The sequence below is a fragment of the Amblyraja radiata genome, chromosome 6 (assembly GCF_010909765.2).
Source record: "Amblyraja radiata isolate CabotCenter1 chromosome 6, sAmbRad1.1.pri, whole genome shotgun sequence".
Taxonomy (NCBI): Eukaryota; Metazoa; Chordata; class Chondrichthyes; order Rajiformes; family Rajidae; genus Amblyraja; species Amblyraja radiata.
The window spans coordinates 39,290,794-39,579,151 of NC_045961.1; the positions used below are offsets into that span (position 1 = coordinate 39,290,794).

General features: G+C 42.3%; 5 protein-coding genes and 1 long non-coding RNA gene across 7 annotated transcripts; 4 read left to right on the top strand and 2 right to left on the bottom strand.

Moving 5' to 3' along the window:
- The first annotated feature begins 17,503 nt into the window (after positions 1 to 17,503).
- npas2 (neuronal PAS domain protein 2) lies at positions 17,504 to 87,788 on the top strand. Its single transcript, XM_033022572.1, has 21 exons — positions 17,504 to 18,638; positions 44,340 to 44,393; positions 49,463 to 49,611; positions 52,316 to 52,407; positions 52,959 to 53,048; positions 54,599 to 54,719; positions 59,525 to 59,638; positions 62,197 to 62,315; positions 62,975 to 63,057; positions 64,393 to 64,499; positions 68,775 to 68,922; positions 70,227 to 70,311; positions 71,285 to 71,414; positions 73,365 to 73,477; positions 76,709 to 76,759; positions 77,266 to 77,412; positions 79,186 to 79,311; positions 81,553 to 81,734; positions 84,725 to 84,817; positions 85,383 to 85,575; positions 86,060 to 87,788. Exons 1-21 carry the CDS (start codon positions 18,481 to 18,483, stop codon positions 86,204 to 86,206), a joined length of 2,502 nt encoding a protein of 833 aa, XP_032878463.1. The 5' UTR covers positions 17,504 to 18,480; the 3' UTR covers positions 86,207 to 87,788.
- A 3,584-nt stretch (positions 87,789 to 91,372) lies between these two features.
- On the top strand, positions 91,373 to 101,979 carry rpl31 (ribosomal protein L31). Of its 2 annotated transcripts, none has more exons than XM_033022574.1 (5): positions 91,373 to 91,478; positions 92,081 to 92,187; positions 94,559 to 94,684; positions 98,156 to 98,268; positions 101,907 to 101,979. In XM_033022574.1, exons 2-5 carry the CDS (start codon positions 92,081 to 92,083, stop codon positions 101,936 to 101,938), a joined length of 378 nt encoding a protein of 125 aa, XP_032878465.1. In that variant the 5' UTR covers positions 91,373 to 91,478; the 3' UTR covers positions 101,939 to 101,979. The 2 variants fall into 2 exon arrangements, with proteins under 2 accessions (XP_032878465.1, XP_032878464.1); XM_033022573.1 differs by having other exon boundaries at positions 91,426 to 91,550.
- A 71-nt stretch (positions 101,980 to 102,050) lies between these two features.
- tbc1d8 (TBC1 domain family member 8) lies at positions 102,051 to 197,698 on the bottom strand. The gene is made up of 20 exons (XM_033022571.1): positions 197,396 to 197,698; positions 147,858 to 147,968; positions 145,069 to 145,187; positions 142,624 to 142,852; positions 138,221 to 138,461; positions 134,845 to 135,052; positions 133,875 to 134,069; positions 127,445 to 127,615; positions 126,800 to 126,950; positions 123,759 to 123,973; positions 123,126 to 123,243; positions 119,082 to 119,367; positions 118,869 to 118,995; positions 112,553 to 112,651; positions 110,711 to 110,779; positions 108,720 to 108,960; positions 108,473 to 108,538; positions 106,804 to 106,893; positions 103,769 to 103,863; positions 102,051 to 102,596 (listed from the first exon to the last, which is right to left on the bottom strand). Exons 1-20 carry the CDS (start codon positions 197,520 to 197,522, stop codon positions 102,180 to 102,182), a joined length of 3,375 nt encoding a protein of 1,124 aa, XP_032878462.1. The 5' UTR covers positions 197,523 to 197,698; the 3' UTR covers positions 102,051 to 102,179.
- Positions 197,699 to 203,950: 6,252 nt separating this feature from the next.
- LOC116973988 lies at positions 203,951 to 221,445 on the top strand. The gene is made up of 3 exons (XR_004412236.1): positions 203,951 to 204,042; positions 212,872 to 212,875; positions 221,435 to 221,445. It is a non-coding gene; the product is annotated as an uncharacterized LOC116973988 (long non-coding RNA).
- A 7,373-nt stretch (positions 221,446 to 228,818) lies between these two features.
- Positions 228,819 to 241,091, top strand: cnot11 (CCR4-NOT transcription complex subunit 11). Its single transcript, XM_033022576.1, has 7 exons — positions 228,819 to 229,287; positions 231,277 to 231,441; positions 232,272 to 232,424; positions 233,320 to 233,522; positions 237,743 to 237,945; positions 238,324 to 238,420; positions 240,436 to 241,091. Exons 1-7 carry the CDS (start codon positions 228,969 to 228,971, stop codon positions 240,631 to 240,633), a joined length of 1,338 nt encoding a protein of 445 aa, XP_032878467.1. The 5' UTR covers positions 228,819 to 228,968; the 3' UTR covers positions 240,634 to 241,091.
- Positions 241,092 to 246,610: 5,519 nt separating this feature from the next.
- rnf149 (ring finger protein 149) lies at positions 246,611 to 279,478 on the bottom strand. The gene is made up of 8 exons (XM_033022577.1): positions 278,535 to 279,478; positions 277,248 to 277,504; positions 260,493 to 260,743; positions 257,335 to 257,418; positions 253,960 to 254,042; positions 253,660 to 253,756; positions 252,307 to 252,493; positions 246,611 to 248,240 (listed from the first exon to the last, which is right to left on the bottom strand). The coding sequence occupies exons 1-8, from the start codon at positions 278,726 to 278,728 to the stop codon at positions 248,170 to 248,172; spliced, it is 1,224 nt and encodes a 407-aa protein (XP_032878468.1). The 5' UTR covers positions 278,729 to 279,478; the 3' UTR covers positions 246,611 to 248,169.
- Between the last annotated feature and the right edge of the window lie 8,880 nt (positions 279,479 to 288,358).

The window sequence follows — 288,358 nt, forward strand, 5'->3', positions numbered from 1 at the left end:
AGGGCTGCAGCTACATCGGCAGCGATACAGTTGGATGTACCAATGGACCAAATCCTCAAGGCAGCAGGATGGTCTGGGGAAAAAACATTCCAATTATTTTACAACAAACCAGTAATGAAACCTGGAACGTTTGCAGAAACAATTTTAAGTTCTGTAAATTAATTTAAACCCATAAAAAGGGGTTATAATTTTGTGTTAACAAATTTTATGATTTCAATGTCGAATTCATGTCCAAATTATGTTAACACAATTCCTCCTACAGTCATCAAGGCAGACGTGATGCATGGACTCGTTTCCACGGCATGAAATCACAGAGCTTTAAAATCTTCACGTAGTCACTCACGTGACTCCGAAGTAAAATAGTAAGATTAAACGAGAACTTACCAGTTTGAAGTTTGATCTGTATTTTATGAGGAGTTACGATGAGGGATTACGTGCCCTCCGCTCCCACCCTTGATCATATACTTAACTGGTATCTCTTCTCTAATCTTACTATGTTTAGTCATTACAGTTATCTGTGATTTCACACCGCTGCTTTGAAGAATGACACGCATGCGTCCTGGTGGGCTTCTTCACGTAATCCCTCATCGTAACTCCTCATAAAATACAGATCAAACTTCAAACTGGTAAGTTCTCGTTTAATCTTACTATTTTGGATGCTTCAAAAAGTCACCCCTCATACTCCTACTGTCCAAGGGGAAATGTCCCAGTGTCTCCCTGTAACTCGAGGCCTAGTAACATTCTGGTGAATCTCTTCTGCACCCTTTCCAATTTAATGACATCCTTCCTGTAGCTGGGTTACTAGATCCACAGAATGTATTCCAATTGTACTCTCGCCAATGACTTGTACAGCTGTATCATAATGTCCCAATTTTTTGTACTCTACCATCCAATGAAGTCAAGTGTGCCAAATGCTGCCTTCACCACACTGTCCGCCTGAACCACCACTTTTGAGGAGCCATGCACCTGTCCATCCCGATCTCTCTGTTCAGCAACACTCTCCAGGGCTCGACCATTTACTGTAAGTCTTGCCCTGGTTTGACATACCGAAGTGTAATTATATCTGTCACTTCTTAGTTAAATTCCATTTGTCATTTCAAAACTCTTCTTTCCAACTGATCTAGATCCTGTTGTAAACTTGGATATCCTTCGTCACTGTCCAGCAAATTACCCATTTTGGTGTAATCTGTGAATGTTAACTTTGTCATTCGAATCGCTAATGCAGATAACAAACGACAACGGCTTCAATCCCTGCGGCACACCACTGGATATGGAGCTCCATTTGGAAAACAACCCTCCACAACTATCCGTGGACACCTTCTTTCAAGCCACTTCTAAATCCAATTGGCTAGCTCACTTTGCATTCAATGTAATCTAACCTTCTAGACTAGCCTACCATATAAGCTAGTCGGAGGTCTTCCTAAATTCTACATAGACAATGTTCACTGCCCTGCCCTCATCAATCCTCTTGGTGACCTTTTTAAATCCAAAGGCCTTGGGATTTATCTACTTTAATGTGTGTTAAAACCACCAGTAACACCTCTTCATTAATTGATATATGATCTAATACATCACACCTCGTATGCCTCAATTCCTTGGTTTCTGTAATTTTCTCCTCCAGTATATTTCTTTAATATATCCCCTATCTTTCATGGCTGTGTGATTGTTTGGGGGACCTGTGCCATCTCTAGCCTCCATTTAACTCTTAACGTGCATATAAAATCTCTACCTGTCCTGTCAGCTCCATTTCATCTCCTCTTTTTGCCCTCCCGATTGCTGCCTTAAGTGTACTACATTTCCTGTGCCTTAATTTGTGGTATGTTCCTTCCTAACGAGAGCCTCAACATTGTGCAAAATATGTTTTTCGCCCCCTGATTAACATTTTATACTGTCTTGAGATTTTTTTAAGTATGTAAATTTAAGTGTCTTGGGCTAGCTATATTTTAGAAAAAATATTCAGTATTTTGTCATTGAAGCGAACCCAAATATCATCAGAATCTCATGTGTGATTCCCATGAATTAGTAGGTTAACCTATGATGAGCGTTTGTCAACACTGGGCCTGTACTCGCAGGCGTTTAGAAGAATTAGGGAGAGGGGGGACCTAATTGAAACATACAGAATAGTGAAAAGCTTGGATGTGTGGAGGATGTTTCCATTAGTGGGAGAGTCTAGAACTAGAGGTCATACTCATAATTAAAGGACTTCTTTTAGGAAGGAATACTTTGCCACAGAAGGATGTAGAGGCCAAGTCAGTGGATATTATTTAAGGCAGAGATAGATGGATTCTTGATTAGTACAGGTGTCAAAGGTTATGGGGAGAACTGGACAGGAGATGGGCTTCGGAGAGAGATATAGATCAACCATGATTGAATGGCACAGTAAACTTGATGGGCTGAATGGTCTAATTCTACTCTTATTCCTTATGAGTAGCTTTATTACCTTTTTTCTGATAATATATTTACCTGTCAAATCAGTTTCCCTTCTATGTCACTTTTTTGTTTCTTATAAATCCTTATGTAAATAAGGATGAATAGTAATTTCTTAAATATCCTTTTTTTAAATAATGCCTATATAATGAAAATTAACCTTTCATTGACAGTTGGTAACTGAGTCGATGGATAGTTATTCACAGAATTATCAAGGGAAGCTTTTGATTTCTGTTGCAAATAACATTTGAAAGAGTCTGGTTTATTATTGGCTTAGGGATGACTGTTGTTTAATTGCCCTTCACCACACATGAACAACACAGATTGATCTTATTACCAACACCATCAGTCTCCAAACAGAACGTTGCATTTTGTGCACCAATAAAACATTAAAAACCAGGGAGTGATTTCATTCTTTCAATTTATTTTCAAAGGCTTTCTCTTGTGTGGGCGTATTTTCTTAAAGATTTATAGCCAGAGAGCACACTCCTAATTATTAATCAGCAAATAGATTGTCTCTAAAACATTAACATTTGTGGAATTAAGTAAAACCACGAAAGCGAGATATAATGCCATGTTCATAATTGTAGGAGTCCGCGGGTAGTAGTCTGGGTCGACGGGCGATGCGTGGGAGGTCCCGGTGGTCGGTGGGGCGGCGCAGATCGGCCAGCCCGGTGAGGCGACGAGGTGAATAGGCCCCCAATAGACGAGGTGGCCATGTTCGGAGAGCCCCGTTCCGGCGGCGATGTTCGGTAGGTCCGATCCGGCGGCGATGTTAGATGGGCCGGGTGCGGCGGTATTGATGGGTGGGCCCAGTGCGAGGTGGGTCGGCCAGGTGCGGCGGCGAGGTGGATAGGCCCCCAGTGCGGATTGGAGGTGGATAGGCCCCCAGGTGCAGCGGCGAGGTTCGGCGGGGGGGAAGGGTTAAATAAACTACATACCTTTTTCTTTGTCCTGCACTTCCAAGGATCTGTGGAGCAAATTCCTCTCCACGACAAATATAAACCTCGCCTGCATTTTAACCCCTCCTACCCCCCCCCCCCACCCCCCCACACCACCAAAGCCTCCGGAATCACAAGCACAGCGCCACCGATGATAGGTTTTGTAACAACGCCACTATCGCACAGCGCCACTGATGGTAGGGTTTGTAACAACGCCACTATCTCAAAAGTTTAACACACCTTGGAGCAGCGAGCAGAGGCCCCCCTAGATCTCGAGGCCTTAAGCTTGTCTAGCTTATATGTAAATCCGGCCCTGATGTTCCTAGTTACGTCAATACAATTCCAAACCTCTTGGATTTTGAGACCAAGTAGACTTGCGTCTTTTCTTGTCAATTATGAAAAGTCCGTCGGCCAAACTTGTAAAATTGAATAAACCATCAGAAGCAATGATATATGACAACGGTAAATTGAGCAATAATTGTCCTTGCAAAAGTGGAAATTTGGGGGGGCATGCATCTACTGCTGATCAATTTTTTTTGGAAGGTAGGGTTAATATGTTTACATCTACCTAATCACAGCAGCAATGACAACATTATTAATATAAATACAAGGCAAAGGGAATAATTCTCTTTCTACAGAGAATGCACTCCTTCAGAACGTGCATCATTTTGATACATGATTTGGTTCACATGTTAGGTGTTGGATAACATAATAAACATCAGAAGCACTGCTGATTAAAACTTTACATCAAGCATGTGTCTGGTCTCCCTGTGTAATTTTGGAAAGGTTTTATGTATGAGAAGTAGATAAGACTGGTATTGTATTGGCTAGCAGTTGGAACAATGGGAGAAGAACTCGGGGGAAATACAAAAATTCTTATGGAGATTGATGGGGTGAATGCACAACTGATGGTGTGTTCAGAATCAGGGATTGCAAAATAAGGGACCAGCCATTCAGGATGGGGACTAGAAAAAAACATCTTCACCGAGAGTAGTAAATGTATGGTATTCTCTATCCAAGAGGGCCCTGAGAACTGTCATTGGAAAAAGATGCAATCACATAATCTAGTTCACTCTCGCAATTGATGACCATATTTTAAGCTTTATTGAGTGAATGATTTATGCATTCTTTGTTCACACACCAGATGTCAGACTCTTCCTTTTCAAGTCCTAATTTGTGCCTCCACACTACCTAATTTTTTCAAATAATTTTTCTCGGGATTGTTTTTCCACAGTTGTTTCTCTCATTGCTATAATTTTAATTGGTGCAGTAAAACACAATCCTCCATCAGAACAATTGGAAATGCCAATTGTTTGGCACCCGACTCACCAGGTAATGTTTGCCTTTGCTCCCTAACTACTTTCTGGGGCTACGGCTGCTGCTTTTTGACTTGCATTTGTCAAATTCCATCATTTCCTTCCACTCACCAGGTCTCAAATCTCACACTCTCTCTGACTCGCTGGGCCCCCCTAGTTCCTAGTTCCTTTAATACAATTCCAAACTTGCTTTTATCTTAATTTTATTTCCCAAGCTGCCATTGTAGATTCATGTTCATTCTTCCAGATCTCCAGATACTGATCTAGAAATGTCATGGGTGTACTATATGCATCCAGCTGAATGGGAATGGACATTATGGACATGCTCCATAATGTGTCTCATTCAATTTTTAACAGTGCACTACATTTTGAAGTAAAATTGTATCATTAGTAATCTGCTTCTATTGCCAAAGTCTGCAATCAAACCTGTCTTCATTAGACAGTTAGTGGGTGGCTTAGCAATGACTAATATTGCCATACATTACCTTTTAGGGAGTTCTTATGTTTGACCTATTTCTGCTGGATATAAAGTGTGCTTATTTTTATACTGAGCAGCCATTAGGAACAGTAATAGTACCCAAACACTCTTTACAACTACGTCCTACAAATACTCTTAGCTTAAAATATGTTATGATAAATCAGCAGGTTTCTAAACAACCATTTGTTCAAATGTACTAACACTAATATCAGGATATTTTTTTAAGAACATTGAGTACAGCACAGCAACAGGCCCTTTGGCCCACAATGTCCGTGCCAAACATGATATCATGATAAACTAATCTCCTCTGTCGCACATGATCCATATCCCTCATTCCCTGATATATCCACGTACCTAGCTAAATGACACTCAAAGAACACAATGGTTTCTGCCTCCATCACCAATCACCTGGCTGCGTGTTCAGCCCGAGTAGAAAAAACCTTGTCCTGCACATTTCCACCCGAAGAAGAAGGTTCTGACTGTCTACCCTCTCGATGCCTCTCATTATTTTATATATTTCTATCAGGTCTCCTGTCAACCTCTGGTGTTCCGATGAAAAAAATATTCCAAGACTGTCCAACTTCTCCTTATAGCCAAGGACCTCTAATCCAGTCATAATTCTGGTAAACTTCCTCTGTACCCTCTCCTAAGCCTCCACATACTTCATATAATGGGACCACCAGAACTGTATGCAAAACTCCATATGTGGCCTAACTAATGTACTGTAAAGTTGCATCATAACTTCCTGACTCTTATATTCAATGCCCCGAGCAATGAAAGCAAGCATGCTTTATGCTTTCTTTATAACTCTATCTATACTGGATATGACCTACGTTGGTGAGAACAAGCGTAGACTTGACCACTGTTTCACAGAAACTTGTGCTGGGTCTGCCAAAGACTACTGGATCTCCCGGTTGCTACAGGGGCTGTCCCACTTGGCCGTCATTCGCATGCCATTTACGCAACCTGCTAGCATGTGGGTAGGGCGGGATGGGCGCATGGAGTGGTGTGGAGGAGTGTGGACTTCGTCCTGCATGAGATCTTCGCGCGCCACCGGCCTGTCGCGTAACTGACGGCTAAAGTGGGACAGGCCCAAGACCCTGGCGCGGCGCAACTTCTCACTTCCAACAGCAGCAGAGGCAGGCAAACGATTGCCGAGCTCGGCCTGTGGCTCACGGCCATTGCGGATCCGGATCCGCCCCCGCTACTACTCCCAGAGCGGGGCCAAGACGATTGGAGATAGACACAAAATGCTGGAGTAACTCAGTGGGACCGGCAGCATCTCTGGAGAGACGCAATGGGTGAAGTTTCGGGTCAGTCACTACCGGCCTGTCGCGTAAATTGTCTAAATAGCCAATTGTCCATCACTTCTTGCATTTTCCACTTGTTAGAGATTTCAGTCCTGGTTTGAAATGTAGATTCAGCTCATTGTAGCCAACCATAGCTCTTAATGGCTTATTCCAATCATGGGAATCTGTCTTTGTGCTCTTTACGAAGGTGCCCAATAACTTAATTCCCCTGAAATTCAGCACTCTTGCCACATAGGTCAGAAGAGTTAGCTCTGTTTATTAACATAGCTAAGGAGGCTTAGACAAATACTTTGATGGATGTTCTAAAGAATGTACATATGTTTGGGATTGAGGCGGGAGATTATTATACATGAATACATCGTTCCCATCAGACTCCGTGTGAATTAAATAATATACACATACCGTATTTTCCGGCAATGAAGACACACCTGCGTCAAAGACACACCCCCATTTTGAGTTACTAATTTTTGAAAAAAGAAAGGTGGGACAGGATCAAGGGTTTGGTTTAGTCAGTAGAAAGAAAGATGTGAAACTCCTTCAAGGAGGCAAGGAGGACTGGGGAGCCTCCATCTTTGCCTGTCCCACAATGCACTGTGGAGTTCAGGTCTGAGGGATGGGGACTTCCTGGCTCAGGGAGATCACATAACGGGGAGAGAGAACCTGGGGCGGAGCAGCCAGCCTTCCGGCCAGTAGCAACCTGCCAACCACCACCTCCATCAGTTGCGCCTGAGCCGAAGGATACCGTGGCTGGCTGACAGGCGGGTCGGCAGAAGGCGCTGAGGTGGCGGCCAGTTCCGCTGTCCGGTCCCAGCAGCCGCTCGCAGACACCCGAGCTACTTCCCTCCCCGGCCATAATGCGGTGACTCCGCGCCCGGAGCGCAGCGATGAGTGAGTGAGTTGCTGGCATGATCTCCGACCCCCTTCTTCTCAACGCTCCTGCCCTCCCCTCTGGCAGCCCAGCCCAGTTTACTACGTCGTGCTGACTCGGGCCAGACTGCCCACACGCTGTGGAAAGGAACTCTTTCCCCCTCCCCTCCCCCAGCGGACCTGTCCTTTTACAGCCACTTCCCACTTCACACAGTTCCAGGGTCGAAGGCGGAGCAGTTGCTTCGAAAGTGGCATTGTTCGGCCTAACCTTCAGCTTCCAAGACGCAGGTAAATTTTCAGGCCTTATTTTAGAGTACAAAATAGCGTCTTGGATGCCAGGAAATACGGGTATATTAAATTTGAGGCTCGAAACATGCAAAATATTCATTGATTATTTATAAAGGAAATCCTGTAAGTTTCCAGACAATCTAGTTCTTACATGATGAACATAAACAATCTATAAATGCTGGAAATCTAATATAAAAGCAGAAAATTTCAGAAACAGTTCGCAAATCACAGAGCAAAAGGAATACAGCGTAAATGTTTTAGGTTAAAATTTCTTCAACAAGGTCAAGTTTCCGATCTTAAAATAGGCATCTTTTTTTAATATTTTTATATATCTTCCCCTACCCCCATCCCTTGTTTTCAGTAAGTGACCTTATGTGAAATGAGATAAGAGGTGTTTGAAGATCAACAATTCAGGCGGCACAAGTCATCTGACAGCAGCAATTCCTGGCATCTCATAATGTTCTGAGACTAGGATTACCTACAGCAGGCACCTCAGAACACTGGAAAAATCACACCAAGACTGACCAACAAAGCAAATCTTTAAGAGTGTCCTTTCTTGGGCTAACACTCTCAGCACAAATGTTCTTGTTACATTCAATTGGCTTGCTTCTTTATACATATATCCAACTAGCCTCCTGAAGCCATATATACATATATCCAACTAGCCTCCTCTGAGTGAGGGCTACATGTATGTATGTATGTAGTTTGTTTTGTTGTGCTATTCTTATAACAAATGTAAAGCACTTTGGCCAACGAGAGTTGTTTTTTAAATGTGCTATATAAATAAATGTGACTTGACTTGACTTGACTTGACTTGAAACAGGTACACTATTCCAAACTCTGTCCTGGATTTAAATTACAAAGAGAACAGAGGAAAAGATTGAGGGATGTGTTTAAATCTTCTTTGACGAAATGCAACATCTCTATTGTATCCTGGCAATCTCTCAATACGATGCCTCAAAGTAGAGAAGCAGCATTTGAAATGCATTGAGAACCTCAAATTTGTGCACTGGGAGCGAGTGCACAACAGCCTTGAGAAAATGAATGAGTTCTCCACCTCACAAACTACTCACCCACTGCCCCATTGGGCACCTCCTGCTCATCTACGGAAGAATCTGTGGTTCCCATATTGGCCTCATCAACTTCTTCAAGTGCATAAGACCAGTGCATAAGACCAGTATGAAAATAAGTCAGAGGGGTCTCGGGGAACTACAGATGCTGGAATCTGGAACAACAATCTGCTGGTGGTACTTAATGGGTCATGTGTGGAGAAAAATGGACAGTTTGATTTTTTGCGTGGGGACCTTCAACAGCTCTGAAAGAGAAGAAGGGAGATAACATGAGGATTGGGGAAAGAACTGGCAAGTGATCGCTCCTAAGGCACTGTCTAAGAAGATAATGGTGGAAAATTCAACGATGTAGGCAGTAGAAAATAACATTCAATGCTGATGCTCAAATGTGACATCAAACACTTTTGTTGTGTCATCAATACTCTGGAAGGTTTTGTCATGAGATGTTTCATTGCTGAATTAGTAGCAATTATTCAGCAATGCGAAGCAGAACCATTTCCAAAGTGGGAAGTTAGTCTTCGTTTAGACCTCGAAAGCCAGTTGTTCAGATTAACTTTGTAGAGCTAATTGACCTGACAATTAGCTGACAAAAAAGTGTTAGCTAAACTTCTACTTTCACCACCCAGATAGAGAATCCAGTCAAATATCATTCAATTTTCATTACAACTTGTAGACACACGCCATCACTTTCTGCTTTAATGGCAATAAATTTTTATTTTTAGACAAATATCTCAGACATTTATCTGAAATTATTGGACTTGAATTAGGGGATGGTAATATAGCTCAAAATGTTTTAAGACCATAAAATGCTCCTTCTTATCTCCTAACTTCAGAATATTTCTTGTCTTTGTTTTTTCCTAACTGATTAACATTAATGGATCAGGCATCCTGTAATAAAGTAATTAAATAGTGAGGATTCTTTGGGCTATTTTAGCATCTCTAGCAGGCAAATAATAAACATGTTTGTGTAGTTCTGCTCATCTTATGGAAGTAGCTTCTGATTCAGTATGCTATTATATTTTTCTGCCATCCTGTTCTAATAGGGGTGATGATATAGGATGGAGATAGAAATGGTAGCTGCTTCTACAAATCAGAGATTAATGTAGCTCTGAATAGGCAAAAGCTCTTCATGAGACCTAATCCGTAATAATTTCCAGTATTTTTTCATAGAGATCCATAGAGATAAAAACTCCTCCATTCGGATTCCTAAGCACATGGTTAATGTGTAGTTACAGTGCCCTCCATAATGTTTGGGACAAAAATCCGTCATTCATTTATTTGCCTTTGTACTCCACAATTTGAGATTTGTAATAGAAACATAGAAACATAGAACATAGGTGCAGGAGTAGGTCATTCGGCCCTTCGAGCCTGCACTGCCATTCAATATGATCATGGCTGATCATCCAACTCAGTATCCCGTACCTGCCTTCTCTCCATACCCCCTGATCCCTTTAGCCACAAGGGCCACATCTAACTCCCTCTTCAATATAGCCAATGAACTGGCCTCAACTACCTTCTGTGGCAGAGAGTTCCAGAGATTCACCACTCTCTGTGTGAAAAATGTTTTTCTCATCTCGGTCCTAAAGGATTTCCCCTCTATCCTTAAGCTGTGACCCCTTCTCCTGGACTTTCCCAACATCGGGAACAATCTTCCTGCATCTGGCCTGACCAACCCCTTAAGAATTTTGTAAGTTTCTATAAGATCCCCCCTCAATCTCCTAAATTCTAGCGAGTACAAGCCGAGTCTATCCAGTCTTTCCTCATATGAAAGTCCTGACATCCCAGGAATCAGTCTGGTGAACCTTCTCTGCACTCCCTCTATGGCGATAATGTCCTTCCTCAGATTTGAAGGCCAAAACTGTACGCAATACTCCAGGTGTGGTCTCACCAAGACCCTGTACAACTGCAGTAGAACCTCCCTGCTTTTATACTCAAATCCTTTTGCTATGAATGCTAACATACCATTCGCTTTCTTCACTGCCTGCTGCACCTGCATGCCTACTTTCAATGTCTGGTGTACCATGACACCCAGGTCTCGTTGCATCTCCCCTTTTCCTAATCGGCCACCATTTAGGTAAAAGTCTACTTTCCTGTTTTTGCCACCAAAGTGGATAACCTCACATTTATCCACATTATACTGCATCTGCCATGCATGAGCCCACTCACCCAGCCTATCCAAGTCACCTTGCAGCCTCCTAGCATCCTCCTCACAGCTAACACTGCCCCCCAGCTTAGTGTCATCCGCAAACTTGGAGATGTTGCATTCAATTCCCTCGCCCAAATCATTAATATATATTGTAAATAGCTGGGGTCCCAGCACTGAGCCTTGCGGTACCCCACTAGTCACTGCCTACCATTCTGAAAAGGACCCGTTTACTCCTACTCTTTGCTTCCTGTTTGCCAGCCAGTTCTCTATCCACATCAATACTGAACCCCCAATACCGTGTGCTTTAAGTTTGTATACTAATCTCTTATGTGGGACCTTGTTGAAAGCCTTCTGAAAGTCCAGATATAACACATCCACTGGTTCTCCCTTATCCACTCTACTAGTTACATGTGGTTAAAGTACACGTTGTCAGATTTTAATAAAGGCCATGTAGAAATTACAGCTGTGTTTATACATAGTCTCCTCATTTCAAAGCACCATTTTGTTTGGGACACAGCAATGTCATGTAAATGAAAGTAGTTATGTTTAGTATTTTGTTGCATATCCTTTGCATACAATGACTGCTTGAAGTGCGATTCATGGACATCACCAGTTGCTGGGTGTCTTCTCTGGTGATGCTCTGCCATACCTGTATTGCAGCCATCTTTAGCTTATGCTTGTTTTGGGGGCTAGTCCCCTTCAGTTTTCTCTTCAGCATATTAAAGACATGCTCAATTCGGTTCAGATCGGGTGATTGACTTGGCCACTCAAGAATTGACAATTTTTTTGCTTTGAAAACCTTTGTTGCTTTAGCAGTATGTTTGGGATCATTGTCTTGCTGTAGAATGAACTGCAGGCCAATGAGTTTTGAGGCATTTGTTTGAATGAGCAGATAGGATGTGTCTATACACTTCAGAGGTCATTAGGCTACTACCATCAGCAGTTGTATCATCAATGAAGATAAGTGAGCCAGTACCCTCAGCAGCCACACATGCCCAGGCCATAACACCCCCACCACCATGTTTCACAGATGAGGTGGTATGCTTTGGATCTTGGGCAGTTCCTTCTCTCCTCCATATTTTTCTCTTGCCATCATTCAAATATAAGTTAATCTTCGTCTCATCTGTCCACAAGACCTTTTTCCGGAACTGCGGTTGCTCTTTTAAGTACTTCTTGGCAATCTGGCCATCCTATTTTTGCAGCTAACCAGTGGTTTGCATCCTGCAGTGTAGCCTCTGTATTTCTTCCATGAGGTCTTCTGCGGACAGTGGTCATTGACAAATCCACACCTGACTCCTGAATGTTTCTGATCTGTCGGACAGGTGTTTGGGGATTTTTCTTTATTCTAGAGAGAATTATTCTGTCATCAACTGTGGAGGTCTTCCTTGGCCTGCCAGTCCCCAGGCCCTATCAGAGGGGGGGGGAGGGGGGGGGGGGGCAATGAGTGCCATTTGGCATGGGCCTCATGCATGTCTGCTTCAAAGGGATCTTGATTTGGGGGCCTCTAAAATTGAAATTGGTCAGGGCCTCAGTTCATCTATGAGAGGGCATGCCAGTCCCTTAGCGATTAGTAAGCTCACCAGTGCTCTCTTTCTTCTTAATGATGTTCCAAACAGTTGATTTTGGTAAGCCTGTGGTTTGGCTGATGTCTCTAACAGTTTTATTCTTGTTTCTCAGTCTCATAATGACTTTGACTTTCATTGGCACAACTTTGGTCCTTATGTTGATAAACAGCAATAAAAGTTTCCAAAGGTGATGGAAAGACTGGAGGAAAGACTAGGTGCTGAGAGCTCTCGTATATCCCTGCATTAAAAAGACATTTAAACACACCTGAGCAATTACAAACACCTGTGAAGCCATGTGTCCCAAATATTATGGTGCCCTGAAATGGGGGGACGATGTATACACACAGCTGTAATTTCTACATGGTGATACCAAAATGTATAAAAATACATTTTTTTTATTTTTTATTTTATTTTTATTAGAAGTACGGTAAATTACAATAACACACAACATATATATCTTAATACATTTTTTGTACCGCTTCATTTTTTTTTTTTTTTAAAGCTTTAAGAAAAAGATAGAAGTAAGGAAAGTAAAGAAGGTGCGCAAGAGTTGTGAAGTGCAAGAGAGTGTTGGGAAAAGAAAGCTCCTTAGAAAAGAAGTTAGAGAAGGAAGTAAAGTAAGAAAGTAGACCCTAGAAAAGAAAGAAAAAGAAAGTAAGGACAATCGCTCTATTATAACATTAAACTCCGCAGAAAGACTACCAACCAAGTCTGTTTTTGTTGTTTTATCTCCCAATGCCAGGTCCTGATACCATTTATTTATTTATTTATTTTTAAAATTACTATTGCACCTCATGCTTGTAATAGGTCCATAAACGTAGACCACGTCTTTTGGAATTGGTTTGCTTTACCTGCTAAGAGGAATCTCATCTCTTCCAGATGTAATGTTTCAAACATATTTGATGTCCACATTTTTATTGTTGGTGTGGGCGCATTTTTCCAGAATTTAAGTATGAGCTTTTTCCCCATTATTAGCCCGTAATTGAGTAAATTCTTCTGATACACGTTTAATTCAGGGATACCTTCCGATATCCCAAAAATGATCCATTCTGGTTTTGGTACCAGTTTTATTTTAATTAATTTTGAAAAAATATCAAATATTCCATGCCAGAATTTTTGGATTTTTGTACAAAAAACAAAAGAGTGCGCTATGGTAGCTTCTTGACACAGACATTTATCACAGATTGGTGAAACATTAGGAAAGATTTTATTTAATTTAGTTTTTGAATAATATAGTCTATGTAATGTTTTGAATTGGATAAGCGTATGTCGTACATTGATCGAGCATTTATGCACCTGTAGTAAATGATTATCCCAGCTCTCTTTTGAAATTTTTATAGCTAATTCTTGTTCCCAGTCTCTTCTAATTCCATCTGTTGTGGGTATTTCTATGTTTAAAATGATATTATATAAGTACGATATTAGGTTAGCTGATTCCGCCTTTGTCTTCATTGCTTCATCCAGTAAGTCGGAAGGCATATTATGATAGTCTTTTGTGTATTTTTTCAAATAATCACAAATTTGAAGAAATTTAAAATATTGGTTATTTTTCAAATTATATTTCAGTTGTAGTTGTTGAAATGATAGTAATTTTCCCAATTCATACAGATCTTCGAGCGTTTTGATTCCCATTCTTTCCCAATGTATAAATGATTTGTCTATGATTGATGGTTTAAACGATGGGTTATTGGCTATTGGTATTGAGAGAGATAGGTTTCTTAATTTTAGATTCTGTTTTATTTGTTTCCATGTTCTAATTGTGCTATGTATAATTGGGTTTTTATTATAATTTTTATTATTCAGATTTATTGGTGAGAGGATAATCGCTCCTATATTACTCGGGGAGCAGTCCCCTTTTTCCATTACAATCCAGTCCGCCTGCTGGGCAGAATTGTCCAGCAGGTGAATCATATTTTTAATATTTACTGCCCAATTATAATACATAAAGTTAGGGAGCGCTAGACCCCCCCACTCTTTTCGTTTATTGAGGTGTGTTCTTTGTATTCTATGGGGTTTATAATCCCATATGAAATTTGTAATGTCTGAGTCCAATTTTTTGAAAAACTTTTTTGGGAGATGTATAGGTATTGATTGAAATAGGTATAGAATTTGTGGTAAGAAAATCATTTTTATAGCGTTTATTCTGCCTATTAAGGACATCGGAAGTGTTTTCGAGAATTTAATCAAATTATTTAATTTCTTAAGTAAGGGATTATAATTGGCTTTAAACATATCCTGGTAATTTCTAGTAATTTCAATTCCCAAATATTTGAATTTTTCTGTAGCTATTTTAAAGGGGAATTTCCTGAGATGTGTTGAGTCTTTTGGTTTTATCGACATAATTTCACTTTTGTTCCAATTTATTCTATATCCTGAAAAGGATCCATAAAAATACATTTTAATAAAATCTGACAATGTGCACTTTAACCTCATGGGATATTTTCTATTACAAATCTCAAATTTGTGGAGTACAGAAGCAAATAAATAAATGATGGGTCTGTGTTCCAAACAGTATGGAGGGCACTGTATTATCCATCTGCCATCTGATGGATATGGTACCACATCCTTTCTACTTCAAAACGTTTGTTAATAATAGATTACGTTTACAAAAAAGGTTATTATGTTGCTTTGGTTAGTTTATATTTATAGATTGGCCATGTGCCTGACAAAGTTTAGTTTCAGAGATAGCAGCAACCTGTTTTACCTGATCCTGCAAGAGACATCTTAAAATTATTTTTAACATATTCTATTATGTTTCAAGCTAAGGAGATTTATGCCAACAAGCACAAGCACAAATCTTCAAAGCTTCTGAATTCTTTGAAGAAATTATGACTATTACAGAAATATATTTTTCTCTCATGGATTTATCACAATCATGTTAATTAGGCTACTTCAACCTGGAAAGCACTGGACAGAAACGGTGACTATGGTGAAATGGCCTGTCACCCTCTCCAATCCATCTATCTATCTGCTGTTGCTGGCTTCCCTGACAACTCTTTTCTGATCCTGCTCTTTGATCCCATTCTCTCCAAATGGTTCTATTAACGTCCCTGGTTTAATTGTAATCTCCATGTGCTGGACCAGTCATCTCCTAACCATTTTCCAAACCCTGGGGTAATCTACCTGAACCCCCCCCCCATGACACGGGCTCCCTACTATATGTGTAATGTCGTGGATGGCGAGCTGCTGTCTAGCTCGCCCGCTGCAGAACCGGTGGAAGGAAGCCACCGTGCCCGGCCCCCGCTTGCCCTCGAAGACCGGGAGCCGGTGAAGTGGAGTGAGACAATGATGGATGCTGGACAAAGGGCGGTTAAGAAGAAGGTGGTTTTGCCTTCAGCTCCCCAAGGTCAGCTGTGGGAAGCGCCCACGGGGCATTAAGGTTGATGATGGCTGAGCAAGGAGAGGGACGACAGTTTGCGGGATAACTGGAGGGAGGCAGCAGGTTATGGCCAGTTGCAGTTGGGACTGAGAAATCGTGCCATTTGGAATTCCAGTACATACTTGTTTAGGGCATTTTGTTTTGTGCATTTTAGTTTCAGGCTTATTCTTATGCTGTAATCATTGTGGAATGATCAAAGACAACACCTTTGAGGCTGTCATTCATTCCAAACTAGGTGAAACTGGTTGGTGGAACTGAATTTAATTTTAGTTTCGTATGTGAATCATTAAAATTATCAGCGTTTCTGGTTGGTGTGCAGTGACAATGTGAATACTGTTTTCAACAAATTAGTTTTTCAGGTATATTTTATATTATAACAAAACAAAAAGCATGACATTTTAAATATCACATTGACCCACCTACAACCATAAGAGCTTTAGTTTAGTTTTAGTTTCAGTGATACAGCAAGGAAACAGGCACTTTGGCTCACCGAGTCCATGCCAACCATTGATCACCCATTCACATTAGTTCTATGTTATCCCACTTTCCTTACACATTTAGGGGCAATTTACAGAGGAAAATTAAACTACAAACTCACCCATCTTTGGGATGTGGGAGAAAGCCGGAGCAACTGGAGGAATCTCATGGTCATATGGAGAACGTGCAAACTCCACACAGACAGCACCCAAGGTCAGGATCGAACCTGGGTTGTGAAGAGCAGACCAGCAAGATCAAAGTTATTGTTCAATTGCCTACCAACAGCCACAGTACTGTACATTTGTCAGCTGTAGCTCAGATGTGAGACATGTTTCTGAGGCAGGTTATGGGTTCAGATCTCGACTGGCTAGAATCAATTAGCTCCCAATGTGCCGCATGGGTCAGCAAACTGAGATGTCAGCAGATTAAGACAGGAGGTTGATGTCAGATTGATATGATACAGAAGTCATATTGTCATTGAGCACCGAAGAAGGCCCTGTAGCCCAATTTGCCCTTGATGACCAAGATGTCCCATCTACACTAGTCCCACCTGCCCATGTTTGTCCATATCCCTTTAACCCTTTCCTATCCATGTACCTGTGCAAATGTCCTTTAAATGTTGTTACGGTGCGGCACAGAGCTAGAGTTGCTGACTTACAGCGCCAGAGACCCGCGTTCGATCCTGACTATGGGTGCTGTCTGTGTGGAGTCCGTACGTTCTCCCCGTGACCTGCATGGATTTTCTCCGGGAGCTCCCGTTTCCTCGCACACTCCAAAGACATATGGGTTAGTAGGAATTGGCTTGATAAAATTGTAAAATGTCCATAGTGGGTGGGACTCAATAGTGGGCTGAAAAGCTCAGGGCTTATTTGTGCGCTGTATCTCTAAGCTAAACTAACTTAACTATCTCATCTGGCAGCTCGTTCTATATACCCACCACCCTTTGAATGAAAAAGGTGCCCCTTATCTTTCCTTTCTCTCCTTAAACATATGCCCTCTTGTTTATGATTCAGGGTTTAAAAAACTGTGCATTTACCCTATCTATTCTCCTGATTATTTTATACATCTCCAGAAGAGCACCCCTCAGCCTCAATGCGCTCCAATCAAAATTAATAATGAATGTTAATCATTTGTGTTAAGACGGCGAGACCCCGGCTTTGAATTACTTAATACTGCGTTAACGCGATTTTCAAATGCCTTAGTTTTATTTGGCGTTGTCCGGGCGAGGTTCTGGACTAAATGTGTAGATGCTGCCTGACCCGCTGAGTTACTCCTGCTTTTTGTGTCTATTCTAGGTCTAGTGTCTATTCTGGACTGTTGTCTTGATGCTTGACTGCGCAATTGTTTTCATCTGCTTGCCATTCACTCCAGCGGTTGCTGCTGCCAGCGCAGCGAAACGCTTCAGAATCGCAGGTACACTTCGTAGCGGCTTCTGTGCCGTATTTCGAAACGTCGTAACATCTTACATAACAAGTGTCTAATTTCAGCGCAATGACGGAAGAAGACAGTGCATCGAAGTTACTGACCTACTTTCCAAAAGGAAAAAAAAAGCCCGCACTTCACCGTGCAGCCAGCGTCAATGTGCTGTCAGCTCGGAGTGAACCAAGAGGAGGGTTCATCTCTTGCCCGCCAATACTTGGATCGCCGCCTCACGCCTATTTATCAATGAATTGCGCGGCCGTCCCTTGCTAATTAATTAATCCCCCTCCACAGTGAGTCGGGCAAGGCTCTTGTGAGGACCGAAACCCTTCGACGTGCCAAGCATGGCAAATATACCCCAACCCGCCACAACAACTCGCCTCCCTGCCGCAGATCTCTCTTGGCTCCGCTCCTTGGACCCGCGCCTGTCTCCACCCACAGGAGGCAGAAAAAGGTCACAGATGTTTGGAAAAATATTTAGGTCAGTGGATCATTTCCTCCTTTTCCAGTTATAGAGATTTGCTTTCACCGAAGGGAGGACGAGGAAAAGTACAATCCGATCTCAGTGGAATACAACTGGGGGACAACCTCCCTGACCTATTTAATGTTTATTTATCCTACATACTAAGAATCAGATTTACTCGATTACTTGACATGAAGAGTGACAGAACTGCACTGATTATATAATCGGTTCTTTCTTAAAAGCGCCGCTGTCGTTTGGCAATTTCTGTATTGCTTGGGATCTCACTGTTTCCGTTGCCCAGGTTTAGTTCTGTGCCTTGAGATGCGTTTGCAACATGAGATTCAACGAGAAGAGACCGGGTAGGAGAGCCGGCTCGGTGGTGATCCGGAGCCGCCCTGGGGTGTTTGGCGACCGAGTGCCAAGTGTTTCACCCGACAGCAGCAGCGAGCCGACCCGGTGGACGCACACGGCAGGTGTCGGCAACTGCCGGAGGTAACCCTCAGCCACTCATTCCCTTCACCGCCCCTGGCCCTCTCTCGCACTCTCCCCCGAATAGATAAACACTTTGCCATCAGATCAGATCAGACCCCTCAATGTTAAGGGTTTAAGAAAAACAATATGGTCAGACACAAAATCCGTTGCATTGGATTGAACTACGAGTCATATTATTTCAAATCTTTGGTGGTGATGACCAAATTAACGATTTGATCCCCCGGTTACCTCGTGCCTTTTAACAACTTTTTAAACGCATGATTCGGAATTGGCTGCTGCATTTTGAGCGCCCGCGCGTCCTGATGTACTTACTGCGCGCAACTTTGCCTTCTGCCCGCGCTATTTCTGAACCAAACCGCGAAAAATACGCTGCAGCTACCATTATTTTCATTGTTTGCATAAAATGAATGGTTGCATTTCTGAAACTTGCATGTAATGCATTATCTTTCTGTCGATGCTCCTCTTGCGTTGGCAGCAACATTTTACATTTGAAATGGTACGCCATTGCTTTTAGAAGCTTGCTTCCACAAACTGCGCACCACAATATCACTTTTAATCAGATTGCAGTCATCTTCGTCCGTGCATATTGATATGTCACTGTATCCCCTCTTATTATTTTATTTGTATTATTTAATTACAATAATGAATCTATTTTAAAATATAGAAACAAGGAACTGCAGATGCTTTATCAAAAAGACACAAAGTTCTAAAGTAACAGCGGGTCAGGCAACACCTCTGGAGAACATGGATAGGTGACGATTGAACTCATCCACGTTCTCCAGAGATGCTGCATGACCCGCTGAGATACTCCAGCACTTTGTGTCTATTTTAAATAATCTGCAACCTATGTTGAACTTTCATCATCATCATCACCACTGAACACAATTGACTGTGTTCATTAATAAGAAATTGCAGTGACCACTGACAACAAGCACATATGTACGTTTAAAATATATTTAGATAGGTACATGGATAGGATAGGTTTAGAAGGATATGGGCCAAGCAGGCAGGTGGACCTAGTATAGACGGGGGATGGTCTGGTTGTGGGCAAGTTGGGGGCCGAAGGGCCTGTTTCCATGCTGTATGACTATGTCTGAATATTCCTGACTAGCTGGTATATAAAGATACTGTTTACAGCAGCTTTAATAAAAATAGAATAGAATATCATTCAATTACATGGTTACTTTATGTTAGTTACTTTCAGTTAGGTCAGCACTGCATTGCAACAGTTGATTTTTGAGCACAAAAGGGGAAAATGTGATTTATATTTGTGATTGGAAAACTTTTTAAAGATACAAACAGCTAAGTTGTAATGCTTATCAGTAAAATCACACATGATATGCAATATTCACATGAGACCCTGGTGAGCCACTGTGACATTCATAGAACATCTTTGATTGGAGATACGGCATGGAAACAGGCCCTTCGGCCCGCAGAGTTCCTGCCGACCAACAATCATCCCGTATATAGTTCTATCCTACACCGTAGAAACAATTTATCAATTAAACTGCAAACCTGCATGTTTGGAATGTGAGAGGAAACCAGAGCACCCGGAGTAAACCCACACAGTCACATGGAGAATGTGCAAACTCCGTACAGAGAGCACCCGTAATCAGGATTGAACCTGGGTCTCTGGCACTATAAGGCAGTAACGCTACCACTGTCGCCCACATTGTTTAGAAGAGGGAGGACTGTGAAAAGAATGGACCAGTTAAAAAATATATTTTACAGTTTATTTAAACCATAATTGTGTGATATTAACAGAAGTTGACCAAAGTTATTTTAATTTCTTTGTGTGAGATACCAGCAGTAGATTGTTGGTTTCTATTTCCTGCATATCAACAAATAGATTATATTGTAATGACAGCCTGACTTTCATTTCCATTGTGAATATTAAATTGTACTCTCATTGCCTGGGTTGGTGATGGAATCTCTATGTTTATTGCCCAGGTAATCAAAATCAAAATCTATTTCACACTCACATTTGTTTTTACTGCACATTTTTTGTTGCAGAATATTGTGAAGGCGTAAACTCAGGGGAAACTACAGTAAAGTAATACAGTGGTTGTCATTCACAATCCTTTGATGCAATTTTCCATTAAGTATTATTGATCTCTTTATCAAATTTGTCTCACTTGCAAAATTAAAGTACTGATGACAACCTACAACAGTGGAAAACCAACCAGAGTACTATCTGAAATATCCCTTCATCCTGACTGCGCTCATTGTAGGCAAAGTTGATGCAATTGCCTGCCAGTATCCCACAAATATTTTTAGTAATGGCCTGGGAGGATTCCAAACCAAAGAATTTAAGGTAGTGAATTTTTCAGGCACCATACTAATTGCCTTACCTTTGCTGACAAAAAGTGGCCACAGATTGAACAAAGAGCCATTCTTCCCTATTTCCCTATGACATTGAAGAAGGCCATTTTGGCCCGTTGAGTCTATGAAACCTCATGGAGTGATCCCATTTCCCACTGATTTTCCCTATGATCTTTTCTCCCCAGATTTCCAGGAATTGCCCACAATTTCTACCATTCACCTTCACTCAAGGGGCAGTTTATAGTTGCCAATTAACACACTGACTCACATGTTTTGATGTGGGAGGAAACTAGAATTCCATGAAAATTCACTCAATGACAGGGCGCATGTGCAAAACTTTGGAAAATATGGATAGGTGATGTTTCAGGTTGGGACCCTTCTTCAGACTAGTCGAAGGAAGGACCCTGATCCGTAACATCGCGAGTCCATATTCTCCTGGCTGTGTTAATATTCTCCTGGCACTTTGTGTCTTTTTTTGGCAGTCAACATAAGTTATGAAGGGAAAATCATGTTTAACTAATTCTTTGGAGAGATTTGAGAACCTGGCTGTTAGAATAGTTATTGGGAACAACAAACATTTATTACACTGATTTCAGGGGTTACAGGTTTGCCATACGAGGAGAAATTTAGTAGACCATATTCTTTGGAGTTTAGAAGAATAGGAGGAAACTCGTAGAAACTTACCACATTCTTAGAGGGTGTCGGAAGGAACTCAGGTGCTGGCTTATACCGAAGATGGACACAAAATGCTGGAGTAACTCAGCGGGTCAAGCAGAGAAGGGTTCCAACCCGTAACGTCATCTATTCCTTTTCTCCAAAGATGCTGCCTGACCTGCTGAGTTACTCCAGCATTTTTTATCTATCTTCGACAAGGGTTTGGCTGGTTGGATGAAGGAAGGATGTTTCCCTTGGCTGAGGAGGCTTGAACCAGGGAGCATAGTTTGAGGAAAAGTCTTTATGACTGAGATCAGGAGAAATGTCATTGTTCAGAGGATAGTGACTCATTTGAATTCTCTATTCCGGAAGATTGTGGTAGTTCAGACTTTGCTTTAATTGAAAACAGAGATAAATAGGGCATTAGAAGAATCAGAGGATATGCAAATAATAGAAGATCAGCTTTGATCTTTGTGAATGGTGGAGCAGATTCAAATGGGCAAGACATTCTCTTGCTCATAATAATAATAATAATAATAATAAATTTTATTTGCGGGCGCCTTTCAAAGTCTCAAGGACACCTTACAGAAAATTAACAAGAGAGAAAAAACATATAGTTGGAATAAAATAAATAATAAGGACATCACCAATACACAAATTAAAGACAGAATTCGCTCCAAAGACAAAAAATCAAAAACACAATGTGAAGAGAGAGCAGCGGCAGCTAAAGCGCGCCAGCGTCCACTCTCCCTTCCGACAGCCATCTTGGACACAAACTAACATATTCACATTACACACAAAAAATCATCCCCCCACAATGGATACCACTGTGGGGGAAGGCACAATGTCCAGTCCTCATCCCCAGTTCTCCCAAAGTCAGGCCTATTGAGGCCTCCGCTATTGCCTCTACGGAGGCCCGATGTTCCTGGCCGTTCTGGCCGGGTGCTGTTGGCCTGGCGTCGGGAGAGTCCTTTCAGTGGCTGGGCCATATATTATTACCCCCTTACTTCAAATATTATTACCCCCTACCCCCCACATTAAAAAGACTATCTCTCCCACAAACAGGGCACATGACTAACTAAAACTGCAAAAAAAAGTGAATTAAACGGACGGCTGCTGGTTAGCATCTAGCTTGGCATTCAAGAGTGTAATTTATTCAACACTCCACTGGTGTCCAGTGCCTTGTATTGGGAACTCCCTGTGTGTGAAAGTCAGGTGAGAACAATATTAGGTTTGACTTTGATGCCTATCGTTTTAAATATCTTTCCAATGCTAAAATATAAATGCGATTTGGAAAAGAGCCAGTTCTCATGGAATTATACTGCAGGATTGTGCTAACTTCACAGGGAACTAAAGGGAAGGGAAGAAAATCATCAAGGAAAATATATTCAAAGATTAAATAGGCACCAAGGATTAGTTAGAATGAAGAGGTGTTTAGACAAGAGATTAACAGAAACCCTTAATGTCTTGGTGTTATTAAAACTATATTTTCTACAAAATATATAATCATGTACCAGGACTGCTGAATGTTATTGTGAAGTTAATTTAGTTTATACGCAACAAATAACATTTCAAATATTTGAAGAGTTGGCATTATATAATGGGTAGAAAAGTATCAAATGATATTTTCTACAAATACAGAAAATAAACGTTGAGCTGCTATATTTGGTAAATGCCTTATTCATTGCACCTGATATGTTTATTATAATTAAATGACACTTTAGTTGTTATATTCAAAAGGCCTGGATTAATGGTTCAGAATCATGAATTCAGATGCCATCACAGCAGGGTATTTAATTACGGTATTTTGGGTACATTTGGGGTATTTCATTAACCAAATTAAAATTAGTTTAATTAAATAATCTGGAGGAAAAATTGCCATCCTTGCCTGTCTGGCTTACTGGTGACCCCAGACTCATAACATTGTGGCTAACCTTCAAATGGCTTCTGAAGTGACCTGCCAAGCCATTCAGTTGTATCAACCCGTTGCAATAAAACAAAAATGTAATCAAAAGGGCTACCGGTCAAGATCATGTGCTTATTGAACTGATTTGTCTCTAGAATCTTTCTTGTGGATATCCAAAATAGGCCTGTCTTGTGAGAATATCACATACAAGACACAAATAATTTATTAGCCAAGTATGTAAGAACATACAAGGAATTTGATTTGCCATAGTCATACCAAAAAAGCAGCAAGACACACAACTTCATAAAAATTAGCATAAATATCCACCACAGCGCAATGTGATGGAAGGCAATAATATATTATCTTCTTCCCTCCTTTTCTCCCGCGGGTCTGGGCAGCCGAACCATCCGCAGTCGGAGCGATCGAAGCTCCCGCGTCGGGGCGATCGAAGCTCCCGCGTCGGGGCGATCGAAGCTCCCGCGTCGGGACGATCGAAGCTCCCGCGTCGGGGCGATCGAAGCTCCCGCGTCGGGGCGATCGAAGCTCCCGCGTCGGGGCGATCGAAGCTCCCGCGTCGGGGCGATCGAAGCTCCCGCGTCGGGGCGATCGAAGCTCCCGCGTCGGGGCGATCGAAGCTCCCGCGTCGGGGCGATCGAAGCTCCCGCGACGGGTCGATCGAAGCTCCCGCGTCGGGGCGATCGAAGCTCCCGCGATCGGGGCGATCGAAGCTCCCGCGATCGGGGCGATCGAAGCTCCCGCGATCGGGGCGATTGAAGCTCCCGCGATCGGGGCGATTGAAGCTCCTGCGTCGGGACGGTCGAAACTCCTGCGATCGGGGTGATCGAAACTCCCGCGATCGGGGCGATTGAAACTCCTGCGATTGGGACGGTCGAAACTCCTGCGATCGGGGTGATCGAAACTCCTGCGATCGGAGCGATCGAAGCTCCTGTGGTTGGAGCTCCCGAAGTCGATCCCTGACAAGGGATCGCGAGCTCCACGATGTTAAGTCCGCAGGCTCCCGAGGTTTGAGCTCCCAAAAGTTGATCCCCGACAAAGGGACCACCAGCTCCACGATGTTAGGCTGCCGTGCAGACGGAGATACGATACGGAAAAAGTCACATCTCCGTCGAGGAAAGAGGTAAAAAAAAGTTTCCCCAACACCCCCACCCCCCACATACACAACGAAAGATCCACTAAAACATACATTTGACAACGGACTAAAAACAACAAAACAAGAAATGGACAAGACAGACCGTTGCGAGGTTGCCATCGTATGGCGCCGCAATACAACATACTCACAGAATCGGACTTTTTAGACAGCATCCCAGACTGCTACCTCAGTCCCTGGAGATCCTGTCTCATCGGTAGACAGACCCCACTCGATATGGTAGCTCAATGGCATACAGTTAGGAGTGAGTAGCCATGGAAGTTCTTATCATTCACATTGCACTCCGTAAAGCAAGGGTTCCAAACCTGGGATATATTTCACCTACCCAGGGGGTAAATTTGTTGATTCTGGATTTATACATATTTTTTCTCATTGACTGACTGTGTTTGGTTCTGGTAACCCAGTATCTGTTCATCATTAGTTGTTCAAACATAAGTGAAATAACTTTGTTATGTGCTATTAAAGTTGCCAGGGGTAAGCGGGACGAAAAAGGTTGGGAACATCTGCCGTAAAGGGTTATGGTATCACAACTGACACGGTGAAGATTCTCCTAATGATCTCCAGACTTTAGTTCTTCCCTTAATAGATGAAATTGTGCTCCTTCATGGATGTCCTTCATTACCGTCGAGCTAAATAACCAACTCTGGTCCAGATATGTATGCTAGGAATGGCGCAGGCTTCCCAAAAAATGAAGAGCCATCGCAGGGAAGCTGCAGCACAGGACTACATGGATGTCAGATTGGGCAGCACAGTGGTGCAGCGGTAGAGTTCCTGCCTTATAGCGCTTTCAGCACCGGAGACCTGGGTTCGATCCTGACTACGGGTGCTGTCTGTACGGGGTTTGTATGTTCTCCCCATGACCTGCATGGGTTATCTCTGAGATCTTGTGGTTTCTTCTCACACTCCAAAGACATACAGGTTTGTAGGTTAATTGGATTGGTATATAATGTAAATTGTCCCTAGTGTGTTTAAGATAGTATTAGTGTGCGGGGATCACTGGTCAATGTGGACCTGGTGTGCCGAAGAGCCTGTTTCCGCGCTGTATCTCTAAACTAAACTAAATATATCAAAGGTCTGCAGTCCTTCTACATCTAATGGGAATGATGGTGGGTAAGCAATAACTAACAAGATGATGAGGTTCCAAGATGATCCCCATCCTCAGCGACGATGGACCCCAATATATGAATGAGAATCAGGTGTTTTCAAGCATCTTCAATGATGTGGATGATCCACCTCGGCCTTTTCTCAGACCATCAACAGCACAGATCCTGGCTTTAATTTATTTGTTTAATTTTGGGAGACATCAGGGAACAATTGGGTTGCACTGGAAACTGCAAAGGCCATGATCCTGGCAACAACCGACAGTAACGTAGAAGAGGTGTGCTCCAGAATGAGTTGAACCTCTTTTACCAATTTATGCCAGTATATATGCAAGAAAGAACTGCAGATGCTGGTTTAAACCGAAGAGAGATACAAAAAAGCTGGAGTAACTCAGCAGGACAGACAGCATCTCTGGAGAGATGCCATTCCTTCTCTCCAGAGATGCTGTCTGTCCCGCTGAGTTACTCCAGCTTTTGTATCTATACCAGAATATAACTGTATATACCAGTATATAACTGAAAAAGTGTCCAATTTCCCCACGTGTGGTAATGTTTAGTTTAGTTTAAAGATACAGCACGGAAACAGGCCCTTCGGCCCACCGAGTCTGCGCCAACCAGTGATTCCCGCACACTAACACTTTCCTACACACATTAGGGTCAATTTTCAATTACACCAAGCCAATTAACCTACGTTTGGGTCTTTAAAGTGTGGGAGGAAACTGGAGCACCAGGAGAAAACCCACGCAGGTCACGGGGAGAACGTACAAACGCCATACAGACAGCATCCATAGTCAGAATCGAACATGGGTCTCTAACGCCGTAAGGCAGCAACTCTACCTCTGCGCCACTGTGCCGCCCTAATGGTGACACTTTCTTGCTGCTTTCTACCAGAAATCCTTTAAAGGATCAACCCCATTTTTATGTGATCTGGAAAATTCATACACACTGGAAAAACATAACATACTTATCCATAGTGCAATGTGTCTACTAAAGCAGTTGAGCCTGGTTTCTATCTAGATTTACTACAAAAATCACTAATAGAGGGCAAAATTAACAAGTACTGTACATAATGTTTTGCAATCTATAGAGTAATTTGGGATGCTGATTAAAATACTGACTTTGACATGCCCATCTAATTCCATATCTGAGTACATAGTAATATATGTATCATTTTATTCGTTGTAGCATAATTGGAAAAAAATCATAACGATTTCACTGCAGCAGAATCTTCTTGATAATTGATGTTCTTGATAATTGAGGATTTGTATATCTATATTCTTCCCTGGTGACCTCACAGTGTTCCTGCGACATTTCATGAGATTAAAAATGATGGTTAAATTATTGATATTAAGGAATAACAGAGACTTAAGGAAGACATTTTGAGCAGTGGGTTAATGGAGATAGATAGATAGATAGATAGATAGATAGATAGATAGATAGATAGATAGATAGATAGATAGATAGATAGATAGATAGATAGATAGATAGATAGATAGATAGATAGATAGATAGATAGATAGATAGATAGATAGATAGATAGATAGATAGATAGATAGATAGATAGATAGATCCTTTATTAAGTTAGTGGTGAAAGCTGGACCATTATATTTTGTTTTATTTTTACAAAAATAATACACTGTATAATAAGTACTATATAAAATACTAAAATACTTGTTAAAGCAAAAATCATTTAAAAATTATCATGGACAGCGTTTTTATACTTTGACTTTAAGCTAAACTTAAGAAGGCAGGAACGGGGTACTGTTTGGGGCTGATCAGCCATGATCACATTGAATGGCGGTGCTGGCTCGAAGGGCCGAATGGCCTACTCCTGCACCTATTGTCTATTGTCTATTGTCTATAAACTTCAGTTTGTCAGAAGTAAATGAATTAGTGAATAGCTCCTGCATTGATTTATCAGTCTGAAGAAGGGTTTCGGCCCGGAACGTTGCCTATTTCCTTTGCTCCATAGATGCTACCTCACCCGCTGAGATTCTCCAGCATTTTTGTCTACCTTTGATTTATTGACCATCTATTTAATCACAGTTTACTGTGGGAAACAATTTTGATAAAGATGGAGGATTAAATGGGATTTAAAGATTTCATTTTTTTATGGTCAAAAGTGAAGCATTTTATTTTTTTTTATAGATGATGTAATTATTGTGATACAATTGAAGGAGGGTGGTAGATATTTACATTCATTAAAATGCACATTGTGTTATATGCCTTTTTATCATGTGTGTCAGATGGAAAATTTTAAGTATGTTATCCAATCCTATATTGTATCTTCAATTATTTTATAAAATAAGGTGCACGTGAAAATGGATGGAATTCCCAATACATAATGGCGGTCTTACTAATGATTTTATTGACCAATTATTTAATGTTTTATTTAAGTATGAGTTGGGAGTTACAAAAGTGAAATGTAGCCTTGGAGGCCATAGTGCCAATATTATTGGGGGCTTTTTTGTTGTTGATTTAAGGCAAACATTCTTGTCTGGAACTAAAAGGGAAATGCCTGTGATTGGAACTGGCAGCATTTCTCATCCAAAGTACCAGAATGTCTCAGGCTCATGTGTGAACACAAACGCTCACTGTTGTTGAGTACTGAAGTGTGTGCTACCTACGACGTGCAATTGCCACTGACCTCCTTACAGCATTTCCCCAACTATGATCGGCCAGCGAACCCCCAACGCAAACCTTCTGCATTCCCCCTGGTGCATATGCAGGAGAATCTGCTCAACGTCATTTAAAATCTAGCCCACAATTTGTGAGCTCATTCATTAGAGTGAGATTTTATGACTGTGAGGAAGAAGGGTAGGAGTAAGAAATTTGTTGTGTTTGATATAAAGTTTTTAATAACTTAAAACACTTTCAAACATTTATAAAAGCTTTTGGGTTTTTTTTTTAATGCATTTGACTTTTACGAGTTTTTAAATTGCTTGCCCAGTCAGCTAGCCCAGACTATTACCACTCACTACAGTATGGTGTAATCTAAAGCCAAAACCTCTGAGCCCTGTGTGCTTATTCCCCTCTTGCCACTCCTGCCTATGGCAAATTTATAGCCTTCACTCAGTTGTGTTCCAACTGGGGTAGAAGGGTGAGTGTCAGCACAGGGCACAGAAAGGCATATGGAAGACAGGCACCAAATAAATGCATAAAGGTGATTATCCTATGGTTTTAACTACATCACTGAATTCCAATATAAAAGCCTTGGGCACATTGATGGATCTCATGGTCTGCCTGCTCTACCTGGTTCTAGGAAACATGACCAAGTCATAAAACATATTGTGCAGCAAATTTCCTTCAGCGTGTCGGTTCAGAGCAAAGCGGCTGGAATCAAATTTCAAAAGTGGAGAGCAACTCGGTGTTAGATATTATCATGAATCATTTGGTGGAAAAAAGCTTGAGAGACAGTTCAATTTATCAGCGTAACTCTAGTAAAACAAAGAAGAATCTGATCAAATGGCTTGCAGCTATGTATCCATTCATCTTCCAAACTTCTGATTGCCCGAATCCTTCAAAAAACAGTTCTGTACTTGGAAAGTCCGTCACATTAAACAAAGTTACAATCTTAGTTTGAAATATTTATGTCTTTGATGCTACAGTTCTTTAGTACATGGTACTTCAGGTATATTGTTTTCCTGCCTTTTAATTTTGTAACTACATTATTCAATATTTAAAAATGTATACATGGGTGAATTTAGTTGTTATCAATTCTTCCTGCCTTTAGCACCTACTTTCTTTTTATTACAACTTGGATTGTAAAGCTGCTTGACACTCTTCTTGTGAACAGAATGTCTTGACAATAAGTAAACAAAGCCTTCTCATGTTTTTTTTTACTGTCTCCACTTTATAAACTCTTCATTTTTCTTATGGGTAGCATATTTCATATTCGGTTCAACTTCCTGTCTCTTCTCAATTCTCTTCCATTGGTTTCCAGTGGATTTATTTACCCTTTCAATTCTGCATGCATAATTACCTTATGGAAAGGGAAAAACTTACAATTTTTACATTTTACTTTCTTCTATGAATAACATATTGTTTTCCTTCTCTCCCTGGGCTGTGATGAAATGTAAAAACCTCTTGCACATAGCTTAAAAGCCTGTAGCTGTGTATTCTGTATTTAAAAAGCAATTTTGAATATTGTCAGCATCATTTCAGTCGTTGTTGATTTGTCATTTGCTTTCACAATGTGACTTAAATTCATATTCACACATTGTGTTTACCACACTACTTTGCAAGCAATCTATTGCTACCTTTACTCAGTTAAGCATTCTCCGACAATCTAGTTCCAGGTGTTGATCAAATGACTTAAATCTAAACTTAATCCCTAATTAACCAACCTGTGGTTGGTATTTTATTATCAATAAGGTTATCCAAAAAAGGTGCATCCTAATGTTGTAACCACTATTATATTTTACGGTTAGTGCAAGTGCTAAGGACAGACAAAGGACAGACATTAAAAAATCTAGATTTTAAACCAGAATGGATTTTCCTCTCATTTGGAGAGGAATTCCTCATTCGTCTCATATCAAGATGGTTTATGACTTGGAAAAGAACACTAAGGTGATGGTATTTCATTGTACTTGTTTCCCTTGTCATTGTAGTTTAGTTTAGAGATTCAGCACGGAAACAGGCCCTTCGACACACCAAGTCCGTGCCAGCCAGCCATCCCCACACACTAACACTATCCTGCACACGAGGGACAATTTACAATTTTACCAAGCCAATTACCCTATAAACCTACATGTCTTTCGAGTGTGGGAGGAAACCAGAGCAGGTCATGGGGAGAATGTACAAACTCCATACTAACATCATCCACAGTCAGTCTCGTACCCGGGCCCCTGGCCCTGTAGGCAGCAACTCTGCTGCTGCACCACTGTGCTGCCCATGTTAGAGTTGGTGGGGATCTTGATGTTGCTGTTTAAGTGTCCTTGGCAAGTTGCCGCCATGCACCTGCGATTGAGTACACACTGAAAGGAAGGACACTTTTAACAGAGAGAGTGATGCTTATAACGTTGGTTGTGATGCCAGTCAAGCAACCTGCTTTGTTCTGAATGACATTGAGTGTCTCCAGTTATGTGGAAACTGCAGTCATCCAAGCACATCTAATAATTAAGCATAAGAAATACAGCCAAGATATATATTGCTCTCAATTACTTTTTATCTGTATTGCATTCATCTGTTAAGAATAGGTGATGCATGCAGCAATTTTTCTTTTAAAAAACATTTTTCCCATCTGGTTTCCATGTGTTACAAATTGTTGTTAAACATCATGACATTTGATTCAAATGAGGAAAGTAACTTGATGCATCTGTGCAGGATGCTTGGCAGCCATATATTTATCCGTATTTGGCAACAAGACGACTGTGGATTTATTTTCTTAGCTTGCTCATAGATGAGCAAAAAGCATCTCAATATTTTTTATCAGGGTATTGCTCAGTGCCTGGAATAATAGTGCGATCTGTTGATGCCACATCTCACTAAGCTGTCTCATGACAGCACAGAACATTATTCATCTTCTTCAGCACAGGAGGAGAAACCCCCGATTTAAACCTGGGAGACTCGTGGAAGAGAGAGAAAATTATAATTCAAGCTGTTTTATGTTGCTCATGTTATACATTTTGCTGAATTACATTGTCAAAGTGCTTATAATAGCTTTTATTATCTTGTTTATGGTGAACATATTGGCAGATGAACATGGCTTTACTGTATATTCATGCAAATAACAACAGAATAACATTATATAAACTTCAGTAAATCACATGCAGCTGTAGTTTTGATCCTTTATTTAAAGACTGCATGGTGAAACAGATGCTTAGAAGAATCCTCTGGCATAAACACTGACGACCCTGATTAACTTTGTTCTCTTTGGCACAGCAGTACAGCGTGTTGTCTTTGTGAACCAAGCTTCATTATGCACCATGCACTGTACATGGGTATTATGTGTGCTCAATGGTTTACACATTTTTTGTGAGTCATTCACCAGCTTCCCTTTCTACTGTTGCACAGAAAAAACAATAATGACTTGTCCTATCATGCTGGAGAGTTGCAAATTGCTCTTACATTATTAATTTCTAATAGACAGTTGTGTCGATATTTCAAGTAGTTCTTTGGATACAAATGCCTCAGGGAACTTTTTCTTTCTATACTTTTTATGGCCCCTCAAGATTGTTCGTGACTAGCCTTTAACAAACGTCACCTATTCCTTCGCTCCATAGATGCTGCCTCACCTGCTGAGTTTCTCCAGCATTTTTTGTCTACCTTTAACAAACAAGATGATAACTTTAATGAATTACCTGTGACCCTAGGAGAGAAGATTAATAAAAGCCTGTGATGGTTGATATTTCAGTTTGACTTGGAGTATATTTTTTAAACTAACTATTTATCAAAATTGGCCAGACAGTTTAGTGCTGCCCAAAAACACCTGAAAATGATACAGCACATGTTTGATTAGGGCTGCCAAATCACTCTTATGAATTCACTTAGTGTAAGGCTTTGTACGGTTCCAAATATTAATAGCGCATAACACTGGGACCTGTGCATAAATTGCAAATTACGACACAGAGTGCTGGAGTAACTCAGCAGGTCAGGAAGCATTGCTGGATAACATGGATGTGATGTTTCAGATCAGGACTCTTCAGATTGATTGAGGAAAAAGTGGAATAGAAGAGGGGCAGGACAAAGCCTATAGGTGATTGTTAAACACACAAGGTTTTTTTTAATGCTTTTTTGATATATCTGCTACGCTTTGTCCTGCCCCTCCTCTCTTCCAGGTTTGTTCCCCCTCCTCCTTATAACCAGTCTGAAGTAGAGTCCCAACTCAGAACGTCACTTATCTATGTTCTCATGGCATGCTACCTGACCTGGTGAATTGCTCCAGCACGTAGAGTCTTTTTTTGTAAACAAGCATCTGCAATTCCTTGTTTTACATGTTCATTTTCAGTGATTTGTTTGCAAAGCCACCCAGATCAACACCTTTCAGTCTCTCAGCATTTTAAATTACTCTGTTTTTTAGTTCTATTGTTGTATCCCTGGATGCCTTTGGGTTAAGAATCACTAAAGGTTTGGTCAAAGAGTCGTTTCAATGAAAGTCTTCATATGAAATACCCTTTCTGAGGGGCTTCAGGAGAGAATTTGAACTTGGTGAACTGTAAAGTAGCATGCAAATATTGGAGCAATGTTGAGCAATTATGATAAAATGTTCGGGGAGCAGATGGGCAAGGGTAAGGAAGTGCGCAAACTGTGCACGGGACTTACACAGAGACCAGAGGAAGCAGAGTGGGAAGTTATGGGTTTCGAGGATGGTACTGGAATAGGGAAAGTGGAAAGCCTGTGACAGAATTTTGACTTTAAGGCATTAGGAATCAGCTAGAAGGCCAAGCATTTGCTGCATATTCTTGTAACTGTAGTATCATTGATACTACAGTAGCTTAAGAACCAAGCAGTAGCTTAAGAGCCAAAAGCATCATTCTATTGATGACTATTTTTTGTTTGCACTACTTCAGATTGCACCACAATCTTTGCACCATTCTGCTGTTTTACACATAACATATGTATGTTTATCATTACAATGTATACTATTTGTTCTCTGAGCTTCATTTCAACAAGGATTTTCAATGTTCCTTGGTGTACATGACAATAAACTCATATGAACCTGAGGTGGCATTGCTTGCATGTGATATAGTGAGATGATTTCCTAATAGTGAGATAATTTTCATAAGGAGCCTGCAAACTAAAATTCACCAATTCACAATTCAGCAAACTAAGTGATCCCCTCAACATAACCATTCTTAACCACAACAAAGTTCTTCAGTCAGTCAGGCAGGAGATCCTACAAATTCTTGAAGGAGTGCAGCGTAGGTTCACCAGGTTAATTCCTAGGATGGCGGGACTGACATATGATGAAAGAATGGAACGACAGGGCTTATATTCACTGGAATTTACGATGTGAGGGGATCTTATAAAAACATATAAATTCTTAAGGGATTGGATAGGGTAGATGCAGGAAAAATGTTCCAGATGTTTGGGGGAGTCCAGAACCTGGGGTCACAGTGTAAAAATAAGGGGTAGGCCATTTAGGACTGAGCTGAGAATAAACTTTTTCACCCAGAGAGTTGCGAATCTGTGGAATTCTCTGCCACAGAAGGCAGTGGAGGCCAATTCATTGGATGTCTTCAAGAGAGAGTTAGATATGGCTCTTAGGGCTAACGGAATCAAGGGATATGGGGGAAAGGCAGGAACAGGGTACTGATTTTGGATGATCAGCTGTGATCATATAGAATGGTGGTGCTGGCTCGAAGGGCTGAATGTCCTACTCCTGCACCTATTTTCTATGTTTCTAAAGTGCATAACCCTCCTGGCATCCTGCTGTGCCAGCTCACCTACTCTGAATAACACATAAATTAATTCCTAATCCAATTTAATGGCTTGCTACAAAATCTCTGTACTTCCTGATGAGGGACCTCAACATAGCACACTTCACCTGCGAGGATCTCATCTCTGCAGATGTAAACAGCAGTGTAGAGATCGCTCTGAAATATCTCATGAGATCAAAAATTCCTTTCAACTCTGTCCCATTGTTTGGATCTATCAATCCTGTAGCCTTCTCATGCAGATTGTTCTTATAATGGAATTTGTCATCCTCTTGTTTATTTCAATAATCAATATAAAATACATCCATCCTCATTTGATGTCTCAAAATTATACGGTTGAAACTCTGAAAGTTTCAGATTACAAAGCGTTCACTTGAATAAAATCCTATTTACATTGTTTTTGGCGATTCAGATTCAGAGTTAAAGTTATTGAATAATGGTGGAATGTAATCTATATCAATGAAACTGGAATGTGACTAATTACCTATAATTGTCTTAAATTCTTTTGTGTTTATGAATTGCGTATCCACAACATTCAGAGTTTTAATCCTCAATGTACTTTGGACAGCTTTCCTCCAGGAAATACAAAATAATGAAGTTCTCATCAAACATGTTCACAGTTTACTCTTATTTGGCTGAAAGAACATTAGCTAGTCATGAAACAGTCATTGGCTCGTCATAAGAATGTTTGCACTATTCTTGCCTGATAAATTTAGTCTTTGCGTCTTTGTAAAGCCAATAAGGTTAGCAATACTTTGATTGCTAAAACTATCTTAGTGTGTGATGGGTTGGGTAGCTGGAAGTAGAGACAGACACATAGAGAAAGCCAATATTAAAATTGCATTGCTACAAACTATGCTGCAAGTTCACAATTGCCATTTACTATTTTTCAAAGAAATTGGAATGAATAGCGTACTGTAGAAAGACACTGTAAGATTTTATTTCAAAGCAAACAAGATAACTTTGTAATTCTGCCATGGTTCTTCCAGCAGTATGATCCAATATCAGAAGAATTCCTGTGAAAGGTCAAGAAATTGTTAGTATGAGTTAAATTCTGTACAAATTGGCACATTTCTTTCTAACCATACTCAGAAACCTGGCTGCACCCCATGATGAATTTATCACCATTGTAAAACTGGTCATACATAAAGGTGATTATTCTGAAACGTTCAACTGTACAAGCTGGAAAAACAGGGATTGTACGGATGAAAATTACAGTAGACATTTTTTTAACCTATTTCTAGGACAGATAATACAATTTGTTAATATGGAATTATCTTTTTGGGGGAGCATTTCTTTGAATGCCTTTTGTGTTTCTCTGGCATCCAGCCTGCTCAAATAAGTGCAATGCCCAAACTTTGCCTGTATACAGCGATCTGGAAATGGTTTTGCCTCCAATGCAATCCAATCCAAGTTGGTCTTGGTAATGACGCACAGGGAACTATTTTTCACTAATGCTGCAGGTTCCTCAATTGAGTTATTTAAAGGGTCAGATACATCTGAGCTACATTCTTGGGCACAATTCTCTGAAAACAAACTTCTTGTAAAGTGTTTGCAAACTGAAGTCTTGTCACCATGTTAGCATGTGATTTTAGTAGGATTCCCCTCAACATTTAAAGGCTAGAAACACCAAGAGTAAAGAGAAGATATGCGATTACCTGTTCATAAGATGAGAAATAATGGTAGTCTTACAACATTGAGGTTTCTGGCCAGGCACTTGAATTGCCCAGGCATGGAAGACAGTGGACGATGTGCTGATAACTGAGATTAGCATAAATGGACAATTGATGGAAAGCATAGACATGGGCCAAAGGCCTGCTTCAGTGTTGCATGGCTAAATAACCCCTTACAATAGAAAAATCCTGCCAAGGACTTGGGCCCTGCAGTAGCCAGTGCAGGTTTTCTGTCCTCAGAGAGGCTAATGCCAGCTGTCTTCCAACTTGTGATCATGCATTCAATGTTTGTCCATGTTCCCGGAAGCAGCGTTCTTCCAGCTTTCCAGCCGTAAGGGCTGCTTGCCAGGTCTGAGCTGTGAGGATACAGGCAAGTAGCATGAACATTTCAAATGGTAATGTCTGCTGTTCCTGAAGCAAAATAACTTTCAACAAAAGATCCTGATAGTCAAGAGTCAAGAGAGTTTTATTATCGCATATCTCAAAAAGGAAGAATGAAATTCTTACTTGCAGCAGCACAACAAATATCCAAATATAGTACTCTGTAAACATCATAATAAACAACAAAAATAAGTTCAGTATATAAAAACACAAACAATAATAGTGCAAAGTGCAATAGTGGTATTTTTTGTACATGCGTTATTAAACTGGAGGGGGAGGATTGTCATTTGGAAATGTTTAAACTAATCTGGAGGGGTTGGGACCCATGGTAGTAATGCACCATATGAGAAAGCTGAAGCAAATATAGAGATTAAAGCAAGCAACTTCATTTGGCAGGCCAGGCAGAGGTGAGACAGGGAGTGTGGAAAGCCTTATCGGCTAAACTGCATTTACATTAATGCAAAAAGCCTCACTGGTGAGCAGCTGAACTCAGAGCATAGATCAGAACATGGAATTGTGATGGTTGTGGTATGGGCAGGAATGGCAGCACAAAGTTCTGCGGTACCAGTGCTTCCGATATGAGAATGGTGGAGGTAAGAGACGAGGGGGAGTTGTATTATTTATTTGGGAGAATGGCAGGGAGATATACTGGTGAATCAGCCAGCAAGGCCATATATGCAGAACTTTGAAATAAAAAAACAGGTGATCAATTTGATGGGATTTTACTATAAAGCCCTTAAATAGTCAGCGGAGGCATATATATATATAGATATATATATATATATATATAGATATATATATATATATATATATATAGGGAAATCACAGATAGGTGTAAGAATAACAGGGTTGTACTAGTAGGTGATTAAATATTGACTGGGTTGCCTAATATTGACTGGATAGTGTTGACTGCCCAGTGTTAAGGGATTAATGGGACAGAATTTGCGACGTGTGTCCAGGAAGGTGTCTGAAACTATATGCAGATGGCCTTACTAGAGAATGGGCTCTTAGGAACTGAGGCTAGGCAAATAGTTGACGTATCGGCACGGCAGCAATGTGCAACCAGTGACTATAATTCTGTTAGTTTCAAGATAGAGGAGGTAGTTGAGGCACGTACTATACTACAACATCTAAAGGACATTTGGATGGGTGCATGGGTAGGCTTAGAGGGATATGGAGCAAATGAGGGCTGGTGTGACTAGTGTAGATGTAGCATCATGGTTGGCATGAGCAAGTTGGGCCGATAGGGCATGTTTCTGTGCTGTATGACTTTATAGGGGACTCTATAGTCAGGGGGTCGGATAGGCGATTCGGTGGACGCAGACAGGAGACCAGGATGGTAGTTTGCCTCCCTGGTGCCAGGGTCAGGGATGTGTCTGAACGTGTCCAAGAAATCCTGAAATGGGAGGGAGAGGAGCCTGAGGTTGTGGTACATATAGGTACCAACGACATAGGTAAAAAAAGAGAAGAGGTCCTGAAAGAAGAATTTAGGGAGTTAGGTAGAGAGTTAAGGAGAAGGACTGCAAAGGTAACAATCTCAGGATTACTGCCTGTGCCACGCGACAGTGAGAGTAGGAATGGAGCGAGGTGGAGGATAAATGAGTGGATGAGGGACTGGTGCAGTGGGTATGGATTCAAGTTTCTGGATCATTGGGACCTCTTTTGGGGAAGGTGTGACCTGTACAGAAAGGACGGGTTGCACTTGAACTCGAGGGGGACCAATATCCTGGCGGGGAGATTTGCAAAGGCTACTGGGGAGACTTTAAACTAGTATGGTTGGGGGGAGGGACTCAAATTGGGAAAGCTAGCAGTCAGTGTGTGAGGCAGGAGGCAGAGAATGGTAGCACTCTGACCCAAAATGTAGGGGAGAGAGAAAAAAAAGACAATAAACAGAGAATAAGAGAGGGTGGGTTTCTTAAATGTGTATATTTTAATGCTAGGAGCATTGTAAGAAAGGTGGATGAACTCAGAGCCTGGATTGACACCTGGAAGTATGATGTTGTGGCGATCAGTGAAACATGGTTGCAGGAGGGCTGTGATTGGAAACTAAATATTCCAGGATTTCGTTGCTTCAGGTGTGATAGAATTGGAGGGGCAAGAGGTGGAGGTGTTGCATTGCTTATCAGGGAAGATATTACAGCAGTGCTTTGGCAGGATAGATTAGAGGGCTCATCTAGGGAGGCTATTTGGGTGGAACTGAGTGATGGGAAAGGGGTAGCAACACTTATAGGGGTGTATTATAGACCGCCAATTGGGGAGCGAGAATTGGAAGAGCAAATATGTAAGGAGATTGCAGATATTAGTAGTAAGCACAAGGTAGTGATTGTGGGAGATTTCAATTTTCCACACATAGACTGGGAAACACATTCTGTAAATGGGCTGGATGGGTTGGAGTTTGTAAAATGTGTGCAGGATAGTTTTTTTGCAGCAATACATAGAAGTACCTACTAGAGAAGGGGCGGTGCTGGACCTCCTGTTAGGAAATGAGACGGGTCAGGTGGCAGAGGTATGCGTTGGGGAACAGTTCGGGACCAGTGATCACAATACCATTAGTTTCAATATAATTATGGAGAGGGTCAGAACCGGACCTAGGGTTGAGATTTTTGATTGGAGAAAGGCTAACTTTGAGGAGATGCGAAAGGATTTAAAAGGAGTAAACTGGGACATTTTGTTTTATGGGAAAGATGTGGAAGAGAAATGGAGTACATTTAAAGGTGAAATTTTAAGAGTACAGAATCTTTATGTCCCTGTTCGGTTGAAAGGAAATAGTAAAAATTGGAAAGAGCCATGGTTTTCAAGGGAAATTGGACACGGTTCGGAAAAAGAGGGAGATCTACAATAATTATAGGCAGCATGGAGTAAATGAGGTGCTTGAGGAGTATAAAGAATGTAAAAAGAATCTTAAGAAAGAATTAGAAAAGCTAAAAGAAGATATGAGGTTGCTTTGGCAAGTAAGGTGAAAGTAAATCCAAAGGGTTTCTACAGCTATATTAATAGCAAAAGGATAACGAGGGATAAAATTGGTCCATTAGAGAGTCAGAGTGGACAGCTATCTGCAGAGCCAAAAGAGATGGGGGAGATATTGAACAATTTCTTTTCTTCGGTATTCACCAAGGAGAAGGATATTGAATTATGTGAGGTAAGGGAAACAAATAGAGTAGCTATGGAAACTATGAGATTCAAAGAAGAGGAAGTACTGACACTTTTGAGAAATATAAAAGTGGATAAGTCTCCAGGTCCGGACAGGATATTCCCTAGGACATTGAGGGAAGTTAATGTAGAAATAGCAGGGGCTATGACAGAAATATTTCAAATATCATTAGAAACGGGAATAGTACCGGAGGATTGGCGTACTGCGCATGTTGTTCCATTGTTTAAAAAGGGGTCTAAGAGTAAACCTAGCAATTATAGACCTGTTAGTTTGACGTCAGTGGTGGGCAAATTAATGGAAAGGATACTTAGAGATAATATATATAAACATCTGGATAAACAGGGTCTGATTAGGAACAGTCAACATGGATTTGTGCCTGGAAGGTCATGTTTGACTAATCTTGAATTTTTTGAAGAGGTTACTCGGGAAATTGATGAGGGTAAAGCAGTGGATGTTGTATATATGGACTTCAGCAAGGCCTTTGACAAGGTTCCTCATGGAAGGTTGGTTAAGAAGGTTCAATGGTTGGGTATTAATGGTGGAGTAGCAAGATGGATTCAACAGTGGCTGAATGGGAGATGCCAGAGAGTAATGGTGGATGGTTGTTTGTCAGGTTGGACGCCAGTGACTAGTGGGGTGCCACAGGGATCTGTGTTGGGTCCACTGTTGTTTGTCATGTACATCAATGATCTGGATGATGGTGTGGTAAATTGGATTAGTAAGTATGCAGATGATACTAAGATAGGTGGGGTTGTGGATAATGAAGTAGATTTTCAAAGTCTACAGAAAGATTTATGCCAGTTGGAAGAGTGGACTGAAAGATGGCAGATGGAGTTTAATGCTGATAAGTGTGAGGTGCTACATCTTGGCAGGACAAATCAAAATAGGACGTACATGGTAAATGGTAGGGAATTGAAGAATGCAGGTGAACAGAGGGATCTGGGAATAACTGTGCACAGTTCCCTGAAAGTGGAATCTCATGTAGATAGGGTGGTAAAGAAAGCTTTTGGTGTGCTGGCCTTTATAAATCAGAGCATTGAGTATAGAAGTTGGGATGTAATGTTAAAATTGTACAAGGCATTGGTGAGGCCAATTCTGGAGTATGGGGTACAATTTTGGTCGCCTAATTATAGGAAGGATGTCAACAAAATAGAGAGAGTACAGAGGAGATTTACTAGAATGTTGCCTGGGTTTCAGCAACTAAGTTACAGAGAAAGGTTGAACAAGTTAGGGCTTTATTCTTTGGAGCGCAGAAGGTTAAGGGGGGACTTGATAGAGGTCTTTAAAATGATGAGAGGGATAGACAGAGTTGACGTGGATAAGCTTTTCCAACTGAGAGTAGGGAAGATTCAAACAAGGAGACATGACTTGAGACTTAAGGGACAGAAGTTTAGGGGTAACATGAGGGGGAACTTCTTTACTCAGAGAGTGGTGGCTGTGTGGAATGAGCTTCCAGTGAAGGTGGTGGAGGCAGGTTCGTTTTTATCATTTAAAAATAAATTGGATAGTTATATGGACGGGAAAGGAATGGAGGGTTATGGTCTGAGCGCAGGTATATGGGACTAGGGGAGAATACGTGTTCGGCACGGACTAGAAGGGTCGAGATGGCCTGTTTCCGTGCTGTAATTGTTATATGGTTATATGGTTATAGTCATATGCATCCAATTCTTCCTCTCCACTAAATTAAACATAGAAAAATATAAATGATTGTGTGCAGAACAATTTTGCTTTGAACCCCATTGTATTTTAAGCCTTTAATTGACATGCTATTAAGGAGAAAGATGGTCATGTGTTGCTGCAAGTCTCCACCTAAATTAACCATCATAAACAGCTTAGTAAATGTCATTGCTATCATATACCACTCTCTTTTTAAATTGACCTACTTTTCATTGTTGCCAACAGCAAAATAATCTGTTTGGAACTAGCAGAGGCGGTTGCATTCCCAAGAGCTTTCAGAAACTTAAAGTCATCCATTCTTACTGACAAATATTATGAGATGTAGCTTCTGTAAGGCAGTTACTTTCTTAATATGATGAACTCATTATTGAATGTTATTTTGAAGTGATTTTATTTTTAATGAAAATACCAATCGGCGCATTGGAAGATACGTATTCCAGTTTCTATGACAATTTGATTAATTCATGTATATATTTAGGATTTTTCAATTATGTATCTATGTAATTTGTATTTAGTTAATAGTATTGAGTTTGTAAAGAATAATATTAAATACAGTTAACTATATTTCTACAGGACAAACAGAAAATAAAAGAAATACTTTCATGTTGTTAAATGGATATACTCGTTACAGATTCATTTGGAAGTTTATGAGGAAGGTTGAGATTTGCACTTTTAAATAGATCAAGGAGCTGTGAGTTTCTGCATTACAGCAAAGTAAATCCTAATGTTGTTGACTGAATGCAAAACCTCTGTCAGTTGCATTAGTATTAAATGGAATTTAGAATCTGTCAAAACATGCTCAATTTAATGCAAACAATTCTATCCTTAGAAAGGCATATTTTATGCCACAATCCTTTTATAATTCTTTTTTTTAATTGAAAATTAAAATGTAAAAGCATAACTTTGGGTATAGAATGTTAGAGAATGTACAATCATGACAGAAATTCAATATATATTACAACACTTAATGATGCGATATTATCAGTGAATATCCCCGCTCGAACATTATGACAGAAAAAAAAAACTGATGAAGCAGCTGCAGATGCTAGGTCTTGGGACATTATTCTAAGAAGTCAAGAGCGTTTATTGTCATGTGTCCCAGATAGGACAATGAAATTCTTATTTTTGCTTCAGCACCATAGAATATAGTAGGCCTGAGTTGGGATGACTAAAAACACTCAGAAAGATAACAAGGGCAGCACAGTTTGCAGTAATTTGTTGTTGGTAAATTTTGCTGAAACATATTGTAAAACACTGTAAATTGTGGCATTTGTTCCTGCTGTGCCTTAAAGTTTCTAGTTAAAATAATACATGAAAACCATAAATACATGAAATCTGTTTAAACTGCTCCTCTGAATTGGAGCTGAGTAAATTAAATGCAGAGAACTTTGACGGAAATTTATTTGCATCGATGCTCAGACTTCCTTAATTATTCTAACAACCCGACCCAATCTTATTATTAATCATCCAATCAATCTAATTCAATCAAATGTCAAGTGATGGAAAACAACACTGACAGTGCTATCATGCATCAACAAACCATCCATGCCCACATACTGATGCCCACTTTGAGTTTTACGGACAACTTTGTTCCAGACTACTTTGCAGCCTTGGTTCACGAGCAAAGGATATAAATTGTGGTGAATGTCCTTGACATTATGGTAACATTTGACAGAGTGTGGTAACAAGGACCACTGGTAAAATTGAAGTCCACTGGCGTCAAGGGAAAGCACGCCTAACGATTAGAAATATATTTCAAACAATTCAGGATGATTTTTTGCTGTAGGAGGCATCAAGACCTCTGATGCAGTGTTGTGAAACTGTGGAGTCTGTTCTCTGCCATGTTGCGTCACTCTTAAATATCTTTCAGATCATCGTGGATTGCACTCATAATGTAACTCCTATCTAACCAGCTATCCGGAAGTGGCGGCGCTGTTAACAGCTGCGGCTCGCCTGCAGTCCGTCTGTCTTTACTTTTTTCTGTCGTTTTTTTTGTCTTGTTTTGGTTAAGTTTTAGTTTGTTGGGTTGTGTTAGAGGGGGTGAAACATGTTCTCTGTCTCTTCCTTCGGGGGAATGCGACTTTTTCGTGTCGTATCCCCCTTCTCTGCCTCCGTCTCCGCTGAGGCCTAATGGCGGAGCTGGCGGCCTCCAACCTGCGACCGACCCCGAGGCTCCGTAGGCAGAGCCAGCCAGGACTTACCAACGAGAGGCTGGCCGTCTTCGGGGCTAAGGCAGCGGTGGCCCAACTTGCTGGTGCGGCGTTCTGGCTTTCGGCGGCGGCCTGAAGCTGATGCAGCGGGGCTCGGAGCGGAGACTGCGGGACCTGGAGCTGGGGCGGCGGCCTGGAGCGGAGACTGCGGGACCTGGAGCTGGGGCGGCGGCCTGGAGCGGGGGCGGCGGCCCGGAGCGGAGACTGCGGGACCTGGAGCTGGGGCGGCGGCCTGGAGCGGGGGCGGCGGCCCGGAGCTGGGGCGGCGGCCCGGAGCTGATGCTGTGGCGGGCCGTCTCGGAGCGGAGACGGCGTTCCGGCTTTCGGCGGCGGCGACATCACCACGGAGGTCCGCTGGACTGGAGAGCGGCATCTTCGGCCTGGATCGATCGCCTCAGCGCAGAGGGAGAACAAGGAGGGAAGAGACGGAGACTAAGACTTTGCCTCCATCACAGTGAGGATGTGCTTGGTGAACTCACTGTGGTGGATGTTTAATTTGTGTTTATTGTATGTTTTGTTATTATTGATTCTGTGTATGACTGCAGGCAACATAATTTCGTTCAGACCAAAAGGTCTGAATGACAATAAAGGATCTATCTATCTATAACCGGGGTTAATAGCCCACTAAACCAAGTTCACCACAGATATTATGCGCCATTTAATAAGGTAGTTAACCCTGGCTGTGGTCTGAAATCACTATACAATGCATAGGCAGAACTGCTGATTGTCCATCTTTGGATATTATGCTTTTCAGCCTCCACTGTTTCTTCTGTTCAGGATGTTGCTAATGTCTGCAGCATATGCAGCACCAAAAATATTTTCATTTATAAATAACTTTTTAAGCTTTTTCAAATGCGTGTCATTGGTGAGGGACTTCAATTAATAAACCAATGAATTGGAAACAAAATAAACTTTTGTTTATTGATAAAATGGCACAATAGTTGTACTTGATATTTTGGAAGATGTCAATAATCCAGGGTGTTGCCAACATTCCTTCAAATATATATTTATTTTATCTTAAAATAATTAATCTGTATTAATTTTTAAAAAAAAGGATAATTAAAATATATTCATTTCATAGGGACTATTTTGTAGAAGAGCTAATGGATGAAGATGACAAAGACAAGACAAAGAGGTGAGACTTTATGTGACGTTTAACAGAATAAAATCAAAATAAGCATGATATTTGAATTATTTATTTGAATGGATGACTGCAACAGAAATAAAGTAACGGTATCAAAATAGAAACAGGCATATTGAAATGAAGTGCTTGATCTTAAATTAATTGTAAAAAGTGTTTTTCTGAACTTTCTTAATAAGGAATGAAGTAGCACTAAAAAAGAGATGGCTGAGTGGTGGCTAGTTAGAGATATTTAAAATTGTAATTTGTTCTATAGTTTAATCGTTCAAGCTACCTTTCTTCTTATGGATGTATTGCAGAGCGCAGGTTTATTAAAATATGGGCCTGATCCAATCAATATGTTCAAGAAAATTATTTTATTGCACAATTAATGGCAGAAATATTTTCCACTGTTCAACAGTACCAGTCATATTCTGCTGTTCCTGACAACAGCGATAGGTCTTGATACAATTCAACCATCACTACAATTTGATGCAAGGTCCAACCAATCAATCCAGGAAGCAAACGGTTCTTAAGAGAAATAACAAGCTGTGTCCTGATATCCCTTCTCCTGTTCCATAGCCCTGGCAACACCAGATGGAGGTGCATCTTCTCCAGCTTGGTCCTTGGCACCATTTCCAACTCCATTCCAAAGTTCTCTCCATCAATGAAGAAAACATACTTTTATACCCATGATCAAACACACTGTCACATGACAAGTATTCCCTGACACATTACATGTCACCACAGCAAGCAATTTAAGCTGTTTAACATATTAACCATGATGTTACCAATGGTTTTTAACAGTTAGTTCCACAAATCACAAAATCTTGATACATTAAGTAGATTGCATAATATCACTATTCTAAACTGATTACAAAGTTCTTTGCTTTCTTCTGTATTATACTACAGAGAGGATGAAAACAATCAAGGGACTCAAACATAATATAGCTCCTTAGAGATTCATAAATAGTTCAGGAACATTTTCTTTAATCAGAGACTGGTTACAAAGCAGAATGTGCTGGGAAAAGGAACAGATCGGGCAAATAACATACAAGCACACAAGTGAGGGAGGAATGGTAAGACAGAACATCGGGGCAAGATGAAGGAATGTCCCTCTGCTGTATATTCTATAATAATCTAATAGGTACTGTCCATGTTCTTCAGAGATGGTCCCTGATCCGCTGAGTTACCCCAGTTATTTTTTTGTAAACCAGCATCTTCAGTTCCTTGTTTCTTCAATGTAAATCAAACCTACAGGTAATTCTATGTCAATGCAAGTTTCATGATATAAGTGCAAAGTTTTTTCCAACTGCCGCGCCCTGCTCACTAGGGGCGATTTACAGAGGCCGATTAACCTACAAACCTGCAATTGAAAGATTGAAAGATAAGCATGAAAACACCCTTTGGCCCATCGAGTCTGTGGAATTCTCTGCCTCAGAGATCGGTGGAGGCCAGTTCTCTGGATACTTTCAAGAGAGAGCTAGATAGGGCTCTTCAAGATAGCGGAGTCAGGGGATATGGGGAGAAGGCAAGAACAGGGTACTGATTGTGGATGATCAGCCATGATCACAATGAATGGCAGTGCTGGCTCGAAGGGCCGAATGGCCTACTCCTGCACCTATTGTCAATTGTCTATTGTCTATTGAGATCATGCCAACCATTGTTCACCCTTTCACACTAGTTCTATGTTATCCTACTTTCTTATCCACTACACACTAGGGGAAATTTAAATAGGGCAATTAACCTACAAACACGCACATCTTTGAGATTGATTGATTGAAAGGCACAGCACGGAAACTTTGAATAGATTTCACAAAGACGCAAGTTTAACACAAGTTCTTAATATTTTCATCAGACATTTTGTCGTTGATTAAAAGATGCAGCTTGGAAGGCTTTTGGGCCCACCTAGTCCGAGTGTACGGATTAGTACGGGTGTCTGGGGTTATGGGGAGAAGGCAGGAGAATGGGGTTAGGAGGGAGATATAGATCAGCCTTGATTGAATGGTGGAGCAGATGATGGGCCGAATGGCTTTATTCTGCTCCTATCACTTATGACCTTATGAGATGTTTTCAAGAGAGAGTTAGATTTAGCTCTGAGGACTAAGGGATATGGGGAAAAAGCCGGAACGGTGTACTGATTTTAGATGATCAGCCATGATCATATTGAATGACGGTGCTGGCTCGAAGGGTCAACATTTCCCTGTGTTTATTATGTGGATTAGCAATTTACAGTGAGTAAAGTTTAAAGCCTATTGCTACAAATCACTAGACTCGCTCCTCAGAGAGGATTTTTTTTTGAATAGCAGCAAAATTCACTATCTGATTATTTAAAATTTGTATCCTTGCCAATACTTTTGACACAATGGTAACATTTCTCCCGTGCACTATATTCCTAATTAGTACCTTTAAACACCACAAAAAGATTGACTAGAAAAGAGGCAAAAGAGAGAATATCGTATTATTCTGTTTTCTTTTTATGTTAATTAATGGTTTGACCCAACTAATTCAATCCTTAGTCAAAACACTTGACTAATTCTCATGATTGCACATTTGTTAACCAGAATTATTCTACACTCAAAAACTCTTTTGCTGATATCTTCCAGGGAGCACAAGGTTTGATGGAATACATATATCATAAGATACTGCACATGCTGCAGTAAATGCTGCAAACATCCAGCATATATGACAGCCAGGCAGCATTAGTGGAGAGATAGAAATAGTTAACATATCTTGTAAATGACCTTTCATCAGTAGCTTGTCGCTTTGAGCGTTTCCAGCTTTTCTTTCTGTTGAAGGTATGGCAAACCATTGGATGAAGTTCAAAGTAATAAGATTGAAGCCATTTGTTACCTAAATTGACATCTTTTATTAAAATGTAAACAATTATAGACATCAACATCCATGACTGTACACCAAAAAGAAAAGTATTGCTATATCAGTACATACATGCATGTCTATTGTCTATTGCCTATGACTGCCTCAAACTGTTTTAGACTGAACAAACACTCTTCCTTGAAAGGATGGAATAATATGTGTAGCTTTTTAGGGAGGTATTGCGGTCAGCTGTTAAAGGATCTCTGAAATGGTCAGTTTAAGAGCAATGAACGATAGGTAAAAGAATCTGACCTTGCGGCCAGCATCCACATCTGTGCATGAATAAAAATACAGAGGTTGAAACATAATATTTGCTGAAAACGTACACAAAATCCTAAGGCAGGCATATACAATTATTTAGAAATGTAACAGTACATTAAATCAAATTCTAACCATAATTAGGCAGTTGCACATTTGTTTCAAGCATGAGTGTATGAATACAAAGGTACAGCTGACCTGTGCAGCACAGTATACATTTGATACCAGGGACTGCAATTTTATAGTTTTCTAATGTCACATGTGAGATAGTGAATTAATATGAGCTATCTCTGGTTAATGGAAATCTCAAGAGTATCTTTGGAGCAGCTCATGTTTTCTAGTGTGGGATGATCTTAAAAGTTTAGTAATTTCACTCAATGAGAACGTGCATTCAATGGAAGGGAGAGCAGGCCAAAGAAAGGTTTAAACTTGGATTGTTTTCCTCACAACACTGTAGGCTGATGGCAGGCAGTTTAGAAAATTGTGAGGCATTTCTAGGATAAACAGTCAGAACTTTTTTTTCCCCCAATATGGAAAGGTCAAAGACTAAAGGTCACAGCTTTAAGACGAGTGGGCAAAGTTTAAAGGAGATGTGCAGGGCAGGTTTTTACACAGAGATGGTGGGGGCCTGGAATGTGCTGCCGGTGGTGGTGCTGGAGGCAGATATGATAGGGGCACTTAAGAGGTTTTTCAATAGTTACATGGATATGCAGGGAATGAAGGGATATGAATCATGTGCAGGCAGATGAGATTTGATCAGCTTGGCATCAAGTTTGGCATTTTGGGCCGAAAGATCTGTTCCTGCTTTATACGGTTATCTGTTCTATGTTCTATTTCTTGGTGAGACCACACCTGGAGTATTGCGTACAGTTTTGGTCTCCAAATCTGAGGAAGGACATTATTGCCATAGAGGGAGTGCAGAGAAGGTTCACCAGACTGATTCCTGGGATGTCAGGACTTTCATATGAAGAAAGACTGGATAGACTCGGCTTGTACTCGCTAGAATTTAGGAGATTGAGGGGGGATCTTATAGAAACTTACAAACTTCTTAAAGGGTTGGACAGGCTAGATGCAGGAAGATTGTTCCCGATGTTGGGAAAGTCCAGGACAAGGGGTCACAGCTTAAGGATAGAGGGGAAACCCTTTAGGACCGAGATGAGAAAAACATTTTTCACACAGAGAGTGGTGAATCTCTGGAACTCTCTGCCACAGAAGGTAGTTGAGGCCAGTTCAATGGCTATATTTAAGAGGGAGTTAGATGTGGCCCTTGTGGCTAAAGGAATCAGGTGGTATGGAGAGAAGGCAGGTACGGGATATTGAATTGGATGATCAGCCATGATCATATTGAATGGCGGTGCAGGCTCGAAGGGCCGAATAGTCTACTCCTGCACCTAATTTCTATGTTTCTATGTTTCACGGTAGCATTGCTTCTCCGGCCCAGTCATTTTGGGCACATTGCTCTCTGGGACTACTGACTTACTGAATTTACCCTGAAATACTTTAATGTTCTGTAAAAGAAAATTCTGTAAATATTCATTCATTTATATACATTTTTTTGGATTTGGTAGGAGAATATAATTTCTATAAGTATATGTTACTTTTTTTAATTATCTGGTTCTGTTATTTTAATATAAGTGACTTATCTTGACTTGTACTATAGTACAGAATTCTAATTTAATTAAATTATTTAAAATAAATTCTGCATGTGATCACTGCAGACATTTTGGGGGAAGACAACATCCTGCAGCGATATGGTTGATACAATATTGGTGTAGATGTTTTGCAGGAAATTGTCAAAACTGGAAATGTATTCATCAAAATGCACTGGGTATAATCTTCAGGATTAACATGATTTGAGAAAGCAGAGACTGTTTCTGTTCACATACGGACTATTTTATTGATCCTGTATGCTATCAGTTGCCAAATTCTACTTTTGTATTTTAATTTAGGGCTTCACGTAACAAATCTGAGAAAAAGAGACGTGATCAGTTCAATGTCCTCATTAAAGAACTCAGTGTAATGCTTCCAGGCAGTGTCCGTAAACTGGATAAATCTTCAGTGCTCCAGAAAACAATTAGCTTTTTACAAAAACACAACGGTAAGTTCTTACTGATGTATTCAAAGTTGAAGTTTGACTAGTGTTCAAAACTTTTGAAGCTGCCTCTCCTCTCATCTTCTCTTAGATAAGTAGGTAATAGCACCATGTGCATGGTCCCCAGTCATGCAGACTAAAGAAGTTCAGGATTCAGTTCCTGTCCTGAGCTGAATGCAACTTTAAACAGTGGCTGAAGAGGAAGAGATTCTCACTTCTTCAACTTTGATCGGCTTACACTACATGCTACCATTGTTAATGCTCTAGCAAGGTCTCATGGTCAATTGAGGAAAACCAAATGCAAGGAGAAAGAGTGGCCTGGAATTTCCTGAGAATGGTGAACCAGTCCCCGTGACAACTCCACTATATACTGTTAAATTGTCAATACTACTTTGTCAGAGTTTGGAAGTTTATGAAAGGGCTGGATTGAGATGGTTGTGCCTCTTAAGTTCTCAGGGAAACTGCAAACATTCAGCTGTTTCATCAGGGACAGTGGAGCTGAAAGGGGAAGGAGTGCTGGAGATTGGAGAAGCAGCTATGAGTCTCTGGGTCTGAAAGACCGAGTGGTGTATGAAAGGAAGGCAGGCACAAGCAGAGCGGCCATATTGGAACCATTTTGGTTCTACTGGTTTAAACGCAGTTATCGAAAAAGACAGAGAGGTCCACTGGAATTTAAAGTTCTAAATTTGGGCAACATTAATTTTGATAATAATAGATAGAAGCTTGCAAAAGTTGATTGGAATACATTGTTTACAGACAAAATAATATTTGGCTAGTGGGAGGCTTTTAAAAGTGAGACGGTGAGAGTTGAAAGTCTGCATGTTCCTGTTAGAGTTGAGGGTAAGTAGGGCAGGCAGGAGTAGGAAACCTTGGATGACAAGACGTAATGAGGTTTTGGTCAGAAGAAAGGAGGCATGGGTTAGGTACAGACAGCTGGGATCAAATGAATTCCTGGAGGAGAATGGACAAGGCAAGGTACAAGGTAAGTTTGCAGATGACACTAAAGTTGGTGGTATCGTGGATAGTGAAGATGGGTATCAAAAATTACAGCAAGATCTTGATTAGTTCGGCAAGTGGGCTGAGGAGTAGCTAATGTAGATTAATGTATTTAAGTGCGAGGTGTTGCATTTTGGGAAGCCAAACATTGACAGGACACTCACAATGAATGGTATGGTCCTAAGGAATGTTGTAGAGCAGCGGGATCTAGGAGTACAGGTACATAGTTACCTGAAAATGGTATCATAAATATGCAGCATGGCAAAGATGGCTTTTGGCATGCTGGCCTTCATCTGTCAAGGCAACGTGTAAGTCTGAGATGTTATGTTGCAGAAATTGAGATGTTATGTTGCAGCTATGCAAGATTTTGATCAGGTCACAATAGGAATATTGTTTGATCACCCTGCTAGAGGAAATATGCCATTACGCTGGAAAGTGTGCAGAAAAGAATTACGAGCAAGTTGCCAGGACATGAGGGATTGTGTGAACAGGGAGAATGTACAAACTCCGTACAGATAGCAGCTGTAATCAGGATCAAAACCAGGTCTCTGGCGCTGTAAGGCAGCAGCTCTACTGTTGCCCCACTGTGCTGCCCTTGATGTAGGTGTGGTGACTCCAATGAATATTATAGAATGGGTCTAAGAATCTCTGCAATCTGATTGTCTAAAAGCCGCAGCTGTACCATGTAATTATTTTTACAGGCCAGAAAACCGATATCAATACAATACTATAGCGATACCGATACACGGTATTTTGGGGGATTTTTGCTGTCTGCTTGATGCTGCGCGCGCAATACAAAATGGCGAGTGTGGGTGAGCCACAGTTTGAGTTGCTGACATACAAAAAAAATCAAAATCTGATATTTTTTAAATCAAGCGTCTGCTAATTACCAGACGCATGATTTGGAAAATAGCAGATTTTTATTTTTATTTTACTTTTTTTCCCCCATTCTATAAAACAGATGATGCACAGGTCTATTTCGTGCTTTGGTGGAATTGTGTGCACATGGTAACTTTGGAATGGTCTAAAACACACTCAGCTGCGCCTTGTGTGTTTAAACTATTCCAAAATTACCTTGTGCACACAATTTCTACCGACTCACTCAGACCTATGCATCATTTGTATACTGGGGATACTAGTTCCTATAGGTTAGATGGAAAATGCAAAGTTCCTCTACCTTGGGAATAGATTTTGAGACTTACACAGGAGTAAAGAACTAATTGACAGCTAGTGAAGAATTATGAGGAAATGTCATCAGTTTCTTCTCATTCACCTATAAGCTTTCTGATTACATTCTTGTGACAGTATACAAGCATTGTGCTGAACCATAGAACTTCAAAACAGTTCAAATCATTGTCCTGTCTACTGGTTCATGGCATATGTTGCATTTGCCAACATAAATTTATGGCGAAACTTTGAATGAAATGGATGTTCAAATCAATTTGTATTTACCTGTCTAAATATAGACATTATGCTCTTTGAATGATTTTTAATTATATTATACATAAAACTATACCATAATTTATGTGGAAAGGATTCTGTACACTTATGTATTTCACATTATAGTTGTGGTATATAACAGAATGTTTTTTAAACGTTTAGTCATTAAAAGGCAGGGTGAGTATGTAAAACGTTTAACTAAGTAAAAAAGATACTGTGGTTGTGTTAATATAAATGTAACATAAGTACTAAAGTTAATCATTTTCTTTTTTAGAGACTTCAGTACAGACAGAAACAAGTATTATCCAACATAACTGGAAGCCTTCTTTTCTGAGCAATGAGGAATTCACACAACTGATGCTAGAGGTATCTCATGTAAATGTATTTACAGACCAGCAACTAGTTGACTTGGTTCACATGTTTTAACTTAACAATTTATTTATTTAATGATGTTGACCTGAAACATTCTGCGGAATGCTTGGACATGCAGTGTGAATCAAGTTTTAAGGCCAGTACTGATTCCAATTATTTCCTGCTGGTCTGGCCAGACGCAGGATTCAGGCTGGATTCAAATAATAATAATAATTTCCTTCTAGTGAGTGGTGTGATGCAGGTTTGTACTTTAATAACTTAAGTTAGCCATCACTTAAAATGGTTTGGGAGAAACAAAATATATTAAGCATTTAATTTGGGGCAAAAAGCTATCGATTTATAACATATCAATATGCAGCAGTACATAAAATATGTTTATGTTTTAAACTTCACTCAGATATATGTATTTTTGAAAAATTGCTATCTACTAAATGGAATGCTTACAATTTTTAAACTCTAATGGAGATTTGTTGCTGTAATTTCAAAATACGCACACAGTTTGTTGGAAAATATTAGTATCCAGTGTTTTGTTTTCCATACTGCAGGCTTTAGATGGATTCTTCGTAGCTCTAACAACAGATGGAAATATAATTTATGTTTCTGATAGCATCACACCTCTACTTGGGCACTTACCTGTGAGTATAATAAAGTTACAAAGTGAGTATTCTCTGTTGAACACAAATTGCATTTCATATTGGTATGAAAGCTTGCAACTCTAATTCAAAGATAAAATGAACTGGTTTCAAAATTATATATATTTTAAATAATGTCCAATTACAGAGGTATCTGAGAAAGGCCTATGATTGTAGAGTGATGCATTTCAGATGCAGAAATGGATACAACAATGTTAATTTACTAATCTGACCAAATTTTAAAAGTAGGTCAGAAACAAAAATATTGCCGATGCTGGAAATATGAAATAAAACAGAAATTTCCAGAAATATTTGGCAAATCAAGCAACATAATAGGGGAAAAAAATTTAAACCATTGACCTAAAAAGTGAACAGTTTATCTCTCCCTGATGCAACCTAACCTGTTTAATATAATAATAATAATAAACTTTATTACGGACTTGAGGTCCAGACAAGGGGCAACATTACAAAAAAATGCATTGCATATTAAAAAATAAAGTTCATATAAAATCTTAGTATATCACTTATAAAAGCATCATAAATTATATATTTTAAAAAAAACACAATACATGAATTAAAAATCCAGATTAAAAGAATGATCAATGTCCTACAACGAGACAACAATGCCAGTGTCTCCACAGCTGGGATTCGTAGCGTGTAGGGCTAACAAAAAAAAAAAAAGTTCAGTATTTTCTGTTTTTTTATTTAAAAGTAGTTAAATTTATGAAAATTCCCAACTAATTTTCAGAATGTAGATGTATTTCCTATCCTTCACCATGCAATATAAGCATTTTCTGTTGAGGTTTTACAAAATAAATCACTTTCAGAGACAGCGTTGGTCAAAAAAGAGCGCACTCCCTAATCTCACCTGTTGCCACTTGGTCGACTGCTCTCCAAGTCATGGCTTCTCAAAGTTACATCCAAATATTGTTCATGTGTGATGACAGTTTTTGGCTCTGTAAACCTTCCATGCAGAGAGGGTAACATTCAGAATTATTAACCCAAAATCACAATATACATTAAAAAAAAAAAAAGATATGTGCTATTATTCTCATATTTGGTTTATTTTATTTTAACTATTTAGTCCACGCCAACTAACAATCATCCATTCACATTAGTTCTATGCTATCCCACTTTCTCACCCACTCGCTGCATACCAGGGGCAATTTACAGAGGCCAATTAACCTTGAAACCCACAATGTCCTTGGTGTGGAAGGAAACCAGAGCTCCTGGAAGAAACCCATGTGGTCACAGGGATTTCCAAATCTGATTTCCGTGATTTCCAAATCCCTTGTCAAATAAAGAATGCATTAGTCTGACAGTTGCAATTTCCTTTATAGTTTGAATGTTAGCTTTTTGACATATAATGCCATACTGTTATAAAATATCTCAAATTCTGCCCCTCTAGAATTCAAGTACTTTTGGAAAGACAGCACTTTGCAAAGTATTGCGTCCCACATTCAACAAACAAGAACTCAGGCTATCATAACAGTTTTCATGTAATTATATTATTTTATCAACACTGATTGTGCATGTTTTTTTCTTTCTTCTAGTCTGATGTTATCGATCAGAATTTATTAAACTTCCTCCCAGAGCAGGAGCACAGAGAAATATATAAATTGTTGTCTTCTCATACTTTGGCAACAGACACTATTTTGCCAGACTACTTAAACAGTGAGTTTCTTTGCACATAACGTTTATGTAACCCATGTTTTTCACAGAGAGCCCTTTGATGATGACTTGTATTTGTACAGCATTCACTATATTTACCCTTCCTATGTAAGTGGTTGCAGCAGAAAATAATTAACGGTGAAAGAAAAGGGACTGATGTACAGATGGGTATTTTGTGTAATTTGATAACACAAAGCCTAAGTGATTTCTATTTAGAGGGGTGGGTAATTTCAGAAAGCAGCAATGGTATTAATAGATCATCCTTGGTGGTGGAGTTCAAGTAATGGAATGAACAATGTTTGCAAAGTCAGAGAAGTGGAGGATGCAGCATGGAGCATGTTACTGAAAAGTGCCAATGAGGTAGGCTGGGATTAATCATCTTCATCTCAGAAAAGGTTAATTTAGTGAATGCTATTCAAATACAAGTCATCATCAAAGGTGTACAGTGACATGTTAACAGTGTGCAGCAAGAAAATTTCATCTCAGCCAACATTCAATTTACTAATAGCACTGGGGTTGATGCTGCTACCAATGTCTTTCGGATTGAAGAATCAATAAATAGATAACTGAGAATTACAAATACATCAGTAGAAGCTGACCTTGATATTGAAAATAATACAGACATATTACAAAAAACAGTGAACTTTCACAAGGAAACAATTGGACTATCTAAGATACAAAAATAGTACATGACGATCTGATGGCCTGATGTTGGTCTTCCTGATGCCTGGGCAGCAGTAATTTTCCAGTTTCTGCCAAGAGAAAGAGAAAATTTGGGGCCAATGAAAGTCATTCCACCATCCATAAAGAGATTCAAATTGTCCACGAAGAAGTGAACGGATCTGTAACTCGAATGGCAATGAAGCAGGAGTCAATATTTGCGCCTTCTTGCATCATCTTAGATATGCTGGTTTGGCCATCTATGTTCACACCAGATGAAACTCGGAGTGAACCGTTCTCCAGGACAATATCCCTCTCTGCCTGCTCCCGCCCCTTCTCTCCTCCTTTTGATGACTCCTGTTTAAAGGGAACAGACAGGGAGGTGAATAGGGACAAACCAGATTGGTAGCCAAGTGTTTTCTTGAACATTCATTGAATGTTCAGGCGTGGGGATTTTCTGCCTAATATTCTTAAAGGTTTCAATCTTGTTCTAATAGTTACATCTCAATTAATCAGTCAGATTGGAGCAATCAACCTCAATTTAAATTTCAAAATACAACCAAAGGTGTGCTACTTTTCCTGTTATTTATTGAAATGACTGAAAGATATTATTGATCACTGAATTGTAATATATTTTACCATTCCCTTGTTTGGTTTGAACATTTTTCTGGAAGTCAGTACTTAACCCACACTCGTTTCTAAAAGATTTTTCATCGATGATGGCTCTTAGAGGAGCCATTTATGAACGTTGTCTTATGGTCATTTCAAGTTATATTAGGTTCCTAGAATATCCATTAACTTTCCATGGTTCATCTCCTGCTAAGCTCAGCTTTTCTTGCTCATGCAACATCTGTATAGTATTACCCTGAGAACAACTCATGATGTCGCTTGTTGGGTCAGGGAATGGGATTTCTGGGAATGCTCTAAGAGCCAGCAAAGTCCCGATAGCTGAGTGGCATTTTCCTGTATTATAAGGGTATCTAAATATATAGAATATGAAAATTAAGGTCAAATCATGATAAAGAGGTTGTTTAAAAGATCAGCAGAGATGTTCCTGGGTTAAATGTTGCAAAGTTAGCCCTTCCTTTCAACCTAAGATGGCGCCTACCTGCGGCGATATTTTGCCAGCGGCACAACAGAAAATCTTCAAATATAGTATTTCTGAGTTCACCTGTATCAAAGAATCTGCAGAAACCAACGATGTAAATAGAGAGCTGCTAACGCATTTAAAGGCATTAGTGCTACTGCGAACTCCAGAAGATAGCGACTGTAAGGGAATTCCCGTTTGGAGGGGAATCCCCGACCTTGCGGAGGCGCGTAGGTACAATAAGTACTGTACCTGTAAACACCGGGGAGGCCTTCAGCACCAGAGGATCAAACACCCTTGACCACTGCTACACGGCCATCAAAGGCGCCTATCGCTCTATCCCTCGTCCTCGCTTTGGAAAATCCAACCATTCGGCGGTGTTTCTTCTTCCTGCGGGTGGGGGGGCAGAGGAACAACTCCAGGACTGCTTGGAGTCTGTAGACTAGGCAATGTTCAGGGACTCGGCAACGGACCTGAATGAATACGCCACAGTCATTACAGACTTCATAAGGAAATGCGTGGAGGACTGTGTTTCAACAAAAATCTTCCAAGTGTTTCCTAACCAGAAGCCTTAGATGAACCATGAGATCCACATTCTTCTGAAGACCAGATCCCGGGCAGTCAGGTCTGGGGATGCAGCGGTCTATAAGAAGTCCAGAAACGACCTTGGTAGGGCCATCAAAAAGGCCAAAAGGGACCTGCTCTAAGCTGGAGGATGAGTCGGATGTTCGGCAACTGTGGCAGGGCTTGAATGCCATCACCTCCTACAAGGCGAAATCAGGAGGCGGCTCAAACGACAGCGAAGCATCACTCCCTGATGAGCTCAATGCGTTCTACGCACGGTTCGATAGGGAGAATACTGATGTGCCTTCCCGAGACCCTATGCGCCCTGACGGTGTAACAGTCACAGTCACAGAGGCCGACGTCAGAAGATCCTTCAGGAGGGTGAACCCTCGGAAAGCGCCTGGACCTGATGGTATACCCGGTCGTGTTCTCAAGACCTGTGCAGATCAACTGCCGGGAGTTTTTGCAGACATTTTCAACCTCTCACTTCTGAGGGCTGAGGTTCCCACCTGCTTTAAGGGGGCATCAATAATACCGGTGCCCAAGAAAAGTAAGATGACGTGCCTCAATGACTATCGACCAGTGGCACTAATGTCTGTAGTGATGAAGTGCTTTGAGAGGTTGGTTATGGTGCACATCAACTCCTACCTCGTCAATAACCTCGACCAACTACAGTTTGCATACCGCCCCAACAGGTCCACGTTAAATGCAATTTCACTGGCTCTCCACTCCGCACTGGACCACTTGGACAATAAAAACACCTACATCAGGCTGTTGTTTTTAGACTACAGCTCGGCATTTAATAACATCATCCTTTCCAAGCTGGTTACCAAGCTCATGGAACTGGGCCTCTACGCATCCCTCTGCAATTGGATCCTCGACTTCCTCATCCACAGCTCACAGTCTGTTCAAATTAGAGGAACTACTTCATCCTCAGTAACAATTAGTATGGGAGCACCTCAAGGCTGCGTGCTCAGCCCCCTGCTTTACTCACTCTATACCTATGACAGCGTAGCCGGTCATAGTGCAAACTCCATCATCAAGTTCGCCGATGACACCACTGTGGTTGAACGAATCATAGATGGGGACGAGTCAGAGTATAGAAGTGAGATCGACCGACTGACCAAATGGTGCCAGCATAACAACATGGCTCTCAATATCAGTAAGACCAAGGAACTGATTGTGGACTTTAGTAGGGGAAGGATGAGGACCCACAATCCTGTTTATATCAACGGGACGATGGTGGAGAGGGTCAATAACTTCAAATTCCTGGGCGTGCATATATCAGAAGATCTTTCGTGAACCCAGCACACCGATGCAATTGTAAAGAAGGCACATCAGCGACTCTACTTGCTGGGAATATTACGGAGATTCGGCATGTCGAAGAGGATTCACCTAAACTTCTACAGGTGCACGGTAGAGAGCATTCTGACTGGTTGCATCGTGGCCTGGTTCGGCAACTTGAACGTCCACGAACGAAAAGGACTACAAAAAGTTGCGACCACTGCCCAGTCCATCACCGGCTCTGACCTCCCCACCTTTGAAGGGATCTATCGTAGTCATTGCCTCAAAAAGGCAGCCAAAATCATCAAGGACCCACACCATCCTGGCCACACACTTTTCTCACCACTGTCATCAGGAAGAAGGTACAGGAGTCAGAAGACTGTAACATCCAGGTTCAGGAACAGCTTCGTTCCCATAGCCATCAGGCTATTAAACACAACAACGAATAAGCTATGAGCTCTGAACTGCAAAAGACGATATTATTATTTGTTATTTGCACTATATTTGTTATTTATTGAACTTTCTCTTTGATTTCCCGCTTTGACTGACCGGGAGGAGAACAAGGAGTGCAGGGGGGAGATAAGACTTTGCCTTCCATCACAGTGAGGAGGAGATTCACTGTGATGGATGTTCGTGTAAATTGTGTTGTGTCTTGGTTCTTCTTCTTGTTTGTATGACTGCAGAAACCAAATTTCGTTTGAACCTCTGGGTTCAAATGATAACAAATAAATTGTATTGTATTGTATTGTATTGTATATACAATGTTTACATATTCACATATTCTGTTGTGCTGCAGGAAGTAAGAATTTCATTATCCCATCCGGGACATATGACAATAAAACGCTCTTGACCTGACTGAGGGGGGATTAGAAACCAAAGGTAACTTAAAACATTGACCCATTTCAGTGAGATGAAAATAGAACCCAGGCCTCAGCTATTCCAGGCAGAATGGCAGAGATAGCTTCAGGCATGACCCTAAGGCCATTACTTAAAGAAGGTGATGTCGCACCTGGCTGGAGCTGAGAGTATGTGATACATTGGGTGGATACCTTGTGAAAGCAAATCATATTGGAAATCGCCATTCCAGCCCAGGTTCTCCCTCCGCCAGAAATGATTGGCTCACACCGTCATCAGGCTATTAAACAATAATTTGGGACCTAGAAAATGCATTTGTGTAATTTGGATTTGATTATAATTTTTCTTTACTTTAAAGCTGAGAACTACTTTGAGTTTTCTTGTCATCTTCTACGAGGGACATTAGACCCAAAGGAACCTCCAACCTATGAATATTTAAGATTTGTGGGAAACTTTCAGTCGTATGACAACGGTAAGTGTTGGGAGTTGCTCACAATTGCTATGGATCAGATTATAATTTCATCCAAAAAAAGCACAGAAATTGTACACAAAAAAACATAGACATTGTGCACAAAAACGGAGGTGGTTTAATCATTAGCACTAAAAATAAAATTAATTAGCAATAATTAACCCATTAAACTAAATAATTTAGATTTGTGATTCTGCTCTAGGAAGTTTTGTAATGAACAAAATCAAAATTTCCTTGACATGTCTTACTGTGAGCTAAGGCTGAATGTAGGCACTAATAACGTGTACAGGACATAGATAATTAAAGCATGCAGAAAAGCATTTACTTTATTTTCTTTCAACAAATATTGGATGTTGGAAAATCAAAATATTTGACATTATTTATTTTTTTTATTTTTTTTTTTATTTATTAGAAGTAGACATATTATAAAATGTAGTTACATATTATAGTAAAAAAAACTTTTCATATACATCAGTCATATACATTATTAAAATTTTCCATTATCAATTACTTCTGCTTCTAGTGTTTTTATTTTTTATAGAAAGAGAGAAAAAGAGAGGGTAGAAAGTTACAAATAAAAAAGAAAGCAAAAAAAACACAACAGAAAAACAAGGGAGGTGGAATGGGTTACCTGTAATACATCAATGGAGATAGGTTCGTAGGTTATAAAGTATAGCTTTTCATCTATTCCTGAGTTCAAGTTTCAGCTGGGTCCTCGTGCTGTGCCAATCTATCCCTTCAGATAGTTAATGAATGGAGCCCAAATTTTATGGAAAAGATCTTGTTTGTCCATTAAGACAAGTCTAATTCTTTCTAAGTATAGGGTCTCCGACATTTCCGTAATCCACATTTTAATTGTGGGGGTTGTAGGGCCTTTCCAAAATTTTAATATTAATTTTTTTCCGGTTATTATACTGTAATTGAGGAAGTTTCTTTGGTTTGTTGTGAGTGTTAAGCTTTGTTCTGATATTCCAAGTATTATTAATTTTGTGTCTGGGTCCAGTTTTGTATTAATAACTTCTGAAGTTATTTCAAAAATATCAGTCCAGAAATGTTTAAGTTTTATACAGTTTGCAAACGTATGTGTTAAATTAGCCTCTAAATGTAGACATTTATCACAAATAGGAGAGATTTGTGGGAAGATTCTATTTAGTTTTATTTTAGAGGAGTGTAGTCTATGTAAGACCTTGAATTGTATTAAAGTATGTCTGGCATTTAATGAACATTGATGTATTTGTTGTAAACTTTCGTCCCACATATCTTTCGTGATAGGATGACCTATTTCATTTTCCCATTTGTATCTATATGGTTCGGTCGGTGGTACCTCGTTATTTAGTAGGGTGTTATAAATATAAGCTATTAGTTTTTCAGTATTAGGATGCTTGTTCAGACATTCATCAAGAATTTCTGATTCCCTATTCCTGTAAACTTGTGTATTAGATTTAACATAATCTCTAATTTGTAGATATCTGAAGAAATTATTTGAGTGCAGTCCATAATTCTGTTGTAACTCTTGAAATGAAAGAAAAGTACCTTTCCCATAAAGATGTCCTATATTTTTGATTCCATAATTTTTCCATTGTGTGAAACCTTTGTCCATAAAGGATGATTTGAATAAAGGATTATTTACAATGGGAAGGCATATTTGACATTATGTGTATAATAAGACCAGTTCTTATGAATGTAAACTGTGTAATAGTGATATGAAGATAGGAATTTGAAAACAAAATGTGCATCACAAATAGATGGATTTCATTGGAATGAGCAGAAAATCTAGCTGAATACAAATGCATATCACCATATATTTCATATATTTCACCATATATTGTCTGAAGAAAGGATTCGGACCGAAACGTTGCCTATTTCCTTCGCTCCATAGATGCTGCTGCACCCGCTGAGTTTCTCCAGCTTTTTTGTGTACCATATATTTCAAGCTGCAGTGAAAGCAACCATCAAAAATATTTAATCAACCATGTACCATTTTCAAAACAAATACTTTAGATTCCATTTGATACAAAATAAATATAACCAGGTACGAGAGAGAAATATAAAATAAAACTTTTGAAATATTCAATTTTTGTGGAAAGATTTGTATTTTCTTTCTTTCTTTTTTCTGTATCTGTTTTTCTAGAATGTTCACAAGATAATGATCAGAAGACATTTTTGATCCTTTATTTTCAGCCTCCAAAGCCTAGAGAATGTCAAAGCCTTTTGCCCTAGGCTCTAGCAGAAACCAGATTAGATATCCTTTTCTGCAGAAGAATTTGCAAACGTTTCTTTCCTAATAAATAATCTTCTCTGTCTAATAAACTGCATTCAGGATTATAGGTTAACAATTAATCCAATGTTTCTACCAAGCTTAAAACTATTGTAACTAAAGATATTGGAATGCCATAAAAATCTATCCAATCAATATTCCTTAGAGATGCAAATATTTTGATGCACATTATTATCTACTGCATCATAGTAACGTCGCTGAATCGATCAAGTTGAGAAATGGTTCACATAATTATGATATAATCCATAGGTGGAAATGTTCACTTTTCTATTTTTCATTTTAGTGCCCAGCTCCTCTTGTAAGGGTTTTGATGGTGGTGTACAAAGAACATTTCAACCAACGCCTGCTATACAAATGTGTTTTGTAGCAACTGTTCGTTTAGCAACACCTCAGTTCATAAAGGTGAGTCCATCTAGGGAATGAAATTGGACAGCACCAGTCTGCCAAGGATTATTCTCTGAACTGGAACGGATGTGTTTGAAGGATCAGGGAAGAACCAGAACCATGTGTATGTGTCTGAATATAGATGTGAGAGTGATATATAGTGTAGGGTAGGATGCTTTTGGCATTTTGGATTTCATGGAGAATTATCAGTGATTTAAGTAATAGAATAATAAAGTCTGAACATGACAAAAGCATCAGTAATAAATTGTTAGTTTAAAAGTGAATTGAACCACATGGAACCATTCTCATGTGAAGAAGGGTTTTTACCCGAAACATTGCCTATTTCCTTCGCTCCATAGATGCTGCCTCACCTACAGAGTTTCTCCAGCATTTTTGTCTACCTTCGATTTTCCAGCATCTGCAGTTCCTTCTTAAACCTCATGTGCTATATTATTTCTGCAAGGCATTTAAGTAGTCAGTTTCTCCTCTGAATGTCTTGAAGAACATCTGTTGAGCATTGTTTTTCTTATGTCTAAGTAGTGTCACAAAACAGATGCAATGCAGTAATACTCGTCTTTATATATCATTGTATCATTTGTAGATTATTTTGAAAATTGGAAAGGACATGAAAATGTGCAACTTTTAACGGTATTTACTATACTTTATTCGTAAAACAGGAGATGTGCATTATTGAAGAACCTTCAGAAGAATTTTCTTCTCGGCATAGCTTAGAGTGGAAATTTTTATTTCTAGACCACAGGTTAGTAAGAATTATTTTATATTTATGATGACTGAGGTGGGATTAATCTATTTTATTACAGCCCAAAAAATAGACCTGGAAACAATTTGTTTTGTATTCCTGGAAGGAAAAGTAACATTATTAATCCTTGTGAAGGAAATTTTAATTATTTTGCATGTTTACATATCACTGAATACCAAAGTGAAATATGATTTACAATGTTGTTACAGAATGATTAATGTTAAAAGGCTTGCAGGCACAAAGAGACTGGGGCTATTGATCACAAGTCTTTGAATGCAGGATGTTAATGTTGTCCTTGGCTTTTAAAGGAAAGGCGTAGAGTGCATTATTAAGGAAAGTATGCTGAATCTTCATTAATTTATGGTTAGGCTTCGGCTGGTGTATTGTGCCCATTTTTTGTTTCTTCACTTTAGGAAGAATGTTAAGGCCAGAGGACGAGTGCATAGGAATTCTCGAAAATTGTACCAGAAATGATGGACTAGGAAAGTTAGGACTATTAATTTGTGTTGTAAAGGAAATTTAGAAAGGAGCTCAAAATTATGAAGAAATTTGATAAGACTAAGTTGGGAGAAACTGGTCAAAAAATTGTCCTCCTCTGGGTGAAATTTTTTTTACACATTCTTTTCCATTCAGGTTGACTTCTCATTTTGAAACACTGACATGTATCTTGTCTCTCAAGTCCAATAAAAATGTCGTCATTTTCAATGTGGTAACCTCATTCTTGAAAATATACGGCTAGAAAAATTCAGAAGATAGGGCAGCATCTTTTGGAGAGAAAAAATAAATTAAGTAGTAAACAACTTACAATTAAAAAATGAATATAGTGTGGCTGGAAATCTAGACCATTGAATAGATATTATATGCTTCATCCACCAGCATTTCATAAAATGTTTATGGACATTTAAAAGCCATTATTATGTGATCAATAAAATATATTGTAGGTAATTCCAGCTAATTCCTGTGTGAATGTAATATATAAAAATGGATAATTTCTGTTTAATTATAGTTTGTTTTTACAAAAAAAGCATTTTGAGTAGCTAAAGGCCTAATTGTTCTCTGCTGCATAAAAAAATTTCACAAACAAATTATTAAACTTTTAAAATATATTGGATAGTCACTTATATGCAATCCTCATACAAATCCAAATGGTGTTCTGATATAATGGAATGTGTAACAATTCCTGGTCCTATTTGTCTCATGACCAGATGTATTATGTTGAAATCTGGTTTACGTAATACAGTTAGTCTGCTTCATTGCTCGGGACTTGAGCATTCTGCCTGGATTTGCTGGCAATGCTATTTATGTCTTGTAACCAAATTATCTTTATGACCACAGGGCTGCACACATCATAGGTTATTTGCCATTTGAAGTCCTGGGTACTTCAGGTTACGATTACTACCATGCAGATGACCTGGAACAGTTAGCAAGGTGCCATCAACAACGTATGTATCATACTGAAAAAGTCAAAATAATGTTGTTATTAGACTTGATATTTAGAGCAGCAAAATACTGTCATGGTTTCAAATCTAAAAAAAGGGGAAAAGGCAAAAGAAAAAAATGCTTTACACATACATTCGAGTAAAATTCAAATGAGAGTCTGAAACTTCCATGTAAGAGTCCATCCGGTATTCTAAATAGCGGATAATCGTGTTTGTCTTGGTTTTAGCCTATCAATACAGTTTATATACCTGTACTGATAATATGTTTGCTCTCAGAAGTCTCTCTATAAGGAGTAATTGGTCAGAAACCCACTTCTGCAGTGCAGCATTGATGAAATTTCCCATTAATTTTTGTTTTCAAACATGTTTGAGTAATTTTTCTCATTCTGTGTGGAATTCCACATTCCACAATGACTTTGCCTCAGGAAGAGTTAGTTGTAGCCATTCATCTAGACATAACTAAAGCTCTGATCTTGTGCTCTTCCGGTATGCACGTTTTTTCTATTTGCGCAAAAATGGTATGCGATAGCGCTACGATTTTTCGCCAGCTTACTCACTGTTCTCCAGTGCTGCGAGTGCAACATGTTTCGTTTCGATCAGTGGTATATTGTAAAAGTTAGGCGAGATTTAAAAACTGCGCGTGCACAGATCGATCTCCTCTCCTGCCTGTCAGCGCCATGTGGATTAGTCTATTCTCCTGTCACTCCCCGGGATGGTCTGCCCCTTCCTGCGCAATCACGTCTTTACTAGAGCTGAAGGAGGCCGGCAGAGGTCTCCAACTGGACACAATTTTCGGAGGGACCGGAAGCAGCGCGGCGATATCGCCAAACGGAAAGCAGTGAATCTGATCCCGGCGGTGGAGAGCGTCCAGCGCCCGCTGTGAGTTCCAAACGCACCACAATCATAATGCCCCGCAGCTCCAGCCCTTTCCCGTCTGGTCCCCCTTGCTGGCTCCTGTCCCCTCCCCTGTAATACACCCCTCTCCCCCATGGCTCTTTCCCCGTCTTTTCTCCGAGCTCTCTCCCCCCCACACCCCCCTTCCACCCCCATGCCGGCGCGGTCGTAGCTGCTGTTGCTTCCGGGCCGATCCGAGGCCTGACTCTGAGGGCGCCGAAGGCTGATGGTCCTCCAGGGCACACAAGACGGGAGAAGAGTGGCAACCTCGAGATCCTGGGGAGGGAGAGTGGGGAGGAGAGGGGAATAGAGGGAGAGGAGGGGTAGTAGATGAGTGGGGGAGGGAGAGGAGGGCAATGGGGGAAGGTGAGGCTGGATAGTGGGGGTCGGGGAAGTGAGGAGTGGGGGATAGAGGGATAGGAGGGGGTAGGGAGGGAAGAGGAGTTATGGTGGGAGGGAGGGAGTGACTGAGGGTAGGGGAAAGGAGAAGGAGGGAGGCGAGGGGAGGGGAGGAGGAGAGGGGAAAGAAAAGGGAGGGTGAAGAGGGGGAGAGAGTGCTAGGACGAGGGGAAACAAGCTGCATCTGTGCAGTTGGGGGCTATGGGTGAGTGGTGGAATATTACGTTGGGGGACCAAGACTCCTTTGTGACAGGGACCCAACGGGTCCCACTTAGTTTAATCCTTATTAAACCAGAGGTGGAACGTACACCCAGGAGTTAATCAACCCTAAATTTACCACTCAAAAAAATAACAATGAATTATGAACAACAGTAGATGATTCATTATTTTCTTCATTTATTATTTCAAAAGTAATAAGAGAAGCTCTTCAACTGAATGCAATACTATAGCACTAATTAAGTCAATTAATTTAATATTGATGTAAAATCTGATCTGTTAAAGGGAAAGGGAAAGGGAAATCAAATATGTCTGCCATCTCCAAAAGCAAAATATTGACGAATGTGGAAAACTGAAATAAAAATAGAATATGTTGGAAATGACCAGCGGGCCAAGCTAGATCTGTGGGGGGAGAATCCATTAATGTAGCAGGTCAGTGATTGTTCATCAGGTTAATTCCCGCCATACTGGGTAACGAGGTTAATTCCCGTGATGGCAGGGCTGACATATGTTGATAGATTGGAGCGGCTGGCCTTGTATACTCTGGAATTTAGAAGGATGAGAGGGATCTTATTGAATCATATAAGATTATTAAGGCTTTGCACAGGCTAGAGGCAGGAAACATGTTCCCGATGTTGGGGGAGTCCAGAACCAGGAACCATAGTTTAAGAATAAGTGGTAAGCCATTTAAAATGGAGATGAGGAAAAACTTTTTCACACAGAGAATTGTGAGTCTGTGGAATTCTCTGCCTCTGTGGAGGCTGGTTCTCTGGATGCTTTCAAGAGGGAGTTAGATAGAGCTCTTTGGGATAGCGGAGTCAAGGGATATGGAGAGAAGGCAGGAACGGGGTACTGATTGTGGATGATCAGCCATGATCACATTGAAGGGCGGTGCTGGCTCGAAGGGCCGAATGGCCTACTCCTGCACCTATTGTCTATTGACTAGGAAAAGTAGAAAGTAAACACATTTGAAATTGAAATAAAAGGGAGAAAGGACAGAGAGATTAGATAGGAAAGTTGGAGCTGAAGGAACTGAATAAAACAAGTGGAAGTGATGTCAGCTGAACGAGGGTGAGAAAGATGTAAACAGGATGTGAAAATAGGATTTGACAGATGAAATCTGAAGTGCTAAAAAATGAATGAAAAAAGGATGAATGCTGGAAATATGAGAGACAAGACTTTTATGTGAAATTGTTCAATTTAGTGTCATCCCAAGGGTTCTAGTGTATCACCAGAAGAGCTCATGTTCATGTGATAGTAGAACTAGGCCATTTGGCCCATCAAATCTACTCCGCCATTCAATCATGGCTGATCTATCTTTCCCTCTTAACCCCATTTCCCTACCTTCTCCCCATAACCCCTGACACCCATACCAATCAAGAATCTATCAATCTCTGCTTTAAAAATATCCATTGACTTGGCCTCCACAGCCTCATATTCCACAAATTCACCACCCTCTGACTAAATAAATCCCTCCTCATCTCCTTTGTGTCTCCATACACATTGAGCTTTGTGGCTCCATACACTTCCAATGAATTAAAAGTCATAGGGAAATTAAAATTACAGTGAAGGCCAATTGGAAGTTGAAATTAAAGTTCCAGACTAAACCGAGATTTTCTGCAAAAGTGGTTATCAATTCAACAATTTCAGATATCAGTCTTGTATCTCACATTTCCAGCAGTCAGTTTATTTCGGGCACTTCAGATTTAAATCATCCTGTATATCCTTCCTCAAAACATACTTTTTCCATCTTCTATCAGCTGAAATCACCATCACTTACACCACACCATTCCTCCTGATCTTGTCGATCAAACCTTCCCTTTCATTCACTGCCATACCTGCCATACCTGCAACTTGTTCTATTTCTGATGTTTTCCCATCGTGATTAAAGACCATCAGCCTGAAACATTAACCCTGTTTCTTTCTCCACTGATGCTGTCTGACCATCTGAGTAGTTCCAGTTATTTTTTTGTCTCTTTGATCTCTATTGAAATAAAATGTATATCATAATTGCAAACTGTTAATGTACATTTCTTTCACTTAGTAAATGCCCGAATCTTGCACTGCTGAACCATTCCAATAATATCACCCATTGCCTTCATTGAAAGGTGCAATTTAACAGTCATCTGAGAGCTATTGCTGAGTTATCCATAATTACTAGACCCTAGATAATGTGCAATACCAGCTGGTAATGTAGAGGATTTCCGCAGCATCTTGTTTTGTAGATTGCACAACTTTGCAATAGTTTCCAGCCATACCGGAGTTGAATTTGCTATTTTTTTTATGTGACATTGTCCTAGATGACTTCCTTTGGTGATACATCCTTTAATCCAGAGGCTGAACAAATACATAATAACCTGGTGAATATGACTTAAACTCCCATTAGAACAGTTTCAAACGTGGATCCTGATTGTAAAAACATTTAATTAAAAATAATGTAAGTTTTAAAAATAGTTGTGCAATTATAAAACTCTTACAAAAACATATCCAGCACAAAAGTTGTAACAATAGAAACATTTTAGTGAAGGAGATTTAAATTGGTAGGTTTATGTACATAATGGAAAATTATAGTTTTATGTAAAATAGAACAGTTTTTCTACAATATCTTTTACTTTTCTAAATAAAAAATGCAAGAAAGTACTCTTACTAGACTTACATGGCCTTTGAAATACAGTGTAAAGATACATCTGTTTCAAGGAATGTTGATTTGTCTGAATAATAATATTATTTATTTTAAAACTTGAGGAAAATGCTTTTTGTTCTCTGCAGTGATGCAGTATGGTAAAGGAAAATCTTGCTGCTATCGATTCCTAACGAAAGGACAACAGTGGATTTGGCTCCAAACTCACTACTACATCACATATCATCAGTGGAACTCCAAACCAGAGTTCATTGTATGCAAACACACACTTGTGAGGTACGATATAGTATGGATTGGAATGTGTAATAACTGTATGATGTGTTAGCAAAATCATAAAATAGACAAATTTTGTTAAATAGATCTAGCCACTAACATCACAAGCAATTCTTATACAATGTTTAAGAATTTCCCAGAAATACTACAAAATAACCTCACATTCTATTATTAAAACGAAGAGACTAGCAGAAAACCATATCTTTGTTGCTTCAATATTATTCATTATTAATTACTTCCCTATTAAAATGTGGTCCAAATAACCAAAATCTATATTTCCGGTTGAAATTGCAACATTGTTTAAGATTGAAGTGTACAAAATCATGATAGGAATAGATCGGATAAATGCAAAGTAGGGAAATCTAGAACCAGAGGACATAGGTTCAAGGTGAGGGGGGTGGGGAGGGATTAATAGGTATCTGAGGGGTAGTTTTTTTACACAAAGGGCGGTTGGAATATGGAACGAGCTGCTGGAGGAGGTAGTTGAGGCAGGTACTATCACAACATTTAAGAGACATTTAGACAGGTACATGGATAGGATAGGTTTGGAGGCATTTGGGCCAAACGCAGGCAGGTGGGACTAATGTAGATGGGCATGATAGTCGCCATGGGCAAGTTGGGCCGAATGTTTCCACACTGTATGACTCTATGACTCTACAAGCTTGGATGATAACAACAATAAAGAAGCTTGACACCATCCAGGACCGCAGAAGCCATTCGAACAACACCCACTACTTCAAACATTCATTACATTTAACCTTGATGCATCGTGGCAGTACTGTAATCTACAAAATTACTGCAGCAATTCACCAACTCTTCTTTGAAATTCTTTCCTCAGCACTAAGCCTCTGTCACCCAAAAGGACAACAATGGTAGACACGTGGGAAAATGGCATTTGCACGTTCCAATCTAAGTCGCACAAATCCTGTCTTCAACACATATTGATGTTCATTTGTCATCCCAGGGTCTGAATGCTGTAACTTTCCTCCCAATAGTATCACGGCAGCACATTCTCCACAGCTGTTCAGGAAAGTACCATACCACTAATTTCTCCATAACAAGAAAAGATGGAGCATAAATGCTGACTCTGCCAGCAACACCCACTTCACATAAATGAATAAAACATTGTCCAAATTGAATTATTAGTTTAAATGAAAGATAAACCTGAAATAAAAAACCATGGCTTCTGAAAGGAAAAAAACAATATGCTTTGTATACAATTACAAAATACTCTACAAGATAAATTTATAGTTCAATACATTGTTTTATTTTTCTGTTACCATTTTATTCACCTTAAAATGCAACAGTTATGCTGAGGTTCGAGCACAGCGCCGACAAGATATCAGTATTTACGATACCTCTGCCGAGGTTGATGCATCTGCAACACTAAAGGTAATAACAATGCTGACACAATTCACAATTCTACCAATCTGCTTTTAATATTTGCTATTCTGAAAAAATCCTTCTGCATAAATGCGTGAAGTGTAGTGGTCGGACATTTAATTTTATTTATCAATCAATTGCAAAAAGCTCCCACACCCACAATGTCTAACTAAGAAAACAAGCACATGTGGAATGCTGTCGCCAGCAACTTTCCTCCAAATTGCACAACTTCCTGATTTGGAATGATATGATCATGTTTTCAATGCCAGCAAGTCAGAACTCCATACCATGATGAACAGTACCACATGTACTATGGCAGTTTGTGAAGGCTGTTCACTACCACTATCTGTTCAATGGCAATGTAGCAATGAGCGCCTCACCAGCAAGATCAGCATTGCACGTATTAATGGACGAAAGCTTCTGCATTGCATTTGTCATCACCATCCAAGAACGCAAGAAATTGTTGAGTTGTGGATGTAGCCCAGACCATCATACAAACCAGTCTCTCATCCATCGACTCCATCTACACTTCACGCTTCCTTGGCAAGGCCGCCAGCATATTCAAGGAACAGTCTCAACCCAGTCACTCCCTATTCTCCCCTCTCCCATCAGGCAGGAGATACAGGTTTGAAAACACATACCTGCAGATTCAGGGACAGTTTCTTCCCAGCTGTTATCAGGCAACTGAATGGTGCTCTCATCAGCTAGAGTGTGGTCCTGACCTCCCATCTACATTATTGGAGACCTTTGAACTTTTGTTAATCGGACTTAATCAACCTCAATGTCCTATCCTTGCACTAAATGTTCTACCCATTATCCTTTATCTTTGCGCTTTGGACGGCTTGATTGTATTCATGTACATAGTCTTTTTTTATGACTGGACAGCAGGCAAACAAAAGCTTTTCACCACATCTCAGTACACATGACAATAATAAACAAACAGTAACTTCTCCACACTTGTATTACTCTTTATTCTGTGCAGGCACCTGACTCAAGGCCTGACCCGCAGCAAAGCCTTAAAGCATTTGAAGTGCTCACTGGCAGCCGATCGCCTTCTTCTTCATCTCAGACCTCACGCAAATCATCTCGTACCTCGATGTCAGAATCTGCATGTACGTATTATTTTTCTTCTGTTATTTGGAAAGCCTTGTGGGTAACTGTAATCAAATCTATAACATGCATCAAAACAATAGATTTTAATTTTTTTCATTAATTATTAAAGTGAAATATTAATATAATCTTCTTTAGAAACTTGCTACAAAATCAGATCACAAAGCAATTTATTTCAGCAACACCTGCTTCAAATTTGACATAGCAGAGTGAAGTGTGATGCAACCATTTCCAGCTAATTTTCCATCACTCTAGAAAGTGGACTGGTTGATTGGTGTTTTGGTGTATTAAACATATAACAAAATAACTCAGTTCCCATGTTACACTTGTAAAGTAGTGCATGAGAAATTTGACTGTGGTGCTTGGTAACGACAATTCTTGATTAGTGCAGGTGGCAGAGGTTATGGGGAGAAGGCAGGAGAATAGGGTTAGGAGGGAAAGACAGATCAGCCATGATTGAACGGCAGAGTAGACTTGATGGGCCAAATGGCCTAATTCTACTCCTATCACTTATGACCTTATGAATTGTTGGGCACTTCTGGGTTATCATAAGGTGGTGTCAGGTTGGGATCCCACTACATTAAGCCCAGTATAAATTCCATACCCCCTCTACATTGATCTCCCATCACCTGGTCTGACACTCCCCGTAATTGTCCATGATCTCCCAACACTCTGACCAATATCCCCAGGTTGTGTCCTTCTCTGGACCCAATCCCCGATCAGTTCTGGACCTGACTTGGGCCTGGATATCCCCAGCTGCATCAGTCCAGGCCACAACCCATTAACTCTCCAATTCCCACACAAGGATCTACCCCTCACCAGTGGTCCTAATCGCAGCAACCAATGCTGCCTTCTGCCCTGAGTCTTAGACTACAAGTGCTGCCGAAACCTGTGGCAGCAGGCAAATGTTCATGACAGTGATTGGTGTCCTGAAGTTAACACCATCTAGCTAGGTCGGTGAGGGCGCTGCAAGCCGGCGCCCTGTCAGTAGCGTGTCCGTTCTTTTCTACTTTTTTTGTTATTTTAGTATGTTTTAAAGTATGTTTTTTATGTTCCTCTGTGCGTTTTGTGTGGGGGGTGGTGTGGGGGGGTAAGGGGGAAACCACTTTGGTCGCCTCCTCCATGGAGAGGCGACTTTTTTCAGGTAGCCTCCCCCGTGGCCTAACAACAAGGATCGGCGCGGCCTGGGGCTTTAGCGGCGGGCGCAGCGTGGACTCTCGGTGTGGAGCGGGCGAGCCCTCGCTGGGGCTCGCTGGAGGGGAGCGCTCCGTTTCGCTGGCCCGCGGCAGCCGGCAGCCGGCAGCCTGAAGCCGCGGTCTGCACAGCTCCAGCTGGCGCGGCGTCTACAGCCCGGGATCACACGTTGGGGACCCGGGGGAAGAAGAATCTCCGAATGCCGGCCCACGGCCAACTTGTACCGCGGGCGCGGTGGCGACTTACCATCAGGAGTGGGGTCCCTCGCCAGGGATCCCTGGAGAGGAGCTCCAGACCACCGGCCCTGCAGTCTGCGGTGCTTCTGGCTGCGGTGCGAACTTTAAATCTTCGACCGCCGGCCTGCGGCTAACACCAGCCTGAAGCCGCGGTCTCCGGTGTGCCGATCCTGGACTTACCTTGACTTTTACCTTGTCCTTTTACCATCTGGACACCCACAGCGATGGCTGTGGAGGGTTGAGGTCCCGACCACGGGGGAAAATGGAGGAGGACTGGCCAATTTCTGTGCCTTCCACCACAGTGATTAATGCTGTGGTGGATGTTTGTGTTACATTTTTATTGTGTTTGTGTGTTCTTTATCATTGTACCGTTGCTGACAAATTCATTTCACTTGCACTTTATGTGCAATGACGAATAAAACTGATTGATTGATTGATCCTTTAGAATGCACTTGAATCACTGGGCTCTGTGAGTATTGTGATTGCTCACAATTTAACTGTGTTGTCTATCTCTTTTCTCAGCAACACAGAGCAAAGGGCTGTCAGAGCCTAGTGCAATGTCTGCACTCCTGCAGACGCCACCAGCAGTGCAACACGATCCAGGAATACTGCAACACTCCACCGTCACTGACCAGGTGGGTTTTGCCATTATTTTGTAGCGTTTATGGCATTTGATGCTTTAGTGCTATTACAAAACATAAAATGGTAATAAAAACAAACACACAAAAAGCTGGAAACACTCAGCTGGTCAATCAGCATCAGTGGGGAGAGAGTTGATGCTTTGGTAAAGGACTCTCCATAATAAATGATTTAGCTTGATGTGCTGAGTGCTTTCGTCATTTAATTTCCTCTTTCTTCATCTTTAGCTCTCTCTTTCCTTCTCTCAATCTCACCTTTTATTTTTTAAATGATTGTACATGGAAATAAATATTCTGTTTTGTTTCCTGGTTTAGCTCTGCGTGCTTCAGTGAGGATTCTCCAATCTAGTCGGTTGACAGAGGTTTCCAATATCCAGTGGAAGGCACCAGACTAGACATTGGATGACACCCTGATTAGTCAGATGGGCTGCAGCAGATATACTGATTTGCTTGTGGACCAGCCACTTAAGACTGGGGCCTGACTATCTTCATTTGTACAGTCAATGATCTAAATTCTGTCATGTTGTCAGAAATGGGAATGATCACTGATTGCATAATATTCAATTCCATTCATGATTTGCATGCCATGATTGCATGCAGCAAGACCTAGGCAATAATCAGGAATGGGCCGATAAGTGAGGTCTCACACCTTGTGTTTTAATTTCTGGCCATTGTTCCAACCCTCCCACCCATGTGCACCCACCTAGCTTTGGTCTGCATCTTCTCTCTCCCAGCTTTCTTTCCCTCCCTACAATCAGTCTGAAAAAGGGTCACGAACTGAAACATCACCTATCTTTCTTTCGTTTTGTTCCTTGTCATGTTTTAGTTAATTTTGTTTTATTAAGTTGTGTATGTGTGTGGGTGGGGTGGGAGAAACATGCTTTGGTCTCTTCCTTCGGGGGATGCGACTTTTTCTTCGGTCGTATTCCCTGTCCCCGTCTCCGTCTGCGCCGAGGCCTAATGGCGGAGCTGGCGGCATCGGAGCTGTGGCGGCGACCGCGGCGGCGGAGACCCGACTCGGCCCTGGAGCTGTGGCGGTGGCAGCAGCAGCGGCAGCGGAGACCCGACACGGCCCCGAAGCTGTAGCGGCGGCAGCAGCAGCAGCGGAGACCCGACTCGGCCCTGGAGCTGTGGCGGTGGCAGCAGCAGCGGCAGCGGAGACCCGACTCGGCCCCGAAGCTGTGGCGGAGGCAGCGGCAGCAGCAGCGGAGACCCGACTCGGCCCCGAAGCTGTGGCTGAGGCAGCGGCAGCGGAGACCCGACACGGCCCCGAAGCTGTTGCGGTGGCAGCAGCAGCAGCAGCGGAGACCCGACTCGGCCCCGAAGCTGTAGCGGTGGCAGCAGCAGCAGCAGCGGAGACCCGACTCAGCCCCGAAGCTGTGGCGGCGGCAGCAGCAGCAGCGGAGACCCGACTCGGCCCCGAAGCTGTAGCGGTGGCAGCAGCAGCAGCAGCGGAGACCCGACTCAGCCCCGAAGCTGTAGCGGTGGCAGCGGCAGCAGCGGAGACCCGACTCGGCCCCGAAGCTGTAGCGGCGGCAGCAGCAGCAGCGGAGACCCGACTCGGCCCCGAAGCTGTAGCGGCGGCAGCAGCAGCAGCGGAGACCCGACTCGGCCCTGGAGCTGTAGTGGTGGCAGCAGCAGCAGCGGAGACCCGACTCGGCCCTGGAGCTGTGGCGGTGGCAGCAGCAGCGGCAGCGGAGACCCGACTCGGCCCCGAAGCTGTGGCGGAGGCAGCGGCAGCGGAGACCCGACTCGGCCCTGGAGCTGTGGCGATGGCAGCGGCAGCAGCAGCAGCAGCGGTGACCCGACTCGGCCCCGAAGCTGTAGCGGCGGCAGCAGCAGCAGCGGCGGAGACCCGACTCGGTCATGGAGCTGTGGCGGCGGCAGCGGCAGCAGCGGCGGAGACCCGACTCGGCCCCGAAGCTGTCGCGGAGGCGGCGGCAGCAGCGGCGGAGACCCGACTCGGCCCCGAAGCTGTGGCGGAGGCAGCGGCAGCGGAGACCCGACTCGGCCCTGGAGCTGTGGCGGTGGCAGCAGCAGCAGCGGAGACCCGACTCGGCCCCGAAGCAGCAGCGGCAGCAGAGACCCGACTCGGCCCCGAAGCTGTGGCGGAGGCAGCGACCACCCGCGGAGTTTGAACCGTCGCCTCGGTGCAGAGGGAGAACAAAGAGGGAAGAGACAGAGACTTTAAGATTTTGCCTTCCACCACAGTGAGGAGGTGTTTGGTGAACTCACTGTGGTGGATGTTAAATTTGTGTTGATTGTGTGTTTTTGTCATTTTTTAAATTATATGTATGACTGCAGGGAAACAAAATTTCGTTCAGACCGAAAGGTCTGAATGACAATAAACGAATCTAATCTAATCTAATCTAATCTAATCTAATCTAATCTATCCATGTTCTCCAGAGATGCTGCCTGGCCTGCTGATTTACTACAGCACTCTGTGTCCTTTTGTGTAAACCAGCATCTGTAGTTCCTTGTTTCTACAATTAATATTTGTTCCAAAAGAGTACCAGGCAGTGGCCATGTCCAATAGGAAATATTATATGACAATACAGTGATTGAGTCACCCTTATCCTGGCGGCCACTATTGCGGTTTACTAAAACAGATCAGAGGCTGGGTATCCAGCCAAGTGACATTCCTCCTAATAGCCCAAAGCTTTCCACCGTTTGCAAGTCAGGAGTATGATGAAATACTCTCTATTTACCAGCTTTATTATGTATGTGTGAGTTGCCAGAATTGTCTTATTTACCATCCAAAAAATCTGGCCACAGTGTTGTGCCATAAAAATGCAAATAATGTCCTTATTTTATTGTTATGTGCCCTGAGCTGAGAATTGTGCAGGTTTATTTCAGATTGCATTCATTATGTTGACACGTGTGTATTATCTATGGCACAATTCACTTACAAAATGGGGAAGAGATTATTTACAGTGAAATATTGAGATTACAAATCCAAACAACCATTGTTGTTTTTGTTTTAGCTCTTGCATTTTATTTTATTTTCTAGATAATTACTAGGTTTATTTCTGACAATAATGTTTCCACGCTCTTCCTGCAAAATATTGATATCTGGTGACACAAATTATCTTTACAGAAAATCCAACACTGTTTTTGATTAAACTGGTAGCTACCACAAAGCCATCTCTTGCTTTGTATTAAAAATCAGAATTATTTTAATCTAGATTGTTTTTAACATTGGATCCACCTCTTGATTTACTTTTGCAGCCATTATTGCCCCAGGCGACAGCAGTCTCTCAGCCTTCATCAATGACACAGGTTAGTAAGCTAATACACTTGATTTAATTGTATGAATGTATTTTCATTTCAGTGTACTTTTGTCCATAGGGTTCAACCACATTGATACACATGTCAAACAAGAATGAAATCACATATACACATGGCTTTAAATTAATTTCTTATTCTTTTTTATTTGAATCCTCACCTTGATCATGTTCCCTACTTGTGTGAGTAATTCCAAAGACCCTTTAGCCCACGAGGCCTGTGTTGATACCAAGTTAAACTAATCTCATTTTCCTGTACATGATCCATATCCCTCCATATCATCTGGTGTTCTCTCATGCAGAGCCACAAAAGTTTTTTTTAGATCCTATCTTGATATTAAGCAAATGGCTTGCCAGAGTAAATGGTAGTTATGAATGTGTATTTTCAACTTATTTCTGACTAGATTGAGAATTGTACTTGGTGACGTGGCTGCCTAACATAAAATGTATCAGATTTAATAATGAACATTTTCAAACAATATATATTGTTCAATGTCCCAGTTCTCAGCACAGTTTGATGTGATTCGATCGCTCAAGGGCCAGTTAGAGCAACGGACTCGTATTCTCCAAGCAAACATCACGTGGCAACAAGAAGAACTCCAAAAAATTCAGGAACAGCTGTGCATGGTGGATAGCTCAAGTTTACAGGTGAAAATGCGCACATTTTCATTATTTATGTAGTGAAATAAACGGTGCATTATTGGATCAGTGGTTTATTCTATATCTGCTTTACCTACTTCAAGGTCGAGTTTTTTGTTTGCATATTAGGAAAGAAAATAATAACATTATAGATAATATATCAGAACAGATTAGATTCAGTACGAAGGTTGGGTAAGGAGTTTCCTTTGAACTTCGCTATCCTACTGCTGTTAGAAAGGAGAAAGGTGAATGAATGGAAACTCCAAATGAAACATCCGTGAAGTTTATCCATGAGTTTCAGAGTAAGACCCTAACACCCTTTGTTCAGGAGTAACAAATGACTATTAGCCTGCTTTTGGCCCATATCCCTCACTGGGTGTATCACTCTGCTTTTCTTCAAACTAGTATCATGAATGTTTTACTTCTACTTGTGAACACTGATGGGGATATCATTTAACCTCTCAAATGAAAGGCAGTCATGAGTATCTCTAAGTGCAGCAACCTCTCAGTATAGGACTGGAGTATAGACATGAATGATGTGTGGAAACAAAAGCCCACAAACAGAAGCAAAGAAGCTTCTACTGATCAAGACTAAAAATTAATAAAATATGCATAATCCTTGAATTGGTAATTTCTCTTCCAGTTCTAGTTATTTTGAAGTTCAGATATGGAATTAAATGCTCATATGTTATTTTATCCTGTGGGCACACACTTTTGTGTGGAAACTAGTCCCATTTCTGACAGTTTATTTATTGCAGATCACACAAAAAGTCTGTTTGGCACATATTACCTCTGCTAAGCACCAGGTCCTATTGACAACCCTCCCATTGTGAATTTGGACTGTGCACTTCTGGATATGTTACATCTAAGCGCTGCTGATACTTTTCCAGTCATTCATGCACTATCGTCTCTGCTTTATCACTCGAAACTACTGCCACAATGTACAACCTACTCTATTATTAGTTCTAGTAAAATAGGAGCAAGTCTTGCAGCAAGTGGCAAATTAAAGGATCCATACTGTGACATTGTTGTCTGCAATGGTCTGAGATCTTAATGCTCTGTAGATTGCAGAAAACATATTGGGTTTCACAGTGTTCATTGTCGCTATGCATAACAGAAATACGTGCTACAATCTCCGCAGGGATAAACTTTGTGTTTCACAATGGCTTGGAGCAACTTGTGGTATTAGATTCTATCTGCGCTGATGATTGTAAAGTGGAACAGTGTAACGGGTGCATGATCCACACCTCACCCTACCCCGACCATCTCTTGCTTTCCCTCTCCTCAGTGGCAGTTTTTAATGCCACTATATTGTGTCTGCCTTGGAGATGCTTCTTTTGAGGCTGTGACTTATTCCCCCTGATTCCTTCCACAAGAAGCAGCAGCTGAGATCACTGTAGGCAACTGCCACCAGGAACTGAATGTTTGATCAGGCAATATTTTTAAGAATAGACACAAAATGCTGGAATAACTCAGCGGGACAGGCAGCATCTCTGGAAAGAAGAAATGAAGAAGGGTCTCGGACCCAAATGTCATGCATTCTTTCTCTGCAGAGTTGCTGCCTGTCCCGCTGAGTTACTCCAGCATTTTGTATCCATCTTCGGTTTAAACCAGCATCTGTAATTCCTTCTTACACAATATTTTTAAGGTATATTTTCCCAGTTTTTCAGAGGTTTTGCGGTGTAAGCACAGAAATATCCTTACCCCTCAAATTCAGCAGATAAGATTCAAACATTGTTAAGTTGAAAATACGATGTTTTATCTTGCTTTTATTCCTTTCAGTTATTCCTACAACAGCCAGTTTCAATCAATGTTGGTTCATTGCAACACCAAGAGTCACAACAGCAAAAACAGCAACAAATGGATGTTATGGTGCAAGACCAGGATCCTCATGATAAACAGATACAGGTACCAGTAATTAGATGTATTTGTAACAGATTCATATGGAAACAAGTAACAAAAGCTAAATTAGTAGCTTACCACTATAAAATGCTTGAAATGCATTACAAATCCATTAATTTTGTAAACTCCTCAAATTGGGAGGCTAACAACAGGCCTGAACAAAATAAGGATTTCCTCTCCACTCTGAGTGTAAAATTATAAAACTTCTCTGTACAAGCATGAGCAGGAAGAAAACCAAAAAAAATCCACATTAGTCTGAGGAAAGGTCTTGACCTGAAACGTCACCCATTCCTTCTCTACAGAGATGCTGCCTGTCCCGCTGAGTTACTCCAGCATTTTATGTCTACCTTGCATGTTAGTAAAAGTCATTAGAGAAGATTAGTACTGGTATTGTAAGAATGTGATGCCTCTTTTCTCAAGTGCATGCTCATGTCAGAGAAATTAAAGAGACTAGGAGACAATAAGATCCAATGATAATATCCTTAAAGATTCTGGTCATATCGTTGACTTCTTGAAGGACTGAGATTCAGGTATTGGGCAGAGTTGGAGTACATTGATACTACCTTGAGCTGGGAGAATTTTTATTTTTTGACATTGTCCCTGTGCACACGGCAATCTCCTGTCCCTAGAATTGCCACAGCAAAGAATGCAGCAATTAATTGATTGAGGTCAATTAATTGAGTCTGAGGAAGGGTCCCAACCCGAAATGTCACCTAGCCATGTTCTCCTGAGATGGTGCCTGACCCACTGAGCTACTCCAGCATTCTGTGTCTTCTTTTGTAAATCAGCATTTGCAGTTCCTTGTTTCCACTATTCTTCCAAGCTAATTAATTCTCCACTCAATTAAATTGAGGAGAGTTTCTCAGTCAGTCCCACCTTCTTTACCTCTTCTTCCTTATGGTCTTATCTCAGTTATGGATAATCCTATAATGGAAAGCATGCTTTAAAAGTTAACCAAAGTGACCGGTGCAATAACCTCACAGTGAACTTCCCATACACGATCACTCCGTTCCAAGTCGTTGCTGCAGCTGATTGGCATCCCCGACGTTTAGAGCTATATTCTAATGTCCTTGCATTCTGAGAAAATTACTACCACTTTACAAACGATTTATGTTGATGTTTCTACAGTGGAGCCAATGGAATGACTGTGGTAAAAAGTGCAAATTGATTTATTACAATACATAAGTACAAGATGGAAAAAAGGAACGGTAGGACAAAATGGGAAGAATCCTGCGTAGAGAATAAGACTGAGTTATCTGTTTTCAAGATGTAAATTTGAATGGAATGACTAGGCAAGTGAGCAGACTCAGCAATCTGGTAGACGTGCAGTGGTGTGAATTAATAAAAATATGGCATTGCAAGCTATGGAATTTCAGGAGATGCATGTTATGACGCACACTAATAATAGTATAACATTGATAAAGTTTTACATTAAATCTAGATTGTTCATTAAATAAATCATTTGGACTTTTAATTTTCTTATGGAATGAAGTTATATTCTGTATGCCTTAAAAATATCAATCTGGTCGGCTGGCGGCCAGATTGTGCTGATGGTTACTCAGGCAGGTTGGACGAGAATTGTTGGCCAGTTTAAAGTGTACATACCAGAGTGCATTATGGACTTCTATCACTGCGTTGCAGAAGTATGGAACGTCCTGGAGATCAGATATCAATCCATATAACCTTCTGCTCCATGCCTGGACTCACCACTTAACGTTATGCTCGTCACAGTTGGTATAGCAACAGTGACCCCATTCAATGGATTTGCCAGTTTTCATTATAAAGGAAAGATTATTTTTTTTAACTTCATAACTGTTAATATTATGTTTTCAATTAGTTGATATGATATAGTTGTGCTTTCAAATAAGTTATTCAAAAGTTTTTTTAATTTTTATAATTTGAAAGTATTTTCACTGTTTCTAGATTGTCGGAAAAGTCTTTCTGATATCATGAACTGCCAGTAAGCTATCTGGGAAGTCTAATGGTGGGGCATCAGTTTATGCTGTCTGAAGATAGACACAAAATGCTGGAGTAACTCAGTGGGTCAGGCAGCTTCTCTGGAGAAAACGAATAGACTGTGCTGACTGACTCCTGCTCATGTGCTCTCCATCACAGGGAGTGAGCCCCAAGGTGTTTGGGATCCAGATATGTGACCACGGGAATCTGATCCATCGGGTTAAACTGAATATTTGGAATTAAATGATCTCTTTTGGCAAGAAAACCAATGCTTCCAAATGTTTTTTACAGGATGTTAAAAGCATGCTTGGTGGACAGATCATACACACTCCCCTCTCCAACCAGTCATCTGGTAACCTGGCATTACACTTGAGCAGCCCCATGATGATCTCTCAGACTCCCACAATGACGCTCCAGAGAGATGGCACTGTTGGTCAATTAAGTCCCAACTTCAATCAAGATGGGCATTTAAGGTAAACACAATTGTTATTTTCTAGAATTACAATCAATGGACCACATATTTATAGAGATTTACAGCACAGAGTGAGAACTTTCATCCTTTCATTGCTAAAGAAATCTTTGACAAAGGTAAAATGGTCACTGCTGCCAATGATCAGCCACAATTGTGTTGAATGGTGGAGCAGGACAGTTGGCCTTCTCCTGCTCCTACTGTCCATGATTCTATTTCCAAGATGACCAAAATTGAAGCAATCTAGATTATTTTAACTCTTTGACCTTAACTAGTTACAGACTAGGTCAAAAATTTGTATGGGCTATTGTTTTTCATCATCTGCTTACATTTTTCAATAACAGCATTTACCCCATGCAAATTATTTTCTGTCAGCCTTTTTCTTCAGCGGTGGGTTGTGTTTTATAGGTCAGGTATAGACTTACTTTGACACAATAGATGAGAGCAGAACAAATCAATTATTTCCACACATTTAGCTGCATTGGCCTCCTGTCTTTTTTCTCACTGCTCCCCATTTTCCCAGTCATTTAGTAGTCCATGTTTGTGTCTGTGTGGATAATGTAGTGGCCAAAGTAGAGTTATCTTGTTTTTCCCATCATCAGATAATTAATTAGGCCCAAAGGAAATCACAGATGAAGTCTCATTAATTGCAACGTTGCGCAAACCTAACTAAAGCCGACCTAAATAATGCATATAATTATGAGCGAATAAATAATTATATATAAAACGATATATGTTTTTCTAAAATATATATTTGTATATATTTAAAAAATATATATAAAAACAAGGTGTGGTTAAAGTGGCTAAATATTTGACAATATCATTTTTTTCCACACAAACTAGCACGTTTGGCCCCTATTTGTAAGTTACAGTCTGGAAGTCACAGATTTTCAAGTACTCATCCATAAATCACAGAGTCAACAGGCCCTTCGGTCCAACTTGCCTATGCAAACCAAGATGTCCTATCTGCACTGGTCTCACCTGCTCGCATTTCACCCATCTCCCTCTAAACCTTTCCTATCTATATACCTCTCCAAATGTCTTTTATATGTTGTGCCTCAACTACCTCGTCTAACGGCTCTTTCCATATACCCACCATCCTATGTGGGAAAAGATTGCCACTCAGGTTCCAATTAAATCTTTCCCCTCTCTTCTTAAACCTATGTCCTTTGGTTCTTGGTTCCCCTTCTCTGGGTAAAAGACTCAAATGCGAGAAGGATCTCTGCTACCCATTCACAAAGTTTCATATCCCCACGACTCTTTGAGCCAGGACCCCTTGGCTCCAGACTCGGAAATTCAGCCCTTCAGCCAGTATTTGGACTATCTAAATATTGTTTTATCTAAACATAGGTTAAAGAGCCGAGTTCCAGAGATGCTTGGGGGAGAATTAATTGTCCATGTCATGCTGCATTTTGGACATTCTTACAAACCCCAGAAGGAGGGACCTTAAAGAGGGAAACCCTAAAATAAGCCTGACTAAAGGCAGATGTGATTCGATGATTTGCTACTCAAAACCAGGGTTACTAGGTACATAGCATGGAAACAGGCCCTTTGGCCCAATTTCTCTATGCCTATCAAGATGTCCCATCTACGCTGGTCCACCTGCCACGTTTGGTCCATATTCCCCTAAACCTTTCCTATCTACGTACCTGTCTGCCTGTCTTTTAAATGTTGATTTAGTACCTACCTGAACTACCATCGCTGGCAACTTGATGCATGTATCCGCCACCTTCTGTGTCAAATGCTTTATTATTTTTTTACACTTCTCTCCACTTTGTTAACCTATTGAAGAGTTATATTTTCAACTTGTTGATTTGGTTACAGAATAGTTCAAGAGAATAGTTGAAACAGATTTTTTTTCCTGCAACACTTGGTTCAGATTTAATTGCAGGATTAGATTTCAGCAAAAAGCATCAAGAGAGTTTTTTGAGAATCATGATTAAGTGCAATCCCAAGAGATTTTCTGCTGCCTGCACATTTGCTACCCAATGTGCCTTTTGCAAAATAAATTTAAACTGATTTGTTCAAATTCATGATATGATGCCATTTTCAGAAGCAGTTGGCATAGCAGAAGTCAATGGGATTTGTGTTGTTGCCTTTCAGTGTGTTCATTACGTCAGTTGACCTTCGTCAATGAAGAATTAATTGGTGCAGCTATCAATGCGGGACAAGAATGTTTAACTATACTTACAGCACATGTTATTTTTATTGCATTTTATCCTTGACATGGCAGTATTAAGCCCAGTTCACATTTTCTGCTAATTATTTACACAATGTGACTGCAATGCAACTGCAATGGTAATTGCAATGTATATCATAGACTCTTAACCAAAAAAAAAGCCATGCAAGAATAAACAATTGAAAATAAGATCTAAAAAGTTAATTTTGGAGTTGCATTCAAACAAGAATTGTGATTTTTCTATTTCTGACATAAAATCTGGGAAATCTCTCCATTACTGCTCTGCTTGAATTGTGTTAATATATTGATATTAAAACTCCAGACATTCTTGGCAGGGACTTTCTGTGCTAGATGTGAATGTCTGAAAACATGATTTTCATCCACATTTTACATATTAATGGGATATAACTACGGTGAAAATGTATTAAATTCTGACAAAAGGTCACAGATCTGATACGTTGAGTGTTTCTCTTTCCATAAAGGCTGCCTGACATGCAGAGCTTTTCTCAGCATTTTCTGTTATTGTTGAAAATCTACTCTGGTTTATCCTCGGCAATATAATTATACATAACATTTTAAAATTTAACTGCAGCGTGAGTGGACTAGCCTCTAATCTCAGTTTCACCAAACCTATTTTAGCTTGATCTCATAATTAATCAACCAGAGTTTCTATATGTGGATAGAATATTTGAGAATATGATGCATGTTTTCAACTATCAGTCTATTGTATTTGAAGTAGCAGCTAACTGGAAAAAAACATACTTAGGAAATGACTACAATATGGGAGCTATTATAACATTGTTTTCTGCTTAAAGAATGCTACTGAGTCAACCTATTCAACCAATGATGCCCATTACCTGCCACACAAGACAACCCATGGAGTTCGATACCACAGGACAACAAGCTAAGTATGTCAAATCTAAGTGCCATGGTTCCCATTGTGGCTAAACCTCTGTGACCTTTCATATGTGTCTGTCATCTGGATCAATAGACATTTGTCTAGGGCAAATGTGAACTCCAATATTTTTATAGAAACTTCTAATTTGATCTTGATTGCTCATATCTGTATGAAGGAGAAATTGATAGCTAATAATTTGGGCTTTGTAAAATCAAGATATGTTCAAGAAATATTTGAAATAGTAAGAAATTGTTGAAAGGGGTGGAGGAATGGGAAAAAAGGTCTTTAAAAGGATGGAAGACAGGAACGTGCATAAATGATGAATGATGATAATGCAAGGCACAGATAGATAAGTGTTGCACAGGAAAACAAAGAATAGCTGATGGATCAGACTCATTATCAAGTGTTTATTATCCAGAAATGGCTATGAGCTAACGGCTCAGTAACAGCCATCGTTTTGCCAATCAATTCAACGAATTGCGATCCATGACACTGGCAAGATTTCATCTTTAAATACTTAAAGTGATCTAGTCCATTACCTTACAATCTATTGATGTTGATATTTTTTCTTACAGGTACTCACAAAATTGTGAACAGGAGGTTCCACAAAATTTGTCAACACAGCCAGTGAGAAATAGTGTGCCAATAGTCTCCAATACTGTGCTTATGGGTCAAATAATAACAGCTCCAGGATTTTCTATACCACATTCATCCCTCTCTCAGCAAACTATGCAACTTCAACAACAGCAGCCGCAACACTACTTACAGGTAAATTATTAATGATCTTGTAGCTGAAACAAACCAAACTGTATCTGGGTTTAAAGGTTTGATGATCACAATAAGTTTGAATGCCTCTTTGCACCATACATAAGCTATTATTTACCTCTGAAGGAGACTATGAGTTCACGCTCGATTTCAAGATGTGAGCACATAATATTTCAGTGACCTTTTGTATCAAAGGATGTTTGGCAAAGGTTGTAAGCCCCTGCTAAGATTATCATACATTTTTTAATGCCCTACTTGTTTCCTTTCAATTGATTTCAACCAGCTTTTATTACCATTCTTCTCTTTTACACTTTAAAGATTTTTAAATTATTATTTACTATTTTATGTCTGCTATTTCTGAAGTGCTGTTCATTGCAACACATTCTGTTTTAAAGGGCAACGTTTCATATGCTTGTACAGTTGTACAATTATAAATTGGGTTAATTACACATCTGGTAATCAGGAATTTGTTTTAATCTATCAACAGACACAAACATCTGGCTCCCTGCAAGGTGAACAATCAGAACTGCTCTTACTCCCTTCCTATTCACAGCAACAGGATATTATGGGATACCATTCACAACCTCAGCAAAGACACCAGGTTCAGCACCTCTCTGAGTCATCAAACGTATAACTCACCTACCAGTCTATCAATGATGAAAAAAGATATACTTCAAACCCTGAATAAACACAATGTTTATTCTTTTGGTTTAACGAATCAGCAGCTAATGTGCTGAATTGTCATTGTTTTTGTGGTAAGGAAAGGTCCACCATGGATTTTAAGGCAACTGGTGGTCCAGCACCTCTTTTAATCCATACAAAATTACAAAAGCGCACTTGAAACCCCCCCCTTCCAGAAATCATCCCGAAAATGTGGCATTTAGGCCAGTTGAGGTGGCCAATCTCAACCTCATTAGGACTTCCGCGCCGATTGGCGGGATGAATTTTCCCCCTGCAGCAGGGGCTCTGGAAGTCCAGCCTGACCAAAGGTGGCAGATCCGTTCCCTTAGCTGACTTCCGTGACCGATTTTGAAGGCCAGTATCTCGGCACCTCAGCAGCCTAGGCAGACTGTTCCAGTACCATTGGACTCCGCTTGGAAGCTGTGACCTCTGTTGGTCTGGCAAAATGGATAATCCAGAAAGGCTCTGGAACCAAGGAGGCCGGAAAATTGGTGGTGGATTTGTAATTATAAAATATGTTAAAATATAAAGTTTCAAAACAGATCATAAGAACATACTTTTTAACTACATTTCTATTCCTTGAAAGTGGAATTAGAATGACACATTTGAAAGGTTCTTTCAGTTTTTAATTATGGGTCACAATGATATGTTTGATTGTTATCATTCAGTTTTGTTTTGATCATTTGAATACAAAGTGATTGCGTCCGCTGCATCTAATGCATTAAAACACAAGTGGCATTTTGAATTTGTAGAAATGATTATTGAGTTTGTTCCTCGGCTCACACGCATGGTCCAAGCATAAATAGTACAGTGGTTACATTTTCTACATATTGATGGTAATTTTATAACTGCAGCTGGAAAAGACTTTGCTTCTCATCAACACATTTCAGAAATCCAGGTCTCATCACTTGATTATTCAACAATGGGCAATGTGTACCAGCATTTCCAATATACAATCTTATTGGAATTTTGCAATCAAAATTGCAATAGCAGGAATTTGCTGCAGATATAGTTAGCTAGCCAGTAATTCCCCATGCCTTTTCTAAATTTTGTTAATGCATTGCAAATTTTAGTACGGGAGAATTCAAGCCTTGTGAGAAAAATATACCCTGTGCACAAGCTTAGCTTTTATGTTTGCAATGTAACCCTGTTCGTGTTATGTATTGAACATATCTTTTACAATTTCCTGTGGTAAATAACAAAGTTAGTACATTTAAGGAACATACTTTGGCCAAATTCTTTCAGCCCTGTGGGATGTTTTCATTTTGTTAATGTAACAACTAATAATTAAAAAGCATCAATTCTACAACACTGGACATTAAAAAAAAAAAACTTTGTGCTGTATGATTTTCAGAAACATACACTTTTTCTGATTTGTATGTTTTGTTAATGCTGTATTTGTTAAATAAAATTCTCTAAGTAAAATGTGAGAAAGGAATTGTCTGCAGACAGATAATGTAATATATGTTATTTCTGTATAAATGATTCTTTGAAAGTGGATTTTAGTCTAATTTTGTATAAAATGCATAAAATCATTTCATTTTTGTCTGAGATCATTTTGTAATAAATAGTAATAGTTTATAAAGACACAAAAAAGACAGCGGTATAAATCAATTCTGTATACTGGGATGTAATGTTAAAATTGTACAAGGCATTGGTGAGGCCAATTCTGGAGTATGGTGTACAATTTTGGTCGCCCAATTATAGGAAGGATGTCAACAAAATAGAGAGAGTACAGAGGAGATTTACTAGAATGTTGCCTGGGTTTCAACAACTAAGTTACAGAGAAAGGTTGAATAAGTTAGGTCTTTATTCTCTGGAGCGCAGAAGGTTAAGGGGGGACTTGATAGAGGTCTTTAAAATGATGAGAGGGATAGACAGAGTTGATGTGGACAAGCTTTTCCCTTTGAGAATAGGGAAGATTCAAACAAGAGGACATGACTTCAGAATTAAGGGACAGAAGTTTAGGGGTAACATGAGGGGGAACTTCTTTACTCAGAGAGTGGTAGCGGTGTGGAATGAGCTTCCAGTGGAAGTGGTGGAGGCAGGTTCGTTGGTATCATTTAAAAATAAATTGGATAGGCATATGGATGAGAAGGGAATGGAGGGTTATGGTATGAGTGCAGGCAGGTGGGGCTAAGGGAAAATAATTGTTCGGCATGGACTTGTAGGGCCGAGATGGCCTGTTTCCGTGCTGTAATTGTTATATGGTTATATGGTTAGTGAACTTGCATTTCCTGTACGTTTAAGTTATTCTTAAAATTGCACAAACCAGATAACTTGACCCAAAATGGCTTTGTGATTTGTCCATGTTATGAATACAATTACAAGATAATCGTATCCTCCCCTCCCTCCCTCTCTCCAAGTTACAAATATAGTCAATCAAGCAGGATCCCTCTATGGCATTGATGTGCAGAGGGATCATGGGGTCCAGGTTTGCAGCCCCCTGAAAGTAGCAACGTAAGTAGATAAAGTGGTAAAGAAGGTGTATGATATGTTTGCCTTCATTGGTCGGGGCACTGAGCATAAAAGTCAGGAAGTCATGATGCTGTTATTTACGGCTTTGGTGCTGCCGTATTTGGAATATTAAATGCAGTTCAGGTCTCCCATTACAGGAGGGATATGGAAGTTTGGGAGGCTGCAGAAGAGGTTTACGAGAATGCTGCCTGTATTAGAGGGTATTAATTACAAGAAGAGGTTGGACAAACTGGGATCGTTTTCTTTAGAACACTGGAGGTTGAGGGGAGATATGATAGCATTTTCAATTATGAGATGCATAGATAGGATAGACAGTCAAAACTTTTTTCCTATGGCGGAAATGTCAAAGACTAGTGGGCACAGCTTTAAAGTAAGAGAGACAACATTTAAAGGAAATGTTGGGAGGGGTCGTTTTTTTTACACAGAAGGTGGTGGGATTCTGAAACGCACTGCCGGGGGTAGTGATGGAGGCAGATATGATTATGGTGTTTATGAGGCTTTTAGATAGGCACATGGATATGCAGGGAATGGAGGGATACAAGACACTCCCTTAGCCAATTATGTTTTTGGAACAGGACCCTTCTTTAGACTGACTACAGATGAAGTCCAGAGACACAGGAAATTGCAAACACTGGAATCTTAATGAAAGCACTAAGTCCTGGAGTAATTCAACAGGTCAGACAACATCAGTGGAGGAATGAACAGGCGATTCCCTACAGATGCAGCATGTCTGAAGAAGAGTCCCTTCCTGAAACATAGCCTGATGATCTCCCTCCACAGAAGCTGCTCGAGACCTTCAGTTCCTCCAGCACTGTGTTTTGATCAAGGTTCCAGTGTCTGGTGTGCCCAGCCACAGAACCCTCTCCATCCGGATATTTTTTATTTATTGTTTATGAAATGCAACATCAAGTTTCTCAAAAGACCAGCTTCTGGAGGAACTCAGCGGGTCAGGTAGCATTCGTTGTGGGTGAAAGAGAAGGCCTATCTGAAGGCCCAAAATGCCGCCTGTCCATTCCCTCCATAAATGTTGCCAGACCAGCCAAGCTCCTTCAGCACTTTGCCTTCTATGCAGGATTTCGGGATCTCCTGTTCATTGTGTCTGCACTTCACTGGTCCACTGCAAAATCTCTTCAAGTTAAGCCTGCTATGGAGGTTCTCTTCCTCTCTCCATTCCTTCTCTCAAGAGATGCTGCCTGTCCCGCTGAATTACTCCAGCATTTTGTGTCTATCTTCAGTTTAAACCAGCATCTGCAGTTCCTTCCTACACAAAACCCTCACCTGTATCCACTCAGGGACCCCAACAAACAGGTTCTCCAGAGATTCCAGCAATAATAGACGTAAAAAGAGTTCAGCCCTTTCTTCTTTGATAAATCAGCATCTGCAGTTCATTGCATTTCCACCGATCACTCATTAGGCTTTATCCCGTCCCCACCAGTCTTCCAGCTTTCTCACCCCTTACTACAATCAGTCAGAAGAAGGGTCCCGACCCGATGCATAAAATGCTGGAGTAACTCAGCATGATAGGTATTATCTCTCGAGAAAATTTAGTGTCGCTGTTGTACTTAGTAGTGTCATCTTTTTGTACATAGCACAAATGCCACTTGTTTTATTGTCATATATCTAGAAATAATGAATTTTTTACATCAGCAGCTCAACAGATATGTAAACATAGTACTCTGTTTGCTATTGAGGAAGTGCAGCATAGGTTCACAAGGTTAATTCCCGGGATGGTGGGACTGTCACATGCTGAGAGAATGGAGCAGCTGGGCTTGTACACTCTGGAATTTAGAAGGATGAGAGGCAATCTCATTGAAACATATAAGATTATTAAGGATTTGGACACGTTAGAGGCAGGAAACATGTTCCCGATGTTGGGAGAGTCCAGAACCAGGGTCACAGTTTAAGAATTAGGGGTAAGCCATTTAGATCAGAGATGAGGAAACACTTTTTCACACAGAGAGTTGTGAGTCTGTGGAATTCTCTGCCTCAGAGGGCAGTGGAGGCCGGTTCTCTGGATACTTTCAAGAGAGTTAGATAGGGCTCTTAAAGATAGCGGAGTCAGGGGATATAGGGAGAAGGCAGGAACGGGGTACTGATTGGGGATGATCAGCCATGATCACATTGAATGGCAGTGCTAGCTTGAAGGGCCGAATGGCCTACTCCTGCACCTATTGTCTATTGTCTGTTAAGCATCTTGCGATCTCAGTATGTGTGTATATATACTGTGATCGAGAGATGCTGCCTGACCTGCTGAGTTGCTCCAGCATTTTGTATATCTACTCTCTCTACATATATGGAGAGAGAGAAAGATGGGTCAGGTAGCATTTCTGGAGAAATTGTGATGTTTCGGGTCGAGACCTTCAGACTGAGAGTCAGAGGGGTATGAGGTATGAAATGGTACAAAGAACAAATGAATTAGTATATCTATAGTACAGTATTAATTTATATCTTAATATATTATGAATGTATATATTTATAGCTATAGTCCATTAACATTAACATATATATATATATGTGTGTATATATAATACATATATATATATATATGTGTGTGTGTGTATTTACTGAACTATAGATATAAATATATAAATTACTAAATATATAAATTAATATAAAATCTAACAAATATATATATGAAGTTCAGTGTACGTCCCTCCATCAGTCTGACACCGGACGTCCCTCCTCCCCCCGAGTCTTGGCGCCGCCTCCGAGCCGCGCTCCTTCCTTTCCGACATTTCCCCGGCAGAGTAAGTAGGAGCGGCTGAACAGAGCCGCCGCCATCCGCGTCCATCCGGCCGGCCTAGAGCCCGCAGGCCACGGTAATGTGGAGATCAGGGATACGTGGACCGAGCTGCGCTCTCCCCGGCGCCCGGTGCCGTCCCTCGGCTGAGGGATTGAGGTCCGACTGATGTGGCAGGCTTGGGCCTGATGGAGTGACGGCCGGGCCTGGAGCCCTAGTGACGGCCGGGGCCGAGCAGCGTCCTAGCGACAGCCGGGCCTGGGCCCCTAGTGACGGCCGGGCCTGGGCCTCTAGTGACGGCCGGGCCTGGGCCTCTAGTGACGGCCGGGGCCGAGCAGCGCCCTAGTGACGGCCGGGCCTGGGTCTCGAGTGACGGCCGGGGCCGAGCAGTGTCCAGGGACAGACGGGCCTGGACCTCTAGCGGGCGCCGAGCTCGAGTACGCCATCGGCTCCACCTGTCTGCAAGGACGTGTCGCCGACACCCCGGTCTCTGGGCTGGTCTCGGGTTGTAACGGGGCACCGTGTGAAAGCTGGACATTTTAACCCCCGTGGTGGAGCGCGTGTTTAATCGGCTCTGATCGCTGCCCCCAATTCTCCTTCTCTCCACAGATGGCCCCAGCAAAGAAAGGAGGAGAAAAAAAGAAAGGTCGTTCTGCCATCAACGAGGTGGTGACCAGGGAATACACCATAAATGTGCACAAGCGCATCCACGGCATGTAAGTAAAGAGAATAAAGCAATTGTAAGAACATCTTGGAAACGCTCAACAAATCTTGTAGCATCTGCCAAAAGAGAAACATTGTTGTCGTTTCAGGTCGAAGACCTTGGGTCAGAACTAGTTAAGAGTGAAAAACTGAAGAGATAGTATAATCTACTATTCCTGCACTCTAAGCAGAGATAGATAGATTCTTGATTAGTACGGGTGTAAGGGGTAGAGTACGGGAAGGCAGGAGATGGGTTGGGAGGAGGAGATGGATTGAATGGCCTAATTCTGCTACTGTCACTTATGAACTCTTGTACTGACACTCCCCGACTTTCACAAGGGTTGTGTTCAGTAAACCTTTGTGCATGTCAGATTCTATGAAGGTTGGAATCACCTTAAAACTAGCTAGAAACAAAGATATGAAGATTAATGCACAAAATAACACAAAAGTGTTGGAGTAACTCAGTGGGGCAGGCAGCATCTCTGGAGAACGTGGATAGGTGACTTCAAGTTGTGGGTCATCTTAGGACTGATTCTGTTACCTGCTGAGTTACTCCAGCACTTTCTGTCATTTCACCATAAAACTTGGCGCCGATGCTGCATGTCTGTACCAGCGAGTCCTTCTTCACCAGCTGCTGCGCCGTCCGGTTGACGCTGCGGTCGATGTGGCTCGCGTTGTTGCCCCTGGCCGACTGCACTTCAGGGTACCGTCACTGACAGGACATGCTCCGTTACCGTGGGGCTACCTCCTCTCTCATCAGCTGCCGGTTCTTCCTGTCGGTTGTCACTTTGTCTACTCCATCGCTCCCCCTTCCTCCTCCCCTGGAGTCGTCGACATCTTCCACCTTGTGTTTCTCACTTTTATTAAACCCTCTGATTACGGCAAAACCCGCCCGCCCTGCCTCTAAACCTGCTGGGTCCAGATTTAGCGGCTGCAAAGCATCCAAAATCCCTTGGCATTGTGAGTCCAGATTTATATATATATAGTAAAGATTTTACTGCACTGTATGCAATAAGGCATCTGACTGTACCTAGGTGCATGCGGCAGTAAAGTACCATTGAACCATTGTTTTGGAGGCGAGGGGTTTAAGGGTCCTGACCAGAAATGTCCCCTTTCATGTCCTCCAGAGATGCTGCCTGACCCACTTTGTATTCTGCACACAATTTGTTTAGACTGGGGGTGCCTGGATGTATTTTCACCTTTCCGCCATGATCTTTCTCCACTCCCGATTTTCTCCCTATCAATGTTTTGACTTTTAATATTTAGAGACTCTATTTTGAGTTGCAAAGACCCTCAAATAACTCAGCCCATCCGTTCGTAAGTAGATAACCTATTATTTGTAAATGGTGTTCCTCGGCAAAACATTTTTCTTGACTATCAAGACCCCTCGGGATTTTTCGCACATGTCCCCTCTCACACTTCAACATTTCAGAGCCATCCCAGCCTAATCTTTGAATCTTTTAAATCTCTGAATATTCTAATCTTTACCACTCTATTTAGTGTTCGTACACATTCTCAGTGTCCCAAAATGCCCCAAAGCTGCACAAGAACATGTTTGTTTAAATTGATACAGAAGCAGTCATGAACTGTTGGGACAATTACTGAAAATTTAGCCAAAACAGTAAACTTACAACAAACCAGGTGGTGAGAATTTGAGTAAATTCCAGAACTTGGGACTTCAATGGCCAATTGCATATGTGTCACTGGTGGAGTGAAATAATTGTATAATTCATGAGCGGCCTGCATTGGATTTGTGCAGAGTGAGACCATGGGAGCTGTTCAAACAAGAAGATCCACATTTTTAAAATGAGTTTTGATGGACTGAGAAACAAATGTGGCTAGTGAGAGTTTGTCAAGTGGGTTATTGTGTTCAGTTGGACTTTTGCAGTAATTTTGAATTACCTTAAGCTTACAGATCAGGCAGGAAGGCACTCGCTATCCAGAAGGGTACATAGGCTGGAGCAATGTTATTATGGATGTTTAGTGTCAAGTAAGTTTGTGAAAGCTGCCAAGAGAGAGTTTAGGGAGTGATGTTTGTCCATTTGTCCACCCCCATTGATTTAATATTTAATTTTTCCTGCTGCCTTTCACAATGTAGTGCATAATTGGACGGGGCTGTGGATTTACTGTTCTCAAATTACCGTATATACACAATGAAGTTGGTTTTCTTTGCTGGTATCTTAAATATGGGTTAGTAGTTCTGCAAATTCAGTATTTTTTTTGACGTGTTGTTGGTGCTTCTAAAATTTGTCATAAATAGAACATGGGCAGTGAATAGTTTCACTAGATTGGAGGCTGCAGTGGTTTTAATGTGTACTTAGTTATAATATTAATAATATGGACTCTGTAGTTGGTGAACTAATAATTTGGAACTTTTTTTTAAAGCGGCTTTAAGCGACGTGCTCCACGCGCCATTAAAGAGATCCGAAAATTTGCTGTGAAGGAAATGGGGACCCCTGATGTCCGCATTGATACTCGTCTAAACAAGGCAGTTTGGGCAAAAGGTGTAAGGTATGTGAGTGGTTGCAAATAATTCTTTGTTTGAGTTAGCTCAGTCATTCAGTAATAGTTCAGAGCAAGTCCGTTGTTATTCTTCTGACACTTTCTTTTATCCTTGAATTTGGTCAAGTTCCTCTTGAAAATTACTATTGAATCGACTTCCATCTTTTAATGTAGTGCATCCAAGTTTGTAACAGCGTAAGGGTGGCACAGTGTTGCAGCAATATAGTTGCTACCTTACAGTGCTGGAGGCCCGGGTTCATTCCGTCCGGGTGCTGTCTGTACAGAGTTTGTATGTGTACTGTGACCACGTGGGTTTTCTATGGGTGCTCCTGTTTCCTCCCACATTCCAAAAATGTAGAGGTTTGTAGGTTAATTGGCTTTGGTGAAATTGTAAATTGTCCCTAGTGTGTAGGATAATGCTTGTGAAAGGGGTGATTGCTGGTTGGCATGGACTTGGTGGACCAAAGTGCCTGTTTCTGCACTGTATCTCAGAAGTATTAATGTAACTTTGTAATATCGTTATGTTTTGGGTTCTTTGATTGGTGTCCTTGTATATAGCAAATTTTGAGATTTCTGCATTGTATTGGCTACATTTAGGGGTGATGGTCCTCATACCAGCCAATGAAAAGTTTCCCCAACTATATCTTATGTCTGATAAACAAATTCTCTCTTTTTGTAGTTGAGTCATTAAAAAAAATCTATATTCATGCATTTTAGGTATTAGTATCGTACGGTCCAAAAAAAATTTGTCCAGCACCATAATTCTGATTGTGCTGGGGTAACAGTATTCATTTTAATTTATATACTCTTGTATTTTGGGTGAGACATTCAACACCTTCTTTGTATAGAGAGTCATACAGCTCAGCATCAGATCCTTTGGCCCAACTTGCTCATGCTGACCAAACTGTCTCATCTATTGTCTCTCGTGCTCACGTTTGGCCCATATCCCTCTAAACCTTTCCTATCCACCACGTACCTGTCCAAATGTCTTTTAAATGTTATTATACTACCTGCCTCAACTACCTCATCTGGCAGCTCGTTCCATATTACCACCATCCTCTGTATGAAAAAGTTGCTCCTCAAGTTCCTATTTAAACTTTTACTCTCACTTTAAACCTATGTCCTCTGGTTCTTGATTTCTTTAGTTTGCATAAAAGACTGCACTCACCCTATTTCCCTCATGAACTTACACATCTCTATAAGGTCACCCTTAATCCGCCTGCACTCCAAGGAATAAAGTCCGAATAGACCCAGCCCTTCTAAGTCCTGGCAACAAGAGGACGGCACTATGAATGGAGTAGTTGTCCCTCAGTTAACAACGAGATCACCAAACAGACACTACAACCCAACTCTGTTGACCAAGTTAGTCCCATTTGTCTGCATTTGGACCTCTTAACCATTCTTCCAATGCACATGCATCCAAATGTCTATTAATTGTGATTGTGCCTGTCTGGATCGCTTTCTCTGGCAGCTTGTGCCATATATGCAATAACCTCTACATGAAGAAGTTGCCCCTCAGCTCCCATTTAAATATTTCCCCTTACATTAAACTCGTGTCCTGTAGTTTTTGCGGAGCATCCTGGACAATACAGCTCGCCCCCTCCATGACACACGAGTCAACCTGAGGAGAACCTTCAGCAACAGGCTGGTTCCACCAAGATGCAGGACAGAACGCTACAGGAGATCCTTCTTCCCTGTGGCTATCAAACTATATAACTCCTCCCCCTTCTGTCATGGGATAGACGGACCACATCCCAAATCTTTCCACATCCCCAATCCTTTCCACTCGTCACTTTAGTTTCATGTTTCGTGTATTTTACAGTATTTGGCAGATCAATTTCCCTCATGGGATAAATAAATAAAGTTCCCTGGGAAAAAGACTGAGCATTTACCTTGTCTGTGTCATGATTTTATACTAGCAATAAATTCCTTGCCTACCCAACCTCCCTATAACAGGTCCTGACAACATTCAAATTTTTTATTTTTTTGTGAAAAAAATATTGATTATATGTCAAGCAAAAAAAATGTTTCCAATTGTAGCATAATTCTAGATGTTTGCTGTGTGAAAATTGGCTTCCACGATTCATAATCACAGCGTTGAATGAAAAGGCTGTAAACTGATGTGGTCCGACTAGAAAATAGACTAAGCAAATGTATGTGCTTGTATGTGGGCACTGTTGGTTGGTGTAAATGGTAATTGAAATTTGAATCATACCATTTAGATCATAGCTGTTCAAGCGAGGAATCACAGTGGAAAACACTTCTAACCTCAAGTAAACCTTGCAACCCCCCCTCACCCAAGTTGTATCAGCTTCAAAGCCATCTTGTTACGTCTCATTGTCTGTACTCATTTTCACCTAGCACACAGCTGACAAACTGTTTCCTTATCATTGTTACTTTTTTTTTGCATATCTCTCTACATTACCTTCTATATCTCGTTTCTCTTTCCCGACTCTCAGTCTGAAGGGTTTTGACCCGAAACGTCACCTATTTCTTTTCTCCAGAGATGCTGTCTGAGTTACTCCAGCTTTATGTGTCTATCTATAACGGTTCAACTTATTGTTTCTCAGCTCTTTGCTGCATGTACTCAAATTGAGTGGGAGAGGAATTGTTCTATGTGTTTAATAAGGAACTGCAGATGCTGGATAATCGAAGGTACACAAAAATGCTGGAGAAACTCAGCGGGTGCAGCAGCTTCTATGGAGCGAAGGAACTAGGCAACGTTTCGGGCCGAAACCCTTCTTCAGACTGATCAGTCTGAGGAATTGTTCTATGATTGTTTCTAATGAATTATTTCCTCTCAAATGTAATGTAAGATTTGAGATCAACCACCTTTCAGAATATTAGACTGGTAACTGGATCTCCCCAGGTTGTATGGTCCTTAAATTACATTTACATTCTTGTGCCACAGTTTTGTGTCGCCAATTGCAATGAAAATACATAATTCTGGTTCTGTACACTTGGAAGTGTTCATCATTTTGAGTTTTAGTACTTTGCTCACTTTTGTGTTTGTGGCTGATTTTATATTATTGGTTAGAATTAGAATCCAGGTTAAACAAACAAATGCAGTATGTATTTGTGCAGAGGTGAAGATTTAACATGCAGTGTTATAAGTGTTGCAATCAGTACTCTGCCTGGACTCCGAATGTCAACCGTTCTTTAGGTCATTAGAGTGGCAAACTGACATTGTATTTAAAAAAATCAACAAACTATATTAATAATACAGGTGGTGAAAACAATGTTGGAAAGTTAATTTCAACTCTTTCTCCACGAGTGCTGCTTAACCAGCAGTTTGTATTTTGGATCTTTTCACTCCCACCAGTTAAAAAGTAAGCAACCTTAACCTATTTACAGTTTAGTTCAAAATTACAATACATTAATATCTGCAGCCTCAAATGGTCCAGTTTTTCAAACTGCTTCATCTAAGCCTGATTTAGACTTTGCAATAAGAAATGTTGATATAAATTGTTTTTTTCGCAGGAATGTTCCATATCGCATTCGAGTGCGTTTGTCTAGAAAACGTAATGAGGATGAGGACTCTCCTAACAAACTCTACACGTTGGTAACCTATGTTCCTGTTACATCATACAAAGGTGAGATTTTATGTTTGCAATGTAGAGATATTTGATTGCCATGTATTTTCCCCTTTCAATAATTTATGGATGTACTGTAAAACACAAGTCCCCACCCTTTTCAAACCTAAAATAACACACTTAAGAGTGAATGGCAGACCACTTCCCTGCAATGTTGATGAGTAACTTTGCTTGGATGAAGGGTAGCGTTGAATTGGTTATCATTCTGATCATGGGTGTTTAAAGTAAGATAATCAATTCAATGAATCTTGTCACATAAAATAATCTCTAGATTAGTTAGTTCAGAATCAGGCTATGTACTAATCTTGCTTCAGAATTATTATAGTCTTCCTACAAATGAATCCCCTTTTCTAGTGGATTGGGTTACTTCCCTGGTAGCAACAAGACAAATGACCATAATTTATTTTGAACTAAAGGGTATAAACATCATTGGGTACTGTTTGTACCAGTATTGTGTCTCGTGCTAATTTTCCATCAGCTACCCAATGCAGGCAAAATTTTATTAAATTGCATACCACTTTTGGTAAAGTTATTGGTACTTAAACAATGTGCTGCCACTTAAGAGAATTATGTCCTCAGTTACAGCATTGTTACAGATTTAGTAATTGAGATAGCCTGGATTTTCAATCAACCATCCCTATTTTAACATAAGTCCTGCAGTGACAATAGGTATCTGCTAAATACAAATTTGGTGATTCATATGTTTCTATTACTACCAGTCTCAAATCATTCTGTTTCTATGAAAGAAAATGTTATGGGATACTCCATGGTGGTTGAGAGGATTTTAAATACTTTTGAAACATTAGCTGACAACAGGAAATAAGATCTATCATTATTGGACATAAATATTGATGGGTTAGTTAGTACGTTTGTAGATGACCCCAAGATTGCTGGGGATGTGGGATTTTTTTAACATAATTTTTTTATTTACTGCACATTTATTATTATCTATTGTACTGTATTTACAAAACTCTTGTGCTTCTGTAAGAAATAATTTCATTGTTCTGTTTTAGTTCCTATGATAATAAATAAAAACCTTGACACTAAGGAAGGCAGTCAAAGTAAGGATATAGATTGGCCATGAGCAGATAAATGTCAGGTGGAATTTAATCTGAGCTAGTGGGAGGTTGAAAGTAACAGAAGAGTATATAGTTAATGGCAAGACCCTTAACAGCATTGATGTCAAGAGGGATTAGAAACATAGAAATTAGGTGCAGGAGTAGGCCATTCGGCCCTTCGAGCCTGCACCGCCATTCAATATGATCATGGCTGATCATCCAACTCAGTATCCCGTACCTGCCTTCTCTCCATACCCTCTGATCCCCTTAGCCACAAGGGCCACATCTAACTCCCTCTTAAATATAGCCAATGAACTGGCCTCGACTACCCTCTGTGGCAGGGAGTTCCAGAGATTCACCGCTCTCTGTGTGAAAAAAGTTCTTCTCATCTCGGTTTTAAAGGATTTCCCCCTTATCCTTAAGCTGTGACCCCTTGTCCTGGACTTCCCCAACATCGGGAGCAATCTTCCTGCATCTAGCCTGTCCAACCCCTTAAGAATTTTGTAAGTTTCTATAAGATCCCCTCTCAATCGCCTAAATTCTAGAGAGTATAAACCAAGTCTATCCAGTCTTTCTTCATAAGACAGTCCTGACATCCCAGGAATCAGTCTGGTGAACCTTCTCTGCACTCCCTCTATGGCAATAATGTCCTTCCTCAGATTTGGAGACCAAAACTGTACGCAATACTCCAGGTGTGGTCTCACCAAGACCCTGTACAACTGCAGTAGAACCTCCCTGCTCCTATACTCAAATCCTTTTGCTATGAAAGCTAACATACCATTCGCTTTCTTCACTGCCTGCTGCACCTGCATGCCCACTTTCAATGACTGGTGTACCATGACACCCAGGTCTCGCTGCATCTCCCCTTTTCCTAGTCGGCCACCATTTAGATAATAGTCTGCTTTCATGTTTTTGCCACCAAAATGGATAACCTCACATTTATCCACATTATACTGCATCTGCCAAACATTTGCCCACTCACCCAGCCTATCCAAGTCACCTTGCAGTCTCCTAGCATCCTCCTCACAGCTAACACTGCCCCCCAGCTTAGTGTCATCCGCAAACTTGGAGATATTGCCTTCAATTCCCTCATCCAGATCATTAATATATATTGTAAATAGCTGGGGTCCCAGCACTGAGCCTTGCGGTACCCCACTAGTCACTGCCTGCCATTGTGAAAAGGACCCGTTTACTCCTACTCTTTGCTTCCTGTTTGCCAGCCAGTTCTCTATCCACATCAATACTGAACCCCCAATGCCGTGTGCTTTAAGTTTGTAAACTAATCTCTTATGTGGGACCTTGTCGAAAGCCTTCTGGAAGTCCAGATACACCACATCCACTGGTTCTCCCCTATCCACGCTACTAGTTACATCCTCGAAAAATTCTATAAGATTCGTCAGACATGATTTACCTTTTGTAAATCCATGCTGACTTTGTCCAATGATTTCACCACTTTCCAAATGTGCTGCTATCCCATCTTTAATAACTGACTCTAGCAGTTTCCCCACTACCGATGTTAGACTAACTGGTCTGTAATTCCCCGTTTTCTCTCTCCCTCCCTTCTTAAAAAGTGGAGTTACGTTTGCTACTCGCCAATCCTCAGGAACTACTCCAGAATCTAAAGATTTTTGAAAGATTATTACTAATGCATCCACTATTTCTGGAGCTACTTCCTTAAGTACTCTGGGATGCAGCCTATCTGGCCCTGGGGATTTATCAGCCTTTAATCCATTTAATTTACCCAACACCACTTCCCGGCTAACCTGGATTTCACTCAATTCCTCCAACTCCTTTGACCCGCGGTCCCCTGCTATTTCCGGCAGATTATTTATGTCTTCCTTAGTGAAGACGGAACCAAAGTAGTTATTCAATTGGTCCGCCATATCCTTGTTCCCCATGATCAACTCACCCGTTTCTGACTGCAAGGGACCTACATTTGTTTTAACTAATCTCTTTCTTTTCACATTGTGGAGTCCAAGTCCTTTTCTCCCTGAAAGTGGCAACATAAGTAGAAAGTGGTATGGTAGTGTACAGTATGATTGTCTTCATTTGTCAGGATGTTAAGTATAAGAGTCAGGAAGCATGTGTAGGGTTTTGAAGGGTGCAGAGGTGGTTTAATGGAATGATGCCTGGATTAGGGGATATTAGCTACAGGGAGAGACTTGGATTGTTTTCTCTGGAACACCAGAAGTTGAGCAGGTGACCTGACAAATATATATAAAGAAGCATAGATAGGGTACACAGTCAGAACCCTTTCCCCCAGGATGGAAATATCAAATGCTTGATGGCATGGGTTTAAGAGAAGGGCAAAGTTTAAAGGAGATGCACAGGGAACAAATTTAAAGAGGGTGATGAGGGTCTGGTGGTGGAAGCAGATACAATAGCAGCATGAGACATGGATTGGCACAAACCAGGAGATAAGAGTTGGTCTTGACATCACTTTCAATACAGATCTGGGCCACAAGGCCTGTTCCTGTGCTATACTTATTTTATGTTCTATATTTATTAGATAATTGACAATGACATAAAAGGTTGATGTAACATCTTCGATATCTGAAATACATGCATTTTGTTTTGCAGGTTTACAGACAGTCAATGTTGATGAAAACTGAACCCCCGATTGTTTAAAAAAATAAACAGTAACTTGATTTTCTGCCTGGTTGATTGTTTAATACATTTATGACGTACAACTATCAAATTGAAATCACATGCAGACACAAAATATACAAAAATGAATTTATTCAAAAGTGCACAAACTATCATTAAATTTGACATTAGCCCCAACACACAGGACAACAGAAGTTTATACTAAAACTAAGTTTCAACTGCCAGCGCTGAAACAAATTCCCTCGGTTAGTGGATAGTCAGATTAATTCTCTGTTGGTATTGATTTGCTTTAGCATGGAGAAGTTTACTTTTTATAGCCACTGATTTCTCAAAAAAGTTCACAAGGCTTTGCTCAGTCAGTAGGGAAGCCAAAATTTGCTCAAAAGACACACTCCAGTCATCTTCAGGCTGTGACAGTGGATTATTATTCATGTGTAGATCCTCTTCAAACACAGAGTCTGCTGCATCAGTGGGCGTTAGCAGCTCTGATTCTTTAGAACTAGTCAGTTCAGACAAGCTGCTTGAACTGCGTGTTCTTTGACCTTCTTCGCCAATCTGAAGTAGAAGAGTAGTGACAGTTGCAATAGCTTGGTAAAGATTGTTCTCCTCGGGGTCTTCTCGAAACATATTGTACAATGACTTGCAAAACTGGATGAAATTTCTCTGCAGGAAATCAAATGCAAGATATAATACCAAATCCAAAACTAATTTCCATCTACTGGAATATGGGTGCCCGACTGTCATTTTTTTCCCGCGTCTTATGCATGCACATTACAATATTTATGCGACCATGAAAGAATGGAGTTTGTTATTTTGCTCCTGCTCAAATTATGGAAATTAAATTAATTCACAGTAACAAATACGCAGGTCCCCCCCAAAAAACTACTGATCAAAATGTTGTTTCTATTAACATTCAATTAGCTGCAGGCTCATAGTATTGGGTACAGATGACATTTTCAGTTTTGCAACATTTGAATAGCTTTGTAAATAAATACTTTTGTTGTATTCCTACAGTAAAGATAGGGAGGTCAAGTCTGCCGTTTTCTCCAGACCTCGGTAATTCATGTCTGTTTCAGATATGATTGTAGGGCTGCTTGTGCAAGGTAAAACTCAGATCAGAGAACACAAGAATTGGCCCTGCGCAAGACATACATTGTATTTGGCATTTATGGGTGAGAAACACTACATTGGAGATCACAGCTCCTGTTTACAGGGAGTTATTAAGAATGTGGACTTCATTTGTACTCTAGTTTATTGTGCATCTTGCTATAGTGAAAAGCACATTGGAAGATATAGATAGGTGCAGGAGCAGTGTGAGAAGTTTTAGAAAACCAGCGGTAGGATGAGTACAATATTGGGATTGATTTGAAAGTTGATCAAGTGGGATAAGTTAAATGTGGAGGGGTGGGAGATTGCAACCTTCACGTGGTCCACCCTGTTTCGACTAATGCAATCAACCTGATGTGCACAAACAAATAGAACAAGTTGACCTACAACTTTAGGGTGTGCACGCCATGCGCAAGAAGAAGATGTGGAGAGAGCCGGGGGGGGGGGGGGGGGAGGGAAGAGGTTGATGTTTGTATTTAGTGCAGTGATAGTTCTACAAGAGAATAAACTAATTGCATTTTAGGATTAAAGGGAAACAAATATTTGGTGGTTAAACTTGAGATTAAAAGTGGGTTTAAAACAAACAGATTTGGATCCTCGAATAAGTTCTTTTCACAAAGCACCAAGCAACTATTTTTAAAAAAAAACAGGATTTTCAACATAATTATTGCCGTATTTTCTGTCCACACTGATAAAGTTGAGATTTTTATATACAAAGATAAACATACCTGGCTCATCAGAGAAAGATCTTTTGAGGCTGTTTTACTCTTAACTAAGTCTTCAAGCATTTTTTTCAATTGGCGTTGGTGATCAATTGCTTCACCTTTTGGAGGAGAGACCCATAATTAAAGAAGGCAAAAACCCCAAATTTAGCAGCACAACAACAGCGATTCTCGTCGATTTGCTTCACCTAACCTGGACATTTTAAAGGCTATCATGTATCTAACACCTTGAACTGGTGGATGTGACTGCTTTATACCAGCATCAAACATCCTGAGCAAACTTAAGAGTGAATCAGAGACGTTCTCACCAAATGCATGCACGTAACCAATGGAGCAAATAATGATACTGATAAGGTGCCACATGGGAGGCTGCTAAGGAAGATGAGAGCCCAAGGTATCAAAGTGCAGATATTAACACGGATATCTGGTTGGCAGAAGGCAAAGCATAGCAATAAAGGGGGCTTTTTCTGGTCGGCTGCTAGTGACAAGCGGAGTTCCGCAGGGCTCGGTGCTGGAGCCAATACTCTTCACGTTGTATATTAATGATTTGGATGAGGGGATTGAAGGCTTTGTGGCCAAGTATACAGATGATATGAAAATAGGTGGAGGGGCAGGTAGTGTAGAGAAAGCACGGACTGCAGTAGGACTTGGTTAGGTTGGGTGAGTAGACAGAGAAGAGCCCTTCTGCCCACCTGGTCCGTGCCGACCAGCCATCCCCACCCATTAACACTATCCTACACCCACTAGGGATAATTTTTACATTTACCAAGCCAATTAACCTACAAACCTGTACGTATTTGGAGTGTGGGAAGAAACCGAAGATCTCGAAGGAAAACCACACAGGTCACGGAGAACGTACGAACTCCATACAGACAGCACCCATAGTCGGGATCGAACCCGGGTCTCCGGCGCTGCGTTCGTTGTAAGGCAGTAACTCTACTGCTGCTCCACCGTTACCGCCCATGAATCTGAGGAAGGATGTGCTGGCTCTGGAGAGGGTCCAGACGAGGATTACAAGAATGATCCCAGGAATAAGTAGGTTAACATTTGACGACACTGGGCCTGTACTCGCTGGAGTTTATAAGAATGAGGGGGGACCTCATTGTAACGTACAGAATACTGAAAGTCTTAGATAGAGTGGATGTGGAGAGGACATTTCCACTAGTGGGAGAGTCTAGGACTAGAGGTCATCGCCTCAGAATTAAAGGACGTTATTTTAGGAAGGAGATGAGGAATTTCGTTTGCCCGAGGGTGGTGAATCTGGAATTGTTTGCCACAGAAGGCTGTGGAGGCAAAGTCAGTCGATATATTAAAATCCGAGATAGATATTCTTGAATAGTACAGGTGTCCGAGGTTATGGTGAGAAGGCAGAACGGGTTAGGAGGGAGAGATAGATCAGCAATAATTGAATGGCGGAGTAGACTTGATGGGCCGAATGGCCTAATTCTGCAGGTATCACATAATCTTATATTTTATGATTGGAGTAAGTCACCTTGAGATTTAAAGGGCAGGTCGCATTTAATGCACCCGACTAAGTTTAAGAGGCAATAACGAATGACAGGGAAGTTTCTTTAAACATGTTCATGAGCCAACAGAAAGCATCTTATGGGAATTAGCACAAAATATTAAATGTAGCTTATAAAAATGAAGATTAAACTAACAAAAAACTAGCAACTTGAATGAGCAATGATAATATGTAGACCTGGACTGACTAGTTGCAAGTGGCATGCTTCACAAGTCCCAAGTAATGATGATATTCAACAAGGAAAAAAACAGCTATCCCTTGACATGCAATGGCATTACCCTCACTGAGACCCCCATTATCAACATCTTGGTATTACCATTGACTGGAAACTGAACTGGAATAGCCGTGCGCAAATATGGCCACAACAGTTGGCCAGAGGTGAGGAATTCTGTGCAAATCAACTCCCGACTCCCCAAAACGTGTCCACTATCTACAAGGCTCACTTCGGAGCTTGATGAAATACTCTCCACGTGGCTGGTGAGTGAGCAGCTTCATAATCACTCATACACGGAGGGCATAGTAGCCCACTTGATAAGCACCCCACTTACACACTTCATCACAGTAGCAGCTGTTTCTACAGGATGCACTGCAGTATTGCATAACGAGTTCTTGGACAGCCAAACCTACAACATTTCCCAGTTGGAAGGGCAAGGGTAGCACAAGAATAAGAATACCACTACTTGGAAGGTCCCCTCAAAGCCGTACGCCATGCCTACTTGGAAATATATTGCCACCAGAGGCTCCGCACGATTGGCAGCCCCGCCAACAGTTTGTCTGCTTTTTCATCATTTTAAAATTTTTAGTGTGTTAAAGGTTTGTGTAAATGTTCTCCGGTTTGTTTTATGTGGGGGTCGGGGAATTTTTTTTTCAGTTTCTTACCTTGCTGGAGATGCGATTATTTTCCAGATCGCATCTCCGGACGCTCTGCGGCCTACCATCGATGGAGCTGGAGGCCTCCTCGGCCTAACATTGAGCCCCACCGCGTGGCGTGGACTTATAATTGGAGCCGATCCCTTGCCTGGGATCGCTCCAACCGCGGCCTGCAGACTTTACCATTGTGAGCTCGCAGTCTCAGGAGAGACAGAGGATGTCGGGAGTTCCAATGATGCAGAGGTTCGACCAGCCCCGATGGGTTTGATCACTGGCGCGGGGGAGCTGAGATCCCCCCCAATGCAGGAGCTGATCGCCCCGATGAAGAGAAAGTCAAGATCGTCCCGTCAACGGAGGCTTCGAGGCCCCCGACCATGGGAGAACAATGAAGGGAAGAGATTTGAACTTTTTTCCCCTTCCATCACAGTGAGGAATGCGGAGGAGTCACTGTGGTGGATGTTTATGTTAAAATGTGTTTTGTTGCTTTTATTTGTATGACTGACTTGGCAAATGAAATTCTTTGTATGTTGCAAAACATACTTGTTAATAAAGTATGATTGTGATTGTGTGTTCCTTCACCACAGCCGAGTTTGCGTAATTCATTGTTGAGATACCACAGAAATTTTAGGAATAAATGTATACTTGCTATTTGGTTTTCGAAGGTAATCCGATTGAATACTTGAAATGAAGGTTGTTCTCAGAGGAGAAAAGCTGGTTGCCTCATCATCACTGCAAGCTGGAAAATTGAGACTACGTTTCAATGATCAGGCAAAAAAAACTGCAAACAGAACGTAACACCTTAATAAACTAGAAACAAATCTGTTGAAACCCCAAGCTGTTGATGCAAGTTTTCATCAAGCGGACTCTCGCTCAGAGAGATTGTGCCTAGAGATTTTTGCAAGTTGAATACCTTGCTTTGACTTTTAACCACCTCCTTCTTGAGTAGATGGTATTGTAGAATCCATGGATAATACCCAGCATCATTCATTTCCATGGATTTATTTTTGCCCCTTCATTATGGACCATGGTGAATTTGCCAAAGAAATTTTAAAAAGTCTCATTACAATTTTCTGAAATTTTCTTGTAGATGACATGGACTCGTGTTTTTCAGTTTTGAATGTGCTGGAGTAGCCAAGGAGTTGGCACTGTTTCATCACTGGTGTAGAAAGAACTACAAGCCAAACTGAAAGACAAATTAGGCCGTTGGATGCAAGACAGCAGCCACATCACTGTTAAACCACCTTTCTTCAACTCCAAAAAGAGTTTTCCTCGTACAAGCCAGACCAATTCAAATGGATTGCAGAGGTAAAAATTTTCATGTTTAATTTCTCCCGTTGCATAAATAATACTTATGCCATCCAACAATAGAGCACATTTGTCAATATTGTATCAGTATTATTGTAGGATTGTTTGATTTTACAATAATAAGCAAATTTTTAGCTCTGGCTTGGGTTGTTATATTGTAGTGCATTTATATATAGCACAATGTTCTAACATCAATAAGATGTGGCTGTTTTCTTGCATCCAACATTCCTAATTTGTCTCGCAGTTTAGTTTGTAGTTCTAATTGCACCAGTGGTGGAACAGTGCCAAGCCACTTCTTGACTACTCGTGCACAAACTGAAGTCCATGTCATCTACAAGAATACTTTAGGAAATTGCAATAGAACTATTTTTTGTTACTTTGGTGAATTCTCCATGATTCATATAACAAAAAGGGACAAATAAATCTAAAGGCAGGGTTGGTGCCCAAAGCTTGGTCAAGTTTGAAAACTTGTTCATATTTGAGGAACAGAATTCCAGAGCACAGACAAGTAGCAAAAAGCCTAAATGCTGGTGATTGAGTGGGAATTGGATAGCGATTGAGGTGGAGTGAGTTTCACAGCAAGCCCAACATAAGAACAGAACAATTGACAGGGTTGGGAAATACATTGCATGAATGGATAAGGACACAAAGTTAAGTTTTGTGGAACCTGTGAATGGAAAATAATTGGACTAAAGTTCATGTTGGTCATCAAGGGCAGAGGTGACAAGCTAATGGAATGGTACAGGCTAAGATGCCAGCACAAATATATTACACGAGTTACATTTTACAGGGAGTGAAACATGGGATCCCAACCACCATCTGGTATATGTACAAACAATAAATATTTTAGGTATAAAGGAACTAAAAACCCAGGTACTATGAATGAGTGCTCTTCATGCAGCACAGGCTCAGTATAACAATCAGATCCCAAACAGAAATTGACTAACCAAAATTGAGTCAACATTTTCAATTAAGCACGATTCTTGACCTTTACGCAAGGATTACTTTACCTGGTGGAATGTGGAGTCTGTACAACAGTCTGAGATTTTCACTGAAATCACCGTAGTACATTAAATCTACATGGAAAAGCAGAACAATTATTCAAACAAATCCCACTTTTGTCCACACTCATTCAGTAGATTTAAAGTATTTATTTTGAAGCTTATTTTGGAATCAGAAAGTATCCTGGAATAATTTGAGCCAAACAGTGTATACACATTTACATTAATAAGTTTACATGAATGAAAAAACATTTACCTAAACAGCTGACCAGTTCTTTGAAGTCAATGAGAGAATCAGCATTTTCATCTAAGAGTCGAAATATCCTCTGGGCTAGAACACGAGTATGGCTTCCCCAGGTCCAGGGACTCAGAAGACAGAAGAGGCAGCTGAACTGGAGACTATTTATCCTGTACTGTTCCAGGTAAGGGAGGCTGGGATCATGTTGCAGTGTCGCTGAATCGCTTCCACCCCAGTAACAAGTTAAAAGATGCTCCCTCTAATTTATTTTTAAGAAAAAGGTAAATATTATTCCCAGTGTTGTGCTTACATTTAAATTGTTTTAAATTACACATAAAAAAAGGACAAAAACATTCTTAGCATTATTTTATCCAATGACATTTTGCAATGAGTTTCCTTTTTCTTACATCTTCATATCCAGACAATTACATTTCAATTGCCCACCCTCCTTAGCAGTTGTTTCCCAAGTGAAATCACTGTTCTGGTTTGCTCACAGGAATCAAATATCTGTCAGTCAATTCAATCCAATCATTTCCCCTGTAATGGGGGTAGTGAATGGACCACAGCTGATTCTCATCATAGGAGGAATTGAGTAAGGGCAACAAAAGCATCTAGGACTGGGACATTTTTTGGATGGTAACCAGTGCTGTTTTTATAGACCAAAAGGTGCCGGTACTCATATGTTCCTTGCTGTTGTCTATAGCAGATTATTGTCTTACACGCAGCTGAAAATTATTAAGGGCCTGATCGCTTAGTTTAATTAAAAAACATTTAAACTTTAGTAACTTTTTGTAATAATAGAACTGATCTTTTAAAATTCTAAATACATGAAAATTTAGTTTAATCTATTTTAATTTATTTATTTATCTATCTACCTATTTATTATTTAAAATTTTTTTTTAAGGTGCCAGCCAGTAAGTAGTTCTGGTGCAAAGTGTCACAAAAACATTGACGGTACAAAATATCATGGTAACACTGGTTTCATGTCCTGGTAACACTGCCAGATTCAGCAATAAATGAAAATCAAAAACAAATGTCCAAGATATAATTAGAAAATATTTGAAACTGAGCCCTTCAGAGAGGATCTGTGGAATGATCAACAGGACAATAATTCTGGGTGAAAACCGGCCCAGAAGAGCCTATGACTGGAAATGTTGGGTTGGTTTCTTTTTTCACAGTAGTTTCCTTTAGAAATACAGCATGGAAACAGGACCTTCAGCCCATTGATTCCACGCCAACCATTGGTCACCTGTTCACATGAGTTCTATACAAAATTCATTTTCACATCCACTCGCCGTACATCAGGGTCATTTAAAAAAAAATTTAAACTTACAAACCCGTACGTCTTTGGGATGTGGGAGGAACCAGGAGACCCGTAGAAAACCCACATGGTCACATGGAAAAAGTACAAACTCCACACAGACAGCTGCAGCGGTCGGGATTGAACCTGGGTCGCTGGCAAGGCGAGGCAGCAGCACTACCCGGTACTCCACCAGGCTAGCTGCATTTTTCCAACATTGTCTGTTTTTGTTACCAGATTGCATTAGATACTGTTATCAGTTTGCAATTTAAAGGTGTCAATACATAATGACCTACTTCAGATTCCCCTGCCACCCACTTGGGGTAGTTTACAGGACAACTAACCTGGTGCAAGTTTTGGTGGGGGGGGGGGGGGGAGGGAAAACTGGAGGATCCATGAAAACCCAAGGTGTCAGGGAGAATGTGCCAACTCCACACACACTTGCATGGTCAGCACCAAATCCCGGTAGACTGAGATATATCCGGCACCAGCAGTACCACACACATCTAAAACTTTAAAAAAACACTAACCTCTGTGCTGTTCAAAAGGCAAGGTCTTGAATTATTTTGCAAGTCAATTGATTACACACTTAGCAATGTTTTAAATATATTTCTAAAAAATAATAATTACTTTGCCTCAAACGTTATAATTTTAGAAGATAGGAAAATTACCACAAATACAAAATTAGAGTATGCATTAACGAACTCACCTTAAATAGATCATAGAGTTCTCCAAGATCTTCAGTACTAAATGAAACATCTGGCGCCACAACTCTGAGCTACAAAGTAATATATATTAATATTAAAACTCTCTGGGCCTGCCTTTAGCTGCAAAACTAATAGCTTGAAAAATTAATTACATTTTAGGAGAGCAGAATTCAAAAGTTTCAATCACTCCAACTGTTTTAGGTGCCCATACATGAAGCCCCGATCTGCCTGAACAATAAAAGGAGACTTATAACTTAACAAAAAAGTTTAATTCCTGCACACGTGACACTTCTCCAATTCACTAACTTCTTTCACTTCAAATTCCTGCTGCCAATAAGTCATTTTGCCCATATATTAGCAGTTCTCCTTGATCCCATTAATACTTCACATATCTAGCATCCCAATTATCAGAATGATCAGAGTTCCTTATTATACCATATGACAATTGTGCATTTCAATGTTCTGTGTCATCTTTGACTTTATATCAGTAATGCACTTGAGAGGTGAATGACAAAAAAAAGCTTGCTGCCAAACCTGCAAATGTTTTAAGTAAATTCTATATTCAGGATTAATATTGTCAATATTAATAATTATGAGTTATAAAGTCATAGCGTCATATAGTTTGGAAACAGTCCCTTCGGCCCAACTTGCCCCCTTCGGCCAAACATGTCCCATCCACACTATTCGCACCTGCCTACGATTGGCCCATATCCCCTCTAAACTTGTCCTACCCATGTACCTGTTCAAATGTTTCTTAAACGCTGCGATACTACCTGCCTCAACTACCTCTTCTGGCAGCTCATTCCATTCTCCCACCACCCTGTGTGTGAAAACGTTGTTCCTCAGGTTCCTATTAAATCTATCCACGCCCCCCCCCCCCCCCCCCCTCCCCCTCCCCTCACTGTAAACTGGGCAAGAGACTATCTGATCTATTCCTTTCATGATTTTGGACACCTCTATAAGATCACCCCTCATCCTCCTGCGCTCCAAGGAAGAGTTCTTGCCTGCTTAACCTGTCCCTATAGTTCAGGCCCTCATGTCCATGTTAGTCTTCCCAAAATGCAACACGCCACATTTCTCTGGATTAAATTCCATTAATCATTCCTCAGGCCACCTGGCCACCCGATCAAGATCCTGCTGCAATTTTTAATAACTATCTTCACTATCTACAATACCACCCATGTTAATGTCATCTGCAAACCTGCTAATCATGCCATGTACAATCTCATCTAAACCATTGATGTAGATGACAAACAGCTATGGGCACAACAAAGAACCCTGAGACACACCACTAGACACAGGCCTCCAGGCCTAAAAGCAACCTTCCACCATCATCATCTGGTTCCTTCCACAAAGCCAATTTTCCATCTAACTAAAAGAACCATTGCTGGCTTCTGTAGTTTTGAATAAGTTTGAAAGTGACAAACATTTGGCATTATGTGCTGCACTGTGATTAACAATCAGTGAGATGCACAATACTATCAAATTCAAATGATTCCCCATTATATCAATAAAATTATGTAGAATTGGTCTTTGAACAAATAGATTTCTAATTTCTGTTGACATTTTACTTCATGTTTAACCGACCCTTCTGACATGCAAGATTTCTCTGAAGCAAATGAATTCTACTCAAAATTAGATAAAACACGATAATTTAATCAAAATCTGAGATGAATTGCAAACCAATGCAATTTTTGATGTTAGTTACAAATTACTTCACAGTATGGAAATTGTACTTTAGAATGATTTATACAAATGATATCAAAGAGTTGTCACTCTTAAAAAGGCAATCCTTAAAAAGAAATCCCCCCTCGCGTTAAATGGCAATGATAATGAAAACTTACCACATTTTCTTTTGTGGTGTCCTCCAAATTCTGCAAAACTCTTATTCTGTGTTTGCAGCGCATTTGTTCAATTTGCCCCACATGAATATCTCCAAATTTCTGAATATTTAATAAAAACAAATTGAAAATTACAATATGTGGTATGACATGGTCAATCACAAAGGCACTGGAGAGATACCAGCAGTACTGTCTGAAAATCTAAATGGTGTCAAGTTGGGAAAAGGGGAAGTACAACGGAATCTGGGGGGTCCTTGTTCATCGTTCAATGAAAGTATGCAGGTACAGCAGGCAGTGAAGAAAGCGAATGACATGATGGCCTTCATAACCAGAGGAGTTGAGTATAGGAGCAAATAAGTCCTTCTGCAGTTGTACAGGGCCCTAGTGAGACCACACCTGGAGTATTGTGTGCAGTTTTGATCCCCTAATTTGAGGAAGGACATTCTTGCTATTGAAACATAGAAACATAGAAACATAGAAATTAGGTGCAGGAGTAGGCCATTCGGCCCTTCGAGCCTGCACCGCCATTCAATATGATCATGGCTGATCATCCAACTCAGTATCCCGTACCTGCCTTCTCTCCATACCCTCTGATCCCCTTAGCCACAAGGGCCACATCTAACTCCCTCTTAAATATAGCCAATGAACTGGCCTCGACTACCCTCTGTGGCAGGGAGTTCCAGAGATTCACCACTCTCTGTGTGAAAAAAGTTCTTCTCATCTCGGTTTTAAAGGATTTCCCCCTTATCCTTAAGCTGTGACCCCTTGTCCTGGACTTCCCCAACATCGGGAGCAATCTTCCTGCATCTAGCCTGTCCAACCCCTTAAGAATTTTGTAAGTTTCTATAAGATCCCCTCTCAATCTCCTAAATTCTAGAGAGTATAAACCAAGTCTATCCAGTCTTTCTTCATAAGACAGTCCTGACATCCCAGGAATCAGTCTGGTGAACCTTCTCTGCACTCCCTCTATGGCAATAATGTCCTTCCTCAGATTTGGAGACCAAAACTGTACGCAATACTCCAGGTGTGGTCTCACCAAGACCCTGTACAACTGCAGTAGAACCTCCCTGCTCCAATACTCAAATCCTTTTGCTATGAAAGCTAACATACCATTCGCTTTCTTCACTGCCTGCTGCACCTGCATGCCCACTTTCAATGACTGGTGTACCATGACACCCAGGTCTCGCTGCATCTCCCCTTTTCCTAGTCGGCCACCATTTAGATAATAGTCTGCTTTCCTGTTTTTGCCACCAAAATGGATAACCTCACATTTATCCACATTATACTGCATCTGCCAAACATTTGCCTACTCACCCAGCCTATCCAACTCACCTTGCATCCTCCTCACAGCTAACACTGCCCCCCAGCTTAGTGTCATCCGCAAACTTGGAGATATTGCCTTCAATTCCCTCATCCAGATCATTAATATATATTGTAAATAGCTGGGGTCCCAGCACTGAGCCTTGCGGTACCCCACTAGTCACTACCTGCCATTGTGAAAAGGACCCGTTTACGCCTACTCTTTGTTCAAAAGGGAACTGCAGATGCTGGAATATCGAAGGTACACAAAATTGCTGGGGAAACTCAGCGGGTGCAGCAGCATCTATGGAGCGAAGGAAATAGGCGACGTTTCGGGCCGAAACCCTTCTTCAGACTGATGGGGGGTGGGGAAAGAAAGAAGGAAAAGGGGAGGAGGAGGAGGAGCCCGAGGGTGGGCGGATGGGAGGGTGGGAGGAGACAGCTAGAGGGTTAAGGAAGGGGAGGAGACAGCACGGGCTAGCCAAATTGGGAGAATTCAATGTTAATGCCATAAGGACGCAAGGTCCCCAGACGGAATATGAGGTGCTGTTCCTCCAATTTTCGCTGTTGCTCACTCTGGCAATGGAGGAGACCCAGGACAGAGAGGTCGGATTGGGAATGGGAGGGGGAGTTGAAGTGCTGAGCCACCGGGAGGTCAGGTAGGTTATTGCGGACTGAGCGGAGGTGTTCGGCGAAACGATCGCCCAACCTACGCTTGGTCTCACCGATGTAAATCAGCTGACATCTAGAGCAGCGGATGCAGTAGATGAGGTTGGAGGAGATACAGGTGAACCTTTGTCGCACCTGGAACGACTGCTTGGGACCTTGAATGGAGTCGAGGGGGCAGGTGAAGGGACAGGTGTTGCATTTCTTGCGGTTGCAACGGAAAGTGCCCGGGGAGGGGGTGGTGCGGGAGGGAAGGGAAGAATTGACGTGGGAGTTGCGGAGGGAGCGGTCTTTGCGGAAGGCAGACATGGGGGGAGATGGGAAGATGTGGCGAGTGGTGGGGTCACGTTGGAGGTGGCGGAAATGGCGGAGGATTATGTGTTGTATTTGCCGGCTGGTGGGGTGAAAGGTGAGGACCAGAGGGACTCTGCCCTTGTTGCGTGTGCGGGGATGGGGAGAGAGAGCAGTGTTACGGGGTATGGATGAGACCCTGGTGTGAGCCTCATCTATGGTGGCGGAGGGGAATCCCCGTTCCCTGAAGAACGAGGACATTTCCGATGCCCTGGTATGAAATGTCTCATCCTGGGAACAGATGCGGCGTAGGCAGAGGAATTGGGAGTAGGGGATGGAGTCTTTACAGGGGGCAGGGTGGGAAGACGTGTAGTCCAGATAGCCATGTGAGTCTTCCCATCTCCCCCCATGTCTGCCTTCCGCAAAGACCGCTCCCTCCGCAACTCCCTCGTCAATTCTTCCCTTCCCTCCCGCACCACCCCCTCCCCGGGCACTTTCCGTTGCAACCGCAAGAAATGCAACACCTGTCCCTTCACCTCCCCCCTCGACTCCATTCAAGGTCCCAAGCAGTCGTTCCAGGTGCGACAAAGGTTCACCTGTATCTCCTCCAACCTCATCTACTGCATCCGCTGCTCTAGATGTCAGCTGATTTACATCGGTGAGACCAAGCGTAGGGTGGGCGATCGTTTCGCCGAACACCTCCGCTCAGTCCGCAATAACCTACCTGACCTCCCGGTGGCTCAGCACTTCAACTCCCCCTCCCATTCCCAATCCGACCTCTCTGTCCTGGGTCTCCTCCATTGCCAGAGTGAGCAACAGCGGAAATTGGAGGAACATCACCTCATATTCCGTCTGGGGACCTTGCGTCCTTATGGCATTAACATTGAATTCTCCCAATTTGGCTAGCCCATGCTGTCTCCTCCCCTTCCTTAACCCTCGAGCTGTCTCCTCCCACCCTCCCATCCGCCCGCCCTCAGGCTCCTCCTCCTCCTCCCCTTTTCCTTCTTTCTTTCCCCACCCCCCATCAGTCTGAAGAAGGGTTTTGGCCCGAAACGTCGCCTATTTCCTTCGCTCCATAGATGCTGCTGCACCCGCTGAGTTTCCCCAGCAATTTTGTGTACCTACGCCTACTCTTTGCTTCCTGTTTGCCAGCCAGTTCTCTATCCACATCAATACTGAACCCCCAATGCCGTGTGCTTTAAGTTTGTAAACTAATCTCTTATGTGGGACCTTGTCGAAAGCCTTCTGGAAGTCCAGATACACCACATCCACTGGTTCTCCCCTATCCACGCTACTAGTTACATCCTCGAAGAATTCTATAAGATTCGTCAGACATGATTTACCTTTTGTAAATCCATGCTGACTTTGTCCAATGATTTCACCACTTTCCAAATGTGCTGCTATCCCATCTTTAATAACTGACTCTAGCAGTTGAGGGAGTGCAGTGTGGGTTTACAAGGTTAATTCCCAGGATGGCGGGACTGTCATATGCTGATAGAATGGAGTGGCTGGGCTTGTATACTCTGGAGTTTAGAAGATGAGAGGGGATCTAATTGAAACATATAAGATTAAGGTTTTAGACACGCTAGAGGCAGAAAACATGTTCCCGATGTTGGGGGAGTCCAGAACCAGGGGCCACAGTTTAAGAATAAGGGGCAAGCCATTTAGAACGGAGATGAGGAAACACTTTTTCACACAGAGAGTGGTGAGTCTATGGAATTCTCTGGCTCAGAGGGCAGTGGAGGCCGGTTCTCTGTATACTTTCAAGAGAGAGCTAGATAGGGGTCTTAAAAATATGGGGAGAAGGTAGGAACGGGGTACTGATTGTGGATGATCAGCCATGATCACATTGAACGGCTGTGCTGGATCGAAGGGCCAAATGGCCTACTCTTGCACCCATTGTCTATTGTCAAATCCACAGCAAAGATAGATAAACCAATATCAGCATCCTCTCACAGCATCCTCCCCAGCACCAAGGCGTAATTTAAACTCTAAGTTCTGTCATTGCAAAAGATTATTAGATGGATAGAGGAAAAACAAGAACAAGAACATTCTCAAAAGCTCCTCCAAAAAATGGCACCATCTCCACTGACTCGGGGACACCGACAGAGTGAAGGGGCATCAGGATGACACCAAGAACATTGCATCCATGCATTGGAAAAGCATGGAAGCCAACTACAGAAGCAGTGCACCCACTCCGGGCTACGCACCCACCCAAGCAGTCAGATTCCTCCTACTCCATCTGTAGACGAGTTTGCAAACCCCACACAAGCCTCACCAATTAATTCAGATCGGGAGTGGAAGCAAGACATCCAAAATCCCAAAGAACAATCAAAGATATTGATGACATTATACATGACTGAGATTTAATTCAGTTTAGTTTAGTTTATTATTGTCACATGTACCAAAATTGAATGAAAAGCTTTTTGTTGCTTGCTATCCAGTTAAAGACAAGACTATACATGACTACAATCAAGCGGTCCAGATAAAGGGAACAACAGTTAATGCAGGATGACGTCCGATTAAAGATAGTTCAAAGGTCTCCAATGAGGTTGATGGGATGTCAGGACCACACTCTGGCGGGTGCAGCTAAGTGTCAAGTTAGCAAAAGTTACAAACGAAAAACTGGAGGTCAAATATTTGAAGTCTGCATTTATCGAGGTTTGCAAGCTACCAATTGAATTAACTGAAGTCAAAATAAATATCAGGAAAATACCACCGAATATTGAGGCACAGGAGAATGCAATTTTAGCGCTCAGCTGCTGTTTTCATACCAATAATATTTATAGAACGATGAGAATAATTAATAAAATTTAACCAAAACACAGTAAAAACAAAATACAAAATTACTAGAATCCCCCAAGTTTCACTGCAGCTAAACACTGAGGTTAGGAAGAATATTGTACATCATCAGCTGATACAAGATTGCCCTTATTGCTAGTCTAAGGTGGGCATGAATGTCCACACAAAACTCTTGGAACTGCTAAGAGTAAATATATTATTCCTTGGTCTTAGTGTTTTACATCTCTTCAATGCATTTAACTGTAGCATTCAAATAAACAGCTTCCAAACAGAATTTGATGTTTGCATTCAGACAGTTGTGAAATACATAAAAGTATATAAAAACAATATCAACTCTAAAAGAATATACGTAGTGACCCAATCACCACCGTGGCAAGCTAATGATAACATCGCAAATCAAATTTATGCTACCTATCTGCTGCAGTATGTCCACTTTATAAACTATCAGCACATACTGCCATATGCTTGTATTATTATTCCATCACAGTACATCCAGCTGTTACCATGAAACATCATTAGCGCTCTGATGACAATATTGTATTTCCACGCTTTAATTAATTGCAAGTAAACACATTTACATGATTGTGAAACCAACCTGACAAACTGGATGCCACATTGCAGCCTCTCACATCTGGAACATGTGTGGTAAGAGTAAAATTTGTTGGCTGTCCATTGGGGAAACTGCGAGGGGAATCCCAAGTTCAGACACTGGTTGCTGTTAATTGGCAAACTGACTTAAAAGACCAGAGGACAGTCTTTATGGAAAATTGGTAGTGCAAGCTGGTGCAAAATTTCTTTTTTATGTCGGACCTTCAGCATGTTGGGGCACGTAGAATCCAGGGAAATTTTATGAAGTGTCCCTACCCGAAACGTTGCCGATCCATGTTCTCTAGAGATACTGCCTGACCCACTGAGTTATTCCAACATCCAGGAATGTTTACTTTGCATATGAATACCTCATATCTAATTTTCTAGGTGATAACTGTTGAGATTCTTAAAACAGGGAGGGCTCCATTCCCCAACATTACCTTGTTTAGTGCAGAAGATATGCTACGAGCAATAGTGCTACAGACATGAATAAATATTGTTTTACATTGAGTATTATCCATTCCCTGTACCACACTCTCCACTAATTATTAAATACAAGAGGCATGGGAATACAGCACTTGGCCAGCCGGCAGCAAGCAGTTCTGCCATTTGTCCTCTAATCATCACCTTGGTGCATTAAATACTCTGACACAATAACTATAAAACAACTCACCTCATACGAATCCCTTATGAGATCTGTTATTTCCATTTGCTGAACATGCTCTTTATCTTCATTTGATAAATGTTGCTGAGCAATGTGAGACAAAGGACTCTCTGCATTTGTGATATGATCAAGAAACCTGCAAGAATAATTCAATATACTGATTAATTTTTTGAAGTTAATTTGTAATAGTGTGTTGTAATTTTAAGAACATGTGCACCAAACCTGCTGAGGATTATCAAGGCTTGTCCATCATCTTCACAACGACACAACTGCTGAGTGTTGGCATCTAGAATAGCCAAGCCCACCTGGAAGATCACCTTAATTCCATCATAGAAAAAGCAGTCAACAACATTGAGTGAACTGTCCAGGGGTATGATACTGAGAAACAGTGTGAGGAACCAGGAGAGGGAAATGGAGGCCAAACCAGACAAGGCTGTCACATGTTCAGCTAGTTCCGGTAAATGCTCTTTGATGAGTTCTTCAAATACTGCTTGATCAACCTGTGCACCTGGAAAAGACAGCACGATTCTACGTCAGCAACAAAGCAGTAAAACGCGGCTGAAAAATAAACTATTTACATTTGGAAATTGAGTAACAAAAGGACCAATGGACTCTTGAAATTATGTTTTACAACATATTAATTTCAAAGGCACCATGAATCACCACCATGAGTCATTAATTTCAATCAGCAGACCATATGCCGCATCATAACATAATGATAACAAGAATTTAGATATATATTTTTGGATGCCAGGCACCAGAGGGAGATTAGTGCTACTTCATAGATAACTAGCAAGAGGAAAGAAAGAGGCTTGAACACTTAACTCCTCACCGTGTAACAGTTCAACTGTCAGTTCATCAACAACTACATCCACCAAAGCTACTCAAAAAATACAAAAATAATTTCTCTTCCAGGAATGCCAACCTTGAGGAGAGTTTGCAGCTCTGACAGGATTTTGCTTTGTTCTTTTAAATTTTGATTTCTGATGCAAGACCCTTTCGTGTCCTTATGCTAAATAGTGGCTCGCCACTGCTGTACACGTCATCACGCTATTGGAGTCTGCAGCAGTACATGGGTTATCCAGCAATGGGCTGGATAAGTTCCATGGATGCTCCATGTAAATTCTACAAAGTGCTATTAGCGTTCACAATGGTTCAAGATTATAATAACCATCTGATATTCAAATGTTGTACGTGATTTGCAATGGAAGGTTGCTTACAAATAGCAGATATGAATAAATCATGACCTTGTCTCCATTAATAAAATTAAATTTCCTGTATTAAACAATCCTTAAGAATCTCCTACTCATTGAACAAAGTTGAAAGCTCGATACGAGTGAAAAATTCTGTATTTAAATAACACAATATCAATTGGTCTGAAGAAGGGCCTCGACCCGAAACGTCACCTATTCCTTCTCTCCAGAGATGCTGCCTGTCCCGTTGAGTTACTCCAGCATTTTGTGTCTACCTTCGATTTAAACCAGCATCTGCAGTTCTTTCCTATACAATATCAATTGTTACATTAAGATAAAAAGTATCATGATAGAGGAATGAATTTTGGTAGGCTCAGATACATCACTGAAAATTGATGAGCATCTTTAACGGTGAAGAGGGTTACAAGGTCTGAGATAACTAGAGTCTGCAGTCACAATTTAATTATCGTTTTAAGATTGGATTTTGCCCTCAGATTTAAATAATAGTTTAGCTAGAGTACAAAAGCAAATTAATTTGGAATTCAGAAAAGATAGTTGGCAGAACAGAGATTTCTCTGTAAGCAGTCAGATAAGGTAGAGGGTCTCACTAAGAAGGTGGTGCAATTATCTAGTATACATGCAAAAATGGCAATTTATAATATGAAATATTGCTCAGAAGCATGCACAAGGGTAAAAATTGTTTAGTCATGGATTGATCTTATTTCAATGGATTTGACCACCTTGCCACATTTGGAAATAAATGTGTTTTTATTTACAAATAAGGTGTTATTTCATTTTGTCAAATGCAGTACAATCTTTAACAAGACATGACTTGCAATAGCCCAATTTAAATACAATAAAAGAGTGACAAAACAAGCAGCTAAAATAAGAAACTTTCTTTCAGCAGGGTCATTGTAGGTTGTTGTAGGATTCCTGTGTACAACTGAGGGCCAGATCTGAACTGCTCTTCAAGCCGTTAGTCTGTGACACAACTTGATGAAACAGGCAGTCAGATCATAAGATCATGTGATAGGAGCAGAATTAGGCCATTCAGCCCATCGCGTCTACTCCACCATTCAATCATGGCTGATCTATCTCTCCCTCCTAGCCCCATTCTCCTGCCTTCTCCCCATAACCTCGGACACCCGTGCTAATCAATAATCTATCTATCTCTGCCTCAAATATATCCACTGACTTGGCCTCCACAGCCTTCTGTGGCAAAGAATTCCACAGTAAAGAAATTCCTCCTCATCTTCTTCCTAAAAGAATGTCCTTTAATTCTGAGGCTGTGACCTCTAGTCCTAGACTCTCCCAATAGTGGAAACATCCTCTCCACATCCATACTACCCCAAGCCTTTCACTATTATATACGTTTCAATGAGGTCCCCCCTCATTCTGCTAAACTCAGATAAGTGAGCACCTGATCTCCAGGACATCTTGGACTTTCACTCTACCTGCACATGTATGTTTGACAGCAGGAGGTTTCAAAAGGGAATTACCAGCTATCAGCCATTTGTACCATAGGCAGTCTTGGACTTTCAAGCAAGCGCAGGCCAAGTGAAAGTCCAAGACATCCTGGAGATCAGGTGCTCACTCATCAACTCACTTAAGACCACAAGAAATTGTTGTTATTGCAGAGTAGTCCAGTCCATCACACAGACCAGACTCCCCATCATTGATTCCATCTACACTTCATGCTGCGTCAGAAAGGTAGCCAACATAATCAAAAACTTGTCCCATCGTGGTCATTCCTCCTTTTCCCTGCTTCCATCTAGCAGAAGGTACAGAAGCTTGATGGCTCTCACCACCATACTCAGGAATAGCTTCTTTCCCCTCTGTTATTAAGCTTCCTAATGGTCCTTCCACAAGCTAAGGTACTGAGCAATTCACCTCTAACTCATTGTGGACATTGGACCTTGTCTATGGAACTGATGTGCTACAATGCTGAGAACTATATTCTGCACACTGTATCTTCCTTTTTGCTCCATTTATTGTATTGGGGCTTGATTAGATGGTATTTGCGTAGGGTGTATCTGATCTGTTGGGATAGCACGCAAAACAAAGCTTTTCACTATACCTCGGCATATGTGACAATATCAAATCTAATCCTAAACTGCCCATTCTGTCAAGTTACGCAGCAGACCAGTGACCTGCTGAAGAGAATCCTGATGCAGTTCACATCTGGCCCTCAGCGGTATACAGGAAGAACAAAGGTAGGAATCAGAACCCAGATTCTGCAGAAAAAAGGATCTATACTTAATTTAGTTTATTGCTTTTAATTATTTGTTCATGTTTTACAATATTTAATTTTAATTTTCAAAATGAATTAAATAGTTTTACCATTTCTCTACCATTGGAGACATTTTGAAGGCATTTTACAGCCAACACACACTGGGGGCAGGGCTTTACACATGCAGTCTGAGCCACACAACATTGAGGCCACTCCACATTGTCAGGTGTGGAGACTCAAGCTTCTTCAGTCTGCCACAGCAATAAAAACCATGAGCAGGCTGGCCAGATTCACCATGATTTGGCAAATCAAGCTTATCAAATCATTGTGATTCCCAACTTAAGCAAAACATAAAGTGCTGAAGGAACTCAGCAGGTCAGGCGGCATCTAGGGATGGAATGGACTGGTGGAAACATCACCTGTCCACTCCTTCCCTAGATACTGCCTGACCCGCTGAGTTTTTCCAACATTGTGTTTTGCTCAAGACTCCATTTTCTGCAATTTCTTCTGTCCACATGATTCCCAGCGTTCTGGAGTCACATGATATTTGAACCTAATTTAGAGTTCTACTGATTCAATCCACAACGCTCCAAAAGTAAATCCAAACATCCATATTCAAATTTTTGTCCTGGGACCAATACGAATGTCACTGTAAACTATTTAAAATAAAAGACTGTCCCCACAAATCTCTCCTCATCACAAGTAAATAGGAATTTTAACCATTTAGTACCTTTGGGCAAACACAATTGTGGCCTGCATTTGTCCACAAGTCCAAAAGACAATAATAGACATTTGAATAATGTTCTCATATTTGAAGTTGATCTTTGAGAAACAAAGATTTACCAATAACTCTACGGTTGAAGTAATCTGGGAGCATTCTCTCACAGACAGCTACCAGTAGCCAAAAAGCTTCTTCTTCCTTGGCATATAGTAATAGGACAGAGGTCAGAATATTCATAGACTGTGGGTAAAGGTAAAAGAAAATGGAGTTTAGAGGCATAGATGTGATCTGATAGACAAGTATAAAGTGACAAATTGGGAGGCATTTTTTCTAAAGATATTAAACATTCAGCAAAATTAAGTAGCTGTGCTAAACCAAGTTTAGCACTTCAGCGCTAAACACAGCTTTTCTCCAGATATTACATCTTAAACAGCTATGCTTAGCAAAAATCCTATGCTCGCTTTACACACACATTACAATATGCCGAGTAATTTGATGTCTTATTAATCATAATTTTATCTAAAACGAAACAAGACCCATCTTGAAGACACAAGTGTTAAAGAAGTTTGAAGTAATTTGCTGAAGTTGTAATTATTATTTTTTTTTTTAAAGATTGAGTTTCTGTATTGAAAAAGTTTCAAATTATTTTGCATTTGGATGGTTAATTTCTATCATATTTCAAACAACTTCCCAAGATAATAGTTGGGATATAGTATTCTGACTATTTTCATGTATTATCTATGAACTGCATCTACCTGGCAATAACCTATTTTGGGGTTTCTGTATGCGTATGCTGTCAGTACTCTTCTTAATGCTGCTATACCAGTGTCACTCTGAAATGCTGGGTGTTCAGGCAGAGAACGATGCAGATCACGTTCAATTTCCTCAGTTGCCATGCAACATTTGCCCATAGATTCATCCACCAGATTGGCATAGTAATCAGGATGTGTAGCTAAATCAGTCGCAGCATCTGTGGACAAAAGTTCAACATTATATTTACACATAGAAAATTTTAGACTTTACTAGTTACATTGCACATGAACAAATCTAAAGAAATAATGTTTATCTACATAATCTAGGTGAAAGCCTGGCACAAATTGCATGGATTTTATATAATGAGCTTGCATGCTTTAAAATGGAAGTCAAGCAAAATAGATGGACATGCTGACAATATTGGATAATTTCGAAATTAATTCAACAAACGCACCAAGTCATTTAGTTTGCTTGGAAATGAGTTAGTTACAGCAATTTCCAGGTTGAAATAAATAAATTAAATCAGAATAAAAATCTATGTAATTATAATTGGAGATTATTTTTACTTCGAATCAAAGGCATTTTTCAAGATCATACTTTCAATCTGACTTGGACAAAAGCATTATTCTCCTTGTTATAGGAAGGGAGAGTGGTTTAAATAATTGATACAAATGGGAGCGATGGCAAACACAGCAGTAATGCACTTATAATGTTCTACTTTAACAATGAAATCTCAGGTAAAAGCATCATTTTAATAGCAGCAAGCTTCAGCATAATACAGAAAGGATTGGTACAGAAAGGTTGATCAACAGGTCGTCAGATCAATGTTAGGAAATTGTCATACACATCTCCATAGTGTGAAAAGCATACGTGTTATACAGTGAAGATCCATTGGAGAGGAATGCAGACAGTTTAGTATGAAAAACAGATCAACTGAAAGATTCAATTTAACAGAGATTCAAATACAGAGTATTGTTTTGGGGAATAAAAACAAGGTAAAGACTCAAATACAAACATGCTAATGAGTGTGTATGTTAAATGAATGTAGTCCAATACTTTGCAAAAGTGAAAGGCTGTAAATAAAGCAACAAAAACACCAGTATTTTTGGTTTCCTGATTTAGGGTATGATGTACAAGAGCTAAATTGGTAATTTCATTAAAAGCATCGAATGGGGTCTGGATCTCTTATGATTGTGTGGTGTAGTAAGAAATTCTAAGAAATTCATACTTGCACAATTTAATGTGAACCTGGCACACAAGATTAAAAGCTTAGACAAAAAAAGTACCAAAGCAAGCTATTATGATTTCACAAAACTTCCAAATTAAGCAGGTGTAATCAGATTGATCGGTGAAACTGACAGAGACACAAGAGTGCATTTTGTAGAATTAAAGTATTGTCAGTAATAAAAAGGGGGATATGTTGGATGTTATAGGATGTTATAGGTTCAAAAAGGATTGAAATTTCCCTGGCCCAGGTGAGATCAATCCAAGATTGTTATGTGAAGTAAAGAAGAGACAGTTGGGGATCCAACAGATTTTTGCATCTTCATTAACCATAGATGAGGTGCCAGAAGACTGAAAGATAGCTATTCATGCAGCACGGAAATCATACAGGCCCATCGGCCCAACTTTCCCTACCAACCCAGGCGCCTCATCTAAGTTAGTCCCATTGGCCATCATCCCTCTAAACCTTTCATATCCACATGTCCAAATGGCTTTTAAATGTTGTTCTTGTGCTTGCCTCAACTCCTTGCTCTGGCAATTCATTCCATATACTCCCACCCTCTGTGTAGAAAAAGTTGCTTCACAGGTTCCTTTTCAATCTTTCACCTCTCACCTTAAATCTATGTCCTCCAGTTGTTGATTCACCTACCCTGGGGAAAAGGACTGTGCATTCACCCTATCTATGCACTTGTAAAGGACATTCCTCAGTCTCCTGCTCTCTGAAGAATAAAATCCAAGTCTGCCCAATCTCTCCTTATAGCTCAGGTGCTCAAATCCTTGTATGTGAATACTTGGCCAATAAACTTATTCATTCAAAAAAATGTTGAAATCTTCCCTGCACTCTTTCCAGCATAATGGCACCTTTCCAATAGCAAGATAACTAAAACTAAACACATTACTCGTGTGGCCTCACCGACTTCTTGTACAACTGCAACGTAATGTCTCATCTTCTCTACTAATTTCCCTGACTGATGAAGGCCAGTACCCTAAAAGCCTTCATCAGTCTTCATTAAGGGCAGTGGGATAAGCCAGATAGCAACGGGCTGATGCATCATAGATCAGCTGTAGGGAAATTATTGGAGAAAATGCTAAGAGCACATTTTGAAAGAACATGACTTTATACAGCAAAAATCATCTCACTAATTTGATCAAGTTTTTTTTGAGAAGGTAACCAAGATTGATGGCGGCAGAATTTAAGGCTTAATTAAAGGCAGAAGACTTCACCAGGATATTACAGGGGCATAGAGTCTTGAGTTATATGGAAAGGCTGGATGGGCTTGAACTGCTTTGGAGTGTAGAGTGTGACCTTATTGAAGTATACAAAAACATGAGGGTATGAATAAAATTAATGCTTACAGTCATTTCTCAGGTGAAAGGATTCTCAACCTCGAGGGTATAGACTTGAGGTGAGAGGAGAGAGATTTATTTTATTCAAGACTTTAATTTTCCACAAAATATTGATGAGGCACCTGATCAATTGCTCCCCGACAGTAAAGTGGATCCACAGTTTCCTTTCATACACAGCACATTACGTCTTCGAAGGAGTGAGATAAATACCTATTTAATCTGAGGCTGATGGATAGATACATTCTCCAGCCGAGCACACCTGCAGCTTTTGGAATTATCACGGGACTTTTCCTGAAGGTGAACAGTCAAGATTGTTGTTCACCTTCCGGCCAGCATTAGCCACAATGCAACTTAATGCTCAATCCCTTGCATAAACCTTCAATTTTGAGGCAGGTAAAAAAATATTACTTCCGAGTCAAGCTGGATTCTTCCAGAGCATTTAATTATTAGTCAAAACATGCCAAATGCTCACCTGAAAAGAGGAGCCAGAGTTCTCCTCGAAGACACTCAGGAATTCCCATTGCAACCAGTTTCCTGATCTTCTCAGTACGGAACATACTGACGGTGCGGCCATATTCCACAAAATGGTCATCCCACAATTGTTTTTTCACTTCTTCCATCCCCTAAAAATACAAATCTACCATTAATTAGAAATATTAGAATTGGGCAGGAATGCAAACCTGTGCAACCAAGATTAAAGCCTTTCTGTTGCCGTGTTGAGAAAGCATCTGCTCACAAATTATCTGAACATGTCAGAACATTGCAGTTGCAATCTCTTGGAATATAGGCAAATTATAATCAAATAATTCCCCTACCATCCACTGACGTCAACCACTGTTTAAACTATGGCTAAATGAAACCGTGGCAAGGCAACTTTTTCATAATTTTGCACTTAAAAGGCCTACAAGCAAAATATTAATAAATTACATGCACAAACCATGGATAAGCTGGTCTAAAATAAATACAAGATGATAATACACTCTCACTGAGGTTACACCTTCCCAGAAGCCAAGTCACATTTGAAAAATCTTAGGAAACCTCCAGAGTCAGGTAGAAAGTGAGTCAGGTAGATGCACACCAAAACCAAATAATGAACTGAATCTCTTGATGTACATACCAGAGTGGCATTTGCCCCCTCACTTTCAGTCAGATGGAAAAGTGCCATAAGGGCTTCTGAATTCAATGAATGTCTTGATTCTTTTCTAATATTTGTATTGTCTGCAAGGGAATCGATGGCTGTACTCCCTGTACAGTGCTCCTTGGGACATCCTAAAGAATCCGAGGGAATCTAAAACAGATTGGATACAATTAGCATTGTGCTTTTATAAAAGTACACCATTCATTTCACACAATCCATTTCAAATCTCACACCTACACTGGTCGTGGTTCACTTGCAGAGAAACATTAATGGCACAAATTTTGCAGCGCAAACAATGGCACGAACGTTGCAGCACAGGGAGAGGTTAGACGGACTTGGATCGTATGCGTGGAATGCTGGAGATTGCGGGGAGACCTGATAGAAGTATATACAATTACGAGAGGCACAGATAGGGTTTTATCAGTCAAAAACTTTTTCCTAGGATGGAAAAATCGAATACGAAAGGGTACAGCTTTAAGGCGAGAGGAGCAATGTTGAAAGGAATGTGCAGGACAAATTTGATAGAATTATTATTATTTACACAGAGTGGTGAGTGCCTGGAATGTGCCGCAAAGTTGGTGATTGAGGCATATACGATGGTGGCATTCAAGTCATTTTTCAATAGCATATGAATATTCAGGAAATGTAGGTTAGTTGCAGGGTAGACAAGTGATGGTCTTGGCATTATGTTCGGCAAAGACATTGTGGGCCGAAGGACGTGTTCTTGTGTTGTTTTGTTCTATGTGCTATGTTGAAAACATTTCTTTGCCATGTGTTTTTCTTGAGGATCACTTTCCAGAAAATATAGCTGGCACAGACTTAAACAATTTAAATTTTTTTTTTAAGTATTCAAATTTGGCACTGCAGTAGATTATTTTCCAATTCTTGCAAGCGGAAAATTAAAATTCTACATTAATGTGAAACCAAAAGTCACAAGACTAGCAGGTTTGATCCATTTCATTAGCATTTAGATTACAGGAATTAGATCAACCGATATTCCGAAACATATTGTTTCCAATACATAGGCTCCCTATGTTACGGGATTGGGAGGGAATGCGTTACTAGAAAAAGATTAGCATTGTGATTTTCTGTAACATGAAGCATTGTCAACTGTGCATGCAGCAGGAAATGCAAACTGAAAATGTAAATGGTGTTCATCTATGTAGTTTGACATAAATTGCATTAAAGCAAATTTTACTCTGCATTAAATTTTGAGTAGCGGTTTGTGAATCCTGCAAGGGCAAATTTCCATTATCGAACAGCCATAACAGGGTTGTAGCCTATATACAATTTAAATTGTGAAACGTACTGCAATAACTAAATAAACTAAAATCAAATTAGTGAAATTTACAGTTAATTTTTTCTTTGCTTGATCTCTGTGCCCAAGAAAAAGAAAACAAAATAAATAAATAAAAGTGCCATATCACAGGCATCTAGAAAGAATTACAAGTGCACTACACATCTGATTATCGGAAGGAGCAGTGGAGTTGAAGAGCAACAGTTCATGTCTGAGAGTTTGTCTAGTCCAATAAAATCAGCATACCGCTCTCGTGTGAGAAATATTGGGATGAGCTTGGTGCGATTATGCTCTTGGTGTACAAGCTTCAGGTTTCTGGGCTGTGCAGCAAACAACGCACCTGTCTAGTCTCTGCACAGCTGGCTGTATACTTAGCTTGTCCCAGAATGACACAGAGACTGACATCCCAATTCCAGAAGACCACTGAAGGACATGAAGCACTGGAGTAACTCAGAGGGTCAGGCAGCATTTCGGGAGAACACAGATATGTGATGTTTTGGGCCAGAACTGTTCAGCCTGATAAAAGCTCCTGACCTAAAACGTCACATATTCATGTTCTCCAGAGATGCTGCCTCAACCGCTGAGTTATTCCAGCACTTTGTGTATTCTTGTGCAAACCAGCATCTGCAGTTTCTTGTTTCTCCAGAAGACGACTGTTGACCTGTTACTGGAGAGCTGCATGATGGATTATTCAATTCATTATCAAAACAAATCTTCATCCACAGAATGGCAGGAATGTGAAACAGTTCGTAAACAGTAAAAAAAATGCAAACTGAGCAGTTGGATAGGTACAGCAGGATATGGTGCCGGGCAAGATGTAATGGGGTGGAGATTGTGTAAAGTATCATCACCAGCATTATACTAGTGAACTCCATGGATAAAACAGGAAGCAACATGCAGATTCTGGAAATATGATGTAAAAACTAAATGCTCTAAATATTCAGCAAGTCAATTTGCAACTGTGGCAAGAGGAACAGAACCAATGTTGCTGGTCAATGATCTTTCTGAATTGAATTCCTTATTTTTTGAATGTGCAGCATTGCCAGGGGATGCCAAGTTGGAATTAATTGCCCAAGTTTTAATTAAAAGCTGTCAGCTATGCTGATCTAACCTGCTGAATTGCTTGGAAGTTAAGAACTAGATTATTTAGCGACACAGACATCTCCAACAGCCTACAGGCTACAAGGGAAAGGTGCTACTAGAAAGGTGATTTGTTTCATGCCTTAAACTAAAACCTGACCATAAAACTATTTTTGCTTCCAAACTTGCTTCTGAAAAAAGGACAGCAATTGTTCCTGCACTCGTGGTGTGTATGTGGAACACTTCCGTGATTCCCGAGTGCTTCTAGGAAATGAACTGGAAATGAGGGGTTTGGAACAACTGCTGCAAATTGTTCGTCACTGATCATTCAGGAATAGAGTACAAATGTAAATGGAAAAACTAATTCTGTGAATGACAGAACAAATGACATAACATTTTTACATGCCGTTTCTGCTGAATCAAGGATCCTACACTATTTGCAATCTCATTTCAAAAGGCAAGTGGAAATTCATGTTTCCTTTCAAGCTCTTCTGAAATATACTACAATTCGAGGTTCCATGAACCTTGCATCATTGCATCACCCACCCACAACAGTTTAATTATTTTGACGGCGTCAAATATTATGTAGCTAGTTTGATTTCCATCTAGATACAGACACAGGAGATTTTTGGCAAAATAACATACATCTCAACACGGCAAAAATGATTTGCCAACTGCTAAGTTCATCTTTAAATGGACCATTGTTAAAGTAGTCACTCAACTAGCCTGCTGAATTACTCCAGCATTGTGTTTTTATTTGTAAAGCATCTGCAGTTATGAGTGTTTCTATCCAAATCAGTTGTTGGCTCTAATCGCATTCCTTTTAGTTCAATGGGTTAAACAGTTAATTTTGAACTATTCCAATCCATTTGATGAGGTAAAGAAAAGCTTGCAAATGATTTTACATTTCAGACAATTAATGCATCTCTGATTGATCAAGCCTCAATGCTTTTTCCACAGACATATATGATTTTGCCTTTGGCCTATTCCAAATGAAGTTACTATATCTCCAGTTGTTGCAAGCTATTCCAGAGACTCTTTTTATGCCCAGACAATAGAACTTTATTCACCCCTGGAGGGAAATTGTCATAAAACATTTGACTGTGGGCATTTACCAAACCCTGATTTGCTTAAATTAAAAATTAAAAACAAGGAACCAAATAAATGCAACGGGAAGGTTTGCAGTTATAAACTTTGAGGAAAATCTATTTTACATGCAGAAACCAGTTTTGAGATGAAGTTGATGAGAACAGAACACAAGATCATTTTTCCACTGATGGCGCATGTGTAATTTTGTAATGGATATCGGTTTCTAACGACAAATGCACCGAACATCATAAATCCACCCAGAACGTTACGTAAATGTTTTATTTCAAAATATCGTAGACGATTTCACTGCACTTTGTTCAATGCATCTTGGATTATTATTATAAACTAAACACACATTTAGACCATGTGTATCATTTACAAAATAAACGTAGGAATAGTTGCAATAGTCTGCCACATGCAAGAACCTCAATCACATCAGCCCTTACACAAGCTGACATTTGGAGCAGTAAATGATAATCAAATCTAGATAATTGATTAACTGGAGTCAACCTGTCCTGACAGCAGCATCCATACAATCTAATGCTACGGTGCACCTGGACAATTTATTTCATGCACGAGCTGCTCTGTTCTAATGAATGTATTCTTTCCCTGGGAACAATTTGTTCACTGTGTTGAGGCTCCTTCACATATAGTGGACACAGCACAATATGTGAAAATGTCTTATGCAGTGGGAACATCTCAAATTCCTCTTCAGGCAGAGAGAAAGTGGTTTTCACACAAGAGTGGTGAATCTCTGGAATTCTCTGCCACAGAAGGTAGTTGAGGCCAGTTCATTGGATATATTTAAGAGGGAGTTAGATGTGGCCCTTGTGGCTAAAGGTATCAGGGGGTATGGAGAGAAGGCAGGTACAGGATACTGAGTTGGATGATCAGCCATGATCATATTGAATGGCGGTGCAGGCTCGAAGGGCCGAATGGCCTACTCCTGCACCTATTTTTTATGTTTCTATGTTTCCTCCCACTTTATTCATGTTATCCAAAACTTGGACATGGATAAAGGATTCCCTATGGAGAAAAGGAAATATATATATTTCAACTATAGTATTTCCTATGAACTGAAATTTCATGTCTCACAGAAAAGCAACACTGTCGTTGCTGCTAGAGCGGCTGCCTCACAGCGCCAGAGACCCAGGTTCGATCCTGACCTCGTGTGCTGCCTATGTAGAGTTTGCACGTTCTCCCTGTGACTGCGTGGGTTTCCTCCAGGTGCTTCAGTTTCTACCTACATCCCAAAGATGTGCAGGTTAATTGGCCTCTACAAATTGCCCCGAGTGTGTAGAGAATAGATGAGCAAGTGGGATAACATAGAACTGGTGTGAACTGGTGATTGATGGTCTGCAAGGATTCAGTGGGCTGAACGGTCTGTTTCAATGCTGTATCTCTAAACTAAAAAAAAAAACCCTGCTTTGACTACACATATATCAAATTGCAAAATGTACATGTGCCTGTAACAAATTGCTTACTTTTAGAGGATTTATAAATATTATAATATTGGTGCATTAAAATAATCTCCACTTACCAGTACAGTGCAGTCAGCAGAGATACCAGCTGTCTCACACACAGTGTTTTTCAGCCATAGCCATGCATGTCTACATAATCTATGAAAGGTTTTCCAGTTTTCTGTATGTTGACATGATTTTCACTACTGCTACCAGATTTTCACTGCTTTTTGTTGTAAGCATCAATTTTGTTGCCATAAAATACACCATTTTCTCACGACTTCAGTAAATGAGTTTCCAAGTTGTACTCAAGTAAACCAACAAATTTAATTGGTCGTTTCAAGCATTGCATTTTAAGTTTAAGTAATTCCCATTAATCATTTTACTGATTGTAAGCGCAAGCTAAAACTGCACTGCATTTAATTATTCTGTCCGGTTTTCACACATGACAAATGAGAGAGTTTTTAAGTTAAAGTACTGGTAGCAAATGGCTCTTTTTCACTGCGTGATATTTCAAGGTTATACATTGTGCAAAGCTAAATCCAACATATGGCCATAAATTCCACTGGTCAAATGTGGTCACTCTTTATTTGGAGCCTGATAAAATTGTTTCTTTCTTTACTCTCACCTATACCTTCAATCAAAGCAATTAAGAATTGTGAGAGTGCTAGAGAACTCAAGCCATTCGTATAACAAGAGCCAAAGGTTTCAACAAAACCCAATCTTGTGCACACATACACTGCCAGACATCCAGTTAGTTCCAAATGCTTTGTGCATCTCCTTAGAACTGGGAGTCAAGAGTGTTTTATTGTCATATGTCTCGAAATGGAAGAATAAAATACTTGCAGCAGCGCAACAAAAGTACTCTATAAGAACCATAATAAACAATAAAAAAAGTTCAGTACAAAGAAAAACTGACAAATAAACAAACAATAATAGTGCAAAGTCAAAAATAATGCCCCCAAGACTGTGTAGTTCTGAGCCTATTTGGAGGTTGTATGGTTTAATAACCTGATGGTTGTAGGGAAGCAGCTGTTCCTGAACCTGGATGTTACATTTTTCAGGCTCCTATACCTTCTTCCCGATGGCAGGAATGAAATGAGTGTGGCCAAGAATGTGTGGGTCTGATGATGCTGGCTGCCTTTGAGGTACTACCTCAAAAAGGCAGTAACTCACGTGATCCCTTGATGTTGGAGAGATTAGTACCTGTGATGGACTGGGCAGTGGACAGTGCTCCTTGGCCTCTTTGAGAATTGGGATTAGCTAAAATCACCTCTCTAATCTTCATTGCTACCACACTCCATAGTCATATTGCACTTATGCAATACATCACAGCCAGTCTTGTATTGGGCATTTTGTTTGTTTAAAAAGATATGTGCTATTACATTTTTACTTGGTGGATTTTGGTGGAAGAAAAGTTGTTGGATTAGCTGCTATACAAAACCATAAATGCAAAGCAATAAGTATAAAAGGTCAACTGTACCATTTCTTTAACTCCAGATGTTTCAAGACCACTGGGCTTTTCCCCTCTTAAAAGTTGAAGTCGTTTGCTTAGCTGTTCCGCTAAGTGATCTCTATTTTCAATCTCTGTAAACTGAAAGACCCTCTTACTTTTAACACCTATAATTATTGGATTGGGGAGGAGACTAGTGTCCTCTATTTTCTCCACTGTAACCACCTGTAAATGAAAAACAAACATGTGCCAGAACTGTTGATAACCACAGAAACTACAAGAATAAACCAAGATTAAACTGTTCTTATCTAGATGATCAGTGCAGATCTACAGTCAAGAAACTCAACCAATGTTTCCACCTCAAACATTTTTTGCATCCTCTTTATCAGCAAATCAGAATGGCAACAAAAATACCTCAAGTTCAGAAGAGTGTCAAGATAATTTTTATTTTAAAATGTAACAAAATACATCAATGCACAGTCCTTGAGTGGAGCACCACACCTGTATAGTTATGTAAAGATCACATTTGTTAAACAAATTTGCCTCTGATATTATAAGATTTCAGTTTCAGAGTGCACAGAACTATGGAAAAATTAACTGGGCTATAAAGGAATGCAATGATTTTGTAAACAGATCAAATTTCTGGAAGGGTCACCTCAGCTTCAGCTTAGATTATTTATTTGTTCCTTCTCTTCCTCTTTCAGCATCCTAACTTGCTAGTTAAGTGACGCGAAAAATGTTTGAGGTGGAAAGATATTGGTTGATTTTCTAGAATTTCTTTCTTAACTGTAGATTCAGCTTGCAGAACAAAAAGTTAGGATTTATCTTCCAAACAAATTTTGTGCAATGAGCAAGTATATTGATGCGTGTTCAGGAATTAAATAGCGCAGATTAAATAATACATCTTTGACAGATCTACCAAAATAATCACATGGTTATACAATTTTAAAGCAAAGGTGACCAAGACATTGAGGTCTTCAGTGGACAATGTGTACAATACCTCTTGGAGTGGAACGATTACATTGCAGCTACCTTCCTCCTTGCTGGCAAAGCAGATGTAATTTTCAGATGTATACAACTTCCCAGCAGTATGGCACTGGCTATAAGGTGTCCACAGGAAGCAGTCTACTATCTTGTCCAAATTTTCCACCCGCGGAAGTCTGAAACAAGCCCGGAAATACTCTGTATGGATCCTAGCTTCAAGATCCCTAGAGTAAAATAAACACGTTACAAATCAGTTCAAATGTACAAAACCAGGAAGTGTTGGAAACATGCAGCTTGTCAGACATTAAAATAGTTAACGTTTCAGGTTGAAGCAGCTTCACCTAAATTGGGAAAGAGAGAAAACAAGTTAGTTCTAAGTTGCAGAGAGATGGAGAGAATTTTTTTTATTTATTTTCATTTACAATTTGAATGTACAGTTTAGAATTTAGACTGTGACCTTACATTCATAGAAATCACATATCAATTTTGTGGCAAGCCAATGAAGTACAACTACTGCCACTCAATCTCATCAATGCCATCCTCACAACATTGACATTATATCAGTCGACGGGACATTATATCAGTAAGCTAACAGTGGAGTTTACCAACGATGGGCAAAATATAGAGTACTGAAGGAACGCGGCAGGCCGGCCTGGCAGCATCTGTGGAGTGAAATGGACAGACCATGTTTTGGGTCAGGACCCTTCTTCACTTAGTTTTTTGCTGAAGATTCCAGCATCAGTTGTCTCTTGTGTTTCCGTGCCATTGTATCCCTGATCTATTAATAGATGGTATATATAAACTTTTCCAGGAGAGGGCACAGTATTGCCATAAACAGCAGAAATTCTTGTTAAAAATCTTTTGCCTCCTGAGAAACACCAGAGGCACTGTCTTAACACAGACCAATCAACATAAGGGTGGGGAGGCGATCAAAATGCAAGGTGGCTTAAAAACAAAATGACTATTCTAACCCTCATGAACTTAGTCTTTATTACATTTGTGTCTATTTAACAAAGACACAAATGCAGACATCAGGCCTGACTGGGTTGGTTAAAAATCTTTCAAAGTTCAGAGTGTGCTTACACCTTTCACAATACGTGCTGCATCAATGCTAGCAGCTGCCACATTAATGTCGACACTCCTCATTTCAACAGTGCCCATGCGCTCAGAATCATTTATAATTGGAAAGAGGGAATCAGCCTCAACTTGCACACCAGATGACTGTTGTCTAGTATCTAATGATATGCTGACTCAGACCAGTCCACCATTGATTCACCCTCCAGGTGTCTCATCCTTCCTGTCTTCACTCTCAGTCAGCTCACTGCACAAACAGAGGAGTCAGCCCACGTTGAAGACATTGGTCAAGATGCATAATTCTTGCTCCTTGAGGAAATAACCAAGTTCCTGCCTACTATGTTTTTCTTCCAATAGAAGAATGACCTCCTCGAGTCCTCTATCAGCAGCTGCTGAAGTAAAATTTGCGCACAAAGCATCCCCACTGTGAATCACAAGATGCTCAATAATTTCAGTATAGGAGCAAGAGGATTTCAGTATAGGAGTAAAGAGATTCTTCTGCAGCTGTATAGGGCTCTGGTGATACCATATCTGGAGTATTGTGTCCAGTTTTGGTCTCCTAATTTGAGGAAGGACATCCTTGTGATTGAGGCAATGCCGCGTAGGTTCACAAGATTGATCCCTGGGATGGCGGGACTGTCATATGAGGAAAGATTGAAAAGGCTAGGCTTGTATTCACTGGAGTTTAGATGGATGAGGGGGGAGCTTATAGAAACATATAAAATTATAAAAGGACTGGACAAGCTAGATGCAGGAAAATGTTCCCAATGTTGGGCAAGTCCAGAACCAGGGGCCACAGTCTTAGAATAAAGGGGAAGCCATTTAAGACTGACGTGAGAAAAAACTTTTTCACCCAGAGTTGTGAATTTGTGGAATTCCCTGCCACAGAAGGCAGTGGAGGCCAAGTCACTGGATGGATTTGAGAGAGAGTTAGATAGCTCTAGGGGCTAGTGGAATCAAAGGATATGAGGAGAAGGTAGGCACGGGTTATTGATTGGGGACGATCAGCCATGATCACAATGAATGGCTCGAAGGGCCGAATGGTCTCCTCCTGCACCTATTTTTCTATGTTTCTAATAATTGTTGCATATGTTTTATTATCCTTTCCCACGACTACATACTCCGTATCTGCTGAGAGCAGCGACGGGTTTACAAATTACATCTCAGCTCCATGATGAGATCAAGCTTCTCCCCAATGCTGCAGCTGTCCTTTCACATCCACAGGCTGGTCCTGAGAGGCAGAGAGCACAGCTGCAGCTGGATCCATGCGATACAGCATGGAAACAGCCAGAACACATGGTCTTCATCTGTGTCTCCACAGCAGCTGCTAGTTGCACAACTGCATGCTGTGCGACGGGATTGCCGTTAATACTCTGCAAAGAAGTGGACACATCGACTGGGGTAGAGGTCATGGCTCGCTGGCCCCATTAACACACACAAAGCCCGACAGTGCAGAACAAAGCTACCTGCTTGAATGGCTCCCTGTCTACTTAAGCATTCAATCCCCTCCACAACTGCCAGTGTCTATAGTGTGTACCATGTGGAAAATGCATTGCAGTTACTAATTTATGTAACATAGGCAATCGCCAAAACTTACAACCTCTACCTTGGAGAAGGATAGGGCATGGGTACGCTCGTGTGGAATTCCTTGCCACAGAAGGCCGTGGAGGAAAAGTCAGTGGATATTTTTAAGGCAGAGGTAGATAGATTGTTGATTAGTACAGGTGTCAGAGGTTATGGGGAGAAGGCAGGAGAATGGGGTTAGGTGGGAGAGATAGATCATCCATGATTGAATGGCAGAGTAGACTAAATGGGACAAATGGCCCAATTCTACTCCCATCACTTATGATCTGCACAAACACATTCCCCTTCTACTACAAGGCACACGCCATCCCGATTCGGAAACATTTTGCTGTTTCTTCATTGCCACCAATCTCAAATCCTGGAACGTCCAACTCAACACAAATTTATTTTCAACAGGAGCGGTTCAAGGCCACCAGCTTCATGTGCAATTAGGGATGGACAGTAAATGCTGTTCCGCCAGTCATGCCCAGATCCCAGAAAATGAATAGATTACAGTGCAAATCCACACAAGATTCATTTAGTGCTTCCTGCACCGTCACACTGGCACAATACAAAGCAAAACATTAAATATTTATTCAATGAACATGCAAATTAATGCAAACATGAATATGATCTTAAGTTTGCAAAGTGTCTCAGCAGATGATTGTTCATCTATCCACTAAAATGATAGTCATTCAATAACTATATATAGATACAGGTTGTTCAGTTAGTTAAAATGAAGTAACATTTCTTACTTTTTTGTAATTTGTGTTGGTTCTTGTAAAGATGGATCTAATTCAAATGCCTCATTGTCCAGCAGCCTTCGAATAGTCACATCGGCCAGCAGCTCCATAAGTCTGAAAGTTTCATCGATGTTAAGGAACATGGAGAAATCACGCTCTTTACTTTGAGTGGTCACTCTGATTATTTCTGTGATGAGAGTGTTTGAAGTCCTTTCCAACTTCTTCACATCAGCCCAGGGCACAACAAGTTTCACTGAAATAACAAAGTGTAAAATTCAGGACTGCTGCTTTCAAACTACCTCTAAAAAACTGGTAAAACTAATTTAGCAACATCTACCGTACTTGAATTAAAAACACTGAAGTATTTAAGGAGATACATTTACCCAACAGCACATCATAAAGGAAGCCCTAACCATCGGCAAATGATTAAATGGGAGGGAAACATTAGCAGTGGGGATAAATGGCGAGTTATCTTATTTGTGCATTTACTTGACCACTGCATCAGTTATTATTACATTCTACTTCATGACAGGAGACACAAGAAACTGCAGATGCTGAAATCTTGACAAAAACACAAAGTGCAGGAAGAACTCAGAGGGTCAGGCAGCAGCAGTGGAGGGAAATGGACAGATGTTTGATTTGAAACTCCGCAGCAGACTGAAGGACGAGTGGGCCAGTTCAGAAAAACCCAGGTGATTATGTCAACCTAGGTGATTATTGTGGAAATATACCAATGATTGTTAAGGGCCTGTCCCACTTGGGCGACCTAATCCGCGAGTCCAGAAAAGTGTCTTCGACCTTCAAGCTCGAGGGCACTTCCCTGGAAAGCCTCGAGCTGGATCGACTGACTGGCCGCGGTGGGGGGGGGGGGGGGGGGGAGAGAAGGGGAATTCTGTGGAATTCTCCCGCTCCACCGCCTTCTGAGGCAGAGAATTCCACAGAATTTTTAACTCAATGTAATTGTAGATTTCATCCAAAGGGTTATAAAGGGGTTATATCATCCAAACAAGAAGGTAAATTATCTGTCAACATTCCAATCACCTCAGAAGAAAATACAATGCTATATCTACAAGGAACTAGCATGGCAAAGCTCCTGGCCAGTTCAGAAACAAAAAGTGAAACAGGTGATTTAAAACAAAATCATCCCGTCCCTCCTCTCAGACCCAACGGGCTATTCAAACAAAATAGTCATAGAACCAAGGGGTGGAGGTGGGGCTACAGTTATTCAACGGGAATGATCCCAATACATAACTGCGCTGTTTGTGAAGATTTTCTGACATTGTATATGGAATAAGACAAGTGCTTTACCTCCCAGCAACAAACCACAGACTTATTATGATGATGATACATGGATTCTTAATTATTCAACATTAATTTAAAGCATATTAAAAGGAGAATTGACCAATTTCTTTGCATACTATCGGAAGAAAATATCCATTGGGCATGGGCTTCAGGCAAAATCCTTGCTACTATTTGTATTTAAACCTCACATCCTAGGATGCCCTGGTGCCGACAATACTTTTCAGTAACTGCTCCTGCATCTAATTAATCATATATAAAGAGGGGAAATATTATTTGTTTTGCACGCATAGGACCTGGAATTTAAACTTCTGTGCATATTAACAACATACTTAACCATATTCCCACAGTTACCTTGGCTCCTGATCAGTATTCCCCAGACTCTTATAACATAAACTCCCCTGTGTCATTACGTCAGCCTTTCCCCAATTCATCATTGCAAGCCTTTTCCTGCCAAATGAACAATAGGATGCTAAAAAAGTTTTGTACACGCTATGTAAATATGCCATTAAAGTAGGTGGACAGTTGGACGGAATAGTTATTATTTCATCTCGCACTTTCCTCCCCCACAAATGCAGTAAAAAAAACAAATTATTTCCCAGTTAATCCCAGTTTCCTTCTGTCATCACACCCATCTTTTGATGTCTGTATCATTTCCCTTTCTATATTATAGGGCCTGGTGCATTATGTGTATTCTCAATCTCCAGCATAATTTTGTCGAGTGCTCATGAAACCTTTATCAGCTTGACTTAAAAAGATTTTCCCCACGCAAGCTGTAGGCTAGCACTGGGAATCGAACTCAGGAAGCTAAAGTCTAGAGCTAGGGTTCCCAACCTGGGGTAAATTTACCCCCAGGAGGTAAATTTCACCTACCCAGGGGGTAAATTTGTTGATTCTGGATTTGTACATATTTTTTCTCATTCACTGACTGCGTTTGGTTCATCATTAATTGTTCATAAATAAGTGAAATAACATTGTTATGTGTTATTAAAGCTGCCAGGGGTAAACAGGACTAAAAAGGTTGGGAACCCCTGGTCTAGAGTCCCCTTCTCATGTTCCAGCAAAGCCATTGCAAGGGTTTTGTGCTGGAGCACCACAGAATAATGACTCTGCTGCCACTGGTCACCAAGGGGCTGGGTCCTGTGTCACAGTCTCTCATTTCATGGATGTTTATTGTTTAAAGAGGAAACACGAGCAGCATTGGTGCATTGTAAACAGGCTCTACCGGTTTGATTGTACATGTACACTGATGGACCGATTGTATTGTATTCAAAAAATATACATTGGAAGCAAAGAAAATGCCATAGCTCCCAACACCACTCACCCCAGACAACTTAATCCACTCAATCTGTCGACGAGACCAAATTGCACCTCTCTCAAACCCTGAACCCTTCTCCCCAACATTCCCAGCAGCTAACCTTCACAGTGAACCCTTCCTCATAGAACTGCCCTGAATGTTCCCTCCTTCCCAGCTTCCAGCTTCTTCCTCCACAGCTTCTCAGAAATGGGTTCAAGTTCCAACCCAATTTCCTCTGTTCGTGCTACTGTATGAATTAATTGACATCCAGCAGTATTATTACTGAAGATCATTTTTGTAATGGAATATGAACTATTTTCAATTGCTGTGACTTCACATCCAAACCAGGGCATCGGAGATGTCCTCATTCCTCAGGGAACGGGGGGTTCCCCTCTACTACTATAGATGAGGCTCTCACCAGGGTCTCTTCTATATCCCGTAACTTTGCTCTCACTCCCCATCACCCCCACGTGTAACAAGGGCAGAGTCCCCCTTGTCCTCACCTTCCACCCTACCAGCCGTCACATGCAACAAATAATCCGCAGACATTTTCGCCACCTCCAACGGGATCTCCCCACTGGCCACATCTTCCCATCTCGTCACGTCTGCTTTCCGCAGAGACCGCTCCCTCCGTAATTCCCTGGTCAATTTGTCCCTTCCCACCCAAATCACCCCCCCTCTCTTGGCACTTTCCCTTGCAACCACAGGAAATGCTACAATTGTCGCTTTACCTCCCCCCCGGCTCCATTCAAGGACCCAAGCAGTCTTTCCAGGTGCGGCAGAGGTTCACCTGCACCTCCTCCAACCTCATCTATTGTATCCGCTGCTCTAGATGTCAGCTGATCTAAATTGGTGAGATCAAGCGCAGGCTTGGCGATCGCTTTGCCCAACACCTCCGCTCGGTTCGCAATAACCAACCTGATCTCCCCGTGGCTCAGCACTTCAACTCCCCCTCCCTTTCCAAATCTGAACTTTCTGTCCTGGGCCTCCTCCATGGCCAGAGTGAGGCCCACCGTAAATTGGAGGAGCAGCACCTCACATTTCGCCAATTTCAGGTAGTCCCTGCTTTCTCTTCCCCTTCCCAGCTCTCCCTTAGCCCACAGTCTCCACCTCTTCCTTTCTTCCTACCGCTCCCACCACCCTCACATCAGTCTGAAGAAGGGTCTCGGCCTGAAACGTCGCCTATTTCCTTAGCTCCATAGACGCTGCCTCACCCACTGAGTTTCTCCAGTATTTGTCTACCTTCACTTTCTCAACAATCATTTTTATAATTAAACTGTTTTAAGCAGGGACAACATTTTTGATTAACAAGATACTTTTTGCAATTTAGGCAAATCAATCAAAACACCAATCTCAGCTTCCTTGCTCTCAATGAATAGAAAAAATGAGTTTGGTTCCTCCCTCTGCCAGTGATTTCTTCACAAGACAACTGATCAAACAGCATCCCCAATGACCATTTTTTACTTTCCTCTACAATGTTGAGAAAGCGCTTGGTGATGTATGCAAGATCACTAGGTTAATAGTTGCTTCAAATTGCAGTGGGAAGAAGTATTTGAAGTCTGAAGAAGGGTCTCAACCCAAAACATCACCCACTCACTCCTTCTCTTAAGAGATGCTGCCTGTCCCACTGAGTTACTCCAGCTTGTGTCTATCTTTTGTTTTTAATAAATATTAAATTTTAATACATAATTGATGATAAACAACATTTTAATCTCATATCCGTGTACCTGCCATCTGAAGCATTACACGCCAAAGCTCTAAAGTCGGAAAAAAAGCTTTCCTTACAGTCAACATACTTGCATTAGTCATCTATTCTTACCTTCTTTACCGAGCAGAAACGAATAGAAACAGAGATGGTTGATGCTGAGATAAATCCAACCTTGTCGAGGAACCCGCCCTTTCCAGCAACAACATGAATAATAAGTCACCAACTTTTCCAAGTCTGGGAAATTAAACCTCGTCTCAAATTTTACCAAAGCCTCCCGGAATTTCTCGGGGTCTTCCTCTTGTTCTGCCAATTTGCTCCTGGTTTCTTCTGCTATAAGCCCCTGATCAAACAGATTTATAAAATTGTAAGGAAACATCAATGCAAAAGGAAGCTACATTTTCCACTTCACTGTTATTCTGGTACAAACTCGGGACATTGAACTCGCCATATTTTAGCTGCAATGTAAAATTGACATTTTATTTATTGAAGAACAAAGTGTAGGAAATACTTGGGACAGGCGGCATCTGTGGAGAGTGCATGCAAGGGAGAGAGAGAAAAAGCCCCAGCACTTTTCTCCAGAGATATTGCCAGGCCTGTTGAGCCTTCCAGGTACTTTGTTTCTCAGATTTACAGCAGCGTTAATTTTTTTGCTTTTTCATTAGTTATTGAATATTTCAGTGTCGTACTAATTAAAGTTCTCCATGATGTACTTGTTGATCAAGTTAGTAGTTAGCCTCACATTATACATATAGACAATTAAATAAATATGATTACAGCACAAAATATTTCACACATGCTCAAAATCTATACATGAAAGACAAAGGACACAATCTTTTTTGGAAATATTGCTATTTCATAAGCAATTACTGAATGCAATAACAGCTCGTGAAATAATTTGTTCTTTTTTTTTGCTGGGTTGTAATTGGCAAATTCAAGTCAAGATTTGCCGGATGTGTGAGTTTTGCTGAGATTTCTCCTCGTTTCTACTCAATCATGGGGGTACAGAGTATAAAACTGGTTGCCCAAAATCAGTGCAAACAAAAACACAAATGAAAGAGTGTTTGGAACAAAACAATCTTCATGATCAGAATGGATGGGGAAAACTGTATAAATAAATCATTACAAAAGCTTGAGTAGATAGTTCTGGATACAATTCTGTAACCTTTTAGCACAATTAATTTAGTTTCAAGTAATTAGATTGACATCCAAGTAGAAACTCTAGGTCTATGCTTCAGCTGCAAACTTTAATCTCAATAAAACAAAACATGAACTTGGCACGGTGCCAATTTCATCCAACTTGCATCACAACATGGATCGGGTTTCCAACCCCAAAGATGGGCTTGCCTTCGTAGACACTCAGAAGTCCTGATTTCCACCACAAGCTGGTATAAATAAGCAGTGGCATTTTCTGCCCACATCGCCCCAGTGAGTGGCTCCAGGAGAGCACCAGGGCAACCGTCTGCCAGAGTGGAAGTCAAATTAAACTCCACAGTTGCCATTTGAATGAATCAAAGATGTTAGCTCCCAGAGAGAAAGGCAAGTACAGTAGCTGTGTTTTTAATACTGATTATTAATTTCAATTGATTTTTCTGCTTTAAGATTTTAAAAAGGAAAAAGGTCACAGGGGAAGCGTACAATGCTGTACAGACAGCACTTGTAGGCGGGATCAAGCCAGAGTCCTTGGCGCTGTAAGGCAGCAACTCTACAGCTGCACCACTGTGTTTCAAGATTATTTTTTTATTAACATCCAAGGTCTTAACAACCCTGGCAGTCCTCATCTTGGGGCAGACTATCACCAGCTCTGGAAGTGATCCTGAAATACAACAGGCTGCCCAAGTCAAAAAGGTTTTATTGCTCTTTAAGCTTTATTACACAGTTTTATTGTTCTCAAAGCTTTATTACATGCTCTGCCAGTTTGGCGCTGCAAGAAGCAATGTGACCCAGGGGCATGCCACCTGTAATTTTAGGCCAATAGAATATCTGCTCCATTATTCTCAATGATTCCATGCTTCATATAGTAGCATTTAACAGTAAGAGCACAATGCGAATATTAACCATTATTGTGGCTCATGTTCATTTTCACAAAATCCTGCAGTTGCTCTTACACAAGTGCAATGCAACATATAACAGTGTGCATTACCACAATATTTATTGCTGAGAACCTATTTAAAGTAAAAATAATTCAACCAAGGCTACTACACATGTCTGCACACACTGCTTGTGTGGCAGGAACAAATTGACCATTTCACTCAAGTTGGGGACACCAACTCTCCTGCACTACGTAAAATGTAAATGATGCGAAAATGCTGATTATCTGAGTTATTTTCAACTGCTGTTCCATTATAATTAAATTTTTGCTTCGACCTTTACAGTGAATAAATTATGCTTCCTTGTCCTTAAAAGTTCTGCACAATTGTTGCAGAATAATATCAGTACAGTTTAAAAAAAAATTAGTATATAGCACAATTTAAACAAGTGGTTGATCCACTCCCACCCCAGCTCCAAGTGCATATTCAAACGATTGCATTGTTCTCGATATTGCTGGATTATTCTTACCTTTACTTTACCATGAACAAAGTTGATAACATCATCTTTATTGTCAAATACTGAAAGAGTGTGCAGAAGGTTCTGTTCTAACCATTCCCAGTGTTGCTGGATTTCTTCCACAGTGGCCCCTTGTAGAGAAAGATGTGCAAAAACGTTAGGGCATGAATTACATTTTTATATTTTGTGTTCAACAATGAAAGTACCCTTCAACATTATGACCAAATGCTGACACCAAAATGTGAAAATAGAAAATTAAGCATAATTCTCCAATGAGCTTCCTTACGTCAGCAAGTAGACATGTTATGTTAATTATTTCACTGTATCTGGCAATGCTGATCTTCAACACCTGCCCAAGGGGATCTCAGGAAGTAAAATGACAAATAAAAGCCGTTGCCAGAGATTTTATGTCCTTGCTTCCCTTGGAAGCAGCTATTCAATAAGCGTGCAATTTCTCATCAACACAATTTGAATATCCATTAGAAGATTATTGCTTAATTGGAATAGATAACATTAGGTATTTGCATAGGGGGCGCTGCTCTGTGCAGCAGCCATGTCAGCAGCGCGTCAGTTTTTTCAACCTTTTTTTATTTTTTTCGTATGTTTTAAAGTCTGCATTTAATGTTCCTTCGTGTGTTTTGTGTGGGGGGTGGTGTGGGGGGGTAAGGGGGAACGCTTCGGTCACCTCCTCCATGGAGAGGCGACTTTTTCCAGGTCGCCTCCCCGTGGCCTAACATCAAGGATCGACGCGGCCTTTCCCGGAGACGCGCCCGGGGCTTCAGCGGCGGGCGCAGCGTAGACTCTCGGCGTGGAGCAGGTGAGCCCTCGTTGGGACTCGCTGGAAGGGAGCGCTCTGTTTCGCTGGCCCGGGTCAGCCGGCAGCCTGAAATCGCAGCCTGAAGCCGCGGTCTGCAGAGCTCCAGCTGGTGCGGCGTCTACAGCCCGGGATCCCTCGCGGGGGACCCGGGGGAAGAAGAAGCCATCACTGCCGGCCCGCGGCCAACTTCTACCGCGGGCCTGGCATGGACTTACCATCACCCCGGGAGGGGAGCTTCGACCGCCGGCCCTGCAGTCTACGGTGCTACTGGCTGCGGTGGGGACTTTAAATCTCGACCGCCAGCCTGCGGCCTACACCATCTTAAAGCCGCGGTCTCCGGTGAGGAAGAGCCGATCCTGGACTGACTCTGGACTCTGGTCCTGTACACGGGGGGGAAATGGAGGAGGACTGGCCAAATTTTTGTGCCTTCCACCACAGTGATGAATGCTGTGGTGGATGTTTGTGTTACAGTTTTATTGTGTGTTCTTTATTATTGTACTGCTGCTGACAACCCAAATTTCCACCGACCCTGGTTGTGTGGCAATAAATTATATCTATCTATCTATCTATTTCATAAATTTGTTCTTACAACGAAATACTACCTTACATGCTGCAGAAGAGGTTTAACGAATGCTGCTGGATTGGAGGGTCATGTGGTCATAAGAAATAGTAGAATTAGGCCATTCGGTCCATCAAGTCTACCCCGCCATGCAATCATGGCTGCTCTATCTCTCCCTCCTTCCTCTGCCTTTACCCCATAAACTCTGACACCTGTTATAATCAAGACAGAAGGGTGTTAGCTGCAAGGTTGGGCAATCGGATGTTTTCTCAGGAATGGAGGAGGTTGAAGAGAGACCCAATCGAAGTTTATAGAGTTATGGAAGGCATGGATGGTTTAGATGATCAGAATTTTTCTCCCAGAGTGGAAATGAAGATTAGAGGGCCTAGCCTTAAAGTGAGAAGAGCAAAATGTAAAAGGTGATGTATGGGGCAGGTTTTAAATGCATTTACGATAGTTGCATTGAAGGAGCTTTTAGATTGAACATGGATATGCAGGGAATGGAGAAGTATGGATCATGTGCAGGCCGGGAGATTGGTTTAATTTAATGTCATTAAGCTGGAAAGGGTGCGGAGAATATTTATGTTGCCAAGACTCGAGGGCCTGAGCTATAGGGAGAGGTTGGGCAGAAAATCATGAGGGTGAATGAATGCACAGTCTTTTGCTCAGGGTATGGGAATCTAAAGACAGAGAATGTCGTTTTAAAGTGAGAGGGCAAGATTTAATAGGAACACGAGATGCAACTTTTTCCACTCAGAGGGTGGTGGGTATATGGAACGAGCTGCCAGAGGATGGAGTTGAGGCAGGTACTATAACTGTGTTTAACAGACACAAACAGGTACATGGATAGGAAAGGTTTAGAGGAATGTGGGCCAAATGCAGGCAAATAGGACTAGCTTAGATGGGGCCTCTAGGTTGGCAAGGACGAGTTTCCAGTTTCCATGCTGTATGACTCGATGCTTATGTTTGGTTTGCACATTGTGAGTCGAAGGGCCTGTTCCTATGCTGTACAGTTCGGTGTTTATTTCAAGTGACAGTAATTTGCTTGTAGAAATCTTTAAACAATTTACATTCCAAAAACAGTCATAAACTTTAAGCAAGGTAACAGAGGATATGTTCAATGGGCGAAATGGGAACTTCTCGTGTAAAGAATAATTGTAAAAGGATATCAGTATGAAAGGAAGTTTAGGATCAGTTTCAGTCAATGTTCCCACAGTCTGAGAGATTATGGCAGGAAAGGCATCCCTTGAGAACAAACCAAAATCATATCAGATTCTGCAGAACTTCAGAGATAGCATTCAACAAATAAACTCCAGGATCTTTTCTAAAAATGAGCACTACTTTTATGTACTTTCATATGGCAACATGATCCGTTCCACACAATTTGCTAGCTAGCACTGTAAGCATCACACAGGTTTTACATACCACAGGCAATGACCCAGTTCACTTGCGATCCTGGCATCTGATGCAAAATTCGGAAAGGTGCAACACGTGCGTTGGAGTCGAGCACAGCATCTAAAGCGCCCACCAGCAGACCTTAGAACATACGGAAGTGTTTTAATATTAATATTCTCAGCATGCAGCATCCAAAACAACAAACTTTGCCTCTCCACTCTTGTAGCAAGGAAGATCAGGAGAAAACACACTGAGGCTCTTCTCATATTGGGAATATTCTCATATCGTTTTTCTGGCACTGCACACCAACAAGATAAATATATAACATATACCGTCACAAACCAAAATTCACTGAACAAACCTAGAGTTATGTTGACACTTTATAATTGTCAGAATTTCAGTATTCTGCATCATCACAATTGAATGTAAACAATAAAATACTGAATGAAATGAAAAGCAAAATGTTTTAGGCTATAATTCTTGAGGTAGCCTCAGAACACTCAGTACAGTAAAACCAAGTGTTGCCCTGTCTCAATTCTCACGTTTTCATAAATGCATTTAAACCAATAACTGTCAACCTGCTTTGTTCCTAACATTCCCTGAAGTCATCAGGGCACCATTCTCCAAACTCCCTTTAAATGCACCGGGTTTCCTAGAAAATTGATTATACTACTCGATAACCTCTAAAAAATAGTGATTAAAAAGCATGTTGGTGTATTAATTAATACATCCTCCAATCTGGGAAAGGTGCCAGTCCTGGGGGTGCTGGAGTATCAATTTTACTGTTTATAGGCAGATCCTGGATTACGCAAGTATTTAATTCATGACAACTATCCTTAGGCTGATTTCTCTGCAAGATAAAAGCATCAATGTTTTGTAGCTACCCATATCATGTTGCTCCACCTACACATGCTTGCAATTCTTACATTTCTTTGAATAATCAGCCTAAAACTCCCAACAATGAAACTAATGGGATATTTATTCTATCCAGTCATGAGTGATACGATAAAGCACATCATTGTTAGTACTAACTTAAAAAATTTGTAAGGTACACAAAAATGCTGGAGAAACTCAGCGGGTGCAGCAGCATCTATGGAGCGAAGGAAATAGGCAACGTTTCGGGCTGAAACCCTTCTTCAGACTAAAGAAGGTCTGAAGAAGGGTTTCGGCTCGAAACGTTGCCTATTTCCTTCGCTCCATAGATGCTGCTGCACCCGCTGAGTTTCTCCAGCATTTTTGTGTACCTTCGATTTTCCAGCATCTGCAGTTCCTTCTTAAAAATTTGTAAGTCAGGTCAATTGCATCCCAGGGAGCCCCTGAATAAGTTACATTTTCAGGTAGCACTTACAGACAATACTCCAGAGTCACATTCCTAAAAAAGTATTGGAAGTAAGGAGCGGAACAGGCAGCATCTCTGGAGAACATGAATAGGGATGTTTTGGGTCATGATCCTTTTTCAGATACCAACCCAAAACGTCGCCCATCTACGTTCTCCAGAGACACTGCATAATCCACTGAGTTACTCTAATTCTTTGCCTTTTTTGGAAACCAGCATCTGCATGCAGTTCCTTGCATTTACACTGTTACAAGGCAGATACACCAACCATGACCAGTGGGAGTGTATTTCCACACATAGTTTTTGTTCTTCCCAAAGGCCTGCCACTCCCGAAACTTTTAGTATTCCATTCAATTGTGCCTTGTTACTGCCAACTAGGAAGGAAATGACATCAAAAATATATTTTTTTAAAGAAAGAGCATGCGCGAGAAAGAGCCAGCAAGTATCGATATTGCAAAGCATAATATATTGGTTGAATGGGCAAATGGAGCTGAAACTAAGATCACAAGATCAGGAATTCTAAAAGATTCTAATGTACTCAAACTCAACCAAGCCATTGACAAAAAGAAATCCCAAAGGTCCTGGCATGAAGCCTTCTTTGTATTTCCTTTAATAGTTAGCTCAAGCACACGGTCTGATGAGACAATGCTTTAATTAATGCCTGCTTAACTTTGAGGGGGGGACGTAACTTAATCAAACAAACCAAAAAGGCTCAGGGACAAATAGCAGCTCTTGCCCATGGGCCTCCGCCAAATACAGCATTCAAAAAGTAGAAAAACGGGATACAATCACTGGACCGAAAATATTTGAATACTTAGAAATATCTAAAGAGACAAGGCAGATTCAGCAGATTAATTGCATCACATGTAAAGACACACGCATGCATTTTTAATATTTTGTGTTATCATGGTCACATGAAAAGCTTACATAGGAATTGGAATCGGAAGGTTTTTTGGGAGGATTTCAAGCCCTGTGTGAAAAGATGCCCCAATTCCACTATCACAGGATGCTCATGGACATGGGTGATTCAGCATCATCTGTCTCATTCAGGTTCAAATCTGAGCTGTTTCTCAGTGCTCCGATTACTGCATTCAACCAAATCCAAAGTGAAAAGTGTTTAATTGTCATATGCACCAGGACCTGAACAATGAAATTCTTACTTGTTGCAGATTTAATTGTAATGTAATTGTAATTAATCTATTCGCCAAGTATGTAAAAAGCATACAAAGAATTTGATTTGCCATACAGTCATACCAAAAAAGCAACAAGACCCACAACTACATCAAAATTAACATAAACAAGGGACCGCGAGCTTCACGATGTTAAGTCCGCAGGCTCCCGCGGTTGGAGCTCCCGAAGTCAATCCCCAGCAAAGGGACCGCCAGCTCCACGATGTTAGGCTGCAGTGCGGACGGAGAGAATGGGCTTGTATACTCTGGAGTTTAGAAGGATGAGGGGATGATCTTATTGAAACATATAAGATTATTAAGGGCTTGAACACGTTAGAGACTGGAAACATGTTCCCGATGTTGGGGGAGTCCAGAACCAGGGGCCACAGTTTAAGAATAAGGGGTAAGCCATTTAGAACGGAGACGAGGAAACACTTCTTCACACAGAGAGTTGCAGGTCCATGGAATTCTCTGCCTCAGAGGGCGATGGAGGCCGGTTCAAGGGATACTTTCAAGAGAGAGCTAGATGGGGCTCTTAAAGATAGCGGAGTCTGGGGATATGGGGAGAAGGCAGGAACGGGGTACTGATTGTGGAATGATCAGCCATGATCTCATTGAATGGCGGTGCTGGCTCGAAGGGCCGAATGGCCTACTCCTGCACCTATTGTCTATTGTCTATTGAGATACGATACAGAAAAAGTCACATCTCCGTCGAGTAAAGAGATTAAAAAAAGATTCCCCACCCCTCACATAATACAAAACTAAAGATACACTAAAACGTACATTTAACAACAGACTAAAAACAATAAGGATGAGACAGACTGTTGGCGAGGCTGCCAATGTACGGCACCACCCGGTGAACAATTTGTAGGCCCATTAACACAACACATAAATATACAATAATCAATAAACAGTAAGAGTATGTACCCAATCCAAAACTATAGATCGAGCCTTTTCCATAAAATTAATCCAGATTCTGAAGTGTATCAGAATTAAAGGTAGACACAAAATGCTGGGCTGTCCCGCTGAGTTATTCCAGCATTTTATGTCTACCTTCGATTTAAACCAGCATCTGCAGTTCGTTCTTACACACGTGTATCAGAATTAGATTCTCAAGCCGACCTGGAGCTGGGAGGTACATGTAATATTACTTCAATCTCCTAAATCAAACACTTGAATTCTTGACAGCAAATTAACCCCCATCAAAAAATCTTAAGGGTTTGTCAAATTCCCTCTGCAGGCAATAAAAGATGAACCTATAATTACAAGGAGCCATCTATAATGAACCTATAATTACAATTAGATGAACCTATAATTACAATTACGAGGAGCCATCTTGGGGAACGGCTGCTAACCAGCAGCCGACCGTTTAATTAGCTTTTTAAAAGTTTTTAGTTAGTCCTGTGTCTCGTCCATTTGGAGAAATGGACTTTTAAATGTGGGGGGTAGGGGGCAATTTTGTTTCTAGGTCCTTACCTGGTCGGTGAGGCAGCTTTTTCTCCGGGCTGCCCGTCGACCCGTCCTCGCGGCCTACCAGCGGGCTTGGAGCGCCATTTCCTGGCGGGGACCGCCCAGCACCTCGGCCTCGGTGGCAGCACAGCGCTGGAGCGCTATCGTGGAGTAGAGCGGGCGATGCCTTGCCTGGGTCGCCGCGCTGGATCGACGCGCTGGAGCTGCGGTGAGCTGAGACCGCCGAGTTCAACACCTCCGGGCTGCGGGTCTGCGGAGCGGAGCGGGCGGCGCCGATTTCAACATCGGGAGCCTGGGAGCTCCAACCCGGCGCGTCCCTATCGGCTTCGGAAGCCGCGGTCCCCAGTCAGGAAGCGGCCGTTCCAGGTGGCCCAGCCGCTGAGAGGACTCTCCCGACGCCGGGGCAACACCACCCGGTGAGAACGGCCAGGAACATCGGGCCTCCGTAGAGGCAACTGCGGTGGCCTCAATAGGAAATGACTTTGGGTGAACTTCGGGTTGGGGACTGGACATTGTGCCTTCCCCCACAGTGGTATCCATTGTGGGGGGATGATTTTTTGTCTGTAAGTAATCCTGTTAGTCTTTGTCCAAGATGGCTGCCGTGAAGAGAGAGTGGACGCTGGCGCGCTTTAGCTGCCGCTGCCGCTGCTCTCTCTTCGCATTGTGTTTTTAATTTTTTGTTTTTGGACTGAATTCTGTTTTTAATTTGTGTTTCTGTGATGTCTTTATTATTTATTTTATTCTGATTATATGTTTTTTATTCCTGTTAATCTTTGTAAGGTGTCCTTGAGATGTCTGAAAGGCGCCCAAAAATTAAATTTATTATTATTATTATTAATATCAATACAGAGCCTGGTGCTGACATTAACTGGGAAATGCCACCACTTGGTAAAAGCTACAAACTGTAGTTGAAAATAAAACAACTGAAGATAACCTAAAATCCCCCCCCAAAATCATAGTTTGTAGCTGATGAAGAACAGATCTGACATTAGGTTTTTTTAAAATTTAATACAGATGACTAGAGCCAAGATTTTGACATAAATACCATGTGCCTTTTTGATGATTTCTGGAAGATAATGCCTTTTTCACGATCGAGTGCCTAAATCAGCCATTTTTTGCCATTTTTACGTAACTTACAAGAAAATTTACAGCACCAGGGTGAAAAACTCGGCTGCAAGTGGGTGTTGTGGTGATTGGAAAGAGATGCGTGGGAAAGGGTCCAGTCTTTGCAGACTGGAGTCAAGGGCCTGTCCCATGATGCGAGTTCACCCAAGAGCTCTCCCGAGTTTTAAAAAAAAAATCAAACTTGTGGTACCTCATCACAAGTATTTTTTTACTCTTGGAAATTTTTCACTGTTGAAAAAACTTCCCGAGTTTCCGCATTTCCCGAGTACCTGCCGTTAACATTACGAGCCGCTACGAGACATCCTCGAGCTCAGACGTACCCATACGTACATTCAACATACTTACCACGAGTTTGAATTTTTTTTAAACTCGGGAGAGATCTTGGGTGAACTCGCATCTTGGGACAGGCCCTTCATGCTTTAATTAGGTGTGAAGTGGTGATTGGGGAGGAGTAGGTGGGGAAGGATCTAGTCTTTTCAAACTGGAGTCAAGCTGTGAGTAGGTGTGAAGTGTTGATTGGGGATGCGGTGTGGGGGTACCAGGGTTAAGTTTCTGTTTATCGAACCAGCAGTAGAACTCGTTCAAGTCATTGGTCAGCTGACGATTGTCCAAGGAGCAAGGGGGTAGCTCTTGTAGCTTGTGATTTCTTGCAAGCCCTTCCACACTGAAGAAGAGTCATTTGCTGAGAACTTGCTCCTCAACTTCTCAGTGTACCTTTCCTTGGCAGCTCTGATTCCTCTTCTCAGCTTGTACTTGGCCTGCCTGTAGAGGTCTGCAAGCGTCAAAATGCCTAAAGCCAAGTCAATGCCTTGTAAGAATGAACGATTTGGTGAGAGTGTATGGGAGTGATGTATTCTCTACAGACAACTGTGTGCAGTTTTGCAAAGCATGTGAGAAAGCAGTGAATCATGAGAAGAAATATTTCATCTCCCAGCATGTACAGACAGCTAAACACAAGTCGACGGCAGAAAAACTGAGGGTAGGAAATACGCAAGCTTGTCTCCTCACAACATTTACTGCTGGCTTCAATCGCAAATCTGAGTTTGAGTGATCTGTGCAAAGCATTCATTGATGCTGGAATTCCACTGTGGAAATTGGAAAACAAATCTCTCAGAGGTTTTTTAGGGAAATACACAAAGGAACCTATACCGAGCCAGTCATCATACAGAAAAATTATGTTGACAGCAACTTCAACATTGTTGGGCAGAAAATAAGAGATGAAGTTGCATGCATCAAAATATGGATCTCAATAGACGTGACCACCAATGCTGTGGGGAGATATGTTGCCAATGTGGTCATCGGTACACTGGAGGCAGGTCAACCATCAAAGGAGTATTTCTTGACATTGGAAGTATTGGAGAGGTCAAAAAGCACAACTATTGCTCAGTTATTTACATCTTCACTTGCTGTACTTTGTACTTAAAGCTCCTGGCGATGTAGGTAAAGACATACAAGGAAAATGTGAGAGGGGGATTTTAGCTAACAAAGAACTTGAAGAAGTACAAAACATAGCTACATTTCTCAAAGGTAGTTGTCATGCACAAGATATCAACATGAATGTAGAGTTTGTAGCTTGTTTCAGGAATGCACCAGTGACCTCAGCTCGGGTAGAAATAAGTTTTTGACAACTGAAGCATATTCTGGCTGACAGACGGCATAGTTTAACACCAGATAATTTGAAAAAAATGCTAGTAGTTATGTGCAACCAGGCAATAATGTGGTATACCTTTATAATTATCATTTTTAACCATATTTTGGTGGTGGAAATACATGCCTTTTTATGCCTTTTTTGTCAATACCTTTTTTCATGCATTTTTTGTAATTTTATTTTGCCTTTTTGCCTCCCTGTTTCAGAGATTTTTCACGCCTAAACATCCTGACTCAACAGATGACTTGATTTATTGAATTGGTAAATATATATATAATGGAATTCATGTTAGCATTCTCAGTAAAGTTGCAAAATTTATATTACCCAAGAAGGACATTAATCTTTCTTTATATTCATTTTTGAACTAAAAGTTCAAGAGGATTTTTAGATTCCAGCACTTTAATCTATAATGACAGAAGATTCTTACAAACAGAGTTATCAACCCAAAATACTCACACAGACAGATCATTTCATGACAAGACTAACAGGTATCAAGGAGACCAAAGGGCACCTTTCACCAGCTTGATAATCTTCCAGCAGCAGTTGATGTTCATTTCAGTGCACGTCCCTGGGAACCGCCCATAGAGCAGAGCCCCATGTTAATGCAGCTGTTTGGAATGAACCTCAATAAAGACCATTAAATCCTCTTACAGACCTTCTCAGCAAGTACTTGTATGACGATGCCACATCAAGAGCAATCAGTTTGCACGTTCTGACAAATTACCATGACAATTTTCTTGGATAACCACCACACAGGATGCACGGCTCATTTTCCTCCACAGCCTCCTCTCCACAGGCCTCGAGAACATTGCGTGCAGACTGCTCCCTTAATTAAGTCATAGCCAAGGATGTTCAACTTCATAAAGTTTGCTGGAAAGAACAATAATATTGAACCAACCAACAGAAAGGTACATAGTTAAACTTCAACAGGGTTAGACTAGACCAGTTCTCAGCAACAGAGGCAGGTTGAACAACAACACACAATTCTCCCATCTTTTTCTGGAGATTTGCACAACTAGTCTCTGCACACAATTGATTTGCAATCTCCAATTAAAATGGAATTGTCTCAGGTGACTAGTGCAGCACAGATGTGGGATATGGAGCTCCTTGAGAAGAAACATCACTACGACAATCCCAGCATCCACTTCCAGTCCATCATCTTAGTGTGTGCCCTGACTTTACTAACCATTTTCTGAGCCATTCTGGGGACATAATGCAAAAATCTACATTAATCTATGGAATGAATTAATTTAGCTTACACCCCCTTTATAATAGAGTATACAGAAATCGATCCTACCAGCTGGATGCATTATGCACACTTCCAGCAGGCCTGGGCCAATCTGGTCCCACAACTCGCCATTAAGTCTCCACTCCCAAAAGGTTTAGTTGCTTTTAAGGAATGATGAACCTGTCAGCACATCCACAGATAATGGTTTGTTCACATTTTCCCCACATAAATTGAAGATAGGAAGTTCAGGGAGGTCGAGTTATCTATGGTCTTGAAAAATAGACTGTAGAACGCACAGGGTCTGTGCACTTTTCATAACATTTCCACACTTTCTGACCAACTTTGAAGAGTGAACCATATCTTAATGTTCTCCTTGATGGTTTCACACCAATGCATTATGGAATCACAGCGGGACTTCACAGGTTTATAACTTGCATAATGCTGTTCAGGTTCCTTGCCGTTTTCTGGAGACTGTTTCATCCTCAGGTTCCACATTTCTACCCACCATTCTAAATTTCTCAAGAAAATTGAAGACAGACACAGATGAATTTATTATGTGGTACAAGGAAATGACAGACGAGCTGAACAGGTACTTTGCATCTGTCTTCACTAAGGAAGACACAAACAATCTCCCAGATGTACTGGTGGCCAGAGGACCAAGAGTGACAGAGGAACTGAAGGGATTTCACATTAGGCAGGAAATGGTGTTGGGTAGATTGATGGGACTGAAGGCTGATAAATCCCCAGGGCCTGATGGTCTGCACCCCAGGGTACTTAAGGAGGTGGCTCTAGAAATCGTGTACGCATTGGTGTTCATTTTCCAATGTTCTATAGACTCAGGATCAGTTCCTGTGGATTGGACGGTAGCTAATGTTATCCCACTTTTTAAGAAAGGCAGGAGAGAGAAAACAGGGAATTATAGACCAGTTTGCCTGACATCAGTAGTGGGGAAGATGCTGGAGTCAATTATAAAAGATGAAATAGCGGCACATTTCGATTGCAGTAACTGGATCGGTCCGAGTCAGCATGGATTTACGAAGGGGAAATCATGCTTGACTAATTATCTGGAATTTTTTGAGGATGTAACTAGGAAAATGGATGTAGTGTATCTGGACTTTCAGAAAGCCGTTGATAGTCCCACATAGGAGATTAGTGGGCAAAATTAGGGCACATGGTATTGGGGGTAGGGTACTGACATGGACAGAAAATTGGTTGGCAGACAGGAAACAAAGAGTAGGGATTAACAGGTCCCTTTCAGAATAGCAGGCAGTGACTAGTGGGGTACCGCAAGGCTCGGTGCTGGGACTGCAGCTATTTACAATATACATTAATGATTTAGATGAAGGGATTAAAAGTGACATTAGCAAATTTGCAAATGACACAAAGCTGGGTGGCAGTGTGAACTGTGAGGAGGATGCTATGAGGATGCAGGGTGACTTGGACAGGTTGGGTGAGTGGCAGATGCATGGCAGATGCAGTTTAATGTGGATAAATGTGATCCACTTTGGTGGCAAGAACAGGAAGGCAGATTATTATCTGAACGGTGTCAAGTTAGCAAAAGGGGAAGTACAATGAGATCTGGGTGTCCTTGTACATCAGTCACTGAAAGTAAGCATGCAGGTACAGTAGGCAGTGAAGAAAGTGAATGGCATGTTGGCCTTTATAACACGAGGAGTTGAGTATAGGAGCAAAGAGGTCCTTCTGAAGTTGTACAGGGCCCTGGTGAGACCACACCTGGAGTATTGTGTGCAGTTTTAGTCTCCAAATTTGAGGAAGGACATTCTTGCTATTGAGGGAGTGCAGTGTAGATTCACGAGGTTAATTCCCGGGATAGCGGGACTGTCATATGTTGAAAGATTAGAGCGACTGGGCGTGTATACACTGGAATTTATTAGGATGAGAGTGATTCTTATTAAAATATATGATTATTAAGGGATTGGACACGCTAGAGGCAGGAAACATGTTCCCAATGTTGGGGGAGTCCAAAACCAGGGGCCACAGTTTGAGAATAAGGGGTAGGTCATTTAGAACGGAGATGAGGAAAAAAACATCACCCAGAGAGTTGCGAATGTGGAATTCTCTGCCTCAGAAGGCAGTGGAGGCTGATTATCTGGATGCTTTCAAGAGAGTTAGATAGAGCTCTTAAAGATAGCAGAGTCAAGGGATATGGGGAGATGGCAGGAACGGAGTATTGATTGTGGATGATCAGCCATTATCAAAGTGAATGGCGGTGCTGGCTCAAAGGGCCGAATGGCCTACTCCTGCACCTATTGTCTATTGTCTCTAATAGAAAAGGCTGCAGCTCCAAAAATGTACCTTCCATTTCAGTTTCAACACAGAAACAAGTGTTTGTATCAAGTCCGCATTCGTATTGCATCAGCATCAGGCACCAAATGCAACGAGGGATATCCTGTTCATTTTCTAGAACCTTTATTTTATTCCTCTCTTATATTGTTCAGTGATTATAAAAAGCTTTGGGAAGATGTTAAACTCAGAAGGAGATTAGATAAATACAATTTCTCTTTCACCTAGGGACCCCAATATCCTCCAATTAACAGTTTCGAAAAATGGCCCATTGTTTTTCTTCTGACCTCCAATTTAATACCATGCCTCCACGTTCCATTTACCCTGTTACCAAGTTCAAACAATTGAAATTAGCCACTCCTAAATCACCATAACCTTGAATGTTTTTAAATCGTCACTCCTTAAATCTTTCCTAGCAGGAATGCCCCTTAAATATCTGTAAGTCTTAAATGCCTGGTAGTTTCTAAAATTAATCAACCTTGCAATTTCAAGATTTTATAATCCTTCCTATAAATGGTTAAAAAAAATGAAATGTGACATATCTAATCTGAGACTCTTTTAGCTTATACTAGACCAAGTGCAGACCTGTTGGGTCTATTCCCCCAACGTGTGGTTGCGCGGGAGGGGGGGCGGCATGCGGCGTCACACAAGCTAACTACCCCCTTCCCCCCTGCACACACGCTAACTACCCCCCTTGATATATTAATATTATTAATTTGCTCCTTTTACCCCATAACTGCCCTATCCACTGACGCATAGCCCCCAACTCGCAGGTGCGTCTAGAGAGGGGGGGGGGGGGGGTAGAGAGTGAGGGCAGATAGAGAATGGGGAGAGACAGAGAGAAATGGGCAGAGACAGAAGTGCAAGAGACAGAGGGAGAGGGGGGGGTGGAGGGGAGGAGGCGAGGGAGGGTGGGTGAGGGGGGGGGGAGGAGGGGTGAGAGAGATAGGGGAGGAGAGAGGGAGAGAGGGGGGAAGGGAAGGGGAAGAGGAGGGAAGGAAGGGGAGAGGAAGGGGGAGATAGAGAGGGAGGGGGAGGGAAAGAGTGGGACACACACACACAGAGTTTTAAAATTATACTAGACCAAGTGCAGACCCGTTGGGTCTGTTCCCCCAACGTGCAATTGAGGGGGGGGTGGGGGGCATTGGGCGTCACACTCATTAACCACCCCCACACACACACTAACTACCCACCCCCCCCCCCCCACACACACGGTAACTACCCCCCTTGTTAATATATTAATATTATTATTTTGCTCCTTATACCCCATAATCACCCTATCTACTGACGCATAGCCCCCAACTCGCAGGCGCGTCTAGAGAGGGGGGGGTAGAGAGTGAGGGCAGAGAGAGAAGGGGGTGGGGAGAGGGAGGGGGCCAGGGGGAGGAGGGGGGAGGAGGAGGGAAAGGGGAGAGGGAGGGGGGAGAGGGAGGGGGGAGAGGGAGGGGGGAGAGGGAGGGTGGGGAAGAGGGAGGAGGGTAGAGGAAGGGGCAGGAAGGGGGGGGAGAGGGAGGGGGCAGGGGTGACAGAGATGGGGGCAGGGAGGGGGGGACAGGGAGTGGAGAAACAGGGAGGGGGGGAGAGAGGGAGAGGTGGGGAGAGAGAGAGAGAGAGAGAGGTGGGGAGAGAGAGGTAGAGGGCGGACCTGAACTCGGTGAGCAGGCCGGTCGGACGGGGCTGCGACCAACGGAGGAATTTCAGGTTTCCCAGAGGGAGTAATGCCCCGCGCGACATTAACTGCTGCTGCCATGTTCAAGCCGGTGAACGGCTGTGACCTCCGGTGACCTCCCGATCTGCAGAGCATTTTGAGAATGGGGGGGGGGGGGGTTGGAGTGTACGGGCAGGCGGGCGGGCTGGAGTCCAGCAGCGCCTATTGTAGCGGTTCTGGCAACAGCCGGCGTTCTGCTCTGTCTGCGGGGAGAGGGCGAGAGGAAGGAGAGGATGGGGGAGAGAGGTGAAGGAGCTGGGGGCGGGGGGGTTGGAGCGGGCGCTCACTCCAGCTCCAGGCTCTGCTCGAGCCCAGGCAGCAGACTCCCCACCAGGCATGGACTGGAGGGGGGGCCACGGGCAGGGATAGACATGAGGATGCCGAGCGAGGCGGCGGGCGGGCGGTCGTCGAACCGGGCTTTGCCCGCGGCGGCAGTCTCCGGAGAGGGAGAGGTAGAGGGAGAGAGGGAGAGGGAGAAACAGAGACAGAGAGGGCAGAGACAGAGAGAGGGGGGAGACAGCTGGCGGTCGTGGGGCGGCTTCTTTCGGCTGTTTTTAAATGGCGTCTTTGAGGCGAGTGACGGGCGCCAGCAGCCGGTATGGTCGCTGGCCAGCAGGAGGCGACAAAATGAGTGAATGGGGGCGGGTGTATTATTTTATCTTAAAAAGAGTACATAAAAAGAAAAAATGTTTTGAGGAGTGCAAAATCAGATGTAAAATGAATTAGCTAGTGACATGGAAAAAATGACGGAGTGCTGGCGTAGCATGGAATTAAAGGCCGAATGTGGCACCCACAAGACAGCCAGGCAGAAACACACACAGCCACACACACACATCCAGCCACAGAGTTTTAAATTTAGATAGATAGGATAGATGGCATGCTTCTATTTCGATTAACTAGTATGCACTCAAGCTCATATGAAAATAAAATGGGCATCATATGCAAGTACAACACTTCAACAAGACAGTCACCCATATTCACGAGGCATTTATTAAGTCAGGGTGCTCAGTTTCAATGAAAATTTATCACCTCAAAACACTTGCTATAAAGATTGCTGCTTCCAAAACCTGATACCTTCAAATTATTTACTTTGAAATGGAGACTGCAAACTAAGCAGAGCATTGTAACCTAATGAAGTTCACTTTGTTGCTTTGATTTAATTTCTCAGAATAGATTTAATTTCTACTATATAGAATTCGTTTTTATAGATTTAATCTCCAGCTGTTAGCCGGAGTCTATTATTTTAGAGTCAGTAAGCAAGGTGAAGAAAGTGCAGTGGTAACTCCTCCAACCAATGCGAGAACTGGATTTTAATTAGTGCTTGAGAAAGATTGTCGTGTGCAATTTAGTTGATGCATTTCCAACAATTTAATGCATTTTAAGATGTTCTTTATTTATCAAGGGTTCACTGGCCGAACAAAAAAAAAAAAAAAAAAAAAAGGCAGCCGAAAAAGGTCCACAGAAATAGATGAGGCTCTGATTCTGATCAATATTCTCCAACATGCTCAGCAAAAGATTCAGAGGTTGATTAATACCAACGAAAAATATAATCCATGGTAGACAGTGAAGGGGAAGATGAACAATTTAATGAGTAGATCAATTGATTTGTTTTCTCAATCTTCAATTTAGCCTGCCATTTTATGACTGCTTACCAGAAACTGATTGAATTTTGCAGCCCGACATAAGGTTTGGATAGTTTCTGATTTAATAAAACTGTTTAATGGCAGTGTAACAAACAGAAATAATTGTCCTTTCGTGTCTTGAGTATTAAATATACAGATTTTTTTTTAAATTGTGCCTCAGTACACTGAAATAAATCCAAATCACTAAACCAATGTGGAACTTTCATTAGAAAACAATTTGGACATTTAAAAAAAAAAGCATAAATATCACACACTCAGGTTCCAAAGTAAGTTATTAAATATGATTTTACATCTGCTGTGACCAATAAAAATGCAGTGAGCGAATTATATGGGAAGACATGAAAAAAATTCAGCGATGCAACGTAAAAGAAATCTGGCCTAGATCTCATAGCAGCACTATATAAAATTAGGCATTGATAGTCAGATCCTTTTTCCCCTTGGTGGAAAAGTCAAAGATTAGAGGGCATAGCTTTAAAATTTAAAGGAGGTATGCGGGTAAATTATTTTTGTTACACAGAGGATGGCGGGTACCTGGAACGGCTTTTAGATAAGCATATGGATATGCAGGAAGTGGAGGGATATGGATCATATGCAGGCAGACGAGATTAATTTATCTTGGCATCATGTTTGGCGCACATATTGTGGGCCAAGTCGTCTGCTCCTGTCATATCTCATGTTCTAAAAGGCACATAAATACTTTGAGGCCATTTTAAGTTTAATAACTCCTTCAAAACTTTAAAATAAGTTGTACGATTATAAAGGGCCTGTCCCACGATGCGAGTTCACCCAAGAACTCTCCCGAGTTTTTGCCCAATTACCCATTTTGTACAAGAGAGTGACAAAATAACTTGGGAGGGGGTTGATGAGCAAAAAAAAATCACTCGTGGTACCTCATCACGGGTAATTTTTTACTCTTGGAAATTTTTCACACTGTTGAAAAAACTTCACGAGTTTCCGTGTTTCCCAAGTACCTGCCGCTAGCATTACGAGCCGCTACGAGACATCCTCGAGCTCCGACGTACCCGCTATGTACATTCTACGTACTATCTACGAGTTTGTTTTATTTATAAAACTCGGGAGAACTCTTGGGTGAACTCGCATCGTGGGACAGGCCCTTAAGGAAGACTACAAATGGATTGGCAAAACTGATACTTTTAGAAAACTACTACACACAGTAAGCGATGTGGGTGGGTGAAAGGAATAACATTCTCTTTTTCAAGCCAATCTTGAATAAAAATGTGTTCAAAAGGGAACTGCAGATGCTGGAATATCGAAGGTACACAAAATTGCTGGAGGAACTCAGCGGGTGCAGCAGTATCTATGGAGCGAAGGAAATAGGCGACGTTTCGGGCCGAAACCCTTCTTCAGACTGATGGGGGGTGGGGAAAGAAAGAAGGAAAAAGGGAGGAGGAGGAGGAGCCCGAGGGCGGGCGGATGGGAGGGTGGGAGGAGACAGCTAGAGGGTGAAGGAAGGGGAGGAGACAGCACAGGCTAGCCAAATTGGGGGAATTCAATGTTGATGCCATAAGGGCGCAAGGACCCCAGACGGAATATGAGGTGCTGTTCCTCCAATTTCCGCTGTTGCTCACTCTGGCAATGGAGGAGACCCAGGACAGAGAGGTCGGATTGGGAATGGGAGGGGGAGTGCTGAGCCACATCCCCCACCAGGATGGCCTCAGAGCCCTCCGGTTCTTCCTCGACCAGAGGAGCAACCTTTACCCAGCCACTGACACTCTCCTCCGCTTAGCGGAGTTGGTCCTCACCCTCAATAACTTTACATTTGACTCCTCCCATTTCCTCCAAACACAAGGCGTAGCTATGGGCACACGCATGGGCCCCAGCTACGCCTGCCTCTTTGTCGGGTACGTTGAACAATCCTTGTTCGATGCGTACCAGGGCCCCATCCCCGACCTCTACCTCCGCTACATTGACGACTGCTTTGGTGCCACCTCCTGCACCCACACACAACTGACTGACTTCATCCACTTCACCACCAACTTCCATCCGGCACTCCAATACACCTGGACGATTTCCGACACTTCCCTACCATTCCTTGACCTCACCATCTCCATCGCAGGGGACAGACTCCTGACCGACATACATTACAAACCCACTGACTCACATGGCTATCTGGACTACACGTCTTCCCACCCTGCCCCCTGTAAAGACTCCATCCCCTACTCCCAATTCCTCCGCCTACGCCGCATCTGTTCCCAGGATGAGACATTTCATACCAGGGCATCGGAAATGTCCTCGTTCTTCAGGGAACGGGGATTCCCCTCCGCCACCATAGATGAGGCTCACACCAGGGTCTCATCCATACCCCGTAACACTGCTCTCTCTCCCCATCCCCGCACACGCAACAAGGGCAGAGTCCCTCTGGTCCTCACCTTTCACCCCACCAGCCGGCAAATACAACACATAATCCTCCGCCATTTCCGCCACCTCCAACGTGACCCCACCACTCGCCACATCTTCCCATCTCCCCCCATGTCTGCCTTCCGCAAAGACCGCTCCCTCCGCAACTCCCTCGTCAATTCTTCCCTTCCCTCCCGCACCACCCCCTCCCCGGGCACTTTCCGTTGCAACCGCAAGAAATGCAACACCTGTCCCTTCACCTCCCCCCTCGACTCCATTCAAGGTCCCAAGCAGTCGTTCCAGGTGCGACAAAGGTTCACCTGTATCTCCTCCAACCTCATCTACTGCATCCGCTGCTCTAGATGTCAGCTAATTTACATCGGTGAGACCAAGCGTAGGTTGGGCGACCGTTTCGCCGAACACCTCCGCTCAGTCCGCAATAACCTACCTGACCTCCCGGTGGCTCAGCACTTCAACTCCCCCTCCCATTCCCAATCCGACCTCTCTGTCCTGGGTCTCCTCCATTGCCAGAGTGAGCAACAGCGGAAATTGGAGGAACAGCACCTCATATTCCGTCTGGGGTCCTTGCGCCCTTATGGCATCAACATTGAATTCCCCCAATTTGGCTAGCCTGTGCTGTCTCCTCCCCTTCCTTCACCCTCTAGCTGTCTCCTCCCACCCTCCCATCCGCCCGCCCTCGGGCTCCTCCTCCTCCTCCCTTTTTCCTTTTTTCTTTCCCCACCCCCCATCAGTCTGAAGAAGGGTTTCGGCCCGAAACGTCGCCTATTTCCTTCGCTCCATAGATGCTGCTGCACCCGCTGAGTTCCTCCAGCAATTTTGTGTACCTTGAATAAAAATGTAATTGGTTTGCCACAGAATGAAATTAAAATATCATTACTGAGAACTGCCACAGCACAAGTGAAACTACAGGCACCAAATTTTTGAACATTCTAGACTTGGAAAGAATGAAAGAATCTACTTACTTACTATGGCACAGTAAACTGCCATTCAGCCCAACCAGATCATGGTGGCTATCAGCAGAAAAATCCTATTCCAAGGCTCCCTCGATCAAAGAAGAACTGACTCTATGCAAACTCCCCCATAGAACTCAAAATACATGCGAATAATGACAGTTAAAAAAATTGTCAAGTGTAATTGGTCAGTTTCTCAAAGTTTTCAATAAAACATTGAATAGTTTTTGCTCAAAATATCTGCACAAGCAACCAAGAGTTTAAACTGTGGCTTGATTAAAATGTCAGAGAAATGTCTTTGCCTTTGCTGGTGCTCTTATACCATCTTGACAGTATCTGTTGAAACTGGCTGCAAATGTGTGAACTTTTAGTGCCATTTCGCCCACTTGTTTTTCCTGATTGAGAAATTGTTTCTCCTCTTTTTTTTCTCTCTTCAAATCAGAATCGGATCGGTTCGAAGTGCACAAGCCTTTACAAAGTATGGCAAAGAAGTCAGGAACGGTACCCACCTGCATCCCAGGGAGTGCTCATAGTCCCTTTCCTCTTTTCCCCAGTTGCCCATCAACCCCCTCCCAAGTTATTTTGTCACTCTCTTGTACAAAATGGGTAATTTACCAGCACATCTTTAGGATATTCAGATTCAGATTCAACTTTAATTGTCATTGTCAGTGTAAAGTACAGAGACAACGAAATGCAGTTAGCATCTCCCTGGAAGAGTGACATAGAATATGATTTCAATAAATAAATCTATTTACATGCATACAGTCATAGTGTTTTTCCTGTGGGAGGAGTGTCCGGGAGGGGGGGGCGGGTGATTGGCAGTCACCGAGGTACATTGTTGAGTAGCGTGACAGCCGCAGGGAAGAAGCTGTTCCTGGACCTGCTGGTCCGGCAACGGAGAGACCTGTAGCGCCTCCTGGATGGTAGGAGGGTAAACAGTCCATGGTTGGGGTGAGAGCAGTCCTTGGCGATGCTGAGCGCCCTTCGCAGACAACGCTTGCTTTGGACAGACTCAATGGAGGGGAGCGAGGAACCGGTGATGCGTTGGGCAATTTTCACCACCCTCTGCAGTGCTTTCCGGTTGGAGACAGAGCAGTTGCCATACCATACTGTGATACAGTTGGTAAGGATGCTCTCGATGGTGCAGCGGTAGAAGTTCACCAGAATCTGAGGAGACAGATGGACCTTCTTCAGTCTCCTCAGGAAGAAGAGACGCTGGTGAGCCTTCTTGACCAGAGTTGAGGTATTGTGGGTCCAAGAGAGGTCATCTGAGATGTTGACCCTCAGGAACCTGAAGCTGGAAACACGTTCCACCTCCGTCCCGTTGATGTGGATGGGGGTGTGCGTGCCGCCCCTAGACTTCCTGAAGTCTACAATGAGCTCCTTGGTCTTCTTGGAGTTAAGGGCCAGGTTGTTGTCAGCGCACCTTGCTGCTAGGAGCTGGACCTCCTCCCTATAGGCCGACTCATCGTTGTTGCTGATGAGGCCAATCACCGTTGTATCATCTGCATACTTGATGATGGTGTTAGTACCATGTACAGGTGTGCAGTCGTAGGTGAAGAGGGAGTAGAGGAGGGGGCTCAGCGCACAGCCCTGTGGATCGTCGGTGTTCAGGGTGAGGGTTGAAGAGATGTGCTTGTTTAACCTAACAGACTGGGGTCTGTTGGTTAGAAAGTCCAGTATCCAGTTGCAGAGGGAGGGGTCGATGCCCAGGTTACCGAGTTTGGTGATCAGTTTAGAGGGTATAATGGTGTTGAATGCTGAGCTGTAATCGATGAACAGCATTCTTACGTAAGTGTCTCTGTTGGAGTGTCTCATATGGGTGGAAACTCAGTTGTCAGAAGACAGCATTCAAACCAGTCTAAGCCTGGGTCTCGGTAGATGCACGGCAGCAGCATTAACTGCTGCGTCACCTTGCGACCATCCTGCCAGCAGCCTGGAGATAAAATAGTATCTTGCAGAGAATGTTTAACCATTACAAAATATGGCAAAGAAGTGCTAAATGGATAGGAGAGATTAGCAGATGCGGATAGAGAACTGGCTGGCAAACAGGAAGCAAAGAGTAGGAGTAAACGGGTCCTTTTCACAATGGCAGGCAGTGACTAGTGGGGTACCGCAAGGCTCAGTGCTGGGACCCCAGCTATTTACAATATATATTAATGATCTGGATGAGGGAATTGAAGGCAATATCTCCAAGTTTGCGGATGACACTAAGCTGGGGGGGCAGTGTTAGCTGTGAGGAGGATGCTAGGAGACTGCAAGGTGACTTGGATAGGCTGGGTGAGTGGGCAAATGTTTGGCAGATGCAGTATAATGTGGATAAATGTGAGGTTATCCATTTTGGTGGCAAAAACAGGAAAGCAGACTATTATCTAAATGGTGGCCGACTAGGAAAAGGGGAGATGCAGCGAGACCTGGGTGTCATGGTACACCAGTCATTGAAAGTGGGCATGCAGGTGCAGCAGGCAGTGAAGAAAGCGAATGGTATGTTAGCTTTCATAGCAAAAGGATTTGAGTATAGGAGCAGGGAGGTTCTACTGCAGTTGTACAGGGTCTTGGTGAGACCACACCTGGAGTATTGCGTACAGTTTTGGTCTCCAAATCTGAGGAAGGACATTATTGCCATAGAGGGAGTGCAGAGAAGGTTCACGAGACTGATTCCTGGGATGTCAGGACTGTCTTATGAAGAAAGACTGGATAGACTTGGTTTATACTCTCTAGAATTTAGGAGATTGAGAGGGGATCTTATAGAAACTTACATAATTCTTAAGGGGTTGGACAGGCTAGATGCAGGAAGATTGCTCCCGATGTTGGGGAAGTCCAGGACAAGGGGTCACAGCTTAAGGATAAGGGGGAAATCCTTTAAAACCGAGATGAGAAGAACTTTTTTCACACAGAGAGTGGTGAATCTCTGGAACTCCCTGCCACAGAGGGTAGTCGAGGCCAGTTCATTGGCTATATTTAAGAGGGAGTTAGATGTGGCCCTTGTGGCTAAGGGGATCAGAGGGTATGGAGAGAAGGCAGGTACGGGATACTGAGTTGGATGATCATCCATGATCATATTGAATGGCGGTGCAGGCTCGAAGGGCCGAATGGCCTACTCCTGCACCTAATTTCTATGTTTCTATGTTTCTATCTGCACAATTTAGATTCTGTGGAATCAGAAGACAAATTAAGTTTCAAATAAGTGCAACATTTTTTTTACCATTTCATAAAACAAAAAATAAAACAAGGCTCCAAATATTTTTTTTCCTAATTTTGCTTAAAAATTGATTGTAAATTATTGTTAACTCACAATTGCTTTTGATGAAGAAAGGAAAAGGTCACTGCTGGCAATATGGTAAAATTCTACAACCCTAATCTACCAAAGTAAGTGCAATAGAGTCAGGGTCCTACGGTACAGAAACAGGTTCAACATCTATAAAAATCAATAAAAGGAGAACTTCAATATTGCAACAGGATCTGGATCAGTTGGGCCAAGGAATGGTTAATGGAGTTTAAACACTGAGAACTGCGAGCTGTTGCATTTTGGGAAGTCTACCCAGGGCAAGACCTGCACAGTGAAAGGTAGGGCTCTGGGGAGTGTTGTAGAGCAAAGGGATCTTGGGGTGCAGGTACATAGTTCCTTGAAAGTGAGGTCACAGGTAAATAAAATGGTCAAGAAGGCTTTCGCCACATTGGCCTTCATTAGTCGGAGTATCAATTATAGAAGTTGGGAGGTTATGTTATTGGTGTACAAGACATTGAGACCACATGTAGAATATTGTGTTCAGTTTTGGTCACCTGTTATAGAAAAGATGTTGTTAGGCTGGAAAGGGTTAGAGAAGATTTATGAGGATGTTGCCAGGACTCGAGTACCTGAGCTATAGGGCGAGGTTGTGCAAGCTAGCACTTTATTCCTTGGGGCGCAGGAGGATGAGGGGTGATCTTACAGAGATGTATAAGATCATAAGAGCAGCACATTGGGTAAATGCCGAGTTCTTTACCCAGCTTTGAGGAATCTAGAACCGGCGGACATAGGTTTACGGTAAGGGGGGGGGGGAATATTTAATAGGAACCCGAGGGACAACTTTTCTTTTTAAACTTTACACAAAGGGTGGTGGGTATATGGAACCAGGTGCATGAATATGATAAGTTTACAAGAATATGGGCTAAACACAGGCAGGTGGGACTAGTATAAATGGGGCAAGTTAGTTGGGCATGCGCAAGTTGGGCCAAAGGGCGTTTCTTGACCCAATGATCTAATGTCCATGGTGCATCCCCATTGATTTTAAAATATGTTGTCCTCCTAAGAAAACATAAAAAAGTAGTATTTACTTCTTTCCAATAGCATCTATAAATTTTGTTTATGGGAAAGATTTGGGTGGCAGTGGCGCAGCTGGTAGAGCACAAGAGACCTGCGCTCGATGCCGTCCTCTGTATGGAGTGTGTAGATTTCCTCCAATTGTTCAGATTTTCTCCCACACCATAAAGACATGTGGGTTGTAGATTAATTGGTATCTATACATAGCCAATATTGTGCATGAGTGGGTAAGATTGGGCGGAATGGACTTGGTGAGCCAAAGGGCCTGTTTCCATGCTGTAATTTTAAACTAAACTAAGATTCATTTCAAGGCAAAGCTCTGATTGGAATAGACAATAAACAATAGGTGCAGGAGTAGGCCATTCAGCACTTCAAGCCATGGCTGATCATCCACAATCAGTACCCCGTTCCTGCCTTCTCCCCATATCCCCTGACTCTGCTATCTTCAAGAGCCCTATCTAGCTCTCTCTTGAAAGTATCCAGAGAACCGGCCTCCACTGCCCTCTGAGGCAGAGAATTCCACAGACTCGCAACTCTCTGTGTGAAAAAGCGCTTCCTCATCTCCGTTCTAAATGGCTTACTCCTTATTCTTAAACTGTGGCACTTGGTTCTGGATTCCCCCAACATCAGGAACATATTTCCTGCCTACAGCATGTCCAAACTCTTAATAATCTTATATGTCTTATAAGGGCCCTGTACAACTGCAGAAGGACATCTTTGCTATCATGGTATATGGACACATTTATCTGTTTTGTAGTAAATGCCTACTATTTTCTGTGTGCTTAAGCAAAGCAAGAATTTCATTGTCCCATACAGGGACACATGACAATAAACTCACTTGAACTTGAACTTGTTTCAATAAGATCCCCTCTCATTCTTCTAAATTCCAGAGTATACAAGCCCAGCCGCTCCATTCTCGCAGCATGCAACAGCCCCGACACCTGGGAATTAATCTTGTGAACCTACGCTGCACTCACTCAATAGCAAGAATGTCCTTCCTCAAATTTGGAGACCAAAACTGCACACAATACTCTAGGTGTGGTCTCACAAGGGCCCTGTACAACTGCAGAAGGACCTCTTTGCTCCTATACTCAACTCCTCTCGTTATGAAGGCCAACATGCCATTCGGTTTCTTCACTACCTGCTGTACCTGCAATCTTACTTTCATTGACTGATGAACAAGGACCCTCAGATCCCATTGTACTACCTCTTTTCCCAACTTGACACCATTTAGATAGTAATCTTCCTTCCTGTTTTTGCTACCAAAGTGGATAACCTCACATTTATCCACATTAAACTGCATCAGCCCGCTCACCCAACCTGTCCAAGTCACCCTGCATTCACCCATCCTGTCCAAGTCATCCAGCATTTCTTTCCCTAAGCTTTCATGAAAGGACTCCAAGGATCAATTCGCCCTTGCCAGTTTACTCTCAGCAACTTCTATCTGCACTTCATTTAAAATATTGCTACAGAAAACCATGCTTACTGTCTTGCTCACTTTAAAAAACAGAACCCGGGGCAGCACGGCGGCGCAGTGGTAGAGCTGCTGACTTGCAGCGCTTACAGCGCCAGAGACCGGGGTTCGATTCCGACTACTGGTGCTATCTGTACGGAGTTTGTACGTTCACCCAGTGCCCCTGTGGGTTTTCTCCCACACTCCAAAGACCTACGAGTTTGTAGGTTATTTGGCTTGGTATCAATGTAGATTGTCCCTAGGATGGCATCAATGTGTGGGGATCGCTGGTCAGTGCAGACACGGTGGGCCGAAGGGTCTGTTTCAGCACTGTATATCTAAAATAAACTAAACCCCTCACCTCTAACATGTCATACTGCAGACATACGTAATAATGGTAGAAAATGGCTGGTTGAGGACGAAATATGAAAGCCTCACTGGGTCTTAACATGACACATTCTAAACAAAATGCAAGTGTCACTGCTTCTCCTGACATCAAATCTAAAGAGAATTGATGAATACTTGGGCAAACTTTCAGAGTCTATACAGGGTTGTGTTCCACTATTGATAGAGCAAAGTGCTCCAACTGCCTGCATTCTGAAAGACATTTTAATTAAAAGTATTTCAATGACTTTGTCACGTCAAATGATTTGACTGAAAAAGAGCAATAACCTCTCAAATAAGAAATTGTATTTGGTTAACTGTTTCTCGAATACCAAAAGGGACAAAAGGACAGCGAGTAGTTTTAAGTAACTGCTATATCAAGTAGCGAGGACCAACCAAACCCACAAACTTCAGAAAAGGTGTTAAACTTTGAACAAGAGCCACACTTGCATAACAGTAACTTGCTGAAGAGTCGCCACAAGTTAAATTAGCACAGTAAATGGCAGGGCCCTGGAGAATGCTCTAGAACAGAGAGACCCAGGGGACAAGTTAGTGTACTGAAAGTGGCACACAGATTGCCCATCCCTTTATTAAATTATCCAACTACAGGTTCTTCAGTTGAAGCACGATTCCATAGCAAAAGTGAAAATTAGGGAACACTATTGGCATTACACAAACCAATTTCATTACCAAGTAATTTCAATCGAGGACTAGAAAATAACTTAAAAAAGGTTACCCTGGAAATTGACAAGCAGAAAAATGCTCCTGGATTTAAACACTGTAAGGAAAAAAAAGTTTCCATGTAACCTCTCTGCAGAAATCAGACACCAGAGCCACTTAAGATCACAGCCACTAAATTGACCACAGGTGGCTTTCGAAATTGATAAGCAATAACTTCTATAGACGAGTTCGGTATTACAACTGCGCATGCCCAGGTCAAGGGTCAATCAGGATAAACATTCTCGCCAACTGAGCTACTGTGTGTGTACGGACCTACGTATTCCTTTCAATGTGATTTATAAATAAGTGTATCCGTCAAATATGTCAGTAGCAGGCTACAACGTACTGCAGGCTGCACAAATCCACAATTATATCTATTTAAATTATTGACTCAATACAGCACCAGCCTTGAAAACGCAAGAATGCCTGGAACGAACCTGTCAATTATTAAATCCCTGGCATTAGCCATCACAGCCATTCAAATTCGATATTGATGTACACAAATTACAAGTTGTGTGGTGAACCAATTTGAGACAGTCCTTACATTCCTATCTAAACAACCTTCCTGGATTGAAGGAAGCGAGGAGAATGTGCTCCGTGGGGGTAGGTTGGAAAGTTCAGACTGGATTTGAACAGGCTGGCTAAACGTTCGTGGTGGGTTGACTTAAATAAAGATGCTGTTGCTTTAATCTCTGGGGTTGGTTCCAGTCGGCATGGCACACAGTCCAGGTGACCGGGCGGTGATAATTATGAGAATTTGCAGCCATTTGAACCGCAGCCAAACTAGAGGCTTCACTCAGGAGTGGATCGCAGCTCCCCAGCTAACGGGACCTGTTCTCGCTCTCTTTGAAGGAGGCGCCGCCCGCCGCAGCGAGTGGGCAAACGCGGAGCCAACCCGTAATATGAGTGGGAGCATTTTCTCAGTCAGACTTTGTCGCCAGTTGAGGTGGGGGATCTGGGCGAGAGAGAGCTGGCGATGCTGCACAGACGGAACAGTTTAATAACGACCCATTAAAATCCGCACTTCAGCCACTCGGCAACCTGGGCTGATCTGATCCGACAGCCCTCTCACTAGCTCACTGCGGGCCCGATCCTAACGCAGAACCTCCACAAAACCTTTGGGCTTTGGGTAACACCTACACAAAGAGCCTCTGCTAACAAGGGCTGGCGAACTGTGCTGGTCAACGTGCACTGGGCGAGATGGCTGTGGGAATCTCACCACAACCACCGCAAACTTAGAACAGCACAGATGCTCCACTCAATCTATCCAATACTAAAGGGCAGGCATTTCACAGTTAAATGTCTTATATCGGATTGGCAGCTCCTTCACTCAGTCAATCCTGTACTCAGTTTTCCTCGGAGATGAATCTTTGCCTAACAGTACATTTACACCCCCTGTAGGTAAAGCACCTGCCCACATCACACTGATACAGTCACTGCCTGCCTCAGGTTAAATATATTCGAACACATAATGAATAAAGATAAGAAAATGTTTCAAACACCAGTAATATTTTCTTATTCCTGTAGCAAACACATTAAGGAATAATTGAAAATAATAAATTCTTTAACTTTTTGAATATCTCATAATTGCAGATTAATGAATTGAACTAGAACTGGGACTGTGGAAGTAGTGAGTGAACAGCAGAACAAGAAAGGAAGCTATTGATTGACAGAATTCTAGATTAATTCCTTGGTAGAATAGTTAACAATTTATACACAGTTTATACAGCGCTGCATTCTTTTTTTTTTTAAACCCCGAATGACCTTTGACAAATCCCATGATTCCTTGCATTTATCGAGATACCAAACTCACTTATTGACACATGTGCAAAGCCTTTAGTATTTGTAGCTATCAGTAACAAAATGAAACTTATTGCAATTGAGCAGCATTTTGGTCGTAGGTATAAAGGCGCATTTTCTAAATGTGGAGGGAATTCAGAAATTGAAGGTGCAAAAGGACTTGAGAAAGCTGGTGCAGGATTCCCCACAAAGTTAATATGCAAGTTGAATCGGTAGTAAGGAAGGCATTTATTTTGAGAGAGCTAGAATACAGGGATGTAATGCTGAGACGTTTTAAAGACATTGGTCAGACTGCATTTGGAGTATTGTGAGTAGTTTTGGGTCCCATATCTGAGGAAGGATGTGCTGGCATTGGAGAGGGTCCTGTGGATGTTTACAAAAATGATTCCAAGCATGATTGGGTTAACATATGATGAGCATTTGAAGACATTGTGCCTGTACTGGCTGGAGTTTAGAAAGATGACAGGGGACCTCAATGAAACTTACAGAATAGTGAAACGCCTGGATAGAGTGAATGCGGAGAGGATGTTTCCGCAAGTGGAAGAATCTCGGACTAGAGGCCATAGCCTCAGAATAAAAGGACATACCTTTTGAAAGGAGATGGGAGGAATTTCTTTAGTCAGAGGGTGGTAAATCTGTGGAATTCATTGTCATGAACATCTGTGGAGGCCAAGTCAATCGATGTTTTTAAGGCAGAGATTGACAGATTCTTGATTGGTACGGTGTCGGGGTTATGGGGAGAAGGCAGGAGAATGGTGTTGAGAGGGATAGACAGATCAGCCATGATTGAATGTTGGAGTAGACTTGATGGGCAAAATAGCCTAAAAGCCCTGTCCCATTGTACGAGTTCATTCAAGAGCTCTACCGAGTTTAAAACAAAATAAAACTCGTGGTAAACACGTAGAATGAACATAGCGGGTACGTCGGAGCTCGGGGATGTCTCTTAGCGGCTCGTAACGCTTACGGCAGGTACTTTGGAAACGCGGTAAGCTCAGGAAGACTCGTGAAGATTTTCAAGATGTTGAAAAATGTCCACGAGTGCCCCGAGTACCTGCGAGCGGCCATTACCGTAAATCTCTGAGTTCGAATCAGGGCAAACTTGAGAGAATTGAATGAACTCTTACAGTAGGACAGGGCTATTATTCTGCTCTTAGAACATATGAAACCTTTCTTCAGACCGATTCAATATCGTCAACACTGATTTACCAAGTCATGCCCCTGAATAGTCTATTAATGTTTCTATCGTCATGTGACACAGTTAAACAGAAGGCAAATACAAAGCCTTCTCCAAATACATCATTTTGTTAGGTTACAACATGGGCAAAGCAGCAGAATTAAAATGTTTCTGTTAGGAATCTTGAAACTCTGCCTAGATCCTATTTAGACAGTGGGCCGAGGTGCTTTTTTGTTTCATTTCGTGACCCAAATTACGTATCTAACTGTATTTATAACATATTGTGTAAGAATATAGAAATCAGACCTGAAACTCGTCAAGACCAAAATCTGCACATATTTTTATAATATGAGGAAAAACCTCCAATTTTCCAAGTAGTGATTGTCCAATCAATGCACGTTTGACATTGCGTCGGATGCCAATTGACCAATCACGTGCTTTGTTTCATGGTAGCTAGGCAGCAAGCACTCTGGGATCATGGCTGCCTCGTAATTACATTTAAAAAATAGCAAGGTTTGGAAGGAATAAAGGTAATGTTAACCTTGCTGATAATTTTGTTTAACAACTGATTTATTGTTGTAAAGTTATGATGTGAACTGTTAAAAAAAAAAAAAGATAAATAAAAATGTAGAGCTAGGGTTAGGGTTAGTCAGTAGGTCAATCGGGCTGTCGGCGAGGGGTCGGTCGGGCTGTCGGTAGATGCCGCGATGGGGTGGTCGGGCTGTCGGCCGGCCGGTGTTGCAGCAAGCGGGCGGACTGACGGAGACGGCGCTATGGGGGTGCTGAAGGCAACCCGGGCGGCATGCAGGGCAGTGCTGCTCCCCACCATCATCACCATGATGATCCAGAAGGGCATGCTGACCAAGGTGGACACGCTGAGCGGCCACACGTTCGGAGCCCGCAGCCAGTCCCAAAGCGGCTCCAGTTCCTACCGTGAGCAGCTTTCCTCTCAGTGGAATATGCCTTAAGGGCCTGTCCCACGAGCATGCGACTGTATGCTGCAAGCGTGACCAAACCGGAAGCGAGTGACGTGAAGTTCGAGCGAAGTCCGCGGGAAGTTCGCGCATGACGTACGGCATCAAGACGCTGCGTCTGCCCGTCAAGGCGGTGCGTATGGCCTCAATGTGGCTGCGGACCGGCAGGCCGTTGCCGCGCGGAATATTTGGACAGTGTCAGTTTTTCGGAGCCCCTCGCGAGGTCGGGACCAGCTCCGCACAACTCCATACTGTTTCGGCGATCGAAGTGGGACCGGCCCCGCGAGGCCGTACGGCTCAAGAGGCCACGTTAGGTCGCGCTTGCCGCAGCAGTTGCATGTTCGTGGGACAGGCCCTTTAGCCTTCCCCCAGCCTGGCACTGACCCAGTCCCATTAGGTCCCCCAGCGCGGAGAAGCGCCAACCCCAGCTCACCTTTGCCTCTCCTGCCGGTCCAACCGACAGCCCAGACGGACAATACCAGCGGTCTCAGACCCACAGTACCCACGGCCAGCGCCAACTCCAGCCCAACACAGCTCCAACTCCAGAGGAACCCGCTCCCCGATGGGCCGCTACGGAGACAAGTGCCAGTTCGCCCACGGCCTCAGCCGCTACTCCAAGTATAAGATGTACCTTGCACACCACCGGCTTCTGCCCCAACAGTACCCGCTACCACTTCATCCACAACCCCAAGGAGGAGCGAGGGTCCCGGCCTCGCCTGCACCAGAGCGCCAGCCTGGGATCAGCCTCCTCCCACCCGGAGCTAGACTGGGCCGCGCTGTGGGCGGCCTTCAGCCCCGACCTGGAGTTAGAGCTGGCCTGGACTCTGGGCTTGGGGTTGGGCAAGGGAGGGGGAGGAGGTAGCCGCTGCCGCCAGCACCACCATCACCAACAGTACCCGCAGCTCCAGCGGGCACCCAGCCTTCCATGACCGGCAGGAGCCCAGCCGCAGACTCTCTCTCCGACCAGCAGCGGTTCCAAGTCGCCCTTCTTCGAGAAGGGCCAGCGGCTGCCCATCTTCAGCAGGATCTCGGTGTCGGACTGAAGGGAGGGGGGTGGAGGTGGAGGGCTGCCGGGGCCAACCCGGCGCGACAGGCAGTGCTGAGTTGGAGCCAGCGGCTGCAAGTCCAGGGCCGTCCCGCCAGCCCAGGGCCACCCCGGACACGGACGGGACACCGGGGAGGGGACGGGAATGGCCCAACAGCAGCTCAACAGCACCCGCAGCGACGGAGAGCCGACCCTGACTATGGACAAAACGCAAGCCTGCACACAATGCAGCACCACCGTTGCCAAGACTGTTTTATAGCTAGTGACCTATGACCTGGGCATGCACAGTCGGAATACCAAACTCGTTTATTAGGCTCCACATAGAGTAATATGAGCATTGAGCACCAGATGGCGCTTACTTTTTCGATCTAATTTTCTAATCAGCTTAAGTAATTAGTGTGCAACTTTTGACACTGATGAGTTATGAATTCCTTCTCAATTATATTTTATCTAAATCTGTGCCAAATTTCAAGTAGATACCAGACATGGGTCACGAAAATTAAATTCTAAACGTTTTCGATGCTCGTACCCACAGCCTAATTTTTCTTCACGTGAATATGTCAAGGCTAAAAAAAAAAAATCAGAACAGAAAAAGTATATTCTGGTCAACATTTCATTTATTTATATAGCACTTTATTTAGTTATATAAACTGCAAAACTAAATAAACAACAGTCACCGTGGAATCACACATAAAATCTCCCCTTCCAATAGTGGTTTTAGCCAGTGTTAGACTCGGATCAGATTATTATTTCATCTTTTTAGTTGAAATTACCAATGTGCAGGATAGCGAAAATTAATTCAGAATAGAGATTTTCCAAGTTGATAGTGGTCTTCGAATTATTTTTCAAACCCTTAAACCCCGTCCCACGGTACGAGTTCATTCCAAGAGTTCTTCCGAGTTTGCCCTGATTCGAACTCGGAGATTTACGGTAATGGCCATTCGTCAGTACTCAGGGCTCTCGTGGACATTTTTCATCATGTTGAAAAATCTTCACGAGTCTTCCCGTGCTTACCTGCCGTTAGCGAGTCTTCCCGAGTACCTGCCATTAGCACTAAGAGACGTCCCCGAGCTCTGACGTACCCGCTACTTTCATTCTCCGTGTTTACCACGAGTTTGATTTTTTTTTAAACTCCGGAGAGCTCTTGGAATGAACTCGCACCGTGGGACAGGGCTATTAGGCTCATGATTGTAACGAGTTAATTATTAATTCTTCAAGAAAGTAAACTGTAATTATAGAAAATGCTGGCCGGGGAAAATAAACATGTTCTGGGATCTCTACAACCCACAAATAATTGTCCCTAAACATCACTTTTTAGAAAAATGCAGAGGCTAAGTCAGAAATGTAGGCTTAAACGTTTATCACCATCGTTTCAGGAAAATATTACTTTGTCACAAAGCAAGCACTTTCATGTACTTTCATGTACAGAGCTGGTTCAGTACACAATACAAATGTCAGTTGGATGAACAAGTCATTGTTCCAAAAACAGCCTAGACAAAGGAGCTCAAATATTAACAAGTGACAATTCCACTTTGGCATCACTTCTATACCAATTCTCAAAGTAAACTTCTCTCTCATTGCTAAAGTGAATAAAGAAAATACAGTCCAGCAATAAAACACATTGGGTAAGTTTTTAAGGTATATGCAATTCAATTTAGTTTAGAGATACAGCATGGAAACTGCCCACGCCCACGCCGATCATTGATCACCATACACTGGTTCTTTGTTAGACACTTTCGACATCTTACACACATCTTTTTTATTGTGTATTGTGTTCTTTTTTTTTTAAATTGTACCACTGCTGGCAAGTTCATTTCACTGCACTTTATGTACACGTGACGAATAAATTTGACTTGGCACAAGGAGCAATTTACAGAAGCCAATTCACCTACACGTCTTTGGAATGTGGGAGGAAACCGGAGCGCCCAGAAAAACCCACGCGGTCACAGAGAGAACTTGCAAACTTCATTGGGGGATGGGTGTAACAAAAGAACTGCAACACATGCAGCCATGTGACTCTCCAAACAAGTGACAATTTATTTCAAAAGAAGTATTGCATTTTATGCATCTTTCATGTTCCTTTCAGGGCACCATGAAACACTTTACAACCAAATTAAGTTCTGTTGAATTATAGCCACCGTTAAGATATTGCTACCAATTTGCACACACAAACAGCAGTGAAATAGAAACCAGACAACTTATTTGGGGAAAAAAAGGATGTGGCACGGGTTAAGAGAAATAATTCTCTTATCCCAAGAGAACCCACGGGGTCACAGAGAGAACGTGTAAACTCCACACAGACAGCACCTGAGGTCAGGATCGAACCCGGGTCTCTGGTCCTTTATGGCAGCAACTTTACAGCTGCACTACCGTGCCATTCTTCAATGAACTATATTAATACATAGGCTTTCCTTCTGCTTAGATATTGCAAGTCCCATTTGAACTACTATACCACATGTTCAATGACCTGCACAGCGTATGTATTCCCACATAAGAAGAGCAGGCTTTAACAAAATTAGATGGAGAAGAGAAAACAAAATCTGTAAGCAGTGCTCAGTTGGAACCACAAAGTATCAGTTGTCATAATGAATGTCAAATCAGGAACAGAAAGCAGAACAAACCCGGGAAGGTTTGTATTCAAAGGGAAAGAAAAACTGAAATACTTAATGTTTTGAATCACCAACAATAAGTAACGAGACACCACACTAAAAATGTTTCCAGCAGCACAATAGTCAGTTGAAACTATTAAAAGGGCATGGACAAGCCTCAACATTTTTCTGACACGCTCTTTGGAGGCAAGTGTAGGATCTAGAAGTAGGATGCCATTCTGGAACATTTTGCAAGCACAATTTTGTAAACCCAAAAGGCTGGGCAAAATGCATTATAGTATGCATTCTCTGGCACAGAATAGCCTACCAGGGCAAAAATAAATTCAGACGCACCACAACGATTTAAAAAGTGTTATTTAATGCAATAAACTCAACTAAGATAGCTTTACACAGCGTTGTAGAGTGAAGCATTCAAGATACTGAAAGTTGCTGCTCAAACTCCATACAAAAAACAGTGAGTGACATTAACCCCATGTTTTCACCTCAAAATTTAGCCTTTAGTACTACAGAGATCCTTCCAGTACACACTCAAACATCTGGGAAATCCAGAAGTGAGCCTGTCCTTTTGTATTACTTTGTCATTTATGGAAAGCAGATGCTGGGAGACCATGTGCCAGTTTTCATTGGTGGGTCAGTCGTGGAGAGAGTAATGCCCCTGTCCCACTTAGGAAACCTGAACGGAAACCTCTGGAGACTTTGAGCCCCACCCAAGGTTTCCGTGCAGTTCCCGGAGGTTGCAGGTAGTGGAAGCAGGTAGGGAGACTGACAAAAACCTCCGGGAACCGCACGGAAAGCTTGGGTGGGACGCAAATTCTCCAGAGGTTTCCGTTCAGGTTTCCTAAGTGGGACAGGGGCATTAGCGGCTTCAAATTCCTGGGTCTAACATCTCAGATAACTTGGTCAGGACCCAGCACATAGATGTAGCCATGAAGAAGGCATGCTGGTGTCTCTACATTCTTACAAGTTTGTTAAGTGGAATATGGGCCAAATGCAGGCAGGTAAGACTAGTGTCGATGGGACATGCTGGTCAATGTGGGCAAGTTGGGCCAAAGGGCCCGTTTCCACGCTTTACTCTTCCTGACTGGATGCATCATGGCCTAGTTTAGCAAATGCAATGCACAGGAATGCAAGGTGCTACAGAGAGTGGTGGACATAGCCATTACAGGCACAGTCATCCCCATCATCCAAAGTATCTGCAAAATGTGTGCCTCAAGAAGGTGGCATCCATCATCAAGGAAACCCATCGGCTGGTCATACCCCTTTCAAGCTGCTACCATTATGTAGGTGGTATGAAAGCCTGAAGTTGCTCAGCACCAGGTTCACGAACAGTCACCTTCCTACACCATCAGGTTTTTGAATTGACCTGCACAACCGTAAACCTACCTCGGAAATGGAACACTGTGGACCACCTCCTGAACTACCACAGAATTGTGTGTTGTGTATAATTTAGGAATTTAGGTATGAGTGCCTGTGATGCTGCTGCAATCAAGATCTTCATTTTACCTGTACCTCACCGTACTCATGAACATGACAATAACCTCAATTTGACTCCATCAAGCACATCCACCAATCAATCACTTTACTTATAACTCAAACCTGTGGACACCAAAACTTAACGTAGCCCAATGTAACAAACCCTTCCACTCATCTTATATTACCTATTGAAGGCCAGATCATGCAGAATCTGCCCAAAGTTACCACCCCCAACACTCCCTCACCATCCACGAAAAAGGTCGCAACTTTTATAGATTCAGAACAAAGAAACAGGCCTGTTAGCTCACCTCATCCATCCCAACCACAATGCCCATCTGCTCACATTAGGTCCATATCCCTCTATGCTTTTCACATACAACTGTTCAAATGTCTCTTAAACATTGTGTGAATAACTGTGCCCACTCCTCTAGCCATCACCCATCCTTTCTCAGAGTTGCTGCCTGACCCGCTGAATTACTCCAGCACTTTGTGTCTATCTTCGGTATAAACCAGCATCTCCAGTTCCTTTCTACCCACTCCTCTGGCAGCTTGTTCCAGATATTTAACATCCTTTCTGTGAAAAACTTACCCCTCAGATCCCCTTAAAAATCTTCCCTTTACCTTAAACTGATGCACTCAAGTTCTAGACTCCCCTGCCCTAGGAATAAAAAGATTTTGACCATCTGTCTATGTCCGTTATATTTCCAACCCTTAGTGTTACATGCCAGTGAGGTTACATCGAACTTATTAAATTGCTCCTTACAACTGCTGTCCTCCTTTCTAGGCAAAACCTGGAAAATCTGTTCAGGAAGGTGGGACTAGTGTAGATGGGGCATGCTGGTTGGCATGGGCACGTTTCCACGCTGTATGACTCGAATATCTATCACACAGTCTTCTGCTACCATGGCAAATAAAGATAAAACAAAAAAAAATCTATCAAAACCCCAGCAATTGCTTCCTTAAGCATCCTTGGATAGATCCAATAAGGCCCTGGAGATTAATCCACCCTAATGCGTCCCAATATTTCTCGCACTTCCTCCTTCGTGATGCAGACTGGCACCAGAATATCTGCGTACTGCACCCTTAACTCTCCAGCTTCCATGTCCTTCTCCTTGGTGAATTTCTCCTTGGTGAGAAGTTTCATTTAGGACCTTGCTCTTATCCCATGGGTCCACAAATAGTTACTTCCTGGTTCCTTGAAAGGACCTATTCTTTCATTAATTACCCGCTTGCTTCTAATACATTTAGGATTCTCCTTAATCCTACTTGTTAAGGTCACTTCATGATCCTTTGTCTTCCGAATTATTTTAATTCTGTCCTAAACCTCATGATCCGTTTGTTACCAACTTCCTATACCCGACATACTCTTTTTCTACGATTGAACCTTCAATATATTTTATTATTTAATGTCCCATTAATTAAATATATTTGCATCTCTGCACTAAACTAAAGTGAGTGGCACACACCTTAACTTCAGAGAATTGCTGACTCAGGATTCTTACCGTTTCATTTTTGAACAGTCTCCCACTTATCAGATGTTATTCTGCTGTCAAGCAGATAGCTTTTCCTTATCTACCTCTCCCAGGTCCTGTTTTACTCTATCAAAATCCACCCCCACCTAATGAGAACCTGTTATCTTTTTACCATGACTATCTTGTAGCTTACCAACGACAGTCACTGTTCCTAAAGGGCTTTTCAAGAATCAGAGTATTTAATTGTCACTAGACCCAAGAGGGACCCGTTGGGTCCCGTCCCCTCAACGCGCGGTTGCGGGTGGGGGCGGCCTGCGCGTCACACACACTAACCATCCCCCCTCACACACACACACCAAACCCCCCCCCCCCCCCTTTTTATATTATATTAATATTATTCATTCGCTCCAAGTACAAATCTACAGTCCCCTTCAAAGAATACTCAAAAACAAATTACAAATTACTCCCCATCTAAGCCGCTTGTACGAATGGACCCTGGTCAATATTGGGAAAGTTAAAATCCCACATTACTACAACCATATTGTTTTTAAAATTCGTCTCCAATCTGCCCGTATGTTTTATTGATACGGTTCACAACAGCCGCTTTGATTTGGGTGATGGGAGTCAGACAATAAAAAAGTAAATACTTATTGCAGAATATATTCCAAATGATAGAGGCATACAAATGGCCCTGCATTTGCTGACAATATTCTTTTGAACACCTTTATTGGGTGATGGGTGTAACAAGAGAACTGCAAAAGCCAGGCTATTCTCCAAACAAGCAAAAAACAAGTTATCTCAAAAGAAATGAGGACTTGCATTTTATGTATCTTTCATGTCCCTTTCAGGGCACCTGGAACCACTTTACAGCCAAATGAAATTCTGTACCAATTTGCACACACAAATAGGAGTAAAATAGAAACCACACAACCTGTTTCTCTGGCTTTTCTTTGGGGAAAAAAAAATAGATATGGCACAGGATAAGAAGAATAATTACCTTATCCTAACCCAAACCCCAAATCAACATTTTAGAGTGACATGGTTCCTTTAACTTCCACTTGAGCGAGCAGAGCTAACCTTGTATCATCCTACAGTGCAAGAAACCATTCAATGCTGCACTGAGCGACAATCCTGTGATTTATTTTGCTGAAATTGGAGTGGAATTTGAACCAGGACTTCTTGACTCCGAGACAAGAGTAAAACCAATTAGCGCAGCCTTCCATCTCCCCATTTATGGGGAGAAGGCAGGCACGGGTTATTGTTAGGGGACGATCAGCCATGATCACAATGAATGGCGGTGCTGGCTCAAAGGGCCGAATGGCCTCCTCCTGCACCTATTTTCGATGTTTCTATTCTGTTACACTGCTTTTCCTTCATACTTTGCATAATTCTGAAACCACGAGCAACACGAGCCACATTTGAATTTCAAATCCCAGACTTATTTCTCTGACAGAGCAACCAATCAGCACTCACATCCCTGTCCACCACCAGGAAGTTGTAGTTGTCAAGCAAATGTTTTTACTCAGCACATTGTGGTTGCTTGACCCATCTGTGGAACTGGAGTAAGAGGACTGAGACTTTGTTACAGAAGTGAAGGGATTGTAAAGCAGTTGATAAATCAATTAAAACATTCTCTAGTTATGCCTGTCATCACATCCTCAGGACTGATGAGGGTGCAAAAGCATTTCAAGTAAATGTTAAACACAAAAATGCACTTTCCTGCATTTTAAAATGAAACCATTATTCCTTGGTTGCCGTTGTCTTTGCTGGATAGCAAATCAAGCAGAACTTGAATTGTCTAAAAACTTCAGCAAGTGCCTTCATAAATGTGATGAAAACCATCAGTATTTATTTAATAGTTAAAATATAATTCAAAGATAGACACAAAAAACAGAAGTAACTCAGCGGAACAGGCAGCATCTCTGGAGAGAAGGAATGGGTGACGTTTCGGGTCGAGACCCTGCTTCAGACATTTCAGTCTTGGCCCGAAACGTCACCCATTCCTTCTCTCCAGAGATGCTGCCTGTCCCGCTGAGTTACTCCAGCGTTTTGCATCTATCTTCGGTTTAAACCAGCATTTACAGTTCCTTTTTATAGACAATATATATGTCAATAAATGATTTAAATTACATTGTAGCAAAGGCTAGAATGACAAATCAAGTGTGTGAACTACCAGAGACAAAATCGGCTGCAATTGTCCTCCAGCCACGGTTAAAATTCCTTCCTGACTTTAGATTCATGTGATAAAGTCAAGGAAACACAACCTTCAAAATGAAAAACAATTTCTCCGACTTGGATGGAATGCAGTTCCAGTTGTTCAGTTTAAGAGACCACAAAAACCATAAGCAACAATTAAAAATGTACTGTGTCTGTCAAGAACACATTTGAGGACACTTGATTCATCCATAGTAGTAGCCAAATTCATCCAGTCCCCTACCCTTTTGTAAGACATTTTAATTGTACAACATGTACCATGCTAAGCAAGCCAGGGGCAAGAGGGAGAAAAATAAATAAAAAAATTAAAATAAGACACAAAACTCATGATGTAAAAAAATAATGGTAGATGGCTGAAAGCCTGGACAAAGTAGAAACAGTTTTTTAAGTTGAGGAATGTAGTTCAACTTAAAGCCAATGAGATTGTGGAGGGGTGGGGGGGGGGGGGGGAGGTGTGTTTGGTTGATGGCAGCATAAGTGGGAGGAAGAAAGCAAGAAAACAGATACAGATCAAAGCAAAACTGCCAAAGAATCTTGGTATAGAAAATGGCTTTTCAATGTCATGCTCAAGTTCTGCAGATGGATTTGTAAAACTCAAAATGTCAGTGTACAGTCATGTGATGTAAACAATCCTCGGTTTAAAAAAAAAGTATAAAAAACTAATAAAAAGTTGGCCTTGAAAAGAGAGTTCTGGCATATACATCTATAATACTGCCAAAGCATCTAAAGTGGGTGATTGATGAAAAGGCCTTTGCATGCTTGTTTTCAGAATCTTTTATATTTATGGCAAACTAGACTAAGTGGGACCCGTTGGGGTGGGGAGGGGGGGTGCGTGGGTGCGGGGAGGGGGTGTGCGTGGGCGGGGGGATGTGCGTGGGCGGGGGGAGGGTGTGTGCGTGGGGAGGGTGTGTGCGTGGGGGGGGGGGGGGGTGTGCGTGGGGGGGGGGGGGGGTGTGGGTGGGTGGGGGGGGGGTGTGGGTGGGCGGGAGGGGGTGTGCGTGGGCGGGGGGGTGTGGGTGGGCGGGAGGGCGTGTGCGTGGGCGGGGTTGTGTTGGGGGAAAGGGGTGTGTGGGGGGAAAGGAGTGTGTGGGGGGAAAGGGGTGTGTGGGTGGAGCTCGGCGAAAAGACGGGGGAAGAAGCCAGCGAGGTGGACCCGAGGGGTAGTGGCTGGAATTGGCGGTGCGATGGGGACTCACAGCGGGCACTGGCCTTTCTCCTCCGCTGCGATCAGAGTCTCCGCTTTCCGCTATCTCCGACTCCGGGCTGGGCTAGGTCTCTGACTCTGGTCTGGGCTGGGTCTCCAATGCTGGGGTGCTTGGGGCTGGGCTGCTTGGGGCTGGGTCGCTCCGAAAATTGTGTCCAGTTGGAAACCTTCACCGGCCATCCTCAGCTCCAGTAAAGACGCGATGGCACAGGAAGGGGGCGGACCGTCCACGCGGCGCCGACTGGCAGAAGAGATCAATCTGCGCACGCGTGGTTTTTAAGATTTTTAAACCTCACTTACTTTTACGACATTCAACCGATCGGAACGAATCTTGGTGCACTCGCAGCACAGGAGAACGGTGAGTGAACTGTAAAAAAATCGTAGCGTTTTCGCAAACTATTTTTGCGCAAATAGAAAGACCGCCAAACCGGAAAATAACAATATCAGAGTTTTAGTTATGTATTAGTTTAGACAGGGACAAGATCAACTCATAACTACTTTCAATCCAATGCCACTGTTTTCAAATGTAAAAATGGAGAAGGGAAATTGAGTTTTTACTTTTTGATAAAGTATCCAGATTACATGTGCAGAGAACGGAGACATTTTATGCTTATTTTTTCTATATCTGTACATTCTAGGTTGTGATTATTGCCTTAAAAATATGGCGCAATATATTTCCTTTACTATCATGTAATATAGAAAAAAAAGACTTACACATGATAAATTGTCTGTCAAATCAAACCAATCATGAAATTACACATAAATTGGATGAACAGCACTTCATATTTCACTTGGGCAGCTTAAGGCCCTGTCCCACTTACGTGTCCTTGGCACGCAAATTACACAACCTCGTCGTCGCGTTGAGGCGCATGGGCATCGTGTGGCCGCGCGGGGCCGGTCCCACTGAGAAGCGCGGAGAGGTATGGAGTTGTGCGGCGCTCCGAAATTTTGTAACGAATGAAATCTTCGCACGCCACCGGCCTGTGGCGTAACTGACGGCCACAGTGGGACAGGCCCAAGACCCTGGTGCGACGCAACATCTAACCTCCAACAGCAGCAGAAGCAGGCAAATCGTAGCCCGAGCTCGGACTGGGGCTCACGGCCGTTGCGTTCCGGATCCGCCCCCACTTCTACTCCCAGAGCGAGGCCAAGAAAATTCAAGATAGACACAAAATGCTGGAATAACTCAGCAGGACCGGCAGCATCTCTGGAGAGAAGCAATGGGTGACGTTTCGGTTCAAGACCCTTCCTTCAGACTGAAGAGTCTCGACCCGAAACATCACCCATTGCTTCTCTCCAGAGATGCTACTTGTCCCGCTGAGTAACTCCAACATTTTGTGTCTATCGTCATGAAATTCTACCAGATAGCCATGATCCCTTATATTTACCAGATTCATCCATATATCTCAGATGCCATCTGTGCCAGAATGCAAAAATAAAACCAATTAAAAAAACAACCTCAACTTTAAATTTTGTTCCAAATAGTGTGCAATAGAATGAAGACGATTTAGCTATTTAATGTTGATCTCTGATAACCTTTTGCTTTATGAACTATTGTGCATCATGATCTCAACAATACTTTAGAAAAATGCTTGAAATTTAAAAAGGGGAAATGAACACCGTTTAAAAATAATTTGGTATGGACATTAAAATTTCAAGAGACCAAGGCTCGGAATCAGAAGACTTCAAGGGCCTTGTATGACAATTTATCAGGAAGAGAAATAAGGAGATGACCAAGCAAGAAACAGGCAGTCGCACCAGAAGGCATTAGTGAATAAATGTATTCCCATGGGCAGCGCAAATTTGACAGAAGTAAACAATAAACAGCTCTTTACAGAGACAGCTTGTCTTCAAATGCTATAAAATTTTACCAAGTGATAGCTAGGCACAAAGGGAGGATTATAACACATCTCTCAGATGCCAAAAGTTAGATTCCTTACCCTCAAAACACGATCCGAGAACGATTGGAGTCATTGCCCTAGGTTTGTTTCACTCAGGACTAGTTCCAATACATATCGCTTCAAAAAGATATCTGATCTCTGGGCACTTTGCTACAAATACATGCAAGGATTCTGAGAAAAGATTATAATTTATGAGAATTGTGTTTGCAGTAGTTTGCTGGGACTTTCCTGAAAATGGAAATTGATACTGGTGAATGATCATTAGGCAACTTAAAAAACCTCCAGTAAAGTTAATTAAGCTTAGCCCATCTGCCATAGGTCAAAAACGTCATTACCACAAACATGGAAAATGACAACACTGTACTCAATACAAAAGGCACACTTTCTAGTGTATGTAACATGAACGTCTAAAAACAAATAGTTCTGAAGAAGGCATTTTGGATGCTCCAACTGCAAGCTATTTATTGCACCCGATCCAGGTGAGTTAGAGTGCAGCTCACAGCAGAAATACAAGCCAGAGAGAGATCCTCCTGTACAAACACAGCTGCTTCACTGTCTTGTATAGAATTAGTACTCTTTAACTAGCATAACCAAACTCAGGAATCAGATGGAGAAAGGCCATATACACTTCAACTTGTTTTCATTCAATAAGGTAATCTGATCTTTTGCCAAAGATCCACTTTCAGACAATATTATGGCATCCAAACATTCCTTCAATGTCCTAACTTTTATACTCCCTAAACAAAACCCCACCCATCTTTCTCCAAGAGAGATTTGGCTACAAGCTTGCTGGGAAAAAAAAAAGGACAAGACATTTCTGTACTTTATAGGTTTACACTGGCCTTGAATCTGAAGACATAAAGAACGTGCTAACATTCAACTTTCATGTTTAAAACCCCTTTAGTATATTGGGTATGGAGGGATACGATTCATGTGCAGGCAGAGGAGATTAGTTTAATTAGACATCATGTTTGGAACAGACATAGTAAATTGAAGGGCCTGTTCCTGTACTGTACTGTTTAATGTCTATGTTTAAAAGATAGTTCCCAGGGCAAAAGAGGTAAAGGTAAATAATTCCAGAAGGTGGCATCTGAATAGAAAAATGCAGTAATGAATTTGAAAGAAAGATGAGCAATGATTAATGATGTAGAGTGAGAATGAGACATATTCAATTGGTGTGACAGATTAAAACGTTTTGAATCATGGGGAGAGTGGTATTTTGAAAGAACATATTCAATTTTGTTGGTATTATTGTGAGATTTTACTAGTAGAGTGGCAATTGGGAATACTCTAATATGTCCAAGTGCAAAAGCCTTTGTAAAATGGAAGCAAGATTAGATTAGAGTAGTGGACAGGCATATCTACTGTGGATTATCACCCAGCCAACCTTTTCTTTTCCCCACCCATTGCGTAGACAAAACATTGTGCATATTTGAGTTAAGATGCAGGGCTGCAAACATTTTTTTTTAAATTCACATCTAAACCAGATCAATGATCAAACAAGACCAAGTAATATCAAAACACCATTTTGTATACTACCCAAACCTCTACCACTTCTGAAATCCAGAAGGCAATCTCATCCATTTATTCTCATTCAATTTAAATATCTTTAACTATAAGATGCATCACTACCCAGAGGGATGAATTGCTTATGAACTGTAACATTCAATGTACTATATTAAAAACCGATTGCACATTTGCAATAATTTAAAATTCATTTAAATTGGATAATTAATGTATCCTTTCCTAGCCTAGATGTAGTCACTGCAGGCAATTGCACAGTGCCAATAATGGCTTAACACCAGGAAACAGAGAGTAGTGTTCAAGAAGGAACTGCAGATGCTGGAAAATCGAAGGTACACAAAAAAGCTGGAGAAACTCAGCAGCAGCATCTATGGAGCGAAGGAAATAGGCAACGTTGCCTATTTCCTTCGCTCCATAGATGCTGCTGCACCCGCTGAGTTTTTCCAGCTTTTTTGTGTACCAACAGAGAGTAGTGTTGGCGTGCTGTTTTTCAGACCAGAGGCCTGAGTAGTAGTGTGCCTCAGGTATCAGTGATGGGACCATTGCTGTTTATCATCCTTTTCGATTATTTGAATGGGAATGTACAAGGCATGATTTATAGGTTTGCAGATAACACTGAAATAGATAGTATCATAGACAGTGACGATAGTTATGAAGAATTACAGTGGGATCTTGATCCGCGGTACAGAGGAATGCAAATAGAGTTTAATTCAGATAAGAGTGAGGAATTGCAATTTAGGAAGTCAAACCAGGACAGGACCTTCAGTGAACAGTAGGACCCTGGGGACTATTGTGGAAGAGGGATCTAGGAGTACAAGTGCATTGTTCCATGAAGTTTGTGTAACAGGTAGATAGGGTGGCAAAGAAGGCTTTTGGCATGCTGGCCATCAGTCAGGAAACTGAATACAGAAGTGGGAATGTTAAGTTATAGTTGTACAAGATGGTGAGGTGACACTTAAAGTATTGTTTAAGAAAGAACTGCAGATGCTAGAATAACTTCAGTCTATGTCACCCGGCTATAGAAAAGATGCCATGAGGCTGGAATGAATGCAGAGAAGATTTGCGAGGTTGTTGCCAAGATGTGAGGGCCTGTGTTATCGGGAGAGACTGGGACATTATTCCTTAAATCACAGGATGGGTGATTTTTTTTTTAAGCTGTATAAAATCATGTGGGGCATACATAGGGTGGATGCATGGAGCCTTTTTCCCTGGATAACGGAATCAAGAACTAGAAGGCATAGGGGAAAGATGAATGAATGAATATGTTTACTGGCCAAGTATGTACACATACAAGGAATTTGCCTTGGTGCTCCGCTCGCAAGCAACAACACGACATACAGTAAACAATTAAGAAAAAAACATAAAACATTAAGAAAAAAACACCGTAGTTTAAACATGTGAATGAAACAAATTACCAGAGCAAAAGGAGGCTATAGACATTTGGTTATTCAGCTACTACTCGTGGGAAAAAAAGCTGTTTTTATGTCTGGCTGTGGCGGCTTTGACAGTCCGGAGATGCCTTCCAGAGGGTTTTTGGCCAGGGTGAGAGGGGTCAGAGATTATCTTACCCGCTCGCTTCCTGGCCCTTGCAGATACAGTTCGCCAATGGGGGGAAATGTTGCAGCCAATCGAACTGATTGAACGATTCGTTGCAGCCTCCGGATGTCATGCAAATCAGACCATGATGGAGAAGGTGAGGACAGACTCTACGATGGCAGTATAGAATTGGATCATCATTGCCAGTAGCAGATTGTGTTTCCTCAGCTGCCGCAGGAAGTACATCCTCTGTTTGTGTACTAATTGTGGATGATCAGCTATGATCACATTGAATGGTGGTGCTGGCTCGAAGGGCCGAATGGCCTACTCCTGCACCTATTGTTGGGCCTTTTTGACTGTGGAGTCAATGGTGGCCCCCCCATTTAAGGTTCCTGGAGATGATGGTTCCAAGCAAAGATCCTATAGCGGAGCAAGATAGACCACTCCCGCTAAATGCAATGGGCTGGCGTGTAGTACGCAACAGAGCGGAACGTGGGCATTTTTTTCATCCATTTCAGTAACCTGACCCGTTGCAGGGGAACAGTTTGTGTGTGTGATATAGGGTTAGATTCATAATTCTGTTAAATTTTGTTAAAGATTAATATGTTAACAAATTATGATTCTGTTAATTGTCTTTAATGTTTTTCTAAAAAGCTTTTCTTTTTAAATGGCTCCTGTGCTGTGTTTGAGTTTGAGTTGATTTTTGTATTACTCTTGCACTCTGTAATTCATCTAATCACACTGTTCACAACTGCGGCATTTGGAAAATAATAGCAATATGAAGATTCCATTGCTCTGCTCTTGGAATGTTCTTCAATTATTTTTTGTGCCTATGGAATTGTTTTTCAACAATAAAATGGGTCTGGTCTTCCCAATAGCCAGAGAGTGAAATGAGATCTGTCTGTAATGGTAGAGTTATCTAAATGAAGTATTTAACAAAATAAAATTTGTTTTGAGCTAGATTAAAAAACGATGTATAACTTAAGGATGGTTTTATTCAGCGACCATACAACTGATTCGATTGTGTAGGAAAGAACACACATACATGTTTAAGAAGGAACTGCAGATGACGGAGAATCAAACCCACACCCGCTGAGTTTCTCCAGCACTTTTGTCTACACACATATATGAATGTGATTATAGATGTATACAATCATATAACACATATCTATATTACTAAAACTCTGTTCTTGACCGCTTTTGGCGATCTGTGCTGCGATTTCTGAGAGAACGCCGCCACCTACGGCCGTCATTTTTGGCCACCTCGCTCAGAGCCCCCCTCTGCCGCTGTGTGCCGAGGATTTTTCCCGTCGATGAAATATGACCGAGATATTAATGTTTTTACAACATTCCCCATTCTCTCTACTGCCCCCGCTGGCAGCAGGGGAGGAGGGGACTATAAAACCCGGAAGTGTCCTGCTTCAATCACTTTCTGCCGGACCACGAAGTGAAAGGGTCACGGCTCTCTGAGCTGCAGCTCTACTCCAAGGTGTCCCCTGCATATGCTTTTTCAGCCAATTGATATGTATGTTGTTCACCATTCACCATGGTCTGAAGTTTCTTGGCATTTTGTTGGAAAGAGTTTGTAAATTTGTCTATCTATATTGTGTTTGAAATGTGTATTGAAAATAAAAAGCATTTGTATATTTGTCTATCTATATTGTCTTTGAAATGTGTATTGAAAATAAAAAGCATTTGTATATTTGTCTATCTATATTGTCTTTGAAATGTGTATTGAAAATAAAAAGCATTTGTATATTTGTCTATCTATTGAACATGAAATGCTTTGTATATTTGTTTATCTATATTGTGTTTGAAATGTGTATTGAAAATAAAAAGCATTTGTTATTGTTATAAAGCGTTTGCAAATTTGTTTCTCTTGGGGTTTTAAATGGTTGCACCCGTTTTCAGGTGACTAAAGCATGATGTCTTTGAAATGTTCATGTAAATTGAAATGCATTTGTTGCAACGTTTTCAGGCGAGTAATGCACGAATAAAGCTTTATATTTGGACCAGAACTGTGTTTAAATTTAAAATTGGCGCTCATTTTGTGATTTTGGCGGTTGCAAGATGGCGGCGATGACGTCATTTCCGGTGATCGGTAAGCCGACGGCGATGACGTCATTTCCGGTGATCGGTGACCCAGCGGCGATGGCGTCATTTCTGGTCGGAGGCAAGATGGCGGCGATGACGTCATTTCCGGTCGGAGGCAAGATGGCGCTGCCCGCAGAGTGCACGAGGTGTTGAAAAAGTCTACAGAACTGGTAAGTGTTTGTTTGTTGCAGCCACAGCGGCAATTGTGTTTCAGCAAAAGCTGCAATTGTGTGTGTGTGTGTGAATATATGTGTGTGAATATATATATGTGTGTGTGAATATATGTGTGTGTGTGTGTGAATATATGTGAATGTGTGTGTGTGTTAATGTGTGTGTGTGTGAATATGTGTGTGTGTGTGAATATATGTGTATGTATGTGTGTGTGAATGTGTGTGTGTGTGCATGAATATATGTGAATGTGTGTGTGTGTGAATATATGTGTGTGTGTGTGTGAGAATATATGTGTGTGTGTTTGAATGTGCGCGTGTGTGTGTGTGAATGTGTGTGAGTGTGTGTGTGTGAATATGTGTGTGTGTGTGTGTGAATATGTGTGTGTGAATATGTGTGTGTGTGTGTGTGTATATATGTGTGTGTGAATATGTGTGTGTGTGTGAATATATGTGAGTGTGTGAATATGTGTGTGTGTGAATATGTGCGTGTGTATATGTGTGTGTGTGTGTGAATATATGTGTGTGTGTGTGTATGTGAATATATATGTGCGTGTGTGTGTATGTGGAATATGTGTGTGTGAGAAATAATATAGTGTTTTGTAGTTCAGAGCTTATTTGTTATGATTAGTAGCATGGTGGCTGTCAGGAAGAAGCTGTTCCTCAATGTACATGTTACAGTTTTCAGTTTACATAAGTTGGATGTGACTCCAGAAGTCGGGCATCAGTCAGTCCACAAGCCGTGAGAGTGAGTCAGTCCAAAGGCCATGAGTTAATCCCAAGGCAGTGAGTGAGTCCACAGGTCATGAGTAAATCGCTCACTACCCCCTCCTCCACTGACATCCCCCACCTCAAGACGCTGCCCTCCGCCTGGCTATAGGATGCACCCCCTACTGAAGCCCTCCACATCCCCTGCATGAGGACACCCCACCCCCTTCTCATCAGTTCACAACAACCCCTGCCCGAAGCTGCCCTTGGCTGCACGACATTTACCACCCATAATGTAGTGTCTTGAGGTGGGGGATGAGTCTGTGTATGTGTGTGTGATTGAGTCTGTGTGTGCGTGTGTGTATGAGTCTATGGGTGTGTGGGTCTTTGTGTGAATGTGTGTGTCATTGAGTTTCTGTGTGCGTGAATGAGTCTGTTTGTGTGTGAATATGTGTGTGCATGTGAATATGTGTGTGTTTGTGTGAATATGTGTGTGTGAATATGTGTGCGTGTGTATGTGTGTGTGAATATGCGTGTGAATATGTGTGTGTGAATATGTGTGTGTGTACGTGTGTGTGTCTGAATAAGTGTGGGAGTGAAAATGTGTGTGTGTGTGATTGAATGTGTGTGTGTGTGAATAAATGTGTGTATGAGTGAGTGCGCATATGTGTGTGAGTGCGTGTGAATATATGTGTGTGTGAAATAATATAGTATTTCGTAGTTCAGAGCTTATTTGTTAAGTTTAATAGCGTGATGGCTGTCAGGGAGAAGCTGTTCCTCAATGTAGCTGTTACCGTTTTCAGTTTACAAAAGTCGGACGTGACTCCAGAAGTCGGGCATCAGTCAGTCCACAAGCCGTGAGAGTCAGTCAGTCTAAAGGGCATGAGTTAATCCCAAGGCAGTGAGTGAGTCCACAGGTCATGAGTAAATCGCTCACTGCCCCCTCTCCTCCACTGACATGCCACACTTCCGCCTGGCTATAGGATGCACCCCCCACTGAAGCCGCCCTCATCCCCTGCATGAGCCCCCGCCCCCCATTTCTCATCAGCTCATGAGAACCCCCATCTGAAGCTGTGCCCCTCCCTTGGCTGCACAATGTTTACCACCCCCACCCCACCCTGACAGCCCCCACCTCAAAAAAATGTTTTGCACAAAATCTTCTGTGTTCATTAACAACTGAAATTGTCTTTAGGCTGCTTTTTCAACATCATGTCAGGAAATGTTAGAGGTCAAGGTGATGTGGCTATTGCTGTAGTATCCTCTAGGATAGCAGCTACATTTCTGCCTGGTGGAAGAACTACACATTCTCGATTCAAGATACCCATCCAAGTGGCTGAGGATACATTGTGCAACATCGAAAAGAACTCTAAGACGGCACATTTCACGAGGCAAGTGAAAGTCATTGTTTGGGATGAATGTCCAATGATTAGGAGAGAATGCTTTGAAGTTGTGGAACTCTTCCAGATGTCTTCAGCAACACCAAGCATTTTGGTGCCCCCTGCCAGTACAGGCCTCAGTGACTGAGCTGCCATCCCTCAGTGACTGAGCTGCCAGCCCAAAAATCCATTCCGCCCACAAACTGCATACTAGCCCTCTGGAAACCAGTACCTTTGGCCCAACATACTAGCTCAACAGAAATATGAAGGAAAATGTCAAAGGTTTCCTAAAGGATGGAACATCGCCCAAGAATGTTGTCATTAATAGCGTGCTTCGTTCAATGATGACTTCTGAGATAAATTCTCAGATTTTCCTTCTTAAAATTTGACCGCTGACTTTCTCTATATTAAAATTGTCTCTTTTTATCAACAGGAAATAGTCATCAAGAAGCAGCGAGCAGCAGAACACAACAAGACACAAGTAAAAACTTAATAAATCTCATCTTTAAAATTGAAATTGTTCTTATATTTTAAGAGTCATTCACATTTTAAACTTTAATAAAACATTTTTGCACTTTTAATGCCGTGTGTTATTCATCACAATAGAACCTAATAGGCAGGAACGGCTGCTCTGTGGGAGAGCCACTAAGAGTGCATGGGGGGGAGGTTGTTTGGAGATGCACTGAATGTGTGGGTGGGAGGGGAATGGCAAGGAGCAGAGTGGGGGGGGGGGGGGGGGGTGAGTGTACTGCCAGCGTACAAGGCGTGAGTGACTGCACTGCCAGCCCACGAGCCGTGAGTTAGTGAACTGCCAGCCCACCAGCTGTAAGTGACTGAACTGCCAGCCCAATAATCCATTCAGTCCACCCTCTTCCCCCTTCTCTCTTACAGTCTCACCTGTTTTGGGCAAAATTTCTGGCAGTTTCTCAGCCGCCAGCCTGCCAGGTCCGAGTGATTGTACTGCCAGGCCTCAGTGACTGAGCTGCCAGCCCTCAGTGACTGTGCTGCCAGTCCAAAAATCCATTTGGCCCACAAATTCCATACTAGCCCTCTGGAAATCAGTACCTTCAGCCCCAACACTCATACTAGGGCAAGGAACATAAGCATCTTTTTGCGAGGCAGAGAGGCAGAAAGAAAATGAGAAGATTTTTACAAAAGATATTTGATTTTTACGAGGATGTTTCTGTAACCGGCTTCTGTCTCCGCACTAGTATCTGTGGCGGACAAAGATGGCGGTTACCGAAGCCGGTTACGGAAATGGGGCCGAAATTTACCCATGAATCTGCCCATGACCGTACTACGTATTTTTCGTCGAGTGGACTATCTTGCTTGCTATAGGATCTTTGGTTCCAAGGAACTTAAAAGAGGCCACAGATGTGACTGTGGTGTTATTGATGGTGAGTGGGGGGAGGGGAGAGGGAGCTCTCCTAAAGTTTACGCATAGGAACCTGACATACAGGTTTCACACAGAGGGTAATGGGAATATAGAATGAGCTGCCAGTAGTAGTAGTAGCTGGGGCAGATACAATAACAACATTTAAAATACATGTTCCCAGGTACGTACACACACACACATAGTGAATGTTTAGAGGGATATCTTCTGAATTTGGAGTCGGCAGGGCAGTACTCTGCATATCGCCAACTTGTGCCTGATATGAGCCAGATGCAGAAAAGTGGGACTAGTTTTTAATGTGGCATCTTGGTCAGCATCCACAAGTTGGGCTGAAGGGCCAGTTGCTATGCTGTATGACTCTACAGTACAGAATAAAATAAATTCAATCCAAAATCATAATAGCACAAAAGTTTATAGCTGTAATTCAGGAGACCCCAGTGACACGAGTTGTGGGATTCAATATGCATGGAAAATCCACCACATCATACAAATATCAAAACTCTGGTGATCGTCCACAAATAAATGGATGCACCTTTTTGCAAGAAGTCATTTAGCGTTGTAGATCATTCTTCGTGGCTAGAGGACGGTTTAACAGATTAAAAGACGGAATGTAAAACCTGCCTGTTCCCCCCCCCCCCACCCCCCGTGCACGATGTAAAACGATACTGCTTAGAACATAAAAAGCTGGCGCTTTGATCGGCCAGGTGAACAACGGACCTAGATGGACTCAAGCAGTGTTATTCGGTGCCAGGAGGTGCTACCATGCCACTCGATCACAAAATGCGACTAGCCTCCCCGCTGAAATAACCGTACTATTAGCACTTCAAAATCCTCACGATCATTTAGTTTCTGGTCAGAAACCAACATGATAAAATTAAAAAATATATTTAGCCCAGATAAGTCACCGGTGAAGTTCAACAAACGAGTGATTGTAAGCAAACAAAGCACAATAAGGCTGGCTGCCAACCAATTAAGATAAGCACTGCCATTTACCTTCGACTCAACCTAGATAGGAACATCCACACTGTTGTACAGGGAATCAGTTTCATAAGATGACTATCCTTCCACTCCCCCTTTTTCTTACCGGAGAATTTTCCGCCGATGTCTCCCTGTCTCCGTCTGCGCTGTGAAATGAAGTAAGAATTGGACTTCTCCGTCACCCACAGCTTGAGAGCATTTTTCAGCAACACTTCTTCAGGCTTGAGCCACATAATGAACTCTCGCGGACATGAGAAACTAATAGAAACAGTTTTTGTTTTCGACTTCGCGTAAATGTAGCAGCTCAATGTTGCTCACATTGACTGAATACGTTTGCGTTTCACCTGAAGCAACGCTCACGTTGGACCTTCGCCGGGGCTCGCTCTCAATTTCACCTCCAATTTCCGGATTTCACTCGGTTCCGAGTCTTCCGGCTCTCACGGAGGAAGTCCCACCCCAAAATTTGCAACCATTCAGACCTTCTGAGCACTTATTTTCTCTGCTGAGTAAACTCGTAATCTATTCCAGTGACTACATGAACATTAAGTAATGGATACATAAATTAATGCATCGCAGCTCGCGATGGGTTGTAAAAGGTTGTTTGATACCCTGTCCCTGAAATATATGTAGAGAAGATTTTCTTTTCAATTTATAAGACAATCTTCCTTTATTCCTACTCGTTATATGATGATGATGCATGCCCAATAGTTTGATGCATAAACATGAATTTTCTTTTTAATTCAGGCAGCACTGGATTTGTTGTTCATACCTAATTAACCTTAAGAAGCTGGTGGTAAAATTGCCTTCGTCAGTTGCTGCAGCCCTTCTTGTGAAGGCGCTTCGATGTGCTGGGGAGGGCATCCCAGAATTTACACCCGAAACAGGGATAAAATCCCGAATTTATACCCGAACAAAGATAACATTCAGAATCGTGATATGCACCTCTTGGATGGGACCCTGTAAATTATAGGTTCTCTCATGTTTCCTTCCCCGAATAAAGAACAGCGTGGAAGGCAAGGGAGAGCAGTAACAAAAGAAACATTATGAATATGGTTATCTGTGACGGGAGATGCTCTCCAGAGATCATCTTTGTTTCCCTGCGCGAGTCTATTATTCTGTGCATCAATATAAATAACATCCGTATGACAAGAACGTCACAGATTGTTTGGCAACATTCAATGCACTCGATATTCAAGGTATGCCGTTACGGTATTGTGACAATCTCTTCATTATTTTTTTACAGTTTTTGTTCTGCTCACTTCCCTGCTACCACAGATTCATCAAGCTTTGGTTGCAATTGGTGCAGCAGTTAGTGCTGTTTCCACAAAGCTCCCTGGACCTGGGTTCGAATCTGGACACGTTGCTCCTATGTGTAAGTTTCTGCTGGGTGCTCAGTTTCCTCCCACATTCCACGTATATGCTGGTAGGTGTTAGATACTGTAAATTATCCTATTGGACACGTTAGTGGTAATACAATCAAAGGGCAGTGCATGCAAGTGTAAAGGAAATTAAATTGCTGCAGTACAGGGACTGTTCCACCAAGAGTTGGCATGGACGTGACCGGCAAAATGGTTTCTATCTGTGCCATTTATTGATTGAAAGATACAGCATGAAAACAGTCCCTTCAGCCCGCGGAATCCACGCCCACCATCGATCGTCCATTCTCATGTTCTATGTTATCCCATTTTCGTATCCATTCACCAACACACAATGGCCAATTAACCTACAAACCTGCACGTCTTTGGGATGTGGGAGAAATCTGGAGCACCCAGCCGAAACCCACATGGTTACAGGGATATCGTGCAAATTCCACAAACAGCACCCGAGGTCAGGATCAAACCTGGGACTCTGACGCTGTGAGGCAGCAGCTTAATCAACGGTGTCACTGTGCCACCATGTTAGGTAAATATACTGTACAAGCTAACTTTAGCTCCCACTCATTTTTACGTCAAAGGATTTTCAAAAGAAAATCCTCTGTAGCCAAAAGGCAACAGCAGAGATTCAAAGCAGTTTGGTCTAAAGAGAGTTGCCCCTTATCCTACTCACAGTACCTACTCTAGGATAAATACCTCTACTGCTGAAGATGCCTTATGCTGATATATAATTGGATGTGAATGCACACCACAATGCTCTTGCCACCAATTTCATGTCCAATAGTTGTCTGAAATGGAACCAATCTGATGCATATTTGGTGCCATGCTTAACCCCGGTGAACATTGGACTACAAGTCCATGTCTGGACATAAATCTAAGACATAGCTATATTGGACTATTCCAATGCACTCTTGACTGGCCTCCCTATTTATACGATCCATAAACGTGAGATCATCAAAAACAATTTTGCTCCTTTTGCAAATCGTGCCAAATGACAATCACTCATCATCTCTGAGATCTATATCTAGGCTTTATGTACATAGTGCTTTTAAATCTGGTCTCCTGTTGAACAATGGCCATCCTGAGGCATAACTCAGAATCAGTATCAAAGCTGGAGCCAATCCATATGAGGATGCATGTTTGGGCATCCAGCCTATACTCAGAGGCCTACATAAAAAGCACCCGGGAAATACTGCAAATTAGCCTATGAGAGTTATAGAGATACAGCACAGGAACAGATGTTCCTGGCACTCATCATGTTTAGATTAGTTTAGAGATACAGCACGGAAACGCACCCTTCGGCCCACCGAGTCCGCACTGACCAGCAATCCCTGCACATTAAAACTACCCTACACGCACTAGGGGCAATTTTTTACATTTACACCAAGCCAATTAACCCATAATTGGGTGGAAACCCACCTGGTCACACAGAGAATGTGCAAACTTCACAGATAGCACTGAAGCTGAGGATTGAACCAGGTCTCTAAAGTTTACTAGCTCTGCTAGCTGCTACCAACATTGTGAAGCCTTCACATGGTTGAGCATCTAGGACAGCATTTTAGCCCTTGTGAGAATTGTATTGCTTTAAAAAATGACCTAATTTCCTCCCTAAAAAGTGTCAAAGTTTTGCAGATTTCTTTAACCAAAGCTACAGCACTATTAATTCAAATAACATGGATGTTGAGATCTCTGCAGGACATATCTGTGCATTTAACTATTTCATATTCTATTTGACAACTTTTTGGATGGTTAATATTTTATTTTTCTCTCTTTACCTGGAGCAAGTTACATGGAAATAACTCCATTCAATCCAGTTTTAATTTCCTCTCACCCAATTGCTATTATTCACAAGAGAGTAAATAGTGATTTTTTTTGTGGGTTAATTATTAACAGGAAACTTTGTAGCCAAGCATAATGTTATCCATGTCTTACATGACAAGCACTCTACTATTGAAAAATGAATAATGATGTAAAACAGAATATATTAGAAATACTCCGCAGATCAGGCAACAGAAGAGTTACCAATTCAAAGCAGTGGCCTTTTATCATATGAAAGTAAATTTGGAAGTCAAATGTGTCTGAATATTGATATGGAACAGTAAAACTAATTTCAAAAGCTGTATCATTGCCCTATTTGAGAACTGCTAACCAAGACCAGGGGGTCAGCCATGGAACTATCTGGTTGGTACTGGTCAGTTGCTTCCTGAATAAAATTAGCATTTATCTATTGAGTAACAGCGGACAACAATTATTTGCTGTATCCTTCATGTACTTTCGGCACTCTAATTCATTCTCATCAATGTTCCAGTACTTCAGAGGATTCTTGTAATTATCAAATTTGACAGGGTGTGTCTGCCCAGGCCTTTCAAAGCCCTTTGCAAGATTAATGAAATTATTGAAGAATCTGATGTCTGTGGACTAAATTAAGAAATCAAATGTGCTGAATCCAGAGCAATAGAGGACTACTATCACTTAATGGAACTAAATTCAAACCTTTGCGCTATAACAATTCTAGGATCTTCTGCCAGTCATTGAATGCTATTCATTTGCATCCGATCTAAGATTCATACTTCAGACAAATGAAAGTTCCCTCCTATGGTACAGATTAAGTAAACATACAGTGGCTTGCAAAAGTATTCATACCCCTTGAACTTTTCCACATTTTGTCACGTTACAACCACAAACATAAATGTATTTTATTGGGATTTTATGTGATAGACCAACACAAAGTGGCGCATAATTGTGAAGTGGAAGGAAAATGATACATGGTTTTCAATTTTTTTTACAAATAAAAAACTGAAAAGTGTGGCGTGCAAAAGTATTCAGCCCCCTTTACTCTGATACCCCTAAATAAAATCCAGTGCAACCAATTGCCTTCAGAAGTCACCTAATTAGTAAATAGAGTCCACTTGTGTGTAATCTAATCTCAGTATAAATACAGCTGTTCTGTGAAGGCCTCAGAGGTTTGTTAGAGAACATTAGTGAACAAACAGCATCATGAAGCCCAAGGAACACACCAGACAGGTCAGGGATAAAGTTGTGGGGAAGTTTAAAGCAGGGTTAGGTTATAAAAAAATATCCCAAGCTTTGAACATCTCACGGAGCACTGTTCAATCCATCATCCGAAAATGGAAAGAGTATGGCACAACTGCAAACCTACCAAGACATGGCCGTCCACCTAAACTGACAGGCCGGGCAAGGAGAGCATTGATCAGAGAAGCAGCCAAGAGGCCCATGGTAACTCTGGAGGAGCTGCAGAGATCCACAGCTCAGGTGGGAGAATCTGTCCACAGGACAACTATTAGTCGTGCACTCCACAAATCGGGCCTTTATGGAAGAGTGGCAAGAAGAAAGCCATTGTTGAAAAAAAGCCATAAGAAGTCCCGTTTGCAGTTTGCCACAAGCCATGTGGGGGACACAGCAAACATGTGGAGGAAGGTGCTCTGGTCAGATGAGACCAAAATTGAAGTTTTTGGCCTAAATGCAAAACGCTATGTGTGGCGGAAAACTAACACTGCACATCACCCTGAACACACCATCCCCACTGTGAAACATGGTGGTGGCAGCATCATGCTGTGGGGATGCGTTTCTTCAGCAGGGACAGGGAAGCTGGTCAGAGTTGATGGGAAGATGGATGGAGCCAAATACAGGGCAATCTTGGAAGAAAACCTGTTAGAGTCTGCAAAAGACTTGAGACTGGGGCGGAGGTTCACCTTCCAGCAGGACAACGACCCTAAACATACAGCCAGAGCTACAATGGAATGGTTTAGATCAAAGCATATTAATGTGTTAGAATGGCCCAGTCAAAGTCCAGACCTAAATCCAATTGAGAATCTCTGGCAAGACTTGAAAATTGCTGTTCACAGACGCTCTCCATCCAATCTGACTGAGCTTGAGCTATTTTGCAAAGAAGAATGGGCAAAAATTTCAGTCTCTAGATGTGCAAAGCTGGTAGAGACATACCCCCAAAAGACTTGCAGCTGTAATTGCAGCGAAAGGTGGTTCTACAAAGTATTGACTCAGGGGGGCTGAATACTTTTGCACGCAACACTTTTCAGTTTTTTATTTGTAAAAAAATTTGAAAACCATGTATCATTTTCCTTCCACTTCACAATTATGCACCACTTTGTGTTGGTCTATCACATAAAATCCCAATAAAATACATTTATGTTTGTGGTTGTAATGTGACAAAATGTGGAAAAGTTCAAGGGGTATGAAAACCTTTGCAAGCCACTGTATGTTATACTAATATTATAATGATCAAGGCATCAGAACTGATTTTTAAGGATGGCCTGTTCATTTATTCATGCCTATGTGACGTTCGTTATCCAATGAAGTAAACTGAAATTAAACTAATAGTAAAATTCCTTCTTATCAATTGTCACAGATAAATGCTCCATTTTTGTGGTTTTGTTGTGACATCCTTTTTTCTATTCGTAGGACTCTTCTTCCATCCACAGTGGAATTGGCAAATAGTCTTTTTATTTAATTACTGGTAAAGTTCACTTATTTCATGCTTCCAGTAGGGAATCACAAAAACATGCATTAATGTCTCAGGGTCATTCAAGGCTATGCAATAGAAATACAGTGCATTCAAAATTGAGCTTAGGTTCATCCTGCTTCCATTGATTATCCTTCAGATGTTTCTACAACTAGATTGGTCCACCAGTGGTAAATTAAATTGATTGGACATGATTTGGAAAGGCACACACCTGTCTATATAAGGTCCCACAGTTGACAGTGCATGTCAGAGCAAAAACCAAGCCATGAAGACAAAGGAATTGTCCGTAGACCTCCGAGACAGGATTGTGTTTAGACGCAAATCTGGGGAAGTGTATAAAACAATTTCTGCAGTATTGCAGGTCCCGAAGAGCACAGTGGCCTCCGTCATTCTTAAATGGAAGAACTTTGGAACCACCAGGACTCTTCATAGAGCTGGACGCCTGGCCAAACTGAGCAATCAGGGGAGAAGGGCCTTGGTCAGGGAGGTGACCAAGAACCCGATGGTCACTCTGACAGAGCTCCAGAATACCTCTGCGGAGATGGGAAAACATTCCAGAAGGACAACTATATCTGCAGCACTCCACCAATCAGGCCTTTGTGGTAGAGTGGCCAGATGGAAGACACTCCTCAGTAAAAGGCACATGACAGCTGCTTGCAGTTTGCAAAAAGGCACCTAAAGGACTCTCAGACCATGAGAAACAAGATTCTCTGGTCTGATGAAATCAAGATTGAACTCTTTGGCCTGAATGCCAATTATCACGTCTGGAGGAAACCAGGCACCGCTCATCACCTGGCCAATACCATACCTACGGTGAAGCATGGGGTTGGCAGCATCATGCTGTGGGAATGTTTTTCAGCGGCTGGAACTGGGAGACTGGTCAGAATTTACGAGGGGCAAGACTAATTGATGAAAGGACGGTACTTACAAGGCCTGAGAAGTTTATGGCACAGTTTTTTGAAGTGATGATTGGGACTGATAAAAAGATTACAATGCTTGAGAAGTGGGGAAATGTTATACGGTCATAAAGCAAAAGGCAAGGGCAGCTGGCAGATATGCAGTTTGATGGAAACAGGTAAGAAGTGGTTCTCATGAACAGGATGAACTCAGTTCACGTACTTAGAGAAGCAGAAAAGAACTGGAGATAGGCGAAGTTGAGGATCAGGGAAATTAGATAGGCTTGGCCAATAAAAGTAATCCAGACAGCATTTTGGAATACATTGACATGGTTCTGTTTTATTACAGGCCTTGCATGCCAAGGATATGCAACAAAATATGAAACATGACTACTTTCATTTACATGACATTGCTGTGTCCCAAACATTATGGTGCCCTGAAATGGGGGGAACTATGTATAAACACTGCTGTACTTTCTACATGGTGAAACCAAAATGTATTAAAATGGCCTTCATTAAAATCTGACAATGTGCACTTTAATCACATGTGATTTTGTTCTATTACAAATCTCAAATTGTGGAGTACAGAGGCAAATAAGTAAATGATGGGTCTTTGTCCCAAACATTATGGAGGGCACTGTATTTGAGATCTCCTGATTACTTTTGGTATATGACTTTTAGATTTGTTGTTAATTTGATGGATTCTAAAGGAAAGACATTAAGTGTCCTATTCTCCGGTTATTTTGACCTCATTCTTGCAATGGGACATCATGAAATAAAATTGTTAGCAGCTGTTTCATAACTGCAGAACTTTAAAAAAAGATAATTTAAGAGGTTTAATTTGGCATAACACTAGTTACAAAAAAAATCTTCCTCACTACATTACAGTTCAAAGGGATTGAAACGCGTCCCTTCTCCACCATCAACACCGAGACTATGAACAAAATCTATATTTTGCACTTCTTTGTATTGTGGCTTCAATCCCACAGAAACTACGGCAGAACTCAATCACTTCCATTTTTTAAAACTCATTTAGGAACTTAGCTGCTTCCCTTTTTTGTCCAGAAAAAGGTTTTGTTTTATAATTCCTCTTAAGTATCCAATTTGTTTGCACTCATTTGCAAAGTTACATTTGTATATCTCTTTCCTGGGAACCTTTCTGGCATGTTAACTTCTGTATACTTTCTATAATAATTGTACTTGTATTAAATCCAATTGTTGACTTCAGAATGGGGGAAATTAGGAGACAACAAGCCAGTTTTTATTATGGGGGCAGTGGTGGTGCGAACAGCTTCAAATTAGTCATAGAGTGATACAGTGTGGAAACAGTCCCTTTGGCCCAACTTGCCCATACCGGCCAACATGTCCCAGCTACACTAGTCCCACCTGCCTGCGCTTGGTCCATATCCCTCCAAACCTGTCCTATCCATCTACCTGTCTAACTGTTTCAACTACCTCACCTGGCACCTTGTTTCATACACCCACCACCCTTTGTGTAAAAAAGTTACCCCTCAGATTCCTATTAAATCTCTTCCCCTTTACCTTGAACCTATGTGTCCTCTGGTCCTCAATTCCCCTACTCTGGGCAAGAGACTGTGCATCTACCCGATCTATTCCTCTCATGATTTTGTACACTTCTATAAGACTTCCCCTCATCCTCCTGCACTCCATGGAATAGAGAACCAGTCTACTCAACCTCTCCTTATAGCTCACACCCTCTAGTCCTAGCAACATCCTCGTAAATCTTCTCTGTACCCTTTCCAGCTTGATAACATCTTTCCTATAACACGGTGCCTAGAACTGAACATAATCTACATGAAGCATTGCCTCAAGAAGGTGCCATCTATCATCAAGGATCCTCAGCATTTGGGTAAGGCCCTCTTCCCACTGCTACCATCAGGCAGGAGGCATACAAGCCTGAAGTTGCACATCACCGGGTTCAGAAACAGCGACTTTCCTACAACTATTGGATTCTTGAAATGACCCGCAAAACCTTTGCTTTGGCAATGGAACACCTCTTGCACTACCACAGACTTGCTTTTTCCTAATTTTGCACTAATATCTATTTTTTTAGACGTTTTTCTTCTTATTGTCTTGCAGATATAGAATCTAAAAGTCTGATCTTGACCACTTCTTGTTGTTCTGTATATTGATTTTAGAAAAAACGCTGCCACCGATGGCTGTGATTTTTTGGCCTCTGCTGCACGGGACAAGAGGATTTTTTCCATCGATGAAAAATAAAAGGAGTATTAGTGTTTAAAAAATGTTGAGATTATCTCTCCTGTCAATTACGCCATGAAGGCCACGCCCCTTCTGGTGGGAGGGGGAGAGGGACTATAAAACGCAGAAGTGTGGCCGTGGCTCAGTCTCTGCAAGATGGAGGAGGGAGAGGTCATGACTCGCTGTCTTTAATGGCCTTGCACCCTGCTTGAAATGGTATGAAACTACACTTGAATTTGGTGGCCTTGCACCCTGCTTGAAGTGGTAAGAAATTGCACTTGAATTTGGTGGCTTTGCACCCTGCTTGAAATGAAATTTCAAGGAAGAGCCGTGAGTCAACTGCCAGCCCGCCAGCCGTGAGTGTGAGCTGCCAGCACAACAGGCTTGAGTGACTGAGCCGCCAGCCGCCAGCCCAAGAATCCATTCGGCCCACAATGTCCATACTAGCCCTTTGGAAACCAGTCCCTTCAGCCCACAACACCTATACTAGCGCTCCAGAACCCCCCACCCCCCATTGGCCACCAATATTGGAATTGGTGGAGAGGTGGAATATTGCGTTGGGAGACCAGCCATCCCGTGTGATGCTGGGACCCAACGGGTCCCACTTAGTCTAGTAGTTTATATTAAATGTATAAATAATTTCCATATAATTTGTATTTTTGTGTGTTGTCGCAGTCTAAACATGCTTCCCTCAGCAAACTAAAATGCATCCCTTCCACACCATGTGACGGTTACTTTAAGCTGGCTTTTTCTACTCCTCTTTATCAATTTTCAACATATTAATTATCTCTACCGTAGACTGAGATCATAGCAGTGTCCTTACAACGGTAGAGTGATAGGAGCACTCATTTATTATTCCATTTATGCTTCTGCCTTGATTTTTTTAAATATTGAGCCACCCACTCATGTGACTGTCCATTTACCATTTACGTACCGATAGACAACTTTTAACTTCCCTTTTATAATTGTCACCCTCTTTCTTTCCGCTTTTGTTTTTCACTTCTACTCTCATTTTACTATATTTAGTCTGGTTCTCACTGGAGTTATTCACCTGGCATGCTCCACCTCTCCACCCCTCCCTCTCTTTTATTCTATCTTCTTTATTTCTCTTGATTTTTAAGGGTCTGGCTTTGAGTCTTTTGCTTTGGGTCTTTTGCTTGTTCCCCACTCCTCCCCTCGGCACACACACCCCACCCGCTGTAGGAACATACCTACCCTGTTCCTGAAACAGAACAGTAAAACAGAAACATCTTCTATTAAAGGTAGAGCAATCTTTGCTTCCAGTTTCTCCTAGCTAGATTCTTATTTCATTCCATTGAAGTTACCCCTCTTCCAATATAGAAATTGAACTTCAGAAAACCTAATGATACAATGAGCACTGCTTCCATCTGAAGAAAGGTCTCGACGCGAAACGTCACCCATTCCTTGTCTCCAGAGATGCTGCCTGTCCCGCTGAGTTACTACAGCATTTTGTGTCTATCTTCAATTTAAACCAGCATCCGCAGTTATTTCCTACACTGCTTCCCAAGTGTTCTCTTAATGATCGTTGATCCATTTCAATCCCCAGAACCAGATCCACTAATCATTCTCTCCTGCAGATTTATATCTCTAAACCACCCAATATTTGACAGTCTGTTGAAATCCCAGAATAGTGTGATAGCGTCCTTCTACTTAACCTAATATATATTGTACTTGGCCTCTCAAAGACATGCTCATTCTCCAGTAGTATGTCTCTTATTTAAAAGAAAATGTGACTTTCATCATTTAACAAGTACCAATATTTTTATTAGAGTCATAGTCATAGAGCGTGGAAACAGGCCCTTCTGCCCAACTTGCCCACACGGACCAACATGTCCCATCTACACTAGTCACACTTGCCTGTGTTTGGCCCATATCCCTCTAAACCTGTCCTATCCATATGCCTGTCTAATTGCTTCTTAAACGTTGCTATAATCCCGAATGGATCATGGTCCAAGACGAAAGAGCTCAAAATGCAAGGAGAAAATAAGGAGGTGGAACACATTACACTTTGCAACAAAGCTACTTTATTTTTTGGAGACACACGAAGTTGCAGATGCTGATGTGCTAAAATAGACACAGTGCTGAAGTAACTCAGTGGGCCAGACAATATCTCTAGTGATGTTTCAGATCAGGACCCTTCTTCAGATCTTTTTTATTTTTCATTAACTAAATTAATGGATGGAGCAACATGACACTAGGTGGAAGAGAAGGATGTCTTCACATCATTTACCTTTATACATAACTAACATTCATATCTCTGCTGAGAAATTATTTTTTACACCGAGTCTCTGAGTCTCCTAATGTATCAATGTTACATTTCATTTCCATGGCAGCCATCAGCCTGAATCTTCCAAATAATACCCAATGTCAGATAATTATGTTGCAGTCAAAGCTAGAAATGTGACCCCTGACAAATAAGCTTGTCCAAATAAATTTTGCTGAGAATGTTTATGGCCAAAAGAAAAAAATAAAATGTTCACTCAAACCATCTAAGACGAATCTTATTTCTTTATTGTAATAGTTTTGAAATGTTCACGTTCTTTGACATTTTTATAATCTAGTTCACCATTTTCTACAAATGGACAAAAGCTGATTAGGTTATTAAAGACAATGGGAAGAAAAAGAGGTTAATTACTGCATGCAAATCCTGATTTTAGATGACTTGAAATATTTGCCTCCAGGAAAAGCAACTCATTTTGTGTCTGTTCCCACATTTATTTACCCCACCATGTTGACCATTCTCTGAAGCCGGAGTTAATAGTCATGCAGCTGATATGGCCCACTATCCAGATAGAAAGAATTATGCATAAAGAGCTAACACTATCTCTGATCAACAGAATTGGTTCTCGACACCTCCCTGTGAAGTTTAATCAACTCTCCACAGAAGGTACTCCTTAAATGATCTGAAGCTGTTCGCCCTCACACCGTTGCATGTGCCTAATCCCACAGTTATTGTGGCAGATGACAGATCAGGCTTCCTGAATGTGAACTTATGGAAACCAACTATCCCAGATGAAGGCTCTGACTACATCCTCAGGACATGTGCAGATCAGCTGGTCGAAGTATTCATGGACATCTTTAACTTTTCCACACTTTATTCTGAGGTTCTCACTTGCTGGAAGACCACTATCATTCGGTGCCAACGGAAATCAAGGTAGTATGACTTAATGACTACCATTCAGTGGCCCTAACATGCACCATCATGAAGCGCTTTGAAAGGGTATTCATGGTGTACAATAAATCCAGCCTCCCAGACAGTCTTGATCCATTGCAGTTCACCTACCATTGCAAGAGATTCACAGCAGATACCATCTCCCTGGCCTTACACTCATTGCTGGAACATCTGGAAACAAGGATACATAGAAACATAGAAAATAGTAGGCCATTCAGCCCTTAATAATAATAATGTCTTTATTTATATAGCACATTTTTAGTCAACTTGCATTGACCCCAAAGTGCTTCACATAATTACATCCACACACACAGGCAAAGGTGGGTGAAGTGTCTTGCCCAAGGACACACACAGGCAAAGGTGGGTGAAGTGTCTTGCCCAAGGACACAACGACAGTATGCACTCCAAGCGGGATTCGAACCAGCTACCTTCCGGTTGCCAGCCGAACACTTAGCCCATTGTGCCATCTGTCTTAGAGCCAGCACCGCCATTTAATATGATTTTGGCCGATCATCCAGAATCAATACCCTGCCCCTGGTTTCTCCCCATATCCCTTGTTTTCGTTAGCCCAAAGAGCTATATCTAACTCTCTCTTGAGTATATCCAGTGAATTGGCCTCCACTGCCCTCTGTGGCAGAGAATTCCACAGATTCACAACTCCCTGGCTGTAAAAGCTTTTCCTCATCTCAGTCCTAAATGGCGACTGCTTATTCTTAAACTGTGACCCCAGGTTCTGGACTCCCCCAACATGGGGAACATTTCCCCCTCATCTAGCCTGTGTAGTTATATATGGGATGATTGTACTCACATGAAGTATGATTTGACTGGATAGCAAACAAAGCTTTTCACTGTCTCCATAATAAGCCAATATCCCTTAATAAGATTTTTTCATCAAACAAAAGTAGCAGTCATATTACTCCAGGTTGTTTTTAAAGGCTTTGAATGGCCAAACATTTTTAAATCTCACCCACGTCAATTCACTTGCACTTCTAACCTTTTGCACTGTCCCCTTTCTATTAATGCTGTGCCAAGACCTAAATTGAAAATCTAATTGAGCCTTCAATAGTCCTATGTGAGACAAATTAAATTATTAATGATCTTGCCAGGGAAAATATATTCAGTTTTAAATCAGTTTCAATTTAAAACTGAAATTTTATCATTTTTTTAATTAAAACTGACAAAATATATCAGTTTAAAAAAACTGATATATTTAAAACTTTTATATCAGTTTTAAATATATTTAAATCAGATATAAATATATCTATATTTATATAGATATTAAATCAGATATATCTATATTTGTGTCGAGAATAGATATGAGCAGTCCCAGTCGTCCAATGTTCGCACAATTCGAACATAGGAAGCTTAAGGCCAGTAAAGGATTTATTCGCTGAAGGGTTGTTCTGGCTTTGTGCAATGTTGTTTTTCATTTTCCTCAATATTATTACTTTAAGTTCCTTCCGCTACACCTTGGGAATTGTTCTCCAGAAATCTGCAGTCAGTGTCAGAAAATTATATGCAAATAATGTGTCCAAAATCAATGTTAGTCTCTTGCATACTGTGATCAATAAGTTTGATCCAGAAGTGCATGGTCCACAAGTGCATTGTCTCTCTGTGCAATTGAAGAAAAATAACAATATGGACGGGCTGTTATGCTGCATATAGACACAAAAAGCTGGAGTGTCTCAGCGGGTCAGGTACCATCTCTGGAGAAAAGGAATGTGACATTTCGTGTCGAGACGCTTCTTCAGATTGGGAGTCAGGGGAAAGGGAAACGACAGTTAGAGGCGGTGATGTAGAGAAATATAGAATACATGAAAGAATGATATGCAAAAAAAAAACGATGACCAAGAAAGCAGGGAGCCCACAATGGCCCTTGGTTGGCATGGCCAAGATGATAACAAGTTATATAGACAATGAAACTCAATAGGATGACAGTGGAACTAGTACAACAACTAGGGTGGGGGAGGAATGGAGAGAGAGGGGATGCAAGGGTTACTTGAAATTAGAGAAATCAATATAAATACCATTGGGTTGTAAGCTGCCCAAGCCAAATATGAGGTGCTGTTCCACTGATTTGCATTTGGCCTCACTCTGACAATGGAGGACAGAAAAGAAGGTAGACAAAAATGGTGGAGAAACTCAGCGGGTGAGGCAGCAACTACGGAGCGAAGGAATGGGTGATGTTTCAGGTCGAGACCCTTCTTCAGACTGATGTGGAGGTGGGGGGGGGGGGGGGAAGAAGAAAGGAAGAGGCGGAGACAGTAGGCTGCGGGAAAGCTGAGAAGGGATGGGGAAGGAGGGAGAAAGCAAGGACTACCTGAAATTGGAGAAGTCAATGTTCATACCGCTGGGGTGTAAACTGCCCAAGCGAAATATGAGGTGCTGCTCCTCCAATTTGTAGTGGGACTCATTCTGGCCATGGAGGAGGCCCAGGACAGAAAGGTCGGATTCAGAATGGGAGGGGCAGTTGAAGTGTTGGGCCACCGGGAGATCAGATTGGTTAATGCGAACCGAGCAGAGGTGTTGGGTGAAGCAATCGACAAGCCTATGCTTGGTCTCACAGATGTAGAGCAGTTGACACCTAGAGCAGCGGATGCAATAGATGAGGTTGGAGGAGGTGCAGGTGAACCTCTGCCTCACCGGGAAAGACTGCTTGGGTCTTTGGATGGAGTCGGGGGGGAGGTAAAGCGACAAGTGTAGTATTTCCTGCGGTTGCAAGGGAAAGTACCAGGAGAGGGGGTGGTTTGGGTGGGAAGGGACGAATTGACCAGGGAGTTACGGAGGGAAACCGAAAGGGGAAGAGATGGAAAGATGTGGCCAATGGTGGGATCCCGTGGAGGTGGCAAAAATGTTGGAGGATTACCTGTTGTATGTGACGGCTGGTAGGGTGGAAGGTGAGGGCAAGGGGGACTCTGCCCTTGTTATGAGTCGGGGGGTTGGGGAGTGAGAGCAGAGCTACGGGGTATAGAAGAGACCCTGGTGAGAGCCTCATCTCTAGTCGAAGAGGGGAACCCCCGTTCCCTAAAGAATGAGGACATCTCCGATGCCCTGGTTTGGAACACCTGGGTGCAGATGCGGCGTAGACGGAGGAATTGGGAGTAGGGGATAGAGTCCTTACAGGAAGCAGGGCGGGAAGAAGTGTAGTCCAGATAGCCATGGGAGTCAGTGGGTTTGTGTAGATGTTGGTCAGTAGTCTGTTACCTGCGATGGAGATAGTGAGGTCTAGAAACGGTAGGGAGATGTCGGAAATGGTCCAGACATCTGAATTTGAGTGCCGGATGGCAGTTAGTGGTGAAATGGATGAAGTTAGTGAGTTCGGCATGGGTGCAGGAGGTAGCACCAATGCAGTTGTCAATGTAGAGTTCGGAGATAGGGCCATGGTACGCCTCGAACAAGGATTGTTCGACATACCCTACAAAGAGGCAGGGATAGCTGGGGCCCATGCGCGTGCCCATAGCTACGCCTTGGATTTGGAGGAAATGGGAGGAGTCAAAGGAAAAGTTGTTGAGGGTAAGGACCAGCTCTGCTTGGCGGATGAGAGTATTTGTAGATGGAGATTGGTTGGTTCTGCGGTCGAGGAAGAAACAGAGGGCTTTAAGACCCTCCTGATGGGGGATGGAGGTGTAGAGTGACTGGACATCCATGGTGAAGATGAGGGAGTGGGGGCCTGGAAAACGGAAGTCATGGAGGAGACGAAGAGCGTGTGAGGTGTCTTGGACATAGGTAGGGAGGGATTTGACCAGGGGGGATAGGATGGAGTCGAGGTATGTGGAAATAAGTTCGGTAGGACAAGAACAAGCAGAAACAATGGGTCTGCCAGCACAGTCAGGTTTGTGGATTTTGGACAGAAAGATCAGTATGGGAATGGCAAGGGGAGTTAAAGTGTTTGGCAACTTGAAGATCACGTAGGCCAAGACAGACTAAGCGAAGGTGTTCAGGGAAATGATTGCCCTGTCTACGTGTGGTCTTGCCAATATATAAGAGTGCACACCTGCAACTATGGATACAGTAGATGAGGTTGGAGGAGGTGCAAGTGAACCTGAAAGGACTGTTGGGGTCCCTGGACAGTCGAGGGTGGAGGTATAGGGACAGGTGTTGCATCTCCAGCAGTTGCTGGGGAAAGTACCAGGGGAGGAGGTGGTTGGGTGCGGAGGGGTGAGTTAACCAGGGAGCTGCGGAGGGAACGGTCTCAGCGGAAAGAGGAAAAGGGTGGAGATGGGAAGATGTGACTATTGGTGGGATCCCGTTAGAAGTGGCAAAAATGCCGGTGTATTATGTGTTGTATGCAATGGCTGATTGGGTGAAAGGTGAGGAGAGAGGGACTCTGACCCTGTTGCGACTGGGAGGAGGGGGAGAAAGAACAGAGCTACAGGGTACCCAGGAGACACTTGTGAGTGCCTTATCTATGATAGATATGCTAATATGCTGAGTCAGTTCAACATGTTTCAACATGACCATCAAATGAAAGCAGCAGTTCTGACAATGTTATGGGACCCATGGAGCAGGAACTGTCCTTGCAGTGGAAAATCTATACTGCTACTGTTCAAGGTGCAAAATGTTGAATCTGACGGCACCATTGTAATCTGAAAGCAATTTTACTCTTCCCAGCACTTGACTGTATGACTTTAATCTACACATAGATCGGGAGGAGGAGGATTTCCTAGAATGTATACGGGGTGGGTTTTTAAACTAATATGTAGAGGAACCGACTAGAGGGCAGACAATCCTAGACTGGGTATTGCGTAATGAGGAAGGATTAAGGGCCTGTCCCACTTGGGCATCATTTGCGCGTCATTTACACAACATCATTTATGCGTCACGACGCGCGTCGTGACGTGCACGTGATGCACGCATGGAGTGCATTACGCGCGCATGGTGCGTGGTGACATAGGCAGTGATGCGCGGTCGCGTGCGGCGCCCCAGGATTTTTGGATAAACAAAATCTTCACGCGCCACCTGCGTGACGTGGAAATGACACCCAAGTTGGACAGGCCCTTAAGTTAGCGATCTTGTTGAGCAAGGCCCCTTGGGCAAAAGTGGCCATAATATGGTGGAATTCTACATTAGGATGGAGAGTGACACGGTTAATTGAGAGACTAGGGTCCTGAACTTGAATAAAGGAGACTTTGAAGGTATGAAATGGGAATTGACTAGGATAGACTGGCAAATTATACTTAAAGGGTTGACAGTGGAGATGCAATGGCGAAGATTTAAAGACCACATGGATGAACTCCAGAAATTGTTCATCCCTGTCTGGTGAAAAAATAAAACTGGGAAGGCGGCTGACGAGGAAAGTCATGGATTGTGTTAAAGCCAAGGAAGAGCCATATGAATTGGCCAGAAGAAGCGGCAAACCAGAGGACTGGGATACATTTAGAACTCAACAGAGGAGGACAAAGGTGTTAAATAAGAGGGGTAAAAAGAGCATGAAAGAATGCTTGCGGGGAATATAAAAACTGACTGTAAACGTTTCTTTAGATATGTAAAAAGGAAAAGATTAGTGAAGACGAATGTAGGTCCCTTACAGTTAGAGACAGGTGAATTTATATTGGTGAAACAAGGAAATGGCAGAAAAGTTTAACGAGTACTTTGGTTCTGTCTTCACTAAGGAAAACACAAACAATCTCCTGGAAATACTAGGGGACCAATGATCTAGTGAGAGGGAGGAACCAAAGGGAATCCACATTAGTCAGAAAATGGTGTTGGGATTGAAGGCAGATAAATCCCCCGGGCCTGATGGTCTGCATCCCTCAAGGTGGTGGCCCAAGAAAGCATGGATGCATTGGTGATCATTTGTCAAAGTTCTCTCGACTCTAGATCAGTTACTGTGGACTGGAGGGTAGCCAATGTAACTCCACTTTTTAAGAAAGAAGGGAGAGAGAATTATAGACCAGTTAGACCAGTTAGCCTTACATTGGTAGTGGGGAAGATGGTGGTGTCGATTATTAAAGATGTTATAGCAGCACATTTGGAAAGCAATGACGGGATCGGTCAGTCAGCATGGATTTATAAAGGGGAAATCATGCTTGACTAATCTTTTGGAATTTTTTGAGGATGTAACAAGTAGAATGGATAAGGGTGATCCAGTGGATGTGGTGTATCTGGACTTTCAAAAAGCCTTTGACAAGGTCCCACACAAGAGATTGGTGTGCAAAATTAGAGCACATGGTAATGGGGGTAGGATATTGACATGGATCGAGAACTGGTTAACAGGTAGGAAGCAAAGAGTAGGAATTAACGGGTCCTTTTCAGAATGGAAGGCAGTGACTAGTGGGGTGCCGCAAGGCTCGGTGCTGGGACCACAGTTGTTTCCAATATATATTAACAATTTAGACAAGGGATTTAAATGTAACATCTCTAAGTTTGCTGATGACACAAAGCTGGGTGGCAGTGTGAGCTGCGAGGAGGATGCTATGAGGCTGCAGGGTGACTTGGATAGGTTGGGCGAGTGGGCAGAAGCATGGCAGATGCAGTATAATGTGGATAAATGTGAGGTTATCCACTTTGGTGGCAAGAACAGGAAGGCAGATTATTATCTGAATGGTGTCAGGTTAGGAGAAGGGGAGGTGCAAGGAAACCTGGGTATGCTTGTACATCAGTCATTGAAAGTAAGCATGCAGGTGCAGCAGGCAGTGAAGAAAGCTAATGGCATGTTGGCCTTCATTGCGAGAGGATTTGAGTTTAGGAGCAAGGAGGTCCTACTGCAGTTGTACAGGGCCCTGGTGAGACCGCACCTGGAGTATTGTGTGCAATTTTAGTCTCCTAATTTGAGGAAGGACATTATTGCTACCAGATTAATTCCCGGGATGGCGGGACTGACGTATGATGAAATAATGGGTCGACTGGGCTTGTATTCGCTGGAATTTAGGATGAAAGGGGATCTTATAGAAACATATAAAATTCTTAGAGGATTAGACAGGGTAGATGTAGGAAAAATGTTCCCAATGTTGGGGGAGTCCAGAACCAGGGGTCACAGTTTAGGAATAAGGGGTAGGCCATTTAGGACTGAAAACTTTTTCACCTAGACAGTTGTGAATCTGGGTGAATTCACTGGATGTGTTCAAGAGAGTTAGATTTAGCTCTTAGGGCTAAGGGAATCAAGGGATATGGGGAAAAAGCCAGAATGGGGTACTGATTTTGGATGATCAGCCATGATCATATTGAATGGCGGTGCTGGGTCGAAGGGCCGAATGGCCTACTCCTGCACCTATTTTCTATGTTTCTATGACTCGCTTCATGGGAGCAGTGACTCCATCAATAGTTTACTGTTGCCCTCTGCTGGTTGATGTTCTGATATACGGGGCCTGAACCATATAATGTGGAGTGGATAGACACAAAATGCTGGAGTAACTCAGCGGGACAGGCAGCATTGCTGGAGAGAAGGACCTTTCGGGTCGAGATGCAATGTAGCTGCCACATGGAGTTGACAGAGTAAACTTTTGATCCAGTGGCAAAGGGGACCAATGTGATTGGAGACCAGGCTCTACTGCAAAGATTTAATGACAGCACTTGTTGGGTGTTGCTTTTTATACAAAACTAGACCAAGTGGGACCCGTTGGGTCCCGTCCCCCAATGCGGGGGGGGGGGGGCGCGGTGAGGCGTCACACGGGAGGGCTGGTCCCCGAACGCAATATTCCACCACTCACCCATAGCTCCCAACTGCGCAGGCGTGGCTGATGGGTTCCCGACATAGAAAATGGAGGCATTACTGTGCAGGTTAAGTGACCCATTGGGACTGATCCCCCAACGTAAGATTCCACGGCTCACCCGTTCCCCCAATGCAAGCCGTTCCCCCATCGCAATATTGCACCACTTATGCATAGCCCCCAACTGTGCAGGCGCGGCTCATTTTTCCTCATCCCCCAACACTCTCTCCTCTTCCTCTTCAACCTAGAGAGGGAGGGGGGGGGGGGTAGAGAGGGAGGGGGTGCAGAGAGGGAGGGGGAGCAGAGAGGGAGGGGGTGCAGAGATGGAGGGGGGCAGAGGGAGGGGGCAGAGGGAGGGGGCAGAGGGAGGGGGATGTGGGTAGAGAGAGGGAGGGAGGTAGCAAGGGAGACGGAAGGGGGTAGGGAGGGGGTAGAGAGGGAGGGGGCAGAGGGAGGGGGATGGGGGTAGAGAGGGAGAGAGGTAGCAAGTGAGAGGGAGGGGGGTAAAGAGGGAGGGGGAGAGGGAGGGGAGTGGAGGGGGTAGAGAGGGAGGGGGTAGAGAGAGGGAGGGAGGTAGAGGGAGAGAGGGGGGGTAGTTAGTGCGAGAGAGGGAGGGGGGTAGAGAGTGAGGGGGGTAGAGAGGGAGGGGGGTAGAGAGGGAGGGGGGGTAGAGAGGGAGGGGGGTAGAGAGGGAGGGGGTAGAGTAGGGGGGATGGAGGGTATAGAGGGAGAGGCGAGGGTGGTGGAGGGCGAGGGGGGTAGAGAGGGTGGGGGGTAGAGAGGGTAGGAGTGAGGGTAGATAGGGAGGGGGCATCACCTTCCTCCAGCTTCCCCCCCCCCTCCTCCTCCCTCATCTCCCTTTACCACCCCACTCCCCACCCCACCTCTGCCCCAGAACCTACCCAGGTCGTAGAGCAGCACCAGCGCCTGGAACTCGGCCTGGTTCTCGTATTCGGCCAGTGCCGGATTTAGATGAAGAGAGGCCCTCGGCTATTCCACGTGAGGCCCCTCCCAATCACTTGTGAGGCCCCTCCCAAGGCTAACATTTTTTAAATAGCCAAAGTATCCAAATAACAAACTGATCCCATTCACACAAGAATTCACAATATAACATGATTTTTAAATCTCACTTTGTCATGAGTTTATATGCCAAATGGAAGGAATTTAATGTTTAATTCCCGCAAATTAATCCAGAAACATCCACTCTCAAGATAATCAAAATCATTATTTTTTGCACAATACATCTGACTAAAACGGTACTGTGGATATTTAGTATGAAAATATTGATCATGGATAGACAATAACACAAAATATAGATGATTTTGATGTTCTTATGACATGATTGTTCAAAAAAATAATGAATTAGATTATCTTGAGATTAATATGAAGCCACAACAAAAAGCAAGAAAATATGTTAAACACCCGACTTACCTTTTGTTTTATCTTGCACTTGCGATCTGTGATGTTGAAGGCGTTTTTAGTCGAGTTTAACTTCAATCCAGCGGAAATGGGAGCGCAATCGCAGAATGGATTTTCTTCATCAGCTAGCAGTCCGAGCAAATTCCTCTCCGACTACCAATACAACCCTGCATTTTAATCCCGCCCCTACCCAAAGCCTCCAGAATTGCACGCACAAGCAGCAGGCAGATCTGCAGCGCCACTAATGGTAGGTTTTGTAACAACGCTACTATGACAGTGTCAAAAATATTATACACCTTGGCCGGATGCCCCCTAGATTTTGAGGCCCTAGACTTCAGCCTGCGAAGCCTATAGGTAAATGTGGCTCTGTACTCGGGCCTGGCTTGGTTTCAGCAGCTGCTTTGTTTTCGGCCCCGGGCTCGGCTTTCACTCCAGCACCAGGCTGGGCTCCAGCCAGGGCCCATAGCACCACCCCTGTCACCAGGTGTCGGGCGTCGGTGGTCACGGCCCCATCCCAAGCCCCGGGCTCGGCTCTCACTCCAGCTCCACGCCGGGCGTCAGGCGCCGGCAGCGGCAAAACTGTGTGTGTTTTTAACTTTCATGTTCCTTTTTAACTTATTTCTAAGTTCTAACTCCCTAGTACTAACGAAGTATGGCAGGGAAACCCTCTTAAATCTAAACTCTAGCGCAAATGGAGACTTTTTAAACGCTGTACTTACCGATCCAACGTGGCCAGCAGAGATCAACAGAAGCTGCTGCAACAACAATGGGAGCTCGGCTACAAGGAAAACCCGGAGAAAACATCGGGGCAAGCGGGGCGGGGATTCGGAATAGGCTGAGAGCCCAAGCCTTTCATCCTCCTCTACCCAGCATTCTTCTGGCAAAGTCCAGTCCCTGGAAAACAAGCTGGATAACCTCAGGGCGAGGACCAGATTCCAGCGGGACATGAGGGACTGCAACATCCTCTGCCTGACCGAAACTTGGCTGACCTCACTGATTCCAGATCAGGTAATCTGCCCAACTGAGTCCATCGTGCTGACAGAACAGAAGCATCTGGGAAATCTATGGGTGGAGGAATCTGCTTCATGACCAATAACAACTAGTGCAACCCTGGAAATATCAAGATGCTTTCCCGTTCCTGCTCGCCGGATCTGGAGCACCTGACGATCTCATGCCACCCATTCTACCTTCCCCGGGAGTTCGGCTCAGTGATCGTCACAGCCGTCTACATTCCACCGCATGCGGACACCGACGTGACACTATCGGCCCTACACGATGTGCTATGTCGACATCAAAACAAGAACCCGGATGCGGCTGTGGTGGTGAATGGAGATTTTAATCAATCAAATCTCAAGAAGGTCATGCCGAACTTCTACCAACACATCACGTGTGCCACCAGGGGGGAAAGAACATTGGACCACTGCTATACGCCATTCTGGAAGGGCTACAAAGCCGTTTCACTCCGTCCCCTAGGAAAATCTGACCACGCTGCCATTTTCATGCTGCCGGAGTATAAACAGAGGATAGTTCGGAAAGCGGCAGTGACGAGGGATGTAAAGTGGTGGTCCGACCAGTCAGAGGCCATGCTGCAAGATGCAATGAGCGATATAGACTGGAATATGTTCCAAGCAAGTTCCAGTGACGTCAGTGAGTTCACGGAAGCAGTCAAGGACTTCATCGCAACAATAACCGACAACATCGTCCCCACGGTAAGGGTAAGCACCTTTCCAAATCAAATACAGGCTCGGTGCAGGCTCAAATTTAGCAGACTGTAACACGAAGAAAGATTGCGGATGGGAAAGCAAAATTTAAGGCCATGGCAGTTTTTTTGAAAGGATAAATGATGCAGTTGTTTTGGAAAAGAAAGGGAATAATACCTGACAGAAGCAATTCAGCATTGGTATTGATTTATTATTGTCATGTGTGGTGAAAAGCTTTTGTTTGCGTGCTAGCCAATTAAAGTAAATGACACTGTACCTGAATACAATCAAGCCATACACAAATACAATAGGTAAAGCAAAGAGGAAAATACCAGAGTGCAGAATATAGTTTTCACTATTGTACTATTCACTTTACAGTTCCAGAGAAACCAACTAGTGTCCGCAAAGAGGTAGATTGTAAGATTGGGACTGCACCCTAGCTCTGCAGAAGGACTTGGACAGGTCTGGAGAGTGGGCAAAGAGGTGGCAAATGGAATACAGTGCAGCAAAGTATGGTCAAAGGAGTAAAGGCATAGGCTATTTTCTATATGGGGAGAGGATTCAGAAATCGGCGGTGCAAAGGGACTTGAGCGTGCTGGTGTAGGATTTTCAAAAGGTTAATTTGCAGGTTTGCAAGTTGAGTCAGTGGTAAGGAAGGCAAATGCAATGCTAGCATCTATTTCGAGGGGACTAGAATATAAAAACAGGGCTGAAATGCTGAGGATTTATAGGGTGCTGGTGAGACCACATTTGGAATATTGTGAGCAGGTTTTAGCCCAATATCTAAGGAAGGATGTACTGCCGTTGAAGACGGCCCAATGGAAGTTTACGAGAATGTTCCTGGAGATGATTAGGTTAACTTATGAGGAGTTTAATAATTCTGGGCCTGTACTCACTGGAGTTTAGATCTCGTTGAAACCAACCGAATATGAAAGGCCTAGTGGACGTGAAAAGGACGTTTCCAGTAATGGGAGAGTCTAGAACCAGAGGGCACAGCCTCAGAATAAAAGGACATACCTTTAGAATGGAGATGAGGAATTTATTTAGCCAGTTTCTGTTGAATCTGTCGAATTCTTTGCCACAGAAGGCTGTGGAGGCAAAGTCAGTGGGGATATATTTAAGGCAGAGATAGATAGATTCTTGATTAGTACGGGTGTCAGAGGTTATGGGGAGAAGGCATGAGAATGGGGTTAGGAGGGAAAGATCAGCCATGATTGAATGGTGGAGTAGACTTGATGGGCTGAATGGCCTAATTCTGCTCCTATCACTTACGATCTACTGTTTGGGGATTCATTTCCACAGATGGCTGTGGAGCCCAGGGCATTTGATATTTTAAAAACTGAGATTAATAGGTTCTTGATTAGCAAGGATGTCAAAGGCTACGGGGAGAAATCAGGAAAATGTGGTTGAGAAGGAAAAATAGATCACCCATGATCAAATAGGGGAGGAGAATCGAGCGGCTGAATGGCCCAATTCTGCTCCTATGTCATGCTGGAAATATAAAAATATAAAATGCTGGATTACCGAATATGTTTCTCTCAACACGTACCAGCTCTACTTCATTAGTCTGAAGTAGGTTCCCTCTACTTCATTAGTCTGAAGTAGGTTCCTGACCCGAAAGATCGTCTGTCCATTTTCCTCCACAGATTTGTGCCTGACCAGCTGAATTCCACCAGCAGTTTGTTTTTGTATGGGATTCCTGCATCCACAGCCTCTTGTTCGCCAGGTTTATCTGTTTCTCTCTCCACAAATGCTCTCTGACCTGCTGAGATTTCTCCCACCCAAACTACCACATTTTCTCCTTTTATTCATACTCTATAAGACCTAGAATCAAAGTTACACAGCACAGAAACTGGCCCATTGGCCCTTCTCATCCATGCTGACCACAATGCGGCATCAAAGCTAGTCCCATTTGCCTGCTTTTCGTTCATATGCCTCTGAACCTTTCTTATCGGTGGTTGATTGGGGACGATCAGCCATGATCACAATGAATGGTGGTGCTGGCTTGAAGGGCCGAATGTCCTCCTCCTGTACCTATTTTCTATGTTTATCCATGTTCCTGTCCAAATGTCCTTTAAATGTTGTTATAGTGCCTGCCTCAACCACCTTCTCTGGCAGTTCATTCCATAAATCCACCACTGTGTGTTTGACGGCATTGGGCCTGTATTTGTTTGAAACTTACCGAGTATTGAAAGGCCTGGATAGAGTGGATGTGGAGAGGATGTTTCCACTAGTGGGAGAGTCTAGAACCAGAGCCCATAGCCTCAGAATAAAAGAACGTACCTTTATCAAGAAGATGAGAAGGAATTTCTTTAGTCAGAGGGTGGTGAATCTGTGGAATTCATTGCCGCAGACGGTGGTGAATCTGTGGAATTCATTGCCGCAGACGATTGTGGAGGCCAAGTCATTGGGTATTTAGAAGGCTAGGAGATTTCACCTTAAGAAATGTTCTGTACTCTCACGTTATTTTGTCTAACTTGCCTCTAATGGTGAGCAGTCAGCATCTTCATCACCTTAGAACAGGTGATGGAGAGTGTAGGAAGGAACTGCAGATGCTGATTTACACCAACTATGGACAAAATGTTGGAGTAACTCAGCGGGACAGGCAGCATCTCTGGAGAGAAGGAATGGGTGACGTTTCTGGTCGAGGCCCATCTTCAGACTGAGAGTCAGGGGAGAGAGAGAATTAGAGATACGGAAGGGTGTGAAAATAACAGATCAAAGGGGACGATGATCAAGGAGAATGTAGAATGGGTCATTTTTGGCTGAGGGGAAGGTGACAATGAGGCATGCATTCAGTAAAACTAAAGTGAAACTAGTGGGAGAACTAGCATGGAGAGAGACTCTAGCCCGAGTGGGAGGAGAGTTAGAAGTGAGGCAGAGGGGGAAAACAGTTGAAAAGGAGAGGCAAAGCACAGGCAGACTTTACTCAGAGCTCCCGTGGATTTTGAAGCAACAGCAACAAAGAGAAGCAGGAGAAAATGCTGATTGGCTCTAGCCCGAGTGGGAGGAGAGTTAGAAGAGAGTCAGAGGGGGAAAACAGTCTAAAACTGAGGAATTTGGTTTGTAAATTGGTAAATTATGCAATTTATCAGTCAATATAAGCAGGACAGCTCTTAGGGAGCAGCAGCAGCAGCAGCAGCGGCAGCAGCGAGGGAGTGGCCTTGTGAGGGAAGTGCCCTGTGAGAGTCCTTGTGTGAGGAGGGGAGACTATGCAAAACACTGGAGAGGGAGAGACGAAAGAAGGAGATGTCAAGCAAGCTGATTCAGTGTGATGCTTGCAGTATGTGGGAGGTCAAGGACACTGCTGGTGCCTCTGGCTGCTACAAATGTGAGAAGTGCATCCAGGTACAGCGCCTGAAGGACCGTGTTGGGGAACTGGAGAAGCAAGTGGATGACCTCAGGTTCGTCCGAGAAACTGAGTCGTTCCTTGACAAGTCTAACAGTAAGATTGTTACACCTAAGGTACTGGAAGAGAGAAGGTGGGTGGCGGTGAGAAAGGGAGTGAAACATGGAATGCAAAGTTCCCCGGGTGTTGTACCTCTTGTGAATAGGTTCACCCACTTAGAAGTTGTCGGGACAGAAGACGTTACCACACTGAGTGGCGGAATGGCTTGCGAATCAAAAAGGGCTGTTGAGCCAAAACCAAAGAGACCAACGTCAGGCAACGCCATTGTAGTTGGAGACTCCATTGTGAGAGGTACAGACAGGGGTTTCTGCGGCAACAGATGGGATTTGAGGATGGTGTGCTGCCTTCCTGATGCCAGGATCCAGGATGTCACGGACAGGGTGCAGAAAATCCTCAAGGGCGAAGGGGAACAGCCGGAAGTGGTAGTACATGTCGGCACAAATGATGTCGGAAAGAAGGGGATGAATATTCTGCAGCGTGACTTTAGAGAGCTCGGAAAAATGCTGAAAAACAGGACCTCCAGGATTGTTATCTCCGGTTTGCTTCCAGTTCCTCGTGCTGGCGAGAGCAGGAACAGGGAGATACGGGACCTGAATGTGTGGCTGAGGAACTGGTCCAGGGGGTAGGGATTTAGATTCTTAGATCACTGGGATCTGTTTTGGAGTTAGGGGGAACTGTACAAAATGGATGGATTGCATCTTAACAGATGGGGACGAGCATTCTAGCAGGCAGGTTTGCCACTGCTACACGGGTGGTTTTAAACTGAATAATGGGGGTGGGATGTCAAATGGGGTAGTCGAGGACGGAATTAAAGAGAGTAAAGGGATTGTTAATTACCCCAGAATTAACGGGAAAGGAAGCTCACAAAGGGATAGGAGAGTATGGCCAAGTGTAATAGGGATCGATGTGAAAGGTGAGATGTGTAAGGAATTAAAAGTATTGTATATGAATGAGCGAAGTATAAGAAGTAAAGTAGATGAGCTTGAGGCTCAGTTAGAGGTTGGTAGACATGACATTATGGGGATTATTGAGACGTGGCTGCAGGAGGATCGGGCCTGGGAACTTAATATTCAGGGTTATACATCCTATAGAAAGGACAGGCAGGTGGGCAGAAGGGGGGGGGGGGTGGGTAGCTCTGCTGGTGAGGGATGGAATTCAGTCCCTTGCAAGGGAAGACATAGGGACTGATGAGGTAGAGTCACTGTGGATTGAGTTGAGGAATTGTAAAGGCAAGAAAACACTAATTGGTGTTATCTACAGACCCCCAAATAGTAGCCTGGATGTAGGGTGTAAATTGCAGCAGGAGTTAAAACTGGCATGTAACGAAGGTAATGCCACTGTGCTGATGGGGGATTTCAATATGCAGGTAGACTGGGAAAATCAGGTTGGTTCAGGACCCCAAGAAAGAGAGTTTGTAGAATGCCTCCGAGATGGATTCTTAGAGCAGCTTGTAATGGAGCCGACCAGAGAAAAGGCAATTCTGGACTTAGTGTTGTCCAATGAACCAGATATGATAAGAGAACGCGAGGTAAAGGAACCACTTGGAGGTAGTGATCATAATATGATTAGTTTTAATATGCAATTTGAGAAGGAGAATGTTAAATTATAAGTGGCAGTGACGCAGTTGAACAAAGGGGACTATGAAGGCATGAGAGGGGAGCTGGCCAAGGTAGACTGGCAAGGGATCCTAGCAGGAATGACGGTGGAACAGCAATGGCAGGAATTTCTGGGCATAATCCGGAAGAGGATCATTTCATTCCAAAAAGGAAGAAAGATTCTAAGGGGAGTAGGAGGTAACCGTGGCTGACAAGAGAAGTTAGGGATAGCATAAAACTAAAAGAAAAGATGTATAACACAGCAAAGAGTAGCCGGAAGACAGAGGATTGGGAATCTTTCATAGGACAACAGAAGGATAACAAAACGGGCAATACGGGCTGAAAAGATGAAGTATGAAGGGAAGCTGGCCAGGAATATAAAGAAGGACAGTAAAAGCTTCTTTAGATATGTTAAGGGAAAAAGAGTAGCAAAGTCAAATGTGGGCCCCTTGAAGGCAGACACGGGTGAAGTTATTATGGGGAACAAGGAAATGGCAGAAGAGTTGAATAGGTACTTCGGATCTGTCTTCACTAAGGAAGACACAAACAATCTCCCAGATGTACTGGAGGACAGAGGATCTAAGGGGGTAGAGGAACTGAAAGAAATTTTCATTAGGCGAGAAATAGTATTGGGTAGGCTAATGGGACTGAAGGATGATAAATCCCCTGGACCTGATGGTCTGCATCCCAGGGTCCTCAGGGAGATGGCTCTAGAAATAGTGGACGCATTGGTGATCATTTTCCAATGTTCAATAGATTCAGGATCAGTTCATGTAGATTGGAGGATAGCTAATGTTATCCCACTTTTCAAGAAAGGAGCGAGAGAGAAAACGGGGAATTGCAGACCAGTTAGCCTGACTTCGGTTGTGGGAAAGATGCTGGAGTCAATTATTAAAGAGGTAATAATGGGGCATTTGGATAGCAGTAAAAGGATTAGTCCAAGTCAACATGGATTTGTGAAAGGGAATCATGCTTGACTAATCTTCTGGAATTTTATGAGGATGTGACAAGTAAAATGGATGAAGGGTGCCAGTGGATGTAGTGTAATCTATACTTTCAGAAAGCCTTTAATAAGGTCCCGCATGGGAGACTGGTGACTAAAATTAGAGCACATGGTGTTGGGGGTAGGGTGTTGACATGGATAGAAAATTGGTTGGCAGACTGGAAGCAAAGAGTAGGAGTGAACGGGTCCTTTTCAGAATGGCAGGCAGTGGCGAGTGGAGTGCCGTAAGGCTCGGTGTTGGGGCCGCAACTGTTTACCATATATATTAATGATTTGGAAGAAGGAATTAGGAGCAACACTAGCAAGTTTGCGGATGACACAAAGCTGGGAGGCAGTGTGAACTGTGAAGAGGATGTTAGGAGGTTGCAGGGTGACCTGGACAGGTTGAGTGAGTGGGCAGATGCGTGGCAGATGCAGTATAATATAGATAAATGTGAGGTTATCCACTTTGGCGGCAAAAACAAGGGGGCAGATTATTATCTCCATGGGGTTAGGTTAGGTAAGGGGGAGGTGCAGCGAGACCTGGGCGTCCTTGTACATCGGTCACTGAAAGTTGGCTTACAGGTACAGCAGGCAGTGAAGAAAGCAAATAGAATGTTGGCCTTCATAACAAGAGGATTTCAGTATAGGAGTAAAGAGGTTCTTCTGCAGTTGTATAGGGCTCTGGTGAGACCACATCTGGAGTATTGTGTACAGTTTTGGTCTCCTAATTTGAGGAAGGACATCCTTGTGATTGAGGCAGTGCAGCGTTGGTTCACGAGTTTGATCCCTGGGATGGCGGGACTGTCATATGAGGAAAGATTGAAAAGACTAGGCTTGTATTCACTGGAGTTCAGGGGTGGAAGATTGCAACCTTCACGTGGTCCGCCCTGTTTCGACTAATGCAATCAACTAGACGTGCACAAACAGAAGATCAAATAGAACAAGTTGTCCTACAACTTTAAGCTGTGCATGCCATACGAAAGAAGAAGACTGGAGTTCAGAAGGATGAGGGGGTTCTTATAGAAACATATAAAATTATAAAAGGATTGGACAAGCTAGTTGCAGGAAAAATGGTCCCAATGTTGGGCGAGTCCAGAACCAGTGGCCACAGTCTTAGAATAAAGGGGAGGTCATTTAAGACTGAAGTGAGAAAAAACTTTTTCACCCAGAGGGTTGTGAATTTATGGAATTCCCTGCCACAGAAGGCAGTGGAGGCCAAGTCACTGGATGGATTTAAGAGAGAGTTAGATAGAGCTCTAGGGGCTAGTGGAGTCGAGGGATATGGGGAGAAGGCAGGCACGGGTTATTGATAGGGGACGATCAGCCATGATCACAATGAATGGCGGTGCTGGCTCGAAGGGCTAAATGGCCTCCTCCTGCAACTATTTATAAAAATAAATTAAAAAAATAAATAAATAAAAAGAGGGGAAGCAAGGGCTACTTGAAGTTAGTGGTTGCTAAACACTTTAACTTCCCCCTCCCATTCCCACCCTGACCTTCCTGTCCAAATTGGAGGATCAGCACCTCATATTTTGCTTGGGCAGCTGACACCCCAACAGTATGGACATTGACTTCTCTAACTCTTGCTTTTCCTCTCTCTCCATCCCCTCCTCCTTCCCAGTTCTCTGACCAGTCTCTTTGTCCTGTTTTCATACCTTACACTTCCTTGTCTATGTACCTCCCTCTCCCCTGACATCAGTCTGAAGAAGGGTCTCGGCCTGAAACATCACCCCATTCCTTCTCTCCAGAGATGCTGCCTGTCCCACTGAGTTACATAGAAACATAGAAAATAGGTGCAGTAGTAGGCCATTCGGCCCTTCAAGTCATCACTGACATTCAATATGATCATGGCCGGTCATCTAAAATCAGTACCCTGTTCCTGTTTTCTCCCCATATCCCTTGATTCCGTTAGCCCTGAGAGCTTTATTTTGCCCCTGTCCCACTTAGGAAACCTGAACGGAAACCTCTGGAGACTTTGCGCCCCACCCAAGGTTTCCGTGCGGTTCCTGGAGGTTGCAGGTGATTGCTGGAGGTTGCAGGTAGTGGAAGCAGGTAGGGAGACTGACAAAAACCTCCGGGAACCGCACGGAAACCTTGGGTGGGGCGGGCGCAAAGTCCCCAGAGGTTTCCGTTCAGGTTTCCTAAGTGGGACAGGGGCACAACTCTGTCTGGAAAACATCCAGTGAATTGACGTCCACTGCCTTCTGAGGCAGAGAATTCCACAGTTTCACAACTCTCTAGGTGAAGATGGGTTTTTTTCCCTCATCTTATTCTTAAACCGTGACTGACTGTTACTCCAGCATTTTGTGTCTGTCTGTCTTCAGAACAATGTCACTGTTACTTGCAGCAACACAATTGGCCTATAAACACAATACCCAGTTTCTCCAGAGATGTTGCCTGTTCCCACTGGGTTGAAGTTGGTGCCGCGCGGGCACGAGCACGACGTCCGGGCACGAGCACGACGTCCGGGCACGAGCACGACGTCCGGGCACGAGCACGAGCACGACGCGCGGGCACGAGACGAGACGGTTCGCGTCACCAACGGCCGCGCTTGGCTTTGCGACAGTGGCGCGCAGCCGCTGGCGTGAGCAGTGAGCGCGTCGGTTTGCGGCAGTTCCCGCGGCCTACTCGCCCGCCGTTGCAGCCGAGCGGATGTTTGATGCTCCGGGCCGGTGAAGGCGGTGGCGGCTGCGGCGGCGGTGGCGGCGGCGGGCTCCCCTGCCCCTGGCCCTGGTGACCATGACGCTGGCTCCCAAGGAGCTGAGCAGCCTGATCGGCATCATCTGCGAGGAGGCGACCAGCAACACTTTCGAGGGCCTGTCCACGGCTTTCCACCACTACTTCGGCAAACACGACCACTTCCGCCTCGGCTCCACGCTCGTCATGTTGCTGCAACAGCCCGACCTGCTGCCCAGCCCCCAGCAGCGCCTCACCGCACTCTACCTGCTCTGGGAGATGTATCGCACCGAGCCGCTGGCCGCCAACCCCTTCGCCGCTGTCTTCGCACACCTGCTGAACGCGGGCACGGCGGCCGAGGACCCGGACAGGCCGCTGCTCGGTAAGCGGCCATCGCCACACACTCCACCTGGACGCTGTGTCCAGCCCTCGCATTGCAGAAAGTCACTTTCACTCCTTCCCTGTACATTGCAATCCAGGGCATAAAGTGCTGGAGTAACTCAGCGGGTCAGGCAGCATCTCTGGAGAACATGAATAGTTATGAATCTATGAATAGTTTCAATCAATGGTTCTATCTATGTGTCTTTCTCGGAATAGTTGACGTTTTGGGTGGGGACCCTTCTTCAGACTGAAGAATCTGCGTGAAGAAGGGTTCCGACAACTATTCCTGTTCTCCAGAGGTACTGTCTGACCCGCTGAATTACTCCAGCATTGTGTGTCCTTTTGTGTAAACCAGCATCTGCGGTTCCTTGTTTCTATGCTTTGCAATCCAGGGTGTTTACCGGTGTAAGGGTGGGAGCTGCAATCCTGACCACAGTGGGGACTCACTGGTGGAGAAGAGGGGATGATGAAGGAAGAAAGATTGAAAGTGGGTAGATGTCGGAGGGAAAGGTGGATATCCGCCTGTCTGGGGAGAGGCGGAGAAGGGGGATGCTGGCCAGCGTTGGGGGAGACAAAAAGGATACTAGGGAACTGGGTGCTCCTTCTGGGGGACAGAAATTAAGGCTGGGTAGAGGTAGATGCTGTCACTTCTGAGCAGTAGAAGAGGAAAAAGGGGAAAAGTGGGAGTTGTGAGAGGGAGAAGTGCTGCTGAAGGTGAAATTGCCCAGGTGGGGAGGAGGGAGAGAAGGAAATTGTCCTATCAGGGCAGGAGGGTACAGGGAAGTGGAAGATGCTCCATCTGTGTGAGAGGAGAGTGAAGAGAGGCAGAATGGCCCTATCTGGGTGTAAATAGTGGCTACCATTATTAACGATTTCGATAGCAGAATTAGGCCATTTGCCCTTCGAGTCTACTCTGCTGTTCAATCATGGCTCATCTATCTTTCCCTCTCAACCCATTCTCATACCTTCTTCTTGTAACGTTTGACGCCCATACTAATCAAAAACCTGTCAATCTCCGCTTTAAAAATGCCCGATGACGTATTCCACAGCCATCTGTGACAATTAACTGCACAGATTCACCACTGACAAAATAAATTCCTCCTCATCTCCTTTCTAAAGCTACGTCCTTTTATTCTGAGGCTCTGCCCTCTGGTCCTTGACTCTCCGACTAGTGGAAACATTCTCCCCACATCAATTCTGTCCAGGCCTTTCCCTATTCAGTAAGTTTCAATTAGGTAATTGATGACTGTGTATAATTCGCCCAGTGTCACCTTGCCATTGGGTTAGGGTGTTATATAGCCCTCCGACATGATGGTAGAGGTGAATTCCCTGGGTAGATGAAAGGTACGGCATTTCGCTTTAAAGACATATTGGATTAAATGGTAAAACATGTCTCCCATAATACAGCTGTAGTTCAGCTGCTAATTGAGTAAATTCTTGCCTGTTTGAAAGACGAGTTACATTTAAGTAATTGGTACTGGATGAGATAGATATACTGGAGGATGACTTGTGAATATGATGTGCAGACTCCTTTCAGAACGTTTTTAACACTTGTAATATAAATCTAATCACTTGGAAAATGTCAAGGTATTCAGCATGGGCTAGCTGTACTGTGACTTGTTTACAACTGTCTCCATGCATAATGCAGAAAATAAGTCGACCTTCATCACAGACCTACAACATGAACATTGCAGTTGAGGTTAAACTGAGGGTGGTGTTTTCCATCAAAGAATGAATGCACAATAGGCATTTCAGACACATGAGTCAAATCTGCTATTTTAGTAACAATTGTCTTCCAAGAAAATTCCTCTGGGTAATTAGAATTCTTAAGAATGCAAATAAAATGAAAAGTCCATTATATATATATATCACAAACAATCAATATTCAGAATTCTTTGGGATAATATTTGGACTTTACATGCTTTGGAGTTGCTAACGTTTAATCATCCTTGTGTAATAAATTCAAGTCAAGCCTTGCTTTGTATGACAGGGTTTTTGCCACCTATTACACCTCCGGAGAAGTTTTTCCTCTCTCAGTTAATGCTGGCTCCTCCAAGAGAACTTTTTAAGAAGACTCCCCGTCAGATTGCATGTATGGATGTCGGTAACATGCCTCAGAATGTAGACATTAGTGGCTTGCAACTGGCCTTAGCAGGTGAGTGAAATTGTTATTTTCCTTTTTACGAAGCTGTAGCCACAGTACCTTGCCTGCAAAGCCAAGAATACGGAATTCTATTGTTACCTTATGAATGCGTACTCTTTTCGCAACTCACAAAATGTAGACTGCAGTTATCATATAGAGTATTTTTTTTATACCAATAATTGCTAGAATCACTGACAAGATTCTGAAACTTTAGCAATACAAAAAAGAAACCAACCTGCCTCTGACTGGAATTGTTAGGATTTTGCTTTATTGTTGTAACCTGTCTCTGCTCATTTATCTACTCAACAAAATTTAGCAGATTGAAACAAAATTTCAAAATACTGTCATATTTAGGCAATTCTAAACTGATTTACAAAAATAAAATTGGTAAAGCTTTAAGGGACATTAAATTGTGTGTTATTATGAAGTACAGAAAAGGCTGAAATAGTATTGTCAATGGACTATAGAGACATTGCACACAACAAGATGGCTAATCCATTGTATAATAAACAAAGTTAATACACTCATGAAAATAGTCTGCTTAAAGAGAAACAACAGCAAACGTGACAGTAACTACTGCAACCTCTCAAAATAGGAAGGACGTTTCCAAAAAAATGAAATGAAGGATTATTACAAATGAATTATATGTACAAAGTCAATCTCAGTCACTTATTCCAATGTGATTGACAGGAGAATTGTTCATTAGTTCAATCCTGCAGCCTTTACAGAATTACTTCTGTTTAAAGATTTATAGGTTTTAGATGATTTTTGTAAGGAATTGTATGATGTTTTCTGAATATTGTTTGTACATTTTTGTGCCTAATCTTTTATTTATTCTGCAGAGCGCCAGTCTGAATTACCAACACAGAGCAAAGCCAGTTTTCCAAGCATACTCCCCGATCCTGATCCCGACTCTTCTAATTCGGGATTTGACAGTTCTGTCGCAACTCAAATCATAGAGGCTTTAGTGAGTGGACCAAGGCCACCAATAGAAAGTAGGTGCTCTTAAATTAATATCCAAAAAAAGAATTTAAAATGTTTGACTCTTACGCAAAACGTGAGTTCAACTTGTACAGTACATTAAATTAATTTGTTTTACTAGCTTTTGTTATGACAAGTTACTTAGCACAGAAAGCCATCCTTTCTGGTGTGGGACCAAGTTAGTAGTAATAATTTCATAAATGGCCACCATCATTAACATTGAGGCCATCTAGTTCACCAGGCAAATGGAGTACCGTTGCACATGGAAAGAAGCAAAAAAGATGTTTGGCTGCATTTCCATGCTAATGGCCACTTCATTGATGCGCGCAGAGTGATTTGCAATCCTGCAAAAGTTACCTATATTGCATGATTCCTAGGGATTTTACGCGTGTTAACTTGAGGAAGATCTTCTGCACATAAAGAGTATTCAGTATTTCACTCTGCATTGACTCCTATAATATGGACAGTGAAGTGCTTAGCTGGTAAAATGTTGGAGGAAAAAGAAAACTGGACAGCCAAGAAGCTTTCTTTGAAGTTGTTAAAGAAAATAAATAGTTTGTCTTTTATTTCTAAAAAAATACATATTTCATTTCCCTGATTGTAAATATTGCTCGATGTTAAGAAAGTAATTAGTGGAATGGCAGGAAATTTGAAGTCAATCCAAGGAGTCCATTGTAAGGGTGCAATCAGAATGGTGGATGTGAGGACCCCTCTGCAAGTTTGAAATGTGCACGTGGACTCAATTATGAGAAAATCATGAACTTCTATAGAGTTATGTGGGTTGTGCTGGAGAGCCACATTGAATTATGGGCAATCACCAGGAAATTCCAGGCTAATACATTTTTATTATCAATTTTTGTTCCAGTGGAATAGTAAAATTAATCACGGTTCTTTTTCTCTCGTGTGAAGGTCACTTTCGGCCAGAGTTGATTCGGCCTGCTCCTCCACTTCATGTATGTGAAGATGAGCTAACTTGGCTAAACCCCACAGAACCTGATCATACAATCCAATGGGATAAAACCATGTGTGTTAAAAACAGCACTGGGGTGGAAATTAAGCGCATCATGGCAAAGGCCTTCAAGAGTCCCTTGTCTGCACAGCAACAAACACAGGTAATTGAAAATCAAACAGCTGGATCATTACGACCATCGATACAATACACCACCAATATTCTTTGTTTGGAAATTGCAGCTCTGATTGCCAGAACCATGTGGTAAATCCTGATATCATATTTGCCATTAAGTGACAACTCTCATGACCAGATAGTAAGTGATCATAAAGATGGGAAAGGTAGAGTGGTTTTAATGTGGGTTTTAAGTCTTGCATGGATTGGGGTAAGTAGATTAGTTTATATAAGAAAGGTCGTGAATTTCTTGTATTCAAGGTACTTGTCTATAACTATGCATTCCAAAACCAACTAGAGAATAGACCATTAGAGAATACAGCAATAAGTATTGAACCCAATTTTGAAAATTGCCTGAAGGTGAGAGAAATATGAAAGAAACAATTACACCTGAATAAGGATGATATGCGTAAAAAATCAACATGCAGTGGAATTGAGAAAAGTAGAGAAATCAAACTCTTGGGAGAACACTAAGATTACCTACTCTCCCCCAACTGTTGGAAGAATGAGACCTATACAGGCAGGATTTTGACAGATATAAAAACAATAGGGATTTCATCAATCCTTCACAGGGATGCAAGCAGTACAAAAAGTATGGAGGGTGCAACATCTTTAAAACCCAATCATCACATCACAATCCCGAGTCTGAAGAAGGGTTTCGGCCCGAAACGTCGCCTATTTCCTTCGCTCCATAGATGCTGCTGCACCCGCTGAGTTCCTCCAGCAATTTTGTGTACCATCACAATCTCAACTGGTTTACCAGCACCAAGCACAGTCAGTCAATGAGAAAATATATGTACAAATCCAGAATCAACAAATTTACCCCTTGGGTAGGCAAAATTTACCCCCTGGGGGAGAATTTACCCCAGGTTGGGAACCCTTGCTCTAAAAGATTATCCAGCCCTCTATGAAAATTAATGCAAATGAGAGAACTGGATTATGGTGGATGAATAACAAAGGAAAAGCAGAACTAATACAGAAGTTAGTCTTCAGTAAACCACATCGTGAGATTCCAAAGAATACCAAAGAAAACATCACACTGGTTAATTCGGACTATTAATTAGTAGTTTATGCAAGATAAGTTGGCAAGACTAACTGTGCTCGGAGCAAACATCATAGGGGAAAAGGAGAAAATTATTTTGAGTTCACTTTTACCTGACATCCATTTCTATATTTATTACTATAGTCTGTACCAAAGCAACAACTTGCTTTTGCATGGCTTTTTGCAGTAAATTGTCCCATTACATTTCATAACACCAGATGTCAGGCAAGATTTGACACCGATTTAAAATATTTGTGCAGCTGACCAAAATATTTCGCTAAAGAAGATGCAGAATTAAAGAGATTAGGGAAGAAGGATGGGAATTAGGGATGGGTTGCTTCTGAACTGCAGGGAGACCAATATCCTTGCAGGGAGGTTCGCTAGTGCTACTCGGGAGGGTTTAAACTAGCGGCAGTGGGGTGGAACCAGGAGTAGGTGAGAAATTGGAAAGAGTGATGGGAAGGTAGATGTTAGGACCAGTTAGTCTCAAAGAAAGGACAGGAAGGGAGAGGAAAAGGAGCATGGTGATGCTGATAAGCTGAAGTGTGTTTATTTTAATGCAAGGACTATTGTGGAAAAGCAGATGGACTTGTTCTGGATCAGTGCTTGGGACTGTGATGTGGTCATTGCGGAAACATGGTTGCATCGGTACATGGCTTGTGGCTCAATGTTCCGAGGTTTTGAAGTTTCAGGTGTGGCTAAGAGGGAGGCAAAAGAGGTAAAGGAGTTGTGCTACTATTCAGGGAGACTGTCGCGGTGACAATTAGAGGACATACTGGAGGGTTCGTCCACTTAGGTGATTTGGGTAGAGCTTAGAAATAAGAAAGACGCAAGCACTCTAATGGAATTAGATAGAGAAACATATGTAAACAGATTACTGAAAGATGCCAAAGCACAGGGTTGTCAGTGGGTGATAACTTTCTCAATATTGACTGGGACTTGCTCAATGCCAAAGGGCAACATTTGTAAGGTGTATTCAAGAGGGTTTCTTGAAACAGTTTGTGGATAATCCAACTTGAGAAGAGAACATACTGGACTTTGTGCTGGGATATAGGCCTGGCCAGGTGCCTGGTGTTTCAGTGGAAGAGCAGTTTGGGCATAGTGATCACAACTCCATTTGTTTTAAGATTGTTTAGAATAGGAAGAAGGCTGGACCTTGGGGGAGGTACTAAATTGGAGTAAGGTAAAGCAGTTGCTCAGGAGTACGTTAGGAGCAGTTGTTCTTGGGTAAGTTCATGTATGACATGTGAGAATCGTTTAAACCAGTTGATCGATGTTCAGACCATCATGTTCCAGTGAGGAGGAGGGATACAGGTGGCAAAATAGGGGACCTTAATTGACCAAAAAGGTTGTACATTTGGTTTAAGAGAATAGAATCAGACAGGGTATTTCAGGAATATAAAGAAAGGAGGAAAGAACTCAAGCGGGTGACTAGAATGGCTAAAAGGGGCCACGAATGGCTTTGGCGAGCCAGATTTAAAAAAAAAAAACTAATGCTTTTTGTGCCTGCATTAAGTACAAGAGGGTAATGAGAGTCACGATAGAACCACTCACTGATAAAGGAGGGAAATTGTGCTAGGAGTCTGGAGATGTAGCAAGGTACTAAACAAGTACTTTACACCAGTTTTTACCAAGGAGAAGGACATGGAAGACAGTGAGATAAGTGTGCAGAATATTAATATGTACAGGCAATTTGTGATTAAGAAGGAGGTGGTGTTGGGCTCTTGCAGAGCACTAGGGTGGGCTAAATGACCGAATTCTGCTCCAATGTCTTATGGTCCAATGTTGTCCCTTCATTTAAGAATGAAGTAGAGAGAATCCTGGGAATTATAGGCCTGAAAGGAAGTCATTGGAGAGAATTGGAAGAGAATGGGTTAATTAGCATGGCTGAGTACACGGCAGTTTGTGTCTTACTAACTAGGTTGAGCTTATGAGGAGGTGATAAACCTGATTGAGGGTAGAGTAGTGGATGTTCTCTACATGGATTTTAGTAAGGCATTTGATAAAGTCCTCCATGGTAGGCTGGTCCAGAAGATGCATGGGATTAACAATGACTTGGTGGTATGGATTCAGAAGTAGCTCACTGATCGAAGGTAGAGTGTTGTGGTGGAGGGACAATATTCAGGCTGGTGGTCTGTGACAAGTGGAGTTTCGCAGGGACCTCAGTGGGATATAGATCAGATACAAAAATGTGCAGGGAAATAGCAAGTGGTGTTTAATCTGAGCAAATGTGCAGTATTGCACTTTTGGAGGTCAAATGTAAGGGGAAAATGTACTATTAATAGCGCAACCCTTAACAACATTGATGTACAGAGGGATCTTTGGGTCCAAGCCCATAACTCCCTGAAAATGGTAATACAAGTAGAGTGGTAGAGTAGGCATATGGTATGCTTGCTTTCATGGGTCGAGGCGTAGGACTTTCATTAGGCCACGTTAGAGGGCATAACTTTAAGGTGAGAGGGACAAAGTTTAAACAAAATGTTGGGAAAAATTGTTTACACAGAAGGTGGTGCCTGGAATGCATTTCCGGGGCTGGAGGTTGAGGTTAATACGATAATGGCTTTTAAGAGGCTTAGAGAAGGAAACAGAGGGATATGGATTATGTGCAGGCAGATAAGAGCTGGTCTTGACATCATGTTCAGAACAGATGTAGTGAACGGAAGGGCCTGTTCTTGTGCTATATTTTCTATGTAACTCTTGAATTTGGCACCTCGGTAGCTGAACGCAGTTGTCACGGTTGGGGGAGAGAGAGGTTAGGAGACCAGAATTGAAGAATGGAATCTGAGGCCATAAAGGGATGACAATAGTGGTTTAATGTACATTTAATGTATGTGTAATGTTGAAAATAGGCTTGATCTTTTAATTTATGTATTAAATATTTAGTAAGTTTTGAATAATTACAATGTCATTTCTCAGTTTTATGCATAAAGTTTAACTGCTTTCAGAGTAATTGCCGTAAAACTTCTTATGTAGCAATCTGAGGTTTACGTTGAGGATATGTCTTCTCTCATTTCCAGGCAGATTAACAGTGTTATGTTTGGCAGGAAAATAGGGACGAACAGTCTGTTCCTGTGCTGTACTGTTTTATCTTCTATACTTGTATATGATTAATTATTTGATTTATCAATTAAAAAAAAAAGGTCTTTGCTTAATTTATTTTATAATAGCTCCTGGGTGAATTAGAAAAAGATCCAAAGCTAGTTTACCACATTGGACTGACTCCTGTCAAGTTGCCTGATCTGGTAGAAAATAACCCTTTGGTGGCAATAGAGATGTTACTGAAGCTAATGCAATCAAGCCAGATTACAGAATACTTTTCTGTACTTGTAAATATGGACATGTCTCTTCATTCCATGGAAGTTGTAAATAGGTGAGTTCTATTATTTTGTTTCTTCCCTTATTTTAGCACTACACTACCCAAGAAATTAGCACTTAGAATGCACTACCCATGACATTCTTCAACATGTACGAACTTGAATAATGATGGATAGCTTGTGCTGTGAGGGATTTGTTTTAATGGTGTCTTGTTGATCCATCTGTCAATCCCAATTCTGTCTTCCTTTGACCTATTCACAGCATGAATTCGCTTAATTCTGGAAGTCTGATGCTTAAAATGTATAGCATGTTAAAATTTAACTTGTCTGTTAACTTCAAAAATACTTAAATTCTATAATTTGTTTTATTGCCAAACTCATCATGTCCAGGTGTGAATACAACTAACTGATTACTTTTCTTGGTTACTTTGTAGGTTAACCACAGCTGTTGACCTTCCTCCAGAATTTATTCACCTCTATATTTCAAATTGTATCTCCACTTGTGAACAGATCAAGGATAAATACATGCAGGTAATGAACATGTTCATTATTAATATTTTCCTGCTGTTAATGTGTGCTCCTTTGTAAATTGGATTTATATTCTCGTACACTATTAGACGATGCCTCTATGGTTCAAACTACCCACGCTGGTTCTTCTTACCAGGCCTTTTTCCAGTGTCCGCCACCTCCCTCCATCCTGCTCTCTGATTCTACTCTTCAGGGGCCAGGCTTCACTCTCCAGGCAGGTTCCCGGTTTTGCAGCAGGCGAGTCAGGCCTGCGATTTAGGTATGGCTGTGCGGTACGTCAGGAGACGTCTTCGCCTTGCGCGGTACGCCAGGGGACTACCTAGCTCTGATGATCTGATGAGTACCTACTGGGTTGGTCAGCTTTAAAGCATACATCAAGAAATAGTTTAAATAATTTCTGATGCTCCCCCTTTGATTAGCTTGCCGTAGACAAACTACTTACAGCATGTGTGATCGGTGGGGCTTTGAGGTTGATTTTTTTTCCTTTATGACGTTCCACTTTCCCATTTGGCCTGACTGTGTACCTTCAATCTTTTTCTATTTTTCTTATTCAGTCCTGCATTATTCTTATTCCACTACCCCACTGCGTGGCTCTCCCTCCCCTTTGAAGATCATGCAAAGAACACATTTTGGTGCCCTTTATCTTGCAGAGTTATGTAAAGCATCAAGAACTTAACATGAGAAGTGGAAGTAGAAATAGGCTGTGCAGCCCCGTTGATTCTGACAGGGATCCCCAATCTCCCGATTCCCTTGGTGTCCAAATGTCTGTCTTTCCTGCCTGGAATATGTGAAACAATTGAGCATATGCAGTGTTCCGAAGCAGGAATGCCAATCCTTTCTGTGATGAAATTCCTCCTTTCTGACCTTTAATTGGCTGGTCCCTTCTGCTGTGTCTAGGACCCTATCTCTCCAGCTACAGCAAACGGGCTCTACTACCTAGGGTTCAGAACCTCGCATGTTGATATCAGTATATTTTTCTAAACCCATTGCATCGTTAAAATTGCCTTTTAAATTTGATACTCTAGTTTCTCATTTAACATTTTTAACATTCTTGCGTTGCTGTTCCAGCTCTATTTACTATGATGATTAAATCTGTTTCCCAAATACTCTGTATGAACTTAAATTATGGTGCTTGTCATACTTAAATTTACCCCAGTGAAGAAAATAGGATTTGGAGTGTGCTAACAGGACAGGGCAAAGCTCAGCAGCTTTAGGCAGGTAAGCACAGATAAAAACATTTAGAAGCACAGAGGTGCACTATAAGACCAGAGAAATCTATACAGATACAGGGAGGGTTCAAATCGTAGCCAGATTTGAAAACCAGAATAGGACTTAAGTCAAGATGGTGCTCGATCAGTTACCTGTAGGTCAGCAAAATGAGGAAGATGGATTAATAAGGCCTGGTGCTAATTTGGATATAGGCATCAACTGTTTGGATCTTCCAGTTTAAAGGGAGATATGCTGTGAATATAACTGGGTCAAGGTTTGCATGGGAAGCAGGGTTAATTAGCCCTGCTGATATTTGTGGAATTTTCCCTATGAATCAATATTACTAGGTGAAATAAAGGATCAGTTTATTTTAGTTTTTAAGTTTAATGATGCAGTGTGGAAACAGACCCTTCGGCCCACCGTGTCCACGCCAAAAAGCGATCCCTGTACACTAGCAATATCCTAAGCACTAGGCACACTTTAGTTTTACCAAAGCCAATTAACCTACCAACCTATACTTCTTTGGAGTATGGGAGACTGAAGCTCCTGGAGAAAACTCTCGTGGTCACGGGGAGAACATACAAACTTTGTACGACAGCACGTGGTCAGGATCGAACCTGGGACTCCTTCGCTGTAAGGCAGCTACTCTACTGCAGCGCCACTGTGTTGCCCTTGTTTCAATTGTAATGTTGTGTAAGATATACTGCAGATCAATTGTATTAGATTTATGTTTCTCAGATTGAAAAATAGACTACCTGATAAATCTTAGCAATATCACTCAAGTGTAAACTAACTCTGTTATCTTTTAGAACCGTTTGGTGCGCCTTGTATGTGTCTTCCTCCAGTCTTTAATCAGAAACAAGATAATCAACGTCCAGGACTTGTTCATTGAAGTGCAGGCCTTCTGCATTGAGTTTAGCCGAATACGAGAAGCAGCTGGCCTATTCAGGTTACTGAAAACGCTGGATACTGGAGAAAATCCTCCGGAAGCAAAATCATCTAAATAAAGGAAGGCAAGCTTCACAATGTAACTCGGGAATTCATTGGGAACTTCTATGTGATTTCAGTGCACGACTGAAAAATAACTAGTTTTGTTTCAAAACCGTAAGCCTTTCGTGACCAGCAAGTTTACCCAAATGGGACCTGATTTATTTTCTTGTTATACAAGCATACAAACTGATACTGATTAGCATCTTGGTCACATTTTGGGAGGGTAGAGTTGTATAGCAAAGCATCACTTTGCTGACTTCTATTTAATTTGGGGTATACTTTCTTTAAAAGAATACAACCAGTTTATTTCATTTCTTGATGCTGTATGTATAAACATAGTGCAAGTTATATTAATGACTTAAAGTTCATGAAGTACCAAAGTAAAAGAAAGTGAACAATGTTTAAATTGAAACTTCATGGATATTGATTATAAAAGTTTTGTTTTAATTAAAATGCTGAAATATGAAGCACCATTTACTTGGTTATTGATATTTGTATTGAGGGATATTAATTGCTAATTTTCAGGGCAAACTTGAGCTGCTCATTTTCCTGCGAGTACTTCACTTGCCAGCAAGCACATTCAGACGAATTCCGGGGGATGGAAAGTAAATCATATATATTTCTGGCTGTTGGAAATGGTATGCTTGTTATAATTTTTTTGGAATTTGGGCATCACTAGCAAGGTGAGCATTTATTACTCATCCATAATTGCCCTAATGGTGGCGGAGTCTCCTGCTGAAAGCATTGGACAAAGCATTTGAATGGCTATGTTCCCTTGCACAGAGTAACCCACTGGTAATAGGAATTACATGTTTTAGCTGTTACTGTAGCCTAAGTGTTAAACTATATAGGCAGCCACGTGTTACGGAAATATGCCCTTGGCGGTTCGGGCCTGGACTTGCTTGAGATTAGAAGGATACGGTAGGATCTCATTGAAACTTACTAAATTTTTAAAAGGCCTGGATAGTGGATGTGAAGAGGATATTTCCATTTGTGGGAGAGTCTAGGACCAGAGGGCACAACCTCAGAATAAAAGAGATGAAGAGGAATTTCTTTAGCCAGAGGGTGGTGAATCTGTGGAATATATTGCCACAGACGGCTGTGGAAGCCAAGACTGGGTATTTTGAAAGCGGAGATTGATAGGTTCTGGATTAGTAAGGTTGTCAAAGGTTACAGGGAGAAGTAAGAAGACTAGGGTTGCGAGGGACAGATAGATCAGCCATGATTGAATGGCAGAGTAGACTTTATTAGCGGCATAGACTCAAACTTGAAGTAGGACTGAATTGCCTGCTTCTGTTCCTATGATTTCTGAACTAACCAAATTCACAAATCATTATGCAAACATTTTTAGGTATGGAATAAAACTCACTTTTATGAAGTGTGGGAAGAATACTGCAAAATTGTCAGTTTTTATTTTAGTTGATCAATACTGGGGGAGGGGGGGGCAATAAGATTGATTGGATTGGCAGTCAAAGCTGAGTCCTTGTTTGCAATACTTTCTCCAGTATGTGGACATGGGAAATGTCTTAAACGGAGCTCGTAGTCCTCGACAGTTGGAATTTAAAACTTTTTCAAGACCTTGAAAGTCCTTCGATTTATCATAGGTCCTTAAATCCTTAAATTCACTTTTCATGATAAAAGTATTAAATCATGCAGAGTAATGTGGTGTTTTTTCATCGTTTATAATGTGTATATTGATTAAAAATTGTGAAATATTGTTAGATATGTTTGCTAACAATGTTGCATGTAGGAGGGGAGGAGCACTAGGAACCAGCAGAGTCTGACCACGTGCTGTCTGCATCGTGGAAGTTGTGGGGCTGATGCCTGGAACTCTGGTAAGGTGACGGCTCTGGCCCACTGGTGGCCGGTTGGGAGGCGAGTCGCTGGAGTGGAGATACGAGCGGTGAAAGTTGGCAGCCACGGCAATTTCGGTGGTCCGGGGAGGTGGTGAAAATCGGCAATGGCGGCAGTTTCGGTGGTCGGAGAAGTGGTGGATGTGTTGCTGCTCCTCATGGTGGCCATCTCGGCCTCGTGGTGGTCGGGCAGGCGGCGCTGCGGTCCAGCCGTGGAGCTCTGGGTGGTCTAGTCGAGGAGTGTCGGTGGAGGGACCAGTCTGGAGTGGGTGGGTGTGTTTGTAAAAAATTAGCATTGCAACACTGCTCGCAGACTCCCCATGTATCATACAATAATGAAGAGTAAAATCTAAGCTTCAAGCTCATGTAGGTGGTTCCAATAAATAGGGAGTGTGGCTTCAACTGGAGTTTTCTAGGGCAAGTCTGTGGAGCAAGGTAGGACCACGTGGCTAGCGTCACCATGATCACCAAGTTCAACAACATGTGCAGATCTGCCAGTGAAAAGTGTTGAGCTGAAAAAAGTGCAACAAAACATAGAAGACAAACTCACTGAAATAAAAAAACTTCTAAATAAGAAGAGCTTGAAAAATGAAATGTTTATTGGCCAAGTATGTACACATACACGGAATTTGCCTTTGTGCTATGCTCACAAGTAACAACACGACATACAGTAACAATTCAGAATGACACATAAAACATTAAACGTTAATAATAAAACATTATAATTTAAGCATGTCAATGAAATAAAAAGCCGGAGCAAAAGGAGGCTACAGACTTGGTTATTGAGTAGAGCTACTGCTCGTGGAAACAAGCTGTTTTTATGTCTGGCTTTGACAGTCTGGAGTCGCCTTCCAGAGGGAAGTGCTTCAAAGAGTTTGTGGCCAGGGTGAGAGGGGGTCAGAAATGATCTTACCTGCTCGCTTCCTGGCCCTTGCAGTGTACAGTTCGTCAATGGGGGGGGAAGGTTGCAGCCAACAACCTTCTCAGCTGATCGGACGATTAGCTGCAGCCTCCGGATGTCGTGCTTGGTGGTTGAGCCAAACCAGACCATGAATGAGAAGGTGAAGACAGACTCTACGATGGCAGTATAGAATTGAACCATCATTGCCTGTGGCAGATTGTGTTTACTCAGCTGCCGCAGGAAGTACATCCTCTGGTGGGCCTTTTTGACTGCAGTCGATGGTGGCCCCCCATTTCAGGTCCTTGGAGATGGTGGTTCCAAGGAACTTAAAAGACTCCACAGATGTGACTGTGGTGTTGTTGATGGTGAGTGGGGGTAGGGGAGGGGGAGCTCTCCTAAAGTCTACTATCAATTCCACTGTCTATTGAGCTCCAGGTTGTTACGAAGGCACCAGGCCGCCAGCTGTGCCACTTCTATCTAGACAGATTCCTCCCCATCCTGGATCAGTCCAATCAGGGTTGTGTCATCCGCAAACTTGAGAAGCTTGACAGGAGTCTGTGGAGGTGCAGTCGTTAGTGTAGAGAGAGTAAAGGAGATGGGAGAGTACGCAGCCTTGCGGTGCCCCTATGCTGAGGGTCTGTGGGTCCGAGATGTGCTTTCCCAGCCTCATGCTGCTTCCTGTCTATCAGGAAGTTGGTGATCCACTTTGGTAGCAAAAACAGGAAGGCAGATTACTATTTAAATGGCATCAAGTTGGGAAAAGGGGATGTACAACGGGATCTGGGGGTCCTTGTACGTCAGTCTATGAAAGTAAGCATGCAGGTACAGCAAGCAGTGAAGAAAGCGAATAGCATGTTGGCCTTTATAAAACGAGGAATCGAATATAGGAGCAAAGAGGTCCTACAGTTGTACAGAGCCCTAGTGAGCATACCTGGAGTATTGTGTGCAGTTTTGGTCCCCTAATTTGAGGAAGGACATTCTTGCTATTGAGGGAGTGCAGCGTAGGTTTACAAGGTTAATTCCTGGGATGGCGGGACTGTCATATGCTGCGAGAATGGAGCAGCTGGGCTTGTACACTCGAGTTTAGAAGGATGAGAGGGAATCTCATTGAAACATATCAGATTGTTAAGGACTTGGACATGCTAGAGGCAGGAAACATGTTCCCGATGTTGGGGGAGTCCAGAACCAGGGGCCACAGTTTAAGAATAAGGAGTAAGCCATTTAGAACGGAGACGAGGAAACACTTTTTCTCAGAGAGTGGTGAGTCTGTGGAATTCTCTGCCTCAGAGGGCGGTGGAGGCAGGTTCTCTGGATGCTTTTAAGAGAGAGCTAGATAGGGCTCTTAAAAATAGCGGAGTCAGGGGATATGGGGAGAAGGCAGGAACGGGGTACTGATTGGGGATGATCAACCATGATCACATTGGCTCGAAGGGCCAAATGGCCTACTCCTGCACCTATTGTCTATTTTACGAACTTTGCTTAAAAATGCAGCACTGTCGTAATTTTCACCTGAAAGTCATTTTCTCAGATACATTGCATTGTGAGGAGTTGCAGTAGCCATAGCCCTCTCCTGAAAGTAATTCCTCAGCCTTGGCCACCACACGTTAAATCATTACCGAGCTGAACTCCTTTGCCACCTTTCTCAATGATCTCATCCCTTTCGTAATCAGTGAGCCTTGTGTATCAGAGATAATCCCTTGCAGATGACAGGCATGCACTGAGATGTCCTTGGGATTGGAAGAGCTGTGGCAAAGGAGGAACTTGGCTCATATCCAAACCAGATTGCCCCACAGTATTGAGTAAAAATTAAAATTGTCAACATTTCTTTCTGTTTCATAACCCTTGTCCAATCTTTCCCCAGGGTCTAATATTGGCCTTAGCTGTCAAATAGCAACAGTGGGTCACTTAGTCATCGCCAATAAAATGGCTTGTTATGAGGGAAAAACGTCCCATAGCAATGCATCTCTACTTAAAAATGGGATTCAATGGGAACTTTATTCCGGAAAATCCCTATATGTAGTTTTCTAGAAATGTAACCCTCCATAAGACAGGTCACCTCTACTGCATTTTGTAAATGATACGCTGTAACGTCTGTGCTAGGGGTGATGGGAATGAGTGTATAGGATGATTGATGGAGTACGAATGAAGCAGACTGCTTGATGGTGTGAATGTTGTTGCATCTGCACTCCACCAGCTGAGTGGACAATATAGTGCGTAAGATGTGAGTTAGACATTGATAAATTGTGATGGTCACTTTAACCAAAATATATTTGAAATTAATTTATCCTTTGGTTGGGGTGAGTGGAAACTAAGATTACTCCTCAGCACACAGTTCCAGATGTAGATGGGAATGTTAATATCATTCTAGCTCAGTCATGATGAATAATGGCAGTCTCAATGGAGAAATTACATCCTAAACAGAAAGACCTCCCAGCTAATCCTACGAAACCAGTAACTAGATTAGAGAGTCTGCAATGAGTGTGCAGTGCTAAATCAGATGACATTTTCTCAGGGATGAGGTGTCCATTTTTAACATCAATGAGCAAGCAACAGAAAATGTCAAAGTCTAATTTTTAGTTTAGAGATACAGCGTGGAAACAGGCCCTTCGGCCCACTTACACACACCAGGGTCAATTTAACCAAGCCAATTAGCCTACAAACCTGTATGTCTTTGGAGTGTGGGAGGAAACTGGAGCAGAGAAAACCCATGCATGCAACGGGGAGAACATAAACTGCGTAGACAGCACCCATGGTCAGTATCTAATTTGTAGTTCATTGCTAAATTGAACAGCAAGATCCTGCAAACCAGAATGAATTGTTTCATCTGTTAATTGAGGAAGGAGTAAAAACCAATAGTCTGTTCAAGTAGTCCCACAGAATGTAAAGCTAATGTTTTCTGCTTCCAGGCTGGTTAGTTTGTGATCCTCATTTTAATGAGTGGACTGAAAATAATAGCACCATGTAATCAGAGGTAGGAAAATTCAGCCTCGGCGTCCAGTTAAACCAAATTGAGTTAAATGTTCTATCCTCATGCACCATAAGAAATGTAGCACTATTTTATAACACTGATGAAATCCTTATTTGTGCATTTAGTATAACAATAGTGGGGTCCAATTTTTTACACACTAATGTCCCTCATAATGTGTAAATTGAAATAAAAAGGCAGGCTGGAATTTATACTTGTCCTTAATGACTTAATCATCTGAAAAATGTTAAAGACAATTAAAATGCACAAAAATTACAGTTCAGAATGTGTTTATTGCGTGCACACAATTTCACTTAGGGCCTGGTCTCCAAAGCCTTAAATCCCCACCATCACTGCCATCGTTTAAAAAAATTACAAATTGATCTTAGAATCTTTACAAGAAACCTTTTAAACTGTAGCCAGCCAGACATAAATGAAATGGCAGACTAAAGCAAGTTCTACTAAAGGAACTGCAAGTATGTAGCCTCATGTTCATCTTCTCATGACAACTTACATTTTGTTAGAAAGCAATGTTGGCATTTAATTTACTATAAAAGAAGATACTACGCCGTCTCTTTTGGTATCTCACTGCTTGCATCTATGGGCTCACTTTAAAAATAAAATGGTGGCAAACAGTGACCTGCACTGAACAGGATGAAATGTTAATGCATTTCCATGTTTTTGTAATATGCCATATGCTGTTAATATTCCATAATACAGTAATGAGCAATTTTGTTTTAATTTGGTTTTAAATCTTGAATTTTTGTCCCAAATATTAATGCAGTCCCAAATATTAATGCAGTTTTATAAATTACTACCACAATGATATATTTTGCAGATTATGGTTATAAATTTATTTTCATAAGGCACATTGTTTTATTGCTCTTTTACATTAAAATGAAGTACAAGATCTTATTGGTTTGGCATAATTATAAAATATTTCCAATTTCAAATTGCCCTTAAAATTTGACAATACTACAATAATGGGTAGTATAATTGTATTAACATTGTTATGAAGCAGTAATGCAGCTTTATCAAAAGTTAATAGGTTTATTTTAATAATGGAAAGTTTACCAGTAAATTCGGACAAGTTTTGAAGTGCAGGTAGTTGAAATTTTAATCCAATGATATTGGTCTTTTATGACCATCGTCATAATTGAAATGCTTAACAAACATTTGTTTAATTATTCAATCTTTTTAGTGCATTTTAATGGCGAACCCGTGCAGCCACAGGTGGAACTAAATTAGCACACAATATCCATAAAATGGAAGGGCCACTTGGAGAAATCTACCAAACATCGTGGAACGGTAGTGGGACAAACTGGTAGAACAGGATAATTCCCTGAAATATGTTACTAGTCCGGTTAAGATCATTGACAATATGACAACTGGCTACAAATAACTCCCCAGACATCCATATTTGACAAATTGGCAATATAAATCCATTGAAAATGTGATCAAATAAGCATATTTACAAATATACTTGAGAGAGAACAAAGAAAAAGACAAAATGGACACATATATAACCAGTGATTTTTAAATTCCAGCATCACAAATCTACATTCTGGAAGAACAGGAATTTTGCAATATATAAAAAGGAATCCCATGAGTTACCAGATCAATGTATTTCATCACCTCCATGAAAAATTACCCAATGTTCTATACAGAGAAGATTATTTTAAACAGTTAGAATTGCAAAGCGATAAATTAAAATACATGACCTAATATTTCATTCCACACACCAAACTGCATACAATATTTTCATTTTTCTTCAAAAAACCCACAATGGCCTTTCGTGCTTCAAGAGAACATCACTTTCCAATTTTAGAAGTGTTCACCTGGAATCTGGACATCCAATAGGGCAAGACGAACTGTCACTAGTTATTTGATTTTCTAAATTTGCTTCTAAAGAAAGGAAAAAATTGTGAAAGTTTTGAACAAAATCTGTTTTTTTTTTTAAGCTATTAGAATTTACATATTCAAAAAACAAATCTATTGCAGCTTTGAAATGATGAGGGGGAGGAGTATTTATTTGTGCAAATTACGTGTGCGTGCGTGTGTGTATCTATATAACAAAGTCTTGTCGTGTGTGTGCGTGCGTGTGTGTTCCCATAATGTGTCAATCTGCTTTTCCTATCTTCTTCCAAACGCTAGGCCACAGCCTTCCCATTTTCACATATCCTACTCACATTTTTCCCGTCGTGGCGATAAACATCTTCCTGTCGCAATCCCACCTATATTTCCAAAGTTATTAATCCTTTAAATTTTAAAAACAACCCCAAAAACTCCCCCGTTTCTGGAAAAAAAGAAACCCCGAGTGACGTCACAATTCACTTGCAAGACAGGACGGGACACTCCAGGAGTGGCGACGGCTGCCGAAGCCCGATTACCTGGTGGGGAGGGTGGTGCCGCGGGCCGAGCTCGGGGCTGACAAAGAAGCCGCAGCTGGAACCAAGGACAATCCGGGATCAGGGACGAGCCCGCTGGAGCCCAGGCGGCGGCTGAGCTGACGGATGGAGTCTACAGCCAAGGCCACGTTCCAAGCCCTGGTGCTACTCTACGATCTGGGTAGGTCCTGGGGCAGGGAATGGGAGTGAGGGGAGAAGGATGAGGGAAATGAGGAGCAGGGAGATGGGGGGGGGGGGGTGGAGGAGGGAGATGCCTCCTCCTCCCCATCTACCCTCCCATTCTCGATTCCCCCTCCCACCGCCCTGCTCCCTCCCTCCCACTACGCCCCCCCTTCCCCTCTACCCCCTCCTCTCTGCCCCCCCCCGCTCCCTCTCTGCCCCCCCGCTCCCTCTCTTCCCCCCCCCGCTCCCTATCTGCCACCCTCCCTCTCTAGGGATTGAAGAGGGAAGGTGAAGAATAGGAGGGAGTGCTGGGGGATGAGGAGAAATGCGCCTGCGCATTTGGGGGCTATGTGTGAGTGGTGCAATATTGCGTTGGGGGAATGGCTTGCGTTGGGGGAACGGGTGAGTGGTGGAATCTTGACCCAATGGGTCTGCACTTGGTCTAGTGCACGCACGCACACACACTCGACCCTTCTCAGATATATCATATATATCTATTTTTTTCCCCAGGATTTTGCTGCAGCAAGAATGCACAATGGCCTGGTGCTGCCAATCCACAATAACCCATTTTATTGTATCTTGTACTAAAATTACCCTTAGCAGAACTGTGGGGAGAGCACAACGAGCATTGAACCATTACAATTTTACATTGCAAGCATTTGATGAAATGGCCCCTTTGCAGTGGCGAGGTAGCAGACTTCCAATGCCAACTGGAATAGAAGATCGATTGGAAGCTAGAGGACGAGTTGTGGGGCAAATTCTCTTAATAAAGAACATTGAGCCGGTGGATAATTTAGCATATTAAACATTTATATTTAGTTTTTATGATTTTGTTTACACCTTAACTTCTGTTCAAAAAGGCTCCACTGTAGAGTAGTGAATGGCATCATCCTTTCTTTCAATCTTCATAGCAAATATGCTTCATGTTGTTGCTTTCCACAGAGCATGAAATCCCTGTTTGCTTCTCAATGAGGTATAATCACAGTACCGCTCCCTCTCCCACTACGCCCCGCTTCCCCTCTACCCCCTTCCCCCTCCTCTCTGCCCTACTCGGGAAATTGATGAGGGTAAAGCAGTGGATGTTGTATATATGGACTTCAGTAAGGCCTTTGACAAGGTTCCTCATGGAAGGTTGGTTAAGAAGGTTCAATTGTTGGGTATTAATGGTGGAGTAGCAAGATGGATTCAACATTGGCTGAATGGGAGATGCCAGAGAGGAATGGTGGATGGCTGTTTGTCAGGTTGGAGGCCAGTGACTAGTGGGGTGCCACAGGGATCTGTGTTGGGTCCACTGTTGTTTGTCATGCACATCAATGATCTGGATGATGGTGTGGTAAATTGGATTAGTAAGTATGCAGATGATACTAAGATAGGTGGTGTTGTGGATAATGAAGTAGATTTTCTAAGTCTACAGAGAGATTTAGGCCATTTGGAAGAGTGGGCTGAAAGATGGCAGATGGAGTTTAATGCTGATAAGTGTGAGGTGCTACATCTTGACAGGACAAATCAAAATAGGACGTACATGGTAAATGGTAGTGAATTGAGGAATGCAGTTGAACAGAGGGATCTAGGAATAACTGCAGTTCCCTGAAGGTGGAATCTCATGTAGATAGGGTGGTAAAGAAAGCTTTTGGTGTGTTGGCCTTTATAAATCAGAGCATTGAGTATAGAAGTTGGGATGTAATATTAAAATTGTACAAGGCATTGGTGAGGCCAATTCTGGAGTATGGTGTACAATTTTGGTCGCCTAATTATAGGAAGGATGTCAACAAAATAGAGAGAACACAGAGGAGATTTACTAGAATGTGAACACAGAGGAGATTTACTTGAATGTTACCTGGGTTTCAGCAACTAAGTTACAGAGAAAGGTTGAACAAGTTAGGTCTTTATTCTTTGGAGCGCAGAAGGTTAAGGGGGGACTTGATAGAGGTCTTTAAAATGATGAGAGGGATAGACACAGTTGACGTGGATAACCTTTTCCCACTGAGAGTAGGGAAAATTCAAACAAGAGGACATGACTTGAGAATTAAGGGACAGAAGTTTAGGGGTAACATGAGGGGGAACTTCTTTACTCAGAGAGTGGTAGCGGTGTGGAATGAGCTTCCAGTGGAAGTGGTGGAGGCAGGTTTGTTGGTATCATTTAAAAATAAATTGGATAGGCATATGGATGAGAAGGGAATGGAGGGTTATGGTATGAGTGCAGGCAGGTGGGGCTAAGGGAAAATAATTGTTCGGCATGGACTTGTAGGGTCGAGATGGCCTGTTTCCGTGCTGTAATTGTTATATGGTTATATGGTATGGTTACCATTCTTCTGATAGGGAAGAGGAGCTACCAAAGCTTTCTGTTAAGACACAAAATGCTGGAGTAACTCAGCGGGACAGGCAGCATCTCTGGAGAGAAGGAATGGGTAACTTCTTCAGACTGGCTGATACATCACCCATTCCTTCTCCCCAGAGATGCTGCCTGTCCCGCTGAGTTACCCCAACATTTTGTGTCTATCTTCGGTGTAAACCAGCATCTGCAGTTCCTTCCTACACAAACTTTCTTTACTCACTTGCTGGAAGTGCATGTGGATGTCAAGCAGTTAGCTTATACTCTGTTACCATTTCTCATCATTATATGTAAAGGTGAAACATGAACCGGTTAACAGATTAAAAGATCTGATCAAATAAATTCCTGGAGGATTTCGAACAAGAATTTGCAGCTTGTTGGGATTTTAAGGATGGATGCTCTTATTGATGGTCTTTAGATCTTTAAAATTAAATCTAGATATCAACATATTGCAAATGGAATACTACAAAGTAGTTCCTGGAGAAATCTGTTACACAGAATACGTGCTGTACAAGATCATGCCCATAGCTGTGATAGAAGTCTTAAAAAGCATGCCCTCTTCTGAAATAATGTGCTTGAATATCTCTACCTCAAAGTACACTTGGAAGTTCTCTCTCCAACGGTTCTGTCAAACCCTCACTCACTATTCCCCCTCGCTGCCTGATATGCACCTATTTCTCCCACTATCCTAGCCCCTTCCAGCTATATGCCTCCCTCCTTTACATTTAATTCCTCTTCTCTCCTTACCTGACTGTTTTGTCTCCTTTTTCTCGAGATCATTGCAAAAAAGAGGGGCCATCAAACTAAAATTTGCTAAGAACACATTGTCGTGCACCGTCTGCCCTCCAGACACTGCAAATGACTAGAAGATGAGCAACCGGATGACAACTTTGTGAATCTCAGGTATATCTCTAATAGTGCCACATGCTATTGCGTTCATCTCAAACGCTACCAGTATGCCACAATCTCCAATTCCCCAGCAGCTTCACATGCTTTTAGTTTTATATCAATTATGCCTGCTTGAAGATTAATTTTATTATACTCAGAAACTTTGAATAAATTTACATACCAATTAAGGCTACAGCTTCATCCTCTTCCGTTAGTCTATCATCATGCTGTAACGACTCAAAGGTTGGAGAGTCAGGGAGCATGCTTGCTTCAGCTCCATCTTGTAGAGGAACATTTGCATTGCCAACTGGGATATTGTCAGGTACCGACTCTGGGATAACTACTTCAACATTTTCACATGTATCCATCTGTCACAGGTATAAATAATGTAGTCAGCAACAAAAGATAATAAAAATTAAAAAAAACTTCTCCTGATCACACCTTCGACTAAATGAGATCAAAATGTTGATCCAAGAGATTGGTTTTAATGAAGATCAAAAAGAGAAATATGGACAGAGGTGTTAAAAAGGAAATTTGGAGAAAATCAAGATTGGTATCCAGCTGTGCTGACAAATCAGTTTCAGCCATTGACCAGGTGGTGACTTGATCTCTGCTGGCAGTGGATGAACGACGGAGGACCCACCCGCTGTGGACCGAGGACTCGCTCACCACGGTCAGAGGACCGAAGATCGCCCTCTTTGGACTGACGACAGAGAACCCGCCAGTAGGCCCGGCTCACCCACCACGGACTACAAAATCGTCCCCGAGCCACTGGCGTCGCTGGGGCCTGCACTGCTGCGACCGAGGAAGAACCTGAGAGCGAGGTAGACATCTAGAGCGAAGGGAGACCCGGTGGGGGGGGGCCACCGAGAACAAAGGGGACCCGGCGGGTAGCTGCCGAGAACGAGGAGGACCCAGCAAGAGGGGGGGCCAGCTGCTGCCATGTGTGGCAGCAGGCAGTAGATAGGAATGTTCGGGAAACTTTTGTAACTGTTGGCGCCAGACACATGGCGACACTTGTGTGCTACCTACGGGAAGTCTGCTGTACAATTTTACATGGTTGTATGCGGAACTAAGCATTTCACTGTACCTAGTGGAAAAAGTGTCATTGCTTTCACAGGATATGGAGCTTTGTTTTGAAGTGCAACACTAGAGTGCTTAAATGGTGCGTAGATAAATGCACTCCGCTCTCCGAAGTGAGGTTTAAATCAATTATGCCGACTCAAAGATAAGAATCCTAAAGCTAATAGATGACATTTAAAAATATTGATTTGGGTATTTGTACACACTTAATTTTGCATCAACTGAATAATTAAAGGGCCTGTCCCACTTTCACGACCTCTGCCGAGTTTGCCCTTGACTCATACTCACAGCATGGTCGTAGGTAGGTCGTGATGCTAGTCGTAGGTACTCGTGGCATCAAGTAGGTCGGGGTGTTTTTCTAGCCTGATGAAAAACGTCCACGAGTAAAAAAAGGTCGTGAAAGTGGGACAGGCCCTTTACTGCTCTATCCAATTGTTTTTCCATTACTTACCATAAAACCAAGTGCTTTAATGACATCGAGTTTGCACATTGGACAGGTATGATGCTCAAGAAGCCATGGATCAATGCACACTCTATGGAATACATGCCTAAAGGATAGGTACAAAATCATAAACTAATTGCAATAGATGCTAAAACTGAATTCCTACCCCAGCTTATTTACTTATTTTGTAGCAACAAATATTCCAAAATTCTAGCACTTTTCTATAGTTTTAAAACAATTGTTATTTTTATACATGTCCTTTCAGGCTAAAGTATTCACGATTTACAGCATAATACCAAAGATTCATACTTGCACGGGAGAATTCGTACAACATCTCGGGATCTGTACACTTCAATGCACACAGCACAGCCTTCAATGTCCAAATCAATTTCCTAACAAGCATTAAAGGGTAAATTAGATAAAGGCACAATCTCTATTTGACAATTTTTAATCAAATTTTTTAAAAAGCCAGCAATTTAAAATTCATACAGTAAATGTTGAAAATACTCAGATTAGACCTGAGATGCGAAGAGTTAATGTTTAAGGTCGAGAACTTCATCAGGTTTATGCAATACTGGGATTGTTCAAGGTCATACTTTGAGAAATAGGAGCCAAGATACAATGCCCTCCATAATGCTTGGGACAAAGACACATCATTTATTTATTTGCCTCTACTCCACAATTTGAGATTTGCATTAGAAAAAAGTCACATGTGGTTAAAGTGCACATTGTCAGATTTTAATAAAGACCATTTCTATACATTTTGGTTTCACCATGTTGAAATCACAGCCGTGTTTATACATACTCCCCCCATTTCAGGGCATCATAATGTTTGGGACACATTAATGTCATGTAAATGAAAGTAGTCATGTTTAGTATTTTGTTGCATATCCTTTGCATGCAATGACTGCTTGAATTCATGGACATCATGGTCTTCTCTGATGCTCTGCCAGGCCTGTATTACAGTCATCTTTAGCTTTTGCTTGTTTTGGGGGCTAGTCCCCTTCAGTTTTCTCTTCAGCATATAAAAGGCATGCTCCATTGGGTTCAGATCGGGTGATTAACTTGGCCACTCAAGAATTGACCATTTTTTAGCTTTGAAAAACTCATTTGTTGCTTTAGCAGTATGTTTGGGAATCATTGTCTTGCTGTAGAATGAACTGCCGGCCAATGAGTTTTAAGGCATTAGTTTGAACTTGAGTAGATAGGATGTGTCTATACACTTCAGAATTCATTATGCTACTACCATCAGCAGTTGTATCATCAATGAAGATAAGTGAGCCAGTACCTTCAGCAGTCATACATGCCCAGGCCATAACACCCCCACCACCGTGTTTCACAGATGAGGTGGTATGCTTTGAATCTTGGGCAGTTCCTTCTCTCCTCCATACTTTGCTCTTGCCATCACTCTGATATATTAATCTTCATCTCATCTGTCCACAAGACCTTTTTCCAGAACTGTGATTGCTCTTTTAAGTACTTCTTGGCAAACTAATCTGGCCATCATATTTTTACGGCTAACCAGTGGTTTGCATCTTGCAGTGTAGCCTCTGTATTTCTGTTCATGAAATCTTCTGCGGGCAGTGGTCATTGACAAATCCACACCTGACCCCTGAAGAGTGTTTCTGATCTGTTGGACAGGTGTTTGAGGATTTTTCTTTATTATAGAGAGAATTCTTCTGTCATCAGCTGTGGGGGTTTTCCTTCGACTGCCAGTCCCTTTGTGATTAGTAAGCTCACCAGTACTCTCTTTCTTCTTAATGATGGTCCAAACAGTTGATTTTGGTCAGCCTAAGGTTTGGCTGATGTCTCTAACAATTCTATTCTTGTTTCTCAGTCTCATAATGGCTTCTTTGACTTTCATCGTCACAACTTTTGTCCTCATGTTGATAAACAGCAATAAAAGTTTCCGAAGGTGATGGAAAGACTGGAGGAAAGACTTGGTGCTGAGAGCTCTCTTATACCTGCATTAAGGAGGTAATTAAACACACCTGAGCAATTAAAAACACCTGTGAAGCCATGTGTGCCAAACATTATGGTGCCCTAAAATGGGGGGACTATGTATAAACACTGCTGTAATTTCTACATGGTGAAACCAAAATGTATAAAATCACCCTTTAATAAAATCTGACAATGTGCACTTTAACCACATGTGATTTTTTTAATCACAAATCTCAAATGTGGATACAGAGGCAAATAAATAAATGCTGGGTCTTTGTCCCAAACATTATGGAGAGCATTGTAGATCATTCATGGACTCTTGTAGCAAATTCAAAATTGGAAGAAACTATTGTTGGCTATTCTTTGGCTGCAACTCAATAAATACAAATAGTGAACAATAGATGAGCCTTTAGAGACAAATGAGTATGGAAGAAACAGACAGGTCAATAAGTATAGAAGAATAGTTTGTCACAGCCAGTTTCAAAGAAAGTAAAGCAAATTTAAAATGGGCAGTTTCAGTACTGCTGCTGGGTGGTAACTGGATTAAATGGATTTAAACACACCTTTGAGGAAAGGACACACATGCTATGGGGGGGCATCAACATGCTCAAGGCACAGAGATGGAGCAATGATCACAAGGTTAAGGATGTTTTGTTTCTTTAACGTGAGCAATAGCAACAAATCTGAAAGGATCAAGGTGAGAAGAATAGTACAACTTAAAATATAAACCTACATTTGTCCAAGAACAAAAGTTGGGCGTTATTAATCTGCTCAAAATATATTCAAATAATCAGGTGATAGATGTTGTGGACAAGCCAGCAGGGAACATTTGGCCCAGTGTCGAAGAAATGGAAGTGGAAGTTGCAGCTGAATGGATAGTTTTGGCCTTTGTGAAACAATAACCGCTCCTTTCACCAATTGCTGGAAAAAGGACAGAGTGCTGGAGTAACTCAGCGGGTCAGAGCATCTCTGGAGAACATGGATTGGCGATGTTTTGGATTGGAACCGTTCTTCATCAGTCTGAGGAAAGGTCCCCATTACTTATCCATGTCCCTCAGAGAGGCTGCTCGGCCCACTGAGTTAGTCCAGCACTGTATTTTTTTGTAAACCACCATCTGCAGTTCCTTGTGTCTACCAATTGTTGGAAGATGGCTTGTGATAGTGAAGAAAAACTATCTTTGCATTTATATAAAATCTTAAAATAATGGCCAGCTTTAGTAATAGAGAGCAGGATTCAATAAGATGTCAAACCTATCTCCCTTAAACTGAAGGCAAGACGTGTGCCATGGGGAATTACTGAAATAAAGTTTTATGGGGGAGAAAGCAATCAATTATTTCAGGCAGCCTTGAATTTAGTTTATCAGAACGTAGAAACGTCATAATGAATAATAATGTTCTGGGTTGAAGCCATTGCTTTGCAATAAAACACACCACTCTTCTCAATAAGATGTTAGACTGAGTCATAGAGAGATAACCTCCATATCTCAAAGTAATAATATCAACTAAAATAAATTACATGCGACCACAGCAGAGAAGGGGATTATTCACAACCCGTGTTAGAGACATAGCTAAAACAAAGAAAACATTAAAATACGGTACAGGAAATAAAATGTTTAAAATACCTCAATGTTTCAATATAATCAGATTAATATACTGAGATGGATAAAAGACAACTTATTTTAGCAGAGCCCTTGGCTGCTTACAGGTTGTGAGGTGCTGCTCAAACTCCCCAACATGCCTTACCCTATCTCCATGCCTGACAGTGTGAAGCTGAAGTTTGTCGATAGCCTTCTTGGTTTCTTTCCTGTTATTCTTGTTTTTTTTGTTCTGTGGCAAATGATTAAAATTGATTTAAAAAAAAATGTTGTTACCTTCAGTAATGATTACTGGACAAATGATCATATTTCTTTAATCACATTAACCAGTTTGTACCCAAATTACATTTCAAGTAATTGTAAAGTCCAAATAGTTTAGAGATACAGCATGAAAACAGGCCCCTATGGCCTACAGATTCTATGAAGACCACTGATTACCCATTCACACTAGTTCTATGCTATTTCACTTTTTCCTAAAGGCACTAGTGGCAAATTTCAGAGGACAATTAACTTACCAACCCATACATTTTTGGGATGTGGGAGGAAACTGGAGCACCAAGAAGAAACCCACGCAGTCACCGGGAAACTCCACACAGGCAACATCCGAGATCAGGATCAAACCTGGGTCTCTCGTGCTGTGAGGCAGCAGCACTACCAACTGCGCCACTGTACTGCCCGATTTTAGTTCCCAACTGACAGGTTTACATTTCTCAGCATTCTCCAGCTGAGGCTCTTGCTGGTTTTAATGACCATTATGTCGACTTAGATTAGATTTTTTTTTACAACAGGAGATATGCAGTCATACAATTTTTAATTTGTGAGACTGCACCAAAACCCCACTATGTTAATTGTGCTAGCTTTACACAGCTTTGATTAGAAATAGTTATGTCTATTTTGTGGGTTTATTGAAAAAAGACAAGAGCCACATCAACAAAATGTAACAGAAAGTGCCATCTTTCATATTCGTGGCCTGGGTCACACCTGAAACAGATGCTGGGCACCAGACGTGCAAAGGAAGTCCATCTAATGTCTTTATCAGGACCACTTCACATGCATACTGTGCTCTGAATGCAGCTGGCTCTAGGATAACCAAGTCCAGGATTTGGCGAATCAATAGAGGCAATGGAAACGACAATATAAATGAATTCAGAGCAGTTACGCAATGATTATTATCATGCATTTAATGTGTTTTGCAGCCAGTGACTGGGGACATGTTTAATCTAAATGGTGTCCAGCGGACACAAAACAATTTTCTGTTTCGTGTTTAATCGGAAGGTTGGCACTCTCCAATTTCACCCCACTTCTTCCCAACACCTTTCTGTTTGCATGAATAGAATAGTCAATCAGGAAGTCAACATTTGTTTGCCAATCGATCCATGAGCATACAGGGTTGAACTCTCAAGTGTCAATTCTGAATTGCTGCTTAAGTTTCACCAGGGGTATATTTTGTGTTATTGTTCCTCCCTTGTTCTATCTCCAAACTCATCTCCATGGTGAGATACTATCACAGAAATAAAAACATAGCATTGGTCAGCAGGTCAAGCAGCATCTGGAGAGAGAGATAACAAGACACAAAGTGCCAGAGTAACTAAGTGGGTCAGGGCAGCTTGTCTGGAGAACATAGATAGGCGACGTTTTCGGGTCAGGACCCTTCTTCAGACTGATTGTCACAAAATAGGTTGGGACCATACCTGAAACGTCGCCAATCTATGTTCTCCAGAGATGCTGCCTGACTCGCTGAGTTACTCCAGCACTTTGTGTCCATTTTTGTAAACCAACATATGCAGTTCTTTATTTCTACATTCTGCACACAGAGATAGAGGGTTAACTTTTCTGGTCCATCATCTTTCATAACAAATAGGTAATATTAGAAATCAAAACAATTTTTCACACAGTTTCTCCCCAAAGATGCTGCTGATCTACTCAGTATCCCTAACATTTTCTATTTTTATTCTAGATTTCCAGTGTCTGCAGTACTTTGTTTCTGGATTATAATTTTGCAGATACCAGTTATCTTATTCAATGACCACAGTGTTGATCGGACATTTGACATTTTTTGCAAATATATCTGTTAATTAAATCTGGAATAACTCTATTTAAACATAGTTTACTTGCTTCAAATATCAAAATTCCTCCTGAATCACACCAGATAGAATAACATCTCAGGGCATTCAACATTTTAGTGTTAGCTATACACCAAAATGCTCAATATTAAAAAAAAAGTAGAGAATTGGCTCTTCCTGCCAAACCCTCTCAAAAAGAAAGTATATTCATGTTTTATTGCTGTGTTTGCATGTAGGAAGTAGATTTAAAGAAAGCCACGTTATCGCTCAAACTGCTCCAGAAATTGTTTTTTGTCAAGCACCACATTTTCGCAGCATTTGGTACTGACACAGACCTGATAGTAATTCATTCACATGCCTTGATTTAGAAGATCAAAAAAAGGACCAACATTTCATTTAGAATCATCAGCAATTGACTTAATATCATGATGAAGACAAAATGTTTAATTCCTTTCACATTTCTTCAGATAATGATGCAGTCATGCCCATGTGGAACAAGACCTAGACAACATTCAGGTCGAGGTTGGTAAGTGGCAAGTTGCATTCCTGAATCTCAATGCACATTTCCAATAGAAACAAAAAGTCCCCTCTCTCCTCGCTATTCAATAGTTTTACCATCCAATTCCACATTTTAAACTGTGGGGTCACATTTGATTGAAAACTTAAGTAAACAAACATCGTAAATGCTGTAGGTACAAAAACATGTATGTGGCTGTATAACCTGCAGGGACTGTTTCACTTCCTGAGTGCCAAAACCTTTTCTTTGTAGAGGACATGTTGAACCATTCTACATAATCTAGGTAAGTTCAACTCCAACTCTCAGTAAATTAACAAAGAAAAGTGTAAACATTCAGTTAAATGGCACCCAATCCTCTGCCTGAATATTCAACCCCTCTATATCACAATGCAATGTAGCTTCAATGTGTACCATCTACAAAAAGCAGATAACACACCAGGTTTCTTTAACATCAATTAAAATAAAAATCTGAAAACGCACAGTAATCACCAGGAGTGCCACTAACCAGAGTTATGCTTTACTAAAACACATATTTTCATAAGTTCTCGGAGCAGAATTAGGCCAGTCGGTCCATCAAGTCTACTCCACCGTTCAATCATGGCTGATCTACCTATCCCTCTCGACCCCTTCGTCCCATAACTCCTGATACCCAAATGAAACCAAATATTTTTGTGAATTAAAAAGGAATTTTAAAGCACATTTAGTTATAAGCCATAAATACTTTACCTGGCTTGAAAACGGCGATCCCGCATATAGAAATCTCTGAATATAGTAGAAGATGAGCCATGCTAAGGAGATGATCATCATTGTTATGAAAGCGATAATAACAAAAACAACTGACTGGGAACTCATCCACTCCTCCACATGGCGGGAACCAACAGTTATGGACATTATCACTGGGATACCTCGACGCACTAATTCCAGTATTTCCAAACCCTTTGTGCTGCCAATCATGATAGCAACAACATTTCTAGTTCCTGAAAACAAAGAAAACAGAATAAATGGTGAGGCAGGGACTATCCAAATATAAGACGAGACTAGGATAAAAGATACTGACTCAACACAAAAGAATCGTAGACGAAAACAGAAAAAAACGTTAACAACAATAAACCTGCTTTTCATCAACGCTAATGCGTTTGCTAATGTGCCAAACTTCTGAACAAATAACATGGCAAAATAAAGGGCTGTGGCTTGGAGGTGGGATACTTCCCGTCATAAATAACAGAACTGCTCACTACATATCCGCCAGCTATGACTGTGGACATCCACCATGTAGCATGGAAGAACTACTTTGCAGGAAATTAGTGAAAGTTTTAAATCACCTAGAATGGATGAAAATTGCTGAGCATGTAGCAGAAATATAACAATGTTCTTAAAATTAAAAAGAACAGCTGTGGAAGTGTAATTATCTGCTTTGTGAGTGAATCAATTTTGTGCCCAATCTTCCCCTTCTTTACATCTGGCAGAGTCACCCAAAGATTTTAATAAGTCAACTTAGAGCACTCAGAGATAAGCCGCCTAAAAGGCACCACTATGAGCACCAAGGAGACAGCAAATGTGAAGTGGCAACTAGTGTGTCTCTGTGTGTCAACTTTAAGTCCAAGATTGCACAATAGTGCTGCAAGACGTACAATAAAATACTCAACATATACCACGATAAAACAATGCATAGGTCCATTTATTTCCCTATATATCACCTTTTAAAGGTAAATCCCAATATGCAACCTTGTAATAAAGTCTGGCTGATTTACTGGCACAGTGGCGCAGCTGTTAGACCTGCTGCCTGACAGCGCCAGAAACCCGGATTCAATCCTGGCCTTGGGTGCTTTCTGTATGGAGGTTGCACGTTTTCCCTATGACCACGTGGGTTTCCTCCCACATCCCAAAGACATGTAGATTTGTAGGTTAATTGGCCTCTGTAAATAGCTGGTAGTGTGTAGGGAGTGGATGAGAGAGTGAGAACTAGTGTGATCAATGATAACCATGGGTTTGGGAGCAAATGGACTTGTTTCCATACTGTATTATTCAATCGATCAATAACTCCACAAGTTATCCTTTGAAATACAATGTAGGCACATTGTAATTTATGCACCCGTCTTTTCTATACACAACGTGCCTGCAGAACTTTAAAAATCCTCCCTACTCATTTGACTAGGGTAAGATCAGCAAATTAAATCAGCTTTCCAAAGTTGTCAACAGAGGACTGTTGGGAGATGACAATATTGCAGATAGCTGGCAGCTTGCTGGGTGAATACCTACTCAGTTGTCATGGCATTCCTCTGAGGCAGCAGCAGACAGACTACTGCTTTCCTTTCAGCTAATCCACCACAAAAATAACGGAGCTGAACATTAGTGAAGGTGACAATGGTGTAGTTGAGACACGGAAGGAATGAAAAATCCCTCTGGTAAATGATAATTAAGATTAATAGTAGCAGAGCACAAATGCGCAGCAGTCGTTGAAGCCTGATCCTGCTTAGCTTTCTTGCATCTGTTCTTCTTAAATCAACTGTGGTTTTTTCTTGGCTGAATTTTTGTTTCAAAGCATGTGCAAGAGCATGTTTCTCTGGGAGGAGGAGAAAAGGAGGAGCAGGGAATGGGCAGCTTCCCAGCAAAAGACTAATCTTAGTTAAAGGACTGTGGGGTTTGAACAACCTCCAAACCTTAAGGAGACTTTGCACTCTGTTTCCAAGGAGGACAAGGAAAATATATAATTGAATTGGTAGTATATCCAATGTCAGGAACGCTTTCCCTTTATTGTGGATATTAGCTACTAAAGAAGGTTCACTGGAAAGAAAGCTATTCCCAACCACCATCCCAAATTTGGCCTACAACCAGTGACTTTTCTTCCAGGAAGCACCGATTGAAGCTTTCGTGGAAGAAATGCTCCATTAATATTATACCTACCTTCAGGTGATTGAGCATAGATTCAGGAAAATGCAACATACTTCAAAAAGATAAAGCTGGCTTCTATTAATTTAAAAACTATTTGCACTAAGAGATTATGCAAACTGCAACATTGATTTTATTTCAATTGCACTTTAAGGTATTCATACTGTTAACTAGTCATAGCTCTAAGGGTATCTCCAGAATACATCCAAGTATCTGGTTAATTAATTATATAATAGTAGCACCTCGAACCATCTTGTAGCTGCTTCCAGTACATAAACAATGTGTTTCTTAAAGTCACATACAACCTATACCATTACTGAATGAAATCTTCCCATTCATGACACTTACATAATTATGCTAGCACCTCTGTGTCCAAAACTTTCATGAATAAAGATGGCCTCTAGTGCAATGCTTTCACACTGAAAAAGCAAAGAGCTAAATTTGCTGAAATAGAGTCTGAAGAAGGGTCCCAACCCGAAACGTCACGCATCGATGGTCTCGAGATGCTGCCTGACCCGCTGAGTTACCTCAGCAATTTGTGTCCTTTAGCCACAATTTGCTGCTGCTTTCAGGTTACTAGATTTCTCCGTCTCGATCAATCATCCATCTGTTATATTAGCTTGGTTTGATATTTTCCCCCTTTTTTTCTCTTTTTCCACTCTGGGAATAGGGAGGTTGCACACAATCGAGGTCACGACCCGTGACCCGTACTGCTGCCACGCAACGCCAACTGGAGTACACGTGGTGAACTGCAGCTAATCATTTGCTATGGCTGCCAGCACAGCGGGCCCTTCTTCTGGCCCAGCATCCGGATTGGTTGCACGCCTTCTATCCCGTGACCAGGGGTGGGAGGAGAAGGTCGTGGGGTGGGGGGGAGAAAGAGGTCGGGGTGTCGGTGCAGCGCTGTCAGTGACTCTGGGTGGACGGAGGGAGCAGACCGTCCCCAACTCTGCAGCAGCTGACGTTGCCTGGAGCCGCGGCCCCGCTTCACCCGACCCGCTCCCCTCGGCACCGCTCCACCCGGCCCCGCTCCATCCGGCCCAGCCCCGCTCCCCAGGCCCCGCTTCACCCGGCACCGTGTATGGGCGCTGCCGAGCCACAGCCTGTGACAGTGCGGCCCACAGACGGAGGCAGGGTGGAGGGCGGCCGTGGCCGGACAGCGCTGACCCCAGGGGGAGAATGGGGGCTGTCCCGAGGGATGCGTTCCTTCGGCCGCTTACTCATTGGTGCTCGGGTTCAGAGCAAAGATACTGATACCGTCCCGCTTTCAATGACAGTACCCACAAATATTTCTAACACAAAAAATGACAATTTTCGGCGGTTTTTAACAGGTAAGAAGGTACGCGTTCCGTGTTTTAACAGTGTGTGCTGAGGCAGCCATGTCCTCCACATGGATTGAGCTGCTCCATGCGTCACGCCCTTTGACCCGATGACCTTGCGTGCAACCCCCCTATAGGCTACATGACTAGTCTATTCATCTGGGTACATCCTCCTATTCTTCATTTTACAGATCTCACAGTCTTGCATCTATTTTCTACTCTATAACCGCTCACATTGACTCACTGTTCAGAAAAGCTCATTTACAATTTGTCCCGATGGTCATCCCAGTTTCACCCTAACAGAGAAATCCCATTCCCTCCACTGCAGATTTACTCCTTCGTCTCTATTCCAGTTCTGACAAAGGGACTTTGACCCAAAATCTTAACCATGCTTCTCTTCCCACAGATGCAGGCCGACTGCTGATTGCCTCCGTTTTTTGTTTTAATTTTACACTTCCAGCATCACTATTTTCATGTGTTGATGCCCTTTCCAGTTGATTAATAAGAACATGGATCGAAATTGGAGCCATTTGGTTCCACGTGTTTATTCAGCCATTCTAGAAAGTCATGGGGGGCCCTCGATCTCAATTCCATTAGTTCATCCCATCTCCATTCCCCTCAGTTTCCTCAGTTTGAAGATATTGATGGATTTTTATCCAAACACAGTGTCCATTACATCCCTCAGAATCTACTCCATCAAACCGCATTCTCTCCATTTGGGTAACTAGGACAAGTACATTGCCAAATCTAGTAAACCCAAGTTGCTCCCCCTCTGAACAAATATTTCCCCTCTCAAACAAGGCATCTGTAACTGATTAAACTAACAGAAGAGGCCATTTGCAAAGAGCAAGACAACAATGAGCTCTGTTGCCACGGTACGAGAAGTGATCCTTGTCCTAACAAAGATGCCAACCAGATTACAGGCAGCAGAATCTTTGGGCCATCTCTTTTGAGAAAATAGAGATAGGAGCGATTTTGTCCTTCCAAGTAGGATCTGCTGACTTTTGTTTTTGGATAAAGGCAAAAGAGTTGAGGAGATCTGTAACAGATATAGTTGGACATGTCCTAACACTTCTCATAAGAAGGGTTTCGGCCCGAAACGTTGCCTATTTCCTTCGCTCCATAGATGCTGCTGCACCCGCTGAGTTTCCCCAGCATTTTTGTGTAACTTCTCAGAGGAACACTTTTACAACTTGGACCTCCCATGGGTGAAACAAATAACCATGCTCTTTCAGCTGGCAAAGAAAGGGGTTGTGAAATTCTCAACCTAAACCAATCTATTTTTTCCCCATGTACTAAACACGACTCTATGCTTGATTTTATTTTGGCCATCATTCTAACGTTTTGCTACATTAAAGGAGCTACATATATGGAAGTTTTGATTTTGTTCTTACTAAGTCATGGTGCATTTGAACTTCCACTAGTGGAAAAACATACTAAAAATAAGTAAAACTAATCTTAATGTTCCAAAATACTGTAAATCAACTCTCTCTCTCAAAGTCCAGGATATGAGCTGCAAACATGCCAGTGATTTTTGTATTTGACAACAGCAATGCATTTTTGCAGCAAACTAAAGGAGCGTATGTTTGCCCCACCCACATGATCATAATTTTAATAAGCTTACAACAGGCTAACATAACTCCCTTAAGCAGCAATAATGCACCCAACTGCACGCACTGGCTTGTTTGATACTACTGCTAGGCTAATACGACACACTCAGGAGATTTCCTAATTTCCATCTCCTCCCAACTCCATTTTACCCATTGCGCATGTAAGCAACCTTCAATCTGAATTGTACAGGTTAACTTAATACTGTCAAGTGTTCACAAAGAATTAACATGCTCGCACATCTCTCTATCATCAGGGTGGCCTAAATTACATTCCAAGGTTAACAATGAAATAAACTGCAACACACCAGATCAGTTAAACTAGTAGCAAGGCAATAACCATCGCCTCATACAACAGAGAAGTTATATTCATAATGGAAAATTAATTTTCCAAAAGTGCTTGGTTTCTATTTAAGACTTTTTTGTCCATTGTCTATTGTCTATTTTTCAAAGTGTTATTTGTGTAGAATTGTAAAGAGACAGTGCTCAGATTTAAAATGAAAACAGCACTGATCTGAACTGACGTTATTGCACATTAACATTGCAGAAACATGTACGCACCTAAAATTGTATCTTCTTTCCAGTAAACAAAACCATTCCACAATTTGTCCAAAATTAAAAAATAAACAAATAAATCTGGATGTTCTGAAAGATATTCAAATAAATCACTTTTTTTAAACCGCCCTCCAGTCCCTTCCAATCCAAGTTCACAGAGTTTGGTGATACAAAGATGATGACTACCTCATTAACTCTCTCTGACACTTCCATTCCTTCTCTATAACCATCAGCTTTAATTTTCTGAATATTTCCCAAGCCTTAACTTTGAACTCCTATTTACCTAGATTTAATCTCAACTCTAGAACCATCATCTATTCATCAATTCTATTCCAATCAAACATACAATTTTTCTGCCTGGTCTCCATTTTAGTCAATATTGCTAACTAGTATCTGTTCCGTGAGTACTATTCTATCACCCCCCCTATAAACTCGAGAACATGCAAATCCTCCCCAAACTCAATCAACCCTCTCCTCTCCGGTTCTTGAACACATCTACCTATTGCCTAATTGCAGCTTGGAAACTGTCATTATCAAATTAAGACGACCTAGTTTCATTATTTTAAGTAAAGACTGACAATTTTTATTCTACTTGACTTTAGCTGTCTTAAGGTCAACTTCACCATCCTCCTTCAAACCTTGAAATATCATTAAACTGGGTAAAAGTGCCCTTGCTTTGGTATTAATTATGCAATTGGTTCTCTTCTGACCCTCACACTATCACCTAGAGAAACCCTAAGGTACATATTCAGCCTCTACTCTTCCTCAACTACCTGTTACCCATAGACAATATCCAAAACATATCAGGCTCTATGTGTTCACCAACACCATTCAGATGGATCTCCCCGCCAACTCTTCCACTGTCTCCATTCTTTATTTCTTCTCACTAACTCTGGTGAATATTGAAGCCATATTCAGTTTTGAATCCTCATGCTCAGAAACACTTAATTTCAAAATTGTCTTCTTCATTTTCAAGTTCTTCCACTGCCTTGTCCCATTTCCTATCTCTGTGACAAGCCCTGCACGTCTCTTTTAAATTTTGCCCCTCTCAACTTTAGAGCAATGCCCTCTCGCATTTGATTTTTCCATCCTGGGAATAAGGTTCTGGCGTCTACCCTATCCATGCTTCTCATAATTTTATATACTTGTATCAGGTCTCCCTGCAACCTCCAGCATTATTGAGAAAACAATCTAAGTCTGTCCAACATCTTCCTGTAGCTAATGTCCTCTAATCCAGGCATCATTCTGGTAAACTTCCTCTGCACCTTTTCCCAAAGGTAACCAGAACAACATGCAATACTCCAAATATGGCCTAACCAAAGTCCTATAAATCTGCATCATGAATTTCCAGCTCTTAAACTCAATACCTGTAAAGGCAAGCATACCATATGCCTTCTTTACCACTCCATCTACCCGTGTTGCCACTTTCAGTGAGTTATGGACTTGAACCCCAAGGGTATATATAGCCACGGAGTATGTTGGGAGAATTTTTGCACAGTTGTTGGTTTGTACATATATGTTATCCTGTAAAAAGTTTATTTTGATTTAAAACAAGATCCCTCTGTATATCAAGGTTGTTAAGGATCATGACGTTAATTGTATATTTTCCCCTTACATTCGACCTCCCAACGTGCAACACACCTCATGGTTTGGAGGCGTCATGAGTCATGAAATGGCACAATCAGCCAAGAGTGCGAGCAGGGTCTTCTTAACTGAGAACAGGTTTTCAGTTTGCATGAACAATTAATTCCTTCAAGCAAAAATCATGCCTGTTTCTAAACCGAGTAGAGAGATCATATAATTCCATTGTTGATCTGGGTTAGGATGGTCTCCTGGGCTTGTTTTGATTGTATAATTACGCAAGAATCTATTTTTTATTTCAGATTCCATTCCACCTGCTCCCATATTAATCACAGCTTTGTCCTTTTGTTCTTTCCTCCCTTCATACCATCCCCACTTCCTGTCCAAAATCGTATGCTTATGAAATCTTTGCCATTTCTGATGAAATCAGAATTGAAATACAGTTTCCCTCTAGAAAAAACTGTGCCTTTTGAAGAACCTTTTAAATAGTAATAACCAAACAGGCTGGAGAAAGACTATCGAGTAGGCAGCAATGAAAAGGCTTGCTCATAATGACATCATTATTCCCAGCAGGAATAGAAAATATCAAATAAATCCCACATTAAATACAACTCGTGGAAATAAGGAGGGCTGATTTTAGCCAGTTAATCTGCATTATGTCATTAAACCTCTCACTGCATGTTACTGCAGAAATCCCAGTGCTTTAATGTGTGGACATTGTGGCACGAATTCTGTTGTAGACGATTTAAAAAAATAAAATGAGACCAGTAAACGGATATTGTTTGATTTATTTTTTTGCCGACTAACTAAACTGGTTGCTACAAAATAAAATGACTGGTTGCAAATCCAATTTATTGATAGTCAATAAACTCACAACATAAAACAAATGGAAAGAAAGCTTTGGAATATACTGTAGGTAGACAAAAATGCTGGAGAAACTCAGCGGGTGAGGCAGCATCTATGGAGCGATGGAAATAGGCAACGTTTCGGGTCGAGACCCTTCTTCAGACTTCAGGAATATACTTACATTTCTTCAGAATATACTTACATTTTCATCCATCACAATACCAAAATACATGTTCTCCTGGATCAACTTCTCAAGTTGATCCAGTTCTCAAAGCCTCACAATAAATCTGATTAAATCTATCTTCAAAATAATACCACACTCTATTTAAGTGGCTACCCAATTACTTTTCATCATGAACATGTTAATTTGATGATATCCAGAAACTATACGATCCGAGTCTGGTTCAACATTAATGTCAGGTAAATTACTTTGGCTTATATATTTTGGGTATGGGGCAGTTATTACATTTTTATACTAGTAATCTCAAATCTGAAATAACAATCCAGAGGATATAGCTTAACTACCAACATGCAGTTACGGAATGTGAATTCAATTCTTTAGAAAACCTACTAGATTGTCATAAAAATATTCTTGTTCACTAATGTCCTTCATGGGAGAAAATTTACCATGTTGCCCAATCTGGCTGATATGCAATTCCAGACCCACAATGTAGTTGATTCCTAAATGGTCTGGCAATCCACAGTTTCAGGGCAATAAATGATGCCCTTGATGGTGACACCCATTGAATAGATATCAAAGAACTTGGAACAATGGTTTAGAAATAAGTTTTCTAAACCATTGCAATAAATATTCAAACGTAAGTAAACAGATATGGCATGATAAATGAAGTCAATTCTTCAAGTCAACATTTTTGGAATACTTTTAAAGATTATGCTTAAACATTGATAGTCATAGAGGCGCAGTCGTCTTTCTTACAGTTTGGCTTTCTTCCCAAACAATTGTTCAAGCGCTTTTGATTGCAACATGCGCCTTAATTTAGTTCAACAAAGAAACTGACAAGTTACTAAAGAAGTGTCGAAACAGGCCCTTCGGCCCAACTTGCCCACACCGGCCAACAATGTCCCAGCTACACTTGTCCCACTTGCCTGCGCTTGGTCCATATCCCTACAAACCTGTCCTATCCATATACCTGTCTAACTGTTTCTGAAACGATGGGATAGTCCCAGCCTCAACTATCTCCGATGGCAGCTTGGTCCATTCTCCCACCACCCTTTTTGTGAAAAAGTTACCCCTCGGATTCCTATTAATTCTTTTCCCCTACATCTTGAACCTATGTCCTCTGGTCCTCAATTCCCCAACTCTGGGCAAGAAACTCTGTGCATCTACCCGATCTATTTCTCTCATGATTTTGTACAGCTCTATAAGATTCCCCCTCATCCTCCTGCGCTCCATAGAATAGAGACCCAGCCTACTCAACCTGTCCCTATAGCTCACACCCTCCAGTCCTGGCAACATCCTCGTAAATCTTTTCTGAACCCTTTCAAGCTTGACAATATCTTTCCTACAATATGGTGCCCAGAACTGAACACAATATTCTAAATGTGGTCTCACCAACGTCTTATACAACTGCAACATGACCTCTCAACTTCTATACTCAATACTCTGATGAAGGCCAAAGTGCCAAAAGCCTTTTTGACCACCTTATCTACCTGCGACTCGACCTTCAAGGAACCATGCACCTGTACTCCTAGATCCCTCTGCTCTATAACACTACCCAGAGGCCTACCATTTACTGTGTAGGACCTGCCCTTCTTGTTCGACATCCCAAAATGCAACAACTCACACTTCTCTGTATTAAATTCCATCAACCATTCCTCCACCCACCTGGCCAATCTGCTGCAACCTTTCACAACCATCTTCACTATCTGCAAAACCACTCACTTTGTATCATCAGCAAACTTGCTAATCTTGCCCTGTATGTTCTCATCCAAATCATTGTAAATGACAAATGTAACAGGCCCAGCACCGAACCCTGAGGCACAGCACTAGTCACAGGCCTCCAGTCCGAGAAGCAACCTTTCACCATCACCCTCTGCTTCCTTCCATGTAGCCAATTTGATATTGATTCAGCTATCTCTCCTTGGATCCCTTGTGACCTAACCTTCCAGAGCATGCGGAACCTTGTCGAATGCCTTACTGAAATCCATGCACACAGCATCTACAGCTCTGACCTCATCAACCTTTTTGGTCATGTCTTAAAAAAAATCAATCAGATTTGTGAGACACGACCTCCCACGTACAAAACCATTCTGACTATCCCTAATCAGCCCCCGCCCATCCAAATGCCTGTATAACCTATCCCTCAAAATGCTGGAGTAACTCAGCGGGACAGGCAGCATCTCTGGAGAGAAGGAATGGGTGACGTTTCGGGTCGAGACCCTTCTTCAGACTCCTGAAGAAGGATCTCAACCCAAAACGTCACCCACTCCTTCTCTCCAGAGATGCTGCCTGTCCCGCTGAGTTACTCCATCATTTTGTGTCTATCTTCGGTTTAAACCAGCATCGGCAGTTCCTTCCTGCATTATGCTTAAACCAGGCACGTGCCGTCAGGATAGGCAAGGTAGGCACTGCCTACTGTGACTAAAATTATGAAATGGCAATTATTAAATATAAATAGTAAAGGTAAGGGAGAATTATGCCTATCTAAGAGATCGATATCTTAGGCAGGCATAATTCTCCGTGCCTTTCAACCGCAGCACTTGTACCGATAACGTGATAAGTACATTTCTTGGTGCTTTATGTTTTTAAATACGGTACCACCCATTCAGTAATTAAAAAATGAAGGAGATTTAGAAGCCTTGGGAAAATTGAATTGTTACTTATTTTTATTTTTTACGGAGAGAATAATCTGCGCATGCGCGGTTTAAGATTTTTTTTAAGCCGGCTGACTGCCTACCTTGAGTAATTACTCACGGCACTTGCCTGGTTTAAACATTGGCTTGATAATAGGAACCAAATGGTGATAAATCAAAATGGTTCCGGTTAGGAGAGTTTGGATTGCTTGGTATCCAATATATTCCATAAAGAAGTACCATTATTTCTGGGATAAAAGCAAAAGGTTAGAATTTGTCAGCAGGTCAAGCACATCTGTGGAAAGAAAAACAGTTAATTTTTCAACTTAATATTTCTTGGAATGCTCCAATTTATAATAATTGGCAGTTTAGTTTAGTTCAGAGATACAGCATGGAAACAGGCCCTTCGGCTCAACTGGTCCACGGTAGATCCTCGCCTTGATCTGAATATTATAAACACACTTCAAGGACACTGAACATAAAGGCTTTGTTTTATTCGGGGTCCGCAAGGACTAACCCCAACGTCTCTCACTGGGCATTGAGCTGAGCTTCCCTTTCACCCACAATCATGGGAGACCCCTTCCACCCCTGCAACGGACTGTTCCAGCTGCTACGGTCAGGCAAACGCCTCAGTTGCCATGCTGTGAGAACGGAGAGGTTGAGAAGGAGTTTCTTCCCAGAGGCCATTCGGACTGTAAACTATCTCACCAGGGACTAACTTTACTGAACCTTTTTCCTTCCGCCCACAATATTTAATATGTTAAAGAATATGTGATTCTGTTTGTAGTTTGTTTGGTTGTTTGTTTGTTTGTCTTTTTGCACAAAGTCCGCGAGCATTGCCACTTTTCATTTCACTGCACATCTCGTATGTGTATGTGACGAATAAACTCGACTTGACTTGACAATCCGAAAGCTTCAAACCATCTGGACCAAATCTGCATTAAACTTTGTGGAAGATTTTAAAGACTGATAGAGAAGTAACAAAAAGTCCCTTATAATCAGTAAATTCTCCATAATCATATGATCAGTTATTATGCAAGAAATACATTGGGTTATTTTACAAACATTGCTGCTGAGCGAGGGTTAAAGTTGTGATTTGAACCAGCATCAGGCAACAAAAGGACAAACAGATTTTAAACACACAAAGAGGTTACATTTAACGAGAGCTAGGTATGCACACACAATGCGTAATGTCTATTCACAGGAATTGCAAAGATTACAAACCATTCACCAAATATACTGCAACTGGATAGCAGAAAGAAACAAAACCCATTGAGCATTTAGATGCTTCATAAATGGCATTTAACTGCAAGTAAAAATAGTGCAAATAACATTGATAAAGTCATCAGCATATTCTGCATTGTTTTTGACATTCTTTTATAAACCTTCTGACAGTCAAAACACAGGGCCTCTTTCTCTGATGGGAAATTGCACCACGGATGTGGGATGGCTTGCAGTGAAATTTGCCTGAGCAAGTCTGGTGCTCAAATGTTCTCATTGTCATTAGTATGCCTATACATCAGCATTAGCTCATGCTGCAGGTGATCCAATGATTAGATCGACTCCATGCCAGAAGTATACAAAATTATGAGAGGCATAGATAAAGTAGACAGTCAGAACCTTATTACCAGGGCGGAAATGTCAAGGACTAGAGGCCAGAGCTTTATGGTGAGAGGGGCAAAGTTTAAAGAAGATGTGTGGGGTAAGTTTGTTTTTAAAACACGGAGCCTGAAGCACTGATAGATGTGGTGATGGAGACCGATACCGTAGGCACAGAGGCTTTCGATAGATACAGATATATAGGGGGCCAAAGGGCTGTTTCTGTGGTATTGTTCCTGCGTGGTGCTAGTATTGGTGCAAGGGGAATGAACAGGACAGCATGGATACAAGTCAGCCTACAGCATAAGATGGAGAACAAAGCTTTGGCTTAGCCAACTTTTATGGAGGAAGCAGATTGAAGGAAGCAAATAGTCACAAAAATTACATGGCTAGATTTCACGAAGGCAAGATCTTGCTAATCTCACACTTTTTTTTTCTCTTTGCTGAATTCTCAAAACATTATCTAGTCATAGATACAACATGGAAACATGTCCTTTGGCCTTGCGGTGGACAATTTACAGTGACTAATTAACCAGGCAACCCATACAATCTTTGGGGCGTGGCAAGAACCCAGAGCACCTGAAGGAACTCCACAAGGTCATTAAGAGAATGTGCTAACTCTGAACCGCTGCTCATGTGAAAACTGAAGTAAACTAGTTATTCAATATGTCTGCTCACCTTTTATCTCCTATAATAAGGAGATAGAGATCTTTCCAACATTAAATTAACATTTCCTTTCAATTTTTTCTTCGGCATTGTTCAAAATATCAATGCTTTTCATCAGTTAGCTGGCCTGATGACCATTGTTCCAATAAAAGCAGAAACCATCAGAAATAAAGAAACCATCAACATCATTTTTATGTTTAAGAAGGAACTGCAGATGCTGGAAAATCGAAGGTAGACAAAAATACTGGAGAAACTCAGCGGGTGAGGCAGAATCTATGGAGCGAAGGAAATAGGCAACGCCAGACTGGGTGTGGCAAGGGTTTTGGCCCGAAACGTTGCCTATATCCTTCGCTCCATAGATGCTGCCTCACCCGTTGAGTTTCTCCAGCATTTTTGCCTACCATCATAATTTTTATATTTGAATTTAAAAGAAAAAATGTTATTAGAAAGGATTGCTATAAAATATATAGATTAATTTTGCTTTGATCATGCAAACCTTGAAGACTGAAACATGATTATTAACAAGCATTGAAATTCCCACAAGTATTTAATGCAGAAACATTGTAAATCATTTGTTTATGGAAAAGATAAACTCCTCACTGGAAGAATGAAGATGAAAGTTATACAATGACAGAGGAATAAAGATGAAATGCTATTCGATAAATGTGTAATTGCGGAATGTATCTGAAGTTGTGTGAGACGTATACGTACAAGATAATTTTGCAATTTGGCTTGATTATCTAATGGGGAAAAAATATCTTGGAAGCTTGATACAGAATCCACAATACCAAATGTTCTTCTAAATTCCTATATCATGCAAATTATACAATTCCACTAAGCAGAATAAATAGACTGCCTTTTTTCTTATCTACAAACATGTTCTTAAACACCTAATCCGATGTAGTCTTGAGAGTATTGCAGTTAAATGGTAGAGTTTGATTTGTGAAGTTAAAATGAAGTGCTTTCTGCCCTCATGTAATTTGTTTGCATAAAGAGCTGAGAAGTGGGTGGGAGGTGTTATCTGGTCTGTATTACCTCTCAACAACATTTGTGGCATTGTTTGCTTTGAAAGTTACACTTTCATGTTAAAAATGGAAAGAGAGACTTCCTCTATGTCCCACTCGCAACAACCTCTCAAGTCATTCAATCAACAACAAATTAATTAGCTTCAAAATTCCAGCGGTCTTCCACAAACTAAGATTAACAATGGAACATTACATTGTGCTTTCTCCAGGTTTAATAATACTTTCAGATCATTGGAACCCAACTCAAAACCTTCAGCGTGTACATCACAAATTGTCATTTCCCCCCCTCTTTTAGTCAAAGACGTTGAAGACATCTTCTCTGCTTTACATACAATAATAGAAACTTTGCCAATGCAAAAACTCTGAGATGTTATTCAAATAATTCTGGTAAATGAAACTGTTGATTGTAAATTATTACAAAATACGTTACACAAATTTAAATTACTAATGGTACCAAGGTACTTAAACAAACCAAAATTCACAAATTAAGAGCTGGAACGGATTTGTGGGAGATATCCCGGATTATATTTCAGCAAAACTCTACCCATTGTTCCCAGTTTGCCTCCCAGCTTCTACACAATTTTCAACTCAAATCAAAAAATTATTTGCAATTACATGAATTCAAATCAATAGCCCCCCTTAAGTGGCTGTCCCATTTGGGCGACCTAATTGGCGAGTTTAGAAGAGTTTGAAAAAATGACATGTTGAAGACCTCCTTCGACTATGTAGAAGACCTCCTTCGACCTCCTTCGACTATGTTGAAGACTAGCTTCGGCGAGCTACGACTAGCTATGACTAACTTCGGGAAAATAGGACACCGAATAGCGGAGAGTGAAGACGACCTCCTTCAACCTCCCTTCGACTATGATGAACACTATCTACGACTACCCTCGATTACCTACGATTAACATGCCGACCTACTATGACCTACTACGACTAAACCTACGAGTAAAAAAAGTATCGATTTTTTTCCATGGCGACCTTTTTTTACTCACAGGCATTTTTTAACATATTGAAAAAACCGCCGCAACCTAGCTGAGGCCTCGAGTATGCGGAGACCACTCTCGAGCATGAAGGAGAGTTACGAAGACCTCCTACGACCTCGTGTCGACCATGCTGTGAGTATGGGTCGAGGGCAAACTTGCCAGAACTCGCGGATTAGGTCGCCCAAGTGGCACAGGCCCTTTACGACTTAATTAGTGACCTCAAAAACACTCAATGAGATTATTTGAGCATAATAACTCTTAAATTCAAGGGGGTTCTCCATAATTTCTTAAAATGTAGAAGAATACACTTTGGGCCATAGACTACAGACTAGACCTCAGGGTGGAACGGTGGCACAGCGGAGGAGTTGCAGGTTCGATCCCGACTACTAGTGATGTCTGCACGGATCTTGTACATTCTCCCTGTGACAGCGTGGGTTTTCCACCGGGTGCTCCCGTTTCCTCCCACAATCCAAAAATGTACAGGTTTGTAGATTAATTGGCTATGGTAAATATTGTAAATTGTCCCTAGTGTGTAGGATAGAGCTAGTGTACGGGGATCGCTAGTCGGCACGGACTCGGTGGGCCAAAGGGCCTGTTTCTACGCTGTATCTCTAAACTCAGAGGATTCTCATCAGTCCCAGTCTCCAATTTCCACATATCTCTCTCATATTCCACAATCTCAACATATTCTCTCTCATGCAACCATCAACTCCCTCACTACCCATCCCCTTACCCAAATCTCCTGCCTTCCCTTACACTTGTGTAACTTGGCGGATGCACGTTTGCCCACATATCCACCTGTGTGTTTTTGGAATGAGGGAAGAACTAGAAAACCTGGGGGAAACTATGTGGTCACAAGGAGAACGTGCAAACTCCCCAAAGATGGTACCATAGTGTGGATCAAAATGGGTTGTGGAGCTGTTGATCAACAGTGCCAACTAGTGCTCCACTGTGCCACCCGTTGATTACATAACGTCAAAGGTTACGGGGAGAAAACAGGAGAAGACAGGAGCCGAGAAGGAAAAATAGATCAGCCATGATCAAATAGCTGAGCAGTCTCAATATGCCGAATGGCCTAATTCTGCAACTATGTCTTATGATCTTATGTTGTTGTCGGAATAAAAAGGAAAAAAAAATTAAGTACACCATAACCTAAAAGAGTGCCAGGAACGGATTATTTTGTTCTAAAGTAAACATTCCCCGTTTAATTCAAGGAATGGACATCTATTTTGATCTTTCATTTGTTAGAAAACATCTGATCTTTAAATAGAACAATAGAACTGCAAATTGAACAATTTAAAGCTTTTCAACATCAGTGATGAAAATTCTAGCGGTTTTCAACAGCCTAATTGTTAGGTTTTAACAGTTCCAGTCGCTGACATATAATTACTCATGCTACCAACAAAAGCAAATCATTTCTAGTGGCAACATGATGTTCAATTATCTAAATTCCTTTGATAACAAATCTGCACCACTGCATTAACAGTTAAGACATGCTTTTTTCAATTTACAAAATGACTAATTTGTAATTTGAAAAGATTAGTCATTTATACTTTATAATTTCCACAAATAATGATGGTTTGCCAGAACTTACCAATGTGGTTCATGGTGACTGTTGTATTGCCAGTCCCGAGAAAATTGTAAATCACAACCGCAATTGCCATTTTCTTTGCAGCATTTAAAATCTTTTCCTTGAATGTACAATTTCCCCTCGCTGCCAGAGCTATCCATGGTTCCCCTGATCTTGGGATAAAATATTCTGTGTTGGCATCACATCCCAACTGGTCCCTAGCGTTCTTAGGTATCCCAATCACTCCTTGAACGCTACCTTTGGGAGAACTATCACCATACCTGGAAGGGCAAGAATAACAAACCTTAATTATCTCTCAAGACTGGTTTAATTTCATGTCATTTTCTTCCTCCTTGAAAATTAATGTCCTCTTAAATTCTAACTCCCAGTTTCCTTCTTCCATCCATTGATCTATAAAAATTCTCATCTCCTTCTCCCCTTTTCAGTTATTTCAAAATTTCCTCCTTCTCAATACTATAAAACCCTACCACCTACTTCCCATTCCCTATTCCTCTCCCATGCCTTCTCATTCTTCCCGATCCAGGCTTTCATTACCCTTCCACAACTTCTTTATATGAACACCATACAGCCATCTCCAACAACTGAACGTGTCCCCTTCATCTCATTGAAACGTGAAACCACATTCCCACCTGTTACTAGCCCCAAATGACTACCACAACCCTTCCTCAATCTTCCCTGCCACATATTAATCTTCAGTCTTCAACTGCCGGCCTCTTAATCTCCACATCAATTGTCCTAACCTTCTCCAACATCAACCCTTCCTTCAATCGCCTGGTGACTACTCTCCCCAAGCCCAACTCCCAGGTATCACTTCCCTTCCCTTCTATCTCAGCCTGGCTCCTGACATTCCTCCCCGCTCCCCCAGTCCTCTTCCTAAACAGGGTGGCCTTCCCCTCTCTACCAATCCCTTTCAACTACCCCAGTGTCCCACCCCTCTTCCAATTCCCAATGTCCCTAGTCCACCACCCCTCTTCACCTCCCCCCCCCCCCAGTGTCCTCCCTACTGATGCCACTCTTTTCCCCAATCCTGACCTAGCCCCCAACTCCCCAGTCTCTCCATCCCCATCCCCATCCCCATCCCCAGTTCAACCTCCCACATGCCATTCCCTTTGCCTCATAGGGGCACTCCCATTCCCTCCTAATCCCAACCAGTGCCCACTCTTCCCACTCCTGCCCCAGTGTCTCCCCCTCAACCAGTGTCCCCCCCCCCCCCCCCCCCCCCCCAGTGTCCTCCCTACCCCCAAACCCCCTTCCCTGTCCCCTGTCCCCCCCATCTCCTCCCCAACCTACCTGCCGCTCTCGCTGTTGGCCGACACTGTAACATTGGAGTCGGGGTCCAGGTAAGCCGTGCTGACGAAGGCCGTGAACCACTCGACCCTGGCGCCGGCCGCCGGCCTCAGGAGGGAGAGGACGAGGAGGGGGAGGACGAGCCACTGAGAGCGGGGCCGCAGCCAGGAGCCCGGTGCAGCGGCCGGGCGTCGCATCGCCCCGTCCCCCGTCCCCCGTCCCCCTGCCCCGGGCAGCGGACAAGTCGGTGCAGCCGAGTGCTTCCAGTTGCGGTGCGGTGCGTCCGTGTAGCGGGGACCCTGGCCCTGGCAGCACTCACTGCCCCGGCTCTACAGTAATCGGTCCACTGGTGGATCGGCTGGGGCCTGATCTGTCCCAGTCCCTCGTCTGTCAGTCTGTCGTCTGTGCTGCAAAGCCCCGGACAGGCTCCGTCTCTGTCTCCGCTCTGCACTGCACTCGCCGCAAACCCCGAGTTCACCGCCGGCTCGGTTGCATTGCGCTCTCCGCCCGCATGCCGCTGCTCCCCAGTCCCTTCCTGCTCACTCTACCTGCTCCACTTTGTCAGCGTTGATGTTGATACTCGCTGGCTGGCCTGACGTCAGTAGCAGATCAGGAGAGGAGTGACACTGGGTGGGGGTTGCAGCGATAACTGCTGCATGCATCTGCAATTTAACCCTAAACACCGCTCCCAGACTGGCAAAGAAATGCATGCATGCTCCACCTCTCTCTGCTCTGGTCTTCAAAGCAACTGTGGAAGAAATGTTCAGAATTACACGATGTTCCTCACAGCTAGAAGAATGTTTCCATGATGTAAAATAGTGCAGACAATCTTTCACGGCGAGGGAGCAATAGCCGGAACTATATGTCACAATCAGGTCACGGACAAATTGCATTGCAATGTGCTTGTTGAAGTTCTATTCTGCATAGCATTTGAGACCAGTTCTGACAAATGCGAAATACACTTTCACGTTCCCTAAAACGCCCGCCGCCCTGATTGGGAATGGGCATGTGTAAATTCATTGACGGGTCGTATAAGACTTGGTAGATTATTTGACGTTTTGACGTTCGACAAGCAGCCCCTCCCGAGTCGCTGCCTCAAAAAGGCTGGCAGTATCATCAAAGACCCACACCATCCTGGCCACACACTCATCTCCCTGTTACCTTCAGGTAGAAGATACAGGAGTCTGAAGACTGCAACAACCAGGTTCAGGAATAGCTACTTCCCCACAGCCATCAGGCTATTAAACCTGGTTCGGACACACCTCTGATTATTAATAACCCATTGTCTGTTATTTGCACTTTATCAGTTTATTTATTCATGTGTGTATATATTTATATTATGGTATATGGACACAATGATCTGTTCTGTAGTCATGCCTTCTATGTTCTCTGTGCTGAAGCAAAGCAAGAATTTCATTGTCTTATCAGGGACACATGACAATAAACTCACTTGAACTTGAGTCACGTGCCTGCGGCTTCCGAAAGCCGGGTTCGATACCTGCGTGCGCCAGCAGGCGCCGCTACATGCCCCCCCCCCCCAGAATCCGGGGTACGGAAATGCACGGGTAACCGGACTGTTTGACCGGAACGCGTAGTCCGAGGTCGTGGGGCGAGCGTAACAGTAGGGGCCGGCAAAACAGAACCGGAGGGACGCGAAAAACGTGAACGAGGGACGGGCGTAACAGAGGGGACCGGAGAAACATAACCGGGGGTAACAGGTGTAGAGGGCGGCAAACCGTTCGGTGGACGTCCTCTACGCCGCGGAGTAGCCACTGTCACTGGGCTATCCTCGTCGACGTGTGCTGGCTTAAGGCGGCTCATGGAGACGAGCTCCTCCTTGCCACCCATGTCCAACGTAAACGTCGAGGTACCAGTCCTCAGCACCTTATATGGACCCTCGTACACCTGCTGTAACGGCGAGCGCTGAGCATCCCCACGAAGGAAAACATAAGCACAATCCCGTAACATAGTAGGAACATGCACCGCAGATGAACCATGCCGGGAAGTGGGAACTGAGACCAAAGCGCGAGCCCGCTCGCGAAGGTCAGCTAACACCGCCGAAGCCAGGATCTCATGATCCCGGGGGACAGGCAGGAAATCCCCAGGAACTCGCAAAACCGAGCCGTATACCAACTCAGCCAAGGAGGCGTTGAGGTCCTCCTTAGGCGTGGTTTTGATGCCTAGGAGGACCCAAGGCAACTGGTCGACCCAATCGGGGCCGGTGAGTCGAGCTTTCAACGCCGACTTGAGGTGCCTGTGGAAACGCTCAACCAAACCTTTGGGCTCTGGGTGATACGCGGTGGTCTGGTGTAGCTTCGCGCCATACAGCTGCGCCATACCACTCCACAGGGTGGACGTGAACTGGGCCCCCCGATCAGTAGTGATATCAGAGGGAACCCCGAAACGAGCGATCCAAATCGAGACGATGGCCCGAGCGCACGCCTCAGCGGAGGTATCCGTTAACGGAATTGCCTCCGTCCACCGGGTAAACCTGTCCACGACAGTCAGCAGGTGAGTAGCCCCGAGCGAACACGGCAAGGGACCCACCAGGTCGACATGGATGTGCAGGAACCTGCCGACGGCTGCACGAGCGGGCGCACATGTCTCTGTACCTTGGAAGTCTGGCAAGGGATAATAATAATAATAATAATAATGGATGGGATTTATATAGCGCCTTTCTAATACTCAAGGCGCTTTACATCGCATTATTCATTCACTCCTCAGTCACACTCGGTGGTGGTAAGCTACTTCTGTAGCCACAGCTGCCCTGGGGCAGACTGACAGAAGCGTGGCTGCCAATCTGCGCCTACGGCCCCTCCAACCACCACCAGTCACTCACACACATTCACACACATTCACACACAGGCAAAGGTGGGTGAAGTGTCTTGCCCAAGGACACAACGACAGTATGCACTCCAAGCGGGGAACCGGCTACCTTCCGGTTGCCAGCCGAACACTTAGCCCATTGTGCCATCTGTCGTCCCGATGCAGGAACGAGCTCATGGTATGACCTGCTTCCTCAACCCATGCCAAACGAACTTGGCCGTGACGCGAATGGACGGGTGCGCTAGGCTGTGGATAGTGTCGAAAATCCAACGCCTCCAAGCAACCGGGACAATGGGACGGGCTTTGCCTGTGGAGATATTGCATAGGACTCGCAGGCCGGCGGCGCCGCAAGGCACCTTAGCCAGCTTGAGCCCTGATTCAACATTGCGGTAAACCTCCATGCGGCATCTGCCTGTTGGGCAGCGGCCAGCTCCGCATAATCCACGCCTAGACTTAACGCTGAAACTTCGGGTGCGGCCAGGCGGGACAACGCGTCAGCCACAACGTTCAGCTTCCCCGCCACATGCCGAATATCAGATGTGAATTCGGAAATGTAGGCGAGGTGCCTCTGCTGTCTGGCAGACCAGGGATCGGACACCTTGGTCAAAGCAAACGTGAGTGGCTTGTGGTCCGTGAATGCGGTGAACGCGCACCCCTCCAGGAAATAACGGAAATGGTTCCCGGTCGAAAGCGCTGTACTTGATCTCGGTGGCCCGCAGCTGCCTGCTGAAAAATGCCAGCGGCACCCAGCGGCTACCTACTCGTTGTTCGAGGACGGCGCCTACCGTGACATCGGAGGCGTCCACGGTGAGGGCCGTTTGGGCTGACACCCTAGGGTGTTCCAGCATAGTGGCGTTGGCCAATGCAGTCTTAGCCCCCTCGAACGCCTTCTCCGCCTCCTTGGACCAGATCAGGTCCTTAGGCTTACCGGCCAGGCATTGGAACAACGGCCGCATGATGGCGGCTGCTGACGGGACGAATCGGTGGTAGAAATTAACCATTCCGATAAACTCCTGTAGGCCCTTGACAGATAGAGGCCTCGGGATGCGACGGATAGCGTCGACCTTCTCGGGCAGCGGCTGTGCGCCGTGGCAGGTAATTCTGTGACCCAAAAAGGAGATGGAACGCAATCCGAACTGGCACTTCGCAGGGTTGATCACCAACTCGTGTTCGCGCAGCCGTTCGAAAATCAGGCGGAGGTGCTTGACGTGCTCTGCCTGCGAGCTGCTGGCCACCAGAATATCATCGAGGTAAATGAATATGAACGGCAAACCCCGACCGAACTGATCCATTAGCCTTTGGAACGCCTGAGCAGCATTCTTCAGGCCAAAAGGCATTCTTAGCCATTCGTAAAGGCCGAAAGGGGTGATGGTGGCCGTCTTCGGGACATCATCGGGCTGGACCGGAATTTGATTATACCAGCGACTAAGATCGACCTTCGAGAAAAAGGTTGCGCTTTCCAGATGAGCCGAGAAATCCTGGATGTTCGGGATTGGGTTTGGGATGTTCGATCGGCTGTAGTTACCGCGTTCAAACATCTGTAATCACCGCAAGGTCTCCAACCCCCGGACGCTTTGGGCACCATGTGCAGCGGGGTAGCCCAAGGGCTATCCGACCGCCGGACAATCCCCATGTCCTCCATAAGCTGGAACTCATCTCGTGCGATGCGCAGTTTATCGGGTGGGAGGCGGCGCACGCGGGCATGAACCGGTGAGCCCTCGGTGGGAATGTGGTGGACCACGCCATGACGGGGCACGGCCCTGTTGAACCAGGGCGTGAGCAACCCAGGGAAGTCAGCGAGCAGGGCTTCGAAAGGTTGCTGGATCTCAGCTACCTCGTCGAGTTGCTGCAGGGGCGTGGACGGAACGCGCGGCTTGGCAGGGCACGGGTCCGACACAGGGACCCTATGTCCGCCTCGCACATCGACTAACAAGGAGAACGCGCGCAAGAAATCGGTCCCCAGGATCGGTTGGGCGACGTCAGCAACGGTGAACTTCCACCTATACGGGCGGGAGTCGAAATTTAAGTCCAGGGACCGCGTACCGTAAATGCGAATGTCGCTCTCGTTAACAGCCGAGAGGACGGGTCCTACCTTACCGACGCGAGTATCTCGGGCGCTCGGAGGCAGGATATTAGCATGGACACCGGAGTCCACCAGGAAACGGTGGCCGGAACTGTGGCCGGAATGGTGGTCGCGGACGTAGAAGCGTTCGTTTGGGCCGATCGCATTCGCCTCTATGGGCGATCGGCCGAGGCATTTCCCTGGTACGAGCTCCGGCATCTTCGGGCTTCAGGTCCGTAGCGTTGATGGTAGTAACACCAGCAACGTCGGCTGTAGACCACTGGAAGCGGCGATGCTTCTTCGGGGCTGGGCTGGGCTTCTTCTTGCTCCCGATGCCATCTCGGTTGCACCTGCGCCGTGACAGGGGAGCGGGTGAAGGCACAAACGTCCCGTCGTCTGTGTGCCCACAATTCATCAGCTCCCTCCGCAAGGTGCTGGGGGTCGCTGAAATCGTCTCCGGCGAGCATCAGTTGGACTTCATCGGGCATCTGCTCCAGGAATGCCTGTTCGAAGAGCAGACATGGGCGGTGCCCGTCCTTCAGGGCTAACATTTTCGCCATGATCATGGATGGCCGTCGATCACCGACACTATCCATGTGAAGTATTTTCGCTGCTCTGTCTCTGCGACTGAGTAATGGCTGAATCGTTTCCTACATGGCGAAATTAAGCCCATCATAAAATGTGATGCAGTGAAGTGCATTATAATGTAGAGCATTGATCATGAAGTTTGCAAAATATTCTGCTCTGAGGTGAGAATATCGGTAATGATTCTTACCAATTTCTACATCCTATCAATTTCTACAGAAGCGTAGGATGCACAAGTAGGAGGCACCACTAATTTGGTTTGGTAACTGCTCTACCCAAAATTGAGAGAAATTACTGAGTTGTGTACTCAGTCCATAATACGTCAGCCAACTACCTCCCCCCCTTCCTTTATTAATTTGTATCTAAAATTGTTATTGAAGACCTCATATAAAGAATACTTACGATATCAACGGCCTTTTTATAGGAGCTATAATATGTGACAGTTTCAGAAAGCTTAGTTTAGTTGCCAGTTGGACCGAAAGCCAAGAAATTAACAAATAACCTGCAAAATAAAACAACTCTGCATTATTGGGCCCAGGAATCCAATCTAGCCATGATCTGTCGTAAGCATTCACCATGGGAAGACCACTTGCTTTTACTTTAACCGCTTTCCATTAACTATGGCAATTTGCGCCTAAGTGCCGAAGTGCGCCTGAGTGCCTAAATGATTGGGTGGAGGGTGAGAAGAAGGGAGTAAAGATGATCATTCATAGTCTGAATTTATGTCCCATTCTCGATACTGTGTTCTAAATCAAAGTTATCCTATTTGCCATTCAGTAAGATTTTTTGGCCTGCTGTTCTTTACCTACTTTAATTAATCTTTCTCCTCAAACGCATTAAATTTGGCCATTTGTAGCAAATAGCTGTGCTTTGATTTTTTTTCCGATCAAATCTTCTCATGTTGTGGTCACATAATTTTATTTCAGTTTCCAGCATGTTTTCTATGTCTTGTCATATCATCAATATGAGTTGTGAAATCTTACCGACATGCTTGGACAGAAATTAGTGAAATATTATGATCACCACCCAAGACTCTGAAAGGCTGGTCTATTCCATTTCATGGCGTTGCGAACAATGACTCATTTAAAAAAAGATATTCACTCATTGGATGTGGACGTCACGGGCAATGCCAGCATTTATTGTTGATCTGTAATTGTTTCTGTATTCACAAAGCAGTGAAGATGCAAGAGAATGCTAAATCTACGCAGCTGGACAGACAGGTTCTGTGGAGGAAAGGAACGGAATTAGTGTTTCTTCAGAGCTACAGTCTTTGTCCAAAATATTTATTTATTTATTATCCCCATCGCACCAAGGCTGCTGCATTGCAGTAATTGGCAGTGGTGCTTTGCAAACAAAACTGACAAAATAACAAAGATGGTACACAAATAACAAAAAGATTGTAAACTCTGTATAGGAAGAGTATATATCACCTTATTTATCAGTTATAAGAGGATGGATAGGCTGGGCCTTTTTCTCCTGGAATATAGGCTGAGGTAGATAAGGTGGATGGTCGCAGTTTTTTCCTTGGGCAGGAAAGTCTAAAGCTAAAGGGCATAGATTAAAGGTGGGAGAAAAAATATATAAAAGGGATCTGAGAGGCAATGTTTTCCACATGGAGAGTGCTGGGTATATGGAACGATCTGCTAGAGAAAGGTTTAAATTTATTATTATTGTCCGAGGTACAGTGACAAGCTTTGTGCTGCATGCTATCCAAACAGATACCATATGTAGATAATCAGTAGAGGAGTAGGGCCATTGTAGGGGCAGGTAGAACTGCAATGTTTAAAAGACATTTGGATATGTACATGCATGGTCGGAAATCCTGGGGGGACGGGGGGGACCTGTCCTCCCCATGTTTTGAGAGGTGAGGGGCAATCTCCCCCATGTTTTGTGACCTGGGCGCTACAGCCAGTCCCAGGACGGCTCGCTTGCCCCAGGTCTGGCTGTAGCACCCAGGTCGCCTGCGTGCCCTGGGACTATCTGCAGTTCCCAGGTCGCGAAAACTAATTGGAAAAAAAACCGCCTGCGGGCCGGATGATTTCGGGTTACCGGCCGGATCCGCCCCGTGGGTCGTAGGTTGCCGACCCCTGTCCTAGATGTCAGGCCTCATTGTGTCCCCCCCCCAGGTTTTAAAAGCGATTTCCGCCCATGGAGTGAAATGGGTTGGAAGGGTATGGCCAAACGCAGGCAAACAGGACATGTTTGGATAGCCATCTTGGTTGGCATGGATAAGTTGGACCAAAGGGTCTGCTCTGTGCTGTATGACTCTATGGAACAACACATTTGGGTTTACATTCTACCCCATTAGTTGCATGTGTCAAAGGATTGATACAATCCTGACAGAATGAGAAGCTGAAGGTTTGAATGAGTGATGAGAAACTTTTCTCATTCCTTCCATTCACCACATAATCTTCCACAATCGACTAAAGCCCTTTACTAAGCAGCATCCGCCATGTCTGACAGGATTTAGTTTGGTTTCGTTTCGAGATATAGCATGGAAACAGGCCCTTCGGCCCACCGAGTCTGCACTAACCAGTGATCCCCGCACACCTATACTATCCTACACACACTGGGGACAATTTACAATTTTTCCAAACCAATGAATCCACAAACCTGTATGTGTGGGAGGAAACAGGAGATCCTGGAGAAAACCCATGCAGGTCACGGGGAGAACGTACAAACTCCATACAGACAGCACCCATAGTAAGGATCGAGCCCGGGTCTCTGGAGCTGTAAGGCAACAACTCTACCACTGCGCCACCGTGCTGCCCAAAGGGGATGATCCTCTCTTTTACAGTTTGTTCGTTTTTTTATTATCTTCCCTCCCCCTCATTTCTTCTGGCATTTTATATGAAATTACTCGTTTTTTTTAAATTTTATTATTTTGAGCGGCATACATTTTGTGATCAAAAGGCTGGACATGACAGGGCCCGATGCTAATCTTATGAAATCCTGCTCTCTACACTCTTTGGGTGTTATTTTTGGATGTTATTTTAAATGTCCGAAAATGTTCCAACCATTTAAAAAAAATCTGTTCACAGGTGTTCAAATATCCTAATATTTCCTCCAGGTGCTACGGCTTCCTCCCATATCCCAAAGACATACGTGCAGGTTTGCAAGTTAATTGGCCTCTGTAAATAAAAAGCCCTGAATATGTGTGTAGGGAGCGGATGAGAAAGTGGGATGACAGAGAACTAGTGTATCAGGTAATCAACAGTTGCCATGGACTTGGTGGGCTGAAGGGCCCATTTCCATGCTGTGTCTCTAAACTAAACTAAACATTGCTCTGGTTGCATCCTTCAAAGGCTCGGCTTGTTTTCAACTACTGGCAATAGATCACTCTCAAAATGCGGCAGCACAATGGTGCAGCTGGTAGAACTGCTGCCTCACAGCACCAAGATACCGGATTAGATCGTGACCATGGGTGCTGTCCTGTCCTGCAGAGTGCTACAACAATTTTAATTTATATTTCAGAGTTTTGACACCTGCAATTTTTTTCTCCAATTGCAAACACCATTGTGATTCCAGAGAAATCATGGAAGAAATATTATTTTCTAGTCCCACTTTCCCACTTCGGAGAACTTCCCTTTTAACCTCTCCCTCCCTGAATAGTGGGGGGGGGTCACATATGTTTCTCCTCAATGTGCAGGAATCGTTCCACAGTCTATAGAAACTTGGGAAATGATAACCAGAGTGTCCACTAATTCTATTGACACCTCTTTAACAGCAACGGGATGTAAATCTTCAGGTACTTGAGACTTAAATGTTCTCAGGCTCAATAAGTTATTTCAAAGTATTTATGTAAAAAACAAATTCAATTGTAAATTAATTGACTTTGTCACTCTTGGTTCTCCAGTATTTCTTAGTTTTATGTGAATCTTTCATGGAGAGACACAAATTATTTGTAAAATGCCCTTGCTATTTCTTTATTCCCTATTTAAAATCCACCCACATCCAAAAGAGAGAAATTATGAAATTATAGTTAACTAATGATTTACAAATCCACTCAATATCTTTTTTTTTAAAATCAAGCCAATCCATACTCACTGGATTTCTATCTTCAGATTTCTGTAAAAAATATTCTTCTGTGATATTTCGCTGAGTATATGGTTTTTGTTTCCCAGTGAATGCAGTAAGGTAAGAATCAAGATGACAACGTTTTCATGATAATAGTCAGTGCTTTTATAAGAGTGGAAAAAATGCTTTTTGTTGTACGTTTTGCAACCTCAAGACATTCAGTTGATGGAGCAAGTTTAATGAATAGCTCCATATTCCAAAATAACAATTGTGCATTAATTAACTTACAGCCTGTAAGTAAAAATGATATTCCATTAATTCTTTGTCTTCTATACCA

Coding starts and splice junctions, on each gene's coding strand:
- rpl31 (XM_033022574.1), top strand. CDS start 92,081: ATGGCCCCAGCAAAGAAAGGAGGAGAAAAAAAGAAAGGTCGTTCTGCC. Junction 92,188..94,558: donor CACAAGCGCATCCACGGCAT/GTAAGTAAAGAG, acceptor TTTTTTTTAAAG/CGGCTTTAAGCGACGTGCTC. Junction 94,685..98,155: donor GTTTGGGCAAAAGGTGTAAG/GTATGTGAGTGG, acceptor TTTTTTTCGCAG/GAATGTTCCATATCGCATTC.
- cnot11 (XM_033022576.1), top strand. CDS start 228,969: ATGACGCTGGCTCCCAAGGAGCTGAGCAGCCTGATCGGCATCATCTGC. Junction 229,288..231,276: donor CCCGGACAGGCCGCTGCTCG/GTAAGCGGCCAT, acceptor TTTGTATGACAG/GGTTTTTGCCACCTATTACA. Junction 233,523..237,742: donor CTGCACAGCAACAAACACAG/GTAATTGAAAAT, acceptor ATTTTATAATAG/CTCCTGGGTGAATTAGAAAA.
- npas2 (XM_033022572.1), top strand. CDS start 18,481: ATGAGATTCAACGAGAAGAGACCGGGTAGGAGAGCCGGCTCGGTGGTG. Junction 59,639..62,196: donor CTTTCAGTCGTATGACAACG/GTAAGTGTTGGG, acceptor TTTTCATTTTAG/TGCCCAGCTCCTCTTGTAAG. Junction 62,316..62,974: donor CAACACCTCAGTTCATAAAG/GTGAGTCCATCT, acceptor TTCGTAAAACAG/GAGATGTGCATTATTGAAGA.
- rnf149 (XM_033022577.1), bottom strand. CDS start 278,728: ATGCGACGCCCGGCCGCTGCACCGGGCTCCTGGCTGCGGCCCCGCTCT. Junction 260,744..277,247: donor AGTCACCATGAACCACATTG/GTAAGTTCTGGC, acceptor CTTTGTTTTCAG/GAACTAGAAATGTTGTTGCT. Junction 248,241..252,306: donor TGAAGCTGTAGCCTTAATTG/GTATGTAAATTT, acceptor TCCTTTCTTTAG/AAGCAAATTTAGAAAATCAA.
- tbc1d8 (XM_033022571.1), bottom strand. CDS start 197,522: ATGTGGCTCAAGCCTGAAGAAGTGTTGCTGAAAAATGCTCTCAAGCTG. Junction 145,188..147,857: donor GAACTGGGTCATTGCCTGTG/GTATGTAAAACC, acceptor TTTCTCTACAAG/GGGCCACTGTGGAAGAAATC. Junction 119,368..123,125: donor CTTCAACCGTAGAGTTATTG/GTAAATCTTTGT, acceptor TGTCTTTTCCAG/GTGCACAGGTTGATCAAGCA.